Below are 288,358 nucleotides of genomic sequence, written 5' to 3' on the forward strand. Positions count from 1 at the left end.
TATTGAAATTATTCTTTCTCAGCGTTAATGGCTGTTGTTCTGTATATTTAAAATTCTGAACTATACTTTGGGGTTTCTTACGAAAGTGTAGCGAATCTCTGAAATATTTTGTAGACTGAAAAAGGTGTAAAAAAAGAAATATATGCAATTAATTTGTATGGAGAAATTTTTTTAACTTCCTAAATCACCAATAAAAGCCTACTAACCTGCCAACTATACCTGATATTAAAATACTAATAAAAGCAAGAATGGTAGGATAAATGTAAAGCCAAACATACTACTGGCCAGCGAATTTGCAACACGACGAAGGAATGCAAATAACAGAAACATATTCATTGAACACATATATTATAGTGGAAAGAACAAGTGGTCAAATTTATAGAAAATTAGGACACGTAAATCTTCAGACATCAATACCCAGAGTAACCACCTCTGGCAACAATAACAGCATTTATTCGCCTAGGCAGGGACTCAAACAGACGTTGTATGAGGTGTACGCGACACAGTCCATGCAGCTTCAATATTATGTTACAGTTCATCGACAGTAGTGGATGGTGAGTGGTGGCGTGTCAATCGCTCGGCAACCATCGACCAAACGGTTTTAATTGGTGACAGATCAGGAGAATGCCCTGGCCAGGGCAACAGCGTAACACCTTCTGTATTAAGGAACGCCAAGAGAGTACGAGTAATATACGCTCGTGAACTTGTCATGCTGAAACAAATCGTTACGAAGGCCTCGAAGAAAGGGAAGAGCCATGAGCCTTAACACTTCAGAAATGTAATGGTTGTTGTTCAAAGTGCCGTGTGTGTGAACATGAAGTGATCGAGACATGTATCCAATGTTATCCCATGACATCATTCCAGTTGATAGGATAGTATGACAATGTCCAATACAAGCTGGCAATGTGCATGCTCCACAATGCAGTCAAACGCGGATGCGGTCATCGTGGTGCTCTATACATAACTGTAAAATGACGCGACGCCATTCCTGCTTCTAGTTTTGTCGATGATTACACCATTGCAAGCGCTTCTGTCTGTGACAGAGCGTCAAAGATAACGGAGGTGGTCGTGCTGACAGTCCATGTTTCAGCAAACGTCATCGAAATGTTCGAGCAGAAACTTGTCTTGCAAACGACTCCATTTCTGAATTCAGTGTTCGCGACGTGGCTGTACGATCCTTTGCGGCCATGCGGATAAGATGTTATGTTTTCAGTTGTAGTGATGAAGGGCCGCTGAGGTCCTGCGTGATATTCCGTGTAACTGTCCTGAAACCATCAGTTCCATATTCTGCGGCCAGCCATGGGATCTCAACGGGCTCGAGCAGCTATACCGCGGTATGATCAACCGCAACCCAGTAGGCTATAATCTATCCACCATCAAAGTCCGACACATACTGACAAGCATTTCTCCTGGTTACACGAGGCATTGCAACAACTTTCTTAGACTTAAACAACGTTGAAATGCAAATTGAATATGAGAAAACTGCTTTCAAATCGCTGGTTTTATACGCATTATAGATGTCGCAACTGCTGCCTTTGTATAAATGCGCTCAAAGTATAATCATTTGCATATCACAGCATGTTCTATTTGTCATGCAAATTTCACTTGTGTGGCGTGCAGGCTTACTGATGTAGAAATTTTAATGATCAATAGCGTAAAACAGAAATAACATTTACAAAGTAATGCATTTACAGTATAATTACATCTTCTGAAGCTGAAAAGGAATCAAACATTCTTGAAGACATTAATTTATATTCTATTTAATAATAAATCTCTCTAGTAAGACGATGACGCATTGTATTGATCACTGGAGATTGGACAATCAGAGACGGAGGAGACCAGAGTGTGTGACAGAGAGAGATCTCATTAGCATTCTTCAGATCATTACGTAAACTATTTTACTGTTTTCCTGCCTCGGTGCCGTAAGTTGAAACTTGTTGTATATTTCGTTGATGGGTAAGACTGGAACCGTGGTAGTATGCTTGATTGCTTAAATTAGCACTTTTTCGCATAGTTTTGGATAAGTTGTAGAGGCATCAGGTATTTTTCGGAAGCAGGCAAGATGGAAAATGAGCAAATGCCTCCGCCGGGAATTGAACCACGGACCTCTGGAATGTGTAGTGGTTCTGGCCTAGCGTACAGAACTACTACACCACGAAGGCACGCTAGAAAGGCGGGAGAAATACCTTATAAAGTAATCAAACTTCCCTTTAAAGGCTGAGTGCTCTTTCAAATTTTAAATCATATACTTCTTAAAGTAATGCATAAACAAATGCTGGACGACATTTTCGCTAATTTTCTTGAAAATTCAAATCACTTCTTTCGAATTTTTAAATAATAAACCTAAAAAATGTGAAAATGTAAAACTTTCACCAAAAATGCAATGACATGAAAAGAATTTTCATAAGGCGGATGATAACCTGTATTGTATAATTCTGTATTATACATGCACCAAGGTTGTGTTCTGTAACTGCATATACAGCTCTTCAAGAGCCTCAAATTGCCTTTATTCAGGCTCGATAGAAATTAAATTTGAAAGCTGCTCTGATACTATATCGCGTCTAAGTTTCTTTAAGGCACGTAATTAAGAATTCCTTCTTGCTCTTTTGAATCAAAGTTTGAAAGTAAAAAAAAAAAAAAAAAAAGATTAGATTTAATTTTTTTTGATTAAGTTATAAAGCCATTACTCTTTCCCAGCGCAGCAACCCTGAAATATACCTTCACAGGATATCGAACCTGAGACCTTCCATTTGCTAACTGGAACATGTTGACCTCTGTGTCAAAAGGATACATGAACTAACTAAACATTTAACTCCACCCCGTTCACTGAAGAATACTGAGGGGAGTAAGAAAAGGACACGTAAAGGGAATACCTTTGTTCTTTATAATCTTCCTTCTCAAAAGACAACGACAAGTAATGAATTACCTTCTGTCACATTTTCGTTCGATCGTAAGTATGCATCATTCCTTAAGAAGAGAATCTTGAAAATTCAGAATTGTTCTTGCCGGAAATTGAGTCACAAGCTTTCTAGCTGTTAGCTGGGTGGTTTCGCCACAAGGATAATTGGGAGATATACGTTTTATCCCTTATTAGGTTAACCCTTACCACCGACTTTCTAATTATGAGAAATGTTTAATTAGGCAGAATTATTTTTTCTCCTCTGAAAATAGTTAAAACATCAGTTGACGAATATATGTAAAATAAAAATAGGTAAATCAAATATCAACTTTAATTTGCAGTTTTGCGTTAACTATCTATTTAAATTCTGTTATTTTCTGTTTCCATCCTAAAACTAATTGCTTAAAATAAATCTAAGTTTTCGTCATTTTGAAATTAGTCTACGTCATATTATTCTTACATGACAATAATGACGCTCATTACATAACGCTTCAGCCAATAATCATTTCAAATTTGGGAACTAAAAATTCAAATTTGGTAATGGACACAATTAGGAAATACAACTGAATTCTGAAACAAGTTTCATCTTGAACACCGCCTTCACTCTCCTTTTCTTTCTACGCTGCTTTTCTTTCTTAACTACAATGTTTTAAAAATGTAAAATCTGATAAAGAACAAGATGCACTTTTTGAGCTAAGTTTGCTGTGTCCGCATAAAAAACAGTTTATCGAGAATAAAAATCTTTCAATCTGTAGCAAATGCATAAAGTTCTTAACAAATCGACTGTCATCGTTAAGAACTATGCCATCAATATATAAATTATTTCATATATATATATACATATATATGTAATGAATAAATATCAGTAAAGTATAAATAAAAATCAATTCAAAGTCTTGTCCAGTTATGTGCTGATAGCTGCAAAATCTAAAAGTAAAACATTTAAATCCCTCCCATTTTGTAACAAATCATTTAAAATAAAATCGAAAGCAAAGTGACTACTCGAGTGAAAAGATGCAAAACAATTGTAAACCGAAAGGAAAAACAAGATTTATTTGCATTCTTCGCCGCAGGAGTCACTTCAATAAACCGTAGAAAATGAAACACACAAATATGTGTCTTCAGCAATTCAAAACCTACGGTAAGAGAGGGTAGGGCAAAGTTGCAAAAAGCTCTAAAATTGAAACGAAACGGTATCCAAACCAAGTATTTGCTTAAAAATTAAGTAAAATGCTAAAAGGTTTTGCCAAGCAAACTGAGTTTAAATAACTAATCCATGAACATACAAGTAAAACAACACATGAAATACAAGATACAAATAAACATAGGAAAAAAAGGTACGAGTTAGTTCTAAACTCATTTGGAAATCGCAGGGTAGCATTCGTAATACAAAAAGTTGGTTCCAAATAAGCACCGTATTTGACTTTGAAAATTCGATCCGAATTTCACAGTCGAAGAAAGGAACGGAAAATAATGTTAAATGTGGTTGTGATAACCATACCACAGTACATGAAGATTACTAAAAGTATTTGAATTAAAAAATATATTATTACAGCTGTTTGCGCTTGAATAATGATGGTTTCATGCAACACTAAATTGCATGAAACCATCATTACAAACTACTAGGTACAAATTAGCCCGAATTCGTGCAGTACCTCAGGAAAATTCCGGAAACCTCATGCAGGCAGCTTGTTCAACTGCTAAGAACAGATTGGGTTATTTTGGATCATTTGGATTATGGCAAATTATCTTAGGGGAAAGTATATTTTCGAACTTTTAAAAGAAACTGGCTCATATTTACGTTGCGTATAGGTAGAACTACAAAACCTCCCATGCAGCCAACCTGTTCGCTAGAATTTGAATCCAGATTGAACTACCTGTGTTCAGGTATTTTATTGCTCAGCCGCCAGCTGAGATTACCGGAGGAAACTAGTAGTATTTCGCAATTCTCTTCGTTCTGCTACGCATGTCGCTGTTGAGTGTTCTTTTGGAGGTTAACGAGCTTTAGTAGTTTTCATCGTAAATTTCGAACTTTATACAATTGGTGAGTTTCTTTTGTAATATTTTAGTAGCAAAAGCTGCTAAATTATAGATGTTTTAGTACTATAATGACTTCGCATCTGTATATTTAATTAGAAAGATCGTTTTTCTGTGTGTTTGTTGTTAACCCTAGCATGGAGACAAGCGTCTTCTCTGATTTAATTAGTGGATCTTTCCTCCTGGATTCCGGAAATGGGTGAAAAGTTATTTAGGTTTTTAAGCCTGTTGACAATTTTTCAGATTCTTCCCTCGGTGCACTAAATTCAGTGTTTTCCTGCTCGATTACTATCGGGACTTTAATATTATTTCAAAATTAGTCTATATTGTTTCGCGATTTTAATTTTTAATAATTTGAGAATTTTTTGTGCTTGTGTTATGCATTCGGCCTGAGATGTTTAATAGTGCAATGTGTTAATATTCGGTTGCGTAATTTGGCGATGGTGAACACATTTGTAAGAATAATATTGTAAACAGTTAGATTTAATGTATGATATTGTGTTTTATATCCTTTTGAAATACATTGTGTGTTATTAATATTACTTTGTAAGAATTCCTCCCTTAAGTTATTTGGATCGAATATCACTAATATAAGAATCAGTGGAAGTGAAAGAGAAAATTTATGTGATCAATATTGCATTGAGAAGGAAAATATATATTTGGGGGGGGGCGATAAATTAGCTGACATAGTAGCAAATGAAAGTATATTTTCAGTTAATAGTATATTGATTATATTCAGAGATTTACAAAAGGAAGTAGATATATTATAGAAAACATATAGGAATATTACTATACTCTGACTAACAGTTTTGATCCTTGAATTAATAATACCACGTAATTTTAGGATAATAGAAAGGGATGTAGTGACGGCGTATCAGTAGGATTTGAAGAGTCTTAAGCTGTAAATTATGAAAGAAATTTCTGAAAGAGAATTTTCTCGTCATTGAAACGATTTAGGAAAAGGAGTACAGAAAAATGATGGATCTCATCTAAATCCCGAAATCATCTAAATCCTCAAAGCTGTATTCAGAATCTCAAATTTTTGTAAGTAAAATATTCAGCTCAAATACAATATACGACGAAATACCAGTATCCAAGTGGGTAAACTATTGAACACCTGTAGTTCTATTTAGGTTAGAATCTCAACGAACAGAATACATGCCTTCGTGGAGGAGTTACAAGGTATTTCTCCCGCCTTCCTAGAGTCCCTTCCTGGTGTAGTGGTCTGCACGCTGAGCGCGTAAGAGGTCCGCGACTCGATTCCCAGTGAAGGCGTTGCTAATTTTTCACTTTGCCTGCTTCCAAAAATACCTAATTTCTCTACAGAGTGACTAAAGAAAACTCTCTCATTTCACGTTACATATTAGGAAACAAGCATGGAAACATGCATGCATCCAGTGCAATTACTGGTATTCGAACTTAAATCGAATTAAATTTAAGCAGTTTTTTAACTGCTTAATGTGTTTTCTTTGTTCCATCGCATTCAGCAATATATCTCTTGACTCGTAATTATATTTACCCTGAAAATATTCAGAATTGTCGTTATTTTCAGAATTATTCAAGTAAATGGGTTGAATTACGTACAGTCGTAATGAGCATGTCATCCCAAATGAATTCATAAACTCTAGGTATTAGGTAAGCATTTTTCTCCTCCTTCACCTTGTGCCTTTCATGCTGTAAGTAATAGCATGATCAGTTAGCAGTCAGAAGATCTGGAGTCCGAAACTCGATAACAGCAAAGGTGATTGTCTCGCCTTTCATGCTGTAATAAATATCTATTGGCGCCCAGCTAAAATATAGTGGCTGATAATTTGTCACCAGCCACGATCTGGTGAACATGTCTCTCTTCTCCTCAATTGCCTTTTAAGTGGGAAAAATCTAAGGAATTTTTCCTTCTTTACCGTTTACTTTGCCGTGAGGAGAAGTACTTCCATATAGCAACTGAAAAGTCTGAACGTAGAATCTCAATGAGGCATAGGTGATTTTGTGACCTTTTCTGCCCCAAAAAATAACTGAAACGTTCTACGGTTTTCGTTTAAAATTTTGTTTTTATTTAATTAAGAAGTGAATGGCTCGGTGACTGAAATAGAAAAAGATGTAAATGGAGAATCGCACAACTTTAAATTAATGAATAGAAGATCTCCAAAAGCAATAATATCCCAATCCTGCATTTCGATTTTTGAATTCAGCAGATTTATGTGATATCATTCTTCTAGTTTTCGCATTCTTAAAGCGATTCTAATGAACAATTACACTACACCTTGTGGTTTTGATTTACGTGCGTAATTTACGCATTTTGTAAAAGACAGCAAATAATAAAATAACGATTTACATTATTGATAAGCCGGTGTTCATCTAAATCTTAACTGTAAAAATATCACGAGCGAAGTAAGAAAAGGAAGGCAGGAGGAAACTTTGCCGCATCACTGGAGGGAAAAGAAACATAAAGACAATATCTGTAGGTTTCTTTAAACATTGTGATAAAACATTGCGGTTGAAAGGAAACACCGAAAGCAAAAAATCCGTTATTTTAAAACCATCATTATACGGGTAAAAACAAAGCCTCTCTTTTGAGTTTAAGAATTTTTAAGTTTCTGTGATGTTTTACAGCTGATTTGTTTTTTACCTGAATATTTTAAAACCGACAAGCCTCGTCTGCAGCCATGTTTAAGCCTGGCAAAATATTTCCCTTGGCTTTGTATTTTCCCCTCTCTCATAATATTTTGTGAGTGTGTTTTTTCTCGTTTTATTTTCTCCTTAAGACTTTTCCCACTGTCTTTTCACCGAGAATTAGGGAGGCTACTGAGGCTATCTATAATTAGAGTCAAATAAAGAATGCATATTTTAGTAGAAAGCTGTTCTGATTTGAATTTTAGTAATTTTGATTCCTACAATATCTATGTAAAGAAGTATTAGTCTGAGTATCAGAAAAAAAAATGGCTGAAGTAGGATAAAATGAAAAACAAATGCTATCAAATTTATTTTTATGAATAAAAAGTGTCTCTTAATAATTAAATTAGATTGAAAGTTCATGTTTAGACAATTAAAAAATACCAGCACGAGGAAACTAGGCATACTGACCTACGCATTTCTACACAGAACAGAGAAATAAGTTATTGAACTGTCAGGAGCAATATTACTTCTTCATATAGATAAAACGGCACGTCATATTGAAGAACACTTTGAACACAAAAATTAAACAAGAAAAGATAAAAAAAAAGTTTAACTAAAAGTAAAAAGCAGTGGGTGTATTATTATTGATTTCGTACGTTTTTTTCTAAAAAGCAGATATAAATATACATATTTCTATATATATCTGGAAAACAGTTTTCAGTTTTATACGAGAACACTTGTTTCTTTCACCATATAAATTTCTCTTCTTGCTTGGCAAATGTGACTTTATTATCTGATATTAATATTACATCAAATCCAGAGTTTTGGCGTGATTAACAGCGCAAGGTTTGGCTTAGTAGTTGCGCCACTTCTAGGTCCAATTCCGTAGAGTTTTAAAAGAAAAATTTCTCATTAGGTCAATTCTGAGTCTAACAGTCTTTTTTCCCTTCCACGACTTTTCGAGAGGATTTTCAGCTGTAGAGCATTTAAAGTGTTCTGATGTGTGTTTAAAGTGTTCGGCTGCACCTAACATGGATTCTAGCCCTGTAATCTAAAACTAACAAGTTAATCATAGAGGAGCGTCTGAGGGTAAATGCTCGAGTGATTAAATATTTCTGTGTCTCTTTCTGTCTCCCAAATACTAGTTTTCTCTTTATTTAATATAATAATTCTACCTAAATTTACATGCTGAAGGAAGATATAAAAAGAAGGAAAAAATTAATATAAAAATAGCATTTCAGCTAAAATAAACTTTACAAAACCAATGTGTGATTCTCGCTGGAGAGCTTAAATAAATTCCGTTGAAACTGTAAATAAATAATTTTAAAAAATGTTTAAACTCTTGAAAAACAAATTCACATAAGTAATGATATAGTAACTGAATTTAAGATCCAAAATTTATCAAATTCATTACAATATTATAAAGAAATTTATATAAAACTTTTCAAGACTTTTATTGATATAGTTAATTGTTAGAACAAAAAAAAAAAGATTCAAAACACATTACATAATTTTATACCCAACTTTAAAATTAATAACCAAAGTTAAAAAAATACGAAACTATGATTCAGAAAAAACAATCGTGAGATTTTGCAGAACTTTATGATAAAATTGCACACATTGCTTAGTTCATGTAATTATTCAATCAAGGAATTAATTGTGCATAGAAAATATATAATACGTGCAGTATACATAGCCAAATCTGAACGTTCTGGATTTTCAGATATAGTTCTTTACCATGACTAGTTTAAAACACCTGGACTCTTCATAACAATCCTCTTATAGCTCAACACACTTTTGCTAGCGTTTTTACATTTTGTAAAGCTTTCCTATAAGCCATCTTTGGAAATCACACACAATGCCACTTTCGAAGCTGCTTACCACATTTGTTGACACAAACTGGAGTTTCTGCACATCTTGTTTCATCAATGGAATGAGGGAAAAATAGCAGTGACTAAGTCACCCGAATAGAGGAGATATGGAAGCAACTTAATACTAATTTTGACGAGAAACTTTAATCCTAGATTTTATTATATAGGCGTGTTATAATGTAAAAAGTACCATTTCACCTCTCCAATTCTCAGATATTTCAGATAGATGAATAATGGCGAAGGGAGAATGAACGTAAGCATGATGCATTTTAGAAAACTATAATTATATGCGTGTGTTATCCGTTTAAGACACTTGTCGAACTTCGGTATTTTAATACGCATTGCAGTGTATGATAATGAAAGTTTTCTATACACGTAAATAATACCAAACTTCTACAGCGAATATCTGAATGAAAAAAGGACAAGGATATAGTACCTTCCAGTTAATTATAGCTAAGTAAAGATAACTTTAATATTTTCGCCAATATGTCCAAAGAGATTAAATGCGCTTACTTTAATAAATATTGAAAAGGATAAGTATTAAAAATTGCGATTTTTTCAGGGTTTTGTGTTTATTAATCCATTATCTTACCATTTTATGTTTACTGTCACTTCTTTCGCTGGCTCCCACCCGAATGGAAACGTGTTAACATGTTTAAGAAGAGAATTCCTGAAGACAACGGAGAGTGTTTGGCAACGGCCGCTGACCTTCTTCGAACGACTTTCTTTCTCCGAACGAGAAGACTTACGGGAATCAGGAATCAGCTTTAATTTTTGCAAGCCAAGTGTTCCTCACGAGATTAGAGGTCCTGAGCCAAAGTTTGCAGTAGGACGTTGCTGTGGAATTGCATACTTTAATTAAAATTTAAATTAACTTTTCTGTTCTATTAAATCCCACAAAAAGCGAGATGTATTCTCTTAATTATACGACCCGTATAAGTTGTTAAGTTTTTTGTTAAATTTTAATGAACGGTTTATTTTTAACATTCTCATTTAGTAGTCACTTTTCTGGAAGACCAAGATGGGACGGGATGTCTGATTCTCTAAACGAAATTAGCATTAAAATACATATATTTCGTACATTTTAATACATATTTCATTTCCTTTGTCAGTGCTGTTATTAACTTTACTTTTCTGAAAATTTTGTACATTTTTACATCTGAGATATTATTTAGGTTTTCAATGCATGTTCTTTCTTCCGGTCTCTTTTTAAAGATGGCCGGACCAGCTTGAGGAAGGAGTACTTTGTTGATGAACTTTCCAAAGTTAAAGGAGAATTCATCAACAACTCAAAAGTCATTTGACTTAATTAACGTTTCTGAAATGAGTATTGTGATCCTTCGGATAAGCTTAGTTCTTTTCTCTCTATAAGTTTGTGCGTTCAAGCATGAAAAATGAATCTGATAGCATTCATAAATAACTATACGACTTATCGCATCATTTTTAAATCAATAAAATGTTCATCGTACCTTAGGATATTTAAATAGAACTAAAAATAGTGAAGGACTAATGTAAATAAATTAAAGTTGAAGTCGAAGAGTTGACCTTGAAATAAAAGAAAGTAAAGAAATTAAGTTGAATCAATGAGAACAAGAGTTAAAGTTGAAATAAAGAGAAATCAGAATTGCGTGTAGTAATTTATAGAAATTCAAAGCGATTTGTTAAAATGATATGCTTAAGTTAGAGCGCAGTATTTAAGTTATATCTTGGACTCTTGAGTATTGTAACTGACGAAAGACAGCCGCTTTGATATTTAGCATTCCTATCTTAATGCTAATTACCTTAGACCTCCACTTCCATTAACAAGTTCGTCAAATGCAGCGTGGATGCTTTCGAAATAGCGGATGACTTTATAGGAAATTCTCTTAATACTCTTAAAAGATTCTTTTCTCTAACTTACAGGAAACTCTTCTCTAATGTCTCTGGCTCTGTTAATATCTACTCTAACATAATTCTTTCCTGTGTAGGGAAAGAAAGATTCATCCTTTATTATGAGTCTGGGAATCATTCAGGACCTTATCGCTTGTTTCTCTACACTGAATGATATGAGATCAGAATCCATCAAGTTCCTAAACCAGTTCTTCCTACATTAAAATTTTACAAAGACAACAATCAGTTTGTGAAGATTCTCCAAAAATCCCTTTTCATGTCGTAAAATATCAGTTAAAAATTTTTAAAAAACAAACTAGCCCGAACAGTGAAAATATTTACAACTAATTGTATAGTGTGCTATTTTATGAAAGTTCTTTCTCTTTCTCTCTTCCCGTTCCACAAACATACTCCCAAAAAATTAAAACCTTGGAACTTAAGCTAGTAACCGAATACTTCAAAATAGTCACCATTATTTTTGAAATAAAAATATAAAAGAATTTGAAGATATAAAAAATTACATTCGTATTTTGTTTCTCATCGTAATAAAATCATTATTTATTATTGCCACACATCAAGATAAATATTTACTGTTGGATAAAATTAAAATTGACTAAAAAAGCATTTATCTAAAAAAAGAGAATAAAATGCTGTTTTGAATGTAAAATGGTACAAATGGAAGAATATCGAAATAACAAAGAGGTACAGACAGACATGTGGCCTTGGTTTTGAAATATGAAAACATTATATGCATGTCCCCTTTCTCATTCAATCTGAAGTGACGATTTGAAGCTACAGGCTGTTTACTGTTTTCTCGATGCAATATTAAGTACATAAAGACAACTGTAAAGAATTACATAACATAAATATGTGATAAGATATTTCGTCTCTCTTTTCCGAATGCCATGGTGGTTTAACAGTAGCACACTCTGCGCGTACTCGAGAGGTCCAAGTTTTGAATTCAGGCAAGGGCATTGCACATTTTTCACATCTCCTGCTTCGCCTCCCCCCAAAAAAAATTTCTGAAAGCTTTCAGATCTTAAGGACGTGTTTTGAACCCTTTGTGTGTTACTTTTGTTTACTAAATGTTCTTTCCACTTAAACTATAAAATTGAATTCAACAGCAATATCGCAAAATAATTTTAAAATGAGCGTGTCTTTAGAATTTCCGATACATAGTTTCGCATACTGGAGATAAATTTTTTTTTCCATATAGTTTTACCATTGCTCGCTATGAAATCTTTGAGTTTGTTAATCAATAATTCGTTGAAATGTTGCAAAATATGAAATCGATAATAAAACCAATTTCAAATTCCAAATTAGGGCTTCCAGATGCTCGTAATTCAAAATTTGATGGCTCTAGGTACCGTTGTTTTATAACAATGGGAGAAACATACGTATATTTATGCAGATTTTTCATTATTTAATTTCTTTAAATATAACTCAGGGAGATAATGTTTGGTGGCAACAATTTGAAAAATGAACCGATATTTCAGGTTTTCCAGCGCGAAACGCCAAAACGAAATTAATAGCTCTTCTGGGCTAACGCTTTTTGGTATAGAGACAGAATCTAATTCAGCGACAACTTCAAATGATATCAAGGAAGGACTCATTCTTGAGAAAGAAGTGCTGCAACTGATTAAGAAAACCGATACTAAACTACATCTCTTTATTTTCTGAAGAAGCACGTTTTCTTTCTGTTGATTGCTTGATTGATTGTGGATTTAATGGCGCATAACCTCAGAGGATTATAATGCGCCAAATGTATGGTAATTAGTCTATACTATTAAAATAAAATTATAAAACACATATTACAATATTCTGATTCGAACTTAGTAACGTTTTTATGATTTGACGTGTAAAACTTGCAACATGAATGGAAGCGTAAAACCAGGAGAAAACTTTATATATGTTATGAAGAACAAGAAAACTTAATGATTTTATTTTCATCATACATAAAACTAGGGATAAGAGGGATGAATGCAATATAAAAAAACAGATAAAATTCCAGTGCATAAAATATAGTTCTTAATGTATTTTATGAAACACATTAAAATTATTTCAGATTAGATTATATAAGGGCGAGTCAAATGAAAGTGAGCCAACCCCTCCTCAGCAAGAATGGTTCGGTCCATCATCTGCGGCGCATGCGCGTATCACAGAGACAGCCTTCATTTACGAAAGTGGCGCGAAAGTGTGAGGTTAAAGTTCTTTAAGGCGCTCTTACACTGGATTGAAGACAGTAGCGTGACATAATGGACGCTCCAAAAGAGGAACAGCGTGGTGTGGTCAGGTTTTTGACAGCTGAAGGTGTTTCCCAACATGAAATTAGTCGCCGTATGACTGCTGTGTACTGTGAACATTGCATCGCATTGGTCACTGTGAAGCGTTGGAGCAAACGGTTCAGAGAAGGACGTGAAAGTTGCAAAGACGATCCAAGACCGGGCCAAAGCCACCTTGCAATCACCCCCGACACAATTGCACAGGTTGATGAGCTGATTAGACAAGAACGGAGGATAAGCATCGATGAACTGGCAGAGCGTGTGAACATCAGTCACGGTTCGGTTCACACCATAATTCATGATCATCTCGGTTATCGGCTTTTGTGTGCTCAATGGATGCCCAAGATTTTGAACGACCGCCAGAAGACGGAGAGGTTCGGCGCTGCTTTGACTCATCTCATCCGGTATCAAAATGAGGGTGACGACTACTTGTCTGCAATTGTGACCGGAGACGAATCATGGTGCCACCACTACCTGAAACACGCCGGCAAAGCTTACAGTGGAAACATTTGAATTCACCACCCCCGAAGAAAGCAAAGGTTGTCATTTCCTCGGGAAAGGTGCTATTGACTTTTTTTTCGATCGTCAGGGGCCATTACTGATTGAATTTGCTAAACGTGGAGAGACTATCAATAGTTCGCAATATTGTAAAACGCTGGATCGGCTGCGTGTCGCAATCAAGAACAAACGACCTGGAAGATTGACGAATGGTGTGATCTTGCTACACGACAATGCTTGTCCCCACGTCGCTGATGTGGTTAAGACACAACTGGAAAAGTTCAAGTGGGACACGCTGCAACATCCTCCATACAGCCCAGATTTGTCGCCATGTGACTTTCACATTTTCGGGAAACTGAAAAAACATCTCAAGGGTACCAGATTCGTGTCGGACGCCGCCGTGAAGGAGTCGGTTACAGAATTTTTGAATCGACAGCCCAAGGAGTTTTATGAGACGGGGATCACGCGGCTCATTTGTCAATGGGATAAATGTCTCAATGTTCATGGAGACTACCTTTAAATAAAGTATTCTGTTTGTCATATATTCGCATTGGCTCACTTTCATTTGACTCGCCCTTATATAATCTACTTTCTCTTAGGTAGTGAAATAAATCTGAATTTATCTCTTTTCCGACTAAAAGGTCAAAAGGCTGGTCACAGCTTTCAATGTACTTCAGTCGGAGTCTGTCGAAACCCGGGCCCTCAATTAACCCTTTGACCGCTAACTTTTCTAAGTTGAAGCGCTTCGTGTGAGCGGTGTGCGGCCGAAAAATAACTGACCAAATAAATGAAATTTTGTTTTTTCTCCTTGCTAAGCAACGAATCATGTATGAGGTTTCTGCGAATGTTAGACTATTGCAATTAGCTTCGTTAGCTAGAACAGAAAGGTCTTTCTGTTTTAGTTAACGACCCTAATTCCAATCCATCTTTGCCTTCAGCCTTTAAAGAAATTATGCTTTAGTTTCTTTCTGGTTTCATCAACAAATGACGCCAGCAGCTTGACTCCTTTCCAGGCTTTCTTATCTTATCTTATTTAATCATTATATCTCTTTCATTTGCGCTTTTGCAGATGAGGATGATGGTTCGGTAAAACTAGTCCTGTGAAAATTTGAAAATATAACGCTGATTTTTGTTGTTTGACTTCTCAATGAATTAATCTAATTTAAATGCAATCCTGTCACCTAAATATCTTTACCATTAAATCAAAAACACATTTAAATAAATAAATACGTGGTTAATACAAAATTAAGGTCGCGTTGTGATCGCCCAGTTAAAAGTTATTAATAATACCCCAAGTAAGGTAGCACATAAAAAAAAAAAAAGAAAAACTGCAACTTAAAATATAAATCAAACACATTTATTAAATTATTGAATATTCTAATTCAGATAAATGGATAAACCGATCAGTAGCCTACCACGTTATTCTTACGATGTAAAATAACATATATACCACACCAAAATTATTACTCACATGAATTAAAAGTCAACGTTTTTCTAATTCACAAATTAAGTTGGTGAAACAAACAGAACAGAACTTAAAAATAACAGGTAATTTACCCAAAATCCTCTAATTACTTCTCAGTTTACATACATAATATAAATGATTATTACTTCTATGGATTAGAGAAGATAGAGAGGAAGAAAAAATTAAATAATTACTAGCAGATTTTTCCGGAACAATCAATCCTTCACGAGTGACCCAAATTTCTACTCACAGAGGAAGTCTCTTTCCTTGAACCTACACGTTAAAAAGAGAGGTAGCTATCACTCGTGTGTTGAAGAGGAAAAGGCTGAAGATCTTTTTTTTTTTTTTTTTTTTTTTTTTTTTTTTTTTCCCCAACTAACTGCCGGACAAGGGTGAAAATCATTCATCCAACCTCCGTTGCTGGAGATAGTCAACATAGCCTGTAGATAAGTGAGCCTTTGTAGTCGGACGTCTAGCGTATTTCTGTTGATCTCTGAAGAACCGTTGCCGAAACCAGCACCGCGTATTGCAGCCGGATACCTCTCCCGAATTTTAAAATGACTCGCCTTCAATGCTGCGTTCATAGCAGCAGAATGTTCGTAAAGATTACAGGCGAGGTTATGTGAGGTAATCTGTGCTAAATGTTTTCGAAAAAGTGCTCTTTACAATTCGCATTACATTTTTAATCTTCTCGCAGGAAAAGGCTCTTTTAGTAGCCAAGATAACGTATCCCAGGCCCACTTGCGCAGGCAGCCCGCCGCAGGGCAAGCCCTGCAACAAGGCAAACGCCCCACGAACTTTTTTCAACGAAACTTCAGGTCACTGCAGCTCCAATCTCCCATCTTTAACACGTTTACAAGTTCCGAAGAAACATCGGTTTCTCCACCCACTGAAACTATAGGCCCAAAAATTCCGCATAAAATTAAACTTTACCAACCCGATATTTTTCTCCTAATATTTAGCTGAAACTTTCGCCCCCTTAAACGAATCAAAACACATTCAAATAAATAAATACGCGGTGACATTATACAAAGAAGTAGTAACATTGCACAAAGAAAACGGTTGACCACCTGGACCCACCTTTCGACCCCCCCAGCTAGCAAGAGGAAAAACTAGAGATAAAAATCAAACTTTCCCTTACGAATGAATTTACAGACGCCCTTTTCGTCCCGAAGAAACTGGCTTATTCAACCTTTTGCAGCATTCAGAAAAGAAAGTGAAAGCGAAACGCCAATTAAAATTTATTTTTAAAGTAACAAAACCTCCCAGAGAAACAATACTACTATACTGCCTTATGTTCTACTATTAACGTAAAAGCTATTCTCAACAGATGTCATTTCCGTCCAAAGAAACGCTCCCTAGTTTCGTTACAAAATCGAAGCATAAAATATATATAGAGAGAGAGAGCTATAACTAAAATATATAATATAATTAAAGCTTTTAACACTTACAAATGCATATATTCCACTACGCTCTTTACAGTTTCAAATTTAAATGAAATGCAAATAAAAATACTTAAATATTGATTACTTAAATAACAAGAACAGTATTATAAATTCGCGACGGAACAACTATAATTGCTTTCTTGCTATTTCATTTTAATAACACTCGGTCTTTTTCTTCAGCGATTTTAACAATTTAGCCCTGGTGAAATATGAATTTTATATTGTCCTTCATGTGTAACTTAAATACAAAACAGTTTCACTTACGAAGGCCTTTCTAACAATATTAAACTTGAAAAACAGTTATGCTTCCCCTGATGGGGTAAATGATAGTACATTCAGTCAGCAGTTGAATGATCCGTGGTTCGAATCCTGGTGAGGATAAAGGTGAGTTTCGTCGTTGCTGTTTAGGTAAGACAGTTGTTTTTACATCTGGACTACCCTAGTTAGTTCTCTAGGTGTGTCCAAACTCTAAAAGGTCAGTCCATTGTTTCTTGAACTTTTGGCTTTGCAATGATCGACTCAAGTGCTGCCGTTGCAGCTAATATATAAAATCATTTCTTGCTTAACAACTTGCTCTTGCATTCAGTTTCTCATTAGATTCCAAACTGAATTTGGATAATCCTAAACAAAACGAAATTTCAAATCTTATTATACTGAAATAATTTATGAGAAGGAATACCAAACTTATTGAGAAAAGTCTGGAAACATAATCTTATTTATTTTATAATCCTGCATTAGCAATATTCTTTAAAACTATGCAACTTATACAATTGAAACTCGTGCCCAATTTGCTGCGATAAAGTTCTTGAACGTGGAGAAGAAAATAGGTAGTAATCAATAAGGCTTTATCTCGTTCTTTTTTTCTCCATTTTTCTCTCTTTCTTTCATTTTTAACAAGTTTTTACATTCTTCCTTTCAAAATAATGGCTCCTGAAGTACTTTTTTTATTTATTTTTTTGCATTCACGTTTTATTTCTTTTTTTCCAATCCGTATAGATTGACTATTCTCCATTTCCTATTCGCTCTCAGGATATTTTATTGGTAGACAGCCTACGTTTTCACCGAATGTCTTCAGCTGGAGTTTATTTAAATGTTTTGCCCTTCCAGACGAAACGCTAATGCAAATTTTGACATTATGATAAATTGCGCCGCTATGTCGTGCATTATTTTCTTTGCTTCGTGTCTTCATAAGACTCTGCTTTCGTTTCGGAGATTGGACGCATATTTCCAGTCTGCTGTCTGATCATTTATTTGTTTGAAATAACTTATATTTTCTTACACTGTAGCACTTCCGAAGCACGAGCGAGAAGCAATCTAAATCTCAGGTATTTTCAACAGCGTGCAACTAAACGAAAAAGTATATATGGCAAAACAATTCATTTTTAAATTACACTAGTGTTATGGGGCGGTCTTACTGTCAGAAATGTTTCATTGTAGCAATACAGGAGTTACTAAAAAAAGAAATTCTCGTAGTATTAAATATCCAAAGAATATATATTTTGTACAAGGTTAAAGTCCTAGGATAATTCTGGAAACCACAATCATAGTACTACAAGTTGTCACATGAACTGACTTTCTGAATAGTGCACCACTATTTCCAAAAGTTTCATATACAGAAGAAAAAGGTATACACTTTATTTATTTATCTGAGAATTTTTTTATTTATTAGGACCTTTATTACTGTAAGTCTCGGAGGGATATGTTGTCCAAAAAATTTCAGAGTACTTTGTAGAATCATTTGGAAGTTTTGGAAGTTAGGAGGCCAGAGAAGTCAGCTACGCATTCCCTGGGATTCGAACTTCAGAACTTTAGATTGCTAGTTGGAAGTGCTACCAATTACACTATGAGAGCATGGAATGGGAAAGATGAAAATTCTTGACAACTTATTACAGTGCTTAAGTGGAAAGTAATACTGAGTGCATTGTAATATATGTATAGCAATGCTGCATTATTTTGGCTTATTACTGCAATGATGCATTATTTCGATTTTAATTCATAGTATCGAAATCGGCCGAATCGACATGGCACGGGATCGATGTTGCAAATTATTGACACTGAAAAACAGCGTTCGACTGATAGCAGTTAGCGAGTTTTATCGATGCGATAAAAAATTGATAATTATGTAATGATGAGTTGATGAGTAAAACGAGTAATGCATATGTTTTATCTGCATAGAATCGTCGCAGGCATATCATGGGTACTACATAGAATTGATATCAGTATAAGATCGCTATCGCATAAGATCGACAACTGTATACAATCCACTTTGTTGTACTATTAAAAAAACTTATAATTATGAACAGCAGATAATCAAGAAGGTAAAAGTCTGATTAAAGCATTTTTAAGGTATCCACATAGGATCGACACCGGCATAGAAGTGAAACCTATTTTCGACCTGCCGGGTATCGCTTCTGTATTGTCTGAGAAGCTATCGATTCTTTGCACAGTCAATCTTGCATCGGCAGACAGATTGTCTATTCTTTGCGCTGCCCATCCTATATCGACAAAGAGCAGGGCTGGTTTCAGTAATTTCAAGGCCCCAAGCAAGTTGGAATATGTGGATCCCCCAATCAGGTCCCCTTTAAAATTATATTTTTTGTAGCAAGTTCCTACAGATTATTGCATAATTTAGTACGACCTTTTAAAAACAAGAATTGCAGTTTCTTGCACATATTTCGCATAATAACAATTTTCTGTAGTTCCCCCTATGCTTACTCTTATTTACTCTACTGGAAATAACCACAAATCTTCATCTGCTCTTCCAAAAGAGGAAGTCAATTAACCATTAACAAATTCCCAACCAGAATAAACGGACAACAGTTGTAACTGTCTACCCAACAGGGAACTGCCACCAGCATTTTCATCATTGTCGCTTTGTTAATCACCAACCTGGCGATTATTAGTTATCCTGGTAATTAACACAATCCCAGTAATCAAAACTGTTAATTGGTGCTTAACAATTTTGATTTCTGGAACTAGAGAAGTATTATTTCAATGAGAAATTGCGCCTATTTTCATTAATTTTTGCAATGCTTGTTATATAGTGGTCTTTGGCCGTTGCCATTCACCTGTCATTTCTACCACAAATGTAACATGTAATTTTTGAAGGTATCATGCAGATGTGCAGTAACTGTTCGAAAGATCTAATCCGAAAACTCTTGTGGGGCTTATGTTGTTTTCGAGAGCTTTTCCATCTGCGGATGTTGAGGGGACCTTAAACCAGCCCTGGTAGAAATGTTGTTAACCCTTTGCAGTATTGACCCCATATCTAGAAGAAGGCTGTCGGTATTTTGTAATATCCCTCGTGTATCATCAAAAACCATCGATTCTTTGTAGCATCGATCCTGTATTGGCAGAGAGGCTGACGATATTGCATCGTAGACAAACTGTTAATTATTTACTGTGTAGATCCAATCATGCCGGATTTCCATTGCTTTTTTTCATAAGAAAGCAGAAGGATGCCCTTGTTCCTCTTGAACAGCGTAATACAATCTAGTTTCTCTCTGAAATAATCCATTCACTTTTGATCCTTCTTGTACCTTGATGTTGATGATGTTCCTTGATGTTTTTTACGCGTACTTATTCACTGCGTCAGTGTGATACTCCACAGTTTTAAAATTTTAGTTTTCATCCAAAATTTCAAATATAAATTTTTTTTTTACAATTTAGACTTAAATTTTCTCACATATATTTGCTTAATAATCAAACAAATCTTTTCATAATTTTGATATTGCATGATTGGATAGATGAAGTCTATCCAAAGGTCTATCCACTAGTCTTCCAAAGGAAGTCCCTCTTTTAATAAAATTTTATGAATTAATTTTAATATTTTATTAAAACATAGTTGCGTTTTATATCTATTGTATATCAATTAACAAAGTGATGATGTGATCAGACTTTTAAGCTAAATAAAAATTTAATAGGATAAAGAAGTATTTCGTCCAATTTGCCAACTGAAAACATTTGCAAAGGTTTATGATAAACTTTTAGTTAATAGACTGCAATATAGTTTAAATAAGAATAATATTATTTCTGAAAGGCAATTTGGTTTTACAAAGGGAAGGTCAACCGAACTGGCTCTTTATAGAGTCATATCTAGCATTAGAGAGAAAAGAAAGACTAATCATGTAGATCTGATTTCATTTGACGCCAGGGGTGCCTTCGATAATGTAAGGTGGCTCTCCCTGATGCAACACTAAGAATATGTATGTGGGAAATCACAACGTCCAATGCTGAATTAGAATTGCCCGTTATGACGTCATCAGAATAGCATCACCCAGCGCAGTAAGAATCATCCCAGACAGCGCTGAGACCTGGTCGAGAGCGGAGGGCAGACGTGAGCAGACGGCTCACACGTCTTCAAGAGTTTATGAACTTAGATTGTGCTTTTGATGTTATGCCTTTAGGTGTAAAAGGACTACATCATTATGTTAATCCTGCATACCGTCAACTTCATCTTTATATACTTTTCTTAATTACTTTTATTTCTTTCTATTAAATAAACCATTTAAATATTACTTCGTGTTCTCATGCTGTGAATTAAGTCAAATTCTACAAAAAAATATGGCGACCAACCGTGCGGCCTCGAATTCCAAAATGTGCGAGTAGTAGAACTGTGCTTTGAACTGTGAACTGAGGAAACTGTTGTCACAGTTTATTGGATTACTCGTATAAAGCGTGGATTACCCAATTGACGACGATCATCTGTCGGGTGAGTACAAAACTTTCTTTCCAATATGAAGTTAGTAGAAATTCCAGAATTGGAAGCAGCTTTAAAGAACAGTAAAAGTTATGAAATCAAAAGTTTGCATAAGCTTATTTTTAATACTGATGGAGACCGAAATAACCGGAAAAGATTACGTGAATTTTCTGGCTTTATATTTAAACCAGATTCTAAAGAATTTAATAAGAAAATAGATACAGTGCAGAATAGTTTTACTTTGAATGAGTTAATTAAAATTTGCAATGTACTGTGCATAAATTCAGAAGGTTTAAAAACGGAAGTCGTAACCCGAATTGTCTCTTTACTATGTGATTTATCTGTACTATTTGAAAATATTTTGCATGAAGAGAATAGTGATATTGAAGATGAAAATATTAATAAAATTTCTGAAGTAATGCTTGATGATAATCAAAGAGACAATCCTGGTTTTAATGAGTCTCAAGTAAACAACAGTATGCAGCTTCCAATTCAAGATCATTTTAAACCTCATCTTAGTTTTTCGGATATTGAAAGTATTGTTAATCCTTTTTCTGGTAATGCATATGAAAATGTTGATAAATGGATTGATGAATTTGAAGATGTTATAAATTCTTTGAAATTAAGTGATTTGCATAAATTAGTTTTTGCTAAAAGATCATTAAAAGGTAAAGCGAAACTATTTATTCAGAGTGAACCTAAAGTTAATGACTGGTGTAAGTTAAAAAAGCTTTTGAAATCTGAATATGGTAAAGCTTTTAATTCTGCTGAGTTGCATGAAATGTTATGTAAACGTAAATTAATGCCTAATGAATCTTTAGATGAGTATTTTTTGAAAATGAAAGAAATATGTTCGCGAGGTAACATTGAAGATGCTTCATTAATTAAATATGTTATTGATGGTATTCCCGATTCGGTGGTTAGGAAAACTATACTATATGGTAGCGAAACAATAACTGAATGAAATAAAGGCTTACAATTTATGATAAAATGAGATCGGACAATGATAAGTTTAAAAATCCGAAACCGAAAGTAGACACTCAAGTTAAAGATAGAAGTAAGCTTTCGTCATCTTACCGAAATCAATCTAACGTTAATAAGGTCAAATGTTTTAATTGCCAGGAATTTGGGCACTATTCAAAACATTGTGTAAACAAATCAAAGGGTGCAAAATGTAAAAAGTATGGGCATTATTCAACGAACTGTCCAGAGCGGAACCCCGAGACACAACAAGCAGCTTTATTACAACGAATTTCCAACAAGGATAGAATTATGAAGACTGTAGAAATAAATAATCATTTAGTTGATAGTTTAGTTGACACTGGTTCAGATGTAACGATATGCAGCGTAGAGTTAGACAAGCAGATTGGTTCTCCTAATTTAAATTGTAGAGATATCACATTAAACGGAATTGAATCAAAGCAAACGTACCCCATCGGCTTTTTCATTTCTGATATTTCAATTGATAGTTTTTCACTTTGTACGAAAATTTATGTTGTTAAGTCGTTATGTAATCAAATTGTATAAGGTTTGGATGTATTGAGTCAGTTTAACTTCTCTTTTACCGAGAATGGCCTTCAAATAATTTCTCATCGGAATAAAAGTAATGTAAACTTGATAACTGCTGAGTCATATCGAAATTCTAACGTTCGTTGCGTTATGGGAAATTTGAATATTGCTATGTCATTGAAGAATGTTTATGATCCTTCGCAATCGTCTGGCGTCTCTATTAATGTAAACAAAAGTCCCGAAAGCGGAAGTAGCGCGACGTTTAATTACCTTTCACATCTGGTGAATGCTATTTCTGTCAACGAGATTGATTTATCGCATATTTCGAATGCAGAACATAAAGAAAGACTGTGTAATTTAATTAATTCGTACCAGCCTCGGAAAAATAGACAATCTGACTTCAAGATGCAAATAAATTTATGTGATGATATTCCTGTCTGTCAAAATAGAAGATACATGTCTTTTGCAGAACAAAAAGTTGTTGACGATCAAATTAAGGAATGGTTAAAAGAGGGCATAATAAAGCCTAGCAATTCTAATTATTCGGCGCCTATTGTTTTGTGCAACAAGCGTGATGATTCGAAACGTTTATGCGTTAACTATCGGAAATTAAATAAGAAGATTATTAAAGACAAATTTCCACTGCCTTTAATTCCGGAAGTACTTGATCGCTTAGAACAGTCAAAAGTCTTCACGACACTAGATTTGAAAAATGGCTTTTTCCATGTAGACATAGACGAAAATTGCACCAAATATACCGCATTTGTAACACATAATGGTATCTACGAATTTCTTAAAGCTCCTTTTGGTTTATGTATTAGTCCAAATGTTTTTCAGAGGTATATTTATTCAGTATTTCGTGACTTGTTAAATGAAGGTCTATTAATTATTTATATGGATGATATATTTATACCGGCTAATGATGAAGTTGAATGTTTAGACAAATTAGAAAGCGTATTCAAAACTGCTTCGGAGTATGGATTACAAATAAATTTCAAAAAGTGCCAATTCTTAAAACGTAAAATTGAATTTTTGGGACATGTAATTGAAAACGGAACTATTCGACCATCGCCTTCCAAAACTGTTGCTGTTCGAAACTTTCCACAACCGCGTAACTGAAAACAACTACAAAGCTTTTTAGGACTAACGGGATATTTTCGTAAATTCATTCCTCAGTATGCTAAAATAGCTAAACCTCTTAGTGACTTACTTAGAAAAGATATTGGTTTTAAGTTCGATTCCGAACAACAGGAAGCATTTTGCAGACTAAAAGAAATTCTCTCTCAGGCACCTGTTCTACACATATTTAGGCAAGGATATCCATTAGAACTTCATACTGATGCTAGTAGTCAAGGCTTTGGTACGGTATTACTCCAATTGTCTGATGATGGTAATTATCACCCAATCCAGTATATGAGTAAGAAGACTTCACTGCAGCAAGAGAAACTCTGTAGTTACGAATTAGAAGCCCTTGCAGTAATAGAAGCTCTGAAGAAATTTCGAAACTATTTGTTAGGGACTAAATTCAAAATTGTAACTGATTGTAGTGCTTTTCAGAAACTTTAGATAAGAAAGATTTAACTACTAAAATTGCAAGATGGGCAATGTTTATTGAAGAATTCGATTACGAAATTGTACATCGTTCAGGAAGCCAAATGAAACATGCTGATGCTCCAAGTAGAAATGCTTTAATTTTAACATCATACACATCCGATGTAACTGAGAAGATTCGGTTAGCACAACAGCAGAATGAAGATGAAGATGTGAAACTGATCAAGAATTTAGTTGAGAAGGGAGAAGAAAATGGATTCTTCGTGAGAAATGATATTTTGTACAAATTTGAAAATGGTAAAGATCTTCTAGTAGTGCCAGAATCCTTACAGAATGAAATCATACAGAAGGTACATATAAAAGGTCACTTTGCTATAGATAAAACTGTGAATGCCGTAGAGCAAGAATTCTATATTCCCAGACTGAAATGTAAAGTTGAGAAAGTAATTGCTAACTGTATAAAATGTATACTGTACAAGCAAGGAAAAGCAGAAGGATTTCTTCATCCTGTACCGAAAGAAAACGTTCCCTTGAGTACGTATCATATCGACTTTATTGAACCTCTTCCATCAACGAACAAGAGATACCAACACATTCTAACTGTTGTCGACGCTTTTACGAAATTTACTTGGTTCTATCCAGTGAAATCACCAACTTCGTAAGAAGTTATTTCAAAGTTGAAGCAACAACAGACTGTATTTGGAAATCCAGCCAGAATCATTTCAGATCGAGGTAGTGCCTTTACATCGAAAGAATTTTCAGCTTATTGTACTGAAGAAGGAATAGAACATGTCAAAATTACTACCGGTATTCCAAGAGGTAACGGACAAATTGAGCGAATACATAGAATTTTGATTCCTGTTTTGTCAAAATTATCACATGAAGATTCAACGAAATGGTTTAAGTATGTTCCAGATGTTCAGAGAATAATCAACAGTACAACTACGAGAAGTACGAAATATTCACCGTTTGAGCTTCTCATAGGCACGAAAATGAAGAATAAAGAAGATTTGAGAATTAGTGAAATATTGAATGAAGAATATTTAAAGCAATTGATGCAAGAACGTGATGAGATGAGAGAAGATGCTAAAAACAACATTTTGAAGATACAAGAAGAGAATCGAAAACAATTTCAACAAGAAACGTAAGAAACGGAAACTATACAAGATTGGCGACTTGGTAGCCATTCAGAGAACTCAATATGGGACTTGTTTGAAACTACGACCTAAGTTTCATGGACCGTATAAAATCATAGCTGTTCGATCAAATGACAGATATGAAGTCGAAAAAGTAGGATGCCATGAAGGACCAAATTTGACATCTACTGCGGCTGACCATATGAAGCCATGGTCAAATTGATTTAATGCTTGTATCAGCTCAAAACCTAAGGACCTGATACTCTCTTTTTTCTTTTTTGTTTTTTTTTATTATCTTTGCAGGTACATGATGGTGATGTCCATTCAACAGACATCGAGGACGATGCCTCTTCAGGCTGGCCGAAGCTGTGGGAAATCACAACGTCCAATGCTGAATTAGAATTGCCCGTTATGACGTCTTCAGTATAGCATCACCCAGCGCAGTAAGAATCATCCCAGACAGCGCTGAGACCTGGTCGAGAGCGGAGGGCAGACGTGAGCAGACGGCTCACACGTCTTCAAGAGTTTATGAACTTAGATTGTGCTTTTGATGTTATGCCTTTAGGTGTAAAAGGACTACATCATTATGTTAATCCTGCATACCGTTAACTTCATCTTTATATACTATTCTTAATTACTTTTATTTCTTTCTATTAAATAAACCATTTAAATATTACTTCGTGCTCTCATGCTGTGAATTAAGTCAAATTCTACATGTATGAAACTATGAAAAGTTCCTTTAAAAGGCGAAAGATGGTTTTTAAGGGCCCATCTGATAATCTGAACCTGGTTTTTGACATTTACAAAGGATGCCCCCAAGGCTTGCAACGCTCCTCTGTTCTGGGGCTTTATTACTGCAGAAAGTCAATATTTCGAACTGTGAGATTGTCTATTATGCCGACGATATATTGGTTATAGTGAAGGTAATCCCTTGAAAAAGTGGAGGAAGTATTTAAAAAAGTAGAAAATTATTTGAAAGAATGGAGTGACAGAGAGAAAATATATTTTAATAATAAAATAACTTGTGGACTTTTTTCCATCGGGCTGGGAGAAAGACTTGACCCCCACAATTGAAATTTAAGGGTAATCATATCAAATTTGGCGAAAATATGAAATATCTGGGAATTTATTATTGGTAGCAAATTAAGTTTTGCGGAACATTTTAAGCATATACATAGAATCACAGATAACATTTTAAAATGTTATAAGTACAATTTTAGTGCTGATACTTTGAATAGAAAGAGTTCCACCCTGAGAGATATATTTAGAAATGTGATCATCCTTAAAATATTTTATGGAATCGGAGCTTTGGGCTGCCGGGCAGAGGAGGTACTTAGGATTAGAATGAAATTGGACACCCTGCAGAGTGGTTGGATGCTTGCCATTACAAAAGCCTTCAGAACCGTTTTAACTGAAGTTGCATGCATCCTTGCAGGTGTTCCGCCCCTCTCGATTCTATACAAATTTTACTACAAAACGTTTCTATTAGCTAATAAATTACTATATATACTGAAATTGGACAAAACGTACTCACACGTAAGGCCTTTTAGCAAGAGAATGAGTATATTATTCACCCAACGACAGGAATTGGATTTTTTTATGATCTTGAGTTCTAGTGGCGAAATAGACATTTTTACAGATGGTTCTGGAATTGATGGAGGAGTGGGTAGCGCTGTGGTAATTTATTTTCATGGTGTGGAAATAGACAATGTGAGAATAAAACTTAATGAATTCGGTTTATCAAACAGAACTATACGTATTGACAGAGGCTTTGAATTGGATTAATAAAAAAATTAACAGTTCCATGTTTTATAAATATTTATACTGATGCCCTATCTACGCTTCAGGCACTCGACCAACCAGATCATAAAAATCGACTAATTAATGAAATAAAAGATTTGTTTAAAAAGGCTGAAAGAAAACATATTGTTAAATTGCACTAGATGAAAGCACACAGTGGAATTGTCGGAAATGAATGAGCGGACATCCGTTCTAAAATGGCAGCCCTTGGGGTTGGGACTGATAATTTTTATATCCAAGATTCAAGAAAAAAGACCATTGCTGAAATGGAAAACTGGATTTATACAGAATGGAATTTTCGCTGGGAGTAGTCTAATAAGAAAAAAGAGTTATTGAAAAATATAAAGTTAAACAAGAAGATGAATATTATAAATAATGTTGATATAAATCAGGCACTGACTAATCATGGGCGTTTCCCGGCTTATTTTAACCGGTTCTATCTATAGAATAATGACAAATGCTTAATTTGTGATACGTTTGGGGACGCCAGGCACTTCGTCGATGAATGTACGCTTACCCGGAGTGCAAGAGAGAAATACAGAAATAATTTTAAGGAAGATTTTAAAAGGAACTATTCAAATTTGAAAGATTTTGCAGAGAAAATAATGAAGATTATAAATACAAACAAAGAGAGTTGGAATTCGGCACTGATACCCTTATAATAATAATATAATAATAATAATAATAATAATAATAATAATAATAATCTTACACAATCGGATGAATGGGCAAACATGTGAAGAAAGCTAATATTATTTATTTCGTTTCGCTCGTTAGAAAGAATAACTTTCAGTAGCTATTTTCTTTCTTTATTATATCTTCCACACCTTCTATAAAATAAGTATGGACTAAAAAGTATGAAGTAAAATACGCTAAAATTAAACTTTCTAAATTATATGGTTTTATTTTGTCGCGCGGCCCCGAGGTGTGAGCTTGTTTTTTGCTTCTCTATTTGTGAGTACTTGCTCGTGTCGGCATCTATTAGCACTAATTTTAAGCCCGGCTTACGAGTTCCCAATATCCTTGGAGATGTTATACGACCTAGGATTCGATAATGGAACCTAGTACTTGGCTGTTAGCTTACTTGAGGTTCCCGAAGTTCACGAAAATTTCCTGGGCCAAAGCCCTATCCCAGACTATGAAGAATTTTAGTGTTGATACAGAACGTTTGGCTAGCATTTTAGTATAAAGGGAATGTTCGTAGAGTAGTATATAAAGATAAGCTTGAAGAAAGGTCGGTAAAAATGGGATAGACGATGCAGTAAGGAGACGAGCCTGTAGTATGGAATTCGAGGCTAGGAATGAATGTAGGCGGTGGGGGCGTCGTGCTTCCAAGCGATCTCGTATGGTCAGGAAATTTTAGCAACTAGCAGATATGGCAATTGCATACTGCCGTGCTCTTTCATGTATTGTGGGCGTCGTTGCCATGCGTGCCTAATTACGCTCGTTCACGGCCAACAATAAGAAGTTTATTGTTGGTTTATTGCATAGGCTTATTATTGCTGGGCCGTGGCTCGTTCGTGTGTGACAGTTCCGAGGAGTGATGTTCGCTAGTGCTTTGCAGTCTGTTGTTGCCTGCTCGTGTCACCATGTGTTAGCACTGAAGGGAAATGCGGTGCATTATTGGGCTTGCGGATTATCCGTGCGTGGCGATGCCTGCGCGTACTTAGCGCTGTGCGCGAAAGTGTGTAACAAACAAATACGCGCGAGTCCAAACATGGAGGAAGATTCTTCCTAATGCAAAAATCTGGGATTTATCTGATTTTGAAGAAGTTAAGACAATAACTGAAGTTATATCCGAAAAAATGTAAAATTCTTCAAAAATGTCGATCGGAAAACCATCAAGAGATGGTTCGATGGCGATTCGACTGAACCGGCTTTTTAGTGCTCGAGTGATGCGGATATCGTTTGAAATGTCTCGAACACGGAAGAATCAGAGAATGATAACTGAAAATACAAGCAAATAAGATATTGACAATTACATTAGTCCCGTGACATCAATGACTTTGCTGTTGAAGTTTTGTTGAACCTTTTTCGAACAAAGGGGATTCGAATATAATGTCAAAATAGCATTTCGAAAAATACACAGTGAAATTTAACAAATATTTAAACATTCTCAAAAACAATTTAAAATTACTGATTGTTTTAGGAAATAAACACATACAAGATGCACGAAAATTGACAGTTGAGATATTCCTTGTTTTTGAAGTATCCATGGCTGCTTCCTTAGCACTAGCCCGAATAATCGAGAATACACTGTATTTGAATTGTTTCGTGGGGCAAGTGCTTGATTAGCTATCGGGAAATCACAGTTTAATGCATTTAAAAGTTAATAAAAAGTAGCTGCTCCAGTATTTGATAACTCGTGAATAAAAATAAAATCGCGATGCACCACTACAAAAATTCTAATGGTACATTAGGAAAACTCTAACGAAAAATAGCAGGTGGTGGTATAAAAATGATTATTTTCAGTTCCATTAAATTTCTTTCTAACTAATTTGATTTAAAATTCCACCATTAGAAAGAGCCTCACTATTTTATTTTAATCATAAAGTGTTAATAATAATTAATATGATAGCCCTAATTAATTATTATAAGTTATTATGATTAATTTGCATAATCGTAATGATAGTAATTATGAATGAAAACCATTGTTAGTAATGATTGCTGCCGTTCAGACGATAACTTTATGGTCATAACTAGCTAGTTTGCTAAACCGGCATAAGGATTTTATCTAAATATTCTAACTAATTAAGTGTGTGCTAACCTGGTAAAAGAATCTATCAGCTATAGAGACGCAAAGATGTGTTGACATCTGGTCTACGATTTAGCTGAATCGGTTGCACATTCACGTATGCGCACCTCTACCTTCTCTGACTATCTATGACTGAAATCCTGTTCCACAAGTCTGAACGAAGAGAATGGCTTTTTTAAGCCTTATGACTATGACACATATGATAATTATAAACCGTATGAACACTTTCATAGACACCACATCAATAAAGATGCGATTTTTAAACCTAATCAACGTTACATTACTACAACCAGATGAATATTTTTCACAGTATTTTTCACAATTCTTGTGAACTCGATAATCGAATTTTTTCTATGCAGTCAGCAGAAAGAGAAGCCCTAGGGTGATTATAGAATGAATTCAATTATCGTCTTAGATGCTCATGAAACAAAGGAAAATAATGTGAAAGATAAAACGTGTCCGCACACCAGGGTACATCGCTATGAACTTCAGAAAGATAGTCATCCAAATGTCGATAAGTAATTGAATAATCCCATATACATTTAGGTTACTTGGTTTAGTTAAACTTCTATCGTTTAAGGTTAATTTGTTATCATAATTACAATGCAAAAAACTGCAGATTTTTTTTAGTAATGGAACTTTCAACCAGTATTCTGTGTTACCAAGAAGGGAAGAATTAATTAATGTATATCGAAATATTCCTTACTCTCTTTTATTTAACGGAAATGAGACTATAATGTCTTCGAAAAGAAGAGAAAACTATTTATTATTTTAATCAGTTCTTAATTAATTATAATTTTTTTATTTAGTTCAGTTACTACTTTTATTTAGTTAGGAATCCTTAACTATTAACTTCACAAGATTTTGGAATTTTTCCTGTATAGGGTTCTAAAATTTTCCAACATATTCACTAGTTTCATCAATCAATATTTATTTTTTAACAATTACGTTTTTCTTCTGCATTTTTCATTAATTTCATTCTAAACAAAATGAAAGCGAAATGCATTAATTTGTTGCAGTACAACTGCTAAATGTACCCTATAAATGCATGTTAGCACACTATTAAAGCAGGCTTTTCATAGAAATAGAAATTCTGGCAAACGCTTTAATGTTTCTGACGTTTGAAATATACAAGAATGACATATTGCTCAATGGAAAATATTTTCTGCACAAATTTTCCCAGAGAAGACTAACATTTGAGAAACTGATGTTGTACTTACTCAGAATAATATTCTGAATGTATTGAAACAGTTTTGAAATGAGGGTTTTCCGTAATATTCAAAACAATGTAAAACATATTCCCGTAATCGGTTTGCATTCTTGTATAAAAATAGTTATCAAATACAAATATTGCTGATATATTATCTCTATTTGTTTACATCTGAAACTACATTTAGGTATTCATTATTTCTAGATCGAAAGTGTAGGAGAGTAGGATGTTTCCTTTAGAAATTCAAATCCCAGGAAAGCAATTAGCATACATATTATACGAATATAAGTTCTATGTAAGAAATAGATGTTTATTTTGGGTGCATTGTAATCATTTTTAATGTATTTATAGTCATCCTTTATTCATAAATCTAAAATCTTTGCTTCGAAAAAAGTATCTGAAGTTACTTATACACCTCCATATACTAATTTTAACTATTTAAAGTTTATATTTCAGTTTACGCTTTTATTGAGTAGATAATGTTTAAATATCCGTAGCCATTACAAAAGAAAAATTCTGTCATTGTTTTCATTTTTCAGGGATATTGAGGGGGTGCGGAATCATCATAAAATTTACAGGTACGTCAAACGCAGTGATTCAAAAACAAACAAACTGGATTAATATTTTTTTTTAATTTTGTTAATTATTACTATGACTTTTTAAGAGATCAGACTGTTGTTATTAAATTACTGAAGCTAAAATACAATTCTACAAAATTTTCCTAAAACGTCCTTATTTACGTTCAGAAATTTAAAAAACACAGAGTCATTGAGAAAAAATGCTGGGCTAGTGTCATTAGGTAGTTTTTTTTTTTTTTTTTTTTTTTTGCCCGCAGGAAATGTGAAAAACGTGCAATTTGTTAGTCGGGAGTGGCCCTCTTAAATACGCTCCGAAAGTGTTGCCATTACACCACGAAGGCATGCTGAAAGGAGGGAGGATTAGAATAATGCTTATAACATAACTGTATCACGCAAAAAGTAGCCCGTATATGTTTTACTACCACATTCAGAAATTTATTAATTTCTATAAACAATTCAATATATTTTTATATATGTACCAGTAGTTATTCAACAGAAGTCAAGATGATATTCATTTCCATTCCACCGTTTTAAACCATCTTCAATTTTATGGTTTCAGTTGTACCTGTTGTTCGACGTTTCAGGTGGCTGACATATGTAATTTTGTCTCCGTAGACAATGTTCTTAATGTTTCCACAGAAGATAAAGTCCACAGATCTGGGTTTCATCGATGCCGCGGGACTTAGACATCCCCCCCCAATAGTTATGTTATTTTAATATAACAAAGCACATGAAGGCTATCAGCCTAAGACAAGAGAGACTTTCGAGGAGGATTTTCTTGGGAAAACTGACTCGTATCCATGTTACCTATGGGAAAAACACACCATGCAGCCAAGCGCCGAGGATCGAACCTGAGTCGAACTCTCTGCATTCTGCCTATAACTATTGGAACAGTTGGTGGCATGAGTTGAGAACCTCTCATTTAAAGTTGCAGGCATCAATAGCCATCTATGCGTAGTTAAATTTATATTCTTTAACTCAGTTTCAACAAGAATTATTTCGGTAAGTTTTTGATTTCATTATTTAATTAGGTTGAGATATCCTGGCATTCTTTTTCGATGACCCCATATTTCATTTTGAGTGTAGTTTGTTTTTTCACAGATATAGTTTAAAATATATCCTCCAGATATTGAATTATTCCTACTTTAATTTCTTAAACTATGATATCTCGGATAAATAATTTTTCTCCCCTGGAAAAGCGAAAAATAACTTTAAACACGATTTTTATTGTTGATATGTTTTATTTAAACATTAAAAGTATCAAAGTTTTAAAAATTTTCACTTTTTCCCTGTATGAAGCAAAGCTTTAGTTTCTTCTAGAGAGATTTTGAACTTTTCTAAGCTCTTTTCTATCTTAATGGTAGATTGATATTTAGAATCGCAAGTTCTAAATGTTCGTATGCTTTTCATGTAAAAGTCCCGAGAATTGATTTTCGGCTTCTTAAAAACCCGTGAGCAATTTTTAAATCCACATTAAGTTAGTTGATAGTATCACATATTCTTTATTTCGATGTTTTTAACTGAACAAGTACATCTTTTCACATTTTTTGTTGCTTAACTGCATAAACATGTAACGTATTATTTACTCGAGTATTTCCACCTTTTATTTACCAAATTTAGCTTTGAAAATCGAGAGGGGAAGGAAATTACGAAAATAATTTAATATATAAAGGGCGCGGCTACAGTAAAAAATACCAAATGAGAAGTATTCATTCATAAATTTTTAATAATTATCACAATTTTATTTTTGTTAAAAGAAACCTACATTGCAACGCGGATGCATAGTAATGTTAACAGTACTATATGACATATCTTCCTTTCTATGTCTCTGTATCTTGATTCACTCTCGTCTGCTCATATTGTTGGCCAGTGCTAACTTCCTAGACCTCAATGACCTCACATCTTCCAATAATGCTAGAACTACTTCGTGTTTCCTCTGCTGAAGCTTGCACATCGTCTTTGTCCAATCTTTGACACTGTTCACTCTGTTTTCCCAACTACAATGATCTTCAAAACCATGAAGAACATCTCCATTTCTTTGAAGAAGCTCTTTAATTTCTTATCAGTCACAGCCCATGCACATAAAACCCCCCCAAAAAAATCTATTCTTGAGATAAATCAACGACTGCGGGGATGAATTTTATTTTAAAATTTAGGGAACACGAATTTTGATTGCCTTGAGAAAATGGAAAATTGTGTGAGTATTTAAAAAGTTTACAAATACTTGTGCTTAAAGCCACGGGGGATAATAATGTGAATGGTTAAACTTTTATGACTAAATACGATATATAAAACCAGTTGCATACTGGATTGAATATAACAGGTGAGGGATGGAATTAAATAAAATATTCAATGATGAAAATTTTGCTATCTCTATTTAAAGTACTAAATTTTTCAGTTCTGAAAGTCTGGGATTAGGCATCATTTTTTTTTCAAATCTTTAATGTATGAAATATTTAGCAAAACTCTTTCCCTATTATTAAATATTTAGCAAAACTCTTTCACTATCAAAAAATATTAGAACAAGTTTCTGCTTTGTTCTAATATTTTTTGCTAGTTTGTATTTAAAAAGATATAATTTAATTAATATAAGGTATAGTTAAATAGCTTATTATGATGTTATTTATTTAAATAGCTTATTATAATGCTATTAAACTAGATCAAAGAAACACGAAGCAATTTTGAGGAGAATTGTGTAAGGAAATTCCTCCTTCCATTCCTTGTGCCTTCGTGATGCAACTGAAAGCATGTCCTGCGCGCAACTGGTAACACCACAGTTCAAATATGAGTAAGGGAATTACTGGTTTTTTTTTATGTATTTTTCTTTCGAAATAAATCTGGTGATTCTATAGATGTGTAGTTGCCAAACTGCTTTTCACCTGATTAACAAAGGAAAAAGGTTGCAAGAAATGCTTTAAATATTAGCAAATGTGGAAGTTTTATTAATAAGTAGTAATTCTGGCACAGGATCCAACATGAGAACTATATTTAAACAAATAATTATGCAAATAAATATTTTGCTGACGTCGAAATCTTTCAGCTTCTTGAACAGCAGTTTTCACTAAAGCTGCCAAATAAAATTAAAGCATTAGCAAATCAAGTGTGAAATAAGATTAACACAAATTTTTACCATCAAATTGAAAGAATAAAAGATGTGCCTCTTTAATGTTATAATAAAAGTTAAAATCAATATTCTGATAGCTATAAGGATTTTAAATGTGTTCCAATATTTGAAATACTTAAGTGACTTTTTGGGGGGGATAAAAATTAGTAAAAACATTTCTCTGTGTATGTATGTATATATAAAATTTAAAAATAATGATGTTGTAAAAACAATTGATGGCGTAGCACGTAGATAGCACAGAATGTAGAATGCTGAATCCGTAATAAACTTAGCAATATTGATAGCGTAAAACGTAGATCCATAATGAAGAGCAAACTTGCGAAAAATGGCATTTGGTTATGGTAATGAAAAAGACGTAGCAACACTATGTCATAGAATGTTGATCCATGATGAATAAGTGGCGTATTAAATATTCATCTTTATTTTACTTGATATTTGCGGCCACAATTCCCTTGGTTCTCTCTCTCTCTCTCTAATCGTCCTGTTGAAGAACATTTGCATTTTTGAAACTGTTACGTTAGGAAGAGAAGCATCACATTAATGGCAAGAGAGCTAAAAGCAAAAGTGTGCAATTATCCAATATGGAAGCTTATCAGGTTCTGTGTTCCGCCTTACTTTCTTTGGGAACATGCAAGAACCTGACGCGAAACAGGGAGCTTACTAAAGCTATGTTCAATAAATGTGGGAAGTAGACAAGATGCACAGGAAGGGTATAAGAAACCCTTTATTTTTTACTCTTTACAATAATTTCCGGACTTCGGAATACAGAGACCAACCACTTGTGGTCTGAATGTAAGAATATCAAAATATTAACTAAACTCTAACTTAACTTTGGAATAATAAACAAGGGCCTACGTGGAAGATTGGCCGTATATTAACAGGAAGCCGTATGTAGTACAGAGAACTGTTAACACTACAATACGTTTAAAATTATCAAGAGGATTAAACCTCTGGCCTGGAAGGCAACCAGCAACCGAGTAAACTGCTAAGGCACGCGGCCTGCTTCTAACTAACTCCTTCCTCTCTCTCGCTTGGCAAAAAGCCACAACTTAAGTACTTGGCGTTCGCCAGACAAATTTGCATAAATAAGTTAAAGCTTTTAATTCTGGCCGGAAGTAGAAAATAAGAAGTGATAGTAAAGATTTAAAATAAAATAAACGTTAGTAAAACTTAAGATCCTTACAAGCTTAGCAAAAGAAAGATTTCAGTTCTTAAAATTTTGAATTTAAGTTCCGAATTAATTAAAGTTTCGGTTTGGATCCCGAATTAGTTACGTCATCAGCTTTATTAAGTCATATTTATGGGTTGATCTAGAAATGACGCAGTCTAGAGAAATTTTGATGCATTGCAGATGCTAGGAGAGGAGCATATAAAATCAAAAGAAGAAATTTAAAGAGCTCTTGCTAATTAAGTTAGTATTATATTAAAAGATTATTTTCTTATTTGATATAACATATTTTATTTCTTTTCCTGGGAGCTAATACAAAAACTCTTCTAATATATATGTATACGTATTTACGAGTATATTGTACTTTTACGGTGCACTGATGGTAGACTTATATATATATAATAAATTCCGTAGATAAATTTAGCCTTTTTTGCTTTGAATGGGAGAAATATATATATATATATATATCAAAATTATAAATTAAATTAGCAGTAGCCCTGTAACTCTTCATTTTAATTTGTATATCTCTGTTTCCTGTTCTAAAACTAGAAATTGCTCTAAATAGCTTTTCTGAACTGCGTCTTTTCAAATTAATCCGTATCATGCCATCTTATGTAAAAGTAACATTCAGGATAATTTTTGGCCTGTTAAATTAAAGAAACTTTTGATTATATTTCTTTTTCTTTGAATGTACACTTATTTTATTCCTTTTTCCTCTCGTCTTGCTGCTGTCAATGCGCATCGTTTGTCTCTCCTTCATTGTCCAAATATGTGAATAGCTATAAAAATTTTAGGGAATCGCAGTCAAAATGATGTTGATTTAAAATATATATCTCAAGAGTGTCCAGTAATACATTATGTCCTGTTGTTTTCGGTCACATTTTTATGTTTTCCATTTCTATTATGTTCTGATGCTACCGGCTGTTACCAAATTAATGCAATGAACCATCGTTCTAACAACTGCCTAACTTCATTGTCGCTACGACCCATTCATCAAGGTATTAATAGATAATTATTACAAACATATGCACACATACACACATGGATATATCTATATATACTAAGGAAAATTTGCATCTAGTTTTTCAGTGTAATATTAAGTAAATAAATAAAACACCAAATGGTTGGAACTAAGGAGAAAGGCATGACAGCGAGAACTGTGCAAAAATTCAAATTAATGGCTGTGGCATAGTGTTGAGGATATTAATTTTTAAATCTATGATATAAAATTTTAACTTTCCTTTGTTTCAGTGAAATACAAATTTAATAGTCATTAGCATTTCTGTCCATATCATTGATATAAAAAATGAATTAAAATATGAAATCCAATTAATTCTACGCGGGGAAAAATACTCTGTCTTCCGGATTTTCCTAAACACGCAAATTGAAATTAGACTGAACAAATACTTTGTTGAAAGTCTTTTGTTGTGAAATCTACTAACTTTAATTTAAACGACTGAGTGTTTCTGAATGAGAATTCCAATCAAATGTGTAATAATAATCACTGAGGCCCATTCTGACAAAAAATACAATAAGCATAGAATATGCATATGCAGCATGCAATATATATATAGTTATATAAACCTTAAGTAAATACGTATATTCAGGAACGAACTTTGTATTTCTTCACATATAAAAAAACATGTAGTAGAAATGATTAGATTTCGTTTAAGTTTCTGACATCCTATCCGCTCTTGAAGGCTCATGGAAGTTGTCTCACACTAATTAGTAATTTGTTATTAAAAGTGAACCGTCTGCCCTCTTATTTACAAGGACAGTGATAATGACTGCTTACAAGTTTATCAATAAATGATATTTCCTATTTAATTTTTGATGAAATTCAAACCAGAATGATTTTTGATGAAATTCGAAATTCAAACCAGTTTATCAGTCAAAGAGATTAATAAATGTAGGCGCATTTCATAATAATTGTTACCGTTCTTTTAATAATACATTTATTTGATATACTTTAGTAACTTGGTTTTTATATCCCCTTTCACAATTAGCGTAATTAATGAGAAGCTTTTTTTTATTGTACAAAGTAATTGTTATGTAAAACTGCGTGCAAAGTATTTGCATATAAGTAATTGTTATACAAAAGTCCTTTGCTGCAGGAAAATTCTTCTAAATTTCGTCAAAAATTCAAAGCCAGTTCTTTTTCTTGAACAGCCGGAATTAAAACTTCTAACTCCTTTTTCGCATTATAATAATTAATTAATTTTCAAGCGTCTATTCTTTTACATTTTATAAACTATATCCAAATGCAACATTTGCATCCAAAAACAAACTTATCGCAGCCGGTAGGATTCGAACCTACGCGGGGAAACCCCAATGGATTTCAAGTCCATCGCCTTAACCACTCGGCCACGACTGCTCGTTATGACTTACGCTTAGGATGCACCTCTTACAGAATCAACGAAACAATTCAAATATTCTGTTATGAGTTTGCTATAGGTAACTTTTGAGCACGTATTGCTACTCAACAATTATCCTAGTTGCCTTCACAGTGCTGTTAAACAATCGAAAATAACTGCTGCATTTGCTAACGATAGGGCAGTATTGCCCAGGAGCCCTTGGACCAGCCGTGGACTGATTTCACGAAAGTTGTACACAGAAAGAGGATTTCATATACTTTTATAGGCATAAAATCTTCGCAGTGCCAAAACCAAATTTAAGTACAGCACTTTCAAATAATTTACCTGCATATGATTTTTAGCAATCGATCGCTTAGATTCATTTTGAAGCTTAGTAAGTGCATGAAACATGGAAATCCAATTTAGATACTCCACTGCACAAACTGATGATCAAACACAAATGCAAAATCGATGCAGCAGAACAAACAATAACATCACTTCTGGGTAGTCAAAAATTATAATGTATATCAGGTAATTTTTTTTTTCTATTATAACAGTATATATATGTGTGTGTGCGTGTATGTAGAACTATTTCATATATATGTCAGATAAAAAACCAAAATTATAATTTAAACTAACTGTAAAACATTAATTCTCCCCCTCTGTTCTAAAAATCATAATAACTTCTCTGGATTGCGTCATTTCTAGATCATTCGATTTTGCATGGCCTGCGCAGCGCATGGACCTTATAAGAAATAGACTAACCCAAACGGGTTTTCTCCCTCGTCTGAGGCGTTGCCGGCTGTCACCTTGATCACATCCGGAGGAGTAGGGACGACTTGCAGAAATTTAACATTTGTTGCCTATTGAAGCTTGTATAATTGTCAAGATAAAGCTGGTTGTAGCGCCTCGTTTCACAAATTAGAATTTCTAAATATTTTTATTTTTGAAATTGAGATTGATTTTTAAAAATTTAGCATATTTATCAAACATAATTACGTTCCAAATAATTATAAAGCTATTGTATGCTTTCAGGGTTGGTTATTTTTCAAGCTTTTCCTATGCTGTAAGGAAATTTGTAACTTCTTCTTTTAGAAAATAATATTTTAAATCTGAACTAATAGAAAATTTCAAACAATCAATTTTCTCTTGCAATTTTTATGCTTTTTATTGGTGTAAATAAGTAAAAAGTACTAAAATATTTAAAAAGGAATTTTTGAAAGTTTTGTTTAAAATTCTAAATTGTGCTGCTTTTTTAAAATTATAGATGAGTATTATAGCACAATTTCTATAAAGGAATTTTATTTTAATTATATTTCATAATACATCATAGTGATAAACACTTTTGACTCCTTAAAAATTTTTATACATTTAATTCTAATATTAAAATTGTATTTAACCGTAATAATTAATTTTGCTTGTATTTTATAGTGATTATATTTTTTAATTTATTTTTAGTTCTGCATAAGATTTTTTTAATTTACCGTTAATTTAATTTATTAACCCAAAACGGCGGTAGCCTAGAAAGGCTGTTAGTTTCGAAGCGGCATTTTGTGCTGTTTTACTATAAGTTTCCGTGTCTCCTTGCAAATTGTTGTTACAAAATATTATCGCCCTGTACTATATGTAAAGAAATTAAATAATGAAGAATCTTCATGAATACATGTATGTTTCTCGCACTATGACAAAAACGACAGCATCTAGACCCATCAAATTTTGAATAATGTAATCCTCCACCCGAACGTGAGCATCTGGACGGCCGAATTTCGAATTTGTTTTAATCTATTTCATATTTTGTAAAACTTTAACAAATTTTTGATTAACAAACTCAACGAGTTCAGAGCAAGCACTGTACAGAAAATAACAGTTTTATCTCCAGTGCGGAAATTCTAAAGATATGCTGTTTTCAAATGTATGTGGTTTCGGGCGAAGAACATGATATTCAATAAATATAGGTAACACACAAAACTTTAAAAAAAGGTTCCTTTTGGGCGTATTATAAAATCTGAGTGCTTCTAGATTTTATTTTATCTTTTTTTTTTTTTTCCTCGTCATTACGCTTAGAAAATTTTATGCTCCGAATTTTATGAATTATTAAAATAACTAACCCACTTTAATGTTAATAATTTAATGATCATATAATCAAATAAATATGATCGTTTTGTAATGTTATTATAGTTTGAAAATCACTGCGTGAAAATGTTCATTAAATAAAATTTAAAAAAAAAAAAGATCAGATTTTGTTTAATTTTACCTTATTTATTTTAAAGCATCACGTACTATCAATCTTATTTAATTTTACTTTATTTTTACGCAAAATTAAGTTCATAAACTTTGTGCTTAGAATTTTTACCGTTTTATCAAAGTAAAGATGTTTTTACAAGAATTACGCGAGAAAAAAATGCGCGAAATGCAGTAAAAAGTGCTTTAATGAGATATATTAAATCCTATTTGGAAAAAAAAACTGTGGTTTTCATAATCTCATCATTATACAACGTATCACGTCTAATAATTAAAAAGACTTATACAAACGCCTTAGGTTTCAGTGTTAAAGTAAAGCGATAAGCGATAAGCAACGGAGGACGTGAGCACTGTCCCTTTACCAAAAGGTTAATCGGTATAGCACCACGTCCACCTATGTCTAGAGCCTAAAGAGGAATCACAAGACGCCACGCACCGGGCGCCCTAACCCAGAGCCAAATTCAACCCGGGGGCAGTCCAACAGACCAAATGCCCATGAAAGACAGCCCCAACAACCGCCCAGGCCCCACATTTATTAAATAAAATAACAAAAGCATACAGGGCCAAACAAGGGCGAGTTTTGACAATAAATAGACAGTAGAATTAGACTTAATGACAATATAACATAAAAACAGAGAACATAGTGACATAATGAATGTAAATGATTACAGCAGTACAAAGAGGATATACCAAAAGAAATAAAAATAAAAGAATACAATAGCCATCAGTGTGTGACTGGAAGTACTGATACATGGGAAATGCGTAAAGCATTCAGAATTCGACTTAATTCAAAAGACTAACAACTGGATCGGGATACATTGCATAGCCAAGTACATATATTTGACAAACCAACATATTGAAAGTCAGTGTAATAAACTAGATATTCGCTATGACAAAGTCATGTTACAATACCTCAGGTAGTAGTGATGAGTCGGTACTACCGAACCGGGTATTCTGATACGGGTACTTAGTTGGAACGGGTACTGAAAATAGATACATCCAAGTACCCGTTACTTCAGTACCGAAATCGGTACTTTTCGGTATTCGTTACTTCTGTACCGAAACGGGCACTTTTCGGTATTCGTTACTTCTGTACCGAAACAGATACTTTTCGGTATTCGTTACTTCTGTACCGAAACGGATACTTTTCGGTATTCGTTACTTCTGTACCGAAACGGGTGCTTTTCGGTATTCGTTACTTTGTAACGAAAATATGCGTCTCTTTTCGGTATTTCGGTATTCGTTACTGGAGAATCGATGAGGGTTCAGCTCACTTCGGTTTTGGTACTAGGACAGTAGTATCTGGTTGTATTTGCGAAATGGTGATATGCACTCCTTGTGTCCATGAATGGTCTGCTCCTCAGACACTTCCGTAGTTGACATGTTTTCTGATATTTAAAATCTTACTCCGTACAGATAAAATCAAACACGTGGTGACGTGGCAGAGTTCCTTTAGTGCGCAAAATCGTTAGCTGCGTATTTCGGTACTCCAAATCGTTACTAGGACACTTCGGTACTCCAAATCGTTACTAGAGTACTTTGGTACTCCAAATCGTTACTAGGGTACTTTGGTGCTCCAAATCGTTACAAGGGTACTCCGGTACAGTAAACCGTTACTAGGGTACTTCGGTACAGCAAACCGTTACTCCGGTATTTCGTTACTTCGGTACTCCAAATCGTTACTTGGGTACTCGATACTTGAAATCGGTTTTCGGTACTTTTCAAAGTAACGGTTACTTGAGTAACGGGTATTTTGTACCGGGTACTTGTCTGTACCCGTTACTCTCGTACAAGAATGTACGAAGTTGCCCATCACTAGCAGGTAGTGCTGTGATACAGTTAAAGTAAACCAGAAGTCCAGTGTTAAAGTAAACCAGAACGTCCCTACTCTTTCTTGCCGATATGTCGGTGACGCGCGCCCCGCCCACTGGGTTAGTCTATCACTTATAAGGTCCATGGCGCAGCGCTGATGACGTAATAATCGGAAACTAAAACTTAACTCAAACCAAAACTTTTCTCTTCGTGTACTTCCATAACTACGCACTTCAGCGTCTCTTTCTGCTCTGCTTGGACGTAATTTCCCTATGCTGCTTCCTATTGCAATAAGATCAAAAATGTAATGTAATCTGTTCTTGAATAGACACGGCTAGAGTCCCAGGCAAACTGTGGCCACAAATGACAGTTGCAAATAAAAATGGAATTAAAACTACCTCGACTGCCAAGTTTTCTAGGTATTACCAAGTCAACATATTAGCATACTGCGCAATCAGAAATCTTCTTCAGTACGGATGTACGATCTATCGTATATAGCTATAACGCATCAGCACTGCTCCGTCTTTCCTTTGCGTATATTATATATATGTATATATGTGTGTGTGTTTTATTAGCCTAAAGGGGCGTTATACCTAAAGGGCTATAAGTCTCAAAAATGCATTTTGCGTCGTTTCACATTCTGCGTTGGTTCACTTTTCAAACTTTTGCCAGCAAATATTATAGCCATGCATTATATTTAAAGAAACTAAATCATGAAGAGTCTGCATAAATGCATGAATGTTTCTCGAACTGTACAAGAACAACTATGCCTAGAGCCATCCAATTTTGAATAACGTAATCCTTCAACTGAACATGGGCACTTGGAAGCCCGAATTTTGAATTCCGAATACTAATATTGTTTTATTATCTATTTCAGATTTTGTAAAACTTTAACGAATTTTTGATTAACAGGCTTCAGAATTTCAAAGCAAACAATAGCAACACTCTACCGAAAAAAAAAAAAAAAAATTATCTCTAGCGAGCGAGACTGCGTATCTGAAATTCTAAAAATATGCTGTTTTGCTGCTTTTAAATATTTTTTGATATTAATGATATTTTACAAGATATTTCTCCCGCCTTCTTAGCAAGCCTTCTTGGTGTAATGGTCTGCACGCTCAGCGCGTAATTGAGAGGTCCGCGGTTCGATTCCCGGCGAAGGCGTTGGTAATTTTTCATGACTCCTGCTTCCAATTAATCTAATGTTTTTACAAACTGAATTTTATGTGGTTTAAGTGCGAAGAGTATTATATTTAATAAATAAAGGTAACACGCGAAACGTTAAAAATACGCCCTTTTGGGCGTAATAGAAAAATATGATTTTTTTAACTTTACATATGAGCTAAAAATATGAATATTTAATAACAAAAATTAGATACTAAGCGAAAATGCATCTTTTAATGATTTGCACTCGGATTACAAATAAATAATGCACATTCTACTTTCTAAGAATACAACATGAATTCCTAGAAACATAATAATATTACGGTCCTAAGAAGTGGGAAGTGGATTATACATTTATTTCTAGACTACATCTATATCTATCTATGTATCTCTATTTATATAGGGGTATGTGTATACTTATTTATAAATACTGTGCATTATTACAAATGCAATGATAAAGATGGAAGATTTGCATCTAGTCTTTCGATATGATATTAAATATGATAAAATAAAACAAAGCAAAAAGGAAGCAAAAAGAAAAGAAATCGATCAGGTAAAGATAATACGTATTCGCGGAAACTGTAAAAGATTGAAATTCATAGTTTCGGATAATGTGTACATTATTTTCTTTTGCATCTGTGATATAAAATTTAACTTCCTTTGTTTCATGTACAACAGTTATTTATGTTTGTGTTTATGCCATTGCTATAAATGCTTTAAAATACGAAATCCAATTAATTCTATTGAAATGAAAAAAAAAAAAAAAAAATGGAAAAAAAAATTGGAAAAAAATATGGAAAAAAAAATTACCAACTTTCTTTCATAAACCCTCCAAAACACATACACTGAGATTAAAGTTAAGAAATATACTGTTGAAAGTCTAGTGTTATGAAAACTGTTAACTTTAAATCAAAACACTGAATGTCTGTGAATGAAAATTCCACTCAAATGGGTAATAATATTCTAAGGCTCATTCTTAGAAAACATGCAATAAGCATACAATATGTAACGCACAACGCATATATAGTCATACTAACTCGTAAGTAAAAATGTTCTTCTGGAATGAGCTTTGTATTTCTTCACGTTTAAGAAACAGATAGTAGGAATAATTAATTTATTACATTTTGTAAGGTAACTTTTTCCCTTCTGAAATCCTATTCGTACTTCAAGAGTCACGTTAAGTAACCTTACACTAATTGACAATTTGTCATTAAAAGTGAGTCGTCCACCCTTTTATTTATAACTACAATAATGATGAGTGCTTACAAACTGGTCTTTAACATTTAATTTTTGTTAAAAATAAAAGAAACAGATATGTCATCAGTCCTGCCTTAATTTAGAAACAGTAGGCATATTTCATAACAGTTACCTTTCTTTAATAATACATTTGTTTCATATAACTTAGTAAATACCTACCTAAATGGCTTTTATATACATTTTCACAATTAGTGCAATTCATATATGAAGCATTTTTGCATTCGAGCGACGATGTAATTGTCAGATAAAAGTCCTTTTCCTGGAGGAAAATCCTTAATTTCATCAAAAAATCGAAGCCAATTGTTTTTCAAGCAAAGATTATAACTTCTAAATCTTTTTCGTATTATAATAATAATCAGTTTTGAAGCCAACGTGTGTCTTTGCTTCCACATTTTATAAACTATACCTATGTGCAACGCTTACATCCAAAAAAATGTACATATCGCAGCCGGTAGGATTCGAACCTACGCGGGGAAACCCCAATGGATTTCAAGTCCATCGCCTTAACCACTCGGCCACGACTGCTCGTAAAAACTGTATGCTTAGAATGCACTTGTGGTAAAATCATCTAAATAATCCAAATATTCTGTTGAGGTTACTACTCAGTAACATTTCCAACACCTATTGTCCTCAACGATTACCTTACTTATCTACATTAACAATGCTATTACAACAATCGAAAGGTAACTTCTGCATTCCCTATAATGTTTATACTCCGTGCCCTAGGGATAGGGTGGTATTACCCAGGAAGCATTGGACCGGCCCCTGAAAGGATTTAGTTCACGGAAGGTTTTTTTTTTACAAGGAAAGAGGATTTCATGTACTTTATAGGCATAACATTTCCTCAACACTAATACCAAATTTAAGTACATGATTTCAAAATAATTTATTTGCATAAGATTTTTAACAATCGATAGCTTATTTTCATTTTGAAGTTTGATAATTGCATGAAACATGAAAACATAATTTAAAGGCTCCGCCATCCAAGCTGATGAAAAAACACAAATGCCAAATTGATACAGAAGAACCCAGGTGTTCAAACTAATTGAGAACAACAATATCATTTTCGGGTAGTCGAAAATTGCAATGTATATCAAGTAATTTTCTTTTTCTTTTATAATGTGTTATTCCGATAAGGATTGTACAAGATAAAGGTAAAATATTTAGACTTCCTCGTAAAGCAAATATAAAACAACTTTTAACTAAAAGCACATAAAACTTTGATATTTTAACTTTCCCCCCCCCTGCTCTTCGTAAGAAGATTAAGCAAAGAGATTATTTTTATTTATTCCTGATTAGTGAAGTGAAAATGAAAGAAGTTTAAAAAAAAAAAAAAAAAAAATTATTCACGTACACTGCGAAAAAAAAAAAAAAAGGGGGGGTGACAGTTCTATATCTTTGGTTCTACTGGGCCGATTAACAAAATTCAAGTTGCATTTTTTATGTCTGGAAAGCGCGACTTGTGTTTTATATTAGATTTATAGATAGCATTGTTCTAACATAGGTATTTGGACGCAAAATGGAACTTTATCTGAAATAACATACAAAAAGTATATATCTCATTTCAAAGCATTGAAACATGCTCAGGGGCCGATTAAAAAAAAGTCCTTAACCCTAGGTATAATTTTTTTTTTTTTTTTTTTTTTTTTTTTTGAACAACCGGCCACTAACTCTTATTATCTGGTTTTTAAAAGGAGAAAGAATTTTGATCAACTATAACGGAGAACTGGCAGGAAGAAGGAAAAAAATAAATAAATAAAATAATCAATAATTAAAAGAGTTAAATAACTTAATGTAAATTAAAATTCAATAAAATATAAATATAATAGATATAAATGTAATTTAAAAAATTATTAAATTCATGATAAATAGTGAAATAAAATAAACGAAACGTCGGACCTCGTTACCTAAGATCCAACCAGACTTAATTTTCTTCAAAAACAAAAAAAAATAGCTCATCCAGCATCCGGTTTAATTTAAGCCTTGAATATAGGCTACAACATACAGTTTCAAGAGATAAAAAGTACAAAAACCATTCTTTTACGAGCACACCAATAGAAAAACATAAAGCGATTAAAGCGTCACTAATAAGAGTAGAATAGTAGCAGGAACAGTAAGAAAGGAATTTTAACATAGGAAGTGTACATTCGAAAACGGAAGAGTCCTATGTTTTCTGACCGCTGTGCACAGTCAAGCAACGTAATTCTAGCTGTGAACGAGAGTGCGATTGAAGGAAACTTTTCCCTCGAATCCGATCCTATCCAATAGCAAACATGAGGTCTGCCCAGGTGACTGCTTTCATCCTCCATGTTTAGTTACACCACTCATGTCTGCAGCAAGTCTGCAGAAGGAAATCACTAGCGCTGCCACGTTTACGACCAAAGTAATCATTTTCAGTTCTTTCAGAAACGAAACATTCTACCCAGACGATATAGTAGTTAAGAAAGCCTACTACGGCACTGAAGAGCCCAGGTTTGAATCGTGGAGAAGCCATAGATGTTTGTAAATGTATAGTGTCTTTGCGACATGGGGCACTCTAAATATATAGCGAGCCGCAAGTCCTCTCGTGTGGTTTGGTGGTAGGGAAGAGGGGTAGAAGACCCTCGGACCCCCCCCGGGGGATTTTCCCTAAAACTGGTGTGGGAATAGAAGTCCAACCTCCTTGAGGCTCTGGTAACCATTCTGCCATGACGTTCATCGACAAAACAACAACAGAAACGAAACATTTTTACCTTCTCTTAACTGGCATGCTGGTGATTGATTTGCCGAAGGATTTTTTTTTTTTTTCCTTAAAAGTCTCAACCATCGACAAAGGTTTTGCACACCAAAGAAAGACAGACATGAAGTCAGAAGCTATAATCGAAGCCATATTTATTATGAAAATAAAATTTGTCAGTTGAAATTTTGTTTTGTTCTCATTAAAGCCCTAGCTCTCCTGTGAGCTCCAGCGCAATATAAGCCGCATTTGGGAGCATTTTAAAACTAGGTCCTATGATCCGCTTTGTGAGCCTAGTAGTTATTAAGAGTGGACATACATCAAAAATCGAAAGAAAAGTAACTGATTGCAATTTAGCTGCACACTGTATGACAAAAATTGCTTACGTTGAGAGGGAATTGACATAACTTCAATTTGTTTATTTAATCTGTTTTTACAAAAGAGAATTTATTGTGAATAAATACTGACTCTTGAAGTAAACAAGGGGCAGATGGGGTTGATCTGCCGATGCGAGAAACTAGTTCAACGCACTTAAAACTTTAAAATTTGAAGAGAATAATAATTTTAAAATATTCTGTTTACAAATGTATACAAATGAACGCGCAGTTTGTTTCGTTATAATATTCAAATGCATAGAAAAATTTAAGCATACATATAATAAAAATAGGAAACAAAAGTTCTGAAATAAAGAAAATAGGACCGCAAAATATTTTAATTACTGTAAACGAAAGAGCTAAAATCTTCAAACTACCTTACTTTAAGTATGCACTAAATATCTAAGGTCAAATTATTCTATTTAAATAAAGGACTCGGGTTTAAAAAATGACATATACCATTTCCAATGACATAAAATCCACTTCAATTTTTAATTGAAACTTTTAAAAATGTTATTTATTAGTGTAATGAAACAATATGAAAAGATATGCAAATGAGATTTGAACGTAACATTTAAAAAAAAGGGATATCATAAATGACTGCTCTCTTAAATTTAATTTTTTTGAAATGCAAAAGAAATGAGCAGAGGTTTTTAAAACTGTAGGCGTGTTTCGTAATAATTATTAAATTTCTTTTAATAATGCATCTCTGATATAATTTACTAATAACTTTTATAGCCATTTAGACAATTAGTGTTATTACTAGGGAGCATTTTTTACTCACTTAACAAAATAATGATGTGAAAATCCTTTCTACTTTTGCCCCCCAAAACGGCGAACAAGCTGTTGTTTTACATATTTAAGCTGCTAGGTTTATATCTCCGCAATATTTTATATATTGCGATAATTATTACATTTCAAGACTTTTATTTCTTTCACATTTTACCAAGTTGGTGAAACTTTCTAAAAGAATATCGCAGCCGGTAGGATTCGAACCTACGCGGGGAAACCCCAATGGATTTCAAGTCCATCGCCTTAACCACTCGGCCACGACTGCTTGCTGACACATGCGTTACAATGCAGCTGCTACAAATTTCGTTTTAAATCGGAAAGAACATTTCATATGTTTTGTAGGGATAAAATTTCCTTCAACGCTAGAATCAAAGTTAGGTAGGGCACTTCAAAATAATTTATGTGGATATGATTTTTCACAATTGATCGTTTAGATTCATTATGAAACTGAGTGATTGTAAACACGAAAATCTTAATTTAGACGCTTAATTAGACAAGCTGATGAACAAACACAATATGCAAAATCGATACTAAGGAATCGGGAATCCTAATCAGATTCAGACTAGTCAGGAACAGCGGCACTTTCGTAAAAATCAGATTTTTTATTGCTAAATATGCTCTTAAAAATTCATTAATAAAATTATTAAAAGCTAAATATAATTAATTAAATTATAATATAGCTGCTAAAAATAAATAAAACTATCTGATGCTCATCAGTGAGGCCGATGCTATTCGCACCAGCGGTGCGATTAGCCGATTCAGCTATTCACACCAACATTAACCACGCATGCGCTTTGAATTGTCATATTCGTCATTTGAACCGAATCGAAAAGAAGAAATCCTAAGTACGCAAACTGCCAAAGCCTGCTGTAGTGAGTCTCTCTCTATCTCTCTCTTTTTTTAGGCCGGTTACTACGTTGACGTAGTTTATTTTTTTTTAAGCATTATCATTTTTTCAAAAGATTAGAAAAGGAAATGTGTTCCTTTTCTTATATATATAAAAAGAAGGAAAATTTCTTTTATTTATGTATATATAAAAAAGGGCAGATTTTTATGTACGCATAAACTATTCCAACCATTCGTGCTCCTGAACAGCTGGAATAGTTTAAATGACTGATGAATATGTGTATACTAATGTAAATATTAACTGTGTGTCAACAGAATAGCTTTTCACGAAAAGAAAATTCAAATGACATGTTTGACTTCGATGAGAGATACACTGTTAGACACAGATACTTTAATATAAGTGAGAAGAAGAAAGTAAACTTTTTTTTTTCAGTGTTATGGAACATGTTCTGATGCCTGGTGAGATTTAAAAGTCTATTCTTAAATTACTTATTGCCATCAACAGCTACAATCTTTGAACAAAGGATTACATTTGATTAATAGTTAACTCCGCGATAAGTCACAGTTTTTGACTATTACACTAATTCAAATATTTATTAAACGAATCTATGGGAATGGGGATAAAAGTTTAGAAGATATTCTTCTAAGAGCTTAAAATTTGCCATATCAAGTAACATAAAGTTCCTAAATTGGATACCCATTGCTGTTGATTAATTTTTTATAGCTGAGAGGGAAGGCACTGAAGTGTAGAAAATGCTGTTGTTTATTTATCAGTTTTCCTTCTTTATACCAGGCCCACCAGCGGCCGAGCGGTAAAGACGCTAAACACTGGTAGTTCGGTCCGAGGCTCGAATCTCGCGAACGGGTTGGCTGCATGGGTGCTTTCGTGGTTTTTCCCCTTGTGTAACGTGTATACGAGCCAGTTTCCCTTAGAAAATTCTCCAAGAAGGCATCCATCCCTTTAGGCAGATAGCCCTCGTGTGCTCTGCCATAATTAAATAATCAAATCCAGTCCTTCTTTATCCCTATTTTTCATTGAATAAAATGTTTGCGATTTTGTGAATTTGTTTTACATTTGTCTTTTTAGTGTGTTTACTAGCAGATAAAATTTTTAAATACGAAATTTAGTGTACGATTTATTGTTTATAAAACAGCTATAATTTTCTTTACATATACAAGGGTTGCATAACTTGTGGTTGTTACAAATGAAAAATTAAGCACAAGTAGTTCCTAACCATTACTTCACTTAAATGAGCCATTAAACTATAAAATGTCTTGTATAAAAATTCAGTTATTTTCTTAAACAAAATGAGAGGGACGCATTGATATATGAGGGACTGGAGTGAATTCTCTTACATATGTATCAATGTCTGAAAGGAAACACTACAGTAATGGTCTTTTCAGAGATTTTTTCTGTACTTAGGATTTGGTGAAGGGTTTATAAAAATAAAGTCTGTTGCTGATTACAAGCTTACAATGGGCCAAAGAGGAACAGGACCTGGCAATTATATTGGCATGGAAAATATAAGGAAATATGATTAGCATGTGCTTGGGTAGCTTTTGCTTACCTTAAGTATTTCGATACTCATTGAATGGAAGATTAAGTGGGCTATATAGAGAACACTTTGGGAATCCATTAAATTTTTTATCTTATCCTTGATGCAAATAAATATTTGCCTTTAAAAAAATGCGTCTGAAATTTTAAAAAAGTCATTTCGGGTGGACAGGTCTCCTGTTGTAGCGGATACTCCATAGCACACATTTTTTAGCCTTAAAATTGCTACAAGATTTATTCTTTTTAAAAGCCTTTATTTTGATGCGATTTATTACAAATTACTAGCCATGAGAAATTTAACTTTCCTACGACAAGCCTTACTTTCAAAGTTTTGCTATAAAAACTTAAAATATCCTGGGGTAGGGAAATGAAGTATTGATTCCCAGGTACTCTCAGACATTGCTGAAGGCAATAAAGTATTCTTTGGAAATTAGTTACAAATTGAAATTCAGTACTTTTATGCGCTTTGATTTCCTTCACAATCTTTACCCTAAATTCATTCAGAAGGCATCTTTACGATATTTTGTAGTTCTTAATTATTTCTATATTTAGAAATAGAAGAAACGGGAACTAAGGAAAGAATCGTGTTTATTTTAATGAGACTCTTAAACATAGTATTCAATTTATTCAATAGATGGCAGCACTACTGAGAAGTTGAGTGACTACTGAGAGATGAAAGCAGTGAATAAATACAGTAGATTTCGATTAACCAGGATTACCGGAGACGGCATTACAGTTAACTAAAAATCACGATTAGTCTAACTATTGATTTTAGAAAAAATTGAAGAATCACCCATATTGTAACTAACAGGTATATGGCAAAGCGTTCGAGGGCTATCTGCCTAAGGGGAGGAATGCAACTTGTGGCAGATATTCTAAGGGAAACTGGCTAGTATACACATTGTAGTTGGGGAAAACAACGTAAACGGACGCGCAACCAGCCCATTCGCCGGGATTCGAACTACGGACTGAACTGTATTCAGCGACTTTATCACTCGGCCTTTGGTAGGCTATTAAAACAAATAAGAAAAATTATTTTTTTATTATTGTGACTGATAGAAAATATTATTTGCAGGTTTTCGGCATTTTTTTAAGTTTAATTTGGAGAATAAACCCATTTGGTCAAAATTAAACCAACATTTAAAACGAGAACACATTTCAAAAAGGAAATAACAGTATTTTTGTTTATATTATTCTTGCATTTCGATAGAAGTCAAAGGGAAATAGACGTTTAATCGCAATACATTTATTTTTAAGAGTTCGCAATTTATTTAACAGATGGCGTCGCAATTGCTTATATATTATGGATAATTAAATTATTTACTTTTATGAATTTAAGCATCGCTAAATATTGTGACACCGCCTGTTACTATGGCTGTTATTCCACGCGTTTTTCTCTCCCTTTTTTGTATTTTCGGTAAAAATTTGTATTTTATTCTGAGAGTTATGATAGTAATTTTTTGAAGAGTTCCAATTTATTCCAATGTTTGCAATGAATGTTTCTAATATGTTTGATTATTACATTTTTTTTTTTTTTTTTTTTGTTCGTCACTTTTTATTACAACACAGGTTGCAAGGAATTTATGATTTATATGGTTCTTGAGGCTTTTTGCTTTGCATTTAATAAATATAAGCATTCGCATAATTTATGTCTAATTATTTTTATGCTTATGCTTTTATCCATGTTTCTACGATTTTATTTTTTGTCCCTGCTTTCACCATATGAAAGAAATAAATTACTTTAAATATGTTCATATTTTTATAATATAGCGAACTTGCATTTATATAAATGCTTTTTTTTTTTTTTTTTTTTTTTTCATTACTACAGATTAATGCATTGTTAAAATTTGAAGTACAATATTTTACTTAATTTATAACTTCTCTTAACTATATACGTACACATCAGATAAAAATGATAAATAAAAAATATCCACGTTATAAAATATAACCGACTATTGTTCAGAATTTCATGTTGTTTTTGAGTGATAGAAATTCATTTTCCTAGTATTTTCGTTTTTTGCTCTTAAAAGTAAGCTTACACACATATATATAAAACATACATATAATTAATTTTAAGGGGCGTTATATCTGAAATTATCATGAGTTTGAAAGCCTTACATTTTAAAATTAAATTGCTAATGTTATATCCTACATTTCTTTAATATGATGTATATTCCCATAGATAGATGGCAGCACTTTAGATATATGCAGGAATTCTGTTTTTTATCGTATAGTCTTCACTTCGACAGAAGGGACAAATACTAGTTTCTACTACGGAAAACGTTCAAAATAGAACTTAAAACAGATTTATAAGAATAAATTCTGGTATATACTAGAAAGACAAACTTGAATTGCGTATTCCAAAAAATGGAAGCAATGAGACTTCATACATGACAAAAAACATTTGAAGAAGTTTCTCATGAGTAACCTGATAAACAAAAAGAGGCAAGTTAAAAACGCAGTTCAGAGAATGTGTGCAACTAAAGTTATGTTCTGTAGCTCGGGAACTGATGCCAACCTTGTTGTAGAGTGCACTGATATTTTCTAATTATTTTCTAATACCCCTAAAATAAATTGAGACCAATGTAATCTTTAATCGTGGCGCCATCTATCGGTGTTAGTGATAGATTAAAAAATGCTATTTGTTAAAATGGACGGCAAAGGACGTTGAGCCGTTTATATAGTGTTTTTTTACCATTGCGGGAAGTATAAGATCTTTAATTTATCTTCTCCAGAGCCTTGCATCTACAAGGACATTTCTAAGAATATTGTCAATCAACACAGCATAAGATAAACTAATCTTTCAAAATAAATAAAATCTTCAAATTTGCGTAATAAATTGAGAGGTTTAAAAGAAAAAAAATGTACAGCTTAATAATTTAAATATTATTTCATTTTTAATAAAGAGCTGGTGCATTTTAAGATACATTTAATTTAAAATACATACAAATGAAAATCTTTTTACTTTAACCAAATATATTTCTAACACCATAAATTACCTGCTGTGTTCCAGAATGCTTTTTAACATTACTATGTGCATATTTTTCAGGAATGCAGAATATATTCCAAATGAAATACAGTTTTGTATGTCATGTACATGTTTCTAAAGGTTAAGGTATCACCGAAGTATCAGTTAAAAGAATTAATACAGAAACTCAGAAAAAAAATACTTATGATAAAAAAAAATATTTATTTTAAGCTTATTGAAAATAATCTTTAAATTAGATGCGCTTTTAACATTGACAAATATTTACTTACGGTTAATGTATAAAAATATATTCCTCAAACGTTTCGGACAGAAATATAATTTGTAATATAAAATGTTTCACGACAGATGAATTGGATCATCTGGTAGATTTGTACAATAAATGCTTTATAAATTTCGACTCAAAAAGCATAGAAAAAAATTATTCAGTTATTTACATTTATTCAGAAAAAGGGGAAAAAATCATTTATTAAAATATTGCTCGGTTCTTTAATGGCAATTAGATTTAATGCATTCGCAAAACTTGTAAGTATGTGATTTTAAATATTAAATTAAATTTAAAACAGATAAAGAACAACGCATTTATCAGAGTTTATACTAAAGACATTTTTAAAAGGACAAATTTATTATGTTTATCTGCAAAACTGAAGAAAATTTTATAAAAACTTTGCGTGGAATAAAAAATTAGCTGAATTAAATTTAAAATTTAAAAGTATTCGACAAATGAAACTCAGAAATTAACATAATTTTTAAACAATCCGGCATAGTTTATATATTTGAGTTCAACTATTCGTTATTTGAGAAACTGTAGCCCAAAATTATCCGTAATAGCTAAAAACTCGTATAAAACCGATTATTACAGCCATTTTGATCAAAAAATATAAAGCTATGAAAATTTTCTCAACTTTCTTTATCGATCTTAATCATCTTCATCCATTTGTTTTCTTTATGAATCTTAATCGTGTCTTTCACAACGTAATAAATTTAATGTTCCTCAGAAGGGCAAAAATTAAAATCAAATATTTTTACCGAAAGCTGTAAAATAGATATTAATATTTTGTTAATTTCAGCAACGCTGTAAATAACGTAAAAACTATCAATTAGATGACAATGCATTTATATTATATTAAACAAATACAGTTTAAAATAAAATAGATGTTTAAATTACCAAAATATAATATTATTGCTTTTAAATGTATTAGTTTGTTAGCAGCACAAATAAAACTCAAAAACAAAGGATGAGTTTAGGACTTTATAACACAGATTTCAGTTTTTGTCATTTAACCTTTTTTATTAAGTAAATCTTTTTTCTCCTCATTCGCACTGCTCTTATATGAAGAATACGATTAATTTGAGAAATTTTAGGATACATTCATATCTAAATAGTTCATTGTAATTTTACTAAACTATTTTACAACACAGTGAATAGTTTTTACTAACATTGAATACATTTTACTAATCTAATCACAAAAACGCTTCTATATCATACTATTAGGTAACAATAAGTATACAGAAATAGATAATAGTATAAAATAACGGAAGAAAATTATAATGCATTTAATTATTTTAGACGTTTAGGTTTTCTGTCCATATGATATTATAAAACATTTCGTAATTTAGATTTTGACCTGCGGAACTTCTAGCAGAGCTGCATAGAACCCCCAAAGAACCTCAGAACACAGTTTTTAAAACAGATTGGTCTATAGCTTCTTTTTAACATTTTGGTTGTTGTTACGTTACGTTGCGTTATCAGGGCATTTGTCATTTACGTGACCTGGCAAGTGTTGCACTCCTGATAGGGCACCAGACTTTTCATTAATAGCGAGAATTGCCAATTTTCGGAGATAGTGTATAAGATCTTTAATTTATCTGTTAAAGTAAAACGTTATATTACGAGTCCATCAGTGGCCAAGTAGTTAAGACCCCAGAATACTGGAAATTTTGGGGTTTGATCTGAGGCAAAACAGGCTGACTTTTGCATGGTTGGTTTTAAGTGAACACGAGACAGTTTTCCACGAAATCTTTCTTTTCTTCAGATAGATAGCCCTAATATGCTTTGCCATAGTCAAATAACTGTTATATTAGTTAATCAATTCCGCTATATAATGTATACGCTGCTTACTAGTTTATGTATTACATTTGTTCTCTGTGTGATTAATTAATCACTTCTGTAAATTTTGCTTCTTTACTTCAATAAATAAGTAGTAAATCTGAAACCTCCAAACGAATACCCGGAAAAAGTATGTCCTTTTTCTAAAGTTAAAAAGTCGGTAATAAGAGAAAAATCCGCGAAAGGTGAAATCAATTGCAAAGTCTTTGAACAGATATGTAGCAACAATAAAAAAACAATAAAGGAAGGTTTGTAACTTGAAAAAGCTAAAAAATATAATGGGCACCAACTTTTGCCGAGGTTTGTGGTCAACGCAGAACAATTTGTGAAACCATGTATGAAAACTGTTTAGTAGGAGATAAACGGAAATATAACGTAAGCCTTGATGAAGCGTTGGTTTAACTTAAGCCACTGAATAGAAAAAAGGTCTATTTGTTTTCGAAAAAGAAAAGAGAAAAGCATACAGACGTGGTTCCTTCAATGTAAAGGAAACTTTAGTAAGAGGTTTATGATTGTCGTAGGATCTGCTTACAGTGGAAAATTAAAAATAAGAAGAGCTATTGAAAACTATTCTTTTCTTTGAAAAATGAGGACTGATGTAGGTATTTCGTATATACTTTTCAACCTATTCATAGGAAGTCCTTTGAAGTCACCTATGGACTATTGTATTTTTGGTGTCTTGAAAAGATCTCTTTCTAAGTGCAACCCCACCACGATTGATGTACGCTGAAAAGTAATGACGGAGTAATGGAAATCAATACCCCTGGAATTTTTAAGAAAAGCTCTTTTATCATGAGAATATCTCTAATCCAGAATTATAGCCCATAAATATGCAGAATTATAATCCAGAGACGATGGCTTTTAAATAAAACATTTGAAAAATACTCTTGAACTTTAAACACAAATTAAACAGCCCCGAAATCGTTCTAAAAATGTGTAAACCGAATCTAAAGAGCTGGAATTTTGACAATATTATGGAAAACAAAATAAAACAAAAATGTGTGGAATAATTCCATCATACGCTGCTATGTAAATAAGTATTTCCACGGCTCTTTCCTCTCTCTTTACGGCAGCTAGTTTTTCACTTGGAAACACCAGCTTTTTTTGTCAAGTGATCAGTGACAAAAGATTTTTTTATGTATAAACTAGCACGGTTCGCTGTATTGCTTTTACAAATTTTTACATGATTACTTTTCATCTAAATGAATCATGAAAATATATAAAAGTTTTGGCTAAATTAACATCTAAATGAATCATGTGAATTTCCAAAATGATTTTCCATTCATTTTCGTTTAATAGAAAGGAAAAGGAACTCGAAGAAGAAGAAATATTACAGATAAATGTTTTATTTCTCAAAAACTTCAAACATCTGATAGTGATTCTTAAACTCATGTAGAAACACAACAAAAATAAGGTTGCATTTTGTTAAGAAATATCCAAAAATTATATATGTAAATGTATCCACAAGGAATAAACGGAAATGAAGAACAATTGAAAGGAATTTGCATCACAGAACAAATGCTTTTTATGAGCGCATCTTCAAAGAATAAAGAAGTTGTAAGAGATGGCAACAACTGAACGTTATATAGTTGTCAATAGTCAACCAGGACATTTTAATCGTCAAAATATATTATAGACATCTGGTGGAAAAACGACATATGCAAAGAAAATGTGGAAAGGAAAGATTTACAAGTTCGTTACGATTATTTATAGATGCCAAATAAGAAGAAGAATAAAAGATTTTACTGAAGCAGACTCGTCGGCAACTTCAGGCTGACAATTGATCAATGTCACCAGATTAATCTAACGCCTTTTTAGTTGGGCCCACCAGCGGCCGAGCGGTAAAGACGCTGAACACTGGTAGTTCGGCCTGAGGTTCGAATCCCGCAAACGGGCTGGCTGCATGGGCGTTTTCGTGGTTTTCCCCATGTGTAACGTGTATACGAGCCAGTTTCCCTTAGAAAGTCCTCCACGAAAGGCATCCCTCCCTTTAGGCAGATAGCCCTCGTGTGCTTTGCCATAATTAAATACACCAACACCTTTTTAGTTGTTTTGTACATTCGAAGATCGTATTGTGCAAAAAAAAATATAATGATTCAGGATTTCCTTTTTACCTCTCGCCAACCTATATATAAAGGTAAAGGAGGTCACGTTTTCGGTCAGAAAATTCAGTAGTGCATTTTCAGCAAGTAACTAGAGTCCCCACAGCCCGTTTTCACTATTTCTACTACGGCGTCTGTGTGTCTGTATGCGCGTGATGATTTTTTCTTCCCCGATTACTCTTATATGAAACATAAAAAAAAAAAATTCTATTCTCCGTATTTAAATTTTTTTGCATTCATATGAAGAACTGAGTAGATTTCGAGTAAAACTGGTTAAACAGAAGGGGTAATTTTCTTGAAGCCTATAAAAGTATGTTTAGACTAGTGGATCTGAATCCAAGAATCAAACATAAACTTGACGGCTCCGCTAAAGAGGAAGAAAGCAGCATTCACTAATTTTACCTCCCGGCAAGCTATGCACGTAAGTAAGAAAGGTAATGATTTCACTCCAAAAATTCGATAGTGAGTTTTCAGTGAATATGCACTAATTAAGATTCCCACAACACGTTTTGACTATTTTTACAATGGTGTTTGCCTGTGCGTGAGTGTGTATACAGGTGTGATAACGTTTTCGTACTTGCTAACTCTAATATAAAAATTCCAAAAATTTCTATTCTCCATATTTAAAAGCTCTCTATTTTCACATAAAAAGGTGATTAGATTTGGGGTAAAACTGGGCAACCGAAAGGGGTACTTTATAGGAAGCCCATAACAATCTTCAATGAAAAAACAGAAAACGTACTTTATCTAGAGTATAGTAGTTTTTAATGCAAAACAGTACTAAAATGTAATCAAAAAATTTTCACTTTTAGCATTTTTTCCCGCAGATAGACAAGTGAAGAAAATGTGGAAAAGCTATAAAAACATAATTTGCATTTACTGTAGTATGTAAAAGCGAATATGACCCTTATTACAATTATTTCAATGCAGAAAAGGATTGAATGTGTTTCTGCTCTTAGAAGCAGCACTGTACAATTTGCATGCAATTCTATTAAATTAATGTAATATAGAAATGTAATTTTGCCAACAGTTATAAAATAACAATGCCAATATTAGTTTACTTTTACTTAAAGTGTCATTATGGTTCTCATTACAAATGCTCATAAAAGTATTATATCCAAATATATTATATTTTAATGTTTATTGGCGAGAAATCAAACTAGCTTCTATCTATAGAAAATGTGTTAAATGTATTACATTCTTGATTTTAATTCTACACGATAAAATGGTTGTTTAGATTTAGAAGAAAAATTCCCGTTTTTCGAGCGTTAGAAATACGATTTATGGCTGTATTTTAATTCATACCCACAACAGCCGTTAGCAAAAATTATTAAGAAAGAGTAATATTTTACTTTACTATTCATCTTTTATTTAAAAGTAGTTACGAATACTTTAAACATTAAGTAAGCATATTAACGCAAACAACATTTTCTGCTATAAACTGCACCGGCTGAATACATTAAACATCATATTTATAGGACTTAATACCTTGTGAAGGAATAATATCACAAAAAAGTATGACAAAGTAAATTAATGTTCAAGTAAATCTGATAAATTGTACAAATATTTCAAAGCATCGAAGAGATTCTTTCACCAGTTTCACTATTTGTTTCCTTTTCATTTTGATAAAATAACTATGTTATTGTTTAAAAAATCAAACATTTATATTTCTGTTGAAGAAGCTCTTTTGTAGATTTAAAAACAATTTTTTAAAAAATTTTTTTGTGCTTCAAATGTATGTTTTTACAAATATTTTTCAAAGTCTAACTGGAAGGTAATTTTAATTTAGGCGAAAACGCAGTCTTAGATTATTCTTGATTTTGAATAAAACTTTTTCAATTTCGAGGGCGATCAGACATATGAGCAAAACAGAAACAAAAACTTCTTCCGTCTGTAAAGTATAGGAACAGCAACACTTTTCCTTAAATGTATGGTTGCTCCTGAAATAAACTTTTCCTTCTGAAGAATTTTTTTTTCTTTTTTAGCCCAAAAGGGCTGTTACTCTCGAAATACGATTTCGCATTGCTTCGCTTTTTATTTGAGACTGTTGGCATTCGGAAAAGCGAATGATATTATTCTTTGATATTTAATCCAGTTGTTATTAATTAACAAACTGAACAATTTAATAGCAATAAATGCAATTCTTAACAATATTAATTTTTCAATTTTTATTCTGAGAGATTTAAATAAAAATGCATTTAATTTAGAATATATCTAAATACAAAGATTAAATATTTTTACAGAATTCAATTACATGTCTTTTACGTTTTGAATATATAAAAGGCATATAACTCTCCCATATGATTCTAAACGTATATTTAAACGTATACTCATTTCTACAAAATGTTTCGCTATTTCACCTGGGCTATCTCTATCTATAATCTCTACTGATCAGCCATATTGAACTTTAAAACAGCCCTTTTGGGCAATCGTTAAAATCTGAAAGAAAGGGTTCGAATTTGAAAAAAAAAAATCTTTTACGGAAATTTGGTTTTTCCTGAAGCAAAAATTGCTTGCTCCTTAAAGAACTATTTTCCTTCTGCAGAAATTATTTTACACCTGAAAAAGAGGGATTTGTGCCTGATCGCACACGAAATCGATTTTTTAGTTTAAAATTGCTTTTCTGTGAAATTTGAAATACCATTTGAAATCTTGTTTTTCATGAAAATCAGAAGAAAATTATATTTTTTGACATTTAACGGATAGAATATTTTAGTAGTATTTATCATATAAAAACAGAACGTGGAGTTTAGTCAAAACAAAGAATCTCATTATTCTCTTTGCCCCTGTAAAAATTACTTTATCTCTTAAATCGAATTCTCAATCTGAGGTTGCTTTTCTTGCCTAACTTTAAACACTGTTTCAAATTCTGTTTGTCATAAAAATGTAAAGAAAATTGCGTTTTTCTGTATTTTACAGAGATAATATCTGGGTAATAATTAAAATACGAAAAACTCAGAATCTGAAATTTACTTAACACAAACAAGAAACACTAAAAATTGCATTTTTCAAAACATTTTCGCTGACCAACCGAGTATATACAAATCACTTTCTCTTCTTCGAAATACAAGAAGCATAATAGTTCAGATAAATTCAGCTTCTTTTAGCAATATCCATTAATTCCATGTATTTTAAAAATACACCTCTAAATATTTTTAATTAGTTATCACATAGTAACTTTTAATTTTTTCTCATATAGTAACCATATTGAAGTACGTGTTCTTTCCTTTGCCTTTACGTCACAATCAACAGATGTTTTTCAGTTTCCTTTCTAAATGAAACTATAAGATTCTTGTACATTGAACTTCTTTTTTTTTCCACTCATTATTACGTAATATATTTACTCCAAATTAAAAACAACGACTCAAATGACAGTTTATTTCATCGTCATCTAATTTCATTATTTCTCGATCAACTGCAGGTTCTGTGTTTGCAACTTGGTTTCATACTCTTCTTCTAGACCACGGGAGTTTTAATCATCTTCGCTTTTTTCCATCTTTCTTGTCTCTTGTTTGCACCACTGGCGAAGCAGGTACTTTCGTAGACCCGCTCTCAGATAGCAACCAATAGGTCTGCATTTTACCTTTGCCCTGTAAAATAAAAGAACATTGAAATACATGAATTAGAAGTGACAACAATTAACTCTTGCATGTTTGCCTAAATATTTTTTTATTTGGCTGTATTTTTGTTTTTCATATATTTTGATTTTGCAGCGTATTATGTTTGTTAGGCATTTTATGTACAGTTTTACTGAGCATTCTTGTTAACTACTTCACTATCCTACAAATTCAAATATTTGCTTTTTTTCTTATCTAGAGATAAGTTTTTACGTCTGGAATTGTACTTAAAAATGTTTCCTTCACCCTTTAGCCAGCTGTCAAGACCCATTTAGTAAATCGCCTGCTTGTTACACAATGATATTGAATAGCATCATCCTACACAGGACAAAAAATTCACTTGTGCTTTCCTAGTTTAGATCCTAAATAGTCCCTAGTTATCTGAAAATTTACAAAGATGATCCCCTAAAGGCACGCTTTCAGACGAGCAATAGTTCCCATCGCAATGTTCAACTGGAAGAGAGAACTCAAGTGAATTCCTATTTCTTGTCTTAAGAATATTGCTTTGCATGGTCTTGATATAGCCCCATTGTGTAAAGATCGTGACCAATTCGAACATGAATCTCTTTTTTTTTTTTTCCCTGCCCGATTTTGATAGCTGTAAGACACGTAGTGACGAATCTTTCACAGGGGAAACTATCCACGCCACATTTAGTCCCCATGAACGTGTTTCGTTGCTATGTCTGATAGCACTTTTCAAATCGGTGAGTTTATCTCGGGAGTAACGGTGAAGTGGTTAATCTAGGACCATGCTTGTAAGCGTTTATTTTGTATATTTTGTTATATATATTGTAGTTTTCAATCCATCGAGATCTTAATATAAAGATTGTGCAATTAAAACCTGAGATATAGGGATTTTTCTGACGGGTCTTGGTTGAAATTCGGCAACATTTAGCAGTTTACAACCAAAAATTGATGATATTTTAAGAAGAGTATTTCCTAGGAATATTTATAAAAATGATACTGTCTATTATTTTTTTAAATACTTCAATATACTACTTTTGAGTCTTTCAGAAGTGCTTGGCATTCCTATATGCATATATTTATGGCACTGAAGCCGCGAGTCTGAGTTACGTTATTGACTCAGAACCACATTTCTTTCAAAAAGGAGTCAGTTGTTTCCTGTTCAGCTGGTATAATTATTAAGGAGATCTCAACAAACACGAAACGCGAAACAGTTCAGTCTAATAAAATTTGCTACTTATGGTCAGCATAACAGCTATTCAGTCTGAACGTTTAAGACTGATACTAGGAGTTTTGCATTAATTCAGGACTAAATCCACAATAAATGCGAGATTTCAAACTTAAGGAAGTTTCAGATGCTGATTTGAAGGATTAACGAGATTTCAGATTAAGTACTAAAACAATTCAGATGGTGCAAGGAATTAATATGATTATCATTTACCATTATAAAGGTAGGAAAATTAACTAAATGTTCTTTAAATCTGTAGGTTTGAGGAAATAAATGAAATATTTTTCTCTGGAATCAAATGAATAAAAGTCGATTATTTCAATTGAAAAATTCACTTTGTAACACATTTGTTGAGCCTTTTTAATTTTAAATGCATTTTATTTTAAAGGTCGAACTTAGCAGTCTAAAAAATTAGCTAGAAATTTAATTCAACGAATGTTACTATATCAATTCTAATTCAAAGTACTGTGGGTAATAAATATTAATCCTTACTTTATAAGCTAGCTTAAATGTACTATATATGATTTAAGTATTTATTTAAATAACGCTCTTTGTTCTTATTATGATTAAATAATTCCTATTTAATTTTAGCGGTGCTTAATTTTTAATTTTTGCCATTATTATTTATACTTTTCTAAACATTACCATTGCCACATAAAAGTATTTTCTTTCTCTAAGAATTTCTTTGCAGACATATATAGAAAGAAGTAAAATTTCTGAAATGTAAAACTTTACTCTTAATTTTTAGTTACATAGTTTATCGTAGCTAAAGAATTCAAGATATGCGGATTTTTTAAAAAAGCGTATTTTTCGAAATATTTCAAAATAAAAAGGAATGACTTAATGTAACTGCTAATACAACGTTTGCTTTATAATTTCAGTTTGATAATTTGAAACTATATAATTTGAAAATAATTTAGGATTTCTACATTAGTTACATCTCTTATGCACATTTAAATAATGATCTAAAACCAAGCTTCTTAAAGTTCTTCCATTTATGACCCCTTTTTATCATCAAGACTTTTCCGCGACCTAGATATTAAATATAAACAAAATGAAAATGAATATTTTCCGATAAGTAAGTTATTTCATTGGTAAGCATTATACATATGAAAGGTAGCACTTTTAGGATTTGTTTTAGATATAAAAAAAATTATCGAAATAAAATCACTTTTTAATGAAACGGATGCGATTCTTTTCGCTGCGTAACAAATTAAATCTCTGTGCAATATCTGATGTTTCAGCAAAGAATAATATTTAGGTTTAATAAGAATTAATGCGTAACAAATTAAATCTCTGTGCAATATCTGATGTTTCAGCAAAGAATAATATTTAGGTTTAATAAGAATTAAAGTTAAACAAGTCGTTTCATATAAATATGTGGTGCTGAGTAGCAGACAACCATTTAAATGCCATTTCTGAAATTTTGGGAAATTCATTCGAGGATTTTTGTGGAAATACAAGTTTTAAGTTTGAGTCATTTGAGATTTCAACAAATTCCTCTTGGGCTTCATATAGCAGGTAATTAATCTTATTGATGTTAGTGAAAAATGCTCCCTGAATCCAAGAGAACGTTTTGAAATCAAAATTTGAAATAAAATACTGGCAAAGCCATGTTTGTGGGGTTTTTAAGTTATATCTAAAAATTTTTGAGGTTTTAGTTTTACAGTTTGTTCCCCCTGTCTCTTTTTGTTTAATATTTTGAATCAATTATTTTCGACCTTATTCTTCTCCAATGTTGATTTTTTTAAATAAAAGTTCAAGTTTATCACTCGAAGTAAATATATTGCCCTTTTTCACCTTAAATAGAAAAACTGAGATCGCTTGTTTTCTCAAAATATCTGACAAATAGCACAGCTTTGATAGCCATAAATTTCTTCGGAAAAAAGCAGCAAGGTCAGACTTTTGTTTTGTTAAAAATATAATAATTGTGTCTTTTAATAAAATTATCTTAAATTTCGCCTTCTTGACTCTTCCTTTTTGGCGTAGTAATAAATTTTTGAATTCCGAATGCGTAACTTTCCAGATATTTGGAAGAAGGAAAAGTAAGAGGTTATTTTAAGGGTTATTAAGGGCATGGAATTGAACGAGGTGCTTAAGGATGCTGTAAGAATTATAAATTTCATTAAAAGCCTTGTCCTTAAAAACCTATTTTTTTTATTATTACCAGTACCATCTATGGGTACTCCAATGCAATTATTGCATTCTAAACCTTCAGTTTTAAACAGTTAGACAACTTTACTGCATATATCTTCTTTAAAAGGACAAAATGACAGTTGTTCATCGAAGGAATAATGTATCTGACATTTACTTTTACAACTGACGTTGCAACTTTTCATTGTAAGAGGGAGTTGTTGCGCCAAAGACAATATTCTATATGTTTACGTTGTGTAACAATGAGAGCGTCGTTGCGTTTATGCTGTATTAATGTGATGTATCATGTTGATGGTTTTTCATTAAACTATAAAAGCACAATGAAATCGCTAAAATTTAAACAAGATTAATTCCTTTAGACACCACCGAATGAAATCTTTCGTATTCGAATCAAGTGTCGCAGTCGCCTTTTAGAAATCAGAATAACTGATTTTTCAAAAATATCAGTTCTTTCGAGCAATTAAATTGTAAATTTTGGGCTTTCTTTAAATCTAATCATAAGCTGTTCGAATTGTCCGTTGCTAATTTCAGAAATTCTATTGGCGACAGCATTATACGACAAAGGAATTTTTCGAATTTCATCACCATATTTACTTTAGTGAAGTATTTCTTTTATTTTAGTAGCAGATGGTAACAATAGATCTTCAGTGATTTATGGCTTTTTATTTTTAGCAATCAGAAACTTCGTATGATGTAAATAAATATTCTCCGCTAGCAGTCATAAATTCCTCAAAAGGTTGTTTTCTTTATTTAAGATTTTAACAGTCGTTCGAAATACTCTTTGGGTTTCCCGACGCACGAGAGATGCTTTATTTCAAGATTCCTTTTTAACTTCGATACTTTCACACTTTCCACAATTAAAACGGTACTGCAAATTAAACAAAGAGATTGTTCATTATCAACTCAGTAGCTGAAAGTTAAACAAAAATGGGTACCCAAATATTCTAAATATGAAAAGATTTGAACTGATTATTATTTTAGTAGGGATAAGACATTAATGGTTTTATAATAGTTCTTAAAATAAAAAAAATACACCAATTTCGTGATAAATAGCAGTGTAACACGTAATACGTAGAACAAAAGCTTTTGTGAAAGATTCCTGTAAGCTGTATGTTAGCTAGCTATGTGTTGGTTGTATACAGTTACATAACATCGGTGCACGCTTAGCGAAGATTATCAAGCAGTTCTTAAGGTAGGATTCCCACTCTGAAATAACTTTCTATCATCGCTTGGAGTTACAAATTTTAACTACGTTTTCCCTCTTAAAAGTACACTGAGCACTGGAAACCCCGTACTACAGCTGTAGATCGGATACTAGTTCCAGACGAGCCCAAAAAATAGGATGACATATTGCTAAAGTATACTGAATGTGTTTTATGTTTGCTTATGAAGTAAACAATAAAGGCTAGTGCACATTGCTTAGCTCTACAGGATATTATCACACTTTTTATCTATTACCCATGGCGCGGCAGATTGGTAGTAAAGTCACTGAACGCTAGTAGTTACGACCCGTCCCAGACGAACGGGTTGGCTGCTTGGACGTTTTCGTGGTTTTACCCATGTCTAACGTGTATAGTGTAAACAAGCAATTTTCCCTCAGAAAGTCTGCCACGAAGACATCCTTTCCCTTAGGCAGATAGTTCTAGTATGCTTTGCCATAATTTCAATAAAACAACCAAATCAAACTATTCCCCATATGAAGGCTAGATGAAATCCTGCGTCGTCCATTTTTCAGGAAGTATTCAATTCCATCATATTTTTAAAGATATTGAGGAAATAAATCTCTGTACACCTTGACTGTCGTTGTTTTCTGTCATTAACATGGATGATTGCACTGAATTCAACCTGAAACCATGTTCCATTAAAATATCCTCAGGATGTTAGCGTTGTTATACCTATCTGCAGGTGCCTTCCTGAAGCAGATTCATTGTGAATCATCAGCGGACGAATACTGGATTCGTCTTTGAAAATATTGATGAATTTATTTAATCCCATTGGTCATGTGATCAAGTAAAATCTTATCTGTATTGGACTTCGCAGTTGTTGAGAAGCAAGTAACGAGAGGGTGGTAAGTGTGTGGGCTTTAATGATCCCTCGATGATCTACGCCTAAAAATCATGATCATGATAGAACTGAAATTATTCCTAGCAACGTCCTTTGCTCTGTTATGCTTGTGCCGTTTAGTAATTAGCTATAAAAAAGTTCTACTATGTTATAATCTATAACAGAAAGCGATCGTGTTGTAACTTTGTTATTCGAGTTTGAAGTGCACGCACATCTGCGGCATGCTGCATAAGTAATGCTGTTCTCCTAGTAGTATCGATCAGTGTGTTGGGGCAGCTGATAATTAGTTGCGCATTCTGGTGAAAGAATGGAGTGGATTTTGCAGTATAACATTTAGTACAACACAAGTAACATTTTTGTGACTCATAATTACCTTTAACTTCTTTATCTTAAAATAAGATTATTTTAAGATAAAAAAATAATAATATAATAATAAATTAATATTATTAAGTTTTAGTTATAGACCATTGAAATACTCACTTTGACCTCGATTTCTTCCCGTGGAATAAGAATAAAATTCCCAAAGTAATCCAGTGCTATTTTTGTACTTGGACTAACATGTATCTTCAATGCTGAAACGTTAAAATAACAGTTATGTTATTAAAAGCAAAAATTATTACTAATGACTGAAATAATTATGTGTTATTTAACTTTATTCCAAAAATTACATTTTATTTTAAAATCATTAAAGCATTTAATGAGTAAAATTCATTTTTTATTGTTGAAATTGGGAACAAAACCAAAATCAGAACTAACACTAAACAGGTTATCGTTTGGAAATCCTTCAATATTTTTATCGCTTGCTTTCATATGTATTTAATGTTTTGAAATTAAAAAGAAATAATCCAATTTGTTCTCGCTTTCAGTACTCCTCGTACTGCATAACAGTGTTTTCTCTTGGGATGTGATAGCATATGTGTCGCTTGTACATAAAGGATAGATTTTCAGCACTATATTCCTGGGATCAGTGTTTACTTAGGAAAAGATCTGTAGTTGTCATCATGAATGATTTATGTAGCTTTCTTCGTGAATAATTCAGGAAAATCATTCGCGACACTTTCTTTCCATGAGCTTTGTATTTATTTGGGAGATACAGAGTTCAGTGTTGTTATAGTAAAGTCTAGAGAACCTGGTATTTAATGATATTTATACAGTATTTTACGATTATAGACTCATTTAATACAACAGTAATATTATACTTTCTAAATCTACCTATCATATTACAGTGAAGCACTGTCGAAAAGTTTTTAATCGTGTCAATACAAAGAGCGATTCATACTTCCGTCCCCAGTTTCTAAAGCAGATATAACAAATGCTGGAAAAGGGCGCACAGTTGTACATAAAAAAACTCTCCGAATTTGCACCCATATTTGACTCTATCACATTATTCCCCCTAGAAGGAAATAACAATGCTATTTGATAGCAAGGTTAGTAGATAAACAAGGTTAGCTTCTCTTCGTCGCTGACGTTACTTGACTTACACAAGTGGGAGAAAAGATGCTAAGGCAGCAGGCTCTGTTTTTGAGCGGACTAGAAACATGGACCCTTATAAGATCCATGACTTTCTTATAAGGTCCATGACTAGAAATCAGTGACCTCACCCAAGAGGAAAAACCTTGTAGCTTAGTAATCATGGATGGCAGTATAAAGCAAATACGGCCTTCAGTGGTGATCACAAAAAATGTGTTATATGTAAATCGGTTATGAAATTACGAAGGATATTTCATATATTACATCAAACAGAAGCAGCTAATTCATGGATGGTCTATCTGTTAAGTGCATTCAGAACTGGAAGAGATATTTTATATACTGTTATGCACCCTTTCTGTTGTATTTGTTATATTTATTGTACTATGACTTTTTGAACTTCGTAGGAAATTATATATCATCTTTTATAAAGAAATTACAACACTAATTTGTGTATAGTGTCTTGAGATATATTTAACATTTAGCATCAGTTAAATTATTCGGTGCGTTATCAAAGCCATAATATTCCTTAAAATGTGAAGAAGTTGAATTCACGACTGCAACAAATTCAAATTCTGTATGTATTAAAGATTCCAATGAATAAATCAATCTGTTATCTTAGCAATCTCTTCAGTACGTATCTTCTGCAACGGCGAAGAAATAATCTGGGGTGCTTCTGCAGTGGCGAGAAACAAACGGTTAACGATCTAACTAGTTTTTCGTAATTGAATTGTATCAAATAACTGTTTTTTACTAAAATATTCTTAATATTCTTAATCTTCCGTTGACGGAAAAAAAAAGGTGTAGCTGATGTTTGAGGATTATTAGCAGAAATTGCTGAACTATGGCCACTACGAGCGGTCTGTAAAAAAAAGAAAGGAAATTTTCAGTGTGTTTATGTATTTTTTAAATAAATTGTTACAAAAATTGTATAAATAAAATAATGCATAGAATTTTTCACCATGTTTACAAGCATTGTTGGGTACTTTTCCGTTTAGCCGGCGCAGGCAATAAAGTTGCCAATAATAGTACAACCATGCCAAACGGAATATCCTCACTGGTAGCCTTTAACGCCTCATTTTCAAAACAAGTCGCAGCCATTTCATCTCAGATTGATTGTTTCTTTCAATACTGGCATACAATTACATATAATTTTTACCAGATAGTTCAATTTTGTGCCCTAAGGACATTCGCGGTAATTAAGTCAATTAGGATGCAATTACACCGCTCACCCGAAGGCGAAAATATAGAAAAGGCAAGGCCAAGGGTTAAATTCATCCATTCTAATGAGAATGCACTAGCGAAATAAAGCACTGAGGTTTTACATAATTTCTGAGTAAGCTATTCGTACGAATTGAAATAATTCTTGCATTTAAACTCTATTCCAAATTAAGATTTGACTTTAAATTAATGTAGATAATTACTGAGAGAATTAGATTTGTAGCGTAGTTTACGCGATGGGGTCACGTGATATGAACCGGCGAATCAGGATGTTGAAATATGAAAGCATAGTCAATTCTTAAAATAATGCCTTTTTACAAATTTATTGTCTTTATTTATTGGCGTTTTATAAAATTTTAAACGATATTAAAATGTTTATGCCTTCAAAATAAAAAATTCATAAAACTAACATTTGTTAAAATTTTTTATGTGTGTACTGTTTGTTGTCGCCAATAAAGTCTGCTTGGCGAGATTTGTGTCGGCGAAACGGAAAAGTACCCATTGTTGTTTTAAATAAATTTCTTACATAATTGTATTACATAAGACAATCAAATAAGTTATGTTGAATTATGTTATTAATTTAAATAAATTGCTGACAAAATTGTTTTAAGTACGATAGTAAAGACAAATTTATATTTAATTATTTCAGTATATGTACTCGTATATTAAATAATTTGTGTTGTATAGAAAATGAATGAATTTCCGATCTATCTTTTAACGAAACCAGTTTCGTTTCGATGGATATCTACAACATTTGACAACAAATCGCACTTTCTTAAGCCTAACTACGACAACGCCATTCACTTTCTCGCCAAGGCTAGTACAGAAGACAAGTACCACCTCTTCATTACATATGGGGAAAAGATTAGTAAAGAGTAACGATTCTGAAATCAAATTTATAAATTAGAGCTCTACTTATTAAAGACCAACTATCTGTATTTTGCCTGGTCTGTGATCTAGTTAGTTTAAAATTTGCTGTGTATTAAAATTAATTACGTAACTAGATTTATTTTATATTTTGGCGAAGTTTCTTCGTTTGTAAATACTTAGAATAAAATCAAAAGTAAAAATATTGTGCTGTAAAAACAGTCATTGTTAAATTATATCTAGACTCCATTTGGGATCGCAAGAAATACAAAATGATATAAACCTTACAGTTATTCTAAATAGATTACTTACAATACATAAAAATACTTTTTAACTCAATTTAACTGAACTTTCGCTACTGCTTGGAATGCGGCTGCATTTAAACAACCCTTAACAGTTAATCCAAGTTAAGGCGCAAATCGTGAATGGAATATTTGATCGAACCGCTAGAGTAAAAACTGCTTAAAAGAAACTCAGCAATAGGAGTAGAAAATACATTCAGCGGAATTCAGGTTTCTTTATTTCCCGTCTGTGCATTTTTCTGAGTAAGTGACCGTCTTAGAAGTGCAAAATATTGATATAGTTATAAATCTGTTACTAGCTTTCATTCTAAAATAATTGAAAGTTAGTATGTAAAGCTTTACATTTGAAATACGAAAAGCTTTCGAATATCACGGCAATTTCTTTTTATTTTCAGATAAAGTTCCCCTCCCCCGCCCTTTAAAAATGTTTATAATTTACGTCTTACAATAAGTAAAAGAAGGAGAAACTAATAAGTAATAAAATATAATAAAATAAACATTTATTACTTATGCCTAATTTGTGAAATGCTCCACTTTAACTTATATTTTTAAATATTTTACTATTTCACTATTTAGAAATTCCAATTTTATACAATTATTATAATTTTAAAATAGTTCTTTTCAAGGAATGTAACGGTTTTATTCTCTTTTGTATATGGAACATTAGATATGTTTTCAGATAAAGTTGTAAATGTTCCTCATAGATTTTCATGCAATTTTTTTAAATTTTTATCAAAATGTTTTTACAAGCATGTTATGTGATTTAATGTTGGCTAATTATTATTTTGCTATATTATTATGATCAGCAATGTTTTTAAAGTAGGTGTCCGTATCATTTCCGGATTTACATATATCCCTTATACATTTAGAAAGGTTCTTCATGAAATCGTATTATATGTTTATCCCGAATCGTCAATATTTTTGAGTTACTGATTACTCGAAAATAGAATGAGAATAACCTAATCACATGAGTTAAGCTTTTCTTTAAAGATTATGCTGTAATACTCATTTCAAGGGGACTGATACTTCATTAATTTCTAAAGAAAACAACCTCTGCGATTTTCTCTACGATTCAATCAAATGCCAGTGTTTCTTTTCTAGCACATGAAAGATGTTCAAAATATATGACAGAAAGTAAAGCTTAAGCTTCTTCAAGATTTCTCAAGGAAAGAAATTTTTTTAATTCGGTGAAATTTCATTTTGCTGGAAGTGAATATTTAAAGAAATTGTATCAATGTCTTGCCATTTTGAAAAAATGAAGAGGGAAATAAAAAATAAATATTCACAGTGACTGAATGAATTAAAAATAAATTATCATTTAATACTCATTAGAAAAAGTAAATGCTCGTTTTTCTCAACTTAGGTAAAATGCTATAAGCTGCTATAGGTAACATAATCAAATTAATTCTTCGAAAACATTTATTCCTTAGAATTATTTACTTGACCAAAAAAAGAAAAGAATTAAAATCTACCGAAAAAATAACAGTGAGCATTCGGGACGTTCCTAATCATCGTGAAGTCCTGAAAATGGAAAATTAAATAATTAACTTTAATACAAAGGAAATCGCTCTGCTGGCATGATAGTAGATAAGCCAACTACTATAGCCTGAAGCCTGAGTTCGAATTTCGGAGAAGGCATTGTTGTTGATAAGTGTATAATCCTTTGTGGCATTGGGGCACTTAAAATATTATCGATCCGAAAGATCTCTTGAGAAGTTAGTGGTAAGAAAGGAGGTGAAGAAGACTTTCAGATACATCTCCCGGTATGTTCACTCTCAAAACTGGAACGAAACTTCTTTATCGCAAATGTAGTTATGTCATGTCCTGTAGTGCCAATTAGACATCGTTGTCAGAAATAAGAAGTGTAAATGATCGATGGGGGTCATTCGGGCTGCATGTTTAACTAGCAAAGTGCCTGGAAAGTTGAAAAAAATATATCGTATTTTTAGCATTAAATCACATTTATCGGGAAACAATTGGATTTCGGTAATTAAAATATGCTCTAAACTTCTGTTTAAAACCCATATGACAATCATTCATACTGCCTGTTAAAATGCTAAAAGCTAATGTTTTTGATGTTCCTTGCGTCATAAGAATTTTTAATTAATTATTGCAACGAGTACAACGATTTTTATTTGGTATAGGTACTTCTGAGCAGTTTTATCTTTATTTTAAGTAAAATATATTAATTCATAATTTTTATAAATATTTACAGTGTTAATGTAATTAATATAAGATGCTTATAATTCCATATATTACACAGTTCGGCGGCAACAAAATTTGCGCGTCATAACAAAGAGCCTACATTTTTTATAACCATACGCTTTTGTAAGCTGTAGAGATTTTTCCGGGATATATTCTTGGAAATTTGAAAATTTTGAATTGTTCTAATTATTTTTTGATTTCTCTAGAAATGAGAAATGATTTTTATATTTTATCGAAAACCTCTAATGAAGAATAAATAAATTCAAGCTTTGTAGCTTTAAATGTTGATCTCAGATATGCATTTTCAGTTATAAAATTTCTATGAAGAAAAAGTAAAAATTTATGAAAAGATGTTTAGTTATTACTTGCGTAATCACGGTTAATGCTTAGTTAAAGAATACCAACATACGTTCTCCTGTGGATTCCATCCTAGATGCTGTGTTGATAGTGTCTCCAAATAGACAATAACGGGGCATTTTTTGTCCAACAACTCCCGCACAACATGGTCCTAAACATAATAGACAAAAAGAAATATTAGTATATATAGCTTCTCAGTGTAATTATATGAAAGGTGTCCAGTAGATCTCTTACATGTTTGTGATCTCTTATATAAGATGGCTCACGAAATATTATGAGGTATTTCTCCCGCCTTCTTAGCGTGTCTTCTGGGTGTAGTGGTTAGAACGCTCGACGGGTATTCAAGAGGTCCGTGGTTCAGTTTTCGGTGAAGGCATTGCTCATTTTTCACGTCTACTGCTTCCAAAAAAATACCTACTATCTCTACATTGGTGCTCGAACTAAAAGGGTGGTGGATGATGATTCTCTACACCTGGGATCTGGCAATCGGGTCCCCTAAAAAAAACCCAGTCGCCCTTTAAAAGGGGAAGTATATGAGGTATTTCTCCCGTTTTCTTAGCTTGCCTTCGTGTTGTAATGGTCTGCACGCTCGGCGTGTATTCCAGAGGTCCGTGGTTCAATTTTTTTGAAAACGCAAAAGGAGGGGTAATAACTGATAATTGTATTACAACAAATTGAAAACATCGAGGAATGATTCGATGGTATGAGTGAGCCAGGCTTTTAAAGCTTAAGTAATGCGGATATCGTTTCAAATGTCACAACAGAAGTGGCAGATATTGAAAACAAGAAAAGAAGGTCTGACCACTACATTAGAACCGAGACAGCAGTAACTTCTGTTGGATTTCGTCGAACAAAGGGGATTCGAATACAATGATTAAATGGCACTTTCAAACATAATCAGTAAAACTCGTCAAATATTTAAACGTTGTCAAAAACAAATAAAAGTAATGATTTTTTTAAGGAAATAGCATGGAAATTAAATTGGATTGTCCGTGGTTTTTAGTTATCCGTGGTTTGCTGTCCCGGCATTAGCCAGATAATCGAGAGTATATCGTATTTAATAAAGCAAATATACTGCTTCTCCTTTTTTACATTTTATGATTTTTTGTCAGAAATGGTAACTGATATCAAGAAAAGAACATGCTTTTTTTTTAGTTTGTAGTTGTAATGTAAGATATTATTAAATTGTTTTATATGCATGTAATGAAACTGTGGTTGGATGACAAGACATGAAAGATTTGATTATGAATGAGGCACAAACTTACATTAAAATTTTCGGTGAAACAGGACTTTTTCCCATGATTCACTGTGAACACAGAATAACAAACCCATGTAGATTTCTTCATAATTAGAATTGGTCGAACAATGTAATGACAGAACACTTTTAGAGACACTGAAATTAGAACACTGAGACGTAGATGCGTAGAAAGGTTTAATTCTAGTATCCGGTGCACAAGGGATTTGGCGACTTTATGATGAGCAGTAAACGGGACATATACGATGAGTAGTTAAACGCTTTTGTTCCTGGAAGATCCGGTAGATGTTGGGAGAAGTTAATATGGAACTTTGAATTTCCGAACAACAACAACAATTTGTAAGAGGGTAAATAATGGCCTGTTGTATTGTTACGAATTTTTTATTCAGATAGATAATTTTAGTAGAATTGTAATTAAAAGTATTGTATTTCCCCGTGTAATGCAGTGCAAGACAAATTTTATGAGAAAGCTATGCCACAAAAAGTAAAAAAATATCATCGAATAAATTGGTATCTCGTTAATTTGTATTGAAATTAAATAAATGTAATTGACCACTATTGTTATAACTAACTGTAATTACATCTTCTTATTTCTTTCCAGAAATCTCGAGAAAGAGAAGTTATGAGAAATTTCTCGCGACCAGATGAAAATTATAAAAGGCCAGAGAGAGTGTCTCAGTTCAGTTGTTTAGTTAGTTGCTTAGTTACTGTTGTTGCGAGTGGCTTAGTTCCTCGTGAACTGAGGTATTACATTTAGCTTACTCTTTAGATGCGCTTTTTTCATTTATTTCTATTTAACGTTTTAAGTAGTTTGAAGTAATTACTGTGTATACTGCATAAAATTCTGAACACTTGTACGAATATCTCTGACAAAAATTCCAGAGTTCTGATATATTTATGATGCTAAGAATAAATTTTATTAATTTATTATCGGACTTGCGCATTCAGTCTATTACGAACTCATACGCATGCAACAGATTTTTTGATATTTTTTGATACACAACGCCCTTTTTGAGGAAATGAAATGTTGGGTGGCGACTTAAGACGTTTTAGTGCACAGTTTGGTACACGATGGAGCTCCTTGCTAACAAACCATTCATAGTTTGTGTCAGCAACTGGAAGCCATTGCCTGTATGTTGAAGAACAATCGACTGCACGAATTGTTTACGGACTTGAAAACGGCGAAAGATTTTTCTTTACATACTCAGTGGTTCATACAAGACGGAGCTCGCCCACACATTTGCAAACATTATTCTTGATTTCCTGTATAAGGTGTAATGTGTGTGTTGTGGACAGTTGATGGAAGACGGAGATAAATGTTGTCTAAAAAGGTATATATCCCACATCTTCCATATCTGAAGAATCCCACGTCTTATTTCTACTATCTGGATATTAACACCTCCCTGTGAGGACCCTAAGGATAAACTATCGGGAGTATATTAGCAAGAGATTTTTACATTACGTCTGGAGGTGGCAGAGGCTCTATTCATAAATTGCTCACAGATTCTACTCATATGCGTGATGCGGGCCACTTTTGTCCGCTCGAATATTAAAACCTGTATTTTCTTTTTTTTGTGATTTTGTTAAAGGTTTTCGAAGGTACTCGCAAGGAAGCCTGCAAATGTATCCTAACTCGAAGATCTTATCGTGCAGTTTTGTCATGCAATTTCGGAAGACATGGGTAGGTTGTGATACATTCAAATTTTCGCTTGCAAAAGAATAAAGTTGTAGACACATTCTGCACTTAACTCCTTTTTCAAAGCCTACATATTATATTATGCGTTCATTTTGTAATACCTCGATGAAAAATAAACGTGTAATAAATAAAACAAAAGATATGCCATTTCATACACCGCTCTATATAGCTTACACACTGGCCAATGAATTAGAAACCTTTGAGATTTTCATTTAAATGTGTGCTAGGGATGAAGTACGCAATTTTTTAGGACGTGGGTTACGTGTTATTAGAATACTAGTATATATATATAAGGTGTAAGAGTTATTTTCACGATGAATGAAGTAAAATGGGAAAAACGATAAATCTGCCACCATTTGAAAAAAAGCTTATTGTTGGTGCCCGTTTAGCAGGGGCTTGATTTCGAAGACAGCAAATCTCACTGGGTCCTCAAAAGTAGGCATATCAAAGGTTTTCAAAAGTCGGAACCACGACCCACAGTCTTTTCCTAGAAGATGTAATTGCGATTCGAGCACAATTTTGCAAAAGAGTGATCGGCGTTGTCTCCGACGAATTGTGCGGCAGGACAGGAACTCTACTCTGCTTCAACAGATACAGATCGTGAACCTAGGCTCTTTCCAACAGATTTCAGCTGGAACTATGCGCAGAAAATGGCAAAGGATAGAAATGCATTGTCGGTTGTCTGCGAGAAAACCACTCATTTCTGTCCGACATGCAAGAATTCGTTTGCAGTGGTGTCGGGAAAGAAGACACTGGACATCTGAGGATTGGAAATGGGTAATGTGGTCGGGTGAATCACGCTACACCATATTTTGCACTAATGGAAGATGTCGAATTTACCGACAACCCCATGAGGCCATTAAGCCATCTTACCTTACTCACACTTTGCAAGGGTCTGGTGGGAGTATCATGATATGGGACGTGTTTTGCGGGCATGGAAGTGGTGCCTTGATGTTCCTCGAGGGTAAACAAATAGCCATGAATTACCTAGATATATTGCAGATCAAGTGCACCCTACAATGTTGCATTTTTACCCTGACCTTCGTGCCAGAAGGGCTAAAATTTGGTTCGCTGAACATCAGTTTGACTTCCAACACCTTCCCTGGCCACCGTATAGTCCGGATCTTAACCCCGGGATATGGTGGAAAGACGCATCCGAAATCACTCTCCTCTTCCATCTAATTTAAAAAATCTAAAACACTGCACATCCAATGCATGGTATTCTCTAGACGTTAATTGCACCCCGCAAACATGTAGACTCGATGTCCAAACGAATCAGAGCAGTTATCTATGCAAAATGTGCTTTAATAAAATATTGATCTTGGGTTTCTAATTCATTGGCCAGTGTGTTTGATATGCAATGTATGTTTTGTCTTATATACTACAGGGCTGCCCAAGATAATACAAACCAAAGCAAGAGCCATCTCCCACTTTGGTTTGTCTTCGGCTACCCAATATAATGCCATCTTAAAGTTCATGTATTCTTCGCGTTCTTTGGGCTCGGTTTATCTTGAGCCACCCTGCCCATGTAGAAGGTATATAGTGTTTTATATATAACCTATTATACACAAAATAACCAATAAAAGAACTTCGTTCGCTCTTTATAGCGATATTCTTTCCAGTCAATGACAAAAAGACTTACCCACATTTTTTGAGAAAATAGCGAGATAAAAATATTATCACATCTAGTGCAAGGATATTAAATTTTATTTTAAATTTACAAACTTCAAGGCTGATTAAAATAAAATGCACTTTTAAAGCTTTTCGATAATTACATAGTTGTGAAATTATCCGTGTTAAGTATGATATAAATTGATAAGTGGGTTTTAATATCTGCTTTTTTATTGACATTTCTTGACTATAAGACACTATACTATACTTTCACAGTACAGATCAGTAGCACTGCTTACTGATATCAATAAGAGTCTACTATTTATCAGTATGAACTATTTCTGTTAATTTTTTATGGTTTTCACATTTATATGAATAGAATTTTGTTATTTATATACAGGGAAAATCCCAGTAGAACTTTCCTACTGCTTTATCCTGGTTTTTATTGACCTTTAATGGTTTTATTTCTCAACAAATTCCCGTGTTTAACAATACAATACAAACCTATGCAGCAGATTGGTCGTACGATTTCTCCAGGTTTTCATGCTGATAATATTAAAACAGTATAATGAAATGCTAAAAAGCGATGAAAATGCATACTGATAGTGTGCAGGCAATAAAGTTTATGCTGATTAGAGATTGTTTTTTTTTTATTGCTGGCAGTTTTTAAGTTATTCAGATTTGTAACCAATAGAAATCAAAATATAGTGTGTAGGGTTTATATTTATTTTAACTAACATTTATTTTAAGTTTAAACTATCTTTCCTGTCAAGCCTTACTTTCCCCTGGAACTGCCAATGCCAGAATATGTAAATTTGAGTAGAACGCGCAAGCATTCAAATTATCAGCGGAAGTATTCTGATTTAAATAGAAGGAAACGAGTTCGGTGTGATATTCTTACTGCACGAGCGCGGGGGTAGTTAGCGAGAATTGAAGAACCCCGCGTTGCGGCCTATGTGCTTGGCGGGAAGTAGTGGTAATCGTTCCAGTGAGCTTCAAGTCTGCTGAATTAGCAGCGGTATTGTAAAACGCGGTGAGTTAGTTATTTTAGAGAGCCTCGTAGTTAGAGTCTTGTCTTTACTTTCTTTTCAGGTTATTATTTTTATTTGACCGCCGAGTTGGCGCAGTTTGTGAGCGTCAAGAGCACGCACTTGTAATTTATTACGTTGAATAAAAGGGACTTAAACCCTTAACAAGACTCTGTCTTTTATCCAGTTTTCACAGTCACCTTTTGGTTGCGTGCAAGTTGGAGCCGAACTATATAGTTTCTACCAACGGGATACAGCAGAATTGACGGACTTTATTCTACGAAAAATCAAGCTAACGGTTATGCTGTATGGAAAGAAACCCGATGCGGAGATTATTGAAATAATATTACCAAGATTGTTACCCGCTGTTCAAGACTACTTTGAAATTAGAAACCCAAGCACATTGCAGGAACTTTTCGAATTGGCGGTGAAGTTTCAAAATCGCAGAATAGCGGAAAAAGCGAGAGGGGAAACATATTCTCAAAGTACCCGAAGGAAGGAGGAAACCAGAAATGGAAATCGCTCTTATGGGGGAAAGAACTATCAAGCTAACGCATCGAAACTCGAAGGTCAAGGCCCAAAAAGAAAATTTGAAAATAAACATCCGCGTACCCAGAAGACACAGATTGAAAAGAAAGCTTTAAACGAGTAGAGGGGCCTGTGAAAAAGAGGGTCCAGACCCCGGAAGTTTTAAAAAAACCCTCAAATAGACATTTAAACACGGTCATCGTAAAAATCTCACAGCTACCAATTATACAAGTCCTTTTTGGCGATGTACCAGTAGAAGCCTTTATCGATACAGGAGCAGAAGGAAATTTTATGAGTGAAAATTTCTTCAAAAAGAATTTTTATAGGATACGACTATTTAAAACCAAAAATACGGAAATTATAGCGGCGCAAGGAAAAACATGTCACTGCATCGGGAAATTATCATTAAACTTACAGGTAAAAGAGGAAAGTCTCAAAGTATTAATTTTTGTGGTGAAAGACCTGCAACAATTTCTTATTTTAGGTATGGACTTTCTAAGGGCCGCGAGGGCCAAATTAAATTTTCAAGATAGTTCCGTGGTGTTGGAGATGGACCAGAGGGTGGTGGAACCTGTGGAGACACCTGAATTGGACCTTAGCCATCTGAATGACCATGAAAGTAAAGCAATACAGCAAGTGGTGAGTAATTTTTCTCATTTGTTTTCAGAAAAACCAGGAAACTGCCAAATCGTGACTCACAAGATTCAATTAAATGCCGAAAACCTTGTAGGACTAAACCGTATCGTTATGATAAACAAAAAGACCTAATCATCGAAGAACATATTCAGGAGATGTTAAAGAATAAAATAATAACGCCCATAAATAGTGAGTACGCGAGTCCAGTCGTACTATGTAGGAAAAAGAATGAGTTTCCTCCTTCGGATAAAAGGGCTTGGAGGTTTGCTATTGATTGCAGAAAACTAAATAGTATTACCAAATTTCCAGTTTACCCTTTGCCGGTTATAGACGAGATCATTAGACAGATCAAATCGACAAGATATATGTCTACTTTGGACTTAACGTCTGGCTACTATCAAATAGCTATGAGACCCGAAGATATACATAAAACCGCGTTTATAACAAAATCGGGCACTTATGCATTTTTACGCATGCCTTTTGGGTTGTGTGGGGCCCCATCAACATTCCAGAGAGCTATGGACATTGTTCTAAAGCCTGTCCTAGGAAAGTCAACTTTAATTTAGCTAGATGATATAATTATAACGAGTAGTACGTTGGAACAACACATTAATGACCTCGAACAAGTTTTTAAATTATTAAAAGAGGCCGGTCTTACAATTAACGCCTCAAAATGCAAGTTCGCAACTAAGGAACTTAAATATCTCGGTTATAAAATTTCGCAAAAGGGTATAGAAACGCAAGATTCAAAAATAAAAGCTATTAAGAATTTCCCACCGCCCAACACCGCCAAGAAACTTTCTTCCTTCCTTGGATTATGTTCTTACTATCGATCTTTCATAAAAGATTTCGCTAATATTGTTGAACCACTCTTAGTAATCAAAAGAAAAAAGAGTAAATTTACGTGGACAGCGGAAGCTAACACAGCTTTTGAAAGATTAAAAGAAGCGCTTATTAAGGCCCCTTTTTTAAAATTCCCTGAGGGGGACGAAAACCTGGAAATTGCAGCAGATGCGTCAGACTATGCGGTGGGTGCGGTTCTTATGCAAAATAACCATCCGCTGGCATTTTTTAATAAAACATTGAATCAGACACAAAGGAATTATACAGCTACAGAAAGAGAAATATTAGCCGTATTAATGGCTGTACACAAATTTCGAGTTTATTTCGGCAAATCGCCAGTAACAGTCTTTTCGGATCATGCGGCTGTTGGTAGACTTTACTCGGGGAAAAATCTAACGCCCAGGTTAATAAGATGGGCTTTAAAACTCCAAGAATATAATATCACAATAAAATATAAACCGGGTAAGGAAAACAATGTAGCTGACGCACTTTCTCGTATAAAACTGGACGACGAAGGAAATGAACTTAAATGCGCTGTGTTGACTTCAAAAATTTTAGATTCTAGAGATACGGTTATTACTGAACTGAAAGCTGATCCTGAATTTGGAAATATCTATGCTTATTTGAAAGACCCCGAAAGCTTTGAGCATACAGATATCGATGCGATAAGAAATAGAGCAAAAAAACTATGAAATAATAGATAATTTATTATTTTATACGAAAACAACAAACGAAAATCTTGAGTATAAGCCAGTCATCCCAGCCTCGCTTCGATTAAGCATTTTGTAGGAGTTGCACGAAGAAAAAACAGCGGGCCACCTAGGGGTCAGAAAGACTTTAAAAAGGGTACGCGAGGCGGTATATTTCCCGCAATTATACAAAATAGTAACGGCGTATGTCAGGTCCTGCAATCAATGTCAGTTAATAAATGATATTAATTACAGCCCGGCCGGGTACTTAATAGCATTCGCGCTACATTTCCGAATGAAATTTTAGGCATAGATCTTCTTGGTCCCTTCCCCCAGAGCGAGTTAAATAAAAATCGTTTTCTTTTAGTAATAGTAGATCATTTTTCAAAATGGATAGAAATTGTTCCACTTAAACGCGCGTCAGCCAAAACAGTCGCAGATGCATTCTTACACAGATACATTTTAAAATACGGTGCACCGATAAAAGTCATTAGCGATAACGGAAAACAATTCATTAGTCAAATATTTGAAAACATATGCAATGGACTTGGCATACGCTATATCAAAATGGTTCCGTATAGACCACAGGCTAACATAGCAGAAAGAGTTAATAAAAACATAGTAAAAATAATTCGCAGTTACGTGAGCACACATCACAAGCGCTGGGATGGCTACATAAATGAATTAGCTTATGCTTTAAGAACAGCACATCATGATACTACGGGAAAAACTCCAGCAGAATTATTCTTAGGCCGAAAATTAATTACGCCTTTAGATAAATTATTCTTTGTGCAACAAAGGGAGCAGGAGTTTAAACAAAAAGATGTGCAAAAGCTAATTGATCACGCACTTAAAAGCTCGGATACGGCAAGAAATAGGCAGAAACTATATTACGATAGAAAACGCCGTGAAGCAGATTTTAAAGTTGGGGATAAAGTATTGAAGCGGAAATTTTCTTTATCAAGTGCCCCAGACAATTTTATGGCAAAGCTAGCTCCAAAGTTTGAAGGCCCCTATGTAATTCAGGAAATCAAAGGAGTAGTCTTATATCTTAAGAACGAGAGAGGGGAAATCTGTAAAGCAAGTCCCGACCAGGTGAAAAAATACTATAATCCAAATGATTTTGAAATCCTTAAAAGTTTCTTGCAGGACTCAAGTCTAAACGAAATAGAAGGGCCAGAGACAACAACTATTCCACCACCCAAGAAACAGAGAACTGAAGAGAGACCTAGCACTTCTACAACCCGGACGTCGGTATCAAAAAGAAAAAATAATTTTCAAACTCCAGCGTTTAAGAAAAACAAAAATACAGATGCACCGGGTAAAGAAACCGTGGTAAAGAGAAAAACACCACCTACAAAGGATAGCAGGAGAAATTACACATCAAGGAGAACGCGCACACGGCCACAGAGTCAGGTGCCAGCAAGGCCGCCTTTCCGGAAACTGAAACGCCAACAGGAGGCACAAAAATACGAGGAACAGAAGAAATTCAAGAAGGACTCCAGACCGGAGGACGTCAAGACCAGCCGTCCCAGGGAGAAACGGAAAGGCCAACAACCAGACGATTACTCCGCCAAGAGGTCAGCATGTAGAGGACGCAAAAGAAAAAGTCAGGTGGACGACACTCGGAGGGCAGTAAGGAGAAGATTAACATCCATGAAACCTCTAACTTGGGACCAATTCTGCCAAAAACCAATGACGGAGTTTCAAGCATCGAAAACTCAAAGATAAGTTAAAACCTTCTATAATTTTTTTTCTGTTTTGTTCCGAAATGTTATGCATAAGTACGAAGTTCTATTTTTGACGAAAGTCAATATGTCTCGGTTGAGACTTAGTTTTGTTTTACTTTATTTAGCTAAGGCAAAAGTATTATTTTCTTTAAGTGTAAAAGCTAAAAAACAAGCATTTTCTGTTGGTCGAAAGACTAATTCTGTTATGTTAAAGCCAAAATTTGGCCGAAGATAAAAATAACTTCGTATTCTTGTATTAATAAGAATTTTACTTTCAGTGCCGCCAGCTTGGCGAAGAATGAGTAAAGTAAAAAATTTATTTTCTCTTATTCATTTTATGGTAAATTGTAAAAAGCATATGTATTAAAATTTTGTAAATGTATGTAAATACTTGAATGTTATGTAAAAGTAGAATTTAGTCTAGAAGCATAAAATTGTAGATGCTAAAAGTGAATGCTTAAAAGCAATGAAGTCAAAATTTAAGTAGTAAATTGTAGATAAAGTCATGCTTTAGAGCGAAAGCCTGCATGTTTAAAGATGAATGAGGGGGAAGTTAGAATGAATGTGTTTTGTAGGGTTCTCCACCTACATTTGAATTTTTAAGAATATTAAAGTAGCTCATTGAGTTGTAGAATGTCGAGTAAGGTGTGTCTATTTGGTCGTTGAATTCTAACAAATCATGGTGGTTAGGGGAAGTGTTGTAAGACTAAAACACGAATATTCCCGTTTGACACCACACACGGTGGAGAGCCAGGGTAAAGTTAAATTAATGCTTGAAAAATTGAATGAATGTGAAGTAAGCAATAACTAAGAAAAACGAATCGTTTAAAAACAAAAATTTATTGTGTCAAGAAAGTGTAAAGTATAATGTATGTAGAAAGATACTGATACTTATTCAGATGCTGGAAGGAAAGACCAAGATTGATTGATGAAGTCCAGGAAAATTTGCTGTAAGAAGAGAGAGTTAAAACGAGCAACAGAATACAATTTGTTACATAAGATTTTTTTGTGTAAACGAGGTTCTCGCCAGTTAGTTCAGAATTAGAGAAACATACAACAGGTCGTTTGTAGGACCTGCTTCCAAGTTTTCCAAATTCTGGCAGCGGCAAATGTAGGGTTTATATTTATTTTAACTAACATTTATTTTAAGTTTAAACTATCTTTCCTGTCAAGCCTTACTTTCCCCTGGAACTGCCAATGCCAGAATATGTAAATTTGAGTAGAACGCGCAAGCATTCAAATTATCAGCGGAAGTATTCTGATTTAAATAGAAGGAAACGAGTTCGGTGTGATATTCTTACTGCACGAGCGCGGAGGTAGTTAGCGAGAATTGAAGAACCCCGCGTTGCGGCCTATGTGCTTGGCGGGAAATAGTGGTAATCGTTCCAGTGAGCTTCAAGTCTGCTGAATTAGCAGCGGTATTGTAAAACGCGGTGAGTTATTTATTTTAGAGAGCCTCGTAGTTAGAATCTTGTCTTTACTTTCTTTTCAGGTTATTATTTTTATTTGACTGCCAAGTTGGCACAGTCTGTGAGCGTCAAGAGCACGCAATTGTAATTTATTACGTTGAATAAAAAGGGACTTAAACCCTTCAGAAGGCTCTATCTTTTATACAAGTTTTCACAGTCACCTCTTGGTTGCGTGCAAGTTGGAGGCGCGCAACGTTATAAGTGTACTCTCGAATTATCCGTCTGCATATTATACGCCACACTCATCGCTATGCGCGAGAGTATGTAAAACCAAATATGCGCAAATATGATCATGCTCTAAAAGCCACTGTAAATATAAAAGTTTTATAAAACAATTAAGAACTAAATATAAAAGTTTATATTTAGTTTCAACGACTAACCCGTAAAAATTGTTCTGCATGTTTATATTTATACAGTTGTCAAGAGATCAGGACAATAACTGATAGCTGTATAACAACAAACTGAAATTATAGATCTGGAAAACATCGAGGAATGGTTCGATGGCGATATGACTGAGCTAGATTTTTAAAGCTGAAGTGATACGTATATCATTTCAAATGTCACAACAGAAGAGGTAAGTACTGAATATAAGCAAAGAAGATCTGACCGTTACATTAGTTTAGAGACAGCAGTGACTACGTCGAATAAAAAGGGATTCGAATACAATAATAAAATGGTAATTCGAAACATAATCAATAAAATTCGGTAAATATTTAAGCGTTGTCAAAAGCAAAATAAAATGAATGATTTTTTTAAAGAAATAGCATAAAAATTAAATTGGATTATCTTTTAGTTATCGGTGCCTTGCTTTCTCGGCATTAACCGGATAATCGGGAGTATATTGTATTTAAAAAAACATATACACTGCTTCTCCTTCCTTACATGTTATGATTTTTCTGCCGGAAATAGTAACTGATATCAAGAAAAGAACATTCTGTTTTTTTATTTGCAATATTAAATTGTTTTATGAAGACATTATTAAATTGTTTTATATGCATATTTTACATGGCATATTTTATAATTTGAGTGAGAATAAACATCATCATCATTTAAGTCATGATGATGCACAGAAGTTTTATCAGCTATTGAGATTAAATAAGAAATGTGATAAATATGGTATTAGTAGATATATTTCTAACTTACGGAATAACTGAGAAGTTTCGCAATAAATTGTTTAAAAAAATTTAAATAAATATTAGACACTTTAGAACCATTCGGTTGTCGGTAAATTAGCATTTTAAATTCCTTTAATTACGACATATTTTGATGGGTAGAAATGCAAAAAAAAATAATGAAATTTTCATTGTTTGCACAGAAATTGGCGCTACAAATTTCACTCTTTCACTTCATTCACTGTGGGTTGCAGAAACGCTGTTCTTTGGCTCCTTCTTTTATTTATTCAGGATGGATTAATAGCATGAAAACTTTATGAGCTATTTATGAAGCCCTCTTTGTGATGGCATTATAGAAAAAAAACATGACAAACCTGAATGAATTCCTATTCGTAATTTGACGGTGTCTTCAGGTCTGTGACGAATTTTGAAAGAAGTTACAGCTTTGAGTAATGCTAGTGACATCCGAGCTATTTCTTTCGCATGCAACATGCCATTACGGTCCGGTAGGCCAGAGACCACCATATAAGCATCTCCAATAGTTTCTACCTACAAATACGTAGAGAATAATTGTTTAAATAAATTTATGGAAGTAAAACACATATAAATCTAACAAAAATTTTAAAACTTTAGATTGCAGTCTAATCAGAGAAGAGAAGAGTTAACTAAAAAAATTAAAGAAATTAAAAGAAAAATATTACTTTTTTAAATGCAAAAATCATAAGGTTAAATGAAATTATATTCTGGTCTTATTATGAAGACTTTAGTTTAACATCTGAAGCCATTTAAAATCAAAGGAAACTTCTTGTTTAATGGTTAGCCCCCTTCAAACACATACACAATTAAAATCATAGAGGAAAAAGGTTTTTACTTAAAATGACCTATTTAAAATACAAAGCCATATGGAAAAATACTTGCTGTAACATTTGCTATAATGTAAATAAAAGAAAAACATTTGCTATGATATTACTTTAGCGTACATTAACGCTACGCGGAAACTTGAGTACTTATTTAGTAAAGAAAAGACTTTAATATTCCAGACATAGCTGTACTTTTATTTCATTGGATCGCTATTGCATGAGGTTTGCAACAAATACCATATATTTCTGTGTATTAATATTAAAGTTTTAGCAATGTTTTGGTAGAGAAACGCAAAACAATAATTGAAATTATATTAATAATTTAAGTAATTAAATGCAAAAATATTATTTTTATTTATTTATTTAATCCAAATATATATTCATCAATTTTTTCATATAGTTTCGAAATTGTCTAGCAATATTCAGAAGCCTTTTTCTGCTACAAGTAAACATGAGTGAATAGCATCGTCAACCAATTCGCCATTACTATTGTCGCCATTTGCCTCGAAAAAAATATGGCCTTCAGTTCTGCCCACAGCATTGCCCTAATCTAACATTTTTATACTATTGGACATTCACTTCTGGCATATGGTTGTGGACCTAGCGCTCGCTTTCAGTCCGTTTGATAGGTTTACCTTTTAGCGATATCAAGCTGGGTTCATAGAGTGAATTTAATCCTTTAACCCTTTGCGGCACACTGTGTCCGGTCTGTACACACCTAAAAATTTCCTTCTGTACGCACAGAAAAATTGAATGAAAAAGGATTTATAGGTTACTATAGATTACTCTGAACCTTCTTTATTTCTAGTAGATGCCAGCTCAACACAAACTAGTTCTTATATTTTAACTGTGTTTAGTTTTTTAAGACCCTCATTTTTCAAAGAAATTATCGAATTGAAAAATGAGTTTTTGAAATTATCGAATTTTTCAAAGATTATCGGTGAGTCCAGACTGGGCTCACCGATAATCTAGGACAACTGAGAGTCTGTATTCTTTGTTTCTCCGCATCTCATCGGTCAGTTCATTTACAACAATGCTCGTTTCAGCACTCTTTTCGAAGCTCTATTCAATCACTGTGCCACTTAGGGCACACCCACAGAATTAAAACGATAAGTGCTATCTTCACAAAATTTTTCTTGTGTACTTCTCTACGCCTAATTAGACTGCCTACCTTTGTTTTTTTAATCAAACTCCGGCTTTAAAAGGTAGCGTGCCGGAAAAAGTTAATTGGCAAATCTCTCACAAGAGACAAAAACGTAAGCTGTTTCTAAGAAACGTGATAAATAAAGGATTAAAGTCGTTAATACGCGCGTTTTCAATTTTGCAACAAAATCTTACTTGTCATCTTGGACACAGATAAGCTTATATTCAGAAATATACGGTATTTTCCCCAAGTGACGATACTTTATATTTTGTCAAGAAATGAAATCTGTAAATAAAAAAAAATATATAAACGAAATAAACGCTTTGAAGAGGTTTTCTTCGTGTTGCCTAACAAGAATTAGCCATAGCAAAAAGCGAAAAAAACTTTCCAACAATTCAATATGAGAGCTAAAGCCAGAAGAAAAACATTATTCTACCCTCATGAAATAGTATTCATGGACTAAAATAAGTAGATATTAGCCCCCATTTTGAAACCGAAAAAATCTATTTTTGTACACTTAAGAAAAAACGTGTGTTTGCTTCGGAACAAGAAACAGTTTTTCTTTTCTCCAATTCCAAAATAGCACAAGCACCTAAGTACCTCTAACAGAGTTCCGCAAAATCGACTCTCGATATCTCGACATCACGTATAATTTGAAGATAAATTTTCTTCTTTTAATCGTTAAATGATTTCTGATTATCAAGAAGAAAACTGTATTTGAAATAATGTTGCAGTCTATTAACGATTAAGCATTAATAATTTCTAACATCATCTGTACAGTTGTAAGAAATTTTCTCCTTCCTTACAGCGTAGCTTCGTGGTGTTGTTGGAAGCACATCCGGCTGGTAATCGGGAAGTCAGGAGTTTGAATCACGGCGAGAGCATAGCTGATTTTCTCACGTTTGCTATCTCAAAACTTCTAGGTGACTCAATAAGTGGTGCATGAACAAAAATATGGTAGACAGTAAATCTTCACCCACTGGGTTTTGCAACTTAGCGCCGTCTCCCCACTCGCCTTTGAAGTGTGGGAGAGAATGTTAGGAATTTTCTCCTCTCTTACCGCATATCTTCGGCCCACCAGCGGTCAAGTCACTGAACACTAGTGGTTCCGACCTGGGTTCAATTCCAGGCGAACGGGCTGGTTGCATGGGTGTTTTCGTCATATTCCCTATGTGTAACTCGTATACGAGGCAGTTTTCTTTAGAACATCCTTCCCGAAGGCATACCTCCCCTCACATAGCCCTGGTGTGATTTGTCGTAATAAAATAAACCCCACCAAACCAAAACCGCATGTCTTCTTGGTGTGATTGGAAGAATGTTGAGCTGGCAATCAGAAAGTCCAGAGTTCATTTCCTGGTGAGAGCACTGCACTTATTTCATAGTTTCTGTTTCTACAAACCTAATGACTCTACGCGATTCAAACAGTACAGGTACATTTTAATTACTGTATTATTGCAATATTGTACACATTTTATGCATTACTGTTCACATCTTCGCCAACGCTTTATTCCATTTTGATGCGGAATTATTACGAGACGAACACATAACAGCTTTTTCTCCCTCCTAACACGATTTCAGTATCTCAGCCAATGAACTAACGCATTTTGAAAGCGCTGAAGAATGGATATAGATGTAAACTTCTATCATATCGTGTCTTAGCGATGTAGAAAGAATATGTCATGATCGATAAACTAAAGATATACTACGTATTTCTTTAATTCCATATGTAAGTATTTTGCATTTTAATAATTAATATAAAATATGTTCTATTCTTTTGTGCTGCATTTTAGTAGAGCTTTTATTAGAGAATTATAAAGTAAAGTATTATAATAAACCACCCCTAAAAGTATAAATAACCCACCCCTTCTTCGGTAAAACTTCACATTTTCCGTAACTCACTTCCTGTCTCAGTACGTATTAGATCAAGTTGCGGGACTTTACTGAATTATACACTGATTACCAATAAGTATTTGGACACCTGTGGTAGAAAAGAAAAACTAACTTTATTCAAAATCAACAGTTGGTAGAGCCTCCACGAGAGGTAATTACAGCGTGGAACCTCAGGGGCATACTTTCCACAAGTCTTTGTATGACAGCTAGTGGTATTTTCTTCCACTCGGCTTGGAGAAGACATAGAAGTTCCTTCACCGATTTTGCACGGGTAGTGCACCCCTGAATTCGGCGATGCAACTCATCCCAGAGGTTCTCGATAGGGTTCAGGTCTGAACTCTGGGCAGGCCAGTCCATTCGATGAACTCCATTGGCCCCATACCAAGCCTTAATGTCGAAACATGACAACTGGCATTGTCGTCCTGAAAGTAACAGGGGTACAACCCGTAAAACTGCCACAACGTAGGAAGCATATGGTCATCCAAAATAGTGCAGTAGGCATCGGAGTTGAGCTTACCATGAATGGGGACCAAGGGTCCCAGCCCATACCAGGAGAAACACCCCCAGACCATAATTCCACCTCCGCCGAACTTGACTGTTGGCACAATGCATTCTGGTAGGAGACGTTCTCCAGGTAGACGCCAGACCCAGACCCTGCCATCCGAACGGTAAAGGGTGAACCTGGATTCGTCACTCCAAAGAACCCGTTTCCACTGATCTCTACGGTCCAATTTCGATGTGCTTTGCACCACATTAATCGAGCAGCGCGGTTGGACTTTGTGATCAAAGGCTTATGGGCAGCAGCACGACTATGAAAATCAAGCAGATGTGCTTCCTTACGGATGGTATTCATTGAAACAATACTCCCGGATGCCTGTTGAAACTCCTCGCGGATGAGGGCCATCGGTTGGATGCGGTTCTTCCGAATTTCTCTGGACAGCACTCGTCGGTCTCTATCTCTCAGTTTCGTTGATCTGCCGACTCGGGGCACATTCCTACAATCACCGCTCACCTTCCACTTCTTAATCACATAGGCCACTGTCGACTTTGGGTACTTCAGATCGCTGGATATGTCCTTTAAGGATCGGCCACATTTGTGATACCCGATAATTATACCTTTCTCGAAATCAGAAAGCTCCGAACTTCGAGGCATCTTGCATGTTACTAAAGCCGATGCTGTTTCCTATACGACATATAACGGCGGAGACCGTGACGTACCTTAGGACCGCAGATATCGTCATTTGCATAGGTGTCCAAATACTTATTGATAGTCAGTGTACTACTTTAAGAAGAAAATAAATAACAATAGTATGCTTCGCATTTTCTCTATTTTACTGAGCCTCCCATAAAACTATGTTAATAATTGAAGTATGGCTTTTCAAATAAATTTCTGAAATGAATACATTGCGAGAAGTTTGTAATAAGTATTCATGAGACGCTAACCATAGTATGCTTTGCATTTCTTCTGTTTTACGGAGTATATTTAACTATAGTATGGTTCGCATTTCATCTGTTTTACGGAGTCTTCGAAAGGCTATGCTACTCACTAAAATATGGCATTTCAAATAAGTCTCTAAAATGGATACATCTCTAGAAGTTATAAGTTTGCATGTGATGCTAACCGTAGTATGCTTTGCATTTCCTCTCTTTTACGTAGAATGTTTAACCACAGTATGCTATGAATTTTCTTTGTTGTATAACGCCTTCAATAAGACTGTGCTAATCATTGGAATATGGCATTTGAAATAAATCTCTAAAATAAATACATTGCTAGAATTTATAATTTTGCAGTAAGTATGTAAGAGATGCCAACCATAGTATGCTTCGCAGTTCCTCTCTTTTACGGAGTATGTTTAACCGTAGTATTTCATCTGTTTTATGGATTATGTTTAACCATAGTATGTTTAATAAAAGTATGTTTTGCATTTCCTCTGTTTTATAGAGCCTTCGCGTAGACTATGCTATTCATTGAAACGTAACATTTCAAGTAAATCTCTAAAACGTACATCGCTAGAAGTTTATAATAAGTATGAATGAGTAGTTTTTGCATATAAAAAAGTTATAGTGAATTAAGAAGGAACTTTGAAATATTGAAATTGCGTATCAGTTGAGATTGAATTAAATAACATCAAATTTTCGACTTACCAGACCTATAAGTCACATCTACGAGCGTAAACCCGTGAGAGACAAAAAAAACTTTCATGATAGCATGTAACTACTGATTTTATGCATCATATATCAGAAATATAGTTTGATAAATATCATTAAAAATTACTCGCATGATGTAATCTCACATGATGTACTCACATGATTTTTGTCATGATTTTTGATGTCACAAATGTACTCACATGATTTTTGTAAACTAGTAAATTACAAGAAAATGTTTTGATGTTTATGAAAATATTTATGAAATATTGCGATTAAACAACAAAGAAATAAATAACACTTAAATAATATATAAAAGCCTTTAGTACGAGAAAAACAAACATGTATAACAGGTATATTTATAGATGTAAATAAATAGGTTGGAGCATAAACAGTGTTACAAAAAATCATTCCAGTTATATGTTTTAACCTGATGTCTAATGCTACAGCGTACATAAAAAAGGAATAATTCTTCATGGGCTCTGAGTATCACCAAATATCCAATTTTTAGGTCTGGCTTGTCAATTTGGATGAAGCGTGTCAAAAGCGGTGTTTACAAATCACTCAGAATTTGACATCATGATGAATTTTCGCTCAAAATTACAACCTAAGCAATGAAAGTCTGTCTTGCAGCTGCAAATTATGCAATAAGTCATTGAAGACTTTCTCAAAGATTGGTTTTTAAAATAAAAATTTTAGAAACGAAATTTCATCTGTAAATTGCAGATATAAGCCTGTTCAGAAACGCAATCCATATCTACATTAGATTATTAAATATTTTGCGACCTTTACCAAATACTTTATGGGAGAAATGTTTCAGGAAAATGAAGGCATTCCTTTATTTATGGGCCCACCAGAGGCCGAGCGGTAAAGTCGCTGAACACTGGTAGTTCGGTCCGAGGTTCGAATCCCACGAACGGGACGGCTGCATGGGAGTCCTCGCGGTTTTTTTCATGTGTAACGCGTATACGAGCCAGTTTCCCTTAGAAAGTCCTCCGCGAAGGCAACCCTCCCCTTTGGCAGATAACTCTAGTGTGCTTTGCCGTAATTAAATAAACCAAACTTTTATTTATGTTGATTTAAGTGGAATAGTTAAAAGGCAAGCATGAATATTAAAGGCGCATTTGGCCCAAACCAGTTTCATGAATAAAATGCATTAAGAAGCAAATTGTATAAATTATTAATGTTTTGAATCAGGAAACTTGAAAAGCTAATTATGCTTTCATCTAGATTTGAACGTAGATCTTCCAGGTGCTAGCTAGACATGCTGCTGAATTATTAAATAAAATCTAAATGATAATAATTTATAATAATTATTTTTCTTATACATGTAGATTTCTTATTTAAAATCATAAATATATAATAATGAAGCTTGTCATGTGATATTTTAGGTTAAAGGTAACATATTTTATGCACTTTTACTCTACTTTTTACAGAAGGACGTTATTTTGCCAGATTCTGTGTATATAAAGAGATGTGCATACTTTCATATTAATAAGTAAACTGTTTAAAAAATTTTTAAATAAATACTAAAGTACATTTTTCTCGAATTTCTCGAGTAACTTTTTTCTAAAATGTTAGCACATTTATCATTTCGGAAACGAAATGCTAAAAATATTCAGGTTACCTTAACGTGTAGAATCAGCATTTTACCAAATGCAATTTAGCCATTTGATTTAAAAATGCCCACACTGAACTTTATAGCCTTATAAAATGAAACAATTTCTAGAAGTTTCTTCATTCTTCATTTACATTTGAATATAAAGTACTCAGAAGGAAGACACTTCTGAGTACTTAAGGTTGATTTACGGTCAGTTTTGTGTTTATGTGAAAAGCCATAATATCTGCTGCATGAAAAGTAGCCTAGAATATTTTGCGGAAAGATGTCAGTATTCAAAAACTTTTCTTTTTCTCATTTAAACGTAATCCTTTAGATTTTAAGTGTCCATCTTAGGTAAGCAAAGTGCGGCTTTTTCTTCTCGAGTTGAAAAAAGGATTTGTAAACTTCCATGATAATATTCTTCGGAAAATTTTTGTTTTTATAGGTAAAGAACATTTTTTTTAACATTTTAATTTGATTCATACCATGTGCATTTCTGCAAACTTAGTGACAAAACTCCCCACCAGTGGCTAAGCAGTTAAGATCGTTGAATACTGTTAGTTCGACCTGGGTTCTACGGCAGACGAACGGGCTGGTTGCATGGATAGTTTTTGTGGTTTTCCTTGTGTCAGTTCCCGAATCAGTTTTCCTGTAGAAAGAACCTCCCACTATGGCTCCCTTTCCTTAGCCGTATAGCCCTCGTATGCTTTGCCGCATTCAAATAACCTAACCTAACCTAATGACGCAAACATTTCATCTGCACACTTTTCCTCCTGTACACTTGAAAAGGCATCTTTTAAGATCATCCTCTTTCACCTTACATGTATAACCTGAATACGAGCCAATTTCAGAAGGCTCGTGAGGCTTCAGAAGGCACGTGAGGCTTCAGAAGGCACGTGAGGCTCGTGAGGCAATTTCAGAAGGCTCGTGAGGCTTCAGAAGGCACGTGAGGCTTCAGAAGGCACATGAGGCTCGTGAGGCAATTTCAGAAGGCCCAATTTCAGAGCCAATTCTACCTTCGTGAAGAAATTTCTTCACGAAAGTATCCCTAATCCTAGGCAGATTGCGTTCGTGTACTTGCCATGTTCAAATAACCAAACTTCACCAGGATTAATGTTTTAGCTGTTAGAGAAGTTGCTTATTTGTACTTACCTTTCTTTCTTTCACTACTATTATTAAATATATAATACTATATATTACATATTTTCTACTAATATTTTTCGATAAGCTTTTAGCTGTGTGTATATATAGAACAGCCAGACTGACCGCTATCGTGATTCTAGATATAGATATCTTTTCTTCGGCAAAAGGGTGCCCGCTCATTTGGAGTGTTAGCATAGCGACCGGATATAGATATCTGTAAACTCAATTTTAGAACATCATTTGCTTGAAAAACTTTACATGGGCATATACAGTCGTGTTCTTGTATCCGTAAATTTCGTATGCGCGGTTTTAGTTATCTATGATTAAAACGGGTGTAAATAGTCTTTTGAAGATTCAAAATGCACTTAAAGTGATAAGCAGCCTATGGCCAAATGAGAAGCACGGATGGCAAATTAAGTTAAGCACTAAATTCCTGCAGTAATCACGACTACATGCAAGAGCATAAAATGGAAGGGGAGCTAAAAATAGTCATGTTCAGAACCTCATATACGTTATCAGATTACAGATTGCTCCTTAGAGCTGAATATTTTTAACTGATATTTTCCCCTTCAAGTCTATAAAGATGCTTGCGGAGGATCACGGCTCTCATTTGGGAAAAAATATTTGACTTCTTTACCCCTCCAACCTTCCACATTTTCCTTTTAAATATCTTATCTCTGCTTTTAACAAACACCTTGCTCATTAGCTACATTCTGTTGCAACTTCCATACTTGAAAACTTCTTATAGAATAGCTAGTTAGAATAGTTAGACTAGCTTCCATGCATAAAAGTAGTGATTCTATTGTGCTTCTAAACGTTTCTTAAGCCATCTTCTCACTAATGTCTTATCCATAAGTGAGAAAGTAAGAATTTTTAGAGCAAATTTTGCGTTATTGCATTAAAAATACAATATATGAAGGGATATATTCATAATTTAATTTTATTTATTATTATCATTAATGTCTTAGTGTGCAAATTTGCCAATTAAACCTCACCTACTTGGTAATGATGTAGTATGAAATCTGTCGCTTCCAGTTAATTATTTGTTTCTGAGATCACGCCACTAAAACGTCATTTATAAATACAAAAATAAATATATGTAAGAATGCATGAATGAAAATGGTTCCATTAATTAATTTAGTAAACTATCAATTTTTTAATTTAATTAAATTTATATTTCTTTCAAGTTTACAAAATAAAATCGGGACTGCCATTTAAAAAAGCTCGTTTTCATGAGTTTCACAAAATTTGCAAATATAACGCTGATTTTTATTGTTTGACTTGTAAGGTATTTCTCCCGCCTTCCTAGCGTGCCTTCGTGGTGTAGTGGTTCTGCACCTTGGGCCGGTATTCCAGAGGTCCGTGGTTCGTTTCCAGCGAAGACTTTTGCTCATTTTTCATCTTGCCTGCTTCCAAAAATACCTAATGTCTCTACAGACTTCTAAATTAATATTTGTTCGGTGTGTTATTTTTTACTTCTGCGACATGTCGTGGAAGCCTTTATGATGTGGTAAATCAATAACTGTCTTAAATTCAGAGGGCATTCTGTTCATGGAAGTTTCATGGGTATTCTGTTCTATGTAGCGTTTAGTGTTTTAAATAGTATTCGCTCCGCGGGTGGACATGAAGATATGTAGTTAAACAAAGATAAATTTGACACTACCGCTTTTCTATTAAATATACGTAATATTTTTTACAGTTGTTACTGTAATAGTGACAATAGTATAAGCTGAGTTAACATTCTTATACACATAAACACTTTTAATTTCTAAGGCAACGTTTTGTTAAAAATATGCAAAAATCTATGATAAAAAGAAAGCTTTTACCTTGTAGACATCGAAGTCGTTGATGATTGCATCGAAGCATGTATATAAATCATTCAAAAAGTCTACGACCTGTAAAAATTGTATAGAAAATGCTTAAAGTTGTAAGAGACATGAGATAAACGAATACCTGAAAAAATTACAAATAAACAAATCAAGATTATATGCTTCTCCATGATAAATATTTCAATGCACAAAATGAGAAGAATTTCAAGAAATGAAGATTACAAAAGCAAATTGTCTTCAGTGGTTAAACGAAGATTAAACGTTTTTCCTTCAAAATCAGTTATAGACAGTTTATCGTTTATTGAAATACTGAAAACGCTTTTTGGTAGCATTTACGTGATGATACAAGTAACTTACAGATGTTATTGAACACTTTCATATGTAGCAAAAATATATTTTCCTACTTTCTCTAATTTATTTTCTCAAGAAGAAAACTACCTTATTCTTAATAAAAATTTCAGATATCTGGTTATTTTTATAAAACACGAAACGGATTCAAGCGAAGAAAAGCGAGATTTACAAAATTATCAAAGAATACGATAATTTTTGTTAAAAACATACAAGATAGTTGCTAAACTTTAAAAATTCCATCTCTGTTGTAAAAATAAGTAACTGATGAATTAAATTAAGATTTTAGTCAAGAATACAGTTCCACATAAAAGCCAAAACACTGATGGCTGAAGTACGTATTTATTTAGAGTATTAATATATTTTCGAGAAAAGCCTGGTTTACTTTATTTCGGTAGTTTACTAACTATATAAAAATATTCATTTAATGGGAATCGCGTTTTTTCTTTTCACTTTTAAAGTGCATGGAATCCTTTGCTATCTATTAAAAATATTTTCATTTTGTTCCTTGTCAAAGCAAAGAAACACATATAATAACTTACATATTATAATAACTTACATAACTATAATAACTTACATAATTCTTACCATTCTCTATAGCATTCTCTTCTAATATTATGATTTGATCTATAAGAATGCTAAAATTATTTTCCTAAAGCTATCATACTATTCAGTACAATATTCAACTAATAAGCAATCACTGGTACTTTCGTATTAGCCTTATGCCTTCGGTGAATATAAACCGAGTTTTGTTTCGCGTGGAAAATGTTTAGCAATTGCTTTTAAGATGGCATCAAACGTTTCATTATCAGTTAGCACTTGTTTTTTAACTCCACATAAACTCCGCAATGTAGGATTCGAAGTGATGGCGAAATGTCCCTTGATATATATTTCACCATTTTGCACTTCCACAGATGCATTTTGTAGTCTGTCTGTGCATGCTAGTTTCAGGATCAATGTGAATTGTATTCATTATTCACGTTACAATGAATATAAACACTTCACTTTCCAGGAATTGTAATCAATTTTTCCTTCTTACAGGCCTTCCAATAGTCGAAAAAATGGTCGATCCACCTTAAATAGACTTTTTTTTCTGTTCATTAACATAATATGCATTAGTATTATGATCTACGGATAGCACTACGATCGAAGACCATGACAAGAAATGTTTCTTTCGTATCGCAAAAAATACGACGTTGAGGAGGGAGTATTGTTTCATCATTATTTTTGGGCACTGGAAACGTGCTTTTGTTCTTTTTCACAATGAAATCAACGCCATTTCAAAGGACGCATATCTTTCGCAGACCATTATTCAAATCAACAACCAATTTGTTGACTAGCGGACAGAATCCGTTTTATTAAAGTAAGTTTCACAGATTCATAACTATGAAGCGTTACGTAAAAAATTTTCCGACTTGAAAACAGAAAACTTAGAGCACATGAATCTAACGCAACTATACACTCAACACTGAACTGTGTTCCTAAAACGTTTGGCCAGGAAACTAAAGGTTATTTGTCACTTCATTTAGTGCGTATCAGTAATTAATTGCTGGCATGCAGTTAAGATGAAAATACCAAATCAAGTTTCCATTTTCTTTTTTCTACTATTAATAAAACTATTAATCATTCTACTATTAATAAAACCATTTTCATTTTATTCTAATTTAGGATAAATATCTCAATACCGTAAGAAGTTACATAATTAGTGTCATTGGGTAAATAATAATATTTTAAGAACGGTTGTTATCTGAATGCTATACTTCGTCGTGACTATTCTGCTGCAAATACGTCTGGTTTTAAACGAATGTTCCCTGTTTATTGAAACATTTTAATTGAAAAATAACAACAGCAACAGCAATGGCAGTAATTGGATTAAAAGTATATAAAAATCCTTTTTACTTCCTTGTACGAAGTAAAAAGGAAGTATTGTAATCGCGAAAAGTTTTACGCAGCATATTTCAACAAAAATATCCGATAGCGAATATTTCAACAAAAATATTCGATAGCGGTCAAAAGACCGCTATCGAATGCAATTCAACGATGTTTTTGCGTGATTCAGTTTTCATTTTGAGAGAAGGCAAAAATACATAAAAACACAAAATATAGGTACGTAAGGGCAGAATAAAAGACTCGTTTCCTCCAAAAAAATTATAAAACTGCTTTAAAATTAATTCTGAAGAAAATCTTTCGGGGCGTCTGTACGAACGTTCGTACGTATCTCGCATAACTCAAAAACGAGTAGCCTCAGAACCTTGAAATTTTGTATATAGGACTGCTATAACATGTAGATGTGCACCTCGTATTTTGGTTGCAATCGGTCGCACTAAACGTATGTAAATATATTTATATATATATATATCCACTCCGTTACACGGCTCAGTGATCTCAATTTCTTTACTCTTATAAGTTTGTAAATTGTAAATTTTTTGCTTTAAAAATGATTGAATTATGTTTTTCTTATCTTCGGTTAAGGTTTTTATGCCTTTAGTAAATCTGTATGCATTATTTTTAGAATTATCAACAATTTTAAAGTTGTTTAAGTGCCGCTAAGCCTAATAATGTTTTTGAAGGCGGCCATTGCTTGTTTACATTTGAAACAGAAGGTTAGTGGATTTGTTGCCAATTAGAGAAACTTAGCTTCACAAGAACAAATATAACGCCTTCATTGATTATTGCGAATTAAATCATGCTTAATCCTTTCTGGAATTTTTTCGACGAAATAAGTATTTAAGATTTACTTTGTAGTTTTTAATACAGATATTTTGAGATCTTATGTATTTTTGCCTTGTCGTGAAGTGAGAACTGAATTAATTGAGTGAAAAATACTCAATTGTCTCTAAAAAGTTTTTTTTTTTTTTTTTTTTTTTTTTTTTTTGGGCTTAATTTCTTTTATACATCGTTCTAGCTTTATTATTGTATTTGAATGGAACATGTGGCAACGATTAGATAATTCTTTAAATGATATAAATTTTGTGCATTATGAGTTATAATATGAACGAAATATAATACTGTTAAGTGAATCTAGCGCCAGAGTGTCGCTATGGTAAACAAATACTAGAGTGAATTTTAAAGAATACATTTATTCTATTGTGGTTTATGCGCTGTCGGCGAAGTAGATTTATTTCAATCCAATAAGTTTAAATGAAATGCAAGAAAAAATGCCTGTAATTTAATATTCCGTACAAGGAAGTCATATGGTGTACACATCAGATTTTTTTTTCTTTTGGTTATTATAACTGTTTTTGCTCTCTTGTTACTATTATTATAATTGGAAAGAGAAGAATAAGCTGGTATTTCCTGCCAAACGATTCTAACTATGACATGGCTAGTATTAAAGAGTAGATGCACGTTAGCGATATAAATTTAGGTTTATGAGATTTCGTATTTCCTTCCGCCCATTATATACAAGAGGGAACTTCTTGTTATGTATTTCTTCCGCGTGTTCATTATCACTTAACTACAAGGCGAGCCCAACTGAATCTTTCCGTGTCGGGCAGGATTCGTGAGCTCGCAGAGATCGATGCACGATGCAGGGCGCGGAGCCACGAGATCGTCACTCCTACTGGGATGGCCGAAGCCACTTTCGTCCGAAACAGCATAAGCTGCCGTTTCTGGTAGTAGGAACCAAGTTCGTGTTATTGTGCCCTCCCCCTCCAGGGCCGCTATTATCATAGTAAAAAACTAAGCAAGTGTACGCTACCCCAGGAGGGATATAAGACGGAAAGAAGAACTTATTTTATATATTTTAACAAAAGAGAGCAATTTTATATTCTTCCCTCATTAGGAATTTGGAACTATAGCCTGCTTTATATTTGTTAGAAATTTTTTATGCAATGATTTAACACTGATTTTAAAAAGTGGTTTTCTATGTTTCGAGAGGCATTCTACGAGAGGCATTCGAGAGTTTTATTCTTTCAGAAGTATCTTCAAAGAACAAACAGTATGAGAAAAATATGCTAGATTTTGAAAGATTACTTTTACTTTTTCTTTTCCCGAAATTGAATTTAAAAAAAAATTCCGCACAAATCTAATATTAATTTCGCCTAACTTAGATTAAAATTAAAATATCCTCTAATTTAATCGAAAGTTTTCTCCTATTATCAACTGCTATCGAACGTTTGTTATTTCTCTGATTGGCATAAACTGTAATCTTAAAGCGCATCTTTGAATTAAAGCTTTCAAATTATAATAATTCTGAATTTTAGAAACAGTTTTTGAGATTGCTGATGTGCCCTTTATCTGCTGCGCAAATTTATATTTCAATGCAAACTATATAAGAATTTTATTTGCACATCAAATTTTATTAGCCAAAGGACGTTGGCCCAGAAGGGCTATTAATTTCGAACCGGCGTTTTGTATCGATTCATTTTTCAGACTGTTGCAGCCAAATATTACCGCCATGCATTATATTTAAAAAAACTAAATAATGAAGAATCTGCATGAATGTTTCTTGCATTGTGAAGAAATAACGGTACCTAGAGCTATCAAATTTTGAATAACGTAGTCCTTCAACCGAACATGGGCACTTGGAAGCCAGAATTTCGAATTTATTTTATTATCTATTTAAAGTTTTGTAATATATTAACGAATTTTTGGTTAACAAACCCAACGATTTCAAAGAAAGTAATGGCAACACTGTACGGAAAAAAAATATCTCTAGCATGTGTATCGAAAATTCTAAAGCTTTGCTGTTTTTAAATATTTTTGATATTGCTGTTGAATTGAATTTGACGTGTTGTAAGTGCGAAGAACATCATATTTCATAAATAAAATTAACGCACAAAACGTTCAGAAAAACGTCCTTTTGGGAGTAATATAATATCTGAATGCTTTCAGATTTCTTTTTTAGTTTTATCCAATTATTAATTGTATAGGGTTCCATCAAGAAATATTTAAATAATTTCATCATCATCGTAGAATTCACCTTAGAAGATCTTAAATAGTTGCTTTTTAAAATACAGACACCTTTAATTAAAATATAATATCTACTACTTGTAGCAACACCATACGATATTAAATATGAAACATTTATTACAATGCGACTACCATTTTTATAGTCGTATTTAAACAACGAGTCTTAGCTGAGCTGAAATTCCAGTTTAAGAATAATAGATTAATAAATTTATCGAGGTAACACTCAAAAGTCACAGTGGAACACTGTCAAAATTTAAGTTTAGTCGATATTCTAAATAAAATTCTATTGCTGTAAATTAAAAATAAAAATTGAAAAATACTTCAAGCAGAAACTAGTAATATTACATTACCGGTATGCAAGCAGAATACTTAAATAAGATAAAAATTTACATTTTATGAAAACTCACCTGGATAGGTGTACTAAGTGAGCACATATTTGTAAACCCAACTACGTCACTGAAGAAAACCGTGACATTATCAAAGAACTCCGGTTCAACCGATTTCCCTCTTTTTAACTGCTCTGCTACTGATCTAAAATTCAAGGATACAAAAATATGTCATCATATTGAAATATCAATACGTAAATTTTATCTTGTGTTAGATTATGCAATGTTTATTGAAATGGAGAATACAACTAAATATCTCTTGAATGTTTAATCATAGATCCACGATTCCAGTTTAAAGATAGTTAAATAAGATAAACTAGATAACCTTCATGATTTCTTCACGTTACAACTTTAAGGACTAGTCACCTAAAATAGTTATTATAAAAATTTAAAATATATGTAAGTGTTATAATGATTCTGATTAGTAAATTTGAAAAAATTAGATATCCTATACTTTGTCGAATGGCGATAAGCTAAGTATAAGATAAAAATATTTTGTTTAGAGCATCGGAAACATTTCAGATTTCAACGGAAATATCCATTTTGACCAGTTTCAGTTCGTGATGTCTGTACGTACGTACGTATCTCGCGTAACTAAAAACGATTAGCCGCAGAATGTTGATTTTTGTGAATGGAACTGTTATAGCATCTAATTGTGCACCTCTCTTTTTTTATTGCAATCGGCCGGGCCGAAAGGCTGTTTCATTCGAAGGTTTTTTTTTTGAATTTTTCGTATAACTCAAAAACAGTTAGTTGTAGAATGTTGAAATTTTGTAAATGGGTCTGCTATAATATCTAGTTATGCACCTCAATTTTTGGTTCCTATCGGTGATTTCAAAAGAAAGTTTGAATTTGTCAAAACTTTTGATCCAAATTTTATATTTAATGATTCCTGTGTTTACAACACTGCTGCAATCATAGGTATTCTTGCAAAGTAGGTACAGTGAGTATTGTACAATATTACATATATTAGCCATTACAAAATAAAACCAATCGAACTTAATAATCAGCTTAAAAAGTTCTTAAAAGGCTCACACACCTTTAATTTTTTATTTTACATCACATCTTCATTTGACATAAAAATATTTTTAGTATATAAAGCAGAAAAATGTTTTTGAGTTGAATCGCATATTATTTGTAATAGTATTTTTATAAACACTAATACACAATTTAACTCAAAAACAATTCTCTGTTTTAGATTTTAATTCAATAATTTATTTAGTGGTGTATTAAGTCGCGGCTTACTTGAAAACCTCCAGCATCTCGGCAACCCATTCCGTAATTTGAGACTGCATTTAAGCTGAATTATTAACTCAGAATTATTTGGTATACGATGAGTCTTAGTCTTAAAATAAATGAACTTCATTATAATAAACGATTACACATTCGTGCATGTTTCGTACATGTTTATACGTAGGTAAGTTAACAATAATTCAACTAATTAATTAATGAACTCCTGTATGTTGGTTACAAATGCTATTTCTGACCTTATGGTGTTAAAATTAAATTGAAAAAGAAAAATAAAATTTGAGAACATACTTCTTAAGTCTGTATTATTATAATAATTATTTTTTTGTAATAAAATTAATTATTTGGTAAAATTACCAATAAAGCTAGTAAAAACTGTTGCAGGTCTTTACAGAAATCGTGACCGAAAGAGCTGTACTAATACAAATTGTGAGCGAAAGAGCTGTCCGTATAAGGGATGAGATGGCTAAAAAATGTTATTGAAATTTTCAGCTGAAAAACTGCCTCGTAAATTAATATTGTCAGAACAACAGGCATTTAGTTTACAAAATACAGGGGTTGGACAAAAATATGGAAACACCTTTAAAAAAACATGTTTCTTTGCTTAATATGGTGTAGGAAACCCGTTGGCATCCAAAACAGCTTGCAGTCTCCTCGGAATGGATAAATGCAGTTCCTGTATGTTTGCCAAGGGAATATTATACCATTCTTCCTGCAAAACGGTGGCAAGTTCAGATAACGATGTTGGCGGTGGATAACGAGAACGCACTTTCCGTTCCAATGTAGACCACAAAGGTTCGATAATATTCAGGTCTGGTGACTGTGGTGGCCAGGGCAGATGGGACAACTCATCCTCGTGCTCAGAAAACCAGTCCTGGACAATGTGAGCTGTGTGAACAGGGGCATTGTCGTCTTGGAAGACACCATCACCATCGGGGAACAAAGTTTGTACCATGGAATGAACTTGATCGGCCAAAATGTTCACATAAGTCTCGACAGTCATGTGCCCTGACACAGTTATCATGGGGCTAGCAGAGAACCACGATATGGCTGCCCAAACCGTACCAGAACCCCCGCCATGTTTCACTCTTGGCAACAAGCAGTCTGTATTATAGGCTTGAGATGGCGTTCTCCAGACGTAAACTCGGCCAGAAGTGGGAAACAATGTGAAAGAAGACTCGTCAGACCCTATTACTCGCTTCCACTGCTCTATAGTCCAGGCTTTATGACTTAAACACCACCTTTTCCTGTTACGGGCATTAGCATCACTGATGAGTGGCTTCTCAATTGCAGCACGGCCAGCAATTCCCTGTTTATGAAGCTCCTTTCTAATTGTTTTGGTACTCACAGGGTTCGGTAACACAACATTCATTTCAGCAGTAACTTTTGCAGCTGCGGTCTTCTTATTTTTCGTCACAATTGCCAATAATGATCGTCTGTCACGATCACTCAGGACACACTTTCGTCTGCGCTGTGATTTAGCAGATAATGTTTTCCCGCTTTTCAAATATGCGGAATAAATCTTCGATACAGTACCTCTTGAAACACTAAACACCTCGGCTACCTTGCTTACGGAAGCACCTACCATACGTGCTCCAACAATGTGCCCACGTTCGAAGTCTGTTAACTCTGACATAATGCAATGACAGCCTCACATAACAGTACACCGACAACAACTGAACTGTTTAGCACATTTACGATGTTGTATAGGTAGCGTCAGTAGTCAAAAACGCCAGCGCCACCTACATATTTCATTTAAATCAATCTTTCTTTTCAAACATGCATTTCACAAGGTGTTTCCATATTTTTGTCCATCCACTGTACATCATTACAATGCTAAGTACAGTATTTTTCTCATTATATGAAAAGTTGTTAGTACCAGGAATATGCCAGAAACATGACATCTAACATTCTGGTGTTTTATCACACACACACAAAAAAAAAAAAAAAAAAAAAAAACTGCTCTGTAAGTTAATACAGTACGAAAAATTTTATATTATATTTCAACTTTACATGTTTCAGTTACTTTGAAAAATCATTAGGTTATATCGATTTAGGCATGTGAAATATGTTCAATGCCCTCCCCGGCATTTGAACTCCGAGCATCCCGAATACGCCTTGAGCGTGCTACCAATTACACCACAAAGGTATGTGGAAAGGAGGAAGAAAATACCTTATATACTTTTCCCTCTTAAAAGGGCGACTATGGGATTAGTGGAGCTCATCGCTAAATCCTGGTGGTGAGGAATTATCGTCCGCTATCTTTTAGTTAGGGCGCCACTTGCAGAATATTTGAGAACATTTCGATGTCAGGAAATTGTAGAAATCCGCAGTGTCCTCGCCGAGATTCGAACTCCGTATCTTCCAGTTACACCGTGAAAGGTGCTCGAAAAGGAGGGAGAAAATGCTTTATAACTTAATAATAAATTGCCCTGGTATCTATATTAGTGTGCGTTGTATATCAGGTTATCAAAAGTATAAAATCTGCTTGCTATGTAAAAAATTTCATTACAACAAAACATAAAATTTTATGTACCAGAAATCATTTGAAAGAAGAATTATATCAAAATTTATAGTGTTATACAAATGAAAATCTTCCTTGTATATTATTATTAGTAATATGAATTAATTTTATTTCTTTATAATAAAAAAGAAATAATCGCGAAAAATTTCAGTTTTCATATTTCATCAGAAATCTGAAATTTGAACCGTTCTCGAATCTATTTTGACTAGTTCCTTCGTGACGTCTATACGTACGTATGTCGAAAAACTTAAAAACGGATCGCCGTAAAATGTTAAAATTTGTATTTGACACTGCTATACAATTTAATAACTGGTTACAATCGGCAGTGCCGAAAGGGACACAATACTCGAAAGGTATAAACCCAGTAAAACATGTTACAAAATTTCCAGTGTTTTGTTTTTGCTTCCATTTTCGTTGTTGCTGCTAATGCTCACTTGTCTGACCTATAGTCAGTCCATGCCCACGAAATCCCTCGTGGCAAGGAGCGCCTGGTGTTGGCCAGTTACACCTGGTGTTGGCCTGTCGTTGGCCATGAGCACCATTTTGACGGAGATCCCTCCGATGGGACGGGTCCTAGTGTTTCCCAGCTCTCTTTCCTTACCAGAAACCTCTCGAGAGGACTTTCGGCTCGCCGCATATTTAGAGTGCCCCCATGCGGACATTATATATTTACAAACTTCCATGCCTTCTCGGAGATTCGAGCCCGGGCCCTTCGGTAATCAGTGACGCTAACCACTATCCGGTTAGGTGGCTTCCATTTTGTTGATGGTTAAATCATAATAGTTTAAAAATATAGCAATAGGTAAATAAAAGACTTACATTTATTTAAATAGTAACAAAGGAGCTAAATATTTTAGGTGAGATTGTTGAATTAATAATTGTGTAAATACTTGATGTTATTAAAAACCAATATTTTAGCAATTTTGTAACTTTCCACTTTATTAAAGAATTAAAGGATCGTATATATCTTACAAATGAAATAAGTTTAAATGAAGTACGGAAAAAAATTTATGTAATTTAATAGCTATACTGGGAAATCATGATCAACGACAGATTTTTTAAAAAAAAGTTAACGCCGCGTGTTGAACCTATTTGCGTTGCTTTGAATTCATCAACGAAAAAATATTGAAAATTTGAAGTCCGCAATCCTGATATATAAGCAATTTCAATTGTATATTTGCTGTTATTTCTATCGATTCTCAATTGAAAGATCCCTAAAGTGCAAAATATTTTGTGTTTCATTTTCTTTATAGGCTAAACATTGTTTTTGTAAGAAGTAATTTGATAACGAATTCAACATAATTCTCCTAATCACATCGGATGTACTTGGGCAAGACTTGGTAAAGGAGCTCCTCGGATTTTTTCTTTTCTTCCATAAAAGCAGCAGTGCGTTGTTCCACCAGAGATTCCAAATTATTAGCGTACTGCTCCATTCTCGATAGCAGATTGTCCATAATGTTAACTTCTCCATTCTGTCCCCTAGAAAAAATAACAGTAAACTTTTGATCATTTTGATCCTTTAGACTCTAGAAGAGAGATTATGGCATTTAGAATGAAGTATAAACTAGCATTCTCGTAGTATTAAGATAGGTGAATCTATCCAAAAAAATACAAATTTATGATTTGAAATGTAAATTATTTACTAGAATGTGTTTATAATATGTAAATTAAAAAAATATCAGTCGATTTTTTATGATATAAAAAATGTGCATATGTAAATTGAATACGAATTCCATGAATTGATTATTTTTTGAAGGGAAGCAAGAAATGATAAATTTTATTTTTATTTCTTAATTAAAGTAATACTGCAGAGTGTTTGCATCTGATAAAACTTGTTTTTACCATTTAATAGATCAGGTGCCTAAAAATACGCTAAAAACGTACAATTATTTTATCCATGTTAAAATTCGGTTTTGTATAAACATCTCAAACATATCCCCCATACAAAAATTAGCTGTAGAATCAAAGTTAGGGTAAACAATAGTTTAAAGCTTTTGCCATTTGAGGAATCAGATGATTTGTTTACATTATTTGTATTTTAGAAAATTCCTTGTATTAGCTTTCCTGAACTATAACATAAAATTCTGCTGTATACTACTTTATACAAATAACTAGATACGTGTGATTGAAAAGCTAACTTATTAGCTTAGCTATTCGTATGTTTATTCCTCTTGATGAAGGTAATGTGCTTACGATATTTTAAGGTGATTCCTCACTTTTAATTGTCTCAATTAAAATTGCAGTTATTACGAAATGTTTGTAATAATGCTTTAACTTATAATTATGCCTACTTGCAAACTTACAAATAATTTTTTATTAATATTAAGAATGTAATATACAGTTACAAGATTTGAAGGCTAATATCTAAGGAGACATAAGTAGATATTTTTAGAAACTATATTTTCCTACTTGTGGCCATAATTTCTTCAAAACCATTAGTCAGAATTTTGAAATGGCCCAATGTAGAAACTTTATTTGAATATGAAATGACCAATTACCCTTTTTTTGCATAAACTTGTGCTAAAAAAAAGTCGATTTAGGGGTCCGAAACATAAAAAATATTTTTTCAAGGAAATATTACTCGATTATTTTTAAAGCAAGTCATTTTACTTAGTAATTATTTTTCTAATTCGCGGGAAAAAGGAACTATAGAGATTTGTTTTTCCAAAATCCCTCACGCAGTATATTTTACAATTTTATGTCGAAGAAGAAAATATTTAATTTTTATTTTATTTAAAATATCTTAATATTTGGAATATAATACACAAAAGAGCGAATACAGTGTGAGGGATATCGAAAGAAGAACACGAAATTTCACTATCATAAACCAGTTAGTAAAAAATAAATTGAGCTTCAAAAGGCATTATATTTTCGGTACATTTTGATATTTCAAAACTAAGTGACGTCTTATATTAAATTTTAAATGAAAGGTAGAAACCCATAACTACAGTTTATGTATCCAAGAGACGACGATGGCAATCAATTTGTTCTTTCAGAGTTTTAATAGCATCATACATCACAATCACTGATATAGACGGTATGTTAGAAGAATCAGAGAGCAAATCGAGAAACACCTAATAGACGGAATAAGAAATCCTTTTAATTAATTGTAATGTTACAAATTTTAATAAAGCTTGTTGCTGTTAAAAATAACCACATGTTGTTACAGAATACACATACTTTAGAGTTCGCTTATTTACACTTATATTGTACACCTCAGTTTGTGAAATAAGCGTTGTTTGTTTGCTTATTTACACTTATATTGTACACCTCAGTCTGTGAAATAAGCAAACATTTTATGCTGAAAACTTTCTACAAGGGTATTAAATTAAGAAAAGCTTAAAAATAAAAAAAGTGAATGAAGAGAAAATTTTAATGCACAGCATAAACTTTTCATACGTGAAGCATATGTAAAAAGATGCCTGACAGAACCTAACGCTCCTGGGAAATGCAAAAGTTGCTTTATTAATGAACTTCCAGAGAAGTGTAAGGTAAAAATCAAGCTCAACTTATAAATAAGTAATATTAAAGTTAGGGTAACGCACATGATAGTACTGTGCCTAAATGGTGCCATAAATTTAAGATGGATGAAGCGATGTTCATGACGAAAAAGATCCGAAAAGAATTTGTGAGAAATCGTCAGTTACTGTGTAAGGTATTTCTCCCACTTCCTAACGTGCGTTCGTGATGTAGTGGTTCTGCACGCTGGTCCGGTATTCCAGAGGTCCGTGGTTCGATTCCCGGCGAAGGTGGTTGCTAATTTTTCATCTCTTTGGCTTTTTGAATTAACCTAATGTCTCTACAACTGTAAACTTTCTTCCCGTGAACATCTCTTTCTTCTTAAAATACGTGATACAGTTTACACACGGTATTGTCATGTGTATAATTTGTTTCATCCTTTATATTTAATCTGTGATATGTTTCAGGTGTATTATATTCTTCAGCTATAAGGAGTCGTAGCAGGGCGATATTTATAAGCGCAGACTCAACGAAACAACTTTATAACTATGTTATACAAATAGTAATTAATGTAACGAAGTATAGTTAAGATTACATGATATAACCCAGGGTACATCAAATTTTTATATGCATTTCTTTTTTCTTCATTCCCATTTTAACTTGTAAGCTGTTTAAAACTTGATTAAAAACACTCCTTATTTTGATCGGGCATCATTTTCAAATTTAAGACACAAACAACAGCTGTTTCAATGCATGAATTCTGGGCGTATTTAGAGTTTGTTTTTGCAGTAAAAGTAAGCTGATACTTCAGGTCCCTTATACACTTCATTCAGATTGTGTTACTGGATGAATTAGCTAGTATTACCTAGTGTATTTTCTTCCCCAGGCTAAAACCATGAATGTGTATTTTTTTCTGTTTTTCTGTTTTAACGGATGTACTTTTCCGTATTCTGTGGTGGACTATTCATGTACTTTTTCCCCATTCCACAAACAAGTGTGAACATACTCTGTGAGACAAATACGTAATAATTATTGTGAAGAACTTAAAAAGCTATTTTTTTCAAAACCTTGACACTTTTGAACGGCTGTTCTCCAAAGAGCAATTCTGCAGATTCATAGTTTTGGCATGGTACCGATGGCATCAAATAGGCTTACGTTATCGTGATCTGCAGCTTAGGCTATGGTACAAACTGATATTTCCTGAAGATTAGTAAACAATTCAAGCCATGTTTCACATATTTTAAATTTTCAAACTTATGACTGAAACCGATTCTTACTTATTATGTCTACATCATATTTAATTTTGCTTGATTTATTTAATGTTATTAATCTACATTCATTACTTAATTACAGTTTTCATGTTTTATTATTACTTATCCCTACTTGAAATTAACTCGCTTTCAAAATTCCAATTAATGTTTAATAAAGAGAACAAAAGTAATGTAAAGCATTGAAGACGACAGTTTTGTTCTTTCTGCTCATTTTTATTGATTTACCTATATAATATCTTCTGCTTTCTTAGTAAATTTATAATGTTTTGGATATTTATTGAATTTCTTAGTTCCAGTCAATAGTCTAAAAATGTGTATTGATCAGAAAACTCTAATTTTGAATGTCAAAGCGCACAGGTATGTGGACTTGGTGCGATTTTATTTTTGTTAGTATACTTTTATTTGTTTTCAAGATTCTTCCGTCGTTGAAACCCAAGTCATAAAAAATGCTTCGGACGAATTTGGAACCTATGGATAGTGGATTGCTGAAACTGAAGATTATTTTAGATAGTCTAAAATTGCATCACTCTGTGTCTATTAGTTATTTTTTTACCAAAAATATACAGAATTTTAAATTTAACGTAAAATTACTTAAATACCTCTTATGTATTTTGTATTAAAAATAAATCTGAAAATTATATTAAAAGAGGAATGATTCATCATTAATTGATTATTCTATAATATTACGCAATTATTATTCTGTTATCGCTGTGTATCATTTTTAGAAAAATAATATAGCAAATATAAAAAATGCATGGCGACACTTGATACTTTAGCAGGAGTTCTAAAGATATACGGCTTCTTTTTACTGTTGAATTTTATGAGGCATAAGTGGAAGAAACTGATGTTTAATAAATACAATTAGAAAGACAAAAAGAATTGTGTAGATCATTTTAATTAGAAAGACTGAACACTGATATGATGAACTGAAAATAATGGAAAAATATAATTTCTTTTCACATTATAATAATAATATTTTATATCTAAAGACTTATTTACGTAATATTATTTCAATTATTAGATTAGGACAATATTTTAAGAAAATATGTGTCTAAAGAGACATTTATAGAATAATATTTCCATAATATATAGAATATATTATGGAAGACCATGCAGTGTATTTTTTAACTTTAAATACTTAGAAACAGTTATATAATACCAAGTTTATTTCTTTGCACAGCATTGAGATAAATAGTTTGATGATTATTAAAACTTTGATGTAGTTCATATGTTCAGTATTTAAGCGTTTATAAATATTCTAAATCTTCTGGCTTCAAATACATTTTGAAAAACTATCTTAAAGAAATAGGAAACTTATAAAAAATCTATTCAAGGAATTTTCAAAACTTTACATATTTTTTAATTAAATAGCTTTCTGCTCCAAAACCATAAATTACGTATAAATAGTATGCTATAGCATTAAAATTTAAATACAGTGCCAAAGGAAAGAGAGTACATAATTTAATGACCATCAAACATAAAAGAAATAATAGCAGAAGCTTTCATATTAGGATTGGATTGGATTATTCAATTATGGCAAAGCACACGAGGGCTATCTCGCGTGAAGGGAGGGATGCCTTCGTGGAGGACTTTCCAAGGGAAACTGGCTCGTATACACGTTACACATGGGGAAAACCACGAAAACGCCCATGCAGCCAGCCCGTTCGCGGGATTCGATTCTAGGAAGAGTAGGTTACACCTAAACGATTCCCGAATCATACTGCAATGCAGGAATGTCAGGAATTATTTTTATGGTCTTTAAATGTAAGTTAGCGGTCACGATGAGCTCCAACAATTTTTTTCTACTACCTTTGATCAACTGAAGGATAAATAAAGATGCAGAAATAACAAGCCAATAATGTGAGGGGGACAGTTTATTTAGTGATAGTTTGAAATACATGTATACTATTAGTTTCCCAAGAAGAGCTCAAAGTTCCAACCATTCAGCCCTATCTTCTTAGGATTGCATTTCCAACCCTGTATTTTTATGTGATTCCGAGTCGTCTAGGTGTACCCTACCTCTCCTAGATGTTCTTTCTCTAGGTTTGAATCACCCTGTACAACCATCTCGTCTTAGGCAAATCAAAATTATAGTTTTCACTTACCTAAGAATGAGACGAGAAACTATAATTACAGAAATGGCAGTTTGTTGTTCCTACCTCTAACTAAGATAGTAAAATTTTAGATCATAGATTCTATTATAATAATATTAGAAAATTATAATATGTTTTTCTACTTTAAAAACATTTCAGTAGATCATCATAAAATAATCGCCTTAATAAACTAATTCATTGCATTAACGTTATACCTGCCCTTACCTAAAGTTAGCTAAAATTGTATACCTGTTAAGTATCCTCATTTCTGCTTTAATCTGTCCGAGATCTGGCCTGTCCTCTGGATCCTCAGCCCAGCAGCTTTGCATAAGAGACATCACTCCTGTTGCACAAGTGTCTTTAGGTACGACTGGACGAAATGGAGGGCATTCTCTGATACGTATGCGAGTCAAGATTTCTAGAGAAAAATTAGACGAACACTTAATTCAAAGCATTTTATCATAATACCCATAGTATAGTCTTACATCTGTGAGAAATTAGTAAGCTTAGAATTTATTGCTCTAATATGAGTCTAAATGATAACAGCGTCAATATACAAATTACCTGGCAATCAGATATGATATGATATGATATGAGGGACGCAGTCCGACCATCCTGGCAGTCTTTACGTCGCCCTATGGCATTTTTGCCTGGCAATCAGATATGATATGATATGAGGGACGCAGTCCGACCATCCTGGCAGTCTTTACGTCGCCCTATGGCATTTTTGCCTGGCAATCAGGTAATGTTGTTAGGGGTAAGAATATTAAAAATTAAAATTTTCGTGGTTTTTTTTTACTTTTTTGTCAAAAGAAAAGAAGTACTGCAATCGCGAAAAGTTTCGGTTACAAAATTATAATTGAAATATCTATTTTGACCGTTCCCGAATCCATTCTGACTATTGTTTTGCGTGACGTACGGACATGTAAAGGACTCTTTATTTCAAAACGGATCACAAATTGGATGCAAAATCGATGTAAAATGGATTTGTTATGACATTTGCACGTACGTATGTATGTATACGTAATACCTCGAAAGCAATTAACCGTAGAACAACACTTTCTTTAAACTCTTGACAAGTCGGCCTGGAGCATGAAAATATGAATAATCTAAGATGTATTGTAAAACATTAATATGATGAGAAGTACACTTTAAAGAAATATTTTTTTTTTTTAAATATGAATCATCTTAACTTTTGCTTCCCGTTTTTAAAATGTAATAGGTTTCATTTAATACAACCTTAGAATTTTCCTAGAATCATTTAAACTACTTTTACTAAACTATTAATTTACTTTTTTGATATATATACCGTGAAAGACCGAAATTGGAGAATGTCGACTTTCACCGGAGAATGTTAACATCACCAAATACGTTGGTGAAAGATCGAATATTGCACTACATTCTTGTATATTCGGACCCTCACCGGTTTATGTCAACATTCACCGCAGATATGCTCTGGTGTAAGTCGAAAAGAGAGGCCATAAAGTGCCATAATAGTTTAAGTTGTTGCAATAAATAAGATTTGAATCACATAATTTAGTAAGTTTTTTATTACTGTTATTTTATTTTCTCATTTAGAACATACTGTATAATTAAGTAAGTTTATTATTTTCCTTTCTCATTTTGAATGTATTGTGTGTTTTAGGTTCTCATGTTCTTAAGTTCCTATTTCAAGTTTCAAGTGCGTTTATTCGCGACTGAATTACGGAGAAAAAAATATAATATTGTTATATGTTCAAGATTCACCATTAGTACATGGTAAATGTCAACATTGACCGGTGTAAGTCAGAAATAAGAGTATTTGGAAAATATTTCGAACATACACCAAGAGACTATGTGAATTTTGACATTCACTGGTGAAAGTCGACATTCTCCAGATTTCGGTCTTTCACTGTAACATATATATCAAATATGATATATAATATAATACTCATGTTTGGGCCATTTCATATTTAGAAAAAAATAATTTTGGACAAATAACGAAACCTTAATTTTAACACGACCTCCTGGTTCCTAAAGTTATATTTAGGAAACTTTTATTCCCGTTTTGATGAAATTTGATGTCGACATCACATGATTTTCTTCTACGGCTTATTAAATTTTACACGATTTTTGTTTCGCTTTATTTCAACTTTCCTCAATCAGTTCTAACGTACTTAAACAATCTCTCAAGTTAAGTTCAAAATTACGCAAATTTTGAAATTAAATATCCCAGTCACGTTTTGTCTTATGGAAACAATAGAACTAGGTTGTAAAGATATTAGGTACTTATCAGAGGAAGAAGCATTAGAAAATCAGCTATACCTTCGTTAATAATTCGAAACGCCAATCTTCTGATGCTAGGCGAGTGTACTACAACTTCTACCACGAAAGCATGCAGTGAGGAAGGGGAACTCATTTTAAAGTCACACTAGTGATGCTTCCGAACGTGCAGAATGAGATACAGTATCGTCTTGACGTAGCCCGATTTACAAATAGCGGCGGGTACAAGTGTACTAAAGTTTTATGAGTTTTTTCCTAGCTATGTATGTTATCCCGTAATAATAAGCACATTAATTCGAATAGCTCTTTTTTTTTCCTTAATTTGTTTCCTCCGGACACCCTATATAGGAAGGAAAAACATAAGTTCTCAAGAGCATTTTTATTCAGCTAATTTGAAAACATTAAAATAATTGTTCAACCTACAATATTATTGCATGTCTAATAGCATCTGAGCCATGTGGGCTCAGAAAAGGAATAGATATAGGTCGAAGCAGGAGATCTTGTTGGCCATGGGATAAGCTACATCAGCTTCTCCATTATCCCTGACAATGTATGTTCTTGAAATTTCTCTAACCATTCTTGTGTTAAATACTAATCCTACAATAAGTAGCTTCAAAATAGTTTTTAGAAACTCTGGCGATGACCTGCAATACCTGAAAATTTCACCAAATCATGCTTGGCAGTCATATGGTACACTCAAAACGTTGTTGACAATACCCGTTCAAACATTGCTTCCATCCATTGTTGATAAGTATATGTCTCGTGTGCATGTGCATTGCATTGCACGTTAAATACCTCTTCACGCGTGACATAGACTTCAAGGAAAACATAGCTAGAAAATCAAATTATATACAGTCCAACAATGGCCTTTAGCATCAAAGGATGGAATCTGAAGACATGTATGGTTTTAGACTGGAATATAATTACAGTTTCGTTTTTAAACACTTTTTCTTTATGACATTTTATGTTACTATGACTTTTAGCATGTTCCCACCTTTTCACAATTATTTTGTAATTATCACTGAAGAATGGCGAGCAATATATTTAGATACAATAAAGGTACACGATGATAAAACTACCGTATTGTCTCACCAGCCACACTCAAAGATCCTCGGAAGGGATAGAACGGTTCTTCTCGAAGAATAATTTCCTGGAGAATAATTCCGAAACTGTAGACATCACCCTTAGGTGTTCCCTCCGGTGGACATACTGGCAATCTGAGAAGTTCTGGCGCTTTCCAAAGGAATTCTGAAGAAGTAAATTATCCTTTGATAAGCTGAGGAATGTCTTAATAACTTCAAATAAGAAAACATGTTATAATACAATATTAAACATTTAATTATAATTAAATTAAAAGTATTTTATTACATTCTTTCTTTTAAATAAGATATTGTACAAAGTGTGAAGAAAAGAATACTTCGAGAATATACTGAAAACGAATGATTAATTGATTTTAACGGTAAAACTGAACCTTGGATATCTAGCCTTCCATCCTTTGCAACGGAGTCATCAGTTATGCACATTGCAAAGACGTATGAGCTGTTTATGAAGTTTTGTCAAGCTAAGAGAAAGTGTGTAAAGCTAAGTGTTGAAAGCTTTTCTTATTTAATTTATATTCAATTAAAATGCGTTTAATGAAAAATGAGTTTGTTCGAATGTAACCTAACTTTTTTGTCTTCTAGCTCAATCATACTCGAATTTAAATGCGCATGAAAACATACAAAAATTACCCTAAAACCGAATTCATTAAGTACGTGTGCCATAGAGCAAATACAAATTGTATACCCATGGAAATAGATAAATACTTTACACTAAGATATAGACTTTTTTCAACGATGGTCTGACCCGATTTCTAATTCGTTTTTTGCCTGACTGTAATTGTTCACTTATATCAACAGTTACAGAAATTCTTAGTGTCGTTCGATGCGATTCGAGGTTTACAATAAAGCAACGTGAAAAGGTGCATATTTTGACAGCATTATAGGCATAGTATATTTTGAAGATTAAGTTAATAACACAAATCCCATTGTAGTGTGCTATATCTCTTTACATACTAGTTAATGATGTAGAAATTGATGTCGTAACATAGTGGATTGCGGAGAGATTGTATCGTGCGAAAAAGATGCTAGCAGTCGCGGCGACTTAAAACATTTTATTTCACACTTGATAAGCGCATTCTCAGTGTGAATTATGAATCAGAAAGGATGGATTATACGCGGCACATTATACACGGCCATTATACACACACACATTATACACGGCCGTTCTTGATCACCTTTTTTGTTTTTTTGACATCTTTCAACTACAAGATTGATGAAAGAGTAATAACCTACGAATGCTACGTGTTTACCATGAAAGTTGGATTTAGAGTGGTTTGAATTACAGTTCCGAATTTTTCCATTGGCTTAAAAGTTTCGGTATTGGCTGTTAAAAGTTTTTAGTTTCCAAAATGAAATCTTATTCACTAAAGCGTAAGATTATGCGTCATTAGTTTTATTTAAGAATTACATGACATGGATGAATTTTGAAATGACGCAGCTCAGAAATATTTATTATAAGCAGTTATTATTTTTACGAGATACAGCTAAATTAAAAATTAAAAATAAGTGTGACTATTACAAATTAAATTTAAAAATTTGAATGACATAATTTTTATTTTAAATATATCTATGTTAAAATTATGCTGCAAAAGTGTAGCTATTGTTTTTTCTAATGTGACCCGCAGCTGAATATGAGCTAAATTTCCTTAAAAAGACCTACATAAAGACAGCCCTTCTTATGTAGACAGACTTGCCATGTTTTACAAAATAGCAAACCCAACGGGAGTGGTAGCCACATTTCCCTCTGCTTCCGAGACACAGTGTTGATCTGTAAAGAAGGTTCATTTCAAATGACCGTTTCAACAAATAATTTCCTGTGGATGTGAAAATTGTCCATCTAAGAAACTTTCCATCTTGTGATTTCATTACTTTAAAATTTAGGACAACTACCAAACAAACAATTGCAATGTCTGATGCTCCTTGTACCTCTGAACTGAACTGTGGTTCAGCTGCCGGAATAAGATATTGGAAAACATTACACGAGTTATAAAGCAGAGGGGATCCAAAACTCTCTAATAATTTGAAACAAGACTCAGAACCAGGAAACGGAAAGAGAGATACACGTTTTTAGTTTTAACTCTCTCGAACGTTACCTGTACACGTCCTTTGCCCCTCAGATACATTCTTTCTGGTAATGGTAGCTGTGGAAAACCGCTGTATAAGTACGAACATAACATTCGAGAGTTTCCTCTGCTCATACAAATGGGTGAAGTTTTCAAAATGATGTATTATTTTACTAAATGCTATAGATTAAGACTTGAGTTTTAGAGTTAGGGATGAGGGATATTTTATAAAGTTAAATCCCATTTAATGTAATTTCATCTCATCTATGAAAACCTTCTTATTAAATAATAACTTTTCATATATGCTGAAACTAATTTTAGAGTACACAAGTTGTAATAAAACACAAATCTAGTTAATGTTTCCGGAACGTTGTCAATATACAAATGATAAAAATTGTTTTAGAATATCTGCATTCTTCCATATAGTCTAATAATGGGTCATCCTAAACCATCATTGGTACGCTTGAAAAAGTAAGGATGGAGAGTCCGATAATGCTCATAATGATACGAATTCTGAGGAAGATTACTTTAAAGCACCAAAAGCCACCGAATGATGAATCACTGTTCAGATTCATGGAAGGACTATCACTTCTCCTATCCGTTTCCTCACCAGAATGCAAATCAGTTTAGAAAGTACTTAAGTCGGGGGTTTTGGAATGTAAGACAGAGTGTGTTTCTACCTCTTGAGGCCCCGTTACTAGACTTCGATAGCCCTGATAAGATTGCAATTCTTCGGATTTACGTTATGGCTTCCACCATTTAAATTGTTACGCCGGTGAGAAGTTTTGAGCCAACTTCGCTTTAAATCAGCTATAGAGTCTTCGACTTTGTTACTTTAAGTTATATCGCTACAAATGGTGGTTGATTTGTAAACATGAGACGTGTATTCATGTTCAAGTCCTAATTTAATAAAAAGGTTGTTTTAAGTCTTTTCAAGACTCACGTGTTACTTCAGACACAGTGATAAGACCATTTCCAAGTCTGTTAGCTGTCTGATGCTCGTTTATGCTATCAAAGAAGACCAAATTCTAAAAACAGCAATTCTTTTAAAAAAGTACATAATGCTAATTCACCTTAAGCAATTCTTTGTAAGCCATTAATGTGTGCTAAGATGAGTGTGTTTTTGATTTACTTTTTAAATTCCAAGCAATAAAACTATTAAACTGTATTTGCGTACTTAGTGTCGTTAATAGAAACTCAATTATGTACTTTACCATGTGAAGGATATGATAATTCGAACTTTCCAAACATATGAACGGGATTTCCTCTTATTACGATTATATAATTAATGCAATCAAATAAGTTAGAAGAAATGTGATCTTATTAGAGGTGGAAACTGCATTGAAAGGTATTACAGAATTATCACCTCGTATAATTTTTATTATATCACAATAAGTTTCGTTTTTTATCCATGCAATAATCAAATTATCACAAAAAGCATACGATACTGTTACAATAGTATATAAGTCAAATACGACATAAGAGTTAATATTAATAAAATCTTAAAATTTAATCTTATTATAATTTCGTTGAAAAGCAATGAATTGACTTTATCAAAACTTTATTGTTATTACTACTGCCAGCAACCGTTTGATAAAATTTTGATAATTTGAAGGTAAAAATAATCCATAACTGATACTTTTCAGTTTCCAGAATTTTTCTTTATGGTAGCTTCTAAGTACTGATTTTACTTTCCTCTTCTTAGATGTATTAATAAATGCGTTTCGATCTCACCTCTTTAGTTCCGATCAAACACATCAACTTCATGCAAAGCACTCCAGGTTGTATAGTATGGGTTATCAATAATAAAAATAAAGCTTCGATAAAGACGGACAGAATTCCAAGAAATTGCAATCAGAATTAAATGTTTTCATATTTCTTTGCTTATGGAAAAGTTGAATAATTATAAAAGAATTTCATCTTAATTAAATCAAAATATTTTATACTTTTCAGGTCTTTATCTTCAGCACAATCCAGTGACTCGATATCACGGAATGATGGCAACCCGAAGTCAGTCAGCTTTACAACAAAATGGCTGTCGACCAAGCAGTTGGATGACCTGAGTCTCCCATGTGTTCCCATCTCTCCGCTGTGTATATAATTCAGCCCCTGTAAGTGTTTTACATATGTAAATAATTTCTGGAGTAGCTTCATTTGATTACATTTACCTAAAATATTAATATAGTATATATTTTACTAACTATATCATGTAATGTTTATTACATTTTGTAACAATCGACATGTTTATGAATGCCATTTTAGTTGATACAGTGTCTATGCACACACGATCGAAGTATACAGCTCCCTATAGATACGTACATACATTCTATAGATATATGATCATTTGTTTAACTCGACATGTATTTACAGAGCTGTGGTATCAGTATGCGAAATGAACCAAATAAAGCAACCATCCAGGTGAAATTATCGAGAAGCATTATAGTAAAAATATACGATCTATGAAAACTTTTTAAGATCTTCTTAAAACACGTTATCAAACTAAACAAAGAAACTATCTTCATTCGATCAAAATTACCCAAAATTATATAATATATATAAATATATATTATAAAATTTTTATAATTATATATATAATTATAAAAATTATATATATATATATATAATTATATTATTATTACCAAAATTATATTAAAAATATATTATATATATCAAAATTACCCCAAAATATATATAAAATATAAATATTATTCGATCAAAATTACCCAAAATATATAACTTTAAAGATAGTAAGTTCTGGAGACTCTAGGTAAATTTAGAGTGGTAAAAATTATCAAGTCGTTTTCAGTGACGAAATGTATGGCAGATAAAAAATATGTATTCATTTACATTAATATCACATTTTATAACAATTCAAGTAACTTTTGTAACCGTGTTAAATCTTTAAAAATACTAATTAAACAAATTAATCTTTTTATGTCGCGTATATTGTTCCACTCTGTTTTTAAACTCTCACGACGTATTCACCAACATTTCCCAACAATATATATATCCTCCTAATGACCTCATTATACGTTATATAAATTCGGTGTTTGATAAAAGATTATGCCACGCTGGTAGACATGGTCTTTTTCATACCTCCATATGAAAAGTATGTTAGCACCACTGTATCAAGGGATCGAACTGAATAAGAAATCAATGCGTATAATATCTCAGAGTTTTCTTAAGTGGGTAATTTGTATAAGAGCTTGCTTAAGCAGCAGATTATGCAGAACCGTTGAATATAAACAATGAACTGCATAAAATAATTAAACGCCGAAATGCAGAACTTATTTCGAGAGAGTGAATATTGTATGCAACACTAAACGAAGCTGTACTGAACTGCTTTGAATTTTAAATAAAGTGACTGAGTTACTGTATTGTGTAATTCAAACTGGTTCGTTTCGATTATTCACTATTAGTCACTGAAAGGCAGTCAGTAATTCATAACTAATTAGTACTTTATAGTCCATCTACGAAAGTACGTTTTCAAGCACACTTTTCTAAAAGGTACCTTATGTAAAATACTTCTAAAGGTAATTCTATTAGCATGTTTTTGTTTGTATTAAAATCTGTTCCGTATTCTTACAATTACGTTTACTTCAACCAGAATGTATAAACATGTTGAGCTTTAAAGATAGTAAGAATCTAATTTAAGGAAGCAAGATTTGCATCAATTGGAAACTTTACGCAATTCCTGTGTTAGCATAATAGGAAAAATAACTACTAAATTCAATATTTTCCCAGAAGATACATGTAAAATTTAAATCTGAATAATTTGCTTAAATAGTTTTGTCATATGATCCAAACTGCTTTATTTAAATATTTAATTTATTTCGTAAATTAGAACTATGGATTTATAATTAATTATTACAAATATGGTAATAAATTTTTTATATAATAATAATACGCGAAATTTAAATATATTTTAAAAATATCTTAAAATGTGTAACTCAGTGAAAACATAATGTATGTGTAACATTTCACGTTGTAACCATATTATTCTGAAAACAAGCTTAGTATTTAATTGAGAAATAATGATGGTTAAGTCTTCAACATAATAAACCATATCTGTATACTCAGATGTAATAAATGAGAAATAATAAAACAGAAACTTACCTTAACTATATCGTTAATCAAGGAATACCGAAACATCCAGTCTAAGTCGAGTGAGTCGTTTTTCAAAACATCCTAAAAGTAAGTGGAATTTAGATTCATTCTTTTGTTAATTAAAAAATTAATAATACAATTGAATTTTTAAGTTTACTATAAATATACCAAATTTTTACTTTACAATACACAGAATTAATAAACAATTCTACTTTATAATTTAAAATTTGTAAGATTTTTGTGTTTATTAACCTATTATTTTATTGCTTTTATCTTTAGAGTCATTTTTACTTTCGTCGGTCCCCACTAGGAAGTAAATTAGTTAACGTAGATAAGAATGGAGCTCTTGAAGCTAAGGGTGAACTTCTGGGCAGCGACCGCCGAATTTCTCCTTGCTGTTTATGCCGCGATCTTATATTTATTTGAAACGTCCTTAGCATCTGGCTAGTCGTGTTTGCTCTCGTGATTACAGGGTCTGAGCCAAAGCTTACAGTAAGATTTTGCATGATTTATTTGCTTATGTTTTACTTTAGTTCTTTTGTTTTGTTAAGTTTCAGAAAAACTACAGCTGTATAGTATGATAAGTTGAAAATTTAATAAAATGGATTATTTTTAAACCTTCTGAGTTCGTAATTATTTATTTGAAAGGCTAAGGCTGAGCTGTAACTCTTCAGACTGTTAACATGAGTCGGCAATTAGCTTTGAAATACACTTACGCTCTGAACAAATAATTTGCAAATGACATGTGAAGAAGTAAAGTAGAAAAAAGGAACGACTGGTTTGCACATATAGAGACGAAAATGTAAAATACATCTCTCCTCCCCCCGCTGCAGAGAATGCAAATAGAATTTCTTTCAGAATCAGGATTTGGATTCATGTAAACAAAGACATATTATAAGGAAGCAACATGGCAAACATATGGAAAAGCAAGAAAACGCCTGCTCGGCCAACCCGTTCGCCGGTCTTTATTGAGTCGAATTTCTAATCTATTCTTTATTGAGTCGAATTTCTAATCTATTCTTTATTGAGTCGAATTTCTAATCTATTCTTTATTGAGTCGAATTTCTAATCTATTCTTTATTGAGTCGAATTTCTAATCTATTCTTTATTGAGTCGAATTTCTAATCTATTCTTTATTGAGTCGAATTTCTAATCTATTCTTTATTGAGTCGAATTTCTAATCTATTCTTTATTGAGTCGAATTTCTAATCTATTCTTTATTGAGTCGAATTTCTAATCTATTCTTTATTGAGTCGAATTTCTAATCTATTCTTTATTGAGTCGAATTTCTAATCTATTCTTTATTGAGTCGAATTTCTAATCTATTCTTTATTGAGTCGAATTTCTAATCTATTCTTTATTGAGTCGAATTTCTAATCTATACTACAGCTCCGAACTATAATAGTTAATATATTTAAGAAAAGAGGTAGATATTTGTAAGGAAGGATTTCATTCTCTCTTGCGTCCTTTTATGATGTAAATGTTAAGCACGTTCTTGGCATGTGATAGGTGAGAGCAGCGTCCGGAAAACCGGGCGGCTTTCACTGACTATTCGGGTGTTGTCCGGATCCCGTAACTGTCCGGAAAAGCATTGCCAAATAGGGGCTGGTGTTGGAAGACAAACGTATTGCTGATTCTTACAATACGAATACTTATTATACAATATAATACAATATAAATACCTTACATCAAAAAGGGGTGTTACTCCTAGTAATTGTACGTTTTACATCTTAAAGCACGTTATACATTTAAAACATAGCATTAAATAAACTTCAAGAAAGTGGTGCTATGTTAAATTACCACAATAGTAATATATCGTTATACATTATACATTAAAAGTGTATTTAATATACTTGTATTAGTACATATAATACATTAATAAAAATTCCTAAACTCAACAAACATATTGCAGAGTAGTAATTGTGCACATTATACAACTTATAACTATATAGCTCGAAAACATAGGATTCGAAATCTGGTCAGAATACAGTTGAGTTTTCTTATTTCTTGGTGCGATATGCTGGACGTAAAATATACCAAATGACAATTTATCACCACCTGAATTTAGTCGAATGGGTCTCGTGTCTCTCTTCTCTCGCCCTTAAATGTCGGGAAATGTAAGGGATTGTCATATATTCCCATAGACGCTATAAGGGTATAAGTAGTTTGCACGTGAAGTTAAAGCTCCGTTATTTAGATCCCAATAAAAACACATATGATTTTATATGTTTCCTAGCTTCGAAAAGCCTAATGTTTTCTGCAATGGCACCGTAACTAACGTGTTGTAAGTAATAATTCTTCACAGCCTAAATTAATCGACTAGACATCGTGCATGTCCCAATTCACTCTATAGGGGAGAACGTAAGGAATTACCTAGTATTAGGGGTTAGCTCGTTCAACAAACAATTCAAAGACCGTTCATGCGAATTCCAGCTAAAAAACCATTCATTCTCACGGCATTAATGATTGTCCATGTACCCTGTCTGAAAAATCTCAGCAGTTTCCACATACTAAACTAAAGCTTTACTGAAAGTATTGTCAAATTCTTGTTTAAAGCAAGTTTTCTGTCCGAAAAAGCTAATATGCATTCTCTAGCGTTGTAGAAAGTATTATCAAAGTCCTGTTTAAAGAATGTTTTCAGCCCTAAAAATCCCTTCTGGTCTCCTGCATTATTGAAAATATTGCCAAATTACAATTCCAAAACATGCTTCTGGTCCAGAGATTCTAGTAGTTTCTGCATTTTTAGTTCCAGCATTACTGAAACTATTATCAAATTCCTGTCTAAAACGCTTTTAATGCCCAAAATAAGTAGTAGTCTCTGTATACTGATATACCAGTAGGACCCCTGAAAATATTAACAAATTCCTGTTTTTAAATCAAGTGCATGTGTCTTAGGCTCAGTTCCAAAATGAAAGATTACTGAAGGCATGAGCACTAAGAAAATCTTGAGAAAATATGTTCTGTGAGACCTCTGTTACTTCTCAATGTAATATTCGCCAATTACAAAATGCAGATTACATAATTTCAACCCTACGATGTACTATCTGTGAACCTTTCGTACTTTATTATTTTCAGACGTAAAAATTTCAATTTTTAGACTAAAAATAGGATTTTTATAAATGTTTGAATTTGAGTTGATGTGCTATCATGAGATATCATTTTGTGTCATCGTGATTAAGCAAATAGTTTAACATCCCTTGAGAAAATACATAAAGAAAATATATTAGCTAAAACAAAGAAACTGCTATAATGTTATTTTAAGTATAAATGTATTTTTACCTGAAGGCTGCCCTTGGGGCAATATTCCGTCAATATGGCAACATTCGGTGCATCAATACAAGCTCCAATAAAATTAGCAATATTCTCGTGCTGTGCTTCACGAATCTGTAATAAAATATACTACAATTCCAAATGCGGTAATGAAATGTAAAATTTCAAAAAAGTCATTTATTATACACGAGCATAAAGAAACAATAGGGTGATTTAAAAAGTCAAAAGTCACAAGCATCAAATTTTCAAAAATAGTAAAAATTCGAAAATGGATATTAATGACAAACTGTTTCAATAGAGATCTTTCCTGTACTACAAGTAATATATCATTTGAAGTTTTAGTATTAGTATATGCTGTTAGCTTCAAAACCCTTTTTTTAGTGCGAAATGGAGATGAGTGTTTCTCAAAAATAATAAATTTTTATGCTTGAGCATTATTTAGTAACGTATAAATTTGATTGCAATGTTGTTCCTTCTAGTGAATTTGGCTTGCTATCCATGATACTTTTTATGTGATTAAACATTTTATTCTTTTCTTGATTTCTCATTTCGTATGGTGAACGATTTCAGTTTTTCAAAGTCAGATTAACAAGGCACAAATATTTTTTTTTTTTTTTTTTTTTTTTTTTTTTTTTTTTGTGTGTGTGTGTGTGAGTTTCACAAAATTGAGGAAATCTCTTAAAATACTTCAAGTTTTCCTAAATAACACTCAATCATAAAAATTCGTTCTGCTTGGGGAAAATTCATCTCCATCTTTCATGAAACAAATAATTTTCAAAGTTAACAGCATAAACTGCAAATGAAATGCCAGTGATATATTACTTGTGTAAGGATGTCACCTGTCGAAGCAACATGCTTTAATATCCATTCTGGAATTTCCTCAACTTTTGAAAATTCAACAAGCGCGACTTTTGGATATCTTAATATATTGTTACGAAATGTACAGGCGCGGTAAGATGGCTTCCTTGCATAGCAGTTTTAGGGTTGCTATAAAAGGGCAAGGGACGGCAAAGTTGCCACATTTGTCGAGAGATCGCCCATTTGGCGACAAAATTGGCGGCGTCAGAGTGCCTGGTCTGGAGGGCGAGATAGTTAGTATCAAGTAGTGTGTCTCATCTAGTTAGTCCGTGCAGAGACGATCGCGTTAACAGCCGGCCAGCGAGCGCTGAGTGGGTCGTCGAGTTCACCGAAGGAGTCTCTTAGTATATCGCGATTAGTCATCGTCGAGAGAGCGTGTTGAGCTCTGGGAACGACTGAACAAAAGAGTCGGGAACCGTGCTCTGTGTGCCGTCGAGTGCATCGCGAGTTGTAGCGTGGAGAATCTCGAGATTACGTGGATTCCGAGAACGACCGAGCAGAGTCGGGAGCTGTACTCTGATGCTTGGCAGTGAAGTTGTCTCCACCGTTATTGCCACAAAAAATATGCGGCGAGTCCAAAGTTCTCTGAAGAGGTTAGTGGTAGGGGAAGAGGGGGTAGGAGACCCTAGAAACCGATGTGCTCATCTTCAAAATTGGGGGCGGAACTGAACTATGTCCTATTGTGACCTGTATGGTGCCTAATACTCTTGACAACGACAGGCGCAATCTTGACTCCTTGCCGTAATAATTTCGCGGTCTTGCTCTAATTCAGACAAGCGAGATTAGTAACAACATCAGCAACGAAAATCAAGCTCCAAACTGAAGAAAAACAAATAAATAACGAAAAACTGAAAAGGCTTCACAGTGCAGTGTTGCCAACCCATTGAAGAACAGCACGAGCATATGCACCGACCCAATACTTACCGATAATTAACATACCTGCAACTAGAAGCCAATGTTCCCACTTACAAAAGCCTAACCAAATATTATTGTGTCGAATCAATAACAGTCATACGATTAGCGAAATTATTTGCAAAGAGATTAAACATAGGTATTTAAAGAAGAGAGATAGTGCGTGCGGTAATATGCATAAAATTAATCATAATTAACTATTGAAGCATATTTAACTTCCTGGCATTAGGCAAATTCTTGTTTTCATACGTAACAGCAACAGAAAATATCCCCGATAACACAGACAAGAACTACGATTTAACTAACTAAGATTGAATAAACGATATTTGTACTATAACTTAAAGTACTATTTATACTACAAGCTAAATCGTGTTATAATTTAAATAAAAATGTAGTCACCGCTACTTAGCGATGTCTTGAAAATTCAAATTATTAAATATTCTTCGAACTGTGGATTTGTGGCTGTTTCATTCAGTAACAAATCCAAGTGAGGTGGAAAAAAGTACGATTTACTAGAAATATTAATGACACACATCCAATTAGCCATAAAAGCTCAAGGAGAATATAGATGTTAAGCAGGTATTCTTTATCGCACGAGAAATGGCACAATTCCACGCACAGAGTAAATTCTAAAACACAGTTCAGCTAACTGTCTCTGAACCGCTCAGCCTCATCATGTCCCTTGATGCCATATTTATATCATGTAGCACCAGCTTCTGGCAGCTTTTGAAAAGCTACAGAACATAGGGCTTCAAAAGTGCATTTCTTCAGGTCTTTCAGAAAGTCGCCAGAGTGGTTAAAAATCGTCAAATTTTACCATTCTGAATAATAACATTATCACTCAAGCTTCATCAGGAGCACCCATATCTCGCGTTCTCCTCGAGCTATTTTTTGTAGCTTAAATTTTGTTGATTCAAAAATTAAAGATGTACCAATTCTACATATGAAATAAAAAATTATAAACTATACAAGTGACCTCAAATTCAATAAACTCCAAAATTATCCCTCTAAAAAACGAGTAAATGAAACAAGTAAATACATAAAATCAGAAATGCAGCTCATTGACTTTAATTACACAAATTTACATCAAATTGTAGAATACAGTATATAATTTTCAACACCACACTAACCATATTTCAAGTTGCCGTAACCTCTACCTCTGCAAGTTAATACGTATACAATAATTAACGAAAATGAATGTTTCGGTGATAAACAATGTTCTGAAGGGTTGCCACAGCTCTCTCTCTTTAAATTACGAATTCACTCAGAATATGTCAACTCTACTTTTATTTAGATGATAACCGAAGAAAGGAACAAAAAATGCAAGTAAACCTTAATGCAAAAATAATGTTCTAGCTAAAAAGAACTTTACACGTAATGGGTTATATCAAGATTTCAATCGTGAAACGTTTTATCGTTTGAAATTAATTACTTTCAAAGAAGAGGAACAAGCCAGCTCTATGTTTTGATTTAATACATTTTTTCCCACCATTACTTTGGAAAAGGCGATTTGTGGCACCATTTGTACCCATCAGTGTTTGTGGAGTGTAACTGAAGCACATATGCATACAAACTTACAAAATTACTGAAGTTACTGTTCTTAAGTAATTTTGTAAGCTTGCATGAGGAGGTACGATCAATAGTGATAGTGATGTTAACTTTCTCTATTTTGAAACTCCAAATGTTGTTCTAAAATTGCATAGTATTAAAAAAAGGATTAATCATCTGTTGCTATTTGACTTTTACTGTCATGCAAAACTGCGTACTCTTTGTTGAAATACATGATATTTTAAACAGCTTACTTTATATTGAAACAGATTTATTTCTTGAATATGTAGTTATGTGTAGTTAAACACAATGTTATTTAAAATCGAATCTTTTATTAAACTTTAAAGATCAGTTCAAAATAACATTTTTAAGGACAAGAAACTAATAGAAGTAAGTAGTTTGGGATTCCAGAGCAATTAATGAGCAACAGAAAAAAAAGCAATTATTTTATTTTAATGATTCACGAGCATATATAATTAAGAAAACAAGCATCATGCTTGATGCTCTTCAAATTAAAACATCTTAAAACGTAGATTTTTCCTCTTGGATTTATTAATCTTCATAAAATTTAGTAATCTGTTACAATCCATCTACTAATTTCAACCCTCTGTATTTTATAAGCTTCATTAGAAAACAAAAGCACAAAGAGGAATTAATATCGTTTCTTGCCGAACCTTTCCTATTTAAACCAATCTTAGCCAAAGATTTTACAAGTTAAGCATGACAAATGCTATTTTCCAGCTCAGTACATATTTTAATATTCATGAGGGACTGCAGAAGTACATTTATGTATCTTTCCCCTCAAATTCATTGTTTATTTAAGTTAACATTAGCTTAAAGCTATGTTCCAGAAAATGGCATAATTATATGTACTTAAGCGGATTGGAAAATATTTTCCTTTCATGCGCAGGTAAATTTCGATAATTAGAATACAGCATCGTCCTCTTGAGGTTTGTTCCCTGGCTTACCCTGCGAAAACTGTAGTTGAATCTAATTTTCATTCCTTTATAAATATTTTAGGCGTTAAGAGTGAGAATAAAATGTACTGAGACTGGTAAAAAAAGATAGGCTTGGAACAATGATGCATAAACTGCTCTCAGAAAAAAGCAATCAATACGATTTAATTGTACAAAAGTGTATATCGACTTAAATTTGTTCCCATTGCGGAAAAAACAACGCAGGGCTAAATCATTGTTGTACATAGCATCGTAGGAGAAAAGAAAGCAAGGAGGAAACATTGCGGCATAAAACACCGTCGTCGAAAATACCGTGGTAAAAAAATAAACACTTACGAATCAACGCATGGCGATAATACCACAGACATCTGTTTTTCAGAATTTTAATGTTGTAAATGTATATATTAGCATAAGGATTTGGGATCGCAAGAAGGAATAAGGATTATTTTTACCTCTATATTTTGTATTTTTGGATTAATTAATAAATGTTTGGTGAAAGGAATAAATGGAAACTTAAGTATTCAGAAACTGAAAATGAGTAACAAATTATTCTTACGTGTAGCAGATAAGAGCATTTTAAGTTGATATATTTAACTTAAATGTCCTTGCTTAATTAATGTCTTTTCTTAAAACGTAAGTTTTTCTTTCAAAATATTTCTAAAAAATTAGAAAAGGAAAGATGAGTAACTGCATGAGGTACCTTGTAGAGACATTAGGTTAATTGGAAAAGCCAGAGAGATGAAAAATTAGCAACCGACTTCGCCGGGAATCAATGAACCACGGACCTCTGGAATACCGGCCCAGCGTGCAGAACCACTACAACACGAAGGCACGCTAGGAAGGCGGGAGAAATACCTTATAACCTATATAAAAATTATTTAACTATTTGAAATAAAAGATTTAATTTTTCCAAAAAGAATACGAGATTAACAAAATGAAAGAAAATAATTTTAAATTTGATAATTAATTAAACAATTTTAATATAGGTAACCAGATGCAGTTACTCATCTTACTTTTTCAAATTTTTCCAGCCCATATCTTTAATAAAGAAATGCCAGTACATCTTCATAAAGAAAATTAATTAAATAATGATTTTTATTAGTTAAATACAAAAGTTTAAAATTTTATTAACTATTATATGTAAGATTAATTCTACTCAGTTTCTGTTTTTGAATGTTTAATTTTCCTTCTTGCATTTTTAGAAATAAAAATAAATTAATGAATCCAAAAAGATGAAATATTCCTCATTATGTCTTATTCAATATTCCTCATTCTATACAAATATTCCTCATTCTGTCTTGCGTTCATAAATAATTATGCGAATATACATTTACAGCTTTTAAAACCCGAAAAATACATGATTGCGATGCTATCGTCCTGCGAGGATTTACAGGTGCTTTATTTTTTACTACCATATTTTTATGGCTAATATAACTGCGATGTTTTTTAACCTTTTTTTTTTCGACAAGGATATTTTAGAATTTAGATGTTTTCTCCTTGCTTTCTCTTCTCCAACGATGTTTTGTATGACGATGTTCTCACCTCGCGTTCTATCTTCCGCTGCGTTTTCTTCCTTAATGCGATGTTTTTGCCTGTAACTTATTTAATTGACTAAAAATGTATTATCAAAATGATGGTATAAAAATACATCTAACTGAGATGCTAAAAGAAAGCTGAAAAGCAAACAAGGGGAATTACGAATTTACAAAAATTGCTTATATTATCCACATGTTCACCATTTAGGGTTATATCTTCATTTATATTTAGGTTATATCTTCATTTATCAAATTCTATGTCCGTAAAGAAAAAAATAAATAAATCTTCGACAGTTAATCATACTATGTTCTGAATCAATTATGGGATCAGATCTGTTGATGAAACCTATAAAGTGTCTTCAGTTAGAGAATTAGGTTTCATTGAAATCTTCAGTATGCACAAAACCTTCACCTACTTTTGTTATTACCAAACCCCAACTTTTTAGAACTTCTATTAACTTATCTTTCATTTCTCCTTTCGATTTCGTTTTGGCTGAAAAGTTGGTGCTATGTCTATTTGTCGTCGGTGACGACAATTTATTTCCCTATTTATTTGGATCTTGTCTTCGAACCCATTGGGGGAAAGAGTTCTACGTTAGCTGCTGCTGAAATCTATACAATTTTATGCAAAACGTACGTTAGTTTGAATTGTTTCCTAGTCTAATTGTATATCTTAAAAGCAAGAACTGATAAAAACTTAATTTTATTAAAACAGGAAATATTTACAGCACTTCAACGCTAGAAATTATGCACAGGGCCAACGAAATTTGTTAATTTCCTTCAGATGCAGTTTTATGAATCTGCATACCCTAAAATTATTCATTTATGTCGTTTCTTTTATATCTTAAATATTTTCATCTGTTTTGTGTGCACACATCCTACATTTTGTTCTCATTTCGTTCTCTATAAATTGTAAAAATACTTTATTCCTCAGAGAAAGTTAGAATACACAAATTATCCAATAAAAAACGACAGTTTCTTTCACATTACGAAATGTTGAAAGTGCAGGATTACAACACTCAGATATACAGAAATGCACCCTTAGGGAACAAATAAAGTAAACGAAAAACGTTATCAAGCGAAAACCATCAAGTTTATTTGAATTTAGAGCATATTTCTTCTAAACAACTATCTAGCTAATACCCAGGGAAATATTGTAATAGTATTTTTGTTTATTTTATTTTACCAGCGAAGTTACATAAACGGAAAAAAGAACACAAAATGACCTCAACAGGGAAAAAACTACTTTCTGAAATGTAATGCCACTTTCGTTGCACGCAAAGCATCCATTATTTTTGAAAGATTACGCAATGATTTCCTTATACGCAGACTTATCTTTAAAATGTCTCTTTTGTGTATTCTTTAAGCTTCATTCAAGACTGCACGTGAAACATTTGTCTGCCTTTACTAGAAACTTCGAAAGATAAAACTGTTCGTGTGACTTTTTTTACGTTTAGCATTTTCATTATTCAAATAAAGGTAGCTGACTTCCTTTGAAGAAAACAGCAAAAGAAATTCACAATTAAAAATGAAACGTAATATTCATCAGAAAACATATGGGTATTCGTGGTAGAAAGAAGAGTTGGCTTTTGTTTGAAAAGTTGAGATCAGTTGCTAATTTAAACGTCAATTTCTAGTGTATTTAATGCATGCTCCTTTAGATATGAATTTCGAAGTAAACAATAGCTGTCTTGCATTGAGATTTAAAAAAAAAATTAATATCAGTAAAAGAAAGCCCTTGTAGATAAGTTCGTAATGCAAATTGTTTAAACAGTTGGAAAAACGCGTTCTTCGATACAGAAAGCGATTAAAATATTTTTAAGTCTGATGAGGTTTCACCCCATTACTGTTAACAGGATGCCTATCGATATTGCAGCGGAAATTATGAATTTACAAATATACTGTATGATGTTAGAATACGGTATTTACAAAAAGCATTATTTATTCTCTGTTAAATAACTCGCGAATTCTGAGCAAACGCTTTAGATCTTGCCTCCCGAAGTGAAATGGGTTTCTTAGATATTCTGTATATATTTCGCATACTAATAAAAATATATCATCTAATAGCAACTTCCATAAAAAATAAATTTATGGCGAATATATTTATATTATAAGCTTATATTTTTATATTTACCAAATTCCATTTTTTCCTTGTAAGAACAAGCTCATATAAATCAAATCTATCGTTAATATCAGGTTGCAATGTTTCACTCCATTGGCATTCCGTACCTTTATGTTATTTTTGAGACAATAGTGTACTTTATTCCAAATGAAAACTGAAACCTTTAGAGAACATTCACAAAATTTATTAAATAATTTTCTGACCTTCTTGAGTTCAAAAAGGACTGCTCGAGTAAGCTCTATTTTCTTTTGTTTGTAAACTCTCTTGACAGCAACTGTGTTTCCCTGTAAATAAAAGAATACAAGATATCACATATACATTTAAAAATGTGTTTCTTTTTAATATATGTTTTCAATCATTGAAGTGGTTTAATCAAGTTGGGCTGATACTAAGAAATCATTTTGCTATAACACAGCTATGGTAATAACGTTTTAGTTAAACTCTGGGAAAAGCGAATTAGAAGAGAAGAATAAATATTAAGTTCTGGAAATTTCCATAAAAATAGTCGTACTACTCTTCACAGTATCAATCAGTAGTCACAATCAGTATTTACATTTCAAACTACTAAGAATGTTAAATATGCGACCAAATGCAAAGCGGAGCTGGACCGAATTACGGTTTCAGCTACATGGAGTCTCAATTACAGTTATTCAATTACAATATGCATTTGTAGTTCTCCAGGGACAGGATCAAAATATCGCTAAATGGTTGCCAAGTTTGACGACTTTTGGCGACTTCTCCCCAAATATGGTGACAAAAATTAATCTCCAACACCGTTGCCAGCTTGGTGATATCTCGCCAATTTAGTGAGATACCAATTTACTCAATGTTAAATAGACTTGTCTCTGTATTATTACTTTTCCGGCAAGCTTCGCCTCTCTAGATTTTCATGTTACACTGAACATACAAAAATTTCACACATTAAACACTGCATTTAAGAAATACAAAAATTTCACACATAACTGCATTTAAATCTATGTACAGATCTCGTATTAATACGTTTGTACAAACATCATAAAAAAAAACATTTTAGGACAAATATATATATATATATATATATATATATAAGCCTTGCCGGTCAGAGGGTTTTAAATACATGCATTGATTTTTTAGGTTGTTAATTAAAATAAATACAAGTTATAATAGTAACAGTTTTTAATTCCAGTCCTTTCACCTGAAATTCGAATTTGTGAGTTACCAAAATAAACATTTACTTGTACTGTATCACTTGAAGCATTACATTTGTGTATTTTATATCAATGCATACGAAATTCTCCTGTTTCGAATTGCAGTAAATGGATATACTAACCTTGTAAGTTCCCGTGAGGACAAATCGGTAAACATTTTCCGTTTCTGGTGACAACAGCTCCGAGTAAGGGTTCTGAAACATAAAAAGGCATTCTCAAAAAGATAATATATGAACAGTTATTTTTTGAAATAAAATGAATAAATATTTATAATTTTTAACACAGCTAAATTTTTCCAAAATTTTCTTACAGACGTTTTTTTCATACACATATTCTATAAGTTTATTATTCAAATAAATATTAATTAAGAAAGATGTTTATTTATATATTACAGAGATATAACTATATTTTTCTTTTTATATGTTAAGAAACCTGTGTCTCTTCCCAAATGTACAACTTTGGTTTTTAAAGCAAAAAGCCTGATAAATAAGCGTGATTTCTCACTAAAATAAAATGTGAAAAACTGAAAATATCATGTTATCAAAATCATCACAAGGGGAAAATAACAAAAAGGTGCGTTTAAGAATCATTAAGTTCTAATAATGACGCAAATAAACTCCTGAGAGTCCTGAAAGGAAAAAAAATCATTACTTAAATAAGGATTTACATAAGCACTTCATATTTCCTCAACGCTTAATTAGACATCTGAAAAAGAATGCAAAAAAATCATAATTAAATTTCTGCAAAATATAATGATTGAAACTAGATCTTTATGTAATAAATCAAAATTTGGAAACTGAAGGCTAGACATATTAACCCTAAAAAAATCATGCGTATAGAATTACCTCCGCCTTTTTCTTTATTTATCAGCCTTATCTTTAAACTCGAAGTAATTAATAATGTGAACTTAACAGAAAAATTGTCAAATAAGAACCGCCATTTTTTTCTAGTGTACAGCGAGGATTTTGTGCTTTCACAAGACAATGCATGTAACTATTAGGCTTTTAAATCATTTCAAACAATATTTTTAAAACTTGTTGTTTTTAAATATAACGCAAAGATGTTAAATAGAAAATGGTTTAAAATGAAAGTTGTTGAATATGTTTGATCAGTTAAACTTATTGTCTTATACTTAATGTTCTAATTCGTATTTGGAACTGGCTGCAGATAAATTAAAACTTAAAAGAATTCCTGCTAACGACTGCATTGAAAGCTAATTTATATAAATATTCTGAAACAAAACTGTTTAGGGCTGCAAAAGAAATAATGCTTCCACCCTCAAGTTCTTGTCCATCTCTTTTCATGCAATGAATGAGTAAATGGCAGTTTACAACAATATCCTTTGAAAGATAGATCTTTAGTATGGCTTAGATGTATGGACAAAATCAATACTACATGCTTTGCAATTAACGATTTAATTCAGAGACTTTCAAAGAATGTCCATCAAGCTTTTCAAAGGAATAAATGGTAAGAAGCTGAATTGTTTATACTAGTGTTTAAGATCGATTAGCTGCAATTTATTTATCTCCCATATATAAAGAAAAAACTCACAAACTTATACATTGTACATTCTTTCGGTGTGTAAAAGGATTTTTAATTATAAAATGTTTATTATCAAAGGTATTTTATAAAATTATTTTTTCAATAAATTTACATATTCCTGAGCGTTTACAGTTGGTACAATCCTTGGGAAAATATCACATTTTTTCACATATCACATTCACACAACTGAAATTCAACTTTCTTAGGAATTTGCATCGGTTAGTTACAATTTCTTCTTGAGAAATTTAATAGTCCAGTAAATTCTGCTTTTCAGTAACTTGCTTTGATTTTATTCAGACGGGTGCCTCTTTTAAGTACTGTTGTAAATATCAAAATAGTCAAGCATCATTTATTGATTAAAATTCTTCAGCATGACATTATTAAGATATTCAGTTAATTACATGAGTAAAACTGAAATTAGAAACTGCTTCTGTAATCTGAGGCATCTTTATTTCAACTTAAGCCGAAAGAACTGACAACTGTATCTTTGCATCTGAGAAACACTCGGCTGCGAATAAGAAAAGCAAGTCATCTGGTAGCGGAAACGGAAGTACTTCTGCAGTAACCTTTACAGTTGTTGGATACTGCCTTAATAATCTGCTAATTTGCCAACGACCTTTAGCTATATGATAATATTGGATATTAAAAGCGTATTATCTTTTAATATTTACTAGAATTTTAATTTTAATTTATTATCAAAGTAGTCCTTTAACATGTATTAAGAAACAGATTACGAAAGAATTGTTGGTTATACAGATTACAGCTGGTTATACAGAAGAAATACCAAATGTTTGAGTAATTTGTTTTAAAATAGAAAGATTTCAAGATTTTATGTGGATTTTATGTTTCATATTAGACTTGTAACCGAGACAGGAGTTTTGTAATTGAGTTCAAGAAAATAAAATATGAAATATTATCTTTTGTTGATGTTGTAATAAGCGCATTTTTTTCAATAATATGGAATGAACAACTGATTTTAAAGTAATATATCAACAAATAAAGTTACATAAATCAATGAAATTAATTGAAAAAGTTAAAATTGTTAAGATTTTAAATCAAACTGGGGAATATCTGAACCTCTGTCACTTTTGAAACCTGAGATATTAGCTTAAGAAAAATATAAATCATAAATTTCTTTGATAATCGAATTAAGAATGAATGTATGTTTGAAATTAATTTTTGTTTTAGACGTGGGCCATAAATTAATACATACATTTGTTTTAAAACTTCAGTTAGTTAATATTACAAGCGAACAGTTATGGTATTAAGATGACATTAATAATTTTAATGGAGGATTTCTGTTTTTTTAGTTATTAAATCTCCGTATTATGATCAGTTGATCATTACTTGTAATAATGATACTTGTATCAAATATTATTGTTTATATGCCATTCATAACAATATCTGACATCAGGTACCTCTGAAGTATGTTATTCAAATGCTGTTAATAAAGATATCTGTCGTGAATGATAGACGAAAGAAAACCTTTCGTGAAATTTTTAGTATTTAAAATTTTATTTCATTTCAAATGACAATAGGAAAAGACAAAAATTTTACAAATAAAAATTTAAAAAAAAAAAGATCAAACAAACTAGGAAAAAACCTAATATCTCATCAGGTTTCTGGCGCTCAGTTTCTCATCGCCTGAGTGTCCGTGTGACGCCTGCACTAGTGTCCGAGTGATTAAGACCTCTGAATACTCATAGTTCAGCTCGGGTTAGAATCTAGGGAAACGAGCTGGCTGAATGGTGGGTTTTCGGGGATATCTCCATGTGTAACATGAATACGAGCCAGTTTCTGTTAGAAAGTCTTCTACGATGGCATTCCTTCCCTTTTCACAATCACATAAACCAAACTAAATGCAGCTTTGTTTCATAATTATCTAATCAATGATTTGAAGAGAAGAATTTAAAGTCCATATTCTTTCATCTTTGTTTCTCTATTTTTTCTCTATTTCTTTTCTATATTCGGTTACTATACTTTCGTTTGTATAGTTTTCCATAAAGTCATCCCTTCTCATCGACGGACAGCCCGTGTGGGCATTGTCATATTCAAGTAAACTAACCTCTACACAACACCGAGCATCTCATAATCAGCATCCTATTCCTTTCTACAGTTTCTCCTCAGAGTGGGCAGTTCCGGTTTATATTTAAATATAAGCTTCCATAACAAAATGAAATTTATTAAATTTGCACATTTCAGTTTATTCCACTTGCTTCCGAAACATTTCAATTTATTCATCTTGCTTTCGGGTAAGGTATATTTGGCAATATCAAGGGACTATTTGATTGCATAATAGACACACCCCGTCTTAAAGTATTCTCCGATTTTCCAGTGCTCTCTTCCTATGCCAAATACCTAATCGGGAATATTTCAAAAGACCTGTAAGTTTAATTTTATGAGAAGTATTTGTGTCATTTTATTACCTTTAGATCCAAACTTTTTTGGAGTAATTTCTTCCTCATTCGCCATATGAAGTTACCCCAATCTAATCCATTCTCATTTGAGTTTTTTTATGATTCAAATAATATCTTATTATATGCCTGAATTAATTTTATATGCCAACTTTTGGACTGTACTTGGGACGTACAAATGGATACTTCGAAGTAAACATTTTATTTAGGAACATAAACTGCTTGTTTTTTACTCTAGTTATTCACTTTGAGAAGTTAAGGCATCTCTGATGTGTTTCGGCTGTACAACTTTAATTCCTTCTCTAATACCTCTTTATTGCCGAATTAATTTAATTCACTAAATTCCAGTCCCATTTTTATTGCCAAAGAATTAATTCGTTATTGAAATTTAATCCCTAGTTTAAAGTTATCATTTTATTGCGGATTGTGTATTTGAATATACTTTTTTTATTGGTGATACTATAATTTTATCTAAGCTATAGAAAATTGAGATAAGATGAAATGGTTTCATTTAGGAAACATTCTGGGTTACTGAAGAACTGAATTTTCTTCATACGACAACTCTCATCTTCGACATAACATTCTCAATTTCATAAAAACGAATGTGCATTTACTGTTACACATAAATATATAAATAAACAAAATGAACACAAAGCAACTACTAACTATATTTTGTTGAAATATCTATCGCTGAAGATCATAATTATGGAGATATTTATGTTCCTCTGAAGCAGACGGATCTTTCTCAAGTGATGAAGAAAGGGCAGATGATGTTCACTTGATAACTCTTATTTTTGTGCATTCCTTTGGGAAAAAAATTAATCCATCGACGAAAAAGGGGAATATTTATATTTCCTTCCAGCGACTCCGCCTTCGAAATGATGGTAATTCTGTGGTACTTAAAATGTGCCCATCAGTCTCTTGCAAATAACAAGTCTATGAACTGTATTCGAGTTCTGGATTCCAAAGAGTTATAAGAGCCTGCTCTTCCAGATGTCCTTGAAACAAGTTTGGGCACACTGCGAAATCTATGCTATAGATATGGCTGACCATTTAGCAGAAATGATAGCGTTAATCATTAAACATTTGTATACTGCTGGTCTAACATTTAGCCAAATTTATCAGCAGGAAAAGCAAAATCGGGGCTATATCTGAGATTTTCCTTCTCGTTAAGACAAGATGATTGAAAATATTACTTCAAATAAGTCACTAATTCTTGATTCTCTATAGCCTGAGGTAGTTGTTCCTTTTATAACGAGCTATCGGGAATTCCAGGACATCAGATGGGCTTAATTGAGTTTTCTCTCTTTCCCCAGACTTATTTTAGGTAATTTATTTCAATACTGTGCATACGGACATACTGTATATACAGGATGAAGTAAACTTGTACAAAACAAAACTGAACAGCTCCTAAGCTAATAACCTGATAACAAAATACTCTGTCTTTGCCATCAAGAGGAACAACGTTTTAAAGAGAAAGAAAGTACGAGAAGAAGTGCATAATTATTTTAATGTATTATACAGAATTTATGCCTTCCTTTCAATTCACGCGTTTTGATATCTCTTTTTTCCTGTGGAATTTGGCTATTTTTCTGATAATTGAATTAATGATACTTCGAAATAGCTCTTTAGTAAGTTCCTTTTCAGTAAGATATTATTCATTTTTTGATGTAGTTACTTTTGTAACATACATTTTGGCTAGTGTTAAACCTAAATACACTTCATTTGGCTATTTCCTCAGTTCAATTCAATTACCTTTTAACTAAGCAAATAAATTTATTATTTAGAATTTGATTATTTTTAATAAATACTAAAATTTGTGTAATAATTATGTCTCGCATTTAAATCATTTTACACTGAAGGAAAGATAATTAATTGCGAAAGTAAGTTCGACAATCATCTGTAATTACGAATCCTTCAAATAGAATTATATCAATAAAATATATGTAAACCACTTACTTACATCTGGAAATGTTGGTGTCCAGCAAACCCAACCATGTTCCATTTTAGCAGACATCTATGTAAATATTTATACAATGTAATTTCTAAGAATTAAAAGAAAACTATTATCTTATAGTACATTATAGAAAGATACACAAATCAGGAATTTAAATGTACTTACAGCACTGCTAATGGACAAACGATTCATCATGCAGCTACTGCGCATGTCTTTCGTGAAAGTGATCTCTTCCCATCTTACTCTCCAAGACATATTTGCTAACTTAGATTCCAGTTGTATTTTTCTAGAAATAAACGTTTGAGAGTAATAATATACTTTCATCATGTATTAAATTATTATTATTTCTAAACAAATGATGATTTTAGCAGTATATCAGGCTGTCAATGGTAAGGGTTTAAATTCTATTCTAAATCAGTAGAATTTTATTTATGTCTAAAAACCGCACAACTCTAAAGAACGATAAATGAGTCTTAATGCTATTAATGATACATCGAAGCAAGACATTACTAAATTAATTCTTGGTCGCTTGATTTTTCATTTGATAAACTATGAAAGATTTTAGCTTTATTCATTTTTTAATTATTACATTTTGCGAACATTAATTACTTTCTCGAAACTGTGTTACGAACTCTGTAAGAACTTTTGAGGATTGTTGATTACTTTCTCATGTAAGAATTTCATAATTTTCTTTCTTTTCTCTTGAAAGACAGGTTATGGAAAAATTGCCATTAATCATTCTTTGAGAGAAAAAATAGTAAATTAAATTTTGGACATTTTAAATTTGTATTGAATGTTTTCAAATGTAATAGGTTGCTTTTAACATAGATGAAGCAGTTTTTTTTTTTCACAGATATTAATTACTGCCTTTTATTATTAAGTTACACGTTACTATTAAGTTAAGTTCGCAAAAATGTGATATTAGTTGAAAGTTGCAAATCTCTAATTCGGGTACAAATAAAGTATATACTACTACTTAACAGCAGACTAGTAGACTGCGAGTTCAACGAGACCATAAATTCCTTAACATACCCTTTTGAGTAGCCGTTAAAATCTGAAACCTTTCTTTTCCTTTTTTAGCTCAAAGGGGCTTTACCCCAGAAAAACTATCAGCCTCGAAACGGCTTTTTGAGTCATATATCTGAACAACAATCAAAAGTATATTTTTAGAATAATATTGTTAATGTAGAATAATACTTTAGTTGCGGTATGCACTTAAAAATTTTTACGTAAATTTTATTTTAGTTTATCTATGTTCGCACTTTTTTACTTAATGCTGCAAGCATTTAATCTTAAAATAAAGCATCACATCATAGAATAATTCACTGCCTCATTAATTTGAATTCTCTTTTCAAAATTTTGAGTATAGTACATTATTAAAAGCAAAGTTTCTAACTTCTAAGCTCTGTAGATCTATCTACAAACTTGATATTTTATGCATAAATAAATATTGGACACGAAGCAAACAAACTGTATTACTTCCTCAGATACAAATAAATCTACCGTTGAAATCATATTAGAGTTTTAAGATTTTAATTTTAGATGTACCAGACGCCTTTTGTGCTATTCTTTAACATTAGATAATTTTCAAATCGAAGTTTCTATTAACAAATGCATGAAAGTTCTCTCAAAACTGTTATTTATTACAACTGATATTTTAAGTAAAATAAAGTTACTCTGGACTGAATAACTACCTTACTAATAAATATACAATAGCACCTCTCCAAACCAAATGTATATTTGTTAGTAAAGTAGAAAATAAAAATATGTATCTCTTCAAAATTCATTAATGTCTTAAAAGTTAATGTAAGTTCTGATGATTTATTAAGCAGAAATTTTACATTAAAATCTTTCTGCTGTTATTCCTCAGAATATGTGTTTATTATTTTCAAACAAAAATTAATCAAAATATTTAGAAAGTAGCCATTTTGGAGTTTCTTGTTATTTCCTTTTAAAACAGAATTTGAAAAACATTATCCACTGAAACTGTATATTTATGAAATACTAAGACTAAATTTAAAAACATTATCTTTCTAAATTGAGTTTTATGTTATTGTATTTATTACTGAGTGTGATATTTGTAACTACTGTTCAAATATAGATGCAATAAAAAATAAATATCCTGGTCGGAAATCTTTGTTGATAAGTCATTAAAATAGATTGTAGCTTTGTTTTATCGCGGCATTTCTTCTCTGATAACACATATTATTTCCTCTCAGGAAATTATCATGCATGGGTTCTACTTCTTTTTTTGTCCACCGTTATTCAACACACATTATTAATTTCAATTCTCATTTTTATAAATGCAGTTTTTAATTTCAGATTCTGATAATATAAAGTGCATTTAACCTTTAAAAGTTTTATTTCTTTCGAGATTGTCAGATTGGCCTTATTTAAAGCCACTTTCCATAGGTATTGCTCCCATTTGGTATGCATCAAAGGATATATTTGGCTGCTTCATCCTTAAATCTGTGTCCACATCTGCTTTAATTTTCACCTGTTTAATATTAGAGTTTAATATTTAAAAGACGCATACATTTTTATAATCTTCACTAAAGCGTTTTATTCGGTTATATTTTTACTTTCAATATGAAGCATTAGCAAATTTTTAATTTTTCAGTGGTGTTTTGCTTAAAATTTAGAATCACTTTTATTTGTGACTTTAAAATAGCTAGATATGATTTATATACACCCAAACAGATAATACAATATACCTTTCAGCAAATATACTATCTCACTTGCACAGTGACCAAGCGGATATGAACATTGAACATTAATGTTCAATGTTAATTAGTTCAATTTAATTAATGTTCAATGCTAATTAGCATTTCAAAGGGGCTCTGAAGGATTCATGATGTCTCCCATGTGTGCCTTAAATATGAGCCACTTTAATACCCTCCACAGCGGTATTCCTTCTACACACAGGCTTAAACATCTAACCATCAACCTACCCCTTAAACATCTAAACATCAATCAAATTACCAGCTTTACAATAATGTGTTTAATTTCAGCTAATGGGCTTGTAGAGTCATTAGGTTAAGTTGAAGTAGAGAAGATGAAAAATCATCATCCACAGCCCTTTTAGTTCGGGCTCTACTTGTAGAGTCATTAGATATATTTTCGGAAGCAGAAAAGATGAAAAATATGCAACCGCCTTCGCCGGGAATCGAACCACGGACCTCTGGAATACCGGCCCAGCGTGCTACCGCTACACCACGAAGGCTCGCTAGGGAAGTGGGAGAAATAAGTTATAGGCTAAACGACATGGAATTTCCACCATGTATACCGTAAGTATGAGTATTTCTTTTCAAAAGTAAGCCTTTCCTTTGGAGCAGATAGCCTCAACATGCTTTGATTTAATGAGTTAACCAGCCATTCATCTGATTAAAAATTTGAATTACTAACGCCTTAACTGAGAAGATATTTTGCACTGTCTTCTGATTTAAAATGGAAAAAGAGAATATAATCTGTATAATCTATTGGATGGTACTCTAAGTAGGATTCCTGCTATGGAATAAACACCATAAGTACCTTCCGACACCTTCAGGAAATGCCAAAACACTTTACATTTGATAAAGACTTATGTCTCATGTTATAATTTTTCCAATGAGTATAACAGAGATGCACTAGAAAGATGCATATTTTTTATGATAATAGTACGAAAAATGTGTTTAAATTTATTCAAAATAGTTCTTGTTTTTAATATTATTGTTAGTTTTTTCCTGGCTTTATTGTAATCTTGTCTGGCATTAAATTAAAATATTAATCTGGCTGTTCTGATTTCTCTCAACAAATTTTATGAAATTTGTTTGTATTCCTTAAATCAGCGTTTTTTAAACTGTCGGGGGGTCGCCAAAAATTTAGCAGTTTTGATATTTCTTTAACTTATTATAATGATTTTACAATTGCCAAATATTTTTACACAATATATCTGAAAATATATAAAGATAAGGCAATACAGACAAAGAAAAAAGGAAAACGTTTCGACGTATTCTTTTTATAATAGAAACGTTCATTTACTTGCTTTGCATGTGACGCTGTCATTTCGTCTGTTACTTATTTACAATTTTCACATTGTTCCATGCCGTAAAATTAGAAATTAAAGTTAATGGTCTAAAACTGGAAAAATATAACAAGTGAAAAAAATTGACAGTTTCACATACGCGTGTGTTGGATTTGCGCAATGCTTATGGGGTTTCACAAAATTTTCGTAAATATTATGGGATTCTGGGGGTCGCGAAAATATCTCAGTGATAAAAAGGGGTCGCGACTGAAAAAAGTTTAAGAAACCCTGCCTTAAATTATAAATCAGAATCTGTTTTTTCACATTTAAATAAAATCCTAATTTTCTAAAACAAGGTAGGAAAAATAAAACTTTTTTGCATCCTTTATTCGTTTAATTGTTGGCTAAGTCAACTCAACACTGGCAGTAATCCAAAGATTCATTTCTATTCTCTTACTCTTGCAATTCTTTAAAACTGCAACTTCAGTGTAATTGAATATTACACGCCTACATTAAGTCGTCCGGAACGAATAACGCACTGATGTTCTTACGTTCATTAATCAAACTGAATTTACTAATACGGAAAATTCAGGTTTAACTTACAGTTAACATTGTTTGCCGAAATTGATATAAACACACACGCTCTATCTCTAACAAAAATGTTAAATTAAAAAAAACGTTTCTGCTTACCTGTAAGTAAGTATTCCAAGAATGATTATTATAACCAAGAGAAATAATGTAATGACCAAAGACATCTCTAGAATCCTTAAACCTGAAATAAAAACATAATAATAAAGTATGTCATTATTGTACATAAGTGATTAAAATCCAAAGTCCTGCAAAATTACAAAATGTGCAAAACGAATTTTCGTTAAAAATCAAAATCTACAGAAATCAAATTTTATTTTGCGCTACTGAAGCTTACAGATAATGATTTGAAATATATAATGTTACATTAAAATTGCTGATATAATATCGGTAAATACGATGTAGTAAAATATATATTACTCTGTAATGTCTGGTATTTTTAGGAAGCATAAACTACAGGCTTTAAAAAAGAAACTATTGAAGAATTACCTTCAAGTCTTGTGAAACGAAACAAAAGTCAGAAGACGGAACACCCTTTTATTGAACACAAAAAAGCAACATTACGCAAGCCAACACTTCTGGCTTAATTTAAATACGTAATGTTGAAATAATATCAAATGTAATAGGTTAGCGTAACGGCTCATTGGATAAAGTAACGCGCAGGAAAGGCTCTGGCTTGTAGAAAACTAGCTAGAGAAACCCAATAGCACTCAACGCCACAGAATCAAATCGCTAATAAATCACGGTACAGCTTAAACTGAAGTAGGCAGAACACGCTCAAAAACTAACTTGCGAAACCTTCTCTTAAATAGCTCTTCTTTCTTCCTCAATCTGAGTAAACGCTTGCTGTCTTATTTACATTTTGGCATGAAACGTGTGGTGAAAAGAGAGTGACAGGAAAGCATTAAAAATTAACTAATAGTAAAACATAAATAGATAACTCCTCACAAATCTCATCAGTGAATTTGGGAAACCTTTCAATATCTTGTTTTATTGTATCAAAAACTGAAAATTACATTACATAAATAGTGATCACAAATGGCCAGTCTTAATTGTAGAAATAAAAAGAAGTCTAACGTTCGCATATTAGGTGAATTAGGAATCGTAGCTCTTATATTTTCTCTCAAAATTCCACAAACTACAACAGCATTATGAGTAGGTACACCGGTGATCAAATCAGAGAAAATTTTCACATTTGATCGATAGCTCCAGAAATGATGAACAAATTTAAATAAATTTTGATGGGGACATAAACTGATATAATATAACTCATATACCATACGAGAGTCATAGCACTCACACAGGAACTTTCCTAAGACTCCTCAAGGCAAGGAGGTCTAAATAGACTAAGATTTTATTTTAAAGTTCGATATCTAAAAATCAACACGATATCTAACAATCAATACAATAATTTACTACTGAATAATTTACTACTAAATTCAAAACAGAATAGAGATGCGTAAAATATTATGTAAAATGTTTCCAAGTATAATTTTGCATATTTATTTACAATGCCAATAATTTACGAATGATATTGCAAACAATATTCTTATATATTATTTATAATAAGATGGATTTTAGCAATTCAAAAATTACATAATGATTTTTTGAGTTATTAAAACTTCCGATGCAAGTTTTCTTACTACTTATCTAACAACAAAACTCTCGACATGTTTCTTTTCTACCAGTTTTACTTTTAATCAATGTCTTCTTCTAAAAGCAAGAAATAATAATTAAATAAAAATAGAATGAAAAATAGAGGTAATTAGGTTATTGGTGTGTTGATTTATTGTATATCTTGAGTGGCTGACTAATTTTGCGCATCGACGTCTGTGGCGCCCTAATTTGGGGTAATTGCTGCGATTTTTTTAATTTGAAGAGCTGTACTTATGATAAGTGTAATTCAACTTCCGTATTTGAAGTCAGGAAAGTTCTAGTAATTAGCATTTAAAAAGACGTTTTACTCCATAGGGATGAAAAATTCATTTGATTCATTAAATAGGCAACTTTTCTACTCTGTAACAATGCGCATTGTCGTAGTGTGTGTGTATATGGTTCTTGATTCGATCTTTTATGCAGTAGAACAGTTAAATGCTATTTACAGCTACTTACACATAAGTAAATATATTTTATTATGCAGATGTTGCTCATGTCTTAAAAATTAAGGATGAATATTAAACTTCCATTTCCGTTTTAGAAAACTTTCAGAATATTATATCTTCTCTGTCGCAGCGAAATATCTGTCCACATCATTCTCTTTTTTCTCTTCAATTGCGAAATTGCTTACCTAATCTTATTAATCCACCAGAGATATGATTTGCATAATATGCATATCAGCCGCACGTTACTTCGTATCGGTAAATTCTAAGCTCAAGTACCTTCTCAAGTTTTATATTTTTTATATACCTTAGATATAAAATAAAATATAATAATATCTTGGAATTTATAGGTCTATATGGTTTTACTTAAATTTGGTATCAAGTGTATATGTAAACAATACCTGCCCACGATAAAGAGAAGGTTGTATAACTTGTTTATAACAAACCCTCGAGGGATATCTGCCTTGGGAAAGGGATGTCGTCGTGGAGGAGCTTTCTAAGGAAAAATGGCTCGTACACACATTACGCATGGAGAAAGCCACGAAGCTCTCATACAGGCAGCCCATTCTTTAAAAGCATAATTTTGGTATCCAGAAATAATTCAGGGATATAAAGTCATTATTTTACAGAACTAAACCTTTCTCGGATCATATTGTATGAAGGAAACTAAGCAGTTTTCATATTTTAGCTTATTCATGAGAGATTATAGAGCAGCAAAAAAAGTACCTTGCTGTCTCTATATTTATGCTTAATCCTTAAGAGGATTTATCCAACAACATAATAGAAATATCTGGATAAACGTTATTTACTATTTTGACAGCTTGAGTTGTGCAAACCTATACAAAAACTTGTGATGTTGGGAGGCCTCAACTTGTCAGCAATAGTAGTAGTGACTGCTATGAACTGGAAATTACACAGACTCTTAAGAAGACTCTTAACTCCCTTTTTATTTCACTTTAGAAATCACATTTGCGTTCACTTGACGCACACAAATTACGCCGACCCGGCGGTTAAACAAAAATAGAAAAGTACAACTAAAAATAAATGACAGGATAAATAACTAACGAAGTCACTATCTACGAGGCTCTATAATCGTAACTATCTTAACCGCTTTCTAAGATACAGCTGAGATTCAGCAAACTTTCTGATTAAGAATTTAAAAGATTCAACGAACTGTCTAAATAGGCACACAGGCCGAAACGCGCGGTTCTTAAACTTTCTAATAAGCAACCTTCCCGCTCGTGATTCAAGAAGCACACTTACAATCTCGCTTCCCTTCTATTTAAACTTAACTTACTTCTACTAAAATTTACATACTCTGACATTGGCAATTCCAGGGGAAAGTAAAGGCTTGACAGGAAAGATAGCTTAAAATAAATGTTAGTTAAAATAAATATCAACCCTACAAACTGAATAGATTTACCTAAAACTATTAATATTTTTTAGCATTTATTTAAGTATATTGGTTAACTGTATCTTTATTCTTAGGGAAAAAGTATAAAGTAAGTACCTTTCTTGACACAAGAAGGGTCATTTCCATCAAAGCCACATTTCGGTTTATCTTCAGGTATTTTCCCTTGAGGCCAGTGAATCTTCTCCACTTCTACATACTTTTTCGTAGCTCCAAAGTATGTCAAAACTACCTGAAAATATTGCATATCAGATAAAAATTGTGTATTGAATTTGCATTTTTTACTGTCTACAACTGCTAATTACATTGCACACTTTTGAAACCTTTCCCATATCATGTATTCATAAAAAGGCAGGAGCACAGTAAAATAAAAACCGTATAATAACGGATATTTAAAAAAAGCTTCGCATATGAATTATTTGGTTGTTAAGCTTAAAGCTTCAGAAATTTAAATCAAATAAGTTTTTTTATAATTTGATTAAGAATTTATATTAGTGTTGTGCAGTACAATTCCGGGTGCTATGCAATCATACCTAATCCATACCATCTTTCATCGAAATAATGATCATGATACTTATATTTCTCACCTACGCGGTCTAATGATATCAGTGCTGATTATGATTGAGGATGTAATGTCGTTCAGTTATTTTTAATTATCTTAAAAAATGCTTTGCGTTGTCACATTTCAATTGAGAAAAAGAATATATATTTGAACAATTTATTTAATTGTTTTAAATGCTAGCCCCTTGCGCGACCAGCCACCTAAACTAGTCACTAAAAAACGGAAAATCTGTAATAATTATAATGAGTAGAACTAGTATAATTCCACGGGCCCAGTTAGTAATTCATCATAACACAGATGGAGAACTGTATTTTTTCTTTTTAAATTTCTTAATTTTTAATCAATAATAGAGATATTAAATTTAAAGTCCTCTGGAGAGATCGATGATAAAGGAACAGAGGTGGGAGACCCTCGAATTTGTCTCCTGCTGGGGTGCTCTCCTTTAAAATTAGGGCGGAACTGAGAAAAGTCGTACTGTAACCTGTTTGGTCCCCAAGGCACAACAACATATTTGTCTTGCAAAGTCACACAACAAAAACATATTTGTCTTGAAATGTCACACAAAAAAACATATTATATAGCTTTTTTTAAAAAAAAATATATAGCTTTTTGCCTTTGGCAGATAAAAATATTTTATTTAGTGCAGTGGCAACACATCTATTAAATCGCTGAGTTTGATTATTAAATTTGGAAAATACTATGTTGTTGTTGTGACTTTTCAAGACAAATGTGCTGTTGTGTGACTTTGCAAAACAATGTAACTTTGCAAGACAAATATGTTTTTTGTGTGACATTGCAAGACAAATATGTTTTTGTTGTGTGACTTTGCAAGACAAATATGTTGTTGCTGTTGTCTGATATCAGATCAAGCCTACAAAATTCGTCTTGGCATGGAGGCAAGATGGCCCTTGTCTTTTACAAGTGCCTTGGGGACCAAACAGGTTACAGTACGACTTTTCTCAGTTCCGTCCCCAATTTTCAAGGAGAGCACCCAAGCAGGAGACAGATCCGAGGGTCTCCCCCCTCTGTTCCCTTACCATCGATCTCTCGAGAGGACTTTCAGCTAGCCGCATATTTTGAGTGCCCCCATGCCGCATAGACACTAAACCTTTACAAACACCCATGCATTCTCCGGGATACAATCCCCGGCCTTTCGGTACGGCAGTCAGAGTCCTTAACCGCTTTCCCGGATGGGTGGCTAGACGAATATATTACGCTTTACCGAGTGGGAATATGTTGTTTTTTTAATTCCCTAGTTTATTAATCACAGTTTCATTACGTTTACACAAACCATAAAATAAATAAATAAAAAAATTCGAAATTCAAAATTTGGACTTCAAGATACACATGTTTGGGTAGATGTGAGCAAATGTGCTGGGAATTTGGTGGCATTAGGTAATGTGATTTTTCCACAATGTGAGGAAAATATGTACAAATATACGTGCATACAAATTTTTCCTTATTCAATAATAGCAGGCGGCAGACTGAAGAGCTTTGAAAAAAGTGTTTTCAGGTGCTCCCTCCAACTCAAACTTGCATCACTCTGCGTAAATATTGGAAGCTTTCAATATGAAAATAAGAAAGGATCCGATTCGTTAAAATACGGAAGTGGAGCTTCCTTTCTTCGACACCCTTATCACTAATGCGCCCGATATCAAAAGCTTTCAGAATTTGTTTTATTAAGTGGTGCGTTTAAGAGCTTATCTGAATTGGGCCGACTGTACGATAGGTTGTTTAAGCACGAAGCTAAATAAGTGGTCTCTCAAAGAGCCCTTATTTTTGATAGACATGTCTGAGACAGTTTCTAAAAGTGTATCTTTCTTCAAAATACTTTAGTTTGACTACTAGTATATGTTATATGTAGTTAAAGGGAATTTAATCACTACGCAAAGCTTTACATTTGTGAATAAAATGCAACGATGTTTTATTATAGATATTTGTCTAATTTTGTTATACACGTAATCTTCAGCGAAATACGTGCCAACCAGTGATAGTTTAATTTACTAGAAAATTGTTAAACATAGGTTATGTGTCGTATTATCACAAAGACTCTAAACTTTGCTTCCATCTTATGAGTTCTCTGGTAGCTTTAAAATGAAATGAAATGGAAGTCCCAGTCATAAGCCTATAGCACTAAGATTTGTCTGTGTGCGTGTTTTGAGGAAGCCCTTTCATTTGCCATTCTTTCATTTCGTTTGTGATAACTCAGCTCCAAAAACCTCCTATATAAACTGCTGACTAAGTAGAATTATGTAGAGAAATAGCTCTCAAGTTTTGTTCCATCTATTTTAATTTATGTTCTACTTATGCAACAATAGCATTTTGGCAACAGTCTGTTACATTTAGTATTTTCTGGCGATGACGTAAATAATTTTTGCAGCGAGAAATTGATAATCTACTCAGGAGAGACTGGAACTAAGCGGGGGTTAATCAGTTTCATATTGCGTCGTTTCAACGCTTCAGAAAGTTACGAGAACTTCAACTTCGAACTTACCTCAAGCCTATCAATTGTTACTGTAAACAGAGTTATTTAGAATTTATACATTTTGTTTGATTTTAGCAGCAATAATATACATATCTTTGTATGATTTTTGGAAGCAGAAGAGATGAAAAATTAGCAACGCCTCCACCGGGAATTGAACCACGGACCTCTGAAATACCGGCTCAATGTGCTGACCCACTACACCACGAAGACACGCTAGGAAGGCGGGAGAAAAACCTTACATCTTTTCAATACAAATCGCAAGATATTGGCATAATAAATTAAGTTGCTCTGTTAATACATATCTGCTGGTCCATTTATACTGTTCGGTGTCTAAAGGAAAAATTTGATAAAGGCAGTAAATGGAAGAAGTGACTAATCTGTGAAAGCAACTAACCCATTATACCATCGATCGCTATTCGGGAAGAGGAATCTCTACTAAGGCTTCGGATCTGAGGGAAATTGAGACCCGTACTCAGGGTGCTTTGTATCCGAAGAAACATCTGCACAAACTCTGTTTCTGGCTAAAACTCTGGGCGAACTGCGAATTGGAGCATAATTCAGTTATCTCTAGTTTTTCATTTTCAGAGGCAGCCATTTCTCTGGGCAACGGGTGAGCCGGCTAGGCTTCGGAATAAAACACAGAGCCCATAAAATGGAGCCCAAAGATGCACATTGATATCTCTTCTCCACTCTAATATTGAGTTGAAGGTTATAATTACAGTTTCACAGTTGATTTCATTATACCAGCCAGTTTCCCTTGGAAAGTCCTGGGTGAAAGCATACCTCCCCTTAGACAAATAGATCTCGCATTCTTTGCCAGAATTAAATAAACCAAACCGAAATCGAAGTCTTCATTAGCAGAAAGGGTTAGCTATTTAATAGACTTTATTTTATTATTAGAACTTATTTACTCAAAATTGTCTAAATTAATTAAATTGCATTAGGCTTAGCGTTTAAGCCTGCTGCATATTAAATATTATTACATTCATTTATTTTCATGATCGCAGCTGTTATTTTCGGATTTTATGATTGTAATATTTTGCAATAAAATCCGTATGTCTTTACTAAAGGGGGAAGAAATAAGAATTTAATAGGGAAATATTCTTGGCTTATTATAAAATTAGATATTTTGGATCAGGAAAATGAGTCCTCGCATTCCAGTAGCATCATATTTTATTTCTAATTAAAGTATGAAAAAATTTAATTTAAAATTTAAAAAATGATAATAATTTTTCTAATCAGCTGCTTCAGATTAATGTGTTTCGATTTATTATTTTATGTTTGAGAATTGTTCTCGTTTGTGCTTTTACATTTTGGGATTTCCGTTTTTAGAGAAAATTCTAATAAAATTCGGATTTCAAGAAAAGTTACTTTTATCTGAGAAATACTAAAGTGCCAAATCTGAAAGGTTTTTCCCTCCACAAAATTGAAAAAGTGAACTGTTATAGCAGTAATTCAGTCATTTAAAATTAGAACTGAGACGAATCCTAAATTTTCCCGAATCTGAAATATAACAATTCTCGAATTTTTTAATGCTTTCGAAGCTTCGATTCTACAAATAAAAATAAGATAATGAGGAAATGCAGAAGAGAAATTAATAATTTTAATTAAAACAATACTTAAAACCATATTTAATCAGACATAAATTTATTAATTCGTTTTAAAATACATTTATTTTTATTGAAGCAATGTAAATGAAATATATGGGATGTTAGGCTCATTTTCTGAAGATAATTCTAGATGAAATTCTTTCTGAAGATAAAAATGTTGAGCAGCAATTTAAACATTTAAAATTTTTTTTTAGAATGGTTTTCAAACTGAAGCAAATATAGAAGAAAAGAAATTATTTTAAAAGGAAATAATTACTTAAAATTATTTTTAAAATAGGTTACAAGGTACTTTTTCCTCCTTTCCGAGTGCCTTCATGGTATCACTGAAAGCACGTCCGACGCGTAATCAAGGGGGCCTGAATTCGAATCCCGTCGAGGGCATTGCATATTTCTTCAGTTTTCTGACATCAAAAAATTCTAAAGGACTACAAGATAACTAGTAAATATTGAGCTCTAAGTTCTCTCCAGAAAATTAAGAATATATTGCTCACTATTTTCACTTCGTGATAGTAGCGATCTACGCGCTAATTGGTAGCAATCGTGCTCCTTTTTTTATATACCGGGTGATCAAAAAGTCAGTATAAATTTGAAAACTTAATAAATCACGGAATAATGTAGATAGAGAGGTACAAATTGACACACATACTTAGAATGACATGGGGTTTTATTAGAAACCCCCCAAAAAAAGTTCAAAAAAAGTACTGTTATCGGGCCTTTTTTCTTCGAGGAAATGCGTGATTCTGGTTTTGTAACTGCTACCGTGACTGGTGAGAGGTACGCCGATATGTTACAGAATCGCATCGTCCCCAGCCTGGCTGATAAACATCTGCTGGAACGTACGATTTTTATGCAGGATGGCGCTTCACCCCATATTGCTAGACGCGTGAAAGATCTCTTGCGCGCGTCGTTTGGTGATGATCGTGTGCTCAGTCGCCACTTTCGTCATGCTTGGCCTCCCAGGTCCCCAGACCTCAGTCCGAGCGATTATTGACTTTGGGGTTACCTGAAGTCGCAAGTGTATCGTGATCGACCGACATCTCCAGGGATGCTGAAAGACAACATCCGACGCCAATGCCTCACCATAACTCCGGACATGCTTTACAGTGCTGTTCACAACATTATTCCTCGACTACAACTATTGTTGAGGAATGATGGTGAACATATTGAGCATTTCCTGTAAAGAACATCATCTTTGCTTTGTCTTAATTTGTTATGCTAATTATTACTTTTCTGATCAGATTATTGCTTTTCTGATCAGATTATTGCTTTTCTAATAAAACCCCATGTCATTCTAAGTATGTGTGTCAATTTTTACCTCTCTATCTACATTATTCCGTGATTTATTAAGTTTTCAAATTTATACTGACTTTTTGATCACCCGGTAGAACACATTTATTACACGTCAATAATATTAATTTTTTCAGTGTTTCCCAGTTTTTATGTTAGTATAAAGATTAAGATGACATGAAATTCGAAGGTTCAAAAATTAACATACCCACTGTTAAAAATGAAATAGAAAATTTTGAATCATTTTAGAATAAAATCTCAAATAAGAATTTAAACACAACAATTTCTGCACTGTAATTTATACGAACAGTTTTCGAGACAAAGTAACATCAAACCGATCAGTAAATGCTTTAAAAGTAGTAGTATTACAAGCTGAAATAATGCGTTGTAATCTAGACAGTATGACACAGTACTATAAAAGAGCTTTTGAATGAATGCAATGAACCAATCTATATTTTAAAGAATGTTTCGGTACACTATTTGAGGAGACCAAAACTTGCGAACTAGGCAGCAACATTTATCACAGCTTCAATTTATTTTCAATAATTTCAGAGTATTTTCGTAGGTTTTCAAAAATTTCCTTATTTTTCTGCTAATTTCAGATCTTTTTCCTATTAAGATTTTAATGTCTACTATATTTATGTTATTTTGATGTTTAAGTAACTTTGCGCAATGTTCCTTTAAAAATTCAGTATAACTGTATTGCAAATTAAACGTAAACCAAAGCGAAGAAAAAGAACCCGTTGAACTTTGAATTATCCTAAATGTTGCTTGACTTCTGCAATACCTTTAAAAGCAGTTTCTTGAAATTACGTAAAGCTGCCCTGGGTTATTTATCAATGACGATGAATAATTTCAGTGCTAAGCTATCCTTTTTCTAAAAATGTGCACCATTATACACCATTATACACCATTATACACCACTATTTTTAATATTTCTTCCATGTATATGAAGAATTAGTACGGACGATTCCCAGCACTGGTAAAGAGAAATTCAGTATAATAGTGAAGCAAATATTATTTTACTAATCAAAAGATAAAATAAAAATTAAGAGTCAACAACCCAATGTTTCTTTTTGTATGTTTGTTAATTTTGTTTAATTTTTTTTCGCATTTAAACTGATTCTTTTTTAGAACGCAGATAATCTTATAAGTTGTTCTAAAAAATTATGCAAAGAATATAGGCACAATTGTTTCGAACACAGAAAATTTTAGAAAGATAATCTTGAACCATGAAAAAAACATTCATTTTGAAAAGACTATTCACTAAATTTCAATGCTAATTGTGCAAATATTTTACTTATCTTACCACTCAAAAGTACAAATATTTTACTTATCTTATATACAAAGTGCCTCAGTACCAGGTTTACGAACTTTAACGAGGCACGAAATGCACCCAAATGACTTAAAATCGCATAGCAATGGAAGGTCGGAAAGTATATAACGAAAATACCAGAAATGAAAGGAATCATTTACGTGAATTTGCATTTTAACAATAAATGCACATTTGTGAAACTATTATAAGTAAAAGTGTAGAGACCATTAAACACTTTTTTTCAGTGCAGGACTGGAAAAGTGTTCAGTCCTCTGCCGGGTTTCGAACTCCAGAGCATTCGATTACCAACCTGTTTCTTGTTATACCATGAAAGCACAGGCAAGGAGGGGAAAAATCCTTATAACTTAAAGATTTAGAAGATTGAGTTTTGATTAAGTTAAGACTCAAGTTATGTGAATTGATAAGGAGCAATCTTAATTCTCTCTCTATGTCTAAAGCAGGATTAAGCGTAACACAGCAATGGGGACACCAGTGTTCTTTCAAGTACTTTTTAGTCCGGCACAATTGCAACAATCTGTGATCTGGCAGAAATTTGAAGCCAATATTCCTGTGATGCATACACTAGTGTGCAAAAATTAAGGACGAAGTCGAAAAATTAGCATATCAACTGAACGACGAAGCAGAGCGGACAGAAAGACCAATCAGGAGATTAAGTAAGGTGATGTACGGTAGCACGTGCGCAGATATGCAGGTAGACGTAATGGGGAAGTGTCTGAGTAGTATAAAGCATGTTGTCGGTGTAAGATCAGTATTTCTGGCAAAGAGATTGTACGCCGTATAGCAGTTAAAATCACACCGAGTTGCTGCATCAGCGAGAAATGGCGAATAATCAATCTGTTAGACGACATCTGGATGCTTTTACCCGAGGTCGAATCATTGGGAAGTTGGAGGAAGGCCGCAGTGTGACAAGTGTGGCTGCAGAATTCGGAATTGCTCACAGCATCGTTTCACGACTTTGGAGACAACTTCAAACTACAGGAACAGCTATCCGGGGGTTTAGTAGTGTTCGTCCACGAGGAACCACACCCGCAGATGACCGGTATATTGCCTTACAGGACAGAAGAAACAGGCGGCAGACAGCGGGAGAAATCGCTAGACACACAACACAGGCGACTGGACAACCGATATCGCGTTTTACCGTGGCCAGAAGACTGCACGGTGGTGGGCTGTTTGCACGACGCCCTGTACGGTGTGTACCTCTAACGCCTGCCCATCTGAGAAGGCGTTCTCTGTGGTGCCCGGAACACCGGAATTGGAGAGACAATGAATGGGGACGAGTACTCTTTACAGATGAGAGCAGATTCAGTCTGAGTAGCGATTCTCATCGCATACTCATCTGGAGAGAGCGGGGAAGCCGCAATCATCCCTCGAACATCATTGAAAGGGACAGGTATGGAGGTGGCGGTGTTCTTGTTTAGGGAGGCATCATGCTTGGTAGTCGTACAGACCTTCACATCTTCGACGCAGGTTCAGTCAACGGGACCTGTTATTGTAACGAGATTTTTCTTCCATATGTGCGTCTTTTTAGAGGCGCTATGGGTCCGCAGTTCCTTTCCATGGACGACAATGCACCATGTCAACGAACAGTAGCTGGCGAACAGCTCTTAGAGAGTGAGGATATTGAACGTATGGATTGGCCGGCACGATCTTCGGATCTCAATCCCATCGAGCATGTATGGGATTTTCTAGGCAGACGCTTGGCAGCTCGTACCTTACCACCAGTGACGATTCCGGAGCTTCGATTGGCGCTGCAAGACGAATGGGCAGCAGTGCCACAACAACTCATTGACACCCTCATTCTCAGCATGGGCAGACGCTATGAAACCTACCTAGCAGTCAGGGGAGATCATATCCCCTATTAAAGACCGGATGTTTCTTGCTGGACACCCATCACAGGGTTGTTTCGGCCTTCTGTCGCATTGCGCTCCATGCTACTTTTTCAATAAAGCTTCTTTTTATCCCTTTGATTTCTCTTTTAGTAAGTGATACTTACATTACTCATGTGCTTACGTATTGGGGATCTTACGGTATTAAATGTGTTGATTTGGAAAGCTTTTGTACAAAGTTATATTGAAAAAACCGTCTCGTCCTTAATTTTTGCACACCAGTGTATTTATTTTAATCTTAGACATTAATTCATTTTACCTTTAGGAGGACATGCCTTAAATTTTCCTTCACTCAAAGGGAGACCCCCATCACCAAATCCTGGTCGGGACGAATTATCATCCACCAAATATTTTTAGTTTGGGTGCACTGTAGAGACAATTTAAAATATTTCGAACTCAAGAAACGCGAGAAATCTGCAATGTCTTTTTCGAAGTTCGAACTCTGTACCTCCCGATTGCTAGCCAGACATGCTTCCAATTACATAAGCACGCGGTAAGGATGGAGAAAATACCTTACACAAGAAGATACCCGCTATCAACGAAAGTGTCACACAATAGTGTTTTAGTATATCCACGGAAGAAATAATCAACTGTCGTCCGGCAGCCGAACAGACCTCTGCATTGACGCATCACGCCAGATCAGTTATTAGTCATATGACATGATAGATGCTTATCAGCTAAGTCCATAGTCCATCTTACTCATCTGAAATAAAGCTTCCCTGCGAGAATGCTTGGACCAGCGTTATTTACTGCGTCAGAAAAGCATTTCTGATCCTACCTTGTTATGCGATTCCAAGTCAAAAAATATATCCCTGCTTTATTTTTTATATAATGTTTCTGCTTGAATTTCTGGTATGAGGTTTAAAGATCCCTCCCCTAAAAAAAGAAAGAAGGAAAAGAATACTTTTTTAAACAATCTGGTGTCAATAGCAGAATGTTGATTGCTTTTGTAGAAACTATTGTTGCTGCTTTTAGAAAAACCAGAACATTTATAAAAACTAGATATTTATATTGTAGCTGCTTTTAATTGCAGATGAAGGTAATGGAAGAAAAGTAGGGAAAGACGTAAGTAACGGACAGTACGTAATGAAAGAAATTGTATTCTTAAAAAAACTGAAAGTCTAACAAATAAAAAGCACAAGTAGAGTGTTAGCTTGACAAAATAAACTCTTAATATTGCTTTAATACCGCTGATGAATTCCGTTCTAAACTATGGGAGCTCTTCTGGCACTACAGAAATAATTTCTGACATCGAGGAATTGCTTTAAACAACTCGATAAATAACAGCTTAAAATTATTTAATTTAGGAGAATGAAATTTACTGCTAAGAATCACTGCAAACATTTCTCCCGTTATTCATTCTCTTTTTCTTTGTGACTTAAGTGTAGAAGCAGTCACAGGGAATAAAAAAACGACGTAGCAATATGCATATGAAAAAAGTAAGGAATACAATATTTTCATTCACAAATTTTCAAATAAGCTTTTTTCACATTCAAATATTTTATGTTAATTATTTTTCATAGTATGGCTAATAAAGTAAACTAAAAATTGAAAGCTTATTGCTAAGTGAAACTGTTTACCTCGAATTTCCCGGTGGTCGTATTCACTTGATCTAAAAGTGCATAATCGGCTACTCGGTCTCCTTCAGAATTGATGGTTACAACACCTGATATACCTAGACTTAATAAAACAGCATAATTGTAATAAAATCATTCAACCTTTAAAAAACGGATATTTCAAAATGTGCAATATTTAGTATATTGAAAGTAATAATGCTTGTTAATTACAATGTAGGGTTTATTTATGTTATTTAGCTAGCTTTTTTAAGTTCTGAACCGATACTGTCATATCTCTTTTTCACTTTTTCTGCCAGAATGCAAATTAGCGAGCGTATTTAACTGGAGGTTTGTTTAAATAGAGCGAGTTCTGCCTGCTGAAGGCCACGTTACTAGTTTGTTATTTTAAGATAAGAGTTCTTGTCATCGGCGTTGCTGCATTCTTGCCAATAATGCTTTCACGCCGGTGTACGTTTAACAGCTAAAATTCGCGTTTAAATTTACCCTCGTAGCTTTTAGTTAATAATAGATACTTAGATTTAGTTTTAAATTTAAAATTCTACATTGACTTCTCGCCATCACTATTGGCTGATTTGTAAGCGCCAGATGTGTCTTCTGTTCAACTTACTTACTTTTAAATAAAAGGGTCTTTTACACCCTTCTTACGTTTTTGCTTTCATCTTTAGACGTAGGATAAGTCGCTTATAATTTTACAGAGGTTTCGCCACAAGTAAGTTATGTTTGGTGAAATGCACGTTTCTTACAGTGAACAGTAGCAGACAGTGCTACAAAGAATCTCAAATTTTAGTCTGCCCTACCACAAGGTTTCAATCCCCACCAGCACCAGTAAGCCCCATGGAAGGATTTGGCTTCACTGTGAATAATCATGCGAGCCTCTATGAGACCCGTAGTGACTTTTGATGGAAGAAGTTCGGTTATTAAATTTCTGAACGTTTAAATTCGCATTCTGTACAATATGCAGTACTAGAAATGCAAAACGTCATGACAGCAGTCACCGCATTAAGAGGGCAGGCAATAAATTGGTACAAATGCATCGGCAAATTTTTGTTGTGTGATCCATAAAGTAACACCTACGAATTCAAAATATTTTAAAATGCCATCCTAAAAGCATTCTCCATTGCAAAAGACAGAGACAAGTTAGAAGCAGAACTTTTCAGCAAATACCAGTTGAAGGTCGAAGAACTGACAGAAATCATATTATGAAAATTCAAATTTATTATAGGAGATAATTGACTAAGTTGTCTAAGTTTCTTCCTCAAATACTAGCTTTCTTTGAACTAAAGGAATCTCAACACGCTCGAGAATCTATATGAACTCGCGGTGAAGTTCCAAAGCAGGCGGATTGCCAAAAATACGCGTATGACACAGTATGACCAAAAGTCGAATGGACAAGTTTATAGTTCTGCATCTCAGTGAAGGTCATAATTGAGCAGAAAAAGCGTCTTGAAACTTGATGTAAAAGTGCATAATTTTTTCCTCACCTATAAGAGAGAGTTCTCACGGTCTTTTCGATGCAACAATTGCTATAAAGCAAAAACGACATTAGTTTCGCTCACACTTGTAAAATAGAGTTTAAGCTGTAACTAAATTGAAAATAAATTTGCTCATGCGTGAAGTGAATGCGCAGGTAACAGAGCGAAATCGTCGATTAGAAATCAATTCACGTTTGCACCGCCGGTATTGGTCAATTCTTATACCATATTTGAATAAATTTGAAAAGTTGGAACATTTAGACACTTATGTCAGATTCCGCTTCATATCAAGGTCTAGTTGCCTAGCAACGAAACTTTTCTTATGTCAGTTATGAATGCAAACCCATCGCTTGAACTCTCCATAAAATGTCCAATAACAAACGCAACCCTTTCCTTATTTCCGGAGATAACACTTGTGGACTTGATCTGGATTCTGTTATAGACCAAAAGCAATAAATAGAATTAGTAAGAAGACTAGAAACAATAAGAAACTTGATTAAGCTGAAGAATTATACTCAAGAAAAGGAACTATTCACAAATTAAAGAAAGGTGTTCAGTCAAGCCAAAAGACTATGAAGTTAATTTCTAGAGATTTCTAATAATCTGAATGCTATATTATAATCAACTTACCGCTGAATGTTTTATTCTTCAGCCTTGATAGGATGACTGTTCCGTTTTGGGGATTTTCAAGCAGACTTATCGTTTCATTAATAGCTCCACAAAGCATCAGAACAGCATCGTGAAAACTTGCTGTGAAATAATTCACCTACAAATGAAGGAAAGTTCGAAAATTAAAAGGAACGTTAAACAAATAAACCTCTAATATTGCAAAGCGAATTTATTGCGTTATTCATTTTGAAATAAACCGAAGAATCTTAACAGTAATTTTGATGTTTTCTAATGGAGAATTTGTAAGCATTTGTATATTGCATATCAAAAACTCCGAAGTAGTCACCACATAAATTCCTTGTGAGGCTTATTAAATATTCCTTTTATAATAACAATATACTGATATTAAATATTGTTAACTGCATACATTAATTGCTATTAAGTGTGTAGTTATATGTATTTGCTGAAAATTAATTTTTTTTTTAATTTGACATTGCCCAAACTTGAAAATTTTTATCCTCCTGTTATTGGAACTATATGACTACGACTAAAAAATTAATACATATGAATATCAAACCATTAGACATGTAAAACATTAAAAAAAACAGAAACAGATAAAAAGTAAGCGGAAAATGGTAAATTAGCCCAATTCGACTTCCAAACTGGCTTTTCAAGGGAAATTTCATTTATTTGAACGTCGAATCAAGCTAACACCATTACGCGTTTCGCCGAAACATACAATTGAAACTTTTTCGCTAAAAAATTTTTAAAATTTAAACAAAGTGTCTTGGAAATTTTAATAGTCTCATGTACATATATGCACACACATATATACGTTTGGTACTACCGATTGCAATAAAAAAGGAGGTGCAAAATTTCAACGTTGTGCAGCTAATTATTTTCGAGCTATGAGAAATACGTAAAATATATATTGTTGCGTGCGTACGGGTTTGTAATAGATTGAATGCACAAGTCTGATGAAAAGTTGATAAAATTTGTTCTATCATAAGAAATAAAACAAAATATTGAATTTTTTCCTCACAGATATTCGTATAATACCACAACGTTACACAGTGGTTATATTTTAAACTACTAAAACTTCAAATAGAACACAATTAAAAGTGCAGAGAAAACTAATCCGATCTCACCGCGAATTCGCTACCGAAAACAACAACAGTTACCTGAACAACTGAACTCAGATATTTTTCTCCAGCTTTTATAAGAAAGAATTGACAGTACAACTTCAATTATCTAAACTGCATTTTCTCCGTTGGAGGGCCTTTTACAATTAAGCTTGTTGTAAATTTTATATGTTTTTATTTAAATATTTTGCTATTCATTTATTAAATTCTTTCTAATAAGTCACGAGAATATTCTCATAATTTCTCGAGGTTTCTGGAAAGCAAAAGGGAAGAATTACAGTTACAGCTAGCACACAATTGCATTATTTCATTTTAAATATAAATTACGGGAAATCTATTTGTTAAATGTGCGTGCGTATTTTTACTTTTTCGGTGTAGCTTTCTCTTAAAATTCGTCACGCGCTGCATTACACGGGGAAACAATTTTAATTACAATTCTACTATAAATAGCCAACTAAATACAAAATCCTTAAAAATATTTGCGCATGTGCAGACATCACGAAAAATTCTTTTTGAATTCATTTTACCATCCATTTTGGATAAAAGAGTCCATTATTCTGTCCGTGCATACAAACGTTAAGCAAACCAAGCGTTTAATAGATTCCGGAATGGTCGAAACTGATATTTCTGACGAAATACGATACCCTAAATTTTATAACCTTTTCTTTACTTCTTACAATATTTTCTTTACATCGTTACAAGGAATGAAAAAAGGTAAAATAATTTACAATGTTTATTTCCTTGTTACTGTAAACAAATTAATTTTATTGCTTTCCTTATGCTTTTGGATGTAGATGTATATTTTAAAGAAATTGTCTTGACCAATGATAGAATCCTATATACACGATTTACCAACACATTTTGCTTATTAAAACCTTTCCTATCGTCTTTCGTTTTATTTCTTGCAAGGAGTACCTAATTTTCTAACGCCTTAACTAATTTGAAAAGACACGTGATCTAGTCATTACAGCATCAACATGGGCATAATTTATCGTAATATTTCCTAGATCTTTATTCTCGAAGGTCGCTTTGCGTAAATTTTGCTTTGATTCTTTGAGCGTGTGTCTGCTATCCAATCAAATTACGCTAACAAGCTTTCTCATTTTTTCTTCTGTCATTTACATAACACACGATCCTTACAATTTGATTAGGTCTACCGGTAATACTTCCCTTGCTGTAAATATTTCTAAGAAAGAATTGACAGTACAACTTCAATTATCTAAACTGCATTTTCTCCGTTGGAGGGCCTTTTACAATTAAGCTTGTTGTAAATTTTATATGTTTTTATTTAAATATTTTGCTATTCATTTATTAAACTCTTTATAGCAGTTGATTTATTGACTAATCATTTGCTCAGCACGAATAAGAAATGAATTTCCTTTTCAAAGCCACCAAGGAAAAAGTTATTCCTAGAGCAGCAAATGGCCTTAGCTACCGATTACGTTATTTTGTAAGTGCCATTTTTTACCCGCTTCGTAAGCGGTAAGCGATAACAAGAAAAGAAATATGCATTCAATAGTTTTGAACATACAGCTGGAAAAGAATGTGTTATGAGGAGAGTCGGAAATGTGCTCAGAAAGAAGCTGAATTGAAATTTAACAATTTCCTGGCGAAATCTTTCGGAACTTTCCATGCATCTAAAAAATATTTTCATTTTAAATTATTTTGCTGTCGCTTAGTTCTAGGTATTTAAGAGTTGGTAAAGCGGGAAACATATTGTATACTAAAATTCTTAACTATTTGTGATAAAAAGTGCGAACTTTCCATGCATCTGAAAAATCTTTTCATTTTAAATTATTTTGCTGTCGCTTAGTTCTAGGTATTTACGAGTTGGTAAAGTGGGGAACATATTGCATACTAAAATTCTGAACTATTTGTGATAAAAAGTGCTTATTCTGAATTAGTTTATTTTTTCAGTGAATCGATACGTTTCAAGTATTGTTGTTTAGGTATGTGAAATTCGAGACTTTTTGTATGCTAGTTAGATGTATTAACTACTTCACCAAAAAAGAAGCCCCTGCATTTCCTTACAAGAATATTGTTGTTGGAAAAATATTAACTAGTAGTTATTCTACAATGGGTTTTAAAGGGAATTATATTCAGATTCCCATATGATAAAGTAATAAATAGTAAGAAATTAATAAACTGCCTTTATTTTATTTCTTTGTTCTCGTAACAAATTAGTACATTTCGAGACATTCGTGAAGTTATTTACTTGTTCAAGATCAAGAACAAGCATTACAATTAATGCTCGCTATCTGTTTTAAAAAACAACTACTATACTTATGGCTTGCTTCAAATCTATCAAATTCCTACAGTACGTATTTAGGGGCATAATGCCCTAGTTAAGTGGAAAAAAATCCTTTCTATTTTTATTTTGTTTTCATGCGTTCTCTCATTCAAAATTCATAATAAATTAAATAGCTTTCGAAATCTGTTAATAAACTGTATATGAAAATTAACATTCTCTATTACCATAATGTTTCGAATATAAAATTAGGCTTTTAAACTTAAAAAATCCTTTCCTAAAATATTATCTGTCATCATATAATTACAGTATAACTTTAAAAAGATTGTAGAGACATTAGGTGTATTTTGGAAGCAGGCAAGATGAAAAATAAGCAAACGCCTTCGCCGGGAATCGAACCATGGACCTCTGGAATACCTGTTCAGGGTACAGACCACTACACCACGAAGGCACGATAGAAAATCGGGAAAAATACCTTACATACACCCTTTTTTAAAGGGCGACTAAGGTATTTAAGGGACCCAATCGCCAAATCCGGGTGTGAAGAATCCTCATCCAACACCCTTTTAGTTCGAGCGCCACTGTAGAGACATTAGGTTATTTTTTGGAAGCAGGCAAGATGAAAAATGAGCAAACGCCTTCACCGAGAATCGAACCACGGACCTCTGGAATACCGGGCCAGCGTGCAGACCACTACACCATGAAGGCACGCTAGGAAAGCGGGAGAAACATCTTATAAGATAATTTACTATTTGTCTTTAAATTTATACTAAGAGAAGACATATTTACTTTTTAAACTAAAGGCATGGTATTTAAACGTTAAAATACGTTTCTTGTTAAATATCCTCATTATATGAAGCTCATATACGTGAAGCATTAGATACAAACCTACTTTTATTATTACAGAATGCCTTCAGAAATATAAGGTTTTATTTGTTGCAATCTTAAATTTTGAGCATTTAAGTACCATTCAAATAAAGTAATATATAAATTATAATATGTCGTTATTTCCAGAATAACTATAATATTATTTGATAAAATGAAATTAAAGCCATTATCTTACCACTTCTTCCAGGTATGTAAAGTTATAATTCGTTTTTGCAAGCTCTTTTACTTTTTCAGAAAATAGAACGTATTCTTTCGAGTAGGGCTGATTCAGACTCACGATAAGAAGGGATTCGTATGCTTCTTTCAGCTCCATCTTGGTATTTATATCTTCTGCAAGAACATAATAGAAAATAATACTTCGTAAAATACAAAATCTAATGAAATAATAATTCTTCGTATGATAAATTAAATATGCTATTCACGAAAACCGTTGTTAGTTTCAGCTCAACCTTATTCCGAAGATGCAAATTTATCGTTATCTTAAAAACGTTCTGAGCGTAAAATTACCCACAGAAGGATGGCTTTCCAACTCGTTACACACGTAAATTTCCACTAGTTCCTAATAAATCCAATGTATACTGTATTCCTAATAAATACAGGTATATTGAAAGAAAGGAGTCAAGGTACAAAGTAAAAGGGTCTTTATGGAATTGTAATAAAAAAATATCATATATTCATGAAATTTGGGGAAACTTTACAGCTTAGATTCTAAACCCGAATCCTACTGCTTCTTTTTTAACATGTTTTTAGGAGACAAAAAGAATTTTAAATTAAAAAACCTAAAACATAACATATATATGTAATAAATGGTTCTGTACAAATTATGTATGACGTTTGAAACATATTTTATTAACTACCGCTTACAAGACTATAGTTATTACAAACAAACCAAAATTGTAATGCTTTTAATAAGTCCAGTTAATGTATATTCACTGCATCAAACTAGCATATAATTTCATAAAAATATTTAATAATTTTCATAATAAACTAAAAATGTAGCTTTTTAGAACACTGAACTAAGGTTGAGATGCAATAGAAATTTTACAGCAAACTGTAATGAATATTGCAGTTCATTTGACAATCTCTTTAATATGACTACTTCTAAGTATGCTGCAGAAAAGCATTGAATAAAGATAATTATTTTAAAACATTTTATTTTTCAGTGCACTGAGCATCCTCTAGTTTAATAATGAAGTACATAATATGAAATATAAATGAGCTATTTTTTTTTCTTTTAGACCTTCTCAATTATGTGCACTGCGCAAAAAAAAAGGGGGAGACAGTTCTATAACTCCCCTTCGCATATTTCACAACTGCACATCTGTGTAGCCACCGAGGGAGTGGTTTCTCGTATGGACCAATGGGCATCCAGTAATATTTCTGTCATGTCACATGACCTTTCGGGTGCTTTAAGATTTAAGCAAAATGGATAAAAATATTCTGCCACGCAATTTTCTGCACAAAATAATTAAAGCATCGTCGATTCCTTCTGAATCTTTTCATTGTGAAATTGGATCAAATAAGGCCCACCAGCGGCCGAGCGGTTAAGTCGCTGAACACTGGTAGTTCGGTCCGAGGTTCGAATCCCGCGAACGGGCTGGCTGCATGGGTGTTTTCGTGTTTTTCCCCATGTGTAACATGTATACGAGCCAGTTTCCCTTAAAAAGTCCTCCACGAAGGCATCCCTTCCCTTAGGCAGATAGCCCTCGAGGCTTTGCCATAATTAAATAACCTAACCTAACCTAACCTGGATCAAATAATAAGCAATTGTGAAGATTTCACTATTTTATTTATATGTTGTATCAAGTTATTTATTTAAGTCTGTCTTATATAACGAAGTTATGTACTATTTAATCCAGTTACGTGAGTTTTAAACAATTACATTGTTCAGAATCTATGTTGAATTGTCAAGAATAATGTTCAGCGTAATATGTTGCAAAGAATATATAGTGTATTAAGTGTAGCATTGAGTTGTAAATGTGCCTTAAGTACAGTGCAATGATCAACGCAATGCATATTATGAAATGTACATTGTAGCAAGTATATGTAGCAATGTGTTAGCATGCGATGTAGCCAGGAAACGTTTAATTTCGCACGCAGAAAAATCTATATTTTGCCCTTGTATGGCCGTGTACTTTGGCCTTGTATTGTTTTCGGACTGTAGCTTCAGATAGTTGCGGGATCCGGACGATACCCGACTAGTCTATGTAAGCCGTCCGGGTGTCCGGACCTGCTCTCACCTGTCACCTATCTGGTTGAAGGAATTTGAAATAAATACAAACAAATGTTGGATACTCTGCAAAAACATCCATGTGAAATATTACTTATTAAGTAGTTAATAAGATGAAGAAAGAAATATGTGTTAACGTCTGAGCCCAAATGCTAAAAAAACTATGCATATGAGAAAAATATTTATACCAAATATGTATATAAATATAACTCAGTAACTTTTATTGCAGTCTATATGAAAAAGATGTTATAATAACCAATGCAGAATTTTATTCCAATGTATACTGTATTCCTAATAAATACATGTATATTGAAAGAAAGGAGTCAAGGTACAAAGTAAAGTGAACTTTACTAATTTGGATTCGCATATATTTAGTGTGTTAAATTTCACATTTAATAACTTCTCACTCTTATATGTACTGTCTACGCAAGAAATACTCATCAAACTGAACGAATTTATCTTATTTACAACGAATATATTCAATTTACTCACGTATTAACTTTTAATGTTAACAATAGATATAATCAGATCATACGTAATATTATTCAGAATCTTACACTTTCAAAATCAAAAGAATGCAAGCACTGAAATAAGAAAAACTAGACAAGTTGTAACACTTTCAGTCCTTCTCAGCAGAATTTTAAAAAAAATCATACGCTTGAATTCTCTTAATCCACAGGTGTTAGTAAATGCATAATATTCGAGGCTAATTGTAGCTTAAGTAAATTTCTCGATGTAAAGAGCGATGATAATATGCCGTGAACATCAATCCGAATATTAATGAGTGATAAAAATCACGAAATTGAAAGGTGAGCGATTAATTAAACTCATAAAACGAAAGCACTACGAGATTTTCTACTATTAATTACGCCATACATTTATAACTGCGAAACTAATGCAAATTAAAACGTAAACAACATACGCTCACAGGTTCAAAGATTTAGCGTCACAAGAGCAATAGAAGCTCATTGATCCATTTTCGAAACCCCTTCTTCAGTGGCTACGCTGATGTGCACTTGTGAAATATGCCTCCCGTTCTACTGAGCCGATTGACAAAATTCAACTTGCGATTTTCATATGTCGAAAGCGCGACTTAGGGTATGTATTAGATTTATATATAGCAATGTTCTAACATAGATATTTTGACACAAAGTGGAACTTTTTCTGAAATGTCATACCAATTTTTTCCAGTAAAACGAAAGATATAGAACTGTCCTCTTCTTTTCCTTTTTCTTTTGCGCAGTGTACACTGCTGGATAATTGCTAACAATGGACAGCACTATTAACCACAGTAACCATAAAATGAAAGGAAGCAGAGTGGTGCAAAATTAGAATAAGTGCGCGATGCAGTAAGAAGAGGTGTACGTATACAAATTTTCATTTCTGCGCTTGTTCATCACGTGATGGCGCAGCTAAAAGATTTAAAAAATTTGACTCGTGCGAGCAGTTGCACATGATGAAAGCTCTACGAGAAAGCTTTAATTAGCGATTTTGAAAGTTTCGTTTTCTGATATCATTTAGATGATCTTACGCGTAACCGTATAATACTGGAAATATAGAAGAAAGGAAAAGAACAAAGAAAATTTTTTAAAAAATCTGAAAGGTTTCATATTTTAAATTACGTCCAAAGGGGCATTTTTTTAACATTTTGTGTGCTACCTTTATTTATTAAATATCATGTTCTCCACACTTAAACCATAAAATTCAGTTCAAGAGCAATATCACAAAATAATTTTAAAATGGCCGTATCTTTAGAATTTCCGATACACACTCTCACGCGCTGGAGATAAAAAGGTTTTTTCTGTACAACGTTGCCATTACTCGCTTTGAAATCCTTGAGTATGTTAATCAAAAATTCGTTAAAGTTTTACAAAATAGGAAATCGATAATAAAACAAATTCCAAATTTCAAATTTGGTCTTCCAGATGCCCATATTCACAGTAGGATTACGTCATTCAAAATTGGATAGCTGTAGATACCGTTGTTTTATCACAATGCGAGAAACATACATACATTTATGCAGATTCTTCATTGTTTAATTTCTTTAAATATAATACAGGGCGATAATATTTGGTGGCAACAGTTTGAAAAGTGAAATGAACATTCAGAGTGATTCGACGCAAAATCGCAATCCCTCAGGGACAAAGTCCTTTGGACTAAAAGTACTTATCTTGACGGTGGAATTGGTGTAAGTTCAAATGTATTTTACACATTTCATTGTATTGTAATTTCGGTACTAAACAGCGGTATTACCTAGGAAGTCTCTTGCAGTTTAAACTACAGATTCTGTTTCCTCTGCTTGAGAAGTTTTGCTTTATAGCTAACAATTCTAATGAAGCGTTGAATTACTCGCAAGTAAAATAGAATTCATTTGCAGACATAAGAACCCAACAAGATAAAGCCAAGACTAAATACGAATGATGTTGTTTGGATTACCCAAATAACCTAAATGAATACTTTCCTAGCAAAGTACTCTCGAACAGATATCCTGAATGAAATGAAAGAAAGAGAATGAGCCATGTTAAGCCGAAATGGCATCTGAATTGCTTGAATGGGTATTTACTGTAGAAATGGAAATTGATGTTGGAAACTCTCGACCAGTGTGCAGAAGTAAGATAGCTAACCAGTAATTACTACTATCAGGTTAATTTTCGAACAAACGCGAATAAAACGAATTGTATTACCTGCAAATCGGAACAATAAGAATTCATTTCAAATATTCAACAGCTAATCTACGTTTGCTCAATTACTTGCCTGATGCATTTAATACCAATAACAATAACAATAGCAAGCATCGTCTAATGCAAAATTAGTTGCGCTACTTCATACTGCTTATTGGAACCGATTGATAAATTTTGTGTATAATCCTTGCGTAAATGAATGATTGTATTAATCTTTCCTACGAGGTTTCACTTAATTTATCTCAAATACTGGAAGCAAATACACAGCCTTGTTTAGGTAAAGAGAATTCGTCAATCTCATTCTTAATATTGTGTAATCATTAAAGCTAAATTTGCGTCAATGATTAAAAAAATAGCTTCTCACATACAGAATTTTTACATTTACAGACAATGAGCAATGTTTAATAATTGCCTTTTTTATATTATATTGTAGAGACATTTGTTTTTTTTAAAGCAGAAGAGATGGAAAATGAGCAATGCCTTCGCCAGGACTTGAACAACGGACCTCTCGATAGACGCCGAGTGTGCTGACCGCTACCCCACGAAGGCAGGCTGAGAACGTAGGAGATATAGCTTATAGGGTATTTTATGAAGACGTGTTAATATGCTTTCACAAAGAGGACTCATTAAATAATATTTGGAGGAAATTTCTGTGCAGGAAGCGGGAAAAAATAGCAATACCTTCGCTGGGAATCGAATTTCGGACTTCCTGATTGCCAGCTGGACGTAGAGCCAGCCTTCACGACGTCCAATTGCACCGCGAAAGCATGCAGTCCGGAGCGAGAAAGTTCTTTACAATTTTTATTAGTTAACTGTATAAATTAATATTTTATTAATCCCTATATATAGCTAAAGATAAAAGTTCTACTTTTTCCCCTATTTTGAATGGTAAAGTTTTCCTTTTTGATTTGGCAATAAAATATCTTAATTTAAATTAAAAAATTCTGAAAAATACGGATAAAAATATTCTTCACTACTTCTCCCACTCAAGATTTATTACAGATGAAACTTTTAGAAATCTGAAAATGCATGTTTGCGATATTACCGTTACGCTTTGTAAGCGCCATTTATTCTTTATTTTCATATTTTTAAGAACGATGTTATAAAATAACGCAATATTACCACAAAATTTCTAATCTTCAATATTTCCCCTTGCTTTATTTTCTATCCCGAAGTTTTTTTACGATGATGTTTTCCCCGCATTGTTTTCTCTGAGATGTTTTCCCCGCATTGTTTTCTCTGAGATGTTTTCAGCCGCTATGTTTCCGGAGGACGCCACATTAAAGTAAGATTTTACATCTATATTAAAAGGTGTAGCACATCCTTCTAAAATAATATAGTTAAAATTTTAGATTTTTCTTCGTGAATTGATACTGCAGAACATTAGAGGATGTAAGTGAACGCAGGTATAGGCAAAAAAAGTAAGTTAGAAAGAGCTGCAAACATGCATTGTTTCGTAAAAGTTCATTGCATCCCTCAATGCATGCTCTCGTGATGAAAGTGATTAGCTTGGTGCAGCTAGTAATAGGAAGGTCCAAGTTTCGAGCTCTGACAGAGCTTGAATTGACCTATTATACCCTTCCCGTCTCGTGAAATATTTAAGATTTTCTAAATTTTAAAGGCACAATTTCAACTTCATGGCCGTATCTTAAGGAAAATCGACATACCCATAGAGAAGCTCTGTGGTCCTCAACTATCTTTCGAACTTCAGTTTAAAAATCAGAATATTAGGAAAATTTGGACTAAGAATGTTGAATTCTGATATTGTTTCTGACAAACATCGAGCATGGTATGTGAAATTAGCTTTAAACTTTCGATTTAACCGAAAATATATATAGCAGGAACAGAAAATATAATGTAAATTCAAAATAGACATCATTGTAAATGGCATAAAAGTGTCTATTATATTCTATTGTTACAGGATTTTTACACTGCCAAACTAACATCTGCCAATATTGTAAATGATAGTTGGTTCTGTATTAATAACTCCTGTGCTTGATTCTTAATTTCAGGGTTGATCACATTTATATTTAAATATACGTTTTTATAGGAATACAGTCTATGAAATTTGAAAGCATTTTCACCTATGAGAGCAACGAAAATAGTGAAATAGATTTGAAGGAAAATTTTATTAAATTTATATATAATGTAAAAGCATATATTTTCAAACAAAATATAACCAAAATTTAAACGTTGAGTTAATTTTAGGTAAATATTTTCAGTAATGTTTATCCAATCGTTTGTTGAAAATTGTGTCGAATTGATTTATGTGTCTTTGTTCTCAAAACCTAGGGAAAGGGAAACTACAGATTCAATTTTTGGAATGTTCCGGTTAAACTGAAATTGAGCTTAGGCGGATGGCTTTTGTATATTTTGCCTTCATTAAATATTCTAACCCAATTCAATCCATTCCAGTCAAGTTTTGTAATGGCATCTGGTTTTTAGACACTCAGATGTTAAACATAACTGCCCGCGAAAGCCGGTAGCACATCAAGAGATTATTTTTCTGCGTCTTATGAAAATTTAACTTTAAATCCTAGTCAAAACTTTTTTCTCTTGAACTTATAATATTTGAAAGTAGCTTACACTATACATTTTTATAGCTTCTAATTACTTTCTTTAACAAAATTCTTGTAATATAATATGGACATGAAGTATACTAACATTCAAGTTTTTACACTTTTTTTACACTAAAAAATAATAACAATAATGAATTTTAATAAATTGCATAATTAGCCTACATAAAGATTAATTAAACTAATCTAGGGCATAGCTTCCACTGTTACGGCTGTAAGGATCTTAAGTTTTACTAACATTTATTTTATTTTAAATCTTTACTATCACTTCTTATTTTCTACTTCCGGCCAGAATTATAAGCGTTAAGGATTTTATGCAAAGTTTGTCTGGCGAACGCCAAGTATTTAAGTGTGGCCTTTTTGCCAAGCGAAAGAGAGGAAGCAGTGAGTTCGAAGCAGGCCGCTTACCTTAGAAGTTACGCAGTTGCTATTTGCCTTCCAGGCCAGAGGTTTTAATCCTCTTGATAAATTAAACGTATTGTAGTGTTCACAGTCTCTGTGCTACATACGCTTCCTGTTATTATAAGGCCAATCTTACACGTGTATTATTCTAAAGTTAAATTAGAGTTTAGTTTTATTTTGATATCTTTTACGTTAGACCCCGAGTGGAGGGTCATTGTATTCCGAAGTACGGAAGTCATTGTCTATAAAGAAAAAATAAAGGGTTTTGTATACCCTTCGTCTGTATCCTGTCTACTTACTACAATTAGTGAACATAGCTTTAGTAAGCTCTCTGTTCTTAGTCAGGTCCTTGTATGTTTCCGAAGAAGGTTAGACGAAACACTGAACCTGATAGTGGCGGCCAACGGAGAAGAATAACCATGGCCGAGTTTCAAGAAGAACCTGTGCTGCCTGCAGAAACGGCTCAGAATCCAGAAATGCCAGCTGCCGCCCTGGAAGGATTTGGGTACATTGTCCAGACCATGCGCGCTTCGATGAAACCAGAAGCAACATTTAATGGAAACTCACCGGTAACCAGTTTTTTTGGAAAAATTGGATGACCATTTCATGCTCTACCCCGTGCACGAGTTTCAAAAAGTTACCTTAGCTACCAGCGCTATGAGGGGCCAAGCGCTTAACTGGTTCAAATGTATCGGCAGAAGTCTCTTGGGTCAAGCAGGAAGTCCCACCTATACTTATGAAAATTTCAAGACTGCCCTACTAAAAGCCTTCCCTGTTGTAAGGGATCGTGCGAAATTAGAAACGGAACTTTTTAGCATATATCAACAAAGAATCGAAAACCTCTCGAGCTTTATTTTAAGAAAAATTCACGTTTTCAAGCTCTTGTATGGAAACCGTCCGGATCCTGAAATAATTCAAGTGATTTTGCCGAGGTTACTACCCCAAGTGCAAGACTTTATTGAATTAAGAAATCCGACTACACTGGAAAAGTTATTTCAGCTAGCAATCCAGTTTGAAAGTAGAAGAACGGCGGACGTCGAAAGAAGACGCCAATATCAACAGCGAAACCAATTTGGTACGCCAAGACTACAGCAAACTCAAGCACATGGCTACGGAGAAAAAGCGAATCAGTGGGCAAGGAAACCCGAGCATTCAAAAACAGCCGGCGAACGTCGACAGTTCAATAGCAACCCAGGAAAAAAGTCTCAAGGCCAGTGGAGAAAGAAGGAAAGCACGGAAAGGAAAAATAATTTAAACTAAAACGGATTTCTGCTGACGAGAGGGTGCGGAAATCCGAAGGCCACGAAAACCCCTCTTCCTACAAGTTAAATACAGTAATGGTGAAAAATTTAACTCTTCCGAAGATTGAAGTCTTGGTAAATAATATCCCGGCCACCGCACTCCTGGATACCGGCGCGCAGTGTTCCTGTGTGGCAGAAGTCTTTTTTAGAAAGTATTTTCGCAAATACCGCATATATAATGCGGATAATACGACAGTATTAGCGGCGCAAGGAAAAGAATGTAAGTGCGTAGGTAAAGTACCTTTATATATCCGTATCAAGGACGAACAAGTAAAGGTGATGTTTTTTATAGTAAAGAATTTGCAAGCACATTTAATCCTAGGAATAGACTTTCTTTCAGACGCACAAGCTACACTGGATTTTAATGAAGCGTCCCTTAGGCTGACAATGAAACCAGTGCGTGTAGAAAAGGTTGAACCGCCAAGGTTAAATCTTGACCACCTGCCTAATGACGAGCAAGATAGAATCCGACAAGTGATCTTTTGCAGGATCCGGCACGGCAGACACCGCAGGTACAAGTTCCAGAGGTGGGAAAACGACAAGTACAAGGGCAAGCCAATGAGAGACAGAAGCAAGTGAAAAGAAAATTGCCCCGCGGAAAAATTGAAGGTAAAAAGAAAAAGAAGTCGTTCCACCGTCCAGAAAACAGAGTTCACGAACACCCCCAGAATGAAGAAGGGAGAAGGACGACGTATGTGAAGAGGACCAGGAGAAAGGACGGCAACTATAACCCGGCTTTAAAACGGAAGATCGACTCATCCGACAGAACTCTCCGCAGCAAAAGTCGCCGAACTGCGGAAGGGCCATCAGCGGCGGAGGAAAAAGTACAAGAAAAATTTGAACGGCCAACAACGAGGTCCAAGCAGGATCACGACAGAAGTTTCCCGGTTCCACCAAGACCAGCTGCCTTTAAACGGCCAAGACCACAAGCAGAGGAGAAAAGGAAGGTGTTCAAGGGTGGCCGTACTGGTGAAAAACGGAAGCTTCCAGAGGAAAGCACTGAAGGGCGAGCCCGTACAAGAAGGAGGATAAACCAGGCTAATATCTGCAGTACCTTTAAAGACTGGGCCCAGAAAAGGATGTCCGAATATTACAAAGATAAGTAAAATTTTATGTTAATTTGCAAACTTAAGTTAATCTTTCATTCTTACTGCAAGTGGCAGATTTCAAGAAGTTTTACCTCATGCGAGGTCTACCTTTATCGCCAAAAGGGCGAGAAATGAGTTGTGAACGATTTTCGTATTATGTTTTTAAATCACTCGTGCGTAAAACTAAAGTTGATGTATAATAGCGTTGTGTAAAGACTTAAATATTGTAAAAAGTTATTGTATAAATTTTATTTAAAATATTCTAGCAAGAAAGAAGTTTTAGTCTGAAAGACTTTTTGAAATGTAGTATTATTTCAATGTAGAAAGAATTGGCACTTGCTTTCAAAAGAATAGAAGTTAACAATGTACTACTAATGTATGTTTTCAAATGTGTAAAATTAACGGCATGTTGATATGTTCTTATATACATGTGAACTGTTATTTTAAATGTTAAGAAATACCGTGATATGGTAAAAGTGAAAGTAATGTTAAAAATTTGTTATTCGTGTGACTGTAAAGATTAAATCATGGCGAATATGTGGTAAAGGTTGAATGATGTAGTTAGGCTCTCTGACGCTACACTTTAGAGTTAGCCACTTTTAGAATAGTACCTCAGGGTTTAGAGTTGAAAGTAGGGTGTGTTAAGAGGTCTCGTTATGTTGAATTTTAACACGTTAGTGTTTTGATTGTAGGAGGAAGTGTGGCACACGTAGACAGAAACACATTCGTGTTTGGAGTTCTTTTACAACACATGTCAGAGAGCACGGGGAGAGATAATTAAAATAGTCACGAATGAAATAAGAATGTTAAGAGAAGTATATTCTATATGTTATTTGCAATGTCATTATGTAACATTTCATTAAACTAGTTTTCCTTCCAGATCTCTGGAAGGAACCAGAATTGAATAAAGCTCCTGGTTAGATGCAGTACAGATGAAAAAAAGATTCTTGTATATCCTGGGAGCTGATATTGTAACAAATTTCTTTCTTTTAAATTTTTCTAGTTTCTAGCGAAGCATTTTTTTGTAAAAGGTTGGCCTCGCGTTATATTCTAGAGCTAAAAGTTTTCAACAAGGTCGTTTTAGACCTCAGTTTCAAACTAATTAACTCTGGCGGGAAGTATGTAAGGATCTTAAGTTTTACTAACGTTTATTTTATTTTAAATCTTTACTATCACTTCTTATTTTCTACTTCCGGCCAGAATTATAAGCGTTAAGGATTTTATGCAAAGTTTGTCTGGCGAACGCCAAGTATTTAAGTGTGGCCTTTTTGCCAAGCGAAAGAGAGGAAGCAGTGAGTTCGAAGCAGGCCGCTTACCTTAGAAGTTACGCAGTTGCTATTTGCCTTCCAGGCCAGAGGTTTTAATCCTCTTGATAAATTAAACGTATTGTAGTGTTCACAGTCTCTGTGCTACATACGCTTCCTGTTATTATAAGGCCAATCTTACACGTGTATTATTCTAAAGTTAAATTAGAGTTTAGTTTTATTTTGATATCTTTTACGTTAGACCCCGAGTGGAGGGTCATTGTATTCCGAAGTACGGAAGTCATTGTATATAAAGAAAAAATAAAGGATTTTGTATACCCTTCGTCTATATCCTGTCTACTTACTACAATTAGTGAACATAGCTTTAGTAAGCTCTCTGTTCTTAGTCAGGTCCTTGTATGTTTCCGAAGAAGGTTAGAAGAAACACTGAACCTGATACGGCATTTTAACTTTTTTCTGTGCCTCCTCAAACTACTCAGGCTTTATCTTACAACATTTTAAAGAGAAAATAAAGTGAGAAACAAAAATGGTTGTATTTAATTAGTATGTAAAGAGTTTTAAGAGATTTTAAGTAGAAACATATTCCTACAACTATGTTGTTACTTTCCTTTTAGAAGTCATAAAACAGAAATTGCTTATTTTTCTTGTCAGGAAAATACTTGCTCTTATTTTTAGACTTGAGACTGCATTTCCTCGCAAGTGAAGCTCTTAATGATACATAATGTTCCTGCTATATATAGAATTGTATCGTGCTTTTTCATTTGCTTCAGTTTTAACAGTGAGTATATCCCCACACATTTTAGTGTTTATCGTCCACGCGTATGACTTTCAAAGAAAACTTAAAAGCAGTGGTTGTTTCTTGAGCTTATAGTAATAAACAGAACATCTTTTTTTCTTCTTCGGTGAATATGTCTAGTAGATCTGGTTTTGGTACTTTAGTCGTTATTCTTAGTAATAATTCAAAAATCATGTAAAACAAAGGAATTGTTGTGATAGAAGTAACACTTGCTCTGCCACGCAGTTAATAAATTTTACATATAATTGAAAATTAGACGTGACTCGTCAATTAAATACAATTTCAAACTTGTTAAAAGTCAATGGTTGCTGCATGGATTTTAATTTTTCAAACAAATCTTAATTTTAACTGACATTTTGATAGGATTGAAATATTTTTCCTGTCTTTGATTTAAATCATAATTTCTCAGTCATTTTTTATCATTTATTTCTTTTCGAGTTTCATTTTGCTTAGCGCATCTGCAACAATGATACATTAAGTATATTTTGAATCTAATCATCAGGGACGGAGTGAAGTCGTACAAGATATGTTAGATACTTCTTGCATTCTCACTGCTCTAAATTATTAATCAAAACCATTCAAACGCTACGCAAGCAAACTTAAACGATAAAATATTTATCAAAGCATTTATACCGAGAAAACTGCAAATATTTACAGATTTCTGCTATAGCATATGCAGTAATATACATTTAAAGCATCTGGGAGTTCTAGATATTGCTGCTAGTACGTATTTGCGGTCGTGTGTTTAGAGTATTAGAATTAGACACCGTAAATTCCGATTCTTTGAAACCGAAAATTGAAACTACATGTATCTGCTCGTCGCGTCAAAACGATGTTGCCTGATATAGGCTAGTAGAGCTCTTTTAATGTGATGAATTTTGAGCACCGTGCTACGATCCAAAGGATCCGAGTTCATATTCTCCGAAGAAGAATGATCCGGGGTTCGAGCTTAACTCGGAGTACAGTGGGAAAAAATGACATCGATCTTCGCTGGTGCCATCTGTCAGCGCTCGTCGCTACTAATAACCAAGCTGCGCATATCAATAAAAAATAGTTCTCATTACTTATTGCATGTGTCGCCACAGGAATGGAGAATTTTAGAAATAAAAGTGATACTTCATTTTTCTTAAGGTGCTCTACCTGCAGATTGAATCAACTTATGTGAAGGGTCAACAAAGTTAATTTAGCATGCTTCTTATAAACGTGCATGATTGTCTTATTTGTATAATCATATGAATCTTGAAATATTTGCTACAAAATTATTTAAGTAACCAAATTTTCCAAGCGTTTGTTTATTGAACACCTGCTTTTGCATGCTCTGTAACTACCTCTAGGACCAGTACCGTCATATTAGGTTTCTGCAGCGTTCAGTATAGAGCGATAATGCCTATCTGCAGTACCTTAAAAGAGCGATAATGCCTATCTGCAGTAGCTATCTGCAGTAATGGAAAGCTATGCTTTGAATTGTGATCAACATTTAAAAACTTCCAAATTGTAGAAAAATGTATACCTGTTTATGAGCATACAACAACTGTGAATAATTTTTATGAATTTCAATAATATTGTTAGACTTTACCTAAATCAGCCAGTTATATGCACATTTATTCTGTTCTTCTTCTTTACCAGAATGCAAATTAGGAAAGATTTGACTAGTATGTGTGTATTCTTAGTCAGCTCCTCAATCCGAACTCCAGGATGTGGATTCGACTTCCTTGAAAGACTTGATTGTTTACGTGTATCCTCCCTCCCTTGAGTGAATAACATCGAACAATCCCCAGTAGTGCACCTTGAGTTATGCTCTCGCAGATGAGTCAATTAAATGACTCATAAAATACGGCATTCGGTCAGACCTGATAAAGTTTGAAAAGCGGTTGTAGCTCTTTAAAAGCTCTTTGAAACAAAATAACGTTAGCTTGTACTGACATCCAATGTTTATTGATTATGTTATCAGAGAATAATCTGTAACGCTATGGCCACAGAATAGGTCCGAGGTTGAAATGGAACAAAAAAATTGAATACGGTAATATCTGCTGTTTAGTCAGAGAAAATACTGATTTGGGAGATTTTTTTAAGAATTTGTTCAGGTTCTTTACGCATCGAAGCAATGATATATTATTCATATGTTTATTTGGTCCCTATTTCGACCATAATAAATTCTGAAACATCACACTACTGTGAATGTATGACGATAAAAATTCATCAGTTTCCTATTTTAGGAAAAACAGGAGAAAGTGATGAAATAAGTCGCCTTTGCCAGGTGACATCATATAATCAATATAAATTGCAAGAAGTTTGTATTGGTCAATTCAAATCAAACTTCTTAAGAAAAAAACTCTATAACAGATAGGAAATGTGAAATTTTATAAGCCCATAGCAATAGCAGTTGATGGGTTTAATTTGTTCCATAATAATGGTAGCAAAAGGAAGTAAATATAGAATGCAAGACTTATTACGAAAATACTAGATTAACTTTAACAATAAATTAAAAATATTATTCTTAATTTTTTTTAGTGTTCACATAGTTTCGGGATTTCTCAACAATTTCGCTACTAAATTTTAAATTTGTGGTTCGGATCCCTTGGCTACAAAGCTTTGCTTTCCATATATGCGTGAACTTTATATCATCAGAGCCATCGTTCTTCATGGCTTAAGAGCATCGTTCTTCATAGATTAAGGCTATGTTTACCGCTTCTGTGGTACCTCTTCTACCACAGAAGCGTGGTACCTCTTCTACTAATAGTAATATGTTTAAGTTTTTCTCCATAATTCTCTGCATTTATGACAACAGTTTATTTTTAAAGAATAAGCATTGGCATAAGGTGCAGACACCCGCCCCAGTGCAGACACCTCCAACCAATCAGAACGCTCCGATCAACAGTGCGAGAAAAGTGCCGCCGATTATAATCAAAGACAGCAGATTCACATGGAATGACTTAAAAACGCTGTTTAATAATAAGAATTTTTCTCTGCACGATTTCTATGGAGAAAACATGAAGGACGGAATCAAGATTAAAGTGAAATTGCCCACCATTTATCGGGAAATGGTAAAAGTGTTAGAAGAAGAAGGCATCAGGTATCACTGCTATGCGCTTCCCGAATCTAAACATATAAAAGCTGTGATACGTAACCTCCCGTCTTACATGGACCCTGAGGAAATTATGATGGATCTTAAAGAACATGGACTCGACGTCGTGCGGGTCAACCAACTCACTATCAGGCGTAACGGAGAAGTTATTAAGCTTCCCCTGTTTCTCGTTACTCTCACCCGCAAGGAGAAAAACAAGGAGATACACCAGTTAAAATTTGTGCTGGGAATGAAGATTAGTGTTGAGAGATACCGTGGCCGTAAGGGACCCCTGCAGTGTTATCGCTGTCAAGGGTTCCATCACGCCCAATCGCACTGCAAACACGAACCACGTTGTGTTCGTTGCGGTGAACCTCATGAATCATTTAACTGTGACAAGGATAAGGCAACTCCGCCTAAATGTGCCAATTGTCATGAGATAGGTCATACAGCTAACTACAGATTATGTGTGCGTTTTCCAAAACCAAAAACCACTCCGGCTGTGAAAACGTTCTCTGATCGGGTAGTGCATAATAAAACTTATGCACAAGCTTTAAACACCGGCTTCGCTCCTGAATTTCTAACTGAAGCAAAACAAGTTGCAGCTGAGCTACGTATGCTTGTCTCTGTTCTAAAAGAAACTGGATTTACTCTGATGGCAAAATCAAACGTATCTCAAGATCATACTCCTGCAGCCCCTGTTAATGGCTAATTACATGAAAAAGTGTACTCCCGTACAAATAATGATATGGAATGCCTGCGGGCTACCCACCAAAATTACTGAACTGCACCATTTTTTAAGTGAGCATGATATTGACATTGCAATCATATCAGAGACTCATGCAAAACCATGCCAACGCCTGAGAATTGCAAATTATAATTCATACCGCTGTGATAGACTTTCACACAGAGGTGGTGGTGTGGCAATATATGTGAAACGTAATTATGCATCTTGTCTTATATCTGATTCAAGAAATTTTAATTGTGAGCAAACTACTGTGTGTGTCACTCTTCCTGTGTTTAATAACATCAATTTTTGTGCTGTGTATAACCCTCCTACGAATAGATTATGTGATAATTTTCTAAATAGCATTCTACCGGATGACATACCTACTCTTGCTGCCGGGGACTTTAATGCTAAGCATATAGACTGGAACTGTCGTCGAACAAACCTAAATGGTAAAATTCTCCATGAATATATTTTACAGCATCCGGTGGCGCTACATGCCCCACCAGAATACACGCGGCTCCATAATAGAATTGAATTTTCTGATATACTAGACATTGCAGTCACTACAACGACTATCCCCGTTGCAATGGAAGTACTTCATGAATTGTCCTCTGACCACCTCCCCGTAATCGCAACATTAGGAGTGACAAAAACTTCTGAGTTCTCTACTAAGCGAATTACGAATTGGAATCTCTTCAGCAATATCATGAAAAACTCACCTCCTCGACTGCAAAATCTCAATACCAAACAAGGCATAAACACCGTAATTAATGCCTTAAGTGAAAGCATTCAAGGTGCAATTAAGGAAGCCAGTACTGAAATTACTAATCGTGATAAGGCTTTCAGACTGCCCCTTAATATACGACAGCTTATGAGAGAGCGAAATAGACTCAGGAAATGTTATCATTTAACGTGGGACCCGGCACTTAAACGTGAAATAAATCGTAAAAATAAGCAAATTCAGAAGGCCATTAAAACCTTCAAAGAACTATGGGATGATAAAATGTTAAATCTGGATTCTAGAGAAGGTACATTCTGGTCTTTAATCAAAAATTTTAAAACTTCCTTCACAAGTAATCGACCCCTCTATGACAGAGGTAATATTGCCATCTCCAATCAGGAAAAGGCAGAAATCTTCGCAGCACACCTCCAAGAACAGTTCTCGCCAAATGATTGGCCAAATGACTCTGATTTCGAATTAAAGACCCTCCTACGAGTGAGGGTTTGGCTCAACGCCCCTTCAGTCAGACTTCCAATTAAATATGCCACTCCTACTGAAACGACTAATATTATCAAACACCTGAGACAAAAGAAATCTCCAGGAATTGATGAAATCAGCAATACAGCAATTAAAAATTTGCCGCCTAACATCATCTGCAGCCTGACAAGTATTTTTAATGCTTGTCTTGCTCTTTCTTACTTTCCAACACCTTGGAAAATTGCTAAAATTATTTTACTACCTAAACCGGCTAAAGATCACACCCGACCAGACGGATATCGTCCTATTAGTCTACTGCCGGGCTTAAGCAAAATTTTTGAGAGAATTATCCTGAATAGACTGAAACCATATTTTCAGCATCTTCCGCCGGAACAATTTGGGTTCCGTGCTCACCTCTCAACAACGAAGCAACTGGTCCGAATAACCGAATTCGCTGGTGCAGCTCTGCACTGCAAACTTAATGTTGCTATACTCATGCTAGACGTGGCGAAAGCATTCGACCGCGTCTGGCATGAGGGCTTAATTGCTAAATTAATTAACCTTCAACTGGACAGAGAACTCATTCTGCTAATCCATTCTTTTATCAGGGATCGGACATTCAGAGTCTCGGTAAAAAATGAATTATCCAGCACTAAAATAATGACTAGCGGTGTTCCACAGGGTTCTGTGACTGGCCCTATACTCTATCTATTCTACGTTTCAGACTTTCCGAGATTGCATTTAAATCATAATTCTATGCTAGCCTGTTATGCAGACGACACTGCCCTGGCAGTGAAGTCTGCTAACATCAATCATGCTATTCGGAAACTCCAAGACACTATTCCCTCCATAGAACAATGGTGTGGATATTGGAAGATACGAATTAACGCTCAAAAATCGCAGCTCCTACTCATAAGGAAAAGGAAGAAAAATGTTCCGATCAGGCAAAGTGTTTATCTTTTTAACGAGGCTGTGCCTATCGTGAAACAAGCCAAATATCTGGGCATCACCATCAACGACAAGCTCACATGGCAGCATCACATCCAACAAATCAGGGATAAAGCGATTAAAGTCATGAAATGTTTATATCCTATGATAGGGAAATATTCAAAACTTTCGTTAGACAAGAAACGACTTATTTATCTAGCCACAATCCGACCCATCATGACGTACGCTTCGCCAGCATGGACTACCGCTACGAAGGGTGAAATCCAAAAATTACAAGTTGTGCAAAACCAATTTTTAAGAATTATCACAAATGCACACCCGTATGTGAAGAACAAACGTCTCCATGAAGATTTAAAAATGGAAACAATAGTGGAATATTTAAGAAGAACTAACACGGCATTTTATGACGCCGCTAAGGAGTGCCAACATATGGACATTTTCAACCTATTTCACTATGAAATTTTACACGAGGACAGGCACCTCCGTCCATATGCCGCTTTTCTACTCAGTGGAAACCAGGATTTTCCAACATAATTTGTGTTTTTAAGTATGTAGTGAAAAACTTATTTGACTTGTAAATAATGATGTTTAGAAATCTTAGCCGGATGATCATGTGACACACACAGCCAAGCCCACAAGATATTACTTATATTTTTCCTGTATATACTATTATACTTTTTGGAATCGTATTCTATTTTCTGCATTTATGACTGCAACACACACCTTTTATGAACTGATTTAGTACTATTTTATGTATAACTACTGTAAAACTTCAGATTTACAGCGCTACGATGCCTGGATACCTCATCGCCAACCAGATGTCTTATCGCTCATCACGTGACATTGGTCACACCCCCTGCATCTGCTATCCTGTCTCCACGAGAACTACGTTCGGCATTTCCTTACCTGCAGCGCTCCTAGAAGCACCAAAGTTCGATAGCCGGAACACAACCTGCGATTTCGCAGGTTAATCGCGGCAAATAAAGCAAGTTGGAGTTGGATAAGGTTCACCTCAACAATTATTTTCAGAAATACATTTCCAAATTCTTGACATGGCCATTCTGTTACTCTTAAATTGTTTTGCTGTTAATGTAATAGCACTTTTCTCCAACTTTTCGTTTTTGTTTTGATGCGTCAAGAACTATGCAATCGCAACTTGGTCTTTGCCTGAAACCTCCTCTTTTTCATCTTACTTTTACGATGGGTTGACATTCGACTGAAATAAAACAATATATTTCGATCAGCGGATGAAATTAGAGAAGTAAGTATAATTTACAAAAATTTGGTTAACTTGAAAGTTGAGAGATGTATCAAAACAAATGACAGATGTCATAAACATGGAAGGCTTCGTAATTTGATGGAAGGCTTCGTAATTTTGCTGTACAACATAACTTTCGCTAATAAGTCTCGTTTAAATATCCACTTGCTACTCTTATTGTGGGGCAGAAGGAGTATAATATATATACAAATAAGATAAATGAAATACTATAATACTAAGTACTTATTACAATCCAAAGTTCATTTTGTACTAATAGAAGCTTTTCAATTTCTTTTCATTTCTTTCCCATTGTTGCGTAAACAAGACTTGCAATTTTGAGTTTTGTGACTTTCTTCACGTCGTAAAATAAAGTTCTAAGTTTTAATTGTTTTTTTCTTAAAATTCTTACTTCCTTTATTTAACTACAAAACTCGCAGACGGCTAGAAGCGACAGCTATAATTCGCCTGAGTGAGATAAGCTTTTTAGTGCCTTCGAGAGAGTTAATTTAGAATATGTAAATGTAAGTTAAATTCATTCTTAATAGAATGAAGAGTAGAGATAACTTGCTTTTTACTCCATCATTAGTATGTAAAACGCCCAACCCTGTCGTAGAAACGTAGATAGAACATTAAAATCATTGATGTCATGCTATGAAAGTCAAATTATCCTAGTCTCATTTTCCTGCATTGCTTGTTTATTCTACCTTTACTACGTGATATTGTCTAAGGATAAAATGAATATGCGGCACAAGAAGTCTTGGCTTCATATTCCAGCCAGATCACCTATCTTTGCAATGTTGCCTGACTGAAAAACACATGCAGGAACACTGATATTTCCATGCTTTTCTTTAAATCCTGCTTTAAACGTAAAAAAAAAAAAAAAAAAAAAAAAAAAAAAAAGATTGCATTCTGTCGATTCAAGTAACTTACGGCTTAACTTAATCAAAGCCCAATATTCTGATTCCTTAAGTTGTAAGATTTTTCTTGCTCCTTACTGCCTGCCTTGGTGATGTAAGTGGAAAGCATGTCTGGCGAGCAATCAGAAGGTCCGGAGTTCGATCCCGGAGAGGGCATTTCACATTTATAATGACTTCTGCTTCGATGCGAATCAATGACTGCAAAGTAAAAGTTATCAGAAGCTATAGCTGGTTTTAGTAGATAAACGCAACAGAATGCAGAAAATCTAGGAGATCCTGATTAACCCTCAGAAGCTTGCCCTCGTTACATGTATCATGTATGCAGAATACAAATGCACTGGAGGTATGCCTGAAACTCATATATTTCACATGTTTTTGTAAAGAAAAATATGGCATATCTGAATTTACAAACCTCTTCTCAATTAGCTTTAATAATTTTAAAAACAGTTATTATTTATGACAAACTGTTAAAAAAGCTAATTTTATTTCGGCTTGCTGATGGCGTTTGTCACTTCATATGTAGAGGTCTGTTTGATCGATAGTGTAGATTGTTTTACAATTCATCCGGCGACTTATCCATATGTGACCACTCATCTTAGGAATATTTGTTTTTGAACATTGCCTGTGGAACGATTTCATAGCAATAACTACTAAAATAAGATCTCGTTAATATGCTGTAAAGGAGTTCTTGCTTCTATAAGCAAAATTTCGTATTTTGTAGATTATCATTTTTTTTTATCGAATTTCAAAAATTTCAAGGCTGAAAAGGTTAAATCTTTTTTCTGCATTGGAGTTACTTTACTGAGCGATTAAGAAGGAATGATACTAAGTCGCATAACTGTCTGTACGAAGACAGAGATTAACATTTAAAGTAATTAGGTTACATATGCCAGGATTTTGTTTTAAATCTCAAAATGACTTCGACATATATTATTGGAAATAAAATCTCATCACTGACTTTTAAAGCATTTTATGAGGTTTCAAGTTTATTATAAAAGTTTTAGCATGTGCAGTTTCCTGTCATTGTAATGAAATGAGTTTTAGGGCCGATTTACCTTTACAAGCTCACTAGCTTTATATTGAAAGAAAACTTTTTTTTCAATCAAATATATCAAATATTTGCAGAATATTTCAATGGGTTTCCCTAAACTGTCATTTTAAATAACTTGTTAATGGGCAGACCTAATATCGCCATATTTCAGACAAGAAGCCAAAAAGAAGCTTATTTACTAAGTCTGATTATTTTTGTTCGAAACATTTCTTGTTTTCCGCTAAAATGTATACACTGCCCTCCAAAAGTTAAGGAACAGCAGGTTTTGATCTCTAATTTGACAATGAAGCAACATAGAAACAAGAAACTTAGAAGGCATGTTCACTAAACAGTTCTTTAATGAATGTGACGTAGACTGCTTCTTAAGATCAACATGAACATGAATTACAACAAAAAATTCCACTCTTGGTAGAGAAATCCAGTCTTGGAGAAACAGTATATCACAGCTATTCGAGGAAAAATGTGGTGTTAACATTACAAAAATGGGTGCTAATAAGGAATATGTTCACCCCTAGCTGCAATACATTGGCGGCAGCAACGTTCCATGCTGTCAATTAAGTTGTCGGTCAGTGAAATGAAAAACAACGATCAGACGAACTAGGAGTATTCCTAATTCAAGCTCATCTAACATCTTGGATGAGGATTTAAAGCAGACACATGTCTCCCAACATAGTACCAAAGATCCTCTATCCGATTCAGGTCTAGGAATTGAACTGGCCATTCCACTCGCTCCATACCGTGACCCTCAAGATATTCTTCATCAACCCGAGATCGATGCGCGGCGCGGCGCATTGTCGTCCATCACAAGAAATCCAGAACCAGTAGCAGCGGCGGCATATGGGCGGATATATTGATTAAGGATCTCGTCTCGATATTTCACACAGGTCAAAGTTCCTTCATGGAACTCATGCAGATCAGTGTGACCACCCAAAGAGATCCCAGCTCAAACCATTATTCCACCACCTCTGTAACTGTGTTATTTCACAATGTATGAATGATTTTATCTGGTGCGTTGTTCCCTCCAGATCATCTGACAAACTTAATTACTCTCCCATGTGAACATGGACTCGTTTGTGAAGAGAACAGAAGCCCATTGTTGAGTGGTCTAGGAGACGTGTTCTCCTGCCCACCATAAACGGGCAGCTCTGTGTACTCGGGGCAAGGGGACACAAACAAGTGGTTATCTAACATAGAGGCATCTGCGCACTGTAGTAGCTGAGATTCTTGTTCCTGTGACCACTAAATGATCTGCTGTGAGCTCAGGCACAGTAATGCCGCTCCTCCTTCGGTCCGAAAGAGCTAAATAACGGTCTCCCGCAGGTGTTGTAACTCTTGGTCTGCCTGCAATATGTCTTCTAGACTCATAATCCTCGGATTCAAACTAATTTTACAGTCGCTGGACTACTCTGCGACAGCCCCTGAGACATCTAGCGGCATCAGCTTGTGATATCCCCATTTCCATCCATCCAATTTCCCGCTACCCCAACGAATCGGGCAAACGACTTTCCCTGGGCAGTGATAGACTCTCCTGGATATCGTCAACGAAATTGTTAATAACAGTTGACGATCAACACTCGTGAATAGATCTTACAATTTTTCCATTTTGTATCCAGTCTTTATATAAGGATTAATTTCTATAAAAGAAAAGTGGTAGCTATTGTTTTTGCGTATATTTTCTTAAACTTCGTTACCGTGTCATGCTTATAAAATGTGAATTTAAATGTTACTGACATTTTTGTAATGGTGAGTTTTAAAAAACATGCTGCTCCTTTACTTCTGAAAGGCAGTGTATATTCAATTAAAACCTTTTTTTTTTTTTTTTTTTTTAACAAAACTTTTTATCTTTGTGACCAAAGACCTGCTGAAACCTTCCATATGTAGCCTAAGTGCTTTTAAACTCTGCATTCAAAACGTTATTTTGAATTTTTAGAACGAAGTTCATTTCGAATGCCTACTGTGAACACTTGATCGAAGATTCGTAGTTTTGGTAGAATAGAGTTTCTCCACACTGAACAGGTGACATCCTGGACATACTCGGAATTCCTTATGATAATCATATCATCTCAAGATAATTCCTGAATTGTTTTATATAAGGATTGCTTGACCCCTCCATAGTTCTAACTAAATGCAGTTTTCCTCATAGGTCTGTGTTAAAAATAAAGTCTTCAGAAATTGTCAAAAAAATCATTCAAGATCTGAAAACAGTGATATCAAGTATAATAAAATCTGTTTCGAATGTCTACGCAAGCGGGTTACCAAGAATGAGCTGAGATTTCGTTCCGTAGCTCTTCAAATGGCAGTCTTTTAAATTTTCTTACCTCTCACGTGTACAAATCTTGAAAATCTGAAAGAAAGGTCTTTTTTCCGTTCCAAATTTATTTAACTTCTTTTTTTTTTACAATTTGGGAAACACTTTATACATAGGAAATGAAAACAAATATGCAAACATTTTCTCCTGGACTTCATTACTTTATAAGTAACAAAATTGGCTTAATCTCTAAAACCGCTACTTGTCGAACAGAACACTAGAATTTTACGGAATTCTAGAATTCCAGGGGATTTAACATTCTAGGATTTTACGGGATCAATTATAAATGAGAATTTATGAAAATAGAATTTAAATTCAATAGCAATTAACCCTATCAAAATTAATGCAACGTAAATAAGTCTTGTACCGAGTACATGCTTTGTCTTTGAAAAAGATTTTATACACTATGAAATTATCATTTCGAAAATTATATATTATATATTATTATACACATATTCGTTGAACTCGCAGTTATTCTTAAGATGTTTAACAAATGGTATCTTCGACACAAGAAATTAACAGATGCACGTCGTTTTCCTTTATTCCTGGTCTTCTAAATATAGCGAAATATTGTTTTCTGCATTTATTAACGGCATTGACATTTATGAATTTGAATGGTTAAACATTTTTCATCTTAACGATGACGACACACAAGCTACGAAAGAATTCCTTCACTCCCCTCTTTTATGCATTTTCCTCTTGAAGGAAATAAAAACCGCGTTTTTATTGGTAAATTACCCTCGTTCATTTCATTCATAAAATGGTGCATACTTGCTTATCTAAAATTAGTTTTCGTTTCGATGTTCCTCAACAAACAAAAGAGTGTTTTGCATTATTTTTAAGCAGAGAAATTCAGTGAAATTTAGGTTTAAATTCGTCAAATATTACATAAACTTCTTGCTTTACGTTTACGCATACGTTATGTCGCAACTTTCTTGTTTTCAACGTGCAATAGATTACTCTTTAATCAACGTCGCCGCATTAAATTTATAGTCATTAGCTTTGTAGTCGATACTGGAGACGAGAAAAATTAGCAATACCCGCGCCAGGATACAAATACTCGCCGAGTTTGCTTCCGTTACACCACGAACGTAGTCTGGAAGGATGAAGAAAATACCTTATATACTCCCTCTCTTAAAGGGCGACTGGTGATTAGGGGATCTATGCGCCAAATCTTGGTGGTGAGGAATTGTTGTCCACCACTTTTTAGTTTGGGCACCACTCTAGAGTAAGTTATTTTGAAGCAAAAATGTGCGATGTCCTCGCTGGGGCTTAAACCTGGACCTCTCGAATACGCGGCAAGTGTACTACCGTTACACCACGAAGGCATGCTTGAAGGAAGGAGAAAATACCTTAGAAACTAACCAAACTTAGATCAAGGAATAGTGTTCCTGAGTATTCTAACAAAACACAAATTATTGAAACTTTATCATATATAGTACCGTTAATTATACTACAAATTATAAACATTCATACATTAGGAGGCAAAATATTATAAGATTTTTCCAGTTGCATTAAATAATTCCGTTAAGAAAAGAGAAAATTCCATGAAATATACGAGAAGAGAATAATTCAAGGATAGAATAAGGGTAAGGAAATTTCTAACCTCTTGAGAGAGAAAGTGAGATAATAGAGGTACATATTTAACTAAAAATTTCTAATACGTAATATTAATATTGTTGCGTGCGTACGGGTTCGTTATGAAATGAATGCACGAGTCCGATGAAAAATGGACAAAATTTATTATTATCACAACAAAAATGCTTAAATTTCCTCAGATATTCGTGCAGTATTACAATATCTCACAGTAGTTATCTTTTAACTACTCAAACGTTCAACAGAACTTAATTCAAAACAGCTAAAGAAAGCTAATCCGCGAATTCACTACAGTCAACAAGAGCAGTTTTCTAAACAAACTCTTAAAACAACAACAAACTAACTAACAACTACTGAAATGAAATCGAAATCGAGTCAATGGCTAGGCGGCAATTAGTAGCCAACCGCTACTTTAACCGTCTCTGTTGGTAAATTGCCCTAAGGCGTTGGTACTTAAGTTTTTAATTAAGGCGATTTACGCCGCGCCAACTAGGCGAAACTTGTCAAATTTTATGAAATGTAGGTGGAGTGGAGGGAGATAATTGGCAGGAGCCTGTCACGTGTCTGGTCTCTACTGAATTGAGAGGTTTTCCTCCTTTTATAAGATTTTAAATCGTGCGCGAGAATTTTCTGGAATTTTCTCGAAATCAAAAAGAGATATTTATTTATTAAATGCTAAATGCACGCGCTCTTGTATTTTTAATTTTCCGGCTTACTTTTCCTTTAATATTCATCACGCGCTGCATTGTGCGGGGAATAAAACAATTTTATTTATAATTCTACTAACATCAACTATTCGAATACCAAACCGTAACAATATAAAAAAATCTGATGTGTGCACCACTTGTACGGAATATTAAATTATACGCATTTTTTCTTGCATTTCATTTAAATTTATTAGATTGAATTAAACCTACTTCGTCGCATAAACCACAATAGAATAATTGCATTCTTTAAAATTCAGCTTACCATAGCAACACTCTGGCGCTAGGTTCACTTAACAGTATTATATTTCGTTCATATTATAACTCAGAATGCACAAAATTTATATCATTTAAAGAATTATCTAATCGTTGCCACATGCTCTATTCAAATACTATAATAAAGCTAGAACGATGTATAAAAGAAATTAAGCAAACAAAACAAAAAGGAAACAGTTTTTCACAGACGATTGAGTATTTCTCATTCAATTAATTCAGTTCTCACTTCGCGACAAGGCAAAAATACATAAAACCTCAAAATATTTGTATTAAAAAAATTACGAAGTAAATCTTAAACGCTTATTTCCTCGAAAAAATTCCAGAAAGGATTAAGCATGATTTAAGTAATAAATGAAGGTGTTATCTTTGTTGTTGCAAAGCTTAGCCTCTCTAGATTGGCAACAAATCTACTATTCTGCAGTTTCAAATGTAAACAAATATGTCCGCCACGTTATTTAAAACGTAACCGCAATTAAACAGCTTTTAAATTGTTGATAATTGTACCAATATTGCTTCTAGAATTACGAAAGGCATAAAACCCTTAACCGAAAGATAAGAACAACATAATTCAATTATTTTTAAAGCAAAAAATGTACAATTTACAAACATATAAGAGTAAAGAAACTGAGATCACTGACAGAGTGGATATATATATATAAATATATTTATATACGTTTAGTGCGGTCGATTGCAACCAAAATACGAGGTGCACATCTACATGTTATAGCAGTCCTATATACAAAATTTTAACGTTCTGAGGCCACTCGGTTTTGAGTTATGCGAGATACGTACGTACATACGTTCGTACAGACGCCACGAAAAATTCTCTTCAGAATTCATTTTAAAGCAGTTTTATAATTTTTTTGGGGAAAAGAGTGTTTTATTCTGTCCTTACGTACATATATCGCGGAAATACATCGTTAAATTGCATTTGAAAGAGGTCAAAATGGGATATATTTGTTGAAATATGCTGCCTAAAACTTTTCGCGATTACAATACTTCCTTTTTACTTCGTACAAGGAAGTAAAAATACATTTGTATCAAAGAGAAACTACTTTGTGCAGCCAAGGAAAAAGTGAATTCATGATATGACCACCTAAGCCATTTAGGAAAACCGACCTCTATATAACCAGTGAGGAAAGTAGGAGTATCGTCCAGGTAGGCATAAAAAAAGATCCTCCCCCCCCCCCAAAAAAAAGTCCATTTTTTACAAACTAAAGTTCTAGTAAATCGAAGGAGTCCATTGTTTAGAAACATAAATCCTGGTAAATGGCGGCTAAAGAGATATGTAGGATCTGGAAACTGTTGCGTTTGAGAAACACAGGAATACATACTATAAATAGAAAACACTAGAATGCGCACAATATACACGAAAAATAACATTAGTAATTCTTTAAAACATATGCGTTCGGAGTTAGAGCGCCGCCCTATAATATGCAGTCCGCAGCATGACCTCTTGAGAATAACAACGTAATTTTATGACATTTTATAAGAATGACGTCTATAAACGCTTTGCAAGTCAGTAGATATGACTTTAAAAATCCATATCACAACTTTTAAGGCGGTAGAATGCATATGATCGAAGATAAAAAATCTTCTACATGAACTTCAAGTTCTAAACCGCTAGAATAATTCGCAAGGCTCAGTTCTTCGCTTTCGCGAAAGAATTTTTCATTGAAATTTACAATTTGAAGTATATGCAAGGGGGGGGGAAAGGATTTTCCAGTTAGCATATTATCTAAAGCAATTAATAAAGCAATGTAATTAATGTAATTATTGCTTCGGACAAGCTTTATAATGTAGCTCAAAAATTAATTTTTTGTATCTAGTTGCTTTAAACATAATTTAAATTAGTTAAAATTTAGTTACAACTATTGCATATGTAACTTCATATAATTCATTACTGTTATGAAGCTTATTTCACGCCGGCAAATAATGTTATGAAGCTTTAAATCACGGCACCAATGTTATATAAGAAACTACTTGCCGTGAAAGGTTTTTACTTCCTCTTAGGGAGGAAACTAAACTCTTAAGAATTTTGCTAATTACAAAACTTTTAGTGATCGTATAGTGAATTTTAATGCATTTGCTTGTAAATATTGCATCCCGGGACAGCGCCGTGAGAGGATCAAAAACATAAGAAAACATATACAAGATATATAGGAAAAACATATTAAATATATAAAGAAAACATACTGTAATAGGTTTCCAGATTAAATATCAGTTTATTCAATTTCATCACAAAAATAGAATCGTATCCTCATCAGAGAGTCTAAGGAGAATTCTTCAATTTATCATTTACCATTTTTTTTTCATTTAAATTCATATAAAAACTTTAAGGTTTGTCTTCGTAATTTAAAAGGGGAAAGGGAAACAATTTAAAGCCTGAGAATTAATTTAAGATTCGACGTAGTTTTTACATTCTAAGAAAAGTTATTGAAAACTTACTTAAAGTTCAAACCCAAAATATAAAACTTATCTTGGGTGGACATCTTGAAGTGGGGGACTCGTATCCTAATAAGCGTTGACGTCGGCGGGGCTCATCTTTACGGTCACAAAATGGAAGTTTCAGAAGACACCGTCCTGTCCTGGCACTATTTGCGAAAACACACACGCAGGTAACTGGTTTTCATAATGACGAAGTTATTTTTAAGTCTGGAAAACAGAAACAGGAGCACTGCTGCCCAGCACGGCTATCCGCTTGGTCTTGAAAGTCTTAAGTCAACACGCAGGTAACTGGTTATCATAATGAAGACGTTATTTTACCTCTGTAAAACAGAAACAGGAGCACTGCTGCCCAGCACGGCTATTCGCTTGGTCTTGAAAGTCTTAAGTCAACACGCAGGTAACTGGTTCAAGTTTCGCCTTTTTACCGGAACGCGGCAAGGGAGCATGTTTGCAGCTCCCGGCCAGAAACGTTTTTCTAGGCAATTACGGCTCGCCTGTTCTTGCTCATCCCAAGAGCAAGCTTCACGAGTAACGTCCAAAGTAAGTTCCACAAGCCAGTCAGTAAGTGAGTCTCGCCTCTTAACCAAAACGCGGCCGGGGAGCATATTTGCCGCTCCCCGTCGGGAAACATTTCTCTTCGTAAGTTACATCTTGCCTATCGCTTTCAAGCAAGTTTCAAGAGTAACGTCCAAAAGTCCAGCAAGCCCGTAAGTGATTCAACTCAAATTTTCTTCGTCTCCTTCACAAAAACGCGGGCTCCCACTAAGGCTTCAATTATCGCCCCCTTAATTATGGCAAAATTTGTGTTTTCAACCCCTGAATAAGGGTGATCGCGCATGCGCGCCCTTCTTCACTTAGCCAACAACCGGACCCTCAATCGCCAAAAACCTGAATGACTTACATTGAAAGACAAGTAGCAACCTTTGACCTTTTTGTCACGTACTTCCTCTCTTAAGGTCAACTACACAATGAAAATCCTTCTAGAACATTCTAAAGGACAAAGCGCGCGAAATCATGACTTGGCAAAAAATTGCTTCCCTTTCCCTGCTTCTTTTCACAATGAATCAAAGCTTGTACAAAATTAGCAAATAAAAGAAAATAAATAATATTCTTTTAAACTAAATAATATTCCCAGAAGCATCTGTTTTTGCCCAAAATTAAAGCCTTAAAATAAATAATTCAGAATCAAATAAAATTAAAATTTCCATAAATCATAAAATCATTCACCTAGTTTTTATAACGCTATCAGACAAATTCTCTACACAACATTCCTTTCCCCTAAGGAATTAAATTTTGGTGTACCAAAATTTAGAAGACAGACACTTCTTGAAATACCATGACTCATACTGTGCAATAAGGCTAAAGGATAACATAATGTAACAATATTTCACACGACTCCTTGGTAACAGTGACGTTACTGACACATTAAATTTCAAGTCCAAAATGTGCAAGTAAAACAACAAGATTAATCAAAGCAATTACTAATTAAAATACTCAAGGAAGATCATCAAAAACAATTAATCAAAAGCATCAATTAAATCACTTAATTAATTAAACCTAGAAATACTCAGAACACATACAAAAATAAAAATATAAAATAAGGCGTTAATCACAAACAAAATATGTCTAAGATCAAGCATTCAATAATTTTATGACAAAAAGAATTTCTCCTTTTTTTTTTTTTTTTTTTTCCAGTTCATTACATCACACTAGTGTTGCAGTCTCTACATTTCTGAACGTTTATTTACCTGTTCATTCTTTTTCAGTCCATTAATGTAAACAATTTCACCTGAGGTCAAGCACATTCTACTATTGTGACAATTTCTGCTGAGCACAATCATGGAGTACATTAAATGAGTACGGAGTTGTCAATGCAAGCGAGAGAAAACCCTGTAGTTAGAAATCATTGTGTTAGCAACTCCCCCCTGCAGCCTTCAACGCGAGAAAGTGAAAGCAACAACCCCGTAATGTAAGAGCTCAGCACCACCATAGCTTTAGTAGAGAAACTTGACCTTAAAAGAAACCAGATTTCACCCTCCTAAGTCTCACCTTCGACCAAGGAAGAACAATCACTCTTTCAAAGTTGAAGAAGACTTTATCTGTCAATTTTTTTCTTACGATAGATAAGCCACTGAATGTGTTCGGATACTCACACCCGAAGAAAGAAATAATCTAATCCAATTGTTCACACCAAAGAAAAATAAAATAAATAAAAATAAGATAATTAACGCGCCGCAGATACATAAAATACATTCCTGAGAAAATAAACACACTAATAATTCAAACAATTCCAAATAAAATATGTCACATGAACGTATTCAAATTAGGAGTAAAGACCCCTCTTAAGTACTACGAAATTGAATAACTTCCAGGAATGAATCCCAAACAATCACGTCTAAGAACAGAAGCGGCCTGATCAGGGCCAAGCATTAGACTAGAAAAGAACGTTACAACACAAGGAACCTCGGAACCAGCCGAAAATACCCCACACAAAAATCAGAAAGATAACGTGATTGCCCAAAAATTCAATCCAACCAAAATCAATTCCGAAAATAGCATCCAGAATATGGTGTGCAAATACCAATTAGAATTTTATCCAAGATAAACAAAAATAACACTAATACAACCCAATGCATATACAAAATAACGTTTGGCCAATAATTTACAAATACTACCAAGATACACATATACACATAAAATGAAAATACACTTAAACTGTAAAAATTTCGCACATAATTCCAATGAGCAATGAGATCAGTGATACTTAAACAAACAAAAAAAAAAAAAATTAAACTGCAATACCTAAACAAATACACAAATAGTCATTATGTTAAACCGTATCAAGTCAAAAATATTTCATTGTAATTCAAATCAAGCCAAAAAAAATCAACCAGCAAGAGTGAAGTGCCGCTAAAAATTTCAAACCTCACGGTAAACACTAGTGAGTAACAACATATTTAAGTCCCCTTAGTAAGACAACAAAAAAAATTCAGTAATTCTAAAAAATCCATTAGGTCCATAAAAAAAATTTCAACTAGTCAAAGAAATCAATCAAAGCTGGACTGAAGCACGTTACTAGAACACTAAATAAAATATCACAAATCAAAAAGTGTTCAAAACAAACCCCCCAATTTAGGCAAAAAAATCTGAGATCTATTCTGCATCAGACTCTTCCAAAACGTTGTATAGTAACCTAAGTAGCAGCTTTCAGAAACACCTCCACCCAAACAAAAGAAACAAAGTAACTCTTTACCGCGTCCATGTAAGCTGCGAAAAGCGCTGTATTATGAATGACAGACCCAAACTTTACGTATCAAGCAAACCCCCAGACACGTTGAAAAAGAACATAAGATCTCTTATCTCGGAAAGAAAAGTGCGCTGACTGAAACGTTACAATCCTGAACCAACACAATGAAAAAGATACAACAATAGTTTTCTCAGATAACAAGTTCCTGTTTCTCCCGGTGTAAGAGGTCAAGTGCCACCATGAAGTGCAAGTATTTACAAGAAAACCAGCTTTCAGGACATTACAACTTCACGCAAGACCTAACTGCAAGCAACAAATGCAAAGTTCTCAAAAGTGCTAAACTAAAAAAAAAAAAAAAAATACTCATAATCCAGAAATCCCTAAAAATCTCACAAATCAAATCCATAAATCAAATTCTACCATTTTCCTACGACCACAGAAATCTCAATTCTTCCACAGAAACTAAACATCAGAGAACTTACACTTTACGGACCTTGGCAGAAACCACCAAAACAAAACAAAACCTGATACAACTATCTTGATACTACCAATTCAAATACAAAACTTAAGCCAAAACAAGAATTAACCCCAAATTCAGCAACAAGTCCAACCAAGAAAGAAAATTCAATAACTCAAATCACATCTATTACGATTCACTAGCAAATTCAAGACAAACTACTTGTAATCAACAGAAAATTCCCACACATGAGTACAGAGCAAAAGTAACTAATCTTCTCAAACTTATCTAAAAATTTCCACAATAATTAAAATTCACTTTCTACAATTCACAAGACTAAACTCAATTTCTTACCGTTTAAACAATTCTCACTTGACAACTTTTCACAAACTTAAAACTCAGAAGATAACCAATCTCAATTACTCTGACTCATTAAACTAATGAGAACTTCACTCAAGCTGAAGAATTCAATCCAAAAAAAAAAAAAAATTAAATATGCAAACATCACTATTGCTGATCTCAGGCAAAAATTCAAATCTAACCCATGTTCACTTTAAAACAGAATTTTTGCAATTGCAAAACAACCTTCAAAATTTTTTTTTTTTTTTTTTTTTTTTACTCATTCATTTGTATCATTATGCCTTAAGAACTTATAAAATTCATTGCTCAATACTAAATTAAATTTTCTAACACATTACACAATATACTGGAATCATATCAAAACAGTGTAATCAAAAAAATAATAAGATACTTGGTAAACTAGATAATCATGAAAACATTACATATATTTCACAAAATATTATTCAATCAATTAAAAAAAAAATCAAAATTTCTCTAACGTTACCCCTCACAATTACACATTTCACAAGATTCTAGGTTAAATAATTAGCAAAAACACACACACACACACATACACACAAAAAAAAAAAAAAAAAAAAAAAAATTTCTAGCTACGCATAGCTATGGCTTGTCTCATTCAGTAAAATAATTAGAGTCTTCAAGTCTCGCTCTCTTAATAGTGCTCAAAAAATGAGTCCAGTTTTTACCGACAAGCACTCGAGACTTTATACAAGGATACACAAATAGCATAGGATTATCGTGAAATAATTCATTTTCCATCTTGTATCAGAAATCAGAAATCAAAAATATACATCCAGAAAACACTCAAGGATTTTCAACAGTAAAAATGTACAGTACCTATTCTGCTACATTAATATATATATTTTTCCTAATTTTAAAGTTCAATTCTGTTTGCCTAACGTTAAAGTCCAAAGTTCCTGAAATTCACAAAGATTCTCAAAATTCATCCTCTTGTATTAACAAATAAGGAAACACAAATCAAAGCTAATTAATCCTAGCACATAGACTTAACTCCTTCATTAAAACAGTAAATTACTAAAAATAGGTAAATTCAAAATTCAAGTTCAATTCTCGATCCGATCACCCACTAAGCAGAGGTCACGGCACCAATGTTATGATGCTTACTTCACGTGAGAGGATCGAATAATATCAAAAAAAATAAAACTTATCTTGGGTGGACATCTTGAAGTGGAGGACTCGTATCCTAATAAGCGTTGACGTCGGCGGGGCTCATCTTTACGGTCACAAAATGGAAGTTTCAGAAGACACCGTCCTGTCCTGGCACTATTTGCGAAAACACACACGCAGGTAACTGGTTTTCATAATGACGAAGTTATTTTTAAGTCTGGAAAACAGAAACAGGAGCACTGCTGCCCAGCACGGCTATCCGCTTGGTCTTGAAAGTCTTAAGTCAACACGCAGGTAACTGGTTATCATAATGAAGACGTTATTTTACCTCTGTAAAACAGAAACAGGAGCACTGCTGCCCAGCACGGCTATTCGCTTGGTCTTGAAAGTCTTAAGTCAACACGCAGGTAACTGGTTCAAGTTTCGCCTTTTTACCGGAACGCGGCAAGGGAGCATGTTTGCAGCTCCCGGCCAGAAACGTTTTTCTAGGCAATTACGGCTCGCCTGTTCTTGCTCATCCCAAGAGCAAGCTTCACGAGTAACGTCCAAAGTAAGTTCCACAAGCCAGTCAGTAAGTGAGTCTCGCCTCTTAACCAAAACGCGGCCGGGGAGCATATTTGCCGCTCCCCGTCGGGAAACATTTCTCTTCGTAAGTTACATCTTGCCTATCGCTTTCAAGCAAGTTTCAAGAGTAACGTCCAAAAGTCCAGCAAGCCCGTAAGTGATTCAACTCAAATTTTCTTCGTCTCCTTCACAAAAACGCGGGCTCCCACTAAGGCTTCAATTATCGCCCCCTTAATTATGGCAAAATTTGTGTTTTCAACCCCTGAATAAGGGTGATCGCGCATGCGCGCCCTTCTTCACTTAGCCAACAACCGGACCCTCAATCGCCAAAAACCTGAATGACTTACATTGAAAGACAAGTAGCAACCTTTGACCTTTTTGTCACGTACTTCCTCTCTTAAGGTCAACTACACAATGAAAATCCTTCTAGAACATTCTAAAGGACAAAGCGCGCGAAATCATGACTTGGCAAAAAATTGCTTCCCTTTCCCTGCTTCTTTTCACAATGAATCAAATCTTGTACAAAATTAGCAAATAAAAGAAAATAAATAATATTCTTTTAAACTAAATAATATTCCCAGAAGCATCTGTTTTTGCCCAAAATTAAAGCCTTAAAATAAATAATTCAGAATTAAATAAAATTAAAATTTCCATAAATCAGAAAATCATTCACCTAGTTTTTATAACGCTATCAGACAAATTCTCTACACAACATTACTGCACATATTCACAACTGCGCATAGGAAAAGAAAAAAAATTTCCAATTAAATGCCGTCTAAATTAAGAAACAAAATGAAATTATCAAATAATTATTGCTTTGTACAGGCTATTATATATAGCTCAAACTGATGTTTTTCATGTAATTAGACACTATGATGACAATAATGTATTAAAAAAAATTTAGCGTTGTGTTGCAGGAAGGAAACTATAATTTCTAACCTCCTCCTTTGCAGCCAAAGCTAAAATGCATAATCTTATTAAGGAAATAGAGTCTTCCCTTTATTAATCACTAAATATATCGCTAAATGCCTACCATGTTATCTTTATGATTCAAGATAATCAAGGATATATATATTGTGCGTCAAGATAGCATATGAATTAATAGGGATCTCAAACTCGTTGTATGATAACTTCAAAAGCCGTTGCAAATTAAAGATTATATATTCATTATTTGGTGTTACTCTTATTTTGTGCATTATATGCTTAATCTAATTAAGTTCTGGGTTTTAAAATATTTGAATTTGAAAGAATCGGTATTTGTGAATTTAAATAAACCAGATACTGAAGAACGAAATACAAAATTATTTTATTCATCATAAGATGAATTAAGCCGTTATATTTCTCTGAAATTTTATTACTTAGTCTCATCGTATCAATTTCAGTATTTTAGACCAGATAATCAAATTATCAAATGCTATTTCGTTGCTATCAAATGTTACCTTCCTTCCTTCAGTCAAAAATATGAATACAAGATCGGCAAAGCGCAAGGGTTGTCTTGGTTGAAAAGTGTAACATCTTCGTGAAAGGCAATCTAAAGAGAATGGTTTTTTGCCAAATCTTATGCGAATATTGCATTTCTTAAAGTCTGAAAGATACATATTTGCGATGTAATCTTCATGTAATGATTTGTAGGTGCTTTATTTTTTACCACGATATTTTTGACGTCGATGTATTAAAATTGCGAAGCTTTTTAACCGCTTTATTTCCGATGATAGTGTTTTGTACCACTATGCTTTAGACCAGATTTTCTTAAACTGTCGGTCGCGACCCCCGTGAAGCAGGGGGTTATTATTTTAGAAGTTTTTAACAGCAGTTTAAAATTTTAGCAGTTTTGATATTTCTTTAACTTACTATACTATAATAATTTTGAAATCACCAAATATATTTACAAAATGTATCTTAAAATAGATAAAGATAAGACAATACAGACAAAGAAAAAACGAAAATGTTTAAGACAATTAGTTCTCCCGCTTACTGTGAGATTCGTGCCGTGATTAAATTTTTGAACGTGAGGAATGTTAAACCGGCCGAACTTTATCGTCAAGTGACAGAAGTTTATGGTGAATACACGATATGTGATAGAATGGTGAGAAAGTGGGTAAGAATGTTTAATGCAGGTCGAACAAATGTCCACGCCGAGGCTGGAGTGGTCGGCCTTCTGTTGTCACCGATGATTTGGTAAGGAAAGTTAATGAAGCAATTCATGAGAACAGACGCTTCACAATTACAACTCTTTCAGAGGCATTTCCACAAATTTCACGTACTGTTTTGTTCTAAATTGTGTCTGACCGCTTGAATTATCGCAAACTGTGTTCCCGATGGTTTCCAAAAATGCTCAGGCTCAGGAAATGTCAGGGCACTACCAAGTCGCTTCAAAGCGACTTGGTAGTGCCCTGACATTTCTCACTCGGTACAGTGATGAGGGAGAAAACTCTTTAAGCCAAATTGTGACAAATTGTGACATGAAACTTGGGTGTGTCATTTCACACCAAAATCGAAACAACAATCGATGGAGTGGAGACACACTCATTCTCCGAAAAAACAAAAGTTCAAAGTGAGAATGTCATCGCAAAAAATCATTTGCACTGTCTTCTGGGATAGGAAAGGCGTTTTGCTTACTGAATTTATTCCCAGAGGTGAAACCATTAATGCGGCACGATATTGTGAGACTTTAACAAAACTAAGGCGTGCCATTCAAAACCAAACGAAGAGGGATGCTCAGTAAAGGAATTGTGTGCCTCCATGACAATGCTCGGCCCCATACTGCTGGTGTCACTCAATCGTTAATTCGACAGTTTCATTGGGAGCAGTTCGATCACCCGCCGTACAGCCCGGACTTGGTGCCGTCCGACTATCACTTGTTCCTGCACATGAAGTGCGAGCTTGGTGGCAAGCGCTTTGGATCGGACGATGACACGAAAAATGCTGTGGAGTCGTGGTTATCGAAACTGGCGGGAAGTTTCTTTGACGATGGTATACAAAAACTGGTCACCCGCTATGACAAGTGTTTGATCAGTGGCGGAAACTATGTTGAAAAATAGTTTAAGACATGTATTTTCATGTAAAAATAAAATTGGATTCGAAAAAATTGTTTTACTATTTTTTTTTTTTTTTTTTTTTTTTTTTTCAAAACGGTACTTAGTTTCCGAATACGCCTCGTATAAACGTTCATTTTATCTGCTTTGTACGTGACGCTGTCATTTCGTCTGTTACTTATTTAAAATTTTCACATTCGTCTATGTCTTAAAATTAGAAATTAAAGTTAATGATCTAAAACTGCAATAGTATACTACAGTGCAAGTGAACAAAATTGAGAGTTCCACTCACGCCTGCGGATTTGCGGAATACTTATAGGGTTCTATAAAATTTTCGTAAATATTATGGAGTTGCGAAAGTATTCTCAGTGATAAAAAGGGGTCGCGAATGAAAAAAGTTTAAGAAGCCCTGCTTTATACTAATTGCAATGTTTGCTCCTTGTTTTTTTTTTTTTTTTTTTTTTTTTTTTTTTCCCGTCACGATGTTTTGTTTTTCTGCGGGCACCTTTTTATTATTAGTAAATTAATAATCTAAACTTATAAAAATATCAGTAAAGCACTTTTAGCGTCTAAAAACTGTAAATTATACATATCAAACTTCTTTCCGCATAGCAGTTTTAAGGAAATTGCAAATTAAAGAGCATTACGGTCTGCAAAACCTCAAAGGATTTTACTAAATGACACTTAAAAAGTAACAAAATGAACATCGAATTATTCTGATTTATGTATTTAATCAGTGTTGAAAAGAAAATTTGAAAATGATGCCAAATACCCAAAATTTTGAAATAAATTTCTCGGACATTTTTTTTTTTTTTTTTTTTTGTAAGTGAGTAAAACTTTGTTTTTTATTGTTTTTAATAATAAGTATAAAGCTTTCTTAAACTAAGGTATAGGAACCGGACATCATACTGCAAGTTAGATTTTCTAATTTTTATAAAATTGAATTGTGTATTTTAAAAGAACAAAATATTAATATTTGCGTCATTTAAGAAACTAGAGGTATCGATATTTTTATATTACCAGCGGTTTCAAAAATAAACGGCGGGTAGGAACGTTTGTGGACATGGTTTATCCATTTTATTATTACTAATCCGGTTTTCTTGCTAAAAACGAGCAATTTACACTGTTATTTAGTATCTAGCAGAAAGTACTCATTCCTTTGTACGTTCAGGAAATGTTTCTTGAGCTTGAAATAGAACTTATATAAGAAGAAATTCAAATAAATGTATATTTGTAACTTATATATAATACATAAAATACAACATATAAAGTACAATGTTCTTGTAAGATAACTTATATAAGAAGATATAATGTAAGATCATATTATATATGAACTTGAAAATAACTTCTTATATATATCTTATATAAACAGAGAAATTAAGAAATATTATTATTTTTATTGAATCAGCATATACTTTCAGGCGTATTTGCAACTATTATGTGAAGCTTAATCTAAACGAATATTAACTACACTAAATATGACATAATATGATTTAACCGAGGCCTACAATTTTAATAAATACAAGCTCCAAAGCTTCTTTTAAAACTAGTCTAAAAAGTAACTTCAAAATTTAAAAAATAATTTTTCCTCACTTCTTTTCATGAGAAAAACAAATAAATTCTTTTTAACCGGTCAAGGTTTTAAAAAAGTAGAAAACTTGGGTAAGTTAGAAAAATTTAGCTGCTTCCTCGAGAAAAGCAGTGTTGTTCAAGATTAATCTTTAAAGTATGGAAAAATGAAGATTTTTGCTGACAACTTTTGTTAATGTTGAAGTTAATTCACTATATATGTTTTCTTTTTTAAAAATGAAAGAAAAACAGAAAAAAAAGAGAACTAAAAATAGTTGAAATATCACGTCAGTGGTAAAACGCTTTCGAGGTACGAATTCCAAGAGATTGACTCAATACTCAAAAAAATCATATAGACTTTGAACACTACTCTTTATTAAAATGTCGCAGTTTACAGTTTTGATTAAAGTTCAAAGTATTTAGCAAACTTATGAATTTTCTTTATATCTAGTCATACGTAAATGGAATAACGACATTGATGATATTTTTATCACAATTACTAGGCTACTGCATTAGCATTACTTCATTATGTTTCATTTAATGAGGAATATTATAATTAATAGATTAATCGAGAGTTTATGAATTCCATTAAATGGAACATCGAGTACAAAAAAATTGTTTAACAATTTTTCTGTTTGAGGTTACTATTTAAATTTTATTCGTGTATCATAGATGTATTAGAATGTTGATTAGATTTAAAAACACGTAAAGAGCAGGTACCTTCGAAATGTCAAAGTATGTAAATAATATATTTCATTATCTTTCGAATTACTTGGTTTTTTTACCTGAAATTTGGTGTACTTATTTTGATATTCTTGATATTAATTAATCTAGAGTTTAAGAACTCCATTAAGTGAAACTCTGTTAAATCTTATGTGATAAGTCATAGGTCGTTTGCTGGCAGAAAGAAGATTACACTTTCATAGAAAATGCTTAATTTTTAGGCAAGGAGGAGAACTCACAAGTTTCTGAATAAGTAATTTAAGATGTCACTTCCGATTAATTCCAATAAAAAAACGAAACCTCTTTCGTAATGAACCAAAAGCTACTTCAAACTAGATAGAAACAAATTTCAATTATTTTGCATCTGATTTTTGCTAGCAAAATCTCTCTGCCATAAAATGATTACGTGAGGATTATTAATGCTGTTTCTGTAAGCAACGGTCACTTTAAGGATGCATCTTTCATAATTTTTGCTCTCAAAATTATTTAAGATCTTCAGTTCCTAATATCATTAATTTACAATTAATGAAGTTAAGAACTAAGATATTGATTCTAAATCTACTAAACTGAGAAATTTCAATAATAAGTACATTTATTGCACTCCAGACCATTATCGATAAAAACATTTCTAGCTAGGTTTCCTGGAGTTAATTCAAGGATTCCGCAAAACTTAAGTGCTTTTTTCATAACATTTATGAACGTAACTTATAAAAGCAATAAATATTATTCCTTCAACGAAATTTAAAAAAAAAAAAAAAAAAAAAGAACAATAACTAACCCTCACTTCCCCTTACTACTTACTAATTTGGATCATAGGTGTAAATGCTAACGTTTGACTTCTGAAGTCTCAAGTTGGTATGGTGCTATTGGGACAACTTTTGGTACTTCACAGCAGCTGCGTAGGGAAATCTCCCAGTATCCTGGTATCGATAATTAATTCCCCGGTTCATTTCTTTATTGACTACTACAGATTGAGAATCCCACCTGATGTAGAAATGCAGGGGAATCCCGTGTACATTAAGCATAAGGATGCTGCGAGTAGCCTGGCAGATTAGTCGTTGTGTGTCATATTTAACATTAATTGATTGAACATTTTTGCTTATTAATAAACTTTATTGGTTCTTATAATATCAAATCATACGATTAAAGACGTAACATCTCGGCGGCAATAAGGTAAAGTATAAGGAAATCCAACTAGGATAACAAAATTTTATTTTTCGACGACTACACACGCATACAAAATGAATCAAAAGTGCAGCTACATTTTATCGCGCGCACCTTCCAAATGAAATATTATCCTATCATACGTTCCGCAGCAGATGTTAAAATGCGCTTGGTGAATCACCATTGGTTATTGCAGAAGATGTTAGCGTTCGCTTGGTGAATCACCATTGGTTTTTAATTACCACGTGACCCCGTGCAGATGGAGATGAGCTGTTATATTTTGTCTTGGAAGGTTTAAAAGCTAGAAATTGTGTTAATAATTTGTTCGTGTTTTATATTCCGCTGTTAACAATATTATCAATGTAAAAAGATAACTGTCAGTGCTTTTTGTGTCAATATCGTTTTGGATACTTTGTTGTAGGACAGACAGGTGACTTAAGGCATTCTAAAGCGTTTGCCGAACTTGACTCTCCTTCTGAAATCGCTCCAAAAGAAGTTGAGGCTTCTATAAGTAATCAACGCAAAGAGACTATTAAAAAGGCTTCATAAATAGTTCTATCAGGTAGTTCATTGCTGTAAAGAATACTCAATTGCGGAAAAAATAATTAAAAATTCCTCTATGGAGATCTTAAAATGTATGTTAGGAAAAAAAAAAAAAAAAAACACCAAATGAAATAGTTAAGTTCCCACTTTCGAAAGACATGGTAGCTCAATGCATCGGAGATTTAGCAGCCAAAATAAAGAATGAACTTACTTTTGACAATGAAATCACACACATTTTCATTGCAAATGCTTGAATCTACTTATGTAGCTGGATTCGCAATATTAATTGTCATCGTTAGGTTATCAGCACGAAAAGACATTATTAGCCCAAAGGGGAAATTTGCCCAGAAGGGCTATTCATTTCTTTTTGTCATTTCACCTCGTTCACTTTAAAAAAGCGGTTCACTTTTCAAATTGTTGCCACCAAATATTAGAGCCCTGCATTACATTTTAAGAAATTAAATAACGAAGAATCTGCATGAATGTATGTATGTTTCTCGCACTGGGAAAAAAGAACTGCACCTAAAGATATCAAATTTTGAAGAACGTAGTCTTCCACTAGAATATACGAATGTGGAAGCCCAAATTTGGATTTTGTTTTATTACCTATTTCATATTTTGTAAAACTTTAACGAATTTCTAATTAACAAACTCAACGATTTCGAAGCAAGCAATGGCAACACTGTACGAAAATAAAGAAATATTTTTATCTCCAGCGCGCGAGATTGTGTACCGGAAATTCTAACAATATACACTTTTATTTTGTGATACTGCTGTTGAATTGAATTTTACGGTTTAAGCGCGAAGAAAATGATATTTAATAAATAAAGGTGTAAAGACATTTTTTTTAAAGCAGGAGAAAGGAAAAATTAGCAACGCCTTCGCCGGAAATCGAACCACGGAGCTCTGGAATACGCGCCAAGCGTGCTGACCACTACACTACGAAGGCATGATAAGAAAGCGGAAAAATACCTTATAGAGGTAACACACAAAACGTCAAACAAATGCCCCATTGGGCGTCATATAAAATCTGAAAGATTTCAGTTTTTTTTTTTTTTTTTTTTTTTTTAGTTTAAAATTATTTATATAATTATAATTATTAATAACTTTCCAGCAGAAATGAAAGAATTGCAGCATGATTGAAATGACTCGATATGAGTTAATTATTGACTGATAATTTAAACACCCGATCAAAAAATAATTCTGAGATTAATTGCGATCTAACTTTGTAGATACAGTTATCAAGTCGCACGTTAAATCTTTAGAGAAATCTATTTTTCGTTGAGCAAAATAATTAACTATTGCAGTTTTATGCATTCTTAATTTTAATTAGGTGCGAAGAACTAGTTTTGCATGACTAAAACAACGACATCTTTTGTCTTCCCCCAATCAGAACTTTCCTCCAAAGACTTTAATGGATAGAGTTACTTTTTAAGAGAAAATAACGGGACTGTTCTATTGCTAATAGCTGTAATCGGAAGTCTTGCTGTGAGTGAAGGACGAAAGGATTGAATGCTTAAATTGGGTTTTTATAAATAACTTATTATTTTCGGAATAATGAATGACATTGCTTTCCAGCTCGAAATAAGAGAAATATGAGAGATTTAAGATCGAGCACAGCATGATGTGCAATGACATTGACAGACATTGATGTTAGTGTACATTGACAGCCAAAATATTTCGTATTCACTTCCTATTAGCTGCTGCTACTTAAATTTGCATTTCGTTTTGAAACAAGATAAAAGAAACCTGAAGAAGGCATTGTACTTATAAATACCAAGATAAAAATAAAAAATAAATCTAGTATTCACATATATTTTACCTGTTCCTCTGGCCCATGATTGGTTTCCTTTAGCTTCGTTCTGGAATAATTCAGTATAAAGAAAGGCATATTCACCGGAGGATGTCATCTTCAGATGTTTTGCAATCAGCATCATTTCTCGTACGTCTTTATCTCCTCCAAGTATGACAATAACTAAAAAAAAGGCATAAATTAAACATTTTGTATAATAATAGTCGATTTTTAATGTTACAATGAAAACTGTATCAGCTGATTCGCACTGATATATTTCTTATTACTACCTGGTAGAACGATTCCATATTAGTACTAGATACAAAGCTTTGTGTCCTTATATGTAAGTCACTTATGACATTGCGATTAGTGTAAGGGGTAAATCAAATACCTTACCATCAATATCCGTGTTTCATGGATCTGAAAAACAGTTTTGCGTATGTGTATCAGTTTCTAAGATATTTTCTTTCTCTTTACTACTCTTACTTCGGGATGTAACTGGAAAACACGCCCGGGTAGCCTCGAAAGGTCCATTGTTTGAGCCCCGACGAGGGCAATGCACATTTTTTTACGTCTTGTGTTCCAAAATTAAAAAGCCTAATGATGATAAAATGCCTCTCTGCAGTGTCGATTGAACAAAAAAAAGGTGGTGAACGATTATTCGTTACCACCAAGATTTCGAGATTGGGTCTCTTTTCCACCAGTCACCCTTTAAGTGGGAAAGGATATAAGGTATTTTCACCTTCTTTAACGCCTGTCTTCGAGGTGTAATTGGATAGCACGTCCAGCTAGCAATCGGATTGTCTGGATTTCGAGTTCCGGCGAGGCACTACACACTTTTCATGTTTAACACACATTTCTTCTATTCCTAAATAGGATGTTCTTGGGGTCTTTGCAAGCAACATAAAGTAAACAGAATCTCAGAGTCGTATCAGATTAAAAGATATGTAAATTGATAAGTGCATACGCAATAAATTAAAGCAGTACGAAGTTATTATAAGATAAGTGAAAAGGTTATAAATTTCCTAGTGAAACAATTAAAAAAAACTTGCTTTCGCCAAGATTCAAACCAGAGATCTTTCTTTCCCTTGCCAGTAAACTGCAATGCGAAGAGAAATGCGAATAATTCTTTTTATTCTTTATCACTTAAAGGGCGATTTCAGAAAAGAACAAGAATTTTGAAACTAAATCTAAATGACGACAAATTATTGCCCCGCTTGTTCGCAAGTACTCTGTCTTAAGTTAAGAATTTTATATCCATAATCAGTTTAAATGTGCATGCATTCTCCATCACTTCTAAACCTTTAATAAAATTCACTCATTTAGGAGACTTTTTCCATTATTTCTTTTGATTGATAAACTATTAGGAATTTTATCACATCCCTTTTTTAACGTGGCTTAAAAATTCAGATTTCCACACACAAAAGTAAAAACTTTAAATTACTAAGCTAGATCTGGCAACTCTGATCCCAAAAGAGAAGAAAAGTGAGAAGCAGAATCTTGGAAAATTTCTTTTTTCAGAGATATTTGACGAGTGAAAACACATTCTGGATCAATTTATTTTTTCTTACTGCTATCAGATAGAAAATAAACTGGAAAGCAACTTGATAACATTATTTATTTATTTAAACTATTTTTATAAATCTGATTACCTTAATGAATGGTATTTTATTGAGCTAAGTTTATGGATTCAGAGAGAAAAAAAAAACAATGGATTAATTTGATTTTGGGTAATGTCTTGGATTTGTGTTTTACGAAACTTACTCCATTAAATGAGATAATTCAAAAACCAGCACTAAAGTAAATGAATTTAAATATATTTCAAAATTCTAGCTAAACTGAATAACTATGTTTATTTGCTAGCCGTCAGGGTATTATTAGTAAAACTATGCCGTCGAAGCCCAGAGCTTCCTCGGCTGATGATTCAGCCACAAAGCCTTTAGAGGCGAGCCCGACAAAACAACATGTGGTTTAATCATGTACAGACATTAGGTTATTTTGAAGCATGACAAATGAGCAATGCTCTCGCCAGAACTCGAACCTCGTCCTCTCTAAATACGCGTCGGGTGTGCTACCCGTTACACCACAAAGGCCTGCGGAAAGGTGGAAGAAAGTACCTTAGAAACATATACAAAAATTAGGTACTTGCGTATTTTCCATAAACAGGTTTCGACAAATAAAAACTGTCGCCAGACAGTGCAATATTTAGCGCAATTAGTGGCGCATTCTTTAAAAATCCTTTGGCGTCGAAATTGTTTTTCGTCACTGAAAGGCAGACTTCATATAACTTCGAGAGTCAACATTTTGTAATATGATATACCAGAAACCGAACTGAAATGAAAACAATTTAAAACTCTGATTCGTATTTTGGAATAAGATTACTGTGCAATGCATTTTTTCATACAGTGTTAAACACCGTCTTTGAAAAACTTAACTGGCCATTGATGCAAAAAACGTATTGACGAAGATTCGCATTAAAATATTTTCATTTGCTAAATTTATCCTCATGGATAAATAAAATGCCTCCTTCCAGAATGAAGAATTGCACTGCGTCTGTCCAAGATTTAAGTAAGCGTTTCGATTGTAGATGAGAGGTGCTGAGCTCGCTTTCGTAACTAACACCCTCTCATAACAAATTTCTTAAATGGAAATAAAACAGAATAGTCAGATGCTGATGTCTATGTATTCAAGCTTTGTGGCCATTTCATTGTCTCTCAAATGATTAATGTGAACACAAGCTATTTCTCCTTATAAAGTCTTTTAAGAAGCATACCTCTCTTGGTGCATAACCGTGCTTGACTTTTCTTATGATTAAAATCAATTAGCAATTCTATTCTTTGGAAATTTTCCCTTGCAGGTAGAATCTAGAGTTAAAATCCTGCAACTCCTACTAGACTAATAGCGAGTTATCGCTACATTTTATAATAAAACAAGTACAACTTGTGCTAGAGACGAAATTTATACTATTTGTGGATAGTTAAATTAGCATAGCAAAAGTTAAATTCCAACATAGAAGCGTAGTCTAGGATTACTGCCTCGGATATTTTACCAGCGCGTATTTTAAAACATCGGCTAGCGAGATGTTAAAGCCGTAATATAATTTTAAACAGAATTCACAAGAATACTATCAACAACAATTCGCTACTCGATTCTTACCTTAAAATGTTTCATTTAGTGTCTCATTTACAAATTTCTATAGCAAGCAAGCATGTTTAAATATTAATACTGCAATTAAATTTAGGCAAACTATGCTGATATCAATCTTAGCAACTAAACAATGTGAGCAATTTAAATTTTAATTTGATAAATTTGAAGAAGCATCAAACAATGTTTATATAATATTATCATCTTTAAAATATGAATTAAAAAATAAGCACCCTCTCTTAATAAAGATAGCAATCTCATTCGCTTGCATCAAACATGCAACCTCCTGATTGCTTCTTTCTTCATTGCATATTACCATAGGAATTGAATAATTATTCCAAATGGGCTTTGTCTTTGAGGGTTTTGCGTCGAATCACTCTGAATGTCCGTTTCACTTTTCAGATTGTTACCATGAAATATTATGGCCCTGTATTATATTTGAAGAAATTAAATAATGAAGGATCTGCATAAATGTATGTATGTTTCTCGCATTGTTATAAAACAACGGTATCTAGATCCATCCAATTTTGAATAACGTAATCCTACTGCGAATATGAGCATCTGGAAGCACAAATTCGAAATTTGGAATTTGTTTTATTATTGATTTCATATTTTGTCAGACATTAAAGAATTTTTCATTAAGAAACTCAACGATTTCAAAGCGAGGAATGGCAACGTTGTACAGAAAAACAATTTTATCTCCAGCGCGTGAGACTGTGCATCGGCAATTCTAAAGTTATGCTCAATTTAAATTACTTTGCCATATTGCTCTTGAACTGAATTTTATGGTTAACTGCGAAGAACGTGGTATTTAATAAATAAAGGTAACACACAAAATGTTTTAAAAAATGCCCCTTTGGACGTAATTTAAAATCTGAAACCTTTCAGACTTTTTTTTAAATTTTTAAATGTTTATGTGTGAATCTTTATTATAAAAGCACTCTAAATTTGTAATATAACACAAAGGAATAAAAATTGCGTTTTTCTCATAAAGGTTTTGAAAGGATGAAGATAATCTGCAGCTCACTCGATATAAACAACGCGGGCATTGACACGAACAATGAACGAAGAGAAAAAAAGATGGTGCCAGAGTTGAAAATTGGTTTTGTTATTATTTGCGTCTGTGCTGCGTGTGTGCTCAATCCCACGCCAAAGTAATCCTGCGAAATAATATTTTTACTTAAGTAATTATGGCTCCAGCTGCCAAGTTTGTCACAAGCTTCAAACAGCTGAGGACTGTCAGTGCGAAATAATAATTAAGCTCAAGGTAAAAAGTAACATTATAGAAACTAAATGTTTATAAGACGCAAAGAAAGGCGTAAATAATTAATCAATGCTGATAAAGATAATTGACATTTATTTATAATATGATTGAAGTTAATCTGTTAAGAGACGCAAAGAATTATCAGAAAGATATAAAATATAATTTAATATTAATGAAATAATATTTAATTATTTAATAAGCATTAGATTTTCTTTTTGATAGCGAATTAGGTATTTAGTCTTCGAAGTGGGAGATGAATTTCGAGCTCTTCATTTAATCTTTTCACTTTTCAGTATTAATCATGGAACCCATTAGCAGAACGCACGACTAATGTGATCACGTTTGTTCGCGATTGCTTTGATAACATTAACCGAATGATAACGTTAAACCACGGGGAAAATAGCCTTAAAACTATCAATGGAATTTAGCTAATTTAATATAAATATCACTACACACCGAAGATGACATCCGTCCTAGTTCTTGCCGTACGGAATTGAACGTCATTTCTGCGGAAATCAGTTACATTGGCATACAAGGCCTGTTGTTCAGTACATATTATTTTCTTTTGTTACAAGATACTTTAAATAGCACAGTATTACATATGAACACTCTTATAACATAAATCAATACTATATAGAAGTGAAATTATATTGTACGTATACACATACTAGTGCAATAGATTTGGCAGTGCATTAAATGAATACTACATTTGGTGTATAAATAAGTCAAATGTGATACATTTAAGTGATGACAATCAATGTGGAAGAAAACTTTTTACACTACAGAAATATATAGACATTATGCAACATTGTTATTGGTATCTCATGTGTTAGATTGGCATATTTACTATATTGGAATGAACACTTATATTACGAACTGTATGAACAATGTATTACATTGGATGAGTACAAATATTTGTATATGTTAAAATTCGATGGAACAAAGATTTTTATAACAAAAGAGTTAAATAACTACATATATGTAAAAAAAGATAAATAAAATATATATATATACATATATATTATATATATATCAAAAAATTAAATACTTATATTACAGGAGCTGAAACAGTAATTTAGCTATCTGGGGAATGACTGTGATCTAGAAGCATATAAATAAGCACTTTTACAATATTTTAATTAGAAAAATGCAAAACTTTATTTATGAAATCTTCACTATGCCATTTATGTAAAAGTTCATTTATGAACTGCTTCTAACGTTTTTGTAAATTATTTGACCAATGCTGTGCCCCTAATCTTAATGTTTGGAGGGCATCTTGCAATGGAAGAGGAATGCCAAGGTAAAATAAAAAATTATTTAAAATATACAGCCTTCGCAAATGTTTTCATGTATTTGTTTTTCAAAAGGGAGAAATTGGAGGGCATCTTCCAATGGAAGAGGAATGCCAAGGTAAAATAAAAAATTATTTAAAATATGCAGCCTTCGCGAATGTTTTCATATATTTGTTTTTCAAAAGGGAGAAAATCTTTTCAAGAAAATTTATTCAACAATATTTTAGTTATTTTGACCAAATCGTTGATCCCAATAAGCGAAGAACTTTCCATATTTTCTAATGCAAATGGGCGGGACTTCGGCAATTCGATAACAATATCCCATTGATCACATTAACCCATTGATCCCATTGATCACATTAATATCCCATTGATCACATTAAGAGACGTCTGCTGTAAGTCTGAAAGGCAAAATTTAAGTTTGAAATGCAGTTCTACAATTTCAAAGTTTCTTGTAGAGTATGGATGCAAACATAAGCTGAACAGAAAATATATTCAGGGCCAAATACGTAAGAATCTTCCAGAATTTTTCGGGCAGCTGTTAAAAAACGAAACCCTTAACGTTACCTATTAATAGAAACTGGAATATGAAGCAACTAAGAATCAAGATAGGATTATAAGGTATTTTCTCTCTCTCTCTTTTCCGCATATCTTAGTTGTGTAACTGGAAGCACACTCGATGCGTGTTCGGAAGGTCGGGAATTCGAATCCTGGTGGGGGCACTGCGAATTTCTTGTTTCCTGACTGCGAAAAACGTTCTAATGTTTCTACAGTGTATATAATTTAAAATTAGATTAATTAATTACAGCAGAAAGATTTTTATAGACGTGAAGAGCTTTAAAAGAATCTAATAATCAAATGAAGGTACTTTTTTAATAACTCTGATGTAAAGAAATAAGAATGGAGTATTTCGACCGAGAGTTTTATGCAAAAAAATGATTAATGAATTTATTTTTGCTAAACATAAGATTCATATTCTTTGATTCAAAGTATATTGTTTGATTAATGTATATTAAGCATAATTAGCAGATAATGTTAAAATTAATTAGTAGTTCTTATCTGAAGTAAGATGATAAAGAACTACGGATTTTATTATTAGGAGTAAGAAACAAAACGAATTTAAAATTCTGTAGCTATATAGCCAATCGAAAGAAAACAAGTGATTAATTATTTAATTTTATATTGTTATATGCTAAATAACGTTTTTTCATGTGTGGAAAATTTTTGACAGGTTTGTCAACAACGAGGAATAAAAGTTTTCTTTCCGTTGCAACTACATTTGAAGGTCTGAGTTCTTGATCAAAAGCTGAATTAAAGAACTTATTTTTAATGTACAGATAATTAGAGAATAAAATGAATCAAACTTTGGTTTAGCAGAATGACAGGTTTTTGAATCAGTAGGAAAACAATCTGAGGCGATACACAGATGTGCGAAAATTAGATTCATTGCGTACGACTATATCGTTAAGGAACAGAAATAAATTAAATATTTCGAATTCAAATTTGAACTGAATAGCAGTATTTACTAAAGTAGCGACATAGTGAACTTTAAATCGATTTCTTTTTATTGCAATTATGTAGAGCAAAGATATCATCAACATTACTCAACTAAACTAGTAAATTTTACGTTTTAAATAATTTGTTTTATTTATTATGTATATAAATGTCATCGAGAATGGCTTCCCATGCCTAATTCTTTAATCTGGAGAAATAAATATCTTAGAAAACAAAGCATGTTTGGTTAAAAGCAATGTCCTATCACATCTTCAGATGGACTCTGTTTTCCGTTACCATCTCTAATAACATTGTAACTGGTCAAAGGTTTAGTAATAATACCTCCTACATTTGCTTTAGCACCTAAAATAGATATGAAATATTTCCTGAAACTTACGAAGAGAGAATTTTCATTCTTTTAAGAATCGTTACCTAAAGTTTTCAGCATTAGCGCATGACAAAGTAGTGTTTAAACAGAAACTTCTTTTAAATTTTTTACAAGCTAAATCCTTTCAAACACTGCCGAAATCAATCTTCGCCTTGCAAGTAGAAAGAAAAAGGAGCTGTAGATTTAGATGTTGAAATACACCTAAAGGGAATTCGTTAATAAAAAGGATGCAATCTGGATGGAGTCCAAGTAGCTCAAGTTAATTTAGGTAGAGATTTCCTTCTTGTTTCACTAAAATTCTAAGACTTTTATGAATGAATGACTGCAAAAAAAAAATATCTCCTTTACTGCAAAGAATATCTTCTTTAAAGTAAAATTCATTAATAAAATTAAATGCCCAAATACCAAAATGTAATTAAGTTTATTAAGCTACTATAAAATATTTAAAGCCCTTTTTAAAATTATGGGGTTTTAGCTAAGTGCTGTAAAAGATAAGGAGAATTTTCAGTTATCAGATGTGCCTTATGTGGAAAGAAATAAAATCTTAGATTTACTAATAATGACAGATTTTTAAAACTATCGGAGGATATTTAAGAGAAAATGAATATAAGTATTCATTTTTTGGAAGTCAAACAACAAAAATCAGGTTATATTTGCAAATTTTCACAGGCCTAGTTTCGATGCTTTTGCCGAACCATCATCCTCAGGATGATGTTTCTGGATGGTATTATCAGATTAGTCCATCATCCTCAGGATGTCGGTAACGAACTATCATAAGGATGATGGTTTGGTAAAACCATCGAAACTAGTCCTGTGAAAATTTGCAAATATAACGCTGACTTTTTGTTGTTTGGCTTCTAAATTAGTACTTGTTCGGCGTTTACTTTATCTTAATTATAAGTATCCTTATTCATGTAATTTCTAACCTATTCATTCGGTTGTTCTTTAAAATTTCGTTATCGGTGTACCATTCGTATACGTGAGCCCCACGTTTTTATTTCTAGTCATATGGATTATAGAAAATTATGATTGTTAAAGAATTATTTTTATATTTTAGCACATTTAGCTCAATCCAAATAATTTAAAAAGTGATTTTCTGAACATTATTTTAGATATTTTAGCCTACAGAATCTGGATTAAATATTTAATAAGAAAGAAATCTGAAAGGGGATATACCGATCGCTCGAAAGTTCCCTCTAGCAAATGAAAGCATCCCTTCCACTAAGGTATATGAAATGAATCATATGGAAGTATCCCTCCCACTAAGGTAAATAGCCCCGTATGCTTTCCATTAACACAATGACTATTCCTAAATTTCATTTTAAGGGGTCTCACGACCTTTAAATCTTCAAAAATATCGATTTTTTGAAAAACATATATGTTTTAGTTTGAACATTTCTGCGCACTTTAAAAAAAACCGTGTTAAAATATTCCGTGTAGTTTAGGAGATATCATTAAAAACGTAAAGGTCACTGACACGAGAAACCTTCATCACGTATGTAAATAAACATTTAAAGGGACACGTCATTTGCTCACAGCTGTCATAGCCGTTATATAACTGAGTGTTGCTACATTCTAGCCTACAAGTCTTATTTTTATTTCGTCAGCAATCAGTAGCAATGATTCTACTCAACTTAATACTTATTCTGAATGTTTACATCGTGTTTCCGTAAGCTATTACTACGTTGTTTGATTCTGCAAAGTTGTATTGACGTTTGCAGCATTTATTTGGTGTATATTGAATTTTTGATGCGTTAGTCTTTTTGCTGCAATAATAAGTATATTTATATATTATATTTGTGATGGCAAATAATAAAAGAACTTCTGGGAAGCGAGCTAAAAAACGTCGCTTCCACGGCAACCGCTACACGAATATCAGATCTGAACTTTCTGATAAAAGCTTGGTTTCATCAGGTGATGACCATAATACTCAAATTGAACATGTAAAAAGTGCATCCGAGAAAAAGCTTAACAATGCATTATTTAATGAAAGTGATACTGACATTATGAATCGTTTTCATGGCTATATAATTATGGATAAAGACATATTGTTTACATTTTTGAAAGAGAATGTACTGTGCAAATTGTGCTGTAATTCTGTCAATATTTCTGAGAGAAAACCCTTTGGATTATTTTCAACAATTTCTGTGAAATGTGAAAAGTGTAGTTTTAAAACAGAATTCAATAATTCAAAGTTGATTGGTGAACACAAAAATGTTCCTGAATTAAACAGACGAATTGTTTATGCTATGCGATGCATTGGTCAAGGTGTGGAACCTCTGGAAACATTTTGTGGTGTAATGGATCTAGGTAAACCTGTGACACAGAATGCTTATGACAAAATCTGCAAACATATAAATACAGCTTCAAAAACTGTCGCCATTCAAAGTATGAAAATTGCTGCAGAAGAAGAGGTATGCAAAACTGCATCAAATTCTGTCACCGTAAGTGGTGATGGAACATGGAAAACGAGAGGACATACTTCACATATTGGAGTATGTTCTGTAATAGGTGCTGAAACAGGGAAGGTTTTAGATGTTGAAGTTCTCTCGTCCACTTGTAAAGGATGTGATCTATGGAAAGCAAAAAAATCTGGAAAAGCTTTCGAAGAGTGGCAAATGAAACATTTGCCAAATTGTCAGAAAAATCATATCGGTTCTTCAGGAAAAATGGAAGTCGATGGTATGATAAAAATTTTTCACAGATCAGAAGCTGAAAGAGGTCTCAAATATATTAATTATATTGGTGATGGTGATTCTAGAACATTCTCTGCTATACGTGACAGCAAACCATATGATGATAAAGCTGTTTCAAAACTTGAATGTGTTGGTCACGTACAAAAAAGAATGGGAACTCGACTGAGAAAGCTAAAACAAGACTATAGATGTAAAAAGTTGGAGGACGGTAAACCTTTATCAGGCAAAGGACGACTGACAGACACCATGATAAATAGGCTGACTCAGTATTATGGAAATGCAATTCGCTCAAATGCTTTGTCAGTTGATGAAATGCGTAAGGGTATTTGGGCAGTTTATTTTCATACGAGATAAACTGATGCTGAACCGTTACATACAATTTGTCCTGCTGGTGCAGACTCATGGTGTAAATATCAACAAGCAGTTTCAAATGGCTCAGTGGGTAAATTTCATCATAAAGTGACTTTGCCATCTTCAGTCATGGATGTTATAAAACCTGTTTTTAAAGCTTTTTCAAGTCCAGATCTTTTGAAACGATGCCTTGATAGCTTCACTCAGAATCCGAATGAATCCTTTAATTCCCTCATATGGCAGATGTGTCCGAAAACTTCTGGATCTGGGAAACGAATTGCAGAAATTGCTGTATATGAAGCAGCAATTTTATTTAACATGGGCAAAAAGGGTAGGCTATCTGTCATGAGGCAAATGGGTATCCATCCAGGTATAAATGCAATAAAATCTCAACTTCGCAGTGATATGAAACGTGTAAATACTGCTAAGAAGAGAGCAATGCAAAACACTATAGAAGCACGAAAAGCAAGGAAAAGATCCAAAACAAGTTTAGAACATCAGAAAATTGATCAAGAAGGAATAATGTATGAACCTGGAGGTTTTTAATTTGTGTATATAAATATTATAAATAGTAACAGTATTTTGTGATAAGTTATGTGTGTTGACAAAAATTTAAACATCTTGTTCAAGAAACTGATTATTAATATATTTTTATTCTCAGAAATATTTATAGGTTTATAACACAGTTTGCACATTGCATTCTCTTTCATGTATATGAAAATATATCTTTATCTGCAATAATGTATCCTTGATAACGGTTGACTGTGTCATCACTTTCATTAAACAATGCATTGTTAATTGTTTTTCAGATGCAGTTTCCTTATTATAAATATACATTCTGTCATTAACTTTATTCAAAACACAAACAAAAAGCATAAAATACAAATTAGATACCAAATAGTACGAGTTAAGACTCATTAAGTCACAATGTTACTCATTTTTATAGCGATGCAAACTTTACAGGTCTTTATCTCAAAACGTATTTTTTTAATGCGTCGCGCATGATATTTCAAAAACTTTTTAATGTATCTTTCTGAAATTTGTACCATAATATTATCATGTTACACTAAATTAATTAAACTAAAATTTTGGTATTTTAATGAAATGTTTCAATTTTATAAGGTATGTAAAAATCAAAATATAGCAAAAAAATTATATTTAATATATATATCATAAAAAAATTAAAAATGCATGAATTGTGTAATATTTTTAGTTCAGTTATATTCTCAAACATTCTTCTGCATAAAAAAAGAAAAATTAAACATTTTGGTACAAAACATTTCTTGTACATGTGCGCGCAGTGTGCGTACAGATTAATTAGATGTGAAAAATGTCTTATAATTTAACATTTGTTTTTACAATTTTTATTATAATTTTTAAATTCCAAGTACATTTAATTAAAGAATAGACATTCAATTAATAATGAACAAAATATTGAGTATTTTTGATAAGAATTAAAAAAGTTGCACAAGATTGAAAAAAGGTAAAAAAATTCATCTTTCGACTCATTCAAGGGTCGTGTGACCCCTTAATTTTTCATAATGTTTTATGTCTTCTTAAAGAAATATTTGCAAATATTTCTTTAAGTAGTAAGTGATCTTCCGTAGTAAGTGATCTCAGTGACAGTTAATATGCAATTAAAAAATAAATAAGTGTATAAATAGATGAAAATAAAGGTTCATATTTTAATGATGGCCCAAAAGAGATCTTTTAAAGGTTAATATAATTTATAAGTGGAGTTTATCAATAGACATGGCCCAGGTCGAATAGCAAAGCATTTTATAATATATTAGATGATTTTTATAAGATATTAGATGAATTTTAGACTATCATGGAAATGTATATTCTGTATTTTTAAGAGGTAAAAATATGTAATTTAATTTGGGAGTCATTAGGGTTTTTTGAAGCGAAAGACGTGAAAGAGGTGCAATTTTCTCGTCGGAATTCAAACTCTGGACCTCTCAAATAAATGTCAAGCATACTTTCAATCACACCACAAAGGTACTCGGAAAGAAGGGAGAAAATACCTTCTGAATTATGTTAAAATATTTAATGTTTTTTTAGATATACACTGAAGTGACAGAAGTCATGGGATAGCAATATGCAAATATACGGATGGCAGTAGTATCGCGTACAAAATGTGTAAATGCGAAGTGCTTTGGCAGGGCTTTCATTTGTGTTCAAGTTATTCATGTGAAGAGGCTTTGACGTGATTATGGCCGCATGACGAGAATTAACAGACTTTGAACGCGGAATGGTAGTTGGAGCTAGACGCATTAGTCATTCCATTTTTGATATCGTTAGGGAATTCAACATTCCGAGATCCATAACGTCAAGAGTGTGCCGAGAGTATCTAATTTCAGGCCTAACATCCCACCATGGACAGCGAAGTGGCCGACCACCTGAACTTAACGACCGAGACCAGCGACGTCTGCGTAGAGTTGTCAATGTTCACAGACAAGCAACACTGCATCAAATAACCGCAGAAATCAATGTGGGACGTACGAGGGATGTGTCCGATAGGACAGTGCAGCGAAATTTGTCTTCCTTGGGCTATGCCAGCAGAAGACCGACTCGAGTGCCTTTACTGACAGCACGACATCGCCTGCAGCAACTCTCGTGGGCTCGTGAGCATATCGTTTGGTCTCTAAACGAATGGAAAACGGTGGCTTGGTCAGATGAGTCACGATTTCAGTTGGTAAGAGCTGATGGTAGGGTTCGAGTTTGGCGCAGAAGCCATGGACCCAAGTTGTCAACAAGGCACTATTCAAGCTGGTGGTGGTTCCATAATGGTCTGGGTTGTTTTTACATGGCATGGACTGGGTCCTCTGGTGCAACTGAACCGATCATTGACTGGAAATGGATACCTTCAGCTACTTGGAGATCACTTACAGCCATTCATGGACTTCACGTACTCAAACAACGATGGGATATTTATGGATGACAATGCGCCATGTCACCGGGCCACAATTGTTCGCGATTGGTTAGAAGAACATTCTGGATAATTCCAGCGAATGATCTGGCCACCTAGATCGCCCGACATGAATCCCATCGAACATTTATGGGACATCATCGAGAGGTCAGTTCGTGCCCAAAACCCTGCACCGTCAACACTTTCACAATTATGGACGTCTATAGAGGCAGCATGGCTCAATATTCCTGCAGGGGACTTCCAACGACTTGTTGAGTCCATGTCACGTCGAGTTGCTGCACTTCGCCGGGCAAAAGGAGGACCGACAAAATATTAGGAGGTATCCCATGACTTTTGCCACTTCAGTGTATCATGAATTAAATGCATTTACATTTAAATCAATCAGATTAAACAGTAAAAATGTACTATTTTTAAAGAATTGCATCTATTGTTAATTAATAATAGATAAATTAAAATATGAAAGAATAATATCTTGCTTTTTTCAGAATGGCAGCAGACTCTGATGAAAAGTGAAACAACGCGTTACAGTGTAACAACACAAAATTGTGTTTCGAGATTGATAGCCGATTCAGGCTAGAAAACATTGCCTCTGATTATAAGAAAGTTATTCTTACTAATTTTCAATTTATTGAAATTTCTTTCGATTTAAAAATTCGAATCTGATAACCAATTAAAATCATGAAGCTGATAATAATGAATGATTAATTTTTTTAATTTAAAAATCATAATTGTGAGCAATCTCAATTTAAAAAATTGGAAGAGTTTTGAAAAATGCCAAAAATTTAGTAAATTGCATTAGAACCTTGAACAAATTTCGTTAGAAACTTCAGGAAAATTTTTGCTTAGAGCACTGGTGCCAAAACCAAATTTTTTGTTGACTGAATGCGCGATCTGAAAAACGGGGCCAGAATTTTTTTTTTTTTTTTTTCTTACAAAGCGAAACATTTTAGGTGTTTTATAGAATCTTTATTAACAAAATAAAAGTATATTTTAAATCAACTTTAAATTAATCTCACTAAATATTTATCAAAGCGTACGTAAACAACAATAATAATTGGGATAATAATTTTGGGATGATAAAATTCCAAAAGAAAAATTTAAAGTTACATTTATTATCTATTTGAAATCTAAAGTTTGGTACTTGTAAGACATTTCTGTTAATTACACTTTATAATTCAAATATCTTGGCAGCTAAATATTAAATTCTTAGATTGACATTTCTTTTGAGTAATTACAACATTTTTAATTAGTCATTAAATAACTTACTTTAATTTTGAATTAAAAATAAACAGCTTATAAAAGAATTTTCACAGAAAATTTACCAAGTAGGGCAAAACTTGAGGACCGTTACAAACAACATAGTCTCTTTCTGCTATTTATTATACTTTCCTTCGAAACATAAATGAAAATATTTTTGTACGTAAATAATTATAAGCTTCTTTATTTTTTTAAGCTTGGGACATGATAGCGCTTCTATTCTGATAATTTTTTATCCTTGGAGAGAAATTATTAGAGATTATCTTCATGACGAATTATAGATGTTTATCTGTCACTCAAGTTCTTTTCTCTTTAATTTATAAACAAATTTCGCATATAAATGTACTTCTGAATAAAGCGATTATTCTTAGTGCGAAAATTCGAAATTGAATGAATTTGTTTTTGAATAATTGTGTGAAAGAAAGTTAAAGAAATCTGTAACTTAAAATCACTGGATAAAATGTATATCACCCTGTAAATTAATCATCACCCTGTAAATCAATTTAATTAATTAATAAATTAATTAAATTAATTATAATTATATAAATTTTATAGATTTTCTGGTACGCTATTCATGCTCGTTTTTAATAGAAATGAAAAGAATATAAGCTCAGACTTTGAATAACTAAATCTTGAAATCTTTGCGACAGATTATTTACAACAAATATATAATTAAAATGTCTTCACGGACCGCATAAAATAGCTTGAGAGGCACATGCGGTCCATTCACCACCTGTTTGTAGGTTTATTTCTCGTATCGAACTTTTGCAATGATTACTTTGACCGTTAAAAGGGGGATAAAAATTCAAAGTTAAATTAAAAAAACACTATATCAAATTTTCAAAACATTTCTTTGCAATATTCTTATGTCATTAAGATCAAATCTTTGAAAATTTTCAAGAAAGTTGATGAGATAAAAAAGAGGGTCAAAAATCAGTTTCAGTATTTGCAAACAAACGAAATAACTGCAAAGAAACAGAATTACCAGTGTAAAATAAAACCGTGTAACTAATTAAATTTTGATTAGGCCTCTTGGTATAACACATGTACAGAATAAATAAAAATAGTAAGTAAATAAAACCAAGAAAGTAAAATAAAGCATAAAAATAAAGTATCAAAAATTAAAGACAAATAATTATAATCTCAGTATTAACTATTCTCTATTAATTAGGTTTTAAAAGCATGCGTTTTATAACGTTAACTAAGAAAGATTTTTGTATAGATCAAAAACTCTTTTTGGAAAGTTACTTTCTGCACTGCGATTAAGGGAAGAAATTCACAAAATTTCTAATTAAATTCTTTAAAAAGAAACAATTTTCCGCACTATAAGAGGAAAAAAACTAGAATTTTATATGAATTTCATATTTTCAACACGTCAGCATTGTTTTTCAGAATATCTACGTGTATTTAAAAGACTGTTAAAGCGAATATTCAAAAGTTGTTTTCTCAAATTAGTATCATTGCATTTGTTTTACTGCACTCTCAGTGTTTATTTAAAAACAATTAACTTCCTGTACTTAAAAATAGGAAAATTTAAAAATCGCTCTTTTTAATTTTTTATTTTTTGGGAGGAAGAGGAGGATAAAGAATGTGTACTAAAAATCTTATTATGTATTTATATACCAAACTAATCAAACATTGGTCTAAAATTACAAAACTTTAAATGATATAAATCTTGTAAAATGTTGCTCTTTATTAAATTAAGAACAAAAATTAATAATATGCAAATTAGTACAAAGTCCAAAATTGTAATTATAAAATAATAGTTAGTTTTAAGATAAAGATCTGAATATATATTTAATAATATAAAAAATGTAATATATTGGAAAATGGAAACGTACATTTCATTGAATTTCTTGTTTCCTTAAGGCGAAGAAAAAACTTAAAGTGGAGGGGCAATTTGAAGGAGAAAAAGAAAAGAAGTAAAAACTCTTCTCTGCTCACTTAAATTAAATTCTCAAATAAAATAAATAACTGAATTTACCATAAAAAATCTCCTAATTGTCTTGAATGCCTGAAACAAGCATTTCCGTATGAATTATTTCTTATTCTTTCAGCTGAAAAACACTTAATGACATTTCAGCATTTGCCGTAAGCCATATTTTCGTCATCTTGTTAAAAAGATGGTTAACTGCCACATACGATTATAATTAATAAGCCCATTATGATATCAACAATTATTGCCTTTGCAATTTGTTAGTGAATCATAAAACTGGCTTGATCTTCAGATCGTTCGTAATTTTACTTCTTTCTTTCCCCCCCCCCATTTTTTGCTGTTGTTGGCATAATCTCATTAATCGTCACAAGTTTATGTATGCAATAAATAAACACTCCCAGTCTGAGATTAATGGTGCTTTTGATGGCTCACGAAGTTACTAGAAATCCTGGTTATATGGTGTCACTAATATAGTTATAGTATATTTATTTGTGACATATTTATACATTAAGTAAATGTATCTCAGTATACCACTATTCGACTAGACGTATCGTGAATAAATCCAGAATATTAATTAAGAATGTTTTAACTTTCATAAATAAAATATATATAATATCATAGGTTAGTGCCAATTTTTATAGAAAACTGCTAGTTAAAGTTTTTTTTTTCCTTTTTTTTTTTTTTTTTTTTTTTGAAAGAAAGTTAAATTTTTCTACTAGAATTAAAGCATTATCTGAAATTTTATACGAGTCATCTCTATTACCTTTATATTTGTGTATTAATTGATAAAATGGACAATATTTGTTAATCATTAACTTCAAACTGTTTATTTGAGTGCGGTAAAACACATGACAGTATCTGCGTACGGAAAAGGATGTCTTCATATAAGACTTGCTAAAAAAAAAAGCTCCTGGCTCGTTTCACGTTACACAAGGTGAAAACCACGAAACATATCCATGCAACCAACCCGTTCGCTTGAGTTTGAATTCGGGTCGAAATACCAATATTCAACGGCCTTAAAAAAGTGAAATTTGTCATTGATTAAATCTCCAGTTCAAGTGTAGTTCTTAGGCTTGCTCAGTTTATATAGTGAAGATTTTAATATACTGTACAAGATATATTTGAAGCTAATAGTAGTATCTGAAGCTATGTAGTTGATAAATAATGATTCTTTTCCCTAATTTATGGAAATGTTCTCAAAACTTCCTGTTTACAGTTAGTTGTCCGATTTTTTGAAAACCTGAAATAATAATTAAATCAGGTGCATATTACTTGCAATTTACTGATTGACTGATTACTATCATTAAAATATTATCATATGAGCATTAAATGATTCTAAATTTAGGCATAAATCTAAAATAAAATTGATTTCATTAATTCTAAAATTTATAATTAATAAAATTATTATCAAATTAGCAGTTCAGTTGTTCCAACTGTATGAAAAATTACGTACATAATTTTTCAAGTTATTTTTTTAGGAAGATGCAGAAAATTTTTTAATTTGCTTTTTTTATTTTTTTATAGAAATATTTTAAAAACTCTCTGTTTACAGTTAGATGCTCGATTTTTTGAAAAACCTGAAAATATAATTAAATAATATGCATATTATTTGTAATTTACTGATTACTATAATTATAATATTACTTTCTGAGTATTAAGGGATTCTAAATTCTGATTTAAATTTAACATAAAATTAATTTTATTAATTATGAAATTTATATTAATATTAGAGGTAACGTTTTTCCATTCGTATGAAAAGTCTACGTACATAATTTTTTGCGTATTTACACGTTGAATATGTTTCATATCAGATATAAGTTTCAAAATGATTATCATCCAAATCATTTTACTAGTATACAATTTTAATGTAGTGAATATTTTCATATACTATTCAACATCCAGAAATTAATAATATATTAAAGTTATTAATGTTGTTTATTTTGGTTACTGAATAAAAATTCTTAAAAATACACTTTAATAAAACAAGACCAATATAAAAAATGCAATGCAATTATTAAAGCCTGTTTTCTTTTTAATTAATTGGCTACATATTTTCTAATCATGAGCCGTTTTTTTTATGAAATACTAATTTCTAAATGTCTAATTTTTTGACAAAGATATACATATATGTATTTAAAATGGGATTTTATGCTCAGTGTTCCAATAATGAGTTAAATAAATGCTCATTTTAAAATAAATCCTCTTGCAAACTAAAGAAAACTTTTCCTATTTTGCACATTTAAAATTTTTTTATGTGAAGCAGAGTAATAAAACTGCGTTTACCTCTTGAACATTCCTTCATGATTTTCATTGTTTTAAAAATATCTGAGAGAATTGTTTTATTGACTGAACGAATGTAAGTCTCCTGGCAGGTGACCTCAAAATGTCTGTGACTCGCTAAGTCAGACAACAGTTCTGCCATAGCGCTGTAATAAACATCATTCTGACGGTAAATCATTCCAAAATGTTTCCATTCGAAATGCTCGAGGAAGGCTAAGATGGCATGAGCTTTGTCTTTCAAATCATAGGACATTCGTATCAGAGTTCTGAACTCTTCTCGCTTCCTCAGAGCATCACCAAGACCAGTCAGTATTGGTATGTTATAGTACGCAGCAAACCTCCCAACCACCTGTAGGTCATCACTACAAGCAGGACCCAAGAAAGCATTTATTTTGCGGTACAGGGCCAAATCTGTTGCTTTTCCCAAAGCCATTTCTTCTGAACATTCTTTTGGATAGTAACCTTGTAAGAGATTTAGACTGATATTGTATTGCGTTCGGCATTTCTCAGCAGCTATGTCAATGGCTGGACCTATCCTTTGGATGTCGAACCTATTCCGCATGGACTTGTCCACCATCAGAACGCCCACTTTGTATGAGAGGTCTGTTTCCAGTGGTTCATCAACTCCGTGGACGAGGACTATCCAGCAACAGAAGAACCACAACGGAATCATCTTTCACTAGCGTCTTCTGTCACACCGCATTTGCATATGCGATCCCGAGAGGTTGGTGTCCTCTGGCTCCGAAAGAATGTCACTGACTGCTATTTTTGTCCCCATCCAGCGTATGCGCGACATTACTTCGACTGAAGTGAAATCGGGGCGATTCTACCTCGGTGCGTCTGCTACGAGAAACGGGAGAAGTTAAAATAACAGCGCTTGGCGTCAACGCGCTTCGCTTGTTGCAAAATACCGCTAGGTGTCTCCCTTTTTCAGTTTCTCCACCACAGTAAGAATCCCATCTGACGGATGTGAGCCAAAGAAATCAGCGATTACTGGGCAGCTGATACTAATGTCAAGGTTTTCCGAAGTGAAGTTCGGTATCAATTTACACTTCGGCGGAAACTGACAGAGAGTCAAAACAGTCGTTTAATGATTTCAAGATAATAATCAATCGTCGACGGAAACATAAAGGAAAGCTTTTACTTTCTTCCTCTATATAAGACAAGTAGCACTTGTTATAAAATAAATGTGATAAGTGGATTTTATTTTCAGTTTGAGACAAATTAGACAACGTGTGAACAGTTTTTTTTTTTTTTTTCGTTTTCTTTTAATTGGTTTGGTAGCGATAAAACTGAAATTTCAATTTATAATTGCGCTGACTGATTTTAAAGAAATACTTGTAATAAAAATAATTTGAGGAGAAATTTAAAACAAAAATGTTAAATAATTTTAATTAATATTTAATATTTACAATGTTAACTATTTATTAATTTTAAAACTGTAATTAATTCCCTTTTACAAATTTTGAAAAATGTTATCACTTTAAGAATAAATATTACTGTATTTAATAAGAATAATATTTTAGTTTATGTCAAATATGTCAGGCAAATACGTAACTAATCACATATGCAACAACTATAAATGCTTAGATATCATAAAATTTACTTGCCATTGTTATTGCCGCATACCTTCTATACTTTCAAGACACAACTACGTGAGCTTTGCAAGTTCGATAATTAACTCCCGTTAATACAGCTAAACTACCTAGCAAAGCACACATTACTGAAGAACGTTCACTATATTCTTTTGAAATGGCTAATTAATATGTTGGTTTTTTTTAATATTTTGTATCCCAGATGAATATGCAATTAATCACATATAAATACATGCAACAAATAAAAATACTTAATTTGATTATTTTTTGTCATTATTATTCCCACATATCTTTCATTGTTTGAAGAGACAACGACGTAAGCACTGACAAGTTCTATAATTGACTCCCATTGATAATGCTAAATTATCTAGCAAAGTACGCTGATGAAGAATGTTCACTATATTCTTTTGAAATAGGTGAATAATATTTTACTTTTTTTCTAATTTTGTATGTCAAAGCGAAATTTATTACAGTATACAATATGAAGGTATATATGTATGCACAAACATTAATGCGCACACTGCGTTGGCTTGCCATATGTGCATTTAATATTAGATTGTTGACTAGAATATCACGTGACGCGGTAACGAATGTTAAATCATATAATAATTACATAATTAGTATGTCTGCTACAAAAGTTTAAAGAAATATTATCGTTTAAGCAAAATTTAAAACTAAAAATAAATAGAGAGAGACTTATATTCAATATATTTTGTAAGGAATTTTCTCCCTCCTTTCCGCATTCCTTCGTGGTGCAATTGGAAGCATACTCGACGCGTATTCGAGAGGTCCAGGGTTCGAGTCGCGGCAAAGGTACTGCTTGTTTTTCTTATCTCCTGCTTTAAAATAACCCAACGGTTCTCCAATGTGGCGCTCGAACTAAAAGGTGATGGATAATAATTCATCCTTATTAGAATTTGGCTTCTAAATCCTCTAATCCTAAGTTACTCTTTAAAAAGGGGAGTACGTTAGCTATTTTCTTCATCCTTTCCGCAGTCCTTTGTGGTCCTTTGTGGAAGTATACTCAAAACTCGAAACGTATCGAGAGGCTCAAGATTCGAGTCCCGGCTAGGGCATTGCACATTTTTCACGTATTCTGCTTCAAAATGACCTAATGACTCTACAGTTTATTTCAATATCTAATTTTCAACTATTACATTTTACCTATACCGAAAATCAATTTCATTCTGGATAATGTGTGTGTGTGTGATTATGGCAAAGCCTCGAGGGCTATCTGCCTAAGAGGAGGAATGTCTTCATTTAGGACTTTCTAAGGGAAACTGGCTCGTATACACGTTACACATGGGGAAAACCACGAAAACGCCTATGCAGCCAGCCCGTTCACAGGACTCGAACCTCAGACCGAACTACCAGTGTTCAGCGACTTTACCGCTGGGCCGCTGGTGGGCCCATTCTGGATAAAGATGACAGCATGTACAATAAATAGTTGAAAATTTTTTATCCGATCAATTTTAGGTTATTAAAAGCCTATTTTTATTTAATACACACGTAGTATAATCAATATTTCCTGCAAACTACTTTGAAAACATTCACCTAAAATTATGGTTTACTAGGCTTCAGGAAGCGAGAAAGATTGTTGGGTGCCCTTGCCTAGATTTGAATAACAGATATTCAGTGCTAGCTGTATGGGGTATTGGCTATATTTGCAGACTTCTAGTGGTTACGCCACGGAACATCCTTTAAAAACGACTTTTTTAAATGATTACTCAAAGCATTTTAAGTGAGTACTCAACAAGTCACTTTTGTAATATTCAGGATATTGTGCATTATTAACTGGAAATAAAATTGGCAATCATTAAATTGATTGTTGATTTTATAGCAGACCGAATACAATAAATATCTCGAAAGGTTCTTCTTTAAGGTATTTAATAATATTAGATACATTTGAGAATGATTAAATTTATATTAGTTTCAAAAAACATAATTAGAACTAGAATTTAAGAAGCGAATTTTTTTGAAGATGCATTTTTTATGAATTTTAACTTTCTGAATTCTGTTTTGCCACTTTAAAACAGAGCGTAATGTTTCTCATTCACTAAATTATAATAAGGTTTAAATAAATATCCAGAACCAAAAGCAAAATTTCATTGAAGTCTTCGCATGACATATTACAGAAATTGTTAGCATTTTTTTTTTTTTTTTTTTTTTTTTTTTTTACAAAGGTGATTTATATATTCAACCAGTTTAAACCTACAAATTAATTTTACATGAAAATTGAGCATAATTTTATAATTAAGCTTTAAAATGTGCTTTCAGAGCTTAATATTTTAATCATTTCTTTCCTATAGCTTTCTATTTAATGTAATGCGTTTGTTAATTTGAAAAAAGTGAAATTATTGACTTTAGAAACTTCTGACGAAGCTTTTTTAAATATTTTTGTCGTTACGTTACGTTACTGTACTATCCTCTACTAAACATGATAAATACTGCCATTGAACGCAACATAAGATCTTTCATTTAATTTCTCAGCGATATGTTGAATATTTAGTTTCCAGGGCATTGTCATTCGTCGTACCATAAGATGTGTAATTAATTTTTACAATGTAACTACTGAACAACTGAAACGAATTAAAAACTATAAATTCATCTCTTAATATTTAAATCTTTATTTTAAATATAGATTTATATAAATTACATTACATTTAATTTCTAATATATTCAATAGATACTTCAAAATATCTACAGCATTATAAATTTAAAAAAATTTCTTTTCAACTGTCTACATATTGCATTTGGTCCATAATCGATCGATTTTATAATAATTCTTCAATTTATAGTATTCTTCATATGACTTTCGTTTTCATTTCCTTTCTTAAATGTGTACAGGAAATATGCTTACCTAAATGCATATTATTCCCATCTTATAACAAAAGTATTTTCGTTTTAATCTTTTAATTATAATTTTCTGAAAATTTTCTTATAGAATTTTCTGGAATAGACAGAAAATTCTAAAATTGTTTAATATCCGTAAAACTGCATTCCTTTACAGAAAAAAATGAAATGGAAATTCCAGTCTAAGAAGTTTATATCGCTTATCTAAAGTTTTGCTATTCAGTACTCAATAGTGTATTCATAAGAACTTGCTGAGATAAACAGATATGAAAATTATAAAAATGCCTTAATTTTGTGTATTATCTTTTTATTACTCTCAAAAATGTTCCTAATTTATTGTTCTTAAAAAAGCTAAATATGTTAGGACTTTTTATCTGCTCCTATGAAATACAAAATCAGTATAATTTCTTGCATGATGCATAAAGATTATTTTAGCCCATTTGTACGTTAGCTCAAAAGGGCTATTAGTCTCAAAGGCGCATTTTTGTTTTCTAGTATGTTTCATATTTCGTGCAACTTTAAAAAATTGTTAATTAAAAAACTAAAAAAAAAAAAAAAAAAAAAAAACTCTGAAAGCTCTTACATTTTATATTACGCCTAAAGGAGCGTTTTTTTTTTTTTTTTTTTTTTTTTTTTTTTTTTTTTTTTAACGTTTTGTGTGTTATGCCTATTTATTAAATATCGTGTTCTTCGCACTTAAGCCAAAAAATTCAATTCAATAGCATAGCAATATCACAAAATATTTAAAAAGAGCATATCTTTAGAATTTCCGATAGACAGTCTCCCGCGCTGGAGATAAAAATGTTTTTTTTTTCGTGCTGTGTTGCCATTGTCCATTTCAAATCATTGAGTTTGTTAATAAAAAATTCTTTAAAGTTTTACAAAATATGAAATATATAATAAAATAGTAAATTCCAAATTCCAAATTTGGGCTTCCAGATGCCCGTATTCGAGTTGAGGACTACATTATTCAAAATTTGATGTCTTTAGATACTGTTATCTTTTCACAATGCGAGAAACTTACATACATTCATGCAGATTCTTCATTACTTAATTTCTTTAAATACAATGCAGGCTCTAATATTTAGCGGCAACAATTTAAAAAAGTGAAAAGCCTTTTACGACTTTGGACGACATAAAATTAAATTAATCAAAACGACCAAAACGAAATTAATATCCTTTCTGGGAAAATTGCTCCTTTGGGCTAACAATTTCAAAGTGAGTAAGGCAACACTATAGGAAATAGAACATTTTTCTCTCCAGCGCGGGAGACTGTCTATCTAGAATTCTAAAGGTATGCTGTTTTTAAATATTTTTAGCACAATGTAGCGTTCGCTCAAATGCTTTCAACGTGCATGTATCTGTAAATGAAAAAAAATGTGTAATCTGAAGTCTATAATCTTAATATAAAATCTAGAAGCTTTCACATTTTATTATCCTATTTTATTTGTTGATTTTATTTTTTGCTTCGATTAAAATTTAATATCCTTGTGAAGTAATGTTCAGCTTTCGAATTACAATTTACTAATGTTCAGCTTTCCTGAAGCTTTCGAATTAATGTTCAGGATCTGTGAGAAGCAAAAATTTAAATATTGTGACATAAAATGTTTTTTATTTATGTTTTTTTTTTTTTTTTTTTTTTTTTTTTTTTTTTTTTTTGCTGCATATTGTTTTGAAAAAATGGTAATATGTATTTCGACGCATTACGAAATGTACTTCAATATTCGAACTTCATCCTGTTAATAATTTGTACATTAATCATTATGTTATTAAAATTAATAATGTTTCGTGTGGTTATCTCATTAATAATTTCCTCGAATGGATACATCATGTGATAACACTGAAAACCTTTTTTCATTAATTAATACGGAAGCCGTTATCAGTATTAGCTTCAAAATGAGTTTCAGAATGCAACGCTTGAAAGTAACATTTGTAATTTCAAAGAAACATTTGTAAAATCTTTTGTTATATTTTGAGTATATTTAGAGCTATTCTAATTCAACATGTATCACTTGATAACCCATGGAATTGTGCATTAATCGAACATAATGCAAATAAATCACTAAAATAATCTCAAAGTATGAGAAGAGAAAAACATTGTTTTATATTTAGGAGATAATTACTTAAGTAAGAGAGACCTAATACAGGGTGATCAGCGAATAAGCCCTGATTTCAAAATTAAATATCTCTACAACAAAGATCGATAGAATTATGCGGTAAACTGTACGTTTATTAGCAAAACTGTAAAAATGGTGTACAAAAGTTTAGAAAATTTAGTTACGAAAATCGTTAACAGATGGCGCTCTAATCGAAATAGCCTCTAAAAATGTAATTCGAAAGTGATCAGTACGACTGTTGGCTAGTAAAAAAAAAGGCTAGCGTAGAAAGTGAAATAATGTATTCCATTGAACAACGTGTTTTTTTGTTCTGGAATTTCACCAATTAGAACACAGTCCTACGGCAACATGTCGCAGTTTTCAAACCGATTCAATGTTCCAGTTGGGCCTCATGCGAAAACCATTCGCATGCTTTTCGCAAAATTTGAACGGACTGGCAGCGTGGCTGATGATCGAAAGGGAAATGTTGGGCCTAGACAAACTGTAGTCACTCCTGAAAATGCAGCCAATGTTTCTGGAATTGTTCAGCAAAATCCTAGGAAAAGCATCCGACGGATTGCTTCAGAGACAGGTTTAAAGTACACAAGCATGTAAAAAATATTAAAAAATAGCCTACGGCTGTTTCCATACGAAAATCCAAAGTCATTAGGCCATACCCATGAAAGCTGCACAACAAAGGGTTGACTTTGCGAATCAGATTCTAACAATGGTCGACAATGACAGATTTGATGAGAGCTGCATCTGGTTCACAGATGAGGCACATTTTCATTTGAATGGAATCGTTAATAAACAAAACTGGAGATTTTGGGGTTCCGAAAATCCTCATTTGTGTGAAAAGAAAGCACTGCATTCGCCTACTAAAGTTACTGCATGGGCTGCGGTATGCGCCAGAGGCATTATCGGACCCTTTTTCGTGCAAGAAACGATAACTACTGAACGTTACGTTACAATTTTGGAACAATTCTGTTTCATGCAAGATGGGGCTCGACCACATCGAACAGATAAAGTTTTTCGCTTTCTTCATGAATACTTTGGAATAGAGTAATTGCGTTAGATTATCCGCAATTTACTGACACAGGAATAGCTTGGCCTCCATATTCTCCCGATCTGAGCCGTTGTGATTTCTTTCTGTGGGGCGCATTGAAAGACACTGTCTATCGAAACAATCCCGCTACTCTAGATGAGCTTGAATCGTTGATTGGCGTTGCATGTAATTCCATTTCCGTTTAGACATTGCAAGACGTGATGTCAAATTTCATTGTTCGTTTACGCCACCTCATTGTTTCGAACGGTGAACATTTTGAAAAAATTGTATTTTGATTTCAAAGGCTTCTTCACTTTATTTATTTTTTATTTATTTATTTATTTTTTTAAATTCCTTTCAGAGAAGAGTTTTCAGCGCAGAGCGCCATCTGTTAACGATTTTCTTAACTAAATTTTCTAAACTTTTGTACACGATTTTTACAATTTTGCTAATGAACGTACAGTTTATCGCATAATTCTATTCATCTTTGTTGCAGAGATATTTAATTTTGAAATCAGGTCTTATTCGCTGATCACCCTGTACTTAGGAATGGGATACTATGGTTATATGTTTTATCATACTACAGAAATATAGTATTTTAAAATTGAATCTTATTACGAGAAAGTTTGTTTTAATCATTCAGAATTCACTGATACCTGCAATCAAATTTTATTATTTTAATTTCAATTAATTTTGAAAAGTATAACAAAAAGTGTTCAAAACACATATTAGCACTGTAATGGTTTGGCATTTCTGGCTTAGAAGTCGCTCATTGATGGTTTGTCATCTAGTCGCTTGTTTATATACCCTTAAACACCCTTTCTTTTCTTATGTCTTTATAGTTTTTTTTTTGCTTTTTGTCTTTTTTTTTTTTTTTTTTTTTTTTTTTGTCTTTATAGTTTGTTGGTGTTTTACTAAAATCTGGGCAACCTTTTTCTGTGATTCTTTCAATTTAAAAACCATGTTGCTTCGAGTTCATCCTCCCTTGTTTTATCTGAAAAACTCTTATCCTTTTGATTTTATTTAACACCACGCAGATGTATAGTGGTAAGGGGGGGACCATTGCGATACCGAAGGGCCTGGACTCGAATCTCGGAGAAGGCATGTATGTTTATAAATGTATTATGTCCGGGCAGCATGGGGACACTCTAAAAATGCGGCAGAAGTTAATAGTAGGGAAAGAAGGGTGGAAGACCCTAGGACCCGTCCACCAGGGGTGCTTTCCATCAAAACTGAGGGCGGAACTGAACGAAGTCGAACTTTTACCTGTATAGTGCAAAAGGCCCTTGCCATCGACAGGCGCAATCTTATACTCCTTGCCACGATGAATTTCGTGAGCTTGTTCTCTTACTGACAGACAAGTGAGGTAAGTCACAACAACATCAAAATTTGTTCATGTACTAGTTAATAGATAATCTTCTTATAAAGAACCAAGAAGGAGTTCTGAATTAACATGCTTCACTCGCTTTGGCAACAGCCTTATTTCTGTTAAGAATAAAAATTTTGTGGCAAAAATGCATTCGTTTTTGTAGCTGTAAGTACTTTAGTAAATATTTGGATCTGTTACGTCTCTTCATTATGAACTTCATAGTTAGGAGAGAAGTCTGATTTATACGGTATCAAGAAATCGCAATTTCAGATTCCGAGCCTTCATGAACTAGTACAAAAGACGGACCATTTCTGCTTATTTACTTCAAATTTAGCGTAAATGGTTGGCTTTAAAAATGTGGCTCATCTTAATTTTAACTATTTTGTCATGTAAACCATCACATGCTTAGCCTTATGTCCAATTCATAAACTAGGAACGATCGGTGACTCAATTGCTTTACGTTGACTCTAGCAATTCAAGCTTGTTCAAAACGATTTGATTATATGTACAGAAGGAAGATCTTAACCATCTTAACCAGTCTATGTTATTCCTGCAAGGTCATTGAAGTCAAAATCAGCGAAAACTTCTGATAAATTCTTTAGGAACAAAGTTCCCATTTATCTACAATTTTTAGTTTGATAACAAACGTTCTTCGACAAGAATAAGGCTCGTTTTATTATTCAGGATCCCACTGGTTTTTACCAGTGAATTGTGATAAAACATGTTGGTTAGGTCGGTGATGGTCAAACGATGACTCAGGATTAAAATAACACAATTTAATATTATTGACCGAATTTACGAATTTGCATATATTTTTACACTTCTATATTTCTTACGTCTATCTCTATTAAGCTGAATTTTTAAAACACCACCAAAAACTTTGAGACAATCGTATTTATTATCCCAGAATATTTTTATAAATTTATTTGCTAAACATGGCAGTCATACTGTGACTCGTGCTCTAAGAGGCAAATTAAATTGGAGCCAAGATTACAGAAACTGGCCGTTACTGGCTTAGGTTAAATTTCATAACAATCTTGTAAGTTTTCATGCTTGACGACTTAGCTCTAACAATAACTACTATTACAACCTTTTCGTCTCTATTTATATTCTATGTATTTGTATGTATTATTATTCTTACAACTCATTTAGCTTCAAAATCAGGATAACTTCTGAAATTCTCTTTTCTGAGGTTTAAATTTTCTTTAAATTAAGCTCAGGCGATTTAATACTTAGTTTCTTTTTCATCATATTATTCGATCAGCCCAAAGTTCCAGAATCATTTTTCTCAGTTTTCTTAGGAAAAATGAGAAAAAAGACTAGTTTCTTCCAAAAAAAAGTTAAAGTAAATAATTTCTAGAATATTGGACGAAAGTAAGATGAGAGCTTAATCTACTCTATTCATTATTAACTAATACAATAAACTGGCATGTACAAAAATGAAAAAACTTTAAACTCATTTTTATTCAATAGTGTAATTTTCATTTATTATTAACTGTGTCATCTTCAAAGCACCACTATCTCATTTTTGAGAACACTACTTCCCGTCTCTAGGGAGTTAAAAAATGGGCTTGAATTGTGACTTCTGATGCCACGATCTTTCTAATATAACATTCTCAAATGAGCAATAAAACACCCTAACATCTTGTACTGTGTCCTCGCTAGGAAATGAACCACGGAGCTTCCAAATAATAGTAGGATTTGCCAACCATTGCACCACAGGCGCAGAGCTATCCACCTAAGTGGGCAACACACTGCAGTCCTAATTCTCATGCCCGGTTTAATTTGCTCTGGAGTGTGTGGAAACAATTTCTGTGAGCGCTCTGCTAATATTTGGGCAAAGCTCAGAATCCTCTACCATTACTGCAACACAAGCGCACAGTTGACCGTATAAACGAGGCTATACTGATGGGCTAAATTTTAGTGTCTCGTTTAATCTATTCAGGAGTATATGAAAACGATTTCCCTGAGATCCCTTCTAAAAGTATTGGTGAGGTCCAGAATCCTGTAATACACCATCATCATGATGATGCATTTATATTATATTACTTTGTTAACTAGATCATTCAACATAATGTACTATTTTGCAGGCTTTACTTGTAGATTCATTGATTCTTTGGTTTTGAACAAGATTTGTGCTTGCTTTGTGGTGCTTCTATGAGCGTTACCGATAGGTTTTTGTCCTGTTTAGAAAGCCAGATTTATCTGTATTCAGGCACAATTAACCTTTTGTTCACCAGTGCGTTCAAATTTACTGAAGTATACTTGTATTCACTTTTCATGGCCGCTCTTCTGATGTGTGGTTATTTCATACATAATATATGGCATATTCGTATTTTATCAAAATCGTACAATAGCACCGAAAATCTCATCTACGGTACGTCTGCGTCTATTATGTTTGTGCTAATTTAAGTATTTTAGAAATGTTTTGCTAGGATCATTGATAGTTATTTGCAAAATTTGTAGAAACATTCAGTTTTTTTTAATTGTTTTACATTACAATTAAATTTCGTAAGATTTATGCTAGCAAATCTTTTTTACTGGGCAACAAACCCTTGAGGTCAAAATTGATTGTGTAGGCAATTATTGCATTCTCTCGTACCTACTTTCCTGATCAGTGCATCTCGTAGCAACTGAAAGATTCATGGTTTGAATAGAGGAAAGGAAACACTCGATTTCTTACTTTTTTTTTTTTTTTTTTGTTTTGTTTTTTTGTTTTCACGCCCGTCTTTACAACTGGCACCCCTAGCTAAAACTGCGGTAGTGGATAACTTTCCACCTCTGGATTTGCTTTATTGGATCTCTATATATGCTTGCCATTTATATAAGGGAAGATGTAAAAAATTATCGTATTTTCCTGTGCGTGTTCTCGTGGTTCATATGGTTAGCAAGCCCAGTTAGGGTTTAGAAGTTCTGTAATTCGAATCCTGGCGAATAAGAAGCTAAATTTTCATGTTGTCTAGTTCACAATGTATAACATGCTTTATAGTTGAACGCTCAGTAAAAAAAAATCTAAATTTTTTAGTTTAGAAAAAATATAAATCATCTTCACAAATTTTCGAAACCTTTAACTGCTGCCAAGAGCTATTAAAAAGTATGTAAATTTTAGTGTTTTTGAATATTTTGAATACATTACATTGCTTTCATACTATTCACTGGCTAATCAGCATAGCAGTAAAATATTTGCCGAAGAGGTGTAAGATATACACAATGCATAAATAAATGTATGTATCTAAATATGTGCGATGTTCAATAACAAACCATTAAAGTCAAAAAACTGATTGTGACTTATTACATTCTGTCCATTTATTTTCCCCAATTATTACATTCTGTCGTTCCTACTTTCCTAATCAGCGCGTCTCGTGGAAATTGAAAGATTGATGGTATGAATAGTGTCAAGGAAACATTTGATTTCTCACTTTTTTTTTTCGTTTTTGTCGTAACAATTTGTTAACATAAAGATTATAAGGTATTTCTCCCACCTACTTGGCATGCCTTCGTTGTGTAGTGGTCTGCCCGCTCAGCGCGTAATTGAGAGGTCATGATTGTCTCTACAGAACGAAAAGGGTGTTGAAAGACGGTTCTCCTCACCCAGGATTTGGCGATTGAGTCCCCTAAAAACCCCAGTCGCCCTTTAAAAGGGGGGGAGTGTATAAGGTATTTCTCCCGCCTTCTTAGCATGCCTTCGTGGTGTGGTGGTCCGTACGCTCAGCGCATAATTGAGAGGTCCGTGTTTCAATTCCCGGCGAAGGCGTTGCATATTTTTTATCTTGCCTGCTTCCAAAAAAATACCTAATGTCTCTAGAAGAGTACACAAGACTTGGAGGCTTGTGTTGTGTTAAAGCTGAGCATAATTTTTGTTAACGTTTAAAATTATCTTAAAATTCTCATTAATTAATAAGTACTAGTCTGACGATAGTATCTAGAAACTTTGCATGATTACACTCGAATGTTGTTAAACGAGGAGAAGTTTCTCTCTTAAGCCGGTGGTATTTCTTGATGACGATATAATTAAAAAAAGCACTATAATTTTAAAACATGATCTAAATTGTTATAATTTTTACCATTTGATTCTAAATTCTTTCTGTGTAATATTTCTGATTTTCACAAAAAACTACTTTCAAAATCATTAATTATTTTATAATTTTATTTATAATTTTTATAATTTTTAATAACCTTATAATTCACGAAACAGTCATCAGCTGATTCAGTGATGACAAAGAAAGCAGCTGAACAAATGTATCAACAGCAAAACATACAAACAATATTATTGCAATGGTTAAAAAAAGTCTTAGATAGTCTACTAGAAAGTAAAGGAAGCTCCTTCCTGAAGACTAATTTGTTTTAAAAATAACCATGATTTTCCTGGATCAAAGTTATTCAAATATATCCATTTCCATACGGTTAAATGCACTTATTTAATTTGCTAAAGAAAAAGAAAAATAAGCGTGACAATTGATAGTAGTGATAAAGCACAAGAGAAATAACAAATACAATGAATGAAAACTGTTTACATACAATTTTCATGATTGTGTGAAAATAAATTTATAGGATCCGGCGTTAGCTACGCAGCAAAACTAAAGCTATTTTCAAATGACTGCTAAGGATAATATGCTATAGCAATTTTACCTTCTTTGTCTATAATTCAGCTTTAAAAAAACCGGAAAACATCCATGTCAAAACATAATGTCAATATAAGCAACTAAATTATGAGCTGAAAATGTTCTAAAGTGCAAGAAACAATCCAAAAATAGCTTTATTCATTTCGAAAGGCAAAATTCCCTCATTGCTAAAACTTTTCTTGGGTTGACTCTTTCTGTTCTATTAAGTCCCATTACAATGCAGGGCAAAGAACGGAAGTTTAGGAAAAATTTAAAAAATAATCAGGCTCAGAAATCTTCTAACATCAAAAATGTCCTTAAAATCACGAATATTTTGTTATATTCTTCTATATTAGAAGGAATTAAATCTAAAATCTTTCCTATCCGGTACTTTAGATGCCAGAATTTCAGCAGCCCTTTCAAAAATTGCAAACTACATCTCTATTGATTGAAATAACGGCAATCTACAAAAAGTGTGAATTTTGCTTCTGACATCAAATCAAATCATTCCAACGCCAACTTTCCTTCTTTAAATGTAGTGGTAGTAATAATTCCCGCTTTAATGCGTCTGTGACTCTCTTATAGGATATCAACTACATTTATAATTATAATGTTAGCGACTTCACTTTTCTGAACTTTCCACTTGATGAGCAACATCTTGGTAACTTATCCATTTGCAAATATATTCAAATCACTTACTGCTTTAAACATAATTTAGCACTACAAATAATCCTAAGATCGAAAAAGTTACTGTGTTTAATACATTTAAATGCTTTTAAGTAGAAATTAGTTTACTTTCCTTACACTTCAATATCTCACATTGGCTTCCTGTGATCATACAAACTAGGTTTCTTTCACTTATTCCCCCTTGTGGCTCTGACCCAAAGAAAAAACAAAAAAGGTACTTTTCCATTTTGCCGACGCAAGCGATAAAGTCGCCAAAAACGGTACAACCGATGCCAAACGGAATATACTCGCTGGTAACCTTTTACGCCTCATTTTCAAAACAAGTTGCAGCCATTTCTTATTGTTTCTTTCAATACTGGCGTACAATTACATAGAAGTTTTACTAGTTAGTTCAGTTTTATGTCCTACGGCCACTCGCGGTAATTAAGCCAATCAGGATGCAATTAAAGTCAAAAGTTAAATTCATCAATTCTAATGAGAATGCACTAGCGAAGTAAAGCACTTCGGTTTTACATACTTCCTGAGTAAGCTATTCGTACGAATTGAAATAATTCTTGCATTTACACTTGTATTCCGAATTAAGATTTTTAACTTGAAATTAATGTAGATAATTACTGAGAGAATTAGATTTTTGTAGCGTAGGTTACGTGAGATGATATCACTTGAGGTCACGTGTAATGAAGCGGCGAATCAGGATGTTGTACCATGAAAGAAAGCATAGTAAATTCTTAAATTAATGTCTTTTTACCAAATTTTAAACGATATTAAAATGTTTATGCCTTCAAAATAAAAATATCTTAGAATTAACATATGTTAATATTTTTTATGTGTATACTATGTGTTGTCGCCAATAAAGTCTGCTTGGCGAGATTTGCGCCTGCGAAACGGAAAAGTACAAAAAACAAATTCTGAAAGCTTTCATATTTTATACTAAGACCAAAGGGACATTTTTAACGTTTTGTGTGTTACCTCTATTTATTAAATATCATGTTATTTGCACTTAAACCATAAAATTCAATTCAACAGCTATATCGTAAAATAATTTTAAAATAAGCATATCTTTAGAATTTACGATACACAGTCTCGCGCCCTGGAGATAAAAGTATGTTTTTTTTCGTACAGTGTTGCCATTGCTGGCTTTGAAATCGTTGAGTTTCTTAATCACAAACTCATAACTTTACAATATGAAATAGATAATAAAACAAATTCCAAACTTGGCTTTCTTGAAACGTACCTTATTCAAAATTGGATAGCCCTAGGTACCGCTGTTTTATCACAATGCGAGAAACACACATATTTTTATTCAGATTCTTCATTATTTAATTTCTTTAAATATAATACAGGGTTAATAATATTTGGTGGCAACAATTTAAAAAAGTGATTCTCCATTTATAGTGAATCAACGCAAAATGCCCAAACGAAATTGATAGCCCTTCTGGGCAAATTGCCCCTTTTGCTCTAAAAAGAAACCTTCTTTTATTCTTCTTAGAATTCATTCTCCTCTCTGCTTGGCCTTAGTAACGCTGGTAATTTTCCCAGTAGCAAGTTTTCAATTTTTCTCGCCGTTGTGTATTCAAATATTAAAAAACTGCATCCAAAAATTATTCAAATTGTAAAAATTGTTAAGGTACCACACATTAACTATCTTGTTGGATCACTATTCCCACTCGAATAATTTTTTTTTTTATCGTTGTCATTTATCGACTATCTCTGCAGCAAAACATTTAAGGTTCCTGATATTCGAAGCAATGTGTTATTTTTCTCTGTTTATTTGCTTAATGATTCACTGTTTACTTACCTGGAATAGCTTGGTTTGGTTTACTTGAGTATGACAAAGCACGCTAGAATTGTCTTCGTAAGAAGAGAGAGGCTTTCATGGAGGATTTTTTAGAGACTTTTTTTTTTAATATTTTTAAGGAAAGCTGGCTTGTATCCACTTATCTGAATATATTTACATGTTTGTTTTCTGCTTACTTATTAATTGCAAAATGATATTAATTTCTGAAAGCCCAGCTACGATACATTATTGCTTGACGGTATTGCTCTTAAATTAAACCTAAATTCATTTCCTTGCTTTGTCACTTTTAACGATGCGAGACTTCAGATTCCAGTATTATATTTTGAAACCTTTTTCTGTGCCTTCCTTTCTAAACCCACATCTAGTTTCTCTGCTAAATAAAAAATTTTTTCATATTCTTTCGCTTTCTGTTTTTCACAATGTGCCACTACCCGGTTACTTTAAAATAATATTATTTTACAGAGGCTCCTTTCCTTTTGATATTTTAATAATCTCTCATAATCGAGTGAAGACCGCTGAATACTGGGAATACATTTTATGTTCTAAACCAACTAACTAACTAACTGGCTAACTGGCTGTATGATTAGTTTTCATGATCTTCCCCATGTGTAACATCAGTATGAGACAATTTCTCTTAACTAGTTCTCTACGAAGACATCCATCTCCTTAGGCAAATAGTCCTTATGTCCTTTGTTATATAAAGATAACCTAATCAAACTATTGCCAAAGCTTTTGAAACTTTATATTCCTTCCTTCTGTAAAGCACGACATTCTTTCTTTAAAATCACTTTACTTTTGTTGTATTTCAATTTTTTTTTTAATTTTGTTTCTTTCAATATTGCCTTTAAGAACTATATAATGCACCTCGATTCTAAGAAAATTCACAGGAGTCCTTCTCAAAATGGTTTAATAAGAGCCATTCAACTAAAACTGCTTTAAAACTCCTCCGCCAGATAATAAGTGTATCGATAAAGGAAAATAAATTCTTTTATCTTCTGTTGTTTAATTCCTAATACCTTTTGAAGGAAGTAAAATACTTTTTAGAATTAACTCTCATCCTCATTTTACAAATTACTTTTACACGTTATCTTGTAAGATATTTTTTCGCATTTCTTCTATTTTGCTCAATAGATGGCGACTGATGTCCTGTGCTATATCGCTTTGCTCTTCAGCTCTTGATGAAAAACTATAAAATACTAAGAATCTTTGTTTATTTGTTTCCCAACTTAAAACATGAAATACTCAGATGTTTCGAACTGTTATTAAATCGAAAAATATTTTTTTGTATTTAATATGAGATTTAACTTCCAATTAATTCTTCATACTCTGATTTTTAAAGGAAGGCTGATAAAATTAATGGCTTTTTTTAATTTAGTGTAATAACATGTATGACGGGAATAAGCAGTCTCCTCATGTGTAACGTGTATATGAACCAGTTTCCCATATAAAGTCTTCCATTTAGGCAGATAATCCTCAAGTTGTCTAAATCAACTCAACCAAATCTGATGCAAACGTCAAGCCGCAGTATGGAGGTTTTCTTTTAAATTATATCAACGTTTTGAAAATGATGCCTTTTCTTTTCTGTAACATATCACTTTGATGTGATTAAAATATTATAATATATTAAAGGTTCAAGGTTTATAAAATATAGAAGTATAAAAGTAAAAAAGCCAGCTCTTGATATAAAACAGTAGTAGTAGAATTTTCAAAGTCACTTTTGACCTTTATTAAGTTTAAAATCCAAAATTAAGTTAGCAGTCATGGAAATGGGCAAAAAAAATTAGATTTTGATAATCACAGCTTCCTCAAATGATAAACTCAATTTAATTTGCTTCCTCTGTGCGTGTCAGAAATTATTTAATAATAAATTGCTAACAACAGCAAAGCTTTTCAAATGAGTTTAAGAAATTTTCAACGTTCGCAACTTAGAGAACTGCGTATATTTCTAGCCAGGTAGCAGCCCAGTAGGCTAACATTTTGAGGCAACACTTTTCATGTTACTGTTTCATTGTTTGTTTTATTTATTGAAAATATACCCAAATGAAGAGATATGGATGCTACAGGTTTTCATCATCATTTCCAATAATGTTCATTTCCCTTGCGCAAGGGTGTGGTCTTCTTTGTTGGTCATCATTGTTCCCTCACAAAGAATAATGTGAGTAATCTCCCAACGCAAAATCTAATGCTTGAGCAAGAGATGTTAACAGTAATCATTCTTAAATGCGCACGAAGCTTTATCATAAATTATAGTCCAGTTTTCATCAGCAAGCTGCTCTTGCTATAAGAAAATTCTATATTAAGCGCTAATTCTTCATTACAGTCTGTTAACGTATTCTAATCCAGTTTTATAAATAATATTTCAAGTTCGAAGTAACGAATGAAATTAGTAACCTAATTTAGTGTAACTTCAGTGGCCAAAGTTTATTTTTTTCTCTTCTAAGTGGATGCAAAAACTCATAAGGCAAAGAAAATGATTTCCCTACGAAGAACTTAACATGCTAAATTTCAAGAAGGATGCTGAGATACAAGAAGAATGCTGGTATATACGCGTAGGGATCCTCTCGAACAGTCGGACACTTTTTATTAGAATTACATTCATGGAGAATGGACAAATCCATCGGTCATTTAGCCGCCTCATTTTGCTAAGGGGCCCACATCCTGATAGCTCCTGGGCTCGTATGCCGGTAATCGGCTGGGTGCATGCTCATTTTTGTGGTTTTCTTCACGCGTAAGATGCATAGAGAGAGTTTTATTTAGAAATTCCTCCACGAAGGCATCCTTCCTCGAATGCTTTGTTATATTCAAGTAAAACTAAAACCATTGTACCAAGGATACACGTTGACCGGGGTGGAATGTTGCTCAGGATACATCACAGGAAGGCAATCGATTTTGCCCCCGTGAGAAAGGGGAAGCTCTGCCTCAATTCTCTCACCCTTCGAGATGTCCATCCTAATTTATTTAAACTAGTGGATGTCAATTTGCTAAGGGGCCCACATCCTGATAGCTCCTGGGCTCGTATGCCGGTAATCGGCTGGGTGCATGCTCATTTTTGTGGTTTTCTTCACGCGTAAGATGCATAGAGAGAGTTTTATTTAGAAATTCCTCCACGAAGGCATCCTTCCTCGAATGCTTTGTTATATTCAAGTAAAACTAAAACCATTGTACCAAGGATACACGTTGACCGGGGTGGAATGTTGCTCAGGATACATCACAGGAAGGCAATCGATTTTGCCCCCGTGAGAAAGGGGAAGCTCTGCCTCAATTCTCTCACCCTTCGAGATGTCCATCCTAATTTATTTAAACTAGTGGATGTCAACCTATTCTATGTAGTGGTTACAAGTGCTGGCTGCCATGTCACTGAGTCTGAGCTCAAATCCAGAAGAAGGCTTGAATGTTTCTAAATGTGTGCTGTCTTTGGGACATGGAAGCGCTTAAAATGTTGGTGAACCGAAACTCTTTTCAAATGGTTTGATAATAGAGGAAGAGGGGTAGGAGATCCTTGGGCAGTCACCTCCTTCCCCGAGGCATTCTCCATCAAAAGCGAGACCATACTTGTATGACCATGATCCCTGGGAATTCTCCTTCAAAATTAAAGGTGGAGCTGGACGAAGTCGTACTGTTGTTATCTTAAATTACCCAAGGCCCATAACAAAGACAGCTGAAGTTCTGTGCTTCTCACCACCCTATAATTTGTAGGCTTGTTCTGATGTTACTATCACATAACTGAGATGACCTCCAACAACAAGATATTAATTCATTATTTTTATATTAATTCTTTTCTATACTACATTCTCTTTCTTCCGTCATCCTTTACTAGAGCGGGTTTAAATGAAGAGTGAATTTGCAACTTTGAGAAAGTACCATGTCCGTTATCTAGCATAGTGTATTATTCTAAGTACAGAGCTTCCATCTAGTCATCTAGTGAATAATTTTTTTATTTGCTAGAGCGTGGGGTAAAATCTCTGTTAGCTGCAGCCAAGTTATTTAATAGGATGATGATAGTTTGTGTGTTGCATTTATTTATAGTGTATTTGAGTTACTGAATTTCCCCAAACAACGCTAGCTAGGATTTGTCCGTTTTTAGCTGTAGTGTTATATGTGTTTTTTTATTAAAACTTTTAGGTTTTGTATCTCGACTATGTAACTGCAGTTTGGTAAAGAACCTGTCTAGTTTGTGAAGAGAATAAATCAATGGAACGAGAAAAGTTTATCAAATGCAAATTAAATCCCGTACTTCGCGTTATCCCCTCTTTTTTTTCTCATTTTATGGTACAAAAATCGGGAACAGAAAATTATGTGAATAATTTAACTTCCGAAGGACGCGGTTACACATGAAAATTAGTCACAGGTAGACTACAGGTAATTACCATATTCTTTAAAAGAAGTCTAAATTGCAAGAAGAAGAGGAAAATCACTCGAATACTTTACAAATTTTCAGAATCTTGTTCTAAAAGGCCAGGGGGGAATACGCGAGGAAATATGATAGTTAATCAAGCTTAATCTCACAGCATTTATACTGCGTTATAATTAACTTGCTAATTACATGTCCAAATCTCTATTTATGTCTCAGCTATTCTGCATATTAATCATGAACGAGAGATGTGTATCTTTAAACTGAACCAGAAAGAATAGTGTGAACTTGAGAAAAGCTCATTAGAAGCTTATAATGAAATAACACAGAATTTATAATAATAAATATTATAGATTTTATTAGAAGCTTATAATAAATAGGATATATTAAATTCCTCCTTCATTTCTGTTTATGTACTTAATTTTATACAAATCAGATGGAGAACTATTACAAAATCCGAGGCAGTTTTTTTATTTTCCAGTTCCAGAAAATAATGCTACGCATTAAATTAGTAAAATGTCTTATTAAATCTGTCAAGCGATGTATCATCTATTAAGCGATCTATCAATCTGTCACACTATTCTTTCTGCATTTGTACTTTTACGCTTTAATTAACTTTCAAAAGTTGTTAATCTCGACACTGAGTTACTGAAAATTTTAACTTAAAAAGCTTAGATATTTTTACGGAGTCTGGGAAAAGTTTGAAAGTACGGCAAAAATTCCTTTCTGAGGCAAATGCAAGTAATTTCCTGAGATGTGTAATCATCTTCCTGCAATTAATGATGCACAACTACTTGCTTCGTTGCTAATTTTCTTTTTATGTGCCTTCTTGGAATTTCCCTTATTTATCTACAAACGATAGTCTTCCCTGAAAGATAGTAATTAATTCTCACTGATTACTCTTAATAGCTAAGACAGGAGGGTCTTGAACAAATTCCCGAGCTTATAAAAAAATAAATTGCCTTTTAAATATTAGAGGAGTTATTAGATTCTAAACTTCTGGTATCACTTTTGTGCTCGAATCACTTTTCAAATTGTTGTCTCAAAATAGTATTGCGAAGTATTATTTAAAAAAATTAATACTGAAGAATATGTATGCATGTATCTACATTACTAGAGGTGTTATTAGACTCTGAACTCACCCTTCTGGTATCACTTTTGTGTTCGAATCACTTTTCAAATTGTTGTCTCAAAATAGTGTTGCGAAATATCATTTAAAAATTAAATAATGAAGAATAATGTTACGAAATATCCAGGCGCGGTATGATAGCTTACCCCCAAAGCAGGCTTAGAGTTGTCATAAAATGGCAAGGTAAGGCAGTGTTGTCACATTTGGTGAGAAATTGCCAATTTGGCGACAAAATTGGCGATATGCCATGGACCTATGGAGAACCTTCTGGAACGAATTCTTACTGGTTTAGCCCAGAATGTTCTCGAACATAAGCCAAAAGCTATATAAACCCTGCTGGTACGCAGAGAGTCAATCCGTGCGGAGTTAGTGAGAGTCCATCGAGTTTATAGTCAGTCAGTGTCTCGTCTAGCGAGTGGATTGCGAATAATGAGAGATCATCGAGTTGGTCGTCGAGTGTATCGAATCTGTTAGTGTATCGCGAGTTAGGGCATCGTCGAGTTTGATCTTAGAGTGTGTTGAGCTCCGGGAACGACTGAATCGAGGAGTCGGGAGCTATACTCTAATGCAGGGTTTCTTAAACTTTTTCAGTCGCGATCCCCAGGACCCCATAAGTATTGCGCAAGTCCGACACACGCATGAGGGAAAATGTCAATGTTTTTCACTTGTACTGTAATATTATATGGCAGTTTTAGGTCATTAACTGTAATTTCTAATTTTAAGACATAGAACAATATGAAAAGTTTAAATAAGCTACAAGCGAAATGACAGCGTCACGTGCAAAGCAAGTAAAATGAACGTTTATACTATAAAAAGAATGCTTCGAAAAGTTTTCATTTTTCCTTTGTCTGTATTGTCTTATCTTTATCTATTTTCAAATATATTCCCTAAAAATATTTAGTAATTGTAAATTTATTATAATGAGATAAAGAAATATCAAAACTGCTAAAATGTTTGGCGACCCCCTGCTGTAGGTCCCGCGATCCCCTTTGGGTTTGGGAGTCACAGTTTAAGAAAACCTGCTCTAGTGCATCGTCGAGTGCATCGCAAGCTGTAGGGTGGATAGTCTCGAGAGTACGTGGAGTTCGGACAACGACCGAGCAGAGTCGGGAGCTATACTCGGGTACTTTGCAGTGAAGCTGTCTTTACCAATTATAGAAAGATTGCCTGAAGACTGTGTCGCTGATTGATACAGCGTGTTCATAATAGATCTTCGAGGACTATAAAACTTGATTTTGCAGCTGACTTGAATAACACTGGCTAATAAAATGTCTTTTGATACTTCATCAAGTGTCGCCTTTATTCTTTCGAAATCCACGAACCCGTACCGTAGTTGAAAAAAAAAAAAAAAAAAAAAAAACTTAATATTTTTTTCTTCCTTCACGTTCGTACGGGTTCGCGTATTTGGAATGAATAACGACGACATCAAAACGTACTTTATTTGCCAGTATTCTCAGGACAGCTCCAAACTCACGTTTTTACAGTCATCGAAGAACTACTATTAACACGCTGTAACAATCAGTGACACAGCCCTCAGGCAATCGGGCTATAACAGTGAAGACAGTTTCACGGCAAAGCACCAAAGTAAAGCTCCCAACTCCGCTCGGTCGCTTTCGAAACTCAACACACTCTAAGACAAAACTCGGCGGTGCACTAATCGCGATACACTAAAAGACTCTCGATGCACTTGATGACCAACTCGGCGCTAGACTTAGAGACACTCGCTCAGTGACTGACTATCAACTCGCTAGACGAAGCACTTGCGATATGCTGACTGACTATCAACTCGCTAGACGAAGCACTCGCGATTTACTAAGAGACGCTTTCGGTGCACTCGACTACCAACTAGGCACTCACTGACCTCCGAGTACTAGCAGGGTCTTTTGGCTTGTGTTCCAGAGCATTCTGGGCTAAACCAATAAGAATTCGTTCCAGAAGGTTCTCCATCCGTCTATGGCATATCGCCAATTTTTGTTGCCAAATGTGCGATTTCTTGCCAAATGCGGCAACCCTGCGTTCTTTTGCCATTTTCTAGAAAACCTAAACCTACCTTGCGGAGAAGCTATTTTACTTCGCCTAGACATTTTGCAACACTGCCCTTTCCCAAGAATTGCACGTCCTGAGCAGTAATTGCACGCCCTTGGTCAGAAGCATAATCCGATACAATCAAAACGTTATAAAACAAACAAATAACTTAACTAAAGAAACAAGTATTCACACTGTTTAAAAGTAACTGCGTACAAACTTTACACAGAAATTAGGTAAGAAAATTAATGCATAAGAATTATGGGTACACCTAAGAATGAGAAGCACTAGGTATAAGTTACATATACAGATTACCGACACTATAATTTTAAAGTGTACAAATTAAAGTTCAGAGTGAATTTCAGTCTCAGTCTTTTTGCGCCTGGACATTTCTTAACAATATGTATGCATGTATGTATATTACCAGAAGTGTTATTAGAACTCTGAATTTACCCTTTCTGTATCACTTTTGTGTTCGAATCACTTTTCAAATTGTTGTCTAAAAATATTATTTAAAAAAATTAAATAATGAAGAATATGTATGCATGTATGTATATTCCTCGCATTTTTAAAAAACGAACGTAGTCTAAAGCTAGAGAATTTTTCAGTACACTACGCGATCATGGACACCTCGAAGGCCGAATTTTGAATTTTAAATTTATTTCGTATTTTGTACAATTTTAATGAATTTTTGTTCAACAAACTCAATGATTTGAAACCGAGAAGTGGCAACACAGTTCGAAATAGAATATTTTGATCATGGAGGTTAGAATACATGGAGTAAGCATGACGTCACAAAACTCAAGTCAAGGAAATATTAGCAACGTGACTTCAAGATTTATCACGTCCGCCATACAGAGTGTAGGTAAGACTATGAAACATATTGTTAAATCATGTTACACTGAATGTGAAACCAAATATCAACGTCAATATATCAGAAAAATGTTTTTAGGCACAATTTACATAAAATACCATTGAAACTTTGACTGCTATTCCAGATTTTAGCATGTATGCATTTGTTTTATAGTTATCATTTAGATATTTTCATATACCTAGATTTTATTGAATTCGAAAACGTTATTTGCAACCCTTGTGTTTTTTCTATATACTAAGTAGAAAATATTATGTTAAGTACTAAAATTAGAACTGGGGACATATAAATGTTCAATTATGAATAGCTAACATGTAAACAGCACCTTTTAAGAATGTAAACAAAACCATTCAGAAGTCCCCTTGTGTTAGTGTCCATGATAAAGAGTGACATCCTACTGCGACGTTTCATGGCTTCGTTTTCATTGCACGAGACTCATGCGATGAAAACATGCGAGCTCTAGTGTTGTAAGTGGTTAGCTTGTTCAATAGGTAATTAAAACAGCAACTGATTCGAATCTCAGCGGGGACGTAGAAGACTTTTCAGAGTCCCTGCTCTAAAAAGTCTTGAGATTCTCTGCAATGATACCCTATCTAAACTGTTGTAGACGATAATTCGTCATTTAGTCAATTATGAAGTAATAAATAATTTTCTCTGCAATGATACCCTATCTAAACTGTTGTAGACGATAATTCGTCATTTAGTCAATTATGAAAAGGCAAGAGACCCTTGAAATGGGGGAAAGAATGTAAGGAATAATCTCATTTCCCATGTATATCCTGACGGTGTAAGCTGTTTGCACTTCCAGTTGTTAAGTAGAAGGTGTGTATCTAGAATCCTGGCGAAAGCGCAGCTTTCCACTTCAGGCTTCCCGCCTTCAAATGTAATCATTGTTTCTATAGTGAAGCCTGATCATTGCCTCTATAGTGAAAAACTAAAAATACACTGGAAGATAACTCATCATCAGTTGGATTTGATCGACTGGGCGTTGCGCTTCTTCCCAGTAACGTTTTAAATGAGAAACTGTGCTTAATCATCATATTACCACGACAACCCTTTTGTATTGTCGTGGTGCAAGTAGTTAGCAAGTGCATCTGATGCCTGGAACATCCCTGTTTCGAGGTCTGGTGTGAGTACAGCTTATTTTTCGATTTCCTGTTTCGAAAAGCCTAGTCATCTATCTCTACAAGGATTGAAGCATATTTTAGTTTATTCCAGGGATTCCCAAATATTTTACTTGCATCGACCTCTTACATTTTTCTTTCAAGTATACACCAATGCAACATTCTATATAATCATATGGCTGATCTTTAGAATATGGTAACTGGTAGTTTGGCGACATTTTGGAGGCGATAAAGGTTACTACCTGGGACTTTGGTAATAATGTGAGCAGTACTCAGTTCCGATTACGCATTATTTTGTGTGAGGGAAATGAGAGATCATGGGATATGTCATGTGATATTAATGGACGAATTACGGTTCTTTAATCGGAAAAGGGGGGAAATCGGGAAAAAATCTGGAAATTTTGTATTTGGCTTTATTCTGTGTTGTGTGAAACAGTGTTCGTTAATTTTTGGATCCCATGGCCCTAACTAAAGTGAATTCGAAATGGGTATTTAGTGAGATTGAAAGGGGTAGTAACAAGTGTTTCTTTAAGGTTGTGCGAGATAGAAGTAAAGATGTTTATTAAGTTATTTATTTTACCTGGTACCTTGCTGTGAACTATAAGTATGATTTTAAAGATCCTGAAACAGAAATAAGAAAAGTTTATCGGACACGTAATAAAGATTCTGAAGAAGATTAGGTAAGTTAGTATTTTTAATTATTTGAGGATATTATTTTTATGCATTGTTCTAAATGTAAGGTGGAAGTAAAGTAATTTGGTATTATTGGGAAAATTGTTATTAGCAATCATTTAGTTTAAAGTAATTAGGATTGTAAGCTAATTTTTATTAATTTAATGTATGTGCTTATTTATATTTTAAGTAGTGTTTTTGAATTTAATTATATTTTAATTAAATGATAGTTATTTTGTGAATTTTATGTTTGTAGGAATTTGGTATACGTTTCAGTTGAAGTAAACGTGCATGGAAATAATTTAAATATTTGACACTAAGTATTTGTAATGCTTGCGGTATGAATTCGTTGGTGACGTTTATAATATAATAGATGATTTAGAGGTAAAAGTTTTTGGATATTTTATTTATTTTATATGTGGAAATGTTCATATTTGGAAAGGGTATATACTTTTTCGCGATCAGATAATTTCATATATGTTCTTTTTACCGGGTTTAAAGATTCAGAAAATTGTCATGTATTTTCGTGAAATTTTTCTAATTTGTGAGAAAAAAGCAGTGTACATGGATATAGTAAAGAGTGTGCGCAATGCCATTTTTGTGCAATTCTGGGATGTTAAGTAAAAATAAGTCGACGTGACATGGTTTATGTGTATGAGTTATTTTGAAAAACGCGTAAGGAGTATGGTATTGTGCACTTTTTCCCAATTTTGCAGTGAATATTTGTCATGATTAAGCAGTTTTGTTAGATAAAATTTCTAGCATAAGTGTAATTCGCCTAGTAGATTGTTGGAAGAAGTGTTCAGTAGATAAAAAGAAAAGAAACGTGTCTTTACTTCGTGAAGACAAAATGGCGGCGGGAAAAAAAAAATAGAGGGTTGCTGTAGGAGAGTTGGTCGCCAAAAAATCGCCAAGTTACCATAATGTAAAGATCAACCAATCATATTACGAATAATTGCTCATATATAACTTAAAGATAACAATTAGACTAAGAATATAAACAAAAGTTTTGACAAAAAGAGGGTTATTCGATTTATCTTGTATTATTTTTTATCCTCTTATAAAGTTTAAATTAAAAGTGTAAACAAGTTTTCAGAAACAAAATCACAGATCATAATTGCATAAAATTTCGATTTCAATTAAAGTTAAGTACACTTGACGTACTTAATTTAAATCTTAAATCACCGCGTAAATCGCAAAATTTTCAACTTTTTTCTTATTTTCCTTAATGAATTGAGTTAGGTAAAGCCTACGTTTACTAGGTAATAAGGATGGTTTGAAAACTTTTTTTTTTGGGGGGGGGGGGATATTTCTCGCGGATAAGTTTTAAATTTCAGAACTTCGAAAAATGTGTTTCGAATGAGATTTGCGGTTGAACATCTTCCTTCAATGCAATCAACACTTCTTGCATCCTAATATCAACATCACGCGTGTCGCAGCTCAGCGGTTCCACGAGCCATGCTAATCCATTCAAATTTTAAGTATATTAGAATCGAACACTAAAAGCTTCTTTTAAATTTTGAAAGCGGCTTGTACGTAACAAAATACCGTGTGAGGAAATTGCTTTCTTCGTACTTTTTTGTTGTATTTGCTCGTGTTTTTGCGTTTTGTTTTTTATATTGCACTTTTTTCATAAAAGTTTATATATTAAAAAAATATTATTGATCTTTAAAATACATTAAATAATTCTTGCGTATTTTCCCCTTATACGTATTTTAAGATTTCTTCTTTATTACATGATAATAGGGCTTTATATAAATAAGCAACTAATTTTCAGTTTTATAATATAATATTTTTGTAACCAATGAGATCGTTATTACGTTGATGAAGTTTCCGTGCTTTTTTGACTATCAACCCTATGATCATCTCTGATCCTTTTAAATTCCTTCCGGAAACGATGGTTTATACAGTTTGAAAGCTAAACTCTAATTTAAGTCTGTATCCGAATATTCATTCGCTTCGTTGTTTTTAATATATCTTTCCATTTAAGAAGTTTATTGACCTTTAATCCAAGGAAAACATTCTAACAGGTTTCACGTCATTTATTTCTCAAAGTTTTAGCCAAATTAATTATCTGAAATTTAAAGACATTTAAAAACTTTATTGCATAAAATTATTCATTCGGAAAATTCTGACTTAACTTCAGTCAATTAAATTATGCTTTTAACGGTGATACTCACTCATGCTCAATTTTATCGGAGAGATTAAACTTATCATGGTTTATCTGACATTTGACAGCTACTTTTAAACCTTGTGAAGCTGCTCGGAGTAAAATCACACTTTTAAACAAACTTCAGCTGTAAACTTCAAATGCAACTCCTTTCTGAACACACTAAGTGAAGTTTTATGTGATAAATTATTTTTATGCATATAATTTCATACTTAGATAAACTTTAAAAGTGCTTTTTAATTTTTAATAGATTACATATTGTTACGAATTTTGTATACATGTAACTAATTTTAGTAAAGTTATGTATAAATTGCACTATTTTTTATAACTTCTTGAAGGAGGCGATGATCTGCCGGAAAAATAAATTACAAAAAGTACATCTATTTAACATTTAGTAAATGGATATCTCGCTAAATTGGCGAAATATTTTAGCGACTGAATTTTGTCCCTTAGTTTAGAGAGAAATCTCCAAATGTCACTAAACTTGGCCACCATTTGGCAATATCTTGGTCCGTTTCCCGTATAACTGTAATGGGTAATGTAATTAATACTTGTGTTCAACTGTAACCGTATGCCGCCCTCATACGCCTTCCAGCAATTTCGAGGAGTAGAAGGTACTAGAGATTTCTCGACGGCCGGTGGAAAACCAGAGACAGCATCAATTTCTCGGGAGTTATAAGTTCAAAGTCGACTTCGGAGTACTGAAATTATGATTTTGCTCTGTAATACTGAGTAGAACTGTACTAGTATTTTTATAGAAAGTGCTATAAATATAAAGTGTCTCTTTTGATAAATAAATCTTATCAACCTATTGCCGGAGCTGTGCGCATTCAAGCTATTACGAGCCCGTGTGTAGTCAACAATATCTAGAACCGAATTAGCTCAATATATTCTATTTAAATGTCTTTGTTTATATAAATTATGTTAAAAGGAACGTAAGGCGATAACCTTGCGAAACAGTTATGGGTTTTTAGGGAATAATTTGACTAAAAGTGAAAGCACAATTTTTAAACTTTGTGTTAAATGGAGAGTAGATAATGACTGGCCAACCCGGCAGACACAGTTTTTGGAGGAGGCATTTTACATGTGAAATATATTTATAGGAGTTAATCGTATGGATTCTGGAGCTGGAAAAAATTTAAATTGATTAGATTGTAATAAAACTCACTATGCTTATCCGTTGAAAGAAAGGCATGTCTTGGTGGAGGACTGGTGTTCCCCACGATGGTAACTTTCAAAATCAAATAACTAAAATTTAGCTTGTGGCCATGTCATAAGTAAAAAAAAATAAGATTTGAAAAGAAAAAGACTTTTAAATTTCTCCGGATTAACGAGTAAAAATAATATACGCGCTGAATTAAGTATTTAAAAAATTTATATAAATTTATTAACGGATTTGCTTTAAATACTAAATGGGCCACTAGTCTCCAGCACTGAATACTTATTTTCAATTCCACGCGAATATGGGCTGGCTGTACAGGCGTTTTCGTGCGTAACGAAATGTAACGCAGATACGATTCAGGTTTCCGTATAAAGTCTCCCACGAAGTCATCCCTCCCATCAGGCAGATAGTCCTAGCGTACTTACCACAATCAAATACACCAACTATTTTAAGTATAACTCTACTGCTAGATTCCTATGCTCTTAAAAACACGTATAGTACCCAAAAAACTATAAAAATACCTGTATTTTTAAACCGGCTTCAAAAACGTTACCGTCCGTCCTGCACAAAATATTCGGATTTTTAAATGTAAGTACGAAATCGAAATAAAATTAAATTTTAATCCGTGTATTTACTAATAAAATAATTTAAAGACAAAGTAAATAATTTAATATTATGGAATGCATGAAACTAAAGATTTATATATCGAGATCAAACTTAATTAGATATATTATACACATGATTGATTGATGTTTCATTTTTATTTAATGCGTTTAATAATGCTTAGTTAATTTAATTTATGATTATTATTACTCTAGTTCATTGGTCCTTTTTATTTTCTTTTTCTTATTCTCTGATTTAAAACACAATTTCAAAGCCCCAGTCAAGGTCAAAGACATTAGAACTCTGAATCAAAAGTTATACGTGTTAAGATATATTTTCTATTAAAGCTGCTTTATTTTTTGTGATTTTGCGCAAAATTATTCCTTACCACATACAAGCTGTAGAGAACTATGATCTCATACGGCGATAGCAACGTCCTCACCTGAAGTAAAAAGTTAGATGTTAGATGCTAGACGGGAATAAGCCATATTCTTTGATTTGTATAATTTTCTGTATGTTGATTAATTAACTAATTAACTGTAATATATTATACCGTATATTGTAAATAAACATTTAACTTAACCTTGTCGAATATCGATCAATCATAGATATGATGGTCTTCATATAGAAACAGATTTTAGATACGGTAGAAGTTTCGACTTAGAATAAAACCCCTCTCGCGACGCAAGCACACTACTTCAACTGTATCGTCTGATGAAATTTGTCATTCTTATTAATAAAACAATGTAAAATAAAATATAGTTACATATCTTAACATAAATTATTTTACTTTTTCATTTTAAAGAATTGCTTTGTCCTTCTGAAATGCTTCTGATATTATTCGATGATAGTATCAGCAGTAGCTTTCTTCAGCAGTATTTATTACCAATATTTATTTATTTAAGCTGATATAATATTTTCATAATAATAACAGTATTTGTTACCAAATAATTACTTATTCACGCTGATATTATCATCTGCTCATAAAAATAACAGCATTTATTGTCAAATAATTATTTATTCAAGCTGATATTATCATCTGCTCATAATAATAACAGTATTTATTACCAAATAATTATTTATTCAAGCTGATATTATCATCTGCTCATAATAATAACAATAGTTATATACTCCAGTATTTTCATAATATTCAGCATTATTCATACATATTTAATTTACTTTATTATTTTATATTTTTAAAGCATATGGTTTTTATTTCACAGGCTGTTACATAAATATAAAAAAATGAGAATAAAACTCAAGATAAATTATTTACCCGATTTCTTTACAGCCTGAAGTGTAGTTATTATATTTGCCAAGTTTTTCTGTATTTCATTTGCAGTTCACTTACATTGAAAAATTGTAGCTTGTGTAACTCATTCCTTGCTGACCCATAAGTTAATTTTCATTTTTACTAGATTTTATTGATTCGTATTTCTCTTTGAGCTAGGTATTTTTATCTTGTTTACATGAACATTTGCTGATTTTGAAGTTTCCAGATTCTTTTTTACACTGTGTTTTATGTTTATCTTTAAATTTACTAGCAACATATCATTGTTCTCTCTGGTCGCTCTCTCTGTGTCTCTCACAGAGAGAAAGAACATAGAACAATTATTATATGTTCATGTATGAAATGCTATCACATTATGTATTACTTAGGTATGAGATTTTATCACATAAGCATTCTTATGCTTTACATTTTCATTCATTGTGTTTCATGATGCAAAACAAGCAGAATGTGTGCTAGAGATCGAAGCTAAATTTCTGCTATTTAATTTTTTTTATTAATTATTATATGACAACATTAATTATTAAAATTATCTTCCTTTATTTTGCATTGCATTATAACTTTATTATTAGTTATTAATGTTTATAATTCCCTTTGACTTCTCATCTTGTTTATTTGAAAATTTGCTCGTTTCAAAATGCTTATTCTTTCTTTGACATTAATCCTTAAGTATGCTGGTAATATTTCTTCTCATTATTTGAGACACTTAGCTGAAGCTGGAGGTTTGATTTCTATTAAGTACAAAGCTGAAAATTCCTCAGGAAGATTAATTGAATAGTTAATTAGGTATTACAAGCTGAGTGATAATATAGTATTTATATTAAAAAACTCCAGATCACTCGTCGCGAGATATAATAGGTATTAGCTCGTCTTGTCAATCAAAAAAAAATTTGCATCAAAGAATTGATAAACAATGTAATAGAAAATAATCATGTTAAATAATTGGAATACCAGTCTGAATGAACGGTATGATTTTATTTTTAATAAATGAACATATTTACAGTATGAACTAATGAGCCATTCCAAACATTATATTACAAGACATAACACCGTTTAAATTGATACATAATGACAAGTTCAAATTCAAACACAAAAAAGACGACAAAATGAAATCAAAACAAGGACAGCGTTTTTTGCTGTCAATTTTCAGAATTATTTGGTATTTAACCCTTCAGTTTGTGCTACAACTCTCCGCTCCTCTCCCATTCATTTCAGTGTAGAACGTAGCTTCAGATACACCGCACCCACTGAAAGGTTAAATACATGTATTCCTTACAAGAGACACGTTTTTCAATATCAAAGGGCAGTTTTCTTTCTTTTTCTGAAATACTGATTATTGCTCAGAAATTATTTGAAACTATATGTTTAGTTGAAAAAATTATTAAAAAATGAACAGTTATTAAATAAAATTTCAGATGCTTAATATTTCCGTTTTTATCACATATGTCAATGTTTTTATTTGATATCATTATCATTCTCAGAGGAGAATTATGGTAATATAAAAACAACTTTAATAATGATAACTTTAATAATAATTTAACTTAATAATGATGCTCTGCATTTTAATTTCACAAGCAACACAATAACATACATTAAACATTATTAACACATTTGAAATAACATGGAAGATATTATATACATCATAACAAAGTAACAATATAGCAGGCAATTAAGTACATAAAATATTTGATAGAATGAAAAATTTACCACTTGGGAAAATTTTAATTTAAAGAAATATTCAATTAGGAAATAAGCAAAACAACATTCGATATTTTAAAAATGAGAAAAGTTTTGCAATGGATTAAAATTTAGAAATTTGGGTGGCAAATATACATGCAAAGTTATGAGAAAACATAATAGTACTACACTATACTTTTATTTTGTTCAGGTGTAGGAAAAAGCAAGTTATATTTATTTTAGTGGAGAATTTTTATACATATTTATGCTTTTGACTGATATGTCTTACACTAGGTGGCAGCACTATAAAAATATTTGTAAATGCTCCTTTTAAATTCTCGAATCCTCCCACCTCCCTTTACTTCCACCGCAATAAATATTACTTGATTTTTATAACTATTGCTTCACGATAACTCTACACACACATATATACATATATATTGATTAAACTTTTGGTAATTTTGTATTAAATACGTTTGCAGCATTATTCTTTTAGTTTGATTTCATTCATTTTTCCACAAACACATAAAATTTTATTATTCCTAGCAAAAGAAATAAAATAAACCCTGAATACGTTTTCTACCGGTACTAGACCTTGAATATGCCTTAGTCCGGTGCTTTAAAAACCTCTTTTTTTAACATAAAAAATGTTGTTTATTTAACTTTCTTCTGTTCATTTTTAAGCTCCTTTGCTGACTGATTTTTCTTCAATTCTTCGGCTTTTTTCATCTCTTCTAAGAACTTTTTACTCTGGTTTTTCATTCGGAGTTCTTCGTTATATGTTTTCCTGTAGAAGTTGTAGAACATGACGAAGAACAAAATGGCGTGGAAAATGATGATGTAAGCAAATACAGGTTGGAAACCGCAGTCATAAAATATAGGTATGGCAGCGTGAATTGTAGCAATGATGAACTGGATCTATTTAAAAACAAGGGGAAAAAACAGATCAGTTATAAATTTATTTTATACATTTATTTAAATTTCATAGTAAAACAACGTAAAGAAATGGGGATACACAATGAAATAAAACCGAACAAAAGCGCATAAAAATACGATTTCGTAAATTTTATCTTTAATTTGCTAAAACGCTTTACAGCAATAGATTTTCTTTTAACAGAATGCATAATTTGGATACCTTATGCAGAAATTTGGACATCCTTACGAAAATTACAAAAGTAATAAATTCTTATTAAAGCTGCAATTATTTTTCGTTAGTTTTAGCATTAACAGATTAAAAAGGAACATAATTTCATTAATCAGATAATACCTTTGCATTAGTTAAATGCGTAAAATTCATAATTTTTTTTTCATTAATAAAATTATACTGAAGCCTAAGTAAAAATTAATTATAAAATCCTGAATATATATATACAAAAGAATGAAAAGGGAATACTCCTATTGAAATTCCAATATTTCAATAAATCAAAAATAAGAAAGCCACATCATATATGATGTTCCAAATAATTTTTAAATTGATTTACTACATCGTATAGGGGAATTAATGCATATGAGTTAGCTAAATATAGGGAATTGAATATTATAAATATAATTTTTTTTTATTTTTTATTTCTAATTTACATATGCATGGCAAGGACGAAACACGATGTCTGAACAATTGGAAAGACTATGAAATAAGCTACTTTCCTGAAGAATCAGTATTGTTTCGCAATCTTTTCAATGGTTCATTTTTAGGTCATTTTCTGTATATGGCTATAATTATTATTTGCAGTGTTTGCTTCAGTTTATATGCATTTCTATTACTATTAGCCAGTGCTTGTAGGGCAATTTTTTCCATCTGCCACGTTTCCTTTACTATATTTCAAAAACTTTTAAATAATATCAATTTTTATTTTATTTTTGATTTAAATTTTTCTATCTTTCCTTACGTATTACGACTTTATAAATTGGAATTTATGTAGACTTCAAATTTTAATTCTTAATTTTCTTTATTGGCTTTCTTTATTTTTGGCTTTATTGAAATACTGGAATCATAATAGGAGTATACCCCTTTCATTCTTATGATTATGTTTAATTAAACCATTGCAGCCTAAGCGCAGGATTCTTAATAGTCTTTCCTTCTTTCTGTTTATGTTTTAATATATATAGATATAGATATAATTTATTATTAGAAAAAGTTTTTTATGTATTAGCTCCAAGGAACAGAAATTTAACAAAAGAAAAAAAATTGACAGTATATTTTATCCTTTGTATTCGAAAATCGGGTTTCTATGTGAGTTTTTTTAGAAGTAATCTTAAGACTCAATCTTTTATGAATATTATTAACAGTTGTATGTATTTTCTCTTCTGGAATTTTAAGCTTTTTACTGCGAATTATTACTTTGAGCTCAGTATTACTATTTATTGTACAACATATAATGTACTATTTATTGTACTATTTATTGTACAACATATATTAGCATTTTAAATCAGTATAATCTAAAACTCATCCCTAATGATAATTTATTGGTTTATTATTTAGCAGTTTTAGCGCAAGTTACAAAATTTTGCTTAAATAAAACTCGCATTTTATAATTTTTAAGTGGTAACCTAAGAAAAAATTATAAAATGCGATAAGCCATAAGAACTATTAAACCTTGTTACTAAGACCTGTTACACTTTGGCTTGCAGTCTGGGTATTTATATTAAAGAAGCTTTCGATCCTTTACTTATGTTGTACAATAAATAGTAATACTGAGCTCAAAGTAATAATTCGCAGTAAAAAGCTTAAAATTCCAGAAGAGAAAATACATACAACTGTTAATAATATTCATAAAAGATTGAGTCTTAAGATTACTTCTCAAAAATTTCACAGAGAAACCCGATTTTCGAATACAAAGGATAAAAACTGCATACCATCAACTCTAGAAAACAAGAAACCGGATGGAAAACTTTTCTGACGGATCTACCAACAAAACAGATTATTACAACCAAGAAAACAAAAGTTATTTCGAGGAAAAATTTTGAAGAGCAGATTATTTCCTGAAGAACTCAAAGAGAAGATCAACTCAAAGGAGAAAAGCTCAACGCCATACATTAGCTCTGGAGAACAAAAAACTGATGGAAAATATTTCTACCGATGCCGACAAAATGCTCAGTGTAACTGCTTTCAGGAAAGGCCCTGGTGAGTCGAAGATAACAAATCGGCTTAAATTACACAAGAATCACGCAAGCCAAAACGACGAAGCAGGCATCCTCCAGAAGTCTGTATCTGAACTGGAAGTCATTGAGATATTTGAAATTCCGAAAGCTCAAATCTAGGTGGCTAAAAATATTTTCTAAGCACTTAAACTATTTAATTTTAACTTTAGAAAATAGAGACAGAACTATAAGACTGTCTCGGAGCATAAGAGCCTAAAAGGTGTTGATGAAGGTCTTCAGTCTGGAAAAACCATTCTGCAAAGATTGACTGAACTTCAACAAGTCCTCATTAACTTAGTTCCAGTTTAAAATGTGAAAACTGGCTTCACCATTTATTAATTTGACTTATGATTTATGTCTCCCTTGCAAAGACTAATTGAAGTAAATTAAGATTAGGTGTGGCGTGCTCTTATTTATCGCTTTGAGCTATTTACTCGGAAGACTTCTTTAGTATCATTTTCCTGCTCGATGATAATATGTGAAAATGTATAAGAAATTCCAAAATGCTGAAGAAATTTAAGGCAAGGTAATTAAGATCATAGTAGATGACAAACGGGCGTAACCATAAAAAATATCTTTGCAATTTCTTCTCACGTATGGGGGCACAGTCTCCCGCTTTGACCTACATTCCTCAGAGGGGTGCAGCGAGGGACTGTGAACCATTCTATAACTAGATAACAGAACTAATTCAAGTCACGCTTTCGTTAGATTAGAAAGCTATAGCAGATCAAAACGATAAGAGAAGGAGCAGGATGGGGACTCGACTGAGGGTAGAAGACGAAAAGTCTGTAATCTTCAACTTTTCTTCAACTGTCTTACCATTTGCATTTGTGTCAAGTATTTTTTCCACCAGAGATATTTCTGCATGTGAGGTCCAAGAGCTGCCAGGCAGTAGTAACTGTACATGATCATGTGAATAAAGCAGTTGATGAAGGGGAAGAAAGCATTGTGTCCTCCTATTCAAATATTAAAAACAGGGAACATGAAATACATTTCAAAAGTATTAATTTTTACTTACAAATACACAACATTTCTTAACATAATTAAAATTCATATTATTTTGTTGCTGTTGAAAGAATTAGTATTTATTGACCTTGATTTCCTCTTATTTTTCGTTAAGACATGGAAATCATGAAAATTGTTTGACAGTTAAAAAAAAGTGTAACTTATGATTTGTGAAAACTCGTTATAAATTATATGACTGAGAAAACATTGTATTTGATTCTGAAGAATAACACTAAATACCCAGTCTAACTAAGGCCATAGCTTATACAGATATTTTTAAAGTTTGGATTACCAAGTTGTTGTTTTTTTCTCTAGCTTAAATATGCACTCAATGTAGCACTGTACTAAATTGGCACTGTAATCCAATTTATATGTTGTACTCATTTGATTCCTAATATCTAAAAAAATGGATTCTACGATGTTAAAATTTAAGGACACATAAACACAAGAGAATCTTAATATTAGTTTTCTTAGAAAAGACATGCCATTCGAATAACTGAAATATCGGATGGGTCAAGGCTGGATAATTGCAGTTCAAAAAAGAAAGAGTAATGTCAAACTAAAGTTAAGCGGCCTAAGTGACTCGTTTTTTTAAGAATTTCTATTAATAAAATACGGTTGAGTAATTTTTCATTTTTTTTCTTTAAAATACGTTTTCTTACTGTTAAGCTTTTTACATAAGCATCTATTTTCTAGCATACTCCCCATGTATATAAAATAACCAAAAAAACTAAGATTAAAATTGATTTAATTCTTCCCCCCCCCTTCGTTTCAATCCCTATACAAAATTCATGTTAAAACGAAATTAAGGCTTAGCTAATTTAAAATAATTAAAGAAAATAATTCAGCACTTCGTTTTATATTACACAACTGTAATTATACTTAAGGACTACCCGAGGAGCTTTTTAACTTGTTCATACTTCTAGTTGAGAATTTTAAACACTTACGCTATCAAGGTATAAAAATCCTAAATAAATCTGTAATTTTTCATAACCTAATGTAAAACTTGAAATTTACGTCCGCATACGTAAAAAAATTATTTCAGCCTTTTACTAATGCAAATATGATATCCTTTGATAAGTTTTATGAATTAATTTCCTGCTGCTCTCTTTTTACAGAAAAGTCTTTATAATACAGCGTTAATCTCTCCTAAATCTAAATTAAATCATTCTTTTCGTCACGGTGGAAGGAAAGACAGCTGCCACAGCGTAGGACTCAGGTTTGAATCCCGGAGAAAGCATGGATGTACACAATTGTCTATATTCTACTCTTACGAGTGTAAAATCGGTCGCTTCCAATGGTGCACTCTGCGTAATGACCTCGAGGATGAGATAGCCAAATAACCAAGAAGTTTGGCTGTTCCCTACAAATGTTTGAATTATAATTTATAACAAATATCCAGACACTGGACTTTTAAAATAAACTATTTTTGCTTTTTTGAGTACAGACGAATTGCAGAATTATATGATTATTGTTATTATATGTAATAGTAGTAGCAGTAGTTTGGGGTAGTGGTAAGTAGTAGCGGTAGTAGTGAAAAAACATTTTATTAAATAACATTTTTTAAGAACTGTATCAGTAATGTAATTACGATTTGTAATAACGTATTTTATAAAATATTTTATTACCTGGTCCAAATTTGAGTCCAATCCAAACTCCCCAAGCAACAGATGTGTGATGAACAACGTGAAGTGTGCTAATGTGATTAAACTTTTTCCTTAATACAAAAAATATCTGTAAAAGAAAAAGAACATTGTAAGTGATATGTAAGTTGTATTCAAGTGCTTTTTTACCATTAAACGCTAAAAATGCTAAAAAATACAATAAATTAACAGTGCTTTCTGTAAAATTTCGAAAGCACTGCTAAATTTGTAAAAGACAAAAAAGATAAATTTAAAATTTCTATGTAATTTTAAAATCTATTTTAAACTGAAATTTAAAATTTCTCTTAACCTAATTTAGATTTTTTCCCTTTCTCATAGAATTATCATTCTACAGTATTAATGATACATTTTCTTCAGAACTTTTTAATGTTGTAAAAAAGTATCGATTATAATTTTAAGAAATATTATATAACTTTTAGTATTTTTCACGAAGAAAATTTGATTTGTAAGTTTACGAAAGGTAATAGTTAAGAAGACAACTAATACTAACCGTGTCAGCAAATTCAGCAATTTTCAGCATTAAATACCACCAGCCTATGTTCACTAACTGTAAAAAAAAATATTTTTAACATTATAATCAGTATAAATGCCGAAAAACATATTAAAAATACCTATATTAAATTACAAATAAGTAGCTTTAAAAAATTTTTTAACAAGAAAAAATGAAGGAAGAAGAGATAATGACATAAAAACCTTTTGTAACTGTGTCAATTTATCCAGAATATTTGAAATAAAAACACTGAATAACTATTAATCTTTGCATGAAACAAATATTTTTCTAGAATACAAATAAAGTCGCAAATATTAATAACATTTACCTTTACCTTTTTAATGGGTCTCTTGTTAGATTCTTCTTCAATTTGATTAACTCTCTTCCTAATTAAAAGTATTTTTTCTAATGGATTTATGTTTCTTAACTCAGAAATAATTGAAAATTAGCAGATAAAACTTCGAAACGTTTTGAATTTCTTACAGATAAGGGAGTTCATGAGTCTTCGTCTACTGCATTACATTTTAGATAAGAAAATACAAGTTTTTAATCAATATTTATTTTACGTTTATTAATGTGTAATACAAAATCAAAGACCACAACATTCAAATGTGTTCCTTTAACTGAATGCAATTTGACTATTGTAATGATGATATTATTTAACTTTTCGAGGCTGTAACAACGTAAAATTGTTATAGCTCTAAAATAATGTTTTTATATCCAGTCAATTTATCGTTTTGAATTTGCTTAAAGAATAATTTTAATAAGAAATAGAATTATTATCAAGAAATCATAAATATAAGATAAAAAATATTTCTATTTCTAACTAAAACTAATTTGATAAATAACGACTGAAAATGCTTGTATAAAAATTTACATTTCAAAAAGACTTACTAGTAAACTTTCTTCGTCAGTAGAATAATTAACTGGTTCACACATCCAATTGTATTTCCCTGATAAATAAGTCTTACTACCACCCTGAAAATAAAGAAATAAGTAATTTAAATTCAAACAGAAATGTTTATATATAATGATTAATACAAAATTTACAGCATTAGAATTAAATTGATTTGAAGATTTTTTTTATTAAACAAAGAACTTTAGCTTATAGTTTCTGAAATATTTATATTTCTCAAACTTCTCCTTAGCCATATGAATATTTTGTCTTTTCAAATAATGCCTGCTGCATTTAAATTCTTAGGTTCTTCTGAAACGATAAAACTTTATTGTTTTTTTAGAAGAATATTAGTGCAATTTGAATTTTCAGAGCAAAGAATTCCTCTCATTAAAATATTCTTTAGAAGAACTGTGTTCTTCTATAACACTCTAAAGAATTTTCATCAAAAGACAATACTGCAAGCGAAATTTTCATGTATGGTATAGTTTTCCATACTTCATATAGCTTAGTTAGCAATGACTAAGTTTATAAGATGTGGTTTCAAACTCAGATTGCGTGCGGGCCAAATCTACGATCTGAAAGCAGTTGATAGGTCTCAAATAAGGGACGGGAAGGAAGAAAGGAAGAGAAAAAAAAAAGAAAAATTATTTTTTCTCCAATAAAACAAAATTTTACAACTTAAAAATTATTTCCTACATATTTTTCAAAACGTTAAATATAAAAATAACGCAAATTAAAGAATACGTAGTTCCTGCCTCAAATCTAAAAAAGGGTATCTGCGAGAAATTTCTGTTACTCATAATCTGTAATTAAAACGAATTGACGGCTGTATATTAAAATTTTCATACTGACATTTATTCAGAAAATTGTAATATTTTAAAGTAAGCGCTAAATCACTTTAAACTAAAAAGAAATATAAGAAAATTTCGCAGGAGTGACGAAACTTGAAAATAAATATTGAGACCAATTCTCATTCCTTTATTTACTAGATTTTACTGTGGGACATACAAAAAAAAAAAAAAATAATATCAGAATGGAAATAACTTTTTTGTTTCTTACTACACCTTTCATCTACAACACCTCGTGGGATTTCGATTTTCATAGCATTTGTAATCTCGGAGGAAAACCACCAGAAAGGTTTTAAATGCTTTTTTTCCTCATTCAAACTTTTTGAATTCTAATCTAAGATATGTTAAGCATTTTAAACTGAAAGCTTTGAATATATTAGTTTCATTTACGTTTAATAAAAACGTGCATTAAGAAAAGAACGTAATTTTTTACTGCACATGGATTACTACTATCATTTCATTGTAGGTATGAGTAATTTTATAGAGAAAATTTAGCATTACATGGTTAATATTTATTTATGTAACTCTTGAAATAATTTCTTTGTCTATTACATTTGCTTTGATTTAAAAAAAAAAAAAAAAGTTTTTAGTAAATGCAAAAAATCGAAACTCTTAATAGCATTTTTTTGCCAAACTGTATTGAAACATTTCGTTGGTTCTGCCATCTGTTGCTATTTTCATTAACTATTATGTAGTAGTCCAAAAATTAATCTGCAATCCATTGAAAGACATCATATGATGCGCACGCGAAATGATGGGAAAATGACGAAACGTGGAAACGATATTCCATAGCATTGTGTGAGCACGTCTGAAAGCGGCGTAGGAATAGGCAGTATATGGACTTCTGGCTTACTGATAACTTAGCGTCCAACAGCACAACAAAAGCTGTTAAAATCGGAGAAGAGAACGGTGTTAAAATTCTGTTTTAAGCTTGGTAAATTTGTGGAAGAAATGTCATGATACGCTGAAACAAGCCTATGGGGATAAAGCCATATCCTTAATATGCGTTTACGAATGTTTTATACGTTAATCGGGATGAACGGGATTCCATTGAAGACGTTGCATTGAAGTTATTGACCCACGACATCTCTTACTGACGAAAATATTGAAAAAGTGAAGACGATGTTAGCCATAAAAATCATAAATTAATACTATCATACAAAAGGATGCTCAGACAAATATCTTAAAAAGGATTCTTCATTCCGGTCCAGAATAAGCCAAGGCGAGCTTTTGGCTCCTTCTCAGTGATGACTCCCAGTCCTCATCCTGAAAATATTTGAGGTCTGAAGACTCGTATCCCTCGATCATCCACCATACTTCAGTGATCCCGCCCCAACAGACGTCTTTGTATTACGTGTATTATTATTCTCTATATTTTCTTCATTTCATTTTATTATTATTCTAAAAGACAAAGATTTTCGGATATAGCAGACATTCAAAATTATGGAACGAGGGTTTCCGTGTGATGCCCAAAGAGATCTTTGCCTGCAGTTTTCAGGAACTGCAGATTTCTTATCAAAAGTTTACTGAAAACAACGAACTTTACCTCTATGAATATAAAACACTCTTCATTATTTAGATTAAAAATATTGTTTTTATGCATTGAAGTTTATTATCATACCATATATTTAGGTTACCAAAACAAATTAAAAGAATTCAAATTTTAATTAATTTTCTTTCGGATTTTAAGTTTCCACTGGAGGATTTTTTGCTCTCATTTTGTGCTCGCAGTTTACCAATATGCTATTGGATTTACTCCTACTAACACAACTTTTTTTTATCTTTTTAACTTTATATTAAATATCGGTTTGCTTGCCCTCACGCTACAAAACATTCGCCATTAAAATCACAAAATTTTTAAAAGTAAATATTTTAGAATTTTCGATAGAGTGTTGTGTGTTAATTTTATTCCTCCTTCTTCACCCTTACTCCAAAATTAATTCAACAGTAAAATGATAAAATATTTAAAAACATCATACCTTTAAGATTTCCAAATAGAATGCTAAACATTGCTATACATTTTTTTCTTTTATTCGTTATGTTTTATACCTTTCAAATTATTGCATGGCTATAACATTTGTTGGCAACATGCTTTTATTTGAAAAGGGGTACAGACACAAAGGCAGTACGGACAAAAAAAGCAACATTTTTTAATATTCTTTTAAATATGCCTTTATGATACATGTAATTTCATTTGAATTTTGATTTGAGGAGCTTCTACTGGAGTTGCACAGAGTTCTTCTAGAGGATGTCCTATGACCTCTAGGAGTGTTACAGTGTTCTGCGAAACAGTGCTTAGTAAAATGTAACTAAAGACTGAAGGAAGGATGGCTAAAAAATTCAGGCGATATTCTAAGCATTCATTAGCAGCAATTTATCAACAATGAAGTATACTTACATAGAAAAAGAAAAAGGCACTTAGTATAACCATAAGAAGATTATAGGCTACGATGATTCCGTTAATCTGGAAAGGTTTTCTGTCTTTCATGTATGCCGGACCAAATACTTTCACAAAGTATAAATAAGAAGCTATGATAGTTAACATTGGAAAAGGGCTTCCGGTAAGTGGCCAGTCCTTTGCACGGGGATCTGAAAGCAAGTAGATAGATGTTAATGACTATACATTAAAATTAAGAATATTTAAAAAAACACAGCACTCAATTATTTTAAATAATTATAGCACTGAAATAAGAGAACGTAATAAAGAGGTCATTCAGATAATTGATAATAAATAATAAAGCCGGATTTAGACTTGATAAGGCCCTAAGCTATTTGAGATGTGCGGCCCTTTATAAGTCCAGATATTATATGCAAAATAAAGTCAAGTGTCAGTGCAAAATAAAATTTTTGGATACCTAAAGCGCTTTTCGGGAGGCCCTGCAAGGAAGCGAGGGCACTTAGCTTGTGTAACATATACGTAAATCCTGCACTGGAAATAATTGTTGGTAATTAATAAAATTAGTAAGTAAATTTTTATAGCTGTACTATGCAAAACGTATTTAACAAATTAAAGATGAAATCGCTATGAATTTGAATAAAGCATGCAAAATTAATGCGAACTAAAAACAGTCTAATTTTTACTATAAATTAATTGATATAATAATTTGGACTGTAGTATAGTTAATGACCACAACAATAGATGGCAACACCATCATAAAAGTAAAATTAATTTTACTGTCTTTAGTATACTTCATTAAAATTATGATAGATGGCAGCACCAATGAACTCTTCTGGAATTCATTCTGAAACTGGCAAGAAATTGTGTTGCAATTCAGTCACGTCCAGGAATTCTATAAATGTTGAAGTGGATAAGGCAGCTTACATAAATACATGAACTTTACCACTGCCTCTTTTTATGTTCCATAGCTGTCTGCTTTAACAAACTGTTTTCTAAAAGTGAATCTCAGATAAAATAAAAATGTGTCTCAGAGGATAATACATGGGTCTTTAAACTAGCTGACAAAGATAAAAAGGTCCAGCTAGGATCGGTTTAACGTTGGTCATTTATCTTCACCTGTCAGCTTGGGAACCAAATGAAGTAAAGAGGGCCTGAGAGATCATAAAAGTGACTTGATGCCAGGTCACATTTTTAACTGCCAACTTGACAAAGCAATCGTCAAAAGGCATTTTTTTAAAGAATTTAATATAAAGGCATATTTTCAAATTAATAATTTATTTTAACAGTGGTTTAATTGAAAATCATTCTTATGAAAAAGATTATTTAGGCAAAAATTAGCTTTAAATTTTGATTTGAAAATTAATATAGGGAATTAAAATATTGAATCTCAATAAAATATAGCATAATCGGAAGGCTCTTTAGTCTCTGAGCTAAATCTCATATTAATTACGGTATTTTATACCGTAAAAAGAGAATTACGGTTTGATTGCTTGAGCCCTTTTTTGTTGAAGTTGAAATTTCACTTGATTTTTCTTGGAACCCATTAGAAGCCCAAAAAGGCGTTAGCCTGATTGGGCTATTAGTCTGGAAACGGAAGTTAGCGTTGTGCACCATAAAAAGTTGTATCACTTTTCAGATTGTTGAAATGGCTATAGCATTTTTCAAACTGTTGCCACCAAATATTATCGCAGAAATTAAATATTGAAGAATCTGCATGTATTTATGTATATTCCTCGCATTGTGAAAGAAACGAAGGTTACTAAGGCCAACAAATTTTGAATAACGTAGTTCTCCGTCCGAAGATATACTTTTGAAAATCTAATTTTATATTTCATATTTTGTAAAACTTTAATTAATTTTATTTCATATTTATATTTAATATTTTGTAAAACTTTAATTAATTTTTTTATCAACAAACTGGACAATCTAAAAGCGAGCAGTAGTAACACTGTAGGGAATAAAACATTTTTATCTCCAACGCGCGAGGCTGTCTGTCTATCGCGAATTCTAAAGATACGCTGTTTTTAAATATTTTGTAATTTTGGTCTTGAACTGAATTTTGTGTCGCGTAAGAGCGATAAACATGCTATTTAATTAACGGACTTTACAATCAAAACGAAAAAGACAAAAAAATGCTATATTACTAAGAAAACTGAACACTGATATCATGAACTGAGAAAAGATTGAAAAACAAAATAGAAAAATGTTTTGCTAACACTTTCCATCGCATCGAGAATACTAAACATATCCTGCCATGATACTTTCAAACTTTTTGTAATTTTGCTATTGAATTGTATAGCACGTAAATGTAAAGGAAATTATGCTCAATAATATAGCTAAAAAAAAAAGGGGGGGGTATTAACGATTTCTGAGTATCTCCTTTGAACAACTACTTCATTTACGTTTGCAGCGTAACAAATAAAATGCATGTCGTCGAGTTTTGTATACGTGGATAACGCTTACCACTTCGAATTCGCTCAGGGAATTATACTTTAGGCCAGGGGAATGCTTTTAACTGCTGCTAAACAGCATCAGATCAGAACACCATTTCGGTATCTATACACCATTACAAATTCTATTTAATTCGGTCCCCTCTACCTGCTTTTACATTTTTATCAGTAATTTGTAAATCATTCTTATCTGTATATATAATTTGGAATTTATTGAGATCATGATGTTGAAGTATAAACAAGTAGTTGCAGTCATTTCCAAATTAAATATTCCTCTTTACTGTTGATGTTCGCAACCACAAAGAACTTAAAAAAGAAAGCGTATTTATTTCAGAGCTTTTATATTTTTGATGTCATTAAAATACGAAGAGAAGCAGCTGCAGAGCAGTGTCTAATTAGCAAGAAAAGCAGAAAGCAAATGCGATGTGTTCGAGATGAAATCTTAGTTCAGAGGTATTTAGTTTCAATTTGGATATCTTTTCATTCGCAAAACCATCGGGGTCACCAGTGTTATATAAAAGTTTACGATAGCTGTTAGTGTTGAAATCATGGAGTTGAGAGTGGTTTATTATGAACAGTTGCTGTTTTCATAACTGAAAGAAGAAATATTTAAATTAAAATGAAGAGTTAAGAATTAAAGCTAGTATTTTATTTTATATATTTTCACAACACATGAAAAATACTGTTTTAGAATAAAGATGCGTATTCACTATTAAATTTTCAGCAAGTACACCATTTATTTACAAAGAAATCGATTGCAAAAATCCAACTATGTACTGAATTTTCGTAATCCATTCTTTTGTATATAAATTCCTTGTTGATTCCTCGTTCAATTCAATTCTTTTTTTATATTCTTTATAAGGAAAGTTAAGGTTCAGGTTGCTAAATATGATTTATCTTAATGAAATGGCAAGTGCTTGTTAAATTTTCCTCTCAGAAGACGTGTGTTTGTAAGAATGTTTCCCTTTAAATGGACATCATATGATAAACAAGCTTATATAAAGAGAAAAACAGATTAACAAAATTTTTAATGAACACAAATCAGTAAGAGAGCCTCAAGTCTTAAATTTTAAAGGTCTGGGAAAGTAGTAATTGATATAAAAGTTCTCCTTTATTTAATATTAAACTGAAAAATTCACTTGATTTGTAAAATAAATTTATTTCGAAAAGGCAATTTAATGTAGGCCAGCTTAAATTACACTGGAAAAAAATCTGCAGAAAATAATTTGAAGAATATATCAGAATCGTCGCACAAAATTATAATTTTCCCAAATATATTATCATTCTTATTGGTTTTTTAAGGGCTCATTTGACGTATTTATATGTTAGAGAAATGAAATCAAGTCTTATTCTAATATAAAACTTTTTCCTACAGTTAAATTTAAAAACACGAACGCTAATTTTAGCTGTTTTACTGATCGCAAACAGAAATAAGATTAAAATCTGCCTGGCGAATTTTAATGTTTTTCATTCCGTTTTGCCAATTTCTCACAATAAAAATCTTTCTAAAAACATATAGAAAAAAAATTGTCTGCTTTATCAGCAGAGATTACCGAAAGAGATGGCCCAAGTGGACATTTTGTGGAACATTGGATGTATAGGCATTTGGAGTAACATGAGATCTTACTATATCTTCTATATCATAATCATAATATAGCTTCTGTATATTTAAAAAATTTTTTAAAAATGTGTAATGTAATTCTCTAGAAATATTTAATGTTTTTAATTAGATATATCATGAAATAAGGCATTTTTATTTAAATCAATCAGATTAAAAAGTAAAAAAAAATAATATTCTTAAGAACTGCATCTATTGCAGTTAATTAATAACAGACAGATTTAATATGAAAAAATAATATCTTACGTTTTGGCAGACTCAAAAGTGAAACAACACATTGAAATAAAAAATAGAAAACCACGGTTCGAGACTAATAGCTTGTTTGGACTAATAAATAAAAAGCCAGAGTATTTAAAATTTCATGATTATTATTTTCATTTAAAATATTGATTATATAATTAAAGAAACTTTTGAAACATTTCTATAAACAGCATTCTCGGCGAATTAATTGGTTGATTACTCAGTTCTTTCAATCTCATTTTCAATCAACAAAAAAAATTTTTTTAACTTAGTTTCTTTTTACTTTTCCTTTTGTTTTTTCTTTTTTTTAACAGAAACTGCAAGAATTAACTCTTCTATACTTTCAGGTGATGAATTTTTGTAGAATGTTCATATATTTTTAATGTATAACATTAACTGCTATGTCATCCGTTACTAGGTGACGCTTAAAATTCCGATGCATTCACATCTCTAAAAACGGGTAACGGCTTCACTTATCTGATGAGGAAGTTTTTACTGAGTTCACACAAGAGTACTTAATAATAACGACGTAAATACTCTCTCGTTATAACTCTAACGGAAGGACGAAAACTAATTTGGCCGCCCGCCTTGTACTCTGAAAAGTAAAGTTATCCTCAGTTTTTTTTTTTTTTTTTTTTTTTTTAAGGGGAAAAAAAAGTAGGGGATATTTCTATATTCCTGCAGGATAGAAAAAAATTAATGTTCGTATAAATCCATTTAATGAATTAAGAAAAGAATTTTATACATTTCAGTTAAAGACTACTATATCAACAACTGTAACTAAATAAAACAGAAAAGTACAGAATAAATAAGGGCACACTTTTAAAGAACGGTTTCTTTTGTTTATTTCTATTTATTTATTTATTTACTTATTTATTTTTAGTTACGCGAATTATTTAGTGGCTATATTATTTATAGATTTACAGGTCGGTTTAAGCAATATCCAAGTAATAACCTATAGCTCTATATATCGATAAAACCGAAGCTCTATATATATCGAATTATTCTTATTCCCAAAACAGTATACGAAATTTCTTCTACATATCAGCAGCTATAGTCTATAACACGGGTGGACAAACTTCATGTCATTAAGAGCCGCATGTTGGAGTTCAGGAATATTCGAGAGCCACAGCTAAATTTTCCCAAAACCACAAATCCATATTTACATCATTTTAAAAGTAGTAAAATTAGTTTGAAATGAAGGACATTTAGTAATGTTAGTTTAAATGTATATATTGTATTTGCACAAGAGCCGCACCACTCGCCTGCCAGGGCCTCACGCGGCTCGCGAACCGTGCTTTGGCCACTTCTGGTCTATAATATTAGAATAGGCACTTCATTTGTCCTGTTTGCCTCGTAACCATGGTATTGATAGTTGCGAACGATACCGGAGCTGTCTAATCTTCATTTCCATTTAGAGTGTTTCGCTTCGTGAAAAACGCATGAATAAACATTGATTTGAATTATAATACAAAATGAGTTGAGCGAAATAAATTCTCTGTCGTAATAATGACACGCGTTAAGATTGTAAATAAAGGAGAATCGTAAAGATCTTGCAATGCCTATTTTAAAGTAACAGACTATATTCTATTCACTATTAGATTTAATACTTCAATGTCAGTAAGAAAGTCTGTTGCTAAACAATGAACCCTCAGGTCAAAACGTAAGCATAGAATTACAAAATTCCTTCTGTTATCCGAACTCCGAGTATGCCGATATCCAGTTGTCCGGATCTTTTTTCACCTGCTAGTTTAATTTAGCTATTAGTTATTTATGTATGGATTTCTAATTTTTCTTTGATTTAAATAGTAAGTAAAAATAATCACTGTTGCACAGCATAGCCTGGTCAAAAGTGTGCCGGCACACTTATTCAGGTCATTCAGTGTTCCCCTAGATAAGAGGTTTTCAGAAGAGTGCCTCAGGTTAAACACTGAAGTTTAAAAAATTATGTTTTCAAATTAAGGAAATAAATAAAAGTATGTTTTCAAACTAAGAAATCCAATCCTTGATAAGTAGTGGAGCCCTGTGGCACTTTCATTCGCCATATTAATCATTAAATTATCAAATTTAATTTTGCTTGTGAATAACGGTGTTCGGATTATTATAAAGGATGCTTTCCAATGAACTTTAGTGTCTTTATGAAGGTTTCTGAGTCGGCGAACACTGACCAATCTGCATAAGATCATTCTGCATACATTCTTGTAAAAAATGCAAATTAATTTAGGCGATTGTGTACAATACATATAACGTCCAATTGCATTTAATAAGTAGATCATAAACATTAATGGAAAAGTCATTGCATAGTCTAACGTTTTACAGTTCTTTGCTTACTTTGTTGCTCAGTGTTTACCCATGACAGATGTTAATTTTCGAAAAATAGGTTAAACAAATGTGGAGAAGTTGCATCAATTCCCTCTCTACTCAAACAATTTTCATTCATCAAACTGAAATGCAATTGCAGCCAGTTACTTTCTTTTAAACTAGTATTTCTCCATAGAGTAGTAATAGTTTCCGTTAACTTTTAAAATAGTGTCCTGACTAAATTCGTCGATACGATCATGCCTCGGAAACTGACGATACGGAGAGAATTGACGAACAGCTATTAACAAACGTTGCCTTTGTGCGAAAATATATCCTTAATTTATCATTCACATGCTCTAGCACATAGTCGATTTGACCAGTGCAAAGGATAGTCTTTTACTTATCTTACAAATTTAATCGATCCTCTATTTATAAGAAAAGTACGATTTAGAAAATGTAAACACTCCTTTTGACAATTTAATTCTTTATTTTATTTTTAATGCAGTATATATTTAAATTATGGTACCTCAAACTGATAATTTTTAAAGCTTGTTGTAATTAATAAACATATATCTAACATCATATAAGGGTAGCATATACAGGAGGTGTTTACACACTTTTAAGAAAAATTTCGACAAAGAATTAAAAAAAAAAAAAAATGTTTCGGAACAAAAATTTTTACACCAGTTTATTATTTGAAATGAGAAATATCTTCCGCTATTTCTAGACATATTTTTCTTTCAAAAGGTCGCATGTAAACAAGCTGTGAGCTGAAAGATATGCTTTCCGAAGAGAAGTTTTCCCATTTCATAATTCAAAAACGCTGTGAAATGCATGGTATTAAAATTTCGAAGTGCAAAATAAGCGACATTATTAATCGCAAAGGTAAAAATTGCCGTTATTTTCTCTACTGGCAAAAAAAAAAAAGACTCCAAACGAATATTTGAAAAAGGTACGTACTGTTTCTAATCTTACCAAAGCTTAAATCATTGGCAACAAGATAAAATACGCCGACTCGGGAAAAAAGTTTTTAAATACATCTAGCAACAATAAATAAAATAATAAACCAATATTTACAGCTTCAGAAAGCTAAAACCATGATGTTCACCAACTTTTGCCGAGGCATGTAGGTCAATAAAGAGCAATTTATAAAACTCTGCAGAAAAGATGTTTAGCAGGAAATAAATGGAAATACATCGTGAACCTTGATGAAGCATAGCTTTGCATAAATGACTGCAACAAAAATGGTCTATTTATTATCAAAGAGAAAGAAATTATGCCAACTTTCCTGCAATGACGGAAAGTAAATGCAAAGAAAGTTTCTGTAAGGGTTTTATGATTGTCGCAGTGTTTCTCTAACGATGAGAAATTAAATATCAGAAGAGTAGGGAAAAATGCTGAAATCAATTGAATACTTTCAAAGGAAAGTTTTACGTCCGATACTTACAGAAGTAATTCCATTTCCTAATCCATTAGCTTTCAGAGGGTGAAAATTCATCAAGACCAAGCAGTGTACTTCGAAAAGTACACTGCATTTCTTGCAAATACGAAAACTAACACATGTATTGCATATATACATTTTTGACTTACTCATGCAAAATCCTCTGACTTTTCACCTATAGATTTTTGTGCCTTCGGATTCTTGAAAGAGCTCTTTCTAATGAAAGAATGGATGAACTCGAACTCTGGAAAGTAGTGGAAGAGGGATTGAAATCGATTTTTAATTTTCGATTTTTAATCGATTTCTAAATATTATAATGTTAAATATGAAATATATTTCTAATCGATTTCTATATTTGTTATTCTATAGCTAATCGATTTCTAAATATTATAATGTTAAATATGAAATATATTTCTAATCGATTTCTATATTTGTTATTCTATATCTAATCCATTTCTATATTTAATAGCTAATCTAATCGATTTCTATGTCTAATCAATTTCTATATTTAATCACTAATCTAATCTAATCTAATGCACTTCTATATTTCTATATCTAATCGATTTCAGTATTTAATCTAATCGATTTCTATATTTAATATAATCGATTTCTATATTTAATATAATCTATTTCTATATCTAATCGATTTCTATATTTAATCACTAATCTAATCTAATCTAATCCACTTCTATATTTCTATATCTAATCGATTTCAGTATTTAATCTAATCGATTTCTATATTTAATATAATCTATTTCTATATCTAATCGATTTCTATATTTAATCACTAATCTAATCTAATCTAATCCACTTCTATATTTCTATATCTAATCGATTTCAGTATTTAATCTAATCGATTTCTATATTTAATATAATCTATTTCTATATCTAATCGATTTCTATATTTAATCACTAATCTAATCTAATCTAATCCACTTCTATATTTCTATATCTAATCGATTTCAGTATTTAATCTAATCGATTTCTATATTTAATATAATCTATTTCTCTATCTAATCGATTTCTATATTTGTTAAATGTATTTCTAATCGATTTCTAAATTTTATTAAAACCCCTTTTGCGGTAGACTTAACGATGCAGACTCATAGTCCCAAACAAAGCATATCAGATTAAAAATATTTTTTAAAAAAATTTACGTTAATCAAACGGCACTGAAATCGTTCTAAAAATATGTAAAATCCTTTGTATTTAATTTATGTATTAAAAATTCCGATTTTCCGATTTCTTATTCGAATCAGATTTAAATTTGTATTTACTTATTTAGGTTCATTATCGTTAAAGGGAGGAGGATAAAATATTATTTCTGCCTCCTTTTTAAGCCCAAAAAGTGATATATCTTATTTAATGACGTATCTCTTTTAGAATTTCATAACTGCTGGTGAAACAAAATATGACAATTTAAATAATTTTCTCTAATTATTTACCTTTTGGATTTAAAATATGGCAGAGATGATTTCTCTTGCGGAATGTATCTCATTAAACAATTTTCTCTATTATTATTACTAAGATGTGCTATGCATTTATTACATTAGCTCAAAAATGTTATTAGTCTAGAAATGGAATTTTGCGTCGAACCACTGCCGTTTCACTTTTCATTCGTCAAAATAAAAGATATTTATCGTTCAAACTGAATCTGTCTGTTGTTGGTTTGCAAATTAAGCTATTTGAAAACAATAGATGGCGTTCTTAAGAATATTCGTCTCTTACTTTTGAATCCGATTGATTTAAATAATGAAAATGCATTTAATTCCTCACCTAACTAATTAACAAAATTTTCATGGAATAACGTTATATATATACTTTTTATTACTTACTGTATATTTGGTAAAACTTAAATGAATTTTTTTATTAAGAAATTCCTCGATTCGGAAACGAGCAGTGGCAACACTGTACAGAATAAAATACTTTTTATTTCCTATCTCTCGGCTAGACTGTCTATCGGAAGTTCTAAAGGTATACTGCTTTCATATATTTTGTGACTTTGCTGTTAATTGAATTTTATGGACGTGATATTTAATAAATAAAGTTAACACACAAAGCGTTAAATAAATAGGCAAACAAAAAAGATTTGGACACCGTCTTGCTAAGAAAACTCAACATTGATTATGAAGAAGTGGGAAAAGACTGAAAAAAGTAAAAAGAATGCATGCCACCACTTAATATTGCATCGGGAATTCTAAACGTATGCTGCTTTTAAAATTTTTTGTGATTTTGCTGTTGAAATGCATATGGCATAAGTGCGAAGAAAACGGCTTTTAATAATTAAGCTAAAAATAAAAAAAATTGGGTTAATAGGAGTAAGTGCAAAAGCAGACTGGCAACAGAGGGCTCAGCAAGAGAGTAAAACACCTTCACAAACCCTTTTGGGCCACCGTTAAAATTTGAAACCATCAGAATTTTCTTTTTTCATTTGCTTTTAGCTATTTGCGCTTTTTTATATATGCATTCATTTTTGTAGGTTAAAAAAAATAAAAATAATAAAACTTTCCTTTCGTTTCTATTAAGGTATTCATGCGCCGGCCAAAGTCAAGGCGCGACTTTTCTTTTTGTTTTAGCCATTATGGATTCGCAGAATCTTTTTCCCTCTTTTCTACAATGATTCATCATTTTCCGGACCTTCATTATTGAACTTGAGGCATTTGGATGGTCCCTAACCTTGACCTTAAGTACTACTTTTTCCTCTCTTATTAACAAATATTACTGAATTTGATATATAAGCTTTCCTTCTTGTCCATAGTAATTCATCATTTTCTGGATCCCTGATGGCAATAATCTTTTATCATCTCGTGGATCTTTCTTGGTCATAATGATTCATCATCATCTGGATCCTTCGTGGCCATAAGATTAATTATTTCCCTGGATCTGAAGAAGATCAAGAAGATAAGAGACAGCAAGAGAAATTTGCATGCTATATGGCTCATAAGTCAACCTATGTATGCACATTAATGCATCACTAGTTATTTATTCTAAGAAGATAATCTAGTCTACCATTCATTTTTATAAAGGCCACTGGTTAATGATGGAACAGTTAGAACGATTACGCACTATTACCTTATTTTATTGACAATAAAATGAATGAACGCATAAGTTTTTCATGCATTTCTTCGATAGTAATGTAAATATGAATCAGTTCTAATTAGCTTTTGCTTTAAATAAAATAAAAAGCTTCTTCTTTTCGCCGTTAGTCAATACAGCCTTGGAATACATTTGAACAGCAAGCAGAACAAATATTCATTCGTAGCTTTATATTATAGAATCATTAGGTATTTTTGAAAATGTGTATTGCCATCGCCGGCACTCGAACCCTGAAACTCTCGAATACGCGTCGAGTCTGCTTCCAATCACACTACGAAGGCATGCGGAAAGAAGGGAGAAAATACCTTATAACGTAATGTTACTTATGTGGATGACTATAAATTTAAATTTTGGATAAATTTTAACTTGTTGCAGGCTGAAAAAAATGTTAACGGTTTTTTAATATGCCTCATTTACAATCTCCCTATAAAATTTCGATCGAAGGCCTTTCAATACATAAATTTAAATTATTTACGAAAAATTAGGAACTCAGTACCTGAGTTGAATTATATACTAATAAAACTTAGAGAAAATAACTCTATCTTGGCACCAAAAGGAATATAAATCTCATGAGTGTTGGAATATGAGCCATTGCAACCTCTTCTTCAAATCATTATCACTCTGACTAAAAAAACAGCACTGCAGAAATAAACCACCGTTCATTATGAAAGTTATCTAGAGTTCTTTTGGAAGTTTGGCCTTTTAAAGCATAATAGTTACCCTTTTAAAGCATAATAGTATTAACACACACTGAGCTATGGCTCTCTCAGCTCTATTAAAATATGTTGTGAGCGAGATTTCTACGCAAAGCATCAATTACAGTTATTCAATTGCAATACCCACTACAGTTACACAAGGACCAGATCCAAATGTCGCTAAATAGTCGCCAATTTGGCGTCTTTTGGTGAATTTTCGCCAAATTGGCGAGACAGCCATTTACATAAAAATAAGAATACAGGGGTAAGTCTGTATTAAGTTATTTTTTTGGCAATGCATCGCTTCTGTAGATTTTCATGTTACATTATCCAGAAAAATACAATTTCAAATATAATTTCATTAAATTTATCAACCTATGTATAAAATTCGTAACAATATATTAATAAAATTTAATATATAATTATATTAAATTTAATTATTTAATATATAATTATATTAAATTTAATAGCAATATTTTAGAATGGGTGGTAAAGAATACGCTAATTATTTTTTAATCATGGCCAAGACGGTTATAGATGTTCCTGATATACAGATAGAATGCGTAACAGACGGATGAAATTTGGAGACTGTAGCTGTCCCACATAGTTTTTAACTTTTTCTTGATGAATAATTTCTTAGGCCATATATTCCTGGTTTACACATCACTATGAGTGCGACAAGCACCCCATAACTTTATTTGCAACTTATTATATTTCGAGACAATAGCGAAGCATAACGATATTACAGCGAAGCAGTGCGAGTAAAAAAGTAACTGCGTATTTGAGCAAACGGGTATTTATAAGAAAGTAATGTTTTGCCTTAACTTTGTACTGCGATTGTACATTGCAGATGACATAATGCGGGTTAGTTTTCAAGTAACGCAGATAAGATTCTAGGATAGAGATGTGTTCAAAAGCTATGCGAAAATAAGGTTGCTCGTTTGACTAATTTTAAATTTTATATTGGCTTGTTTCTCTTCCATTTAAATTTTCGCAGCAAAAAATTTGGCTGCTGAAGAAGAAGGATTTTATCAACTTCGAAATTAATATGTTTAAAATCTGCACTAAAATAAGGTTGCTGTTTTGCCTAATTTTTAATTTTATATTGAGGAATTTCTCTTCGCTTTAAATTTTTGCAGTCACACATTTTTTAATTTTTTATTATTTATTTATTTATTTTGTTTACTAAAGAAGAAAGACCTGTGTTTGAACGCCTTCGAAATCGGTCGAACTTTACTCAAAATCTGTGCCAAAAGAAGGTTCATATTTAGACTAATTTTAAATTTTACATTGGGATATTTCTTTTCTATTTGAATGAAAGTACAATTTGTAGTAACCATATAAATGAATTTTACTGCATAAAACAATTTAAGTTTAATTTGGTAACGTAACGTAACATAACATGGCTTCAAAAGAGACTACTAAGCTATAAATATATTTAACATCACAATAATAATTTTAACGATGGGATTTGATGTTAATTTACAGTGTAACTATGCATTATATTGTTACTGCAATTAAAAGATGACAGAGAATCTAAAACGCACTGAAATGTTTGAATGCGTTCACAGCCCAGAGTGTATAGCAATTATATTTAAAAATCGGTCTACCTTTGAATAACATGAGCAGGTATTAACTGGATCTAACCAACAAATTTCCGAATCATTTCACTGTAAATGTGGTTTCATGTCACAAAAGAACAAATACCTCACATCAGATTCTTGTTAATGGGAAGCAACGGATTAATAATGATTCCTTCATATTCATTCTTTCAGAAAATGATAAAGTTCCGGCATTTTTATTCTCTCACCTTGCTTTATTCTCAAGGTTCTTTTCACAGATCAAATTTCATTTGCCATATATAAGGAAAAGTATAGTACTGTACTGAACAATATATTAATTTTTCCAAAACGGTTAGGTTAGGTTATTTGAATATGGCACGAATATGGCTTTCAGGGAGGAGTTTCTGAGGGAAAATGGTTCGCACTCACGTAACAAACGGGAAAAACTTCGAACTCCAACCCTGCAGCCAGGCCGAACTACCAGTAATCAACAGTTTCAAACACACGGCTACCGGTGGGCCTTTCTCTAAAAATTAGAGCAAAGTTTTAAAAAACAGTACTGCGAATCGTAAGTTTTCAGGGCTGATGCTTCAGTTTACAGAATTCCAGTACGTATTTGCTTTCCTTTAGTCTTCATATATTTCCTCCCTTTTTATTAACCTCTTGCACAACCAGCTGCCTTAAATATTTATTACAGAAAGTAAAATAATACAGAATGGTTTTAATGAGTATAGCTAGTATAGTTTCAAAGGATCAACTAGTAATTAATAGTAATAAAAATGTCAAGCTGCATTTTCAGCTTTTAAATCGTCTTGCTGATCAATAATAGACGGATAAACTTGGTAGCAAGTTAAATAGCTTACTTATGCTTTGCTGAAGGCAACGCACTGGCGCGTGGAAGTTAAAAATATTTTATTTCCGGCGGTGACAACACATTTCTTTTAAATCACTCAACTTTTTTTTATTAAATTTGGAAAAGAAATAACTTATGCTTTACCGAGTGGCAATACAATTCTTTTAAATCGTTGAGCTTTCTTATTAAATTTGAAGTGTCTTACGCTTTACCGAGGAACATATATTGCTTCTAAATCACTGAGTTAGATTATCAAAATTCCATTAAGTTCATATAAAAGAAATAAAAAACAAGATCAAAATTTGGGCTTCAAGATGCACATGTTCCGCTGGAGGACTATGTGTGTCCAAATTTTGGTTTCACTTAGTTCAGACGCTTTTCCACAATGCGAGGAACAAACGTGCGTACATACATTTATACAGATTCTGCATAATTTAATAACACAGATTTTATTTTGGAACGATGAACTCAACAAGGTAAAAATGTAACATGTTGATTGCTGGAATGATATTCGAACTACTTGAAGGTGTTGATTATAAAGAAGCAGTAAATTGAATATGAGATGAACCGAAGTAAGAAAAAGTGCAAAAAATGACTGCCAGAGAAAGAGGAAATCTTTGAGTGATTAATTAGAAAGCAGACAGAATTAAGAAAAGCTCTCTCGAGAAGATACAAGAAGCCAAAAAATTAAGTTAGTTGATGACTGTTGTTTCATGTCATATCCATCGAATAGTCAAAGTATCCGGTGAGTTATCTATATACTTTAGCAATTTGAAGGATGCTTAAACAATAAAGTTTTCTGGGGGAGGGAAGATGTTATTAATATTATAAAGCAGGGGTGGGCTAAATGCGACCCTTCTGATTGCTTTATCGAGAACCATTATGAAATCTTTTGCAAGGACCTTTTCGTCTCTTTCCTACCTGATTTCAAACACAGACTACTGAAGTCAGCAGCATGAGTGCGCATTTGTTGTTACAGAGTTTATGCGCATATACACGCATGCGTATACTAGCTATCAACCTAAACTGTGAAAGCTAGATATGCTAGAAAGTATGTACATTCGTTGAAGAATATTGTCATATCATTTCTAACAGCTTTAATTTAGAGATTAAACAATTAAATATGAATGCTGTTGAGATAAAAAGATTGATCAGAAAGGTATCTTAGGGAAGGAATATTTCACCCCCAAAATTTTTGTTTAAATATGAAACAGTGTACATCTTAATCATCTGACAGATCCCATTTGACATTTTTAAAAAATTGTATTTTTTTAAATCGTAATGTTTTTTTTAATTTCTTCCGGAGAGGGGGTTTCCTCCCTTTCTTCCATTGTGATTTGCAAA

The 288,358-nt window shown here is 32.8% G+C and overlaps 2 protein-coding genes and 3 non-coding genes across 5 annotated transcripts in view; all 5 read right to left on the bottom strand.

Moving 5' to 3' along the window:
* Window positions 1-38,801: 38,801 nt before the first annotated feature.
* TRNAS-UGA (transfer RNA serine (anticodon UGA)) lies at window positions 38,802-38,883 on the bottom strand. The gene has a single exon. It is a non-coding gene; the product is annotated as a tRNA-Ser (tRNA).
* A 6,894-nt stretch (window positions 38,884-45,777) lies between these two features.
* On the bottom strand, window positions 45,778-45,859 carry TRNAS-UGA (transfer RNA serine (anticodon UGA)). Its single transcript has one exon. It is a non-coding gene; the product is annotated as a tRNA-Ser (tRNA).
* Window positions 45,860-49,399: 3,540 nt separating this feature from the next.
* On the bottom strand, window positions 49,400-49,481 carry TRNAS-UGA (transfer RNA serine (anticodon UGA)). The gene has a single exon. It is a non-coding gene; the product is annotated as a tRNA-Ser (tRNA).
* A 12,289-nt stretch (window positions 49,482-61,770) lies between these two features.
* On the bottom strand, window positions 61,771-230,063 carry LOC118183279 (atrial natriuretic peptide receptor 1-like). The gene is made up of 23 exons (XM_035352757.2): window positions 229,205-230,063; window positions 210,198-210,350; window positions 166,924-167,078; window positions 162,492-162,627; window positions 160,393-160,487; window positions 149,746-149,878; window positions 146,239-146,320; window positions 141,711-141,831; window positions 141,552-141,605; window positions 135,755-135,826; window positions 134,649-134,729; window positions 126,524-126,628; window positions 123,254-123,325; window positions 121,084-121,246; window positions 117,067-117,222; window positions 113,962-114,130; window positions 108,216-108,368; window positions 103,139-103,262; window positions 97,467-97,535; window positions 87,233-87,407; window positions 74,314-74,412; window positions 68,323-68,414; window positions 61,771-62,405 (listed from the first exon to the last, which is right to left on the bottom strand). Exons 1-23 carry the CDS (start codon window positions 229,872-229,874, stop codon window positions 62,292-62,294), a joined length of 3,243 nt encoding a protein of 1,080 aa, XP_035208648.1. The 5' UTR covers window positions 229,875-230,063; the 3' UTR covers window positions 61,771-62,291.
* Window positions 230,064-261,596: 31,533 nt separating this feature from the next.
* LOC118183278 (very long chain fatty acid elongase AAEL008004-like) overlaps window positions 261,597-288,358 on the bottom strand; it is a 54,258-nt gene continuing 27,496 nt past the window's right edge. The window contains exons 3-8 of the mRNA XM_035352756.2: window positions 272,759-272,949; window positions 269,509-269,592; window positions 268,615-268,671; window positions 268,089-268,194; window positions 266,275-266,411; window positions 261,597-263,235 (exon numbers count right to left, since the gene is read on the bottom strand). Of these exons, the coding sequence (XP_035208647.1) occupies window positions 262,972-263,235; window positions 266,275-266,411; window positions 268,089-268,194; window positions 268,615-268,671; window positions 269,509-269,592; window positions 272,759-272,949 (839 nt within the window). The 3' untranslated portion in view covers window positions 261,597-262,971. The remainder of the gene's footprint in view (window positions 263,236-266,274; window positions 266,412-268,088; window positions 268,195-268,614; window positions 268,672-269,508; window positions 269,593-272,758; window positions 272,950-288,358) is intronic.

This window comes from Stegodyphus dumicola, chromosome 9, assembly GCF_044657685.1.
Source record: "Stegodyphus dumicola isolate Sdum_Otavi_A_Nest chromosome 9, ASM4465768v1".
Lineage (NCBI taxonomy): Eukaryota > Metazoa > Arthropoda > Arachnida > Araneae > Eresidae > Stegodyphus > Stegodyphus dumicola.

What these genes read in the sequence shown, in the direction of transcription:
- LOC118183279 (XM_035352757.2), bottom strand. Translation starts at nt 229,874, where the DNA reads ATGATTCCGTTGTGGTTCTTCTGTTGCTGGATAGTCCTCGTCCACGGA. An exon ending in CCCTTCTTGTGTCAAGAAAG is followed by an intron (nt 146,321 to 149,745) that starts GTACTTACTTTA and finishes TTTTTATTTCAG; the next exon opens with GTTTAAGGATTCTAGAGATG. An exon ending in AGGATCTTTGAGTGTGGCTG is followed by an intron (nt 114,131 to 117,066) that starts GTGAGACAATAC and finishes ATTTTTCTCTAG; the next exon opens with AAATCTTGACTCGCATACGT.